The 288,358-nt window shown below is 37.8% G+C and overlaps 1 protein-coding gene across 3 annotated transcripts; it reads left to right on the top strand.

The window, feature by feature from the left end:
- Window positions 1–24,391: 24,391 nt before the first annotated feature.
- On the top strand, window positions 24,392–194,113 carry LOC115430346 (chemokine-like protein TAFA-5). Of its 3 annotated transcripts, none has more exons than XM_030150306.1 (5): window positions 24,394–25,218; window positions 123,776–123,925; window positions 172,580–172,707; window positions 184,747–184,960; window positions 192,748–194,113. In XM_030150306.1, exons 1-4 carry the CDS (start codon window positions 25,107–25,109, stop codon window positions 184,753–184,755), a joined length of 399 nt encoding a protein of 132 aa, XP_030006166.1. In that variant the 5' UTR covers window positions 24,394–25,106; the 3' UTR covers window positions 184,756–184,960; window positions 192,748–194,113. The 3 variants fall into 3 exon arrangements, with proteins under 3 accessions (XP_030006167.1, XP_030006166.1, XP_030006168.1); XM_030150308.1 differs by lacking the exon at window positions 24,394–25,218 and adding an exon at window positions 79,092–79,700; XM_030150307.1 differs by lacking the exon at window positions 184,747–184,960 and having other exon boundaries at window positions 24,392–25,218.
- The last annotated feature ends 94,245 nt before the right edge of the window (window positions 194,114–288,358 follow it).

A 288,358-nucleotide genomic window follows, 5' to 3' on the forward strand; every position in this document is an offset into this window, starting at 1 on the left:
TAATTGACCACAAGATGCTTCACATTTTAAGCAAACCATGTAATGAAGGCAGTGTTATCAATGCAATTATCACTTCTTGTGCACAGGTTATGATTGTGTTTACTTTTGCAACTCAGATCATGAAATCTCAATTATATAAATGTCAAATGCATTTGCTAGGTATCAATTCTGCCGGCTGTCTGTTTCCCTGCATTGTATCTAAAACACAGAGAGAAAGATGACAGACGAATTACAGGAGTGAGAGATTAGAAAAATATTGTACTCCGGGAGAAAGTTAAATAAGAAAATAATTAAATTTGAGACAGGGAGCAGAGTGAGGGACAGAAGTGAAATGAAGAAAATGAGGCAGTCTGTGTGTTTGCTGTGTACTGAGTAGGATGCAGTAGATATACTCACCAGCTAACACAACCCTGAGGAGAAAATGACGACATTAAAAGTGTGTGTGTGTTTTTTTTTAGTGGGTCTTGCTATGTGTTAAGGCTAAACTGACAGATACTCCATTCATTTGCTGTAAAATTTAGGTTCACTGCACCACAGTATAATAGGAAACAATTGAGTCAACACATAAGCAAACAATGAATCTTAAACTCTCACTTGATTTCCATATATTTGAAGGAAAACTCAAATGTAGGGGAAAAAGAGCAGTACACAGGAAACTGCAGAGGATGTTGAATTTTAGTTGACTGTGACTGAATGAAATTATGCAAAACCATGGCTCATTTGAGCTAAAATTGTGTTTATCTTGCGGAACCAGTTGTACTGTTCTTTAAATGATACAATCTCATCTGTCTGTTTCTTTAATGGTAGATAATGTGTTCGGAAGAGATTGATGACAAAAGCGCGTATGAGTAGGATCTGAATGCAAATCACAGCTCACAATGCAGTTTAACACAGTGGCTCACTGCGGTTTGGTGCAGAAAAGATATAATCACCATATTTGCAGGAGGGAATTGTGCTAGCATGGCAGAAACAAACAGTAGCATCAGACTGTTTTCTCACTAAAATTTGTGAATTTAATAGCCTTCTCCATAAGAATTTGTGAAATATTGAGCCATTATGCAAACTGCATCCTTCAGTCTTCTTTCATAAGGGCAGCGTCCTTTCAGTTATGACAGGATTGTGAATTCTGGGCAGACACAGCATGAATGTCAATAATCCAGGCATGACAAAACTTAACAGCAGCTCAAACAAACTTCACAGCTCTTGTAAGATCATCTCTCATGCTATGAAAACCCCTGATAGCGGTCATTAATCATTCCAGTAATTACCAGACAGAAAATAAACAGTGGGGGTGTGCAGCTTCTCCACTTTCTTTTTTCTTGGTGCCATTCCTTAAGCGCCTGTCATTCCTCAGATATCTCATGCCGTTTCTTGGCTGCGTCTCCTTCCTTCAGTTATGATCGCCAGACTTTTTCTTGCAACATTATGGTTTTATTTATTCCCTCCATCTCCTATTGTCTCTGTCTCACAAGTGCATTGTGTCTGTGGTTGGGAGAAAGAGAAGGCATTGGCAGGTAATTTGAGAGTAAACCGGTGCCTGTGTTCTATAGACTGATATGCCAACAGCGATACTTACCAACTCAGCCCACTCTAATTACTTCGCAGCCAGACACAGACACTTTGTTGTTTTCTTGGGTGTGTGTTTTTTCAAGGTGTATGTGCATCTCTGTTGCATTGTTTGCAGCTGGACATTTTTCATCAGAATGGGACTTTGTCTCCAGAGCTCACTGGCCAGCTTTGAGCCTGGGCAGTGAAACCCATTTGGGGGTATTATGGACTGAGTGAGAAAGGTACTCTGAATGGTGGAGTAGATTATGGCACGATTCCCCTGTGTTTTCCTTCGCCTCTTCACATTACACAGCTAATACACACAGGCTCTGTGGTGATGCCTGTCCCTTGGATCAAACCAGATTTTTATTTAGTCAGCTGGGAGCCGGCCAATTCCTGCTGCACTCCACAGTATGGCTGTGCAGACTGTTTTGCCATGCATTTATATTGCTTGGCTGTCAACCTGTATTGGTATAATATAGGAACAGGTTAGGACTGTGCAAGGGAAAGTCTTAAAAAAGCTCACCTGAAAACAGATAATGACCATGGGGACTGGTACAAACAAACATTTTTTTAAATTAACCCTTTCATGCATAGTGGTCCCTCCAGTGGACAGCTATTCTACAGCTGTTCTCTTTATATTCATGGATTTTGTTGTTCTTTTCTCTTTTGTTTTTGTTTTGTTTATTTTTATTTTTTTTTACACATATCTTTATTAAAGTTTTAAGGCACTACATATCTTTTCTGGCATGAATTGGCAACATTATCTAGATCTCTCCTGAGCATAAACCCCTAGAATCACAAGCCCTCCCCATAGTTTTCGCACAATTTATCAGTAAATACATGTTTCTGTGCATCAAAAATTAAACGTGCGGTGTCCAGCTGGGTGGACATTTTTGCAACTTCATGAAAAATACGCTCATAAGAATTTTTTTTTCATTATTATTTATTTTTATTTTTATTTTTTTTATTTTTAAAATTTATTTTATTTTTTAATTTATTTTTCAGAAGAAAATTCTAAATTGCATTGTTTTTTTCATGCCTAAACAGGGATAAAAACACTCAGGAAAAAAATTTGATTAAGGTTCTCATAATTTCATAATTCGTGCATGAAGGGTTAAATTTAAAAAAAAAAAAAAAAAAATCCACCAGCTAATTTCTACTGTATTATGTGTCACTGTAATACATTTTTGTGTCACAAATAATTTTATCCAGCCACAGAGGGAAGGTAAAAACAGACATGAAGTATACAGGGTGTATCCAAAAAAAAAATATATATATATACATTTTGAAACATTACCCCCAGTTCCGCATTGGATGATTTTTGGAATTTTCTTTTATGGATGTCAGTAGGTAGGGGATTGGTGGATATTTGACCAAATTTACAGACCCAGGTTTTCATGCATGAGTTGGCAGGGGCAAATTCCGCAATCCAAGTTAAAACTGGTTTGCACAAAGTAGCGGTGGGATTTAAATTCAATCAAAGTTCATGGGAGGGGAAAATGGGCATCCATCTTGTTTTCCACAAAATTGCCAGGTTACAGCATTAACACTTTGGCCACCATGTCAATTTCATTTGTTTACCCATGGCAGCTGTTCCTCCCTTTCAAAGTTAATTCAACTTGTTTAGGCCTGAAAATGTCACTGAGGACAGGCCAGGTTAGGGTTAGGGTTAACCTGGCTCTGTAAATTTGTATGAATATCCACTAATTCCCTACCTACCAACGTCCATAAAAGAAAATTCCAAAAATTATCAAATGCAGAACTGGGGATAATGTTTCAAAATGTATAGTTTTTTTTTTAATGCACCCTGTATAATATGTTGCTTGGGTTTACATTTTGCTTTAAAGTTGTCGGCAAATGTGCTTAAAAAGTAGCCCATCCTTTTCCAAAATTTTACTACGGTAGAGTGTTGACATATAACTGAGAAAAGCAATTACAGACTATTAATAATCATATTTAAGGTGCATTCTTCTGTTAACAAAATATGTTTACCCCTCCCTTCCACACCTACAGGGTGTAGACCTTCCCATTGCTGCAGGTTTGAAATATAATCATGTTTTTTTCTGATGGTGGGGAAACTAAAGAACCCAAAAGGAACCCACATAGTACAGAGAAAACAGGTAAATGCAACACAGACTGAGAGTTGAACCCGGAACCTTCTTGGTGTGAGCTGTAAGTATGAAACACCTGAAGTCAATGTGTCCTACTGCTTTCAGTTCATAATAACGTCCACATAGTGTATGGAGAATACAAACTGAAAGGGCCCAGCGGATATGAATGTATTAGCATATAATAAATTGCATGTGTGGCAAGGAGTGGAGTTTTCAACATTAAATAAGGCGGGACTAGAGATAACTGAGGAGGGACCAACAATGCCACCTGCGGACTTGCACCCCAGGATATGAAAAGCTGAAAAATAAAGCAGTGTGATGAAAAAATATAAGGGCACAGGGTCGTGACTGAGGAAGCAGAGACAGTAGATCAAGTAAATATTTTTATTGAAACAATGTAAATGAATCAAGGATAAACCTATAAAAAGAAAAGACTAGAACTGCAGAGGGAAAAAAAGAACATAAGTTAGGTATAAGAACAATTATTTTATTGACAGAAATATATTTATGTTTATGTTTATGCATTTGGCAGACACTTTTTTCCAAAGCGACTTACAGGGGAAAACCAATCAAATCACTCAACCAATCAAATTTTATTTATATAGCGCCAGATCACAACAAAAAAATGATCTCATGACACTTTATATATAGAGTTGGTCAAAACCAGACTCTAAGCCAATTTACAGAAACCCAACGGAATCCTCCAGGAGCAAACACTTGTGACTGGTGACAGTGGCGAGGAAAAACTTCCCTTTAACAGCAGAAACCTCGAGCAGACCCAGACTCCTGGAGGATGGCCATCTGCCTTGACCAGTTGGGATTAAAGAGAGAGCGATAGAGATAGAGACTGGGGGAGAAGGGGGGAGTATGGGGAGACACATGGAGGCAGTTGAGGATAAGTGAGTGATGATGATGAAGGCAGGAGAGAGGCAGGACCACCGCAGCAGGTCCAGAGATAATCCTGGGAATACTCTAAAAGGCCGGCTATCACAATACTAAAACTCCAATAACTATAATAGAAAACTAAGATCAGTAGACTGGGGCGCAGACTACTGGGTATGTGCCCCTTCCCACTAGCCTGGGGTGCACCACAACAGAAGTCACTACAAAACATGCACTAAAATGTCCCAGTGCCTATTTGCATGAATCGAGAGTGAGGTCCTCACCACGGTGCCACAAACTTAATAAACCTGGACCAAAGGAGCAAATCAGAACTACTAGAAATAAATAAAAAAGGCAAAAGTAAAGCACAAGCACTCCAAAGAAACCAAAACCAAAACCAATGAGGCCAGAACAAAGAAATAGCTGGTCAGAAGGAAAGGAAACAGGGAAAAAGAAAAAGGTAAACGTAACAAAAAACAAAAACGGAACAGCAGCAGGTGAGCCTACAACAGGAAGGGTTTTGTTTTACAAATTAGCTGGGTCCTTTCTAGGGATGGGAATCGAGAGCCGGTTCTTTTTGAGAACCGGTTCCCAGTAGCTCGATTCCTTGGAATCGTTTGCCTGCCTGCTTAACAATTCTGCTTATCGATTCTGCCTTCATTGTGCATGCGCGATGACATCACACGTATGCTGCATTGTTTTGGTCAGAACGTAGCCAACATGACGTTGAGGCAGGAACGACCTAAAAAGACGACACCAGGTCCACTTACTTGGGACACTTGCAAAGCTTCCATGTCTTCAAAAGGGTGGAATCCCTCCAATATCGTCAAACATTTGTCCACAGCATGTGATTCATTTACAGGAATGTCACGTATTTGATACTCTACTTAGCGGCGCTTGTGAATGTAGCGGCAGAGTAAATGCCGGGCCGGCTCCGGTTCCGGTGCGGGCAACAAACATTGCAACTCCTCAAATACAAGTTTCCAAAAGTAAGAAGGGAAAGGAAATGAGGTGCACAACAACGGGAGACAAGCCGAGCCGAGTCGAACCAGTTCCACGTAGTAGAAATGTGGCAATAGAGGAATTAGTAAAGCGTCTTTAGTTTCACTTGCACTGTACGCCCCCCCCCCCTCCGAACCGGCCCTGCGCCATCTGTTATTATTATTTGTACATACTGTATATGTTATATTTTCTGTGCAGATGGAAATATAAAAGACAGTTAATGCAAACACACCCGTTTGTACTCTTTTATTCCCTCACCGAATGAGAATCGATAAGGAATCGAATTGATAAGCAATATCGATAATGGAATTGGAATCGTTAAATTCTTAACAATTCCCATCCCTAGTTCTTTCCAATATTACAGCAAAAAAAGTTATGTATCTAACCTAATGGCTGCACACTGTTGGGTTGATAGTTTTCTTCACATCTGTATTCCATGGGCTCTACTCTGCCTCTGATTGGTCAGTGTTTATGTCTGTTACAGATCGATGGTTAGCTAAATGGCTATGGTCAGAAAAAAAAATGTCAGCATTGGATCCAATCAGAAAAAGAACAGGAAAATATGTGTGTGTATGTGAATCCTCAACAGTGTTTTATTCCTAGGCTGTTTTGATAAATTTGCCCAGCAGTGCAGTAGGTAACCATTAGCACATCTGGCACTTGGTGGGTGTTAATTTAAATCCCTATCTGCAAGTACAGTAATCCTGCACTTGTTAAATCATTGCCACACGGGCGGCCATTGGAACTAAAACTGGTGCCTCTGTGTCCTATTTTGGCTCCCAGTGAGCCATTGGAACATTTGATCATAAATGACCCGGAGCCTTTACCCACTTAAAAATCTGGCAGTCGTTATTTGTTGACTGGCTTTTGGCAAACTAGTTATCTTGCTTATCTATGGCTCAGTCTCAAGAGGTCGGTAGTTCAGCCTTTGGCACAATTAATTTCCAGTTAAGGCATTAGGAAACTTCAGATTTCAGTAAAAAAGCATTTTCGGACACTTTCACTTTTCTTTAATCTGCATTTTAATGATGCATTGCCTTTCTATTTATCATTATGCATCATTCAGTTAATTAAGTCAAAACCGATCCCAGAGGTTCTTCACCGACGACAGTAAACTTATGATAGTTATCATGTTTGTACCTTTTACTATATATGAGTGGTTGAAATGATCACATATTTAACATATGTCACATGCTGCCCATATTTTTTTACTGCATTATGTTGGGAATACCTAATGAATTCCTCCTGAAAACAACTGAGCCAGGTGTTTTCCTTCTCTTCTGTAGGTGTCTTTTTTATGCAGGATGTATTATTGTAGTGTACTCTACTTTACCCATCTATTTAACATACAGGTACACTGTTACTCATAAAGCTGGAATGCAATATTGTTGCCTCTTCTCATAAAATTATAGTGACAATGTGATTTATTTATAGGCAAAATTAGTGTTGTAGTGAAGACCGGCTAGACCGAGACCAAGACACTGCTGAGACAGGAGGGTATCGAGACCAAGACAAGAACGAGACAAATGAGTTGAGTCTGCGACAGGACCGAGACTACAAAAATTGGTCTCGAGACCAAGACCAGTCTCAAGAACTACATCACTAGTGGACTGTGGAGGGCTGGCATTGTCTGTTGAGAACATGTATACAGTGTAACATGTTTTTAAAATAGATGCATCTGCATGGTTGCATTTGAAGAGGGCGTGTAATAATAAATAATGATACTATTCTGTGATGTTACAGTTTTTGTACAAATCCCATTGAGACCACTATGACCAAGACAAGACCAAGACCAAATGAGTTTAGTCTGTGACAAGACCGAGACCACAAAAAAATGGTTTGTAGACCAAGACTGTTATGGGGAACTACATCATTAGGTAAAGTGTAACTGGAACTCAGTATGTAATCAATGCATGAGGTCAAAGGTGATTACAAATGTGTATCAACAGTAATTAAAAAGAGGAATGTGTTTGAAAACAAAATTATTCCAAATTTATTCGCAACAGTGTATAATGTTTTATCCCATGCATGCTCTACACTACTGATTGTTACAGAGATTCACATCTAATTACTTTATTTTTACATGATTTATGTGATTTTATACAACCATTGTTAAACAAATGACCTATTTGTAAAGTCCAACTTTGTCTAAGCCTCTGTAGCTAGGTTGTGTCAACATATCAACAACAAATAATTCTCAGTGTATGCTATCACCCCTTGACTTTACTGTATATTCCTATTCAAGCTGACTGAGATGGTTAGATAGTACGGACATATATCCGATATCCCTGGATCTCTTTTGGGGTTATTTTATATTTAGCCTTCTAGCGGCTGGTCTCGCATGGCTGCACTAGCCTCTTGCTCAACACTGCGTCGAGAATCCATAAAGCTGCCAGGAGGATTCAGGCCTGTCAATTTGTATTTTTTTCTGAGAATACCGATCCCTGCCCTTCATGCTTGTCTGCCATTCCTTAGTCCTAGGTTTGAGGAAAAAATAGGGCGACAGAAGCTACAATGTGCAAAAGACTAAGCCTGAGCGAGTGAGCCAGAGTTTGGTCTTTAAAGAGGTCTGAGGTTTGGAGCAGAGGCCAGGGTAGAGTCTCGCCATGAGAGGCATCTAAAATAATCTAAAAGAGCGGGCCTGGGGTTTGACAGAAAATATGAAAAGGTGAGAAGTAGAGGCCAGGGGCAACTGGAGAGTGCAGAGACTTAAGTGTGGATATTGAAATGCTGCAGGAGAACGCTGTGAGCAACAGAATGGAAATGGTCTGAAGGGGATGTATAGTATGAGGGGAAAACTTAAGAGAGAGTGGGGTATAGAGGTTGGAGAAAAAAGAAAAAAAAAACAGTACTGAGAGGGATTGAAGGAATGACTGAGCACAGTGTTCAGGGATGTTCACTTATACTGGAGATAAAGGGGTTGAAGGAACAGACTACCACAGGAGGAGAAGGTTAAGGAGAGATTAGACTGAAGCCTGCCTGTCTGGGATTGATCTAATACACTACAAGGTGGCTGTTTCTGATCGAATATGGATGATGAGCTAGCAAATTGCCATACAGCCCAAAGCAGGGTTGCAAAATGAAATAGAAAAGCACTTCCTGTCCTCCACACATAAATCTTAGCGCTTTGTTTGTCATCTAATTTTCAAAGTTCTTAACCCATTTAGAAATCAATCATGTTTTCAGAAAGGGATTTATTTTTACCAAGGCACAATCTCACTGAGGAAAAAAAACAATACCCATCAGTTAAGCTTCTGTAAAGAGTTTCTTTTCAATAAATGGTTCCTTTTTACAAGCTTTAGCCTGAGCCTGGAAGACTTAAACCAACAGGAAATTTACACACAATAGCTTTGATTAGAGCCCTGCTTCATGCTCACCTCCTATTCCCAGAGTTCTGTTTCCAAGTCTCTCATAGCTCGCTTCCAAATCGCTCATATGGGATCATTTCAGATTCCCAGAGAAATATATTCATTACCATGCAAATTAGTTTGGGAGTCGTTGACTTAAAGCATTTGCCATACTTCATTTCAGAGTCTGTAAATGCAATTAATGGGGCCTCGTTCACAAGAAAGAGAATTGCCTGCAGATAATTGTCATTGTCGGGATCCTATTAAAAAGTTTCTCCCCCCAGTAAAACATAGCATTGAGAGGAAACGCTGGCCGTTGCGTCACTGCGACATAGGCCCCGTAATGGGATAATAAAACCGCTTTCATCCTCCATGAATAGAGCGATACTCACAACAAAGCGACACAAAATGATTTCCGACATGATTTCTGAGAGCACCCCATTCAATTACCATTCTTGAACAATCTATGCAAATAGGCTACCTGCAGTGCCCAGCTGTGACGGATGCTGTGTGGAATCCTACTTAGCAAGGATTGGGGAGGAGAAATATTGAGGTGGGGGAGAGACATACAGGGACATTTGCAATTGGGGAAGAGAAGTTATTCTAATAGAAGATTCAGTGCCATGCAGTACATACAAATGGAGATCATTAGAAAAACACGCTCCTTCTCAAACACAACCTCTTTGGATGATATACAATGTGCAGCAGTGACAAAACTTACAACTTAAGCTCATTGTCTGTGTATGTATTATTTTTTTTTATAATCTGTCAGAAATTAATAAAAAAATTAATATGGCTATATGGCTATGACCAAAGCCATATTAATTTAAATTGATTCATATAAACTCAAAACAGATAGTATCTGATACAAATACATTGTTACAAATATTAAATTATTTAACCAGTAGTATTGTGACTGCCTCCGCCGCTACCACTGCCACAATAATTCTAGCAAATTAGGCTACTGGTATTATTAAATATTTTTGTATTATCACAACAATTATTATTTTCCCCCTCACTCCCCCTTCTCTCTTTCTCACTTTCATTTACACCCCCCTCTTCCCCTTTTCTCTATCACCCCTAACCAAGCTATATGGTTTAGTTGCTATTTACATTTATGATCTTTTTCTTTGTAATATGACGTTGTTGTTGTTTGTTAATACTCTGTCATTGTTGTTGTTTTTGGTTTGTTTGTTTAATTGTTTGAGTTTCCCTTTGTTTATGTGTTGTTGTTGTTTTTCTGTCCACATTGTCTTGTTAACTATCACTAATAAAAAAAAAAAAGAAAAGAAATTAATAACAAAAAAAAAAAAACGACTAAAGCAACAGAGAAGGATGAAACTGTCATACGCAGTGTGTTTGCCGGAGGCCTTTGAAAGAGAACCTTGGCCTATATTTTAATTTTTTATTATCTGATACTAGTTGTTTTTCTCTATCTGCCAAATTGAGGGAGTTACGGTCAAAAATTGGGTATTTTGAAAATCATGACCTTGAGTTTGACCTTTCTAGGTCATCGAAGGTCAACACAATTGGTACCAAATGAAAGACCATATCCGATTTCCTATAAGTCAAAAATACAAAGTTAGTCGATATCCGTCTTAGTTTTCAAGATAGAAGCCGTTTTGTGAACATGCAAATTGGGCGCTTGAGCCCTGGTCACTTTAGATGCCAGTAACTCAAAATCTGTATATACGCGTGTGACAAATGAGGTAGGTAATGGATAGAGAATTGTATTTCCAATTATCTGGCATTAGTTTGAAACTGCTGCAACAAACAGAAGAGAAGTTATTAGCGATAAACAAATTTTACATATGTTACCATAGCAACCGGAAGTCACACAACCTAGAGTTGCATAATTTGGCATATGGGAAGGGAAACAGAAATGTTGGGTGTTACATTTTGGAATGATTGGATGAGTATTGGCGATATTACAGCCATTTGAAATTTCAAAAAACTGAGTTCACTGATACCCCCCCCCCCACTAATATTTACCGTGGGGTGCGAACAAGGGCGTGACCCTTATGATGTCATGATGCATACCATTGGATGCAGAATGGAAAAATACACAATTTGGCTTTGGTTTCAAGTTGATATGATGATTTTGATGGAAGTAATTGCAAAAAATCTATTTTTGAACTTTGGCCTATGTCTCAGCTGTACTTTGGCCTAATATTGGCAAAAACAAATCAGGTCGAGTCGAGAATATGGACGGTCATTTGGTCATGGTTTGATATCAATAATGCTTGGAATGTGATGGCTAAAGCACAAATGCACAGACAGACAGACATATAGACATACGAACTGACCAATATGTGCATTTCCCTCCTGCAAGCAAAAATGTCTGAATCTTGGGCAGCTCCTCCATCACTATGGCGATAATCTACAATCCAGCATGATAAGGGTCAGCACTAGGTGACACACAAACAGCCCAGAGCAAATACAGATAGAGTCATCGGATGCATGCTTTGTATGCTTAAGCTCTACAAATTTTTGCAGTGAAGGGCAAACAAGAGCTGTGATGTTTCTAAACTATGGACCAGAACGCTGACATTTGTATTACACTATTAAATTATTTCCATTGAGTTCCCACAAATGAAAATCTTACCGCTGCTTTAAAAATTTAAACCTTTGTATTACTGTATAGATTATGTCCAATTTTATGTCCTGCTGCAAACAGCTACTATGTTCACTAAAGTATGTCTACTAATCATATGTAGACTACAAGGAAGGAAAAGAATTATACATACTGCTTGAAATCCTACCTTTTTTTCTAAGAAGTTGCTTGGATTGAAACTGAATTAAATGATAATTGTTTGAAGTTTCCACAGTAAGACAGAAATGTTATGTACAGGGTGGGGAAGCAAAATGTACAATATTTTGAGGCAGGGATTGAAAGACAGTGTATGACCAATTAGTTTATTGAAAGTCATGAGAATTTATTAGCCACAAGAAAATTGACATAATAGAAAATGTTTTTATTCTAACTGTCCTCCTTCTTTCTCAATAACTGCCTTCACACGCTTCCTGAAACTTGCGCAAGTGTTCCTCAAATATTCAGGTGACAACTTCTCCCATTCTTCTTTAATAGTATCTTCCAGACTTTCTCGTAATAGTTTTGCTCATAGTCATTCTCTTCTTTCCATTATAAACAGTCTTTATGGACACTCCAACTATTTTTGAAATCTCCTTTGGTGTGACGAGTGCATTCAGCAAATCACACACTCTTTGACGTTTGCTTTCCTGATTACTCATACGGGCAAAAGTTTCTGAAAAGGTATGGATAATAGTGTTAGGTATGATTATGACATCAATATATGTTTGGTTTCAAAACAATTGACGTAGTGCCTGCTGAGAAAAAACAACTAAATGTTCATTGTAAATTTTGCTTCCCTGTAAATACTTTGGTTCTATTTCTGCTAGTTAACAAATTATGTCTGTCATGGATTTTTATTGTCCAGTTTCAAGAACTAATTCAGTCAGTGTTTACATTTTTAATTATTATTGGGCTTCTGATCATTTTAGTTGCATGCTGCATATAGAGTTAAAAGCAGACATTAGTATATTATACTCAGTGGTGACTTTATTGCCAGTACTGAGAGTCTACTAAAGTGTCCAATGTGTTCAGAGCTGTTTTTCTGCATATCTTGAGTGTAATTCAGTGAGTGGTTATTTGACTTTCTGCTGACTTTGTATCAGCCTGAACAAGTCGAGCCTATCTCCTCTAACCTCTGGCATAAACAAGACATTTTTCTCCTCAATAACTGCCATTCACTGGATATTGTCTCTTTTTGGACCATTCTCTGTAAACCCAGGAGATGATTGGGCATGGAAATCTCAATAGTTTCTGAAATACTCAGAGCAGTCCATCTTGCATCTGATGCTATGCCATGTCCAATGCAGCTGAAATCCCCTTTTTTTTTTTTTTTTTTTTTTTTTTTTTACCAATTCTAATGCTCATTTTAACCCATAAAGACCCAGTGTTACTTTTGTGGCAGTTCCCAAATGTATTTTTCTCTAGATTTCACCTTTAAGTGATTTATCACCACTTATTTTATCTTAATATTATCCTCAATATTTTCTGTTTTATCAGTGAAAATCATGTATTTTCCAATATATAAGTTATTGATCATGTAAATGAGCCCTGCGATGAACTGGCGACTTGTCCAGGGTGTACCCCGCCTTCGCCCCTATGTAGCTGGGATAGGCTCCAAGTGACCCCCGTGACCCTAGTGAGGATAAAGTGGGTTCAGAAAATGAATGAATGAATTAATGATCATGTAAATGTTCATGGAAGTTCAGATTATTGTTAAGGGCTAAAAAAATGAAAAAACTGAGGAAAAAGTTACTTTTTAAGCACACATATCATTAACTGAATGTAAAACAAGTGTGTCAATCCACTCTGGGCGACACGGTGGTGCAGTGGTTAGCACTGGTGCCTCACAGCAAGAAGGTCCTGGGTTCGATTCCAACACCAGTCGACAGGGGGTGGGACCTTTCTGTGTGGAGTTTGCATGTTCTCCCCGTGTCTGCGTGGGTTCTCTCCGGGTACTCCGGCTTCCTCCCACCATCCAAAGACATGCACTAATAGGTTAATTGGTTCATCTAAATTGCCCATAGGTGTGAATGTGAGAGTGATTGTTTGTCTCTATATGTTCAGCCCTGCGATGAACTGGCGACTTGTCCAGGGTGTACCCCGCCTTCGCCCCTATGTAGCTGGGATAGGCTCCAAGCGACCCTCGTGACCCTAGTGAGGATAAAGCGGGTTCAGAAAATGAATGAATGAATTATCCTCTGTATTTTCTGTTTTTTCAGTGAAAATCATGTATTTTCCAGTATATAAGTTACTGATCATGTAAATGTTCATGGAAGTTCAGATTATTGTTAAGGGCTATTATATTAAAAAACAGAAGAAAAAGTTACTTTTTAAGCACACATATCATTAACTGAACGTAAAACAAGTGTGTCAATCCACTGTCATTATGAAACTTCATGAGTTTTACTGGTGAATCAATGTTGTAGAAGATACTACGGAGCCTCTAAACGTCCAAATGGGTCATATCTGATGACCATGAAAAGATGACAAACTGTATTTTACACCAATTAGTTACATGTATTGACAACTTTAGTAGTTCAGAAGTTATTAAATATTTTACATCAGGAGATGATTTTGGTTGCTACTTGCCATTTGGGTCTAAATGAGTTAAACTCCAGCAGGGTGTCTTCACTATGTCCAAGTCAAGGTTCTAGTAGTTTTGGATTTTTCATTATAATTTAGTTTTATTTAGTTTTGACTTTTTTTTCTCTAATTCAGTTAGTTTTAATTCGTTTTTAGAGCAGGTGTGCTAGTTTTTATTAGTTTCTGTTTTTTTTCTAAATGCTTAGTTTTAGTTTAGTTTTAGTATTAATTTTAATTTTGTGGTATCTTTTCTCTTCTCTGTCGAATTCAAATAAATCCCAGACAGGACTCTGCTGCTTTCTCCCAACTTTAGTCTCCATGTTTCCAGGTAGAGTGGGGACCAGAAGATGACTGGAAACCACAAGTGACCACAAATCGTTAAATATCATTTGGTGCCAGCAGATAAAATTGCTTGAGGGAAATAAATCGATTTTATATCAATCCGACATTGACAAAGACGAAAACAAAGGGAATTTTATCCAGAATTTTTATACATTTTATTTAGTTTTGTAAGCACACAATACAGTTTCAGATAGTTATTGTTTTTTTTTCTTTTAATTCTAGTTTTTATTTATTTCAGTTAACGAAAATGTTTTTACAATTCTAGTTTTCATCATTTCGTTAGTTTTTGTTAACGATAATAACCTTGGTCCAAGTACATGCTTAAAAAAATATATCTCGTTTCATACACTGAGGCTGACAAATAGAATCATTAACACTGAGCATAGCAAACACAAGCCAGAAACAAATTACAAGAAAATGTAGCCAGCAAAGATGCAGCCATAGGAATGTAAATAATATATTCATCCACCCAGCGCTTGCACATTTTTAATGGTGAATTTGATGTAACTTTCCCTCTCCGTTTTAATTTTCTTCTGTTTTGTGGCCTCATGCCAAGTCATAAGGCAGTACAAGCAAATGCACCTGTTATTCATTTGTATGTGACAGCAAAAAGATCAGCGTGTGGAACAGGTGGGTCACCCTGTTCCCACCATATTGTTTACCTGGGACCAACAGTCACCCCTGCTGCACAGAGGCATATTATCCCTTAGCTCTGTTTCCATTAGTCAAATGACTGAGCTGAGAAGTTAATTTGTTCCGAAAAAGAACAAACAGGCAGAGTGGAATTTACCAACTTATACACTGCAGAATACTTGGTTCATAACAGGAACGAGGTCCAAACACTGACCTCATGAACACAATCACTGTCAGCATCATTATTTTCCACATGTGCATGAAGACACATCACACATGACCATCTGCTTATGACATGTGCTCATTCCATACTAGCTGTCAGATAATTAAAGAAGTTGCATAAGATCTGATTGTTACCAAAACAGTTTTATTACTAGAATAGTTACATTATTATCATGTCATCTCATAGCTATATGTTTTGTCACTGCTGGTTGGGTTACCACCAGAGGGTAGAATATGCCAACACTGCACTGGAGAATGGAAAAATTATTCTTCATTTTACAATTAATAACTCTCCATGTAACAAGAACACAAAAATAAACTTTGTCTTTAATAGACACTGGATATTGATAATTGTATTGAAAAATGATACCAGCCTCAGGTTAGCAACACTGTTATAAACTGCATAAAAATATAACAATTTGTTTTTCCACATATCTTTCCCGTAAACGTCATATTAGAAAAGGAAGTTGATGTGAAATGCTGGACTGGAATGGATGAGTTCATCATTGTCTTAATATGTTTTCTCATCTTGAACCATCAAGTAAGAGATACATTTAGTAACATTTGGTCTGTAGGTAGGATATTGATATCGGTGGGGGCAGTAACCTAATAATCACTTGGACAGTAGAGGTCCATCTGTTTCTTTAATGTTCTCAATTTGTTCTACATACATAGAGTCATACACAGGCGTTTATATAATCAGAACCAATACTTTCTGTACAGACTGTTAACAACATACTATATACATACACAACAATCCACAACATACAGTATGCAGTGGTAGAATTTCAAAAATGTATTTTCATAACCACATATATTACAGTCTACTCTCGTTAAACCGCCCGCCGTTATACCGCCATTTCCGCTTATCGCCATCCACCAGCCCAGTTCCATGCACAAACAACACTTATACCATTGATTTCCCGACCGTTATACCGCCAGCGTCGCGGCGCGGCACCTCCGAGGTGCGCCACCGTGGCACCTCCGAGGTGCGGCACCCAGTGTTGTCTTTTCCGTGGAAACCGGGTCGAAATGGCTCTTTGAGTGTTAAAGGTTGCCGATCCCTGCCTTACAACATAACAGAATCAAGATTTATTTAGAAACGTAATTAGAACGGGTTAACGGAGGCAGCATAGACATCATATAGTAAAGACATGCACATTATGGACGCAACCCGTTGTAACGCCATTTTCGCTATACCGCCAATTTGGCCGTGAACGGAAGTTGGCGGTATAACGAGAGTAGACTGTAGGTGAATAGCAGACATTCCAGGAACAGAGGGAGGACAGACAGATGTGACTCAATAGCTGCATGAAATTAAAAATAAAGCTCCTAATGATGCTTTTATGTTTATATTAGTGCTGTCAAACAATCATTTTTAAAAAATCAGATTAATCACAGGGTTGCTGTGGATTCATTTTGATTAATCGCAATTAAATATCATTCATTTTTAATCTACAGGGTGTCCCATAAGTCTCCATACATAGGAAAAATAAACATTTCTTGACATAAACCGTTTTCATTTATATAATATGCTCTATATGACTGCCATTTTGTCGGGAACACATTTCAATGCGTGTCCTCCACTGCTGAAGAACTATAAAGAAGAAATATAAAGAAATACATGTTAAAACCATATATGTATGGAATGTATTATGTCTCCTATGTATGGAGACTTATGGGACACCCTGTATATTAACTGTGTTTCACTTTACATGAGCAAACAGACTTAAGAAAGAAGGGAATATATATGCACTTAACATGTTTAGTGAACACCTTCAGCACAACCTGAAACAAAACAACTTGAAACAGCTGTTCTGTCTTGTTTTTTTTTTTGTCCTAATGTTTCCGTCCAGAGGGCCAACGTGCTGTTTAGCATCGTCCATCTTTATGGGTTGGTTCTGCTGCCTGTCACTACCGGATCAACTGCCCATTTGTTTACGCGCTATGCTAACTCTACTTGGACAAACTGCCTGAAATGTGTTGGCAGAGATGTTCGAAGTTATCCTGCGCTGCAGATGGGTTAATTGTGTTCAAATTTTTAATCAGATTAATCATGATGATGGATTAATCCGCATTAATGCATTAATTTTGACAGCCTTAGTTTATATCAAGCCACCCTCTGTTAGACTAATGCGCTTTGTTCATCAAAAGCCATGATATTGCCTTATATGGTTTGTTTATAATATACTTCTAATTGCCCATTTGTCATTAAAACAAACATGTTGGTTCACTGTCATAAAACCAGTGCGCTATTATTTTTCTTCTCTATTCTGAATCTTGAATTTGGTTGTCACTGAAATCCAGAATGAGAGGATATTGTTGTTGCTGAAGGCCAAAATGAGAAATGTTCCTATTATTCTGTCATGTTATCAGTGCTGCAATTAACTGGCTCCGTCTATGAAGCCTGTTCAGCTCCAGCATTAAGTCTGAGATCTCTTTCTTCCTTCCACTCCTTGGTGAACCACTGTCTCGAAGATATTCAGAGAGTGGAAAAAGCTTCTTAGTTTCCGCTCTTTCTCTTAATCCATGACAGTAAGAAAGAGAGAGAAAGAGAGAGAGAGGCTGCTGTGGTACCAATAAGAAGACTTTGTTCACTTAAATCACTGAGTGGCAAGCTAAGTTCAAAGCCCTCCTCGGTGGCCCAATAAAGAGGAAGTAGCTTGTGTCTGGATGGATCAAAGAGAAGAAGCGTAGAAAAAGGTCAAATCTCAGACGCTCTCACACTGAGAAGTTCAGTGTAGTGGTAAGAGAAGAAGCTCCATACCAGGTTTTTTTTACTACTATCACAATGGCCACAGCTCATCCTCTGCTTTGAAATGTGTCATTTTATGTGTTGAGACTAATTTGTTATTGCACTGGAAAAAAGGAGAAAAAAAAAAACTGACCACATACCAGCAGTGGTTTGGATCCAAATTAGAAAGTGTCAACGGGTTTAGACTTTTTGGATGAAATATTATTTCTTGGCCTTAGCAAAGAAAAACTGCATAAAATTAACCCTTCATAGAGCACTCATAGAAATACTCTGAAATTCTAAATTTCAACCTTAGTGGGTTATTGGAGGACATAACAAGACTTTATTACTTTTGTGAAATAATAAAAAAAATATATATATATTATGTAGAAAATCAAGGTCAATGAAATTACCATATTTGGTTCCTTACCCATAGGCAAAAAAAGAAGTAAATATAAAAAAAAAATACAAGAAAAACATGTAAGGTGAAAGGAACATGTATTTTAGAACATTAGAACATCACTTTTCTAACATTAGACCAGTGTTTTTCAAACTTGGGGTCGCCTGTAATTCAAATGGGGTTGCCTGAAATTTCTGGTAATTGATAAAAAAATTAAGAAAAACGTACTAATAAAACAATATATGGTGAATTAACAGAGACAATCACAATCCATAAAAGACATGACAAACTGTGAAGCTGAAACTGAAGCACTATGGTTCTGTTTATCTTTCAAATGTTCATTGAGGCTCGTTTCAGATGCTGCAGCTCTTTCATAATTCATAGTTTGAGTTCTTGTTTGTTCATTATTAATTGTCAGCCTTGTAAATCCAAGCTGGACTGACTGTACATATCCTGACCAAGGAAAATCAAATTCTCACTTTGTGCAGTAATCTACACCTGGCTTTTCTGCCTCCGTCCATAATAATATACATTATATAGACTAAATGTCATCTAAAATTAACGTTTATTTGCAACATAGTATAGCAAACTATTACATGATCAAAACCAAATTCATTTTAGCAAAAAATGTCTCTGTTTTGGGGTCGCTAGAAATTTGTGATGTTAAAATGGGGTCACGAGCCATAAAAGGTTGGGAATCACTGCATTAGACCAACATAAGTGCTGATCCAGACCCCTGTCCACATCCACATTAACCCTTTGAACATCATTCCTTACATTAGTACCATTACTTCATGGTACCTAACAAAGCAGGTCCACTCACTGTTCATGCAGAGGTGGACCTTACAGACCCTGTAGACCACATCGGACCTGAGATTGTTGACTCACTGGAACTGTTGCTGCCCCTGTCTTGTAATGTATGTGGAAATTACTAAAAATAGTCACTTGCCTGATAAAGGGTTAAGATTTACTTTAGGATTTACTTTATTGGAAAATAGGACCCAAGGATAAAATAGATGCTGTTCACTGACACCTTATTGCATACATACATCAACTGAATTAGATAAATGAGCAGAAAACCTAGTCAAGGTCACGTCTCAAATATCTTGGTACAAATAAAAGAACTCATTCTGCAAAATGGGTCCTCTGGTAATATTATATTATATTACTATGTTCTTTATGGTGTTCGTAGTCATTTCATCATCTTTTCATTCATCATACTTTATAGGCTTGTCACATTTTGTGTATAAAATCTCAAATACTGGACTGTATTTTTTTCCCCTCATTTCCATTTTTGTTTTTAATGAGTCTCCAAATTATTTATTAGTCTTTGTAATTTTTTTTTTTTTTTTACTACTTCAAATAATCTCATCTTCATTTCTTGTCCAACCGACAGTCCAAAGAGACGTTCAATTTGCTGTCACATATGACTCAGAAATGAGCAGTTGGTTAAAGCCGACATTTATCTGTGAAAACAACTGTTTATCCACAATCAAAACAGTTTAATTTTTGTTTTATCACTGATTACGCTATTATTGACTGTCATCAGCTTCTGAAAAGAAACTAATTGCTTAATCATAAGATGAAAATAATTTAGCAAAAATAAATATTTACTTTGCTAACAGAGTTTGTAAAAATTCAAGCACAGTAAGGGCATCAGATTTGTACTTTTACTTTCTGCCACTGAAAACATTCTAACGTCTGCTTGTCCTCTTTGCCTTATTAAGGTTTCACTGACTTGTAAAATCTTTACAGAATCAATAAAACATGTGCTAGCTACAACCAATAATCATTTACAGAGCTGCAGCAAGAGACCTATCAATAGGACATGGGTGAAAATTGTTCTCAGTAATGTAAAGTCCACACAGACACTGGCGGTTCCGCTCTATGTTTTTCTTTTCATGTCATAAATGTGCTTGATATCCTTATAGATTACTGTCAGTTGCAGCCATAAACTTGGGAAGATCCAGCTGTAAGACAACATATTGGAAGAAAAAATAGTTGAATAGTAACTGATTCAACCCTTCCTAAAGCACAAAAATGCTTGATGTGGAAATAATAAAACAAAAAGCAATAGAATATATGAAGATATTCAGGGAATAAAATAAAGGAGTTATCAGCAAATAGCCTTTCCATGGCAATCCATTCAAAAAAGAAATGTATGAAATGACAGAAGTGGCTTAAACTCTGAGGTCCTGGAATAAAAAGGAGAAAAAAAAAGTTTGTTAATTGCTCTAAATGTATGAACAGTCATTGACTCTTACACTTTCTTCCACCTGCTTCAGTTTAGTTTTTCACCTTCTACATATGATTATTCTAAACTCTGACTTCGTTTTTTTAAATTTAAAAGGTGATTTAGTTATCATACATTAATCATAAAGTAATAACTTTAATCCAAATTCTGTTTTATTCCATGACTTTGTTGTGTTGGTGTTTCAACAATGACTGTCCCATACATGCATCCATCTTAGGTCATTTTATATTTCTTCATTTTCTCAGAATATAGATTTGTTTGTTACAGTTCTAAAGTGCATGATCTTTGAGAGTTAAATATTTATATCACTTGATTGTTAAAAAGAGCTTGTGTGGCTATTTTGTTTGTTTTGTAAGGAAACAAATGCTATCAAGGGTTTATTTATTATGTAAAAGGTGGCACTCGTAATAATCTAGACTGACATATTTCATTAAAATCCTCAAAAACAATATAAATACAGAATTATATCTTCTCTTTACAAACATTTAATGGGGGAAGAGAGGCTGTAACACTTTGGATGTGAAACAGAAATGGGAAAAAGAAATAGGAACTGATGTCTCAGTGGAGGAATGGGTCAATATCTGGACAATTCAACAGTCCACCACTTCTAAAAGAATATGCAGGGGAAATTGCTGGAAAAATATAAATCAATTTTTCATAAGTCCTAAAATTACAGCAAAATATGTGTCCAGAGTTCAACCTTGTTGGATAGAATGTGTCAATGTAAATCATGCACATGTCTTTTGGTTATGTTCTAAACTTGTATCATTCTGGAATAATGTATATTCAACAATTGTGAAGATATTGGGTTAAGCAATTCCTATTTGGATATATTATTGGTAATAATGTAATTAAAAATGATATACATTTGTTTAAAATACTATTAGCAGCCTGTAAAAAGGCTATTACCAAAAAATGGTGCAGATTAGAACCGCCTGCAACTAACGATTGGCTACAAATTGTGAATGGAATATTTGAGATGGAGATTCTGACCCATACATTGAGAATTTAAGATGAGCAGTGTCAAGATAAATGGGAAAAATGGACAATTTTCATTTCAACATCACATTACTAAAACCAGTTGTTAGTCACAAAGTTTTTTTTTTTTTTTTTTTTTTTTTTTTACGGTCAGTGTATCCCAAATGTCCCTTATGTTGCTATTGTACAAAATTCAAAATAACAATAAAAATAAAGTTAAAAAAACCCAAAACCTCCTCAAAAACAACATAAACTGTGTAGGGGGAAAGTCCAAGTACAAAGCTCCCTTTTGGCTTCCACATTTCTTGCTTATTCTATATCTGTGCTATGTCTGTTTCAGGAACCATACGCTGCTCTCTCCCTGTTGAGTATTTTTTCTACTCTCAAGTACACAAGTCCTGAACTTGCCGCTAAGATGAGGGATGATATTTCTACCAAAGACGTGTGTTTATCAGATTTCTCAAAGCTGTTGCACTTGGCAGCAGCTTGTGGATGTTTCACTTGAAATCCTGATCTGCATTTTAAAACACCATTTATACTCCACAGATATTTGTCAAATCCAATTGAACTCCAATGGAGACCAGACCCTGATGCTAAGCACCACTGAACACAGAGAGTCAACAGAACCAGCACCACAATGTTGAATCATGTTGAGAGGGAATAAGATCATATTTTATTATGGTTCACAGTCAAAAGAATGAGTCACCCAGTATCTTTTGTACAACTTTGAAGCCTCTAAAGGGGTAACATCCTCCAAAATAGCAGTATCCGAGTCAGTGTTTTCATGCCTTGTGTGCTTTATTCTGTTTGGAGTCTTAGAAATGTTACGTAAAAATGAAAGAAGAGGATAACATATGTAGGCCACAGCTCATGCATTATATTCCAATTGAAGCAAACAGCTTTTTGTGTGTACGTGTGTGCAAGTGAAACAGAAAGTAAGAAATAGGCAGGTGCTATATGTCTGAGCATGATTTGCATTGAAAGAATGTATGTCAGAGTAATGGCTGTGCGTGTAGGTATGTGTACTCATTTTTCTGTGTGTAATAAGCCGGCTTTGTTGCTCCCTCGTTGTACAGTTAGCATCATAGTCACTCACACAACACTGTGCAGGAGGCAACATGCCTGTGCTATCAACCAGGTCTCTAATTGACTCCCCAGATCGAGTGTGCTGCTTTTAAGACCAACCGTGCAAAATGAAATGGAGAGAGTGGAGGAACAGGGAGGAGGGGTGGTGGAGGCTGATGATTTTGGGGAAAAATTACATGAATGATGAGTTAAGGTTGTGTGTGGAGCAATTATGTTCAGAGTTCTAGGACTGCAAGGTCTGATGGGACTTTTACAGTAACTGACTACTTTAATACACTCACTGAGGTTTACAGTCTGGTTTACACAAGGTCCAGTCTAGTGCCCATTACTGCTGTGAGGCTAAGCAGGGATAAGTTGGAATCTCTTTAGAGAAGCTTGCTGGAGATGATAACCCATTTGACAGAGTATCTCTGTTCGTTCCTAAAAAGAACGCCTGGCATTCATTTTGAGCAATTCATGTCGAAGCCTATTTGTTCCCCAGAGACTGGGGAATGGTGTGGGCACAGGCTTAAGATTTAGTATGCAGGGCAGGCTGTCTTGAGGTGAATGCACAGAGGCCTCCAGAGCCACACTGCCAGCAGACAGAGCCAAATCCAGCTTGTCAGGAGCAGCCAGAGAGTGGAGCTCTGAGAGGCGCTGTCCGCGGTGCTGAAGTTCAGGCACTGGCGCTGTCCGCGGTGCTGCAGCTCCGCTCCTGTTTATCATAGCCGAGGAGAGGCAGGGTCTGGCGCTGTCCGCGGTGCTGAACCTCTGTTACTCCATTGTGCTGTCCATGACAAAACGGGTTACTGGCTCCTTTCATTGTACTGACCCCTTTATGCAATATTCATATAGAACTTAAATAGTGGCGAATTTCATGTCCGGGGGCTCATTCATTGCCTTTAGCTGAATGTCAGGATTACTACCTCTGCTGCAGAAAGGTTACAACTAAGCCACTTAACATGCAGAATGGCTTTTTACCTGCAGATAATATAAAATAAAATATTGGTTTATTGTACAAGCTAAATCAGTTCATTTTACCAAATAGCAACGTGACTTGGCTTCTAAAACCTATGTTAAATTAAATCTTTCCTTATAGTTTTCATTAATCATTTGCATATTAAGATAACTGAATACACCAGAAATAAGTGCTGAAAATGTTCAAATCTTGGGTCCATTTTACTTGTTAATGAGCTCATTATTCAAAAGACAAAGCCTCACTATGAAAGGCAAAGAAGGTATCAGCATCCCATAACAAAAGCTACTGTGTGTAGCAATTAAATAAAACAATTAAATAAAGCAATTAAAAGTACATGGGGGTGGGGGGATGTTTCGACCAATCATATGCGTGTATATGTACACACCGAAAAATACGATACAAGTCTTTCACAGAGTTCACTATCCATGCCAGTTATTTATTCTGTTTGAGTTCTGTTTCATTCCAGGAGATGTATTATGTCAGCATATGGGATAATTGATTCAGAACAACGATAACACACAGCGTATGCAATTTCTAAAATCAATGAATCTTTGTAGAATCGTTCACAATGGTTTTACAAGGTAAAACGATTTTTAAAAGCATTTAGCTTCTCTGTGAACCGCGACCTCATGTGGCTTCTAGCTGACGTAATATCGATTAAAACACTGTTTCACTTTGGACAACATCACTTGGAGTCACACGATGCGCACTTTTCCTCTCGCTCTTTCCTCACACCGTCTCTCTGCCATTCCCCATCCGCCGTTTTCTCCTGTAAGCATGCTGTGAGCTTCTTCTACTTCGAGCCAAAACCGTGAGCTCCAGGGACTTTTTTTTTTGTTGTTATTTATTTATTTATTTTTTAAAGCCACTAGCCCTCTTTCATTCATCCAGGCGTTTATTCAGAGGATTTTATAGCATCCTGTCTCCTGCTCAACCCGGTGTTTGGACTATGCCGTCGAGATTGGTAAAACTGGAGAGAATCGAGGAACCTACCACAGGTGAAAGGAGGTTTTACGACGCTGCGGTATAGATGATTGAACACTTTGAGCATTAACTGGCAATCTTCAAGCACCAGCGCAACGCACCTCTCCATACAGAAATTTGAGACGGAAATAGAGGAAGAAAATTTTCTACAACTAAACGCACACAGTGACCAACTTGTGTTTCTGAAAGAATATATAAACAGTGCTTTATCTCCCAAATGGGATTTCTAGGGAAGATGTGACCTCCTCTTTTGCGCACCGGCAACCCGACCACCTTAAGGAACAAATCACTGCTTTTCAATCAGTCCGATTCAGTCACATCTTGACATGTCTTTTGGGGGGATTACATGCGGAGATATGAGTATTGTAAAAAGCCGAGCTGGATTGTGAAATTACTATATTTTCTTTTTATTCGTCTCTTCAAAGAGGAAGTGCTCTGTTTGTTCAATGGCTTCGGTCTCAAGGTTGGGAAGACGCAAAGATGCCTGTCGCTGGCCGAGAATGTCGTCAACTTTTTGGGCTGTGGTGCTTCTGACAGCGCTACTGGTTCTCTACTGCGGTAAGTCCCGCCGCTTATTATCGATATTCGGAGCTTTAGACACAAACACTGGTGACCGACTCATGTGGGGACGCTTTGACAACAAAATATGCCACTGGTATCGGCAATCTTTCTTAGTTGATCGATCCCACTAGTTGTCTACGTGTCATTTATTTATTTTTTTCAGCAGCTATTGAAAAACACTTGTCTCACATGGGACACACTGTTGACGGACAGCTGTGCGCGCACATACTAAAACCCACGCAACCTCTAATATTTTACTTCCTGCTCTCACTCAGGAAAAACGCACAGATTGGCAAGAACACTCGAGTATTACAGAGAGAGCCTAGATAAGAGGGGAATATGTCTTACTGTCTATGATACTGTGGAAAGACTTTGGATAGGGGGATGAACTCCAGCATGCCAGAGGCCTAATGAAGTCTCATGTGGCTTCCTTTAATTCCCCTTTTCTTTCTCTCACAAACACACATCTATGTCCTTAGGGCTGTTTTACTGTCAGACTGACTTACTGAGGTCAGATAGGCATGTGTCTGTCATATAGTCTCCAGCTTGTTATAAAGGATTGAATGTATATAACAAAAAATCTGATGTATGAAAAACAGACTTCATTTTCAAACCAGGCCTGTTAGTTGGACATGCAGTCTTCCTCTGGGCAGTAGTTCAAGTATTGCCTGAGGATAGCCTTATTAGGCAAATGCATGCATACACACATGCACACATGCAAACACACACTTTCCTTCTCTAATTCTAGTTTCCTGGCTGAGGATGCCTTTTTGTTTCTTCTTTCCTGGCTCCCTCACACCTTCTCTCCCTCTCACTCCCCTTCTCTGTCTCAAACGGCTTCTGAGTCACTTATAAGGAGAAATCCAGCTGGCACACTCTGCTCCGGTCTGCTGTGTGTGAAAATGGAGGCTATGTGCAATAGCCATGATAAGCCCATTAAAACCAAACTATTTCATTAGCCACTGAGCTAATGATTAATATAATCATCTTGTCTTAAAGCACATTAGCTATGCTGGTGTTGTAGAGAAATTAACAAATTTATTACGTGATGATGAGCATTACGTGTTTTCCATGTGGCGATTGCGATGGCTCAAGCTTTTTTTTTTTTTTCCTTCCTTCTGAGTGTGCTTTGCAATCACACAGGTCAGGCTGAATAATCAGTCAGGGGTTTGGTTCCTAAGAAGTCCAGCACGGGGGTCTTTTTCCTCTTTTATGGTGCCTTCGGCCATGTCGATTGATCTTATGCTTTTGTCCAATCAATGGTACTTGGATGTTTGTTTCAGTCAGCAGTCTGTGAGCCCCCCAGAGGACCTCACCCCCCACCCCCCACCTCCCGCCCAGCAGTACCTCGTCCTTTCTGGAATTTATTAATCTGAGCAATAGTGATTCTTTGATTTCTTGTATTTTTCCTTCATCCTCTCTCTAAAACACACTCTTCAGAATTGTTTGCAGCCTTCTGCCTGAAATGCTGTTTGTTCAACTGTGAGACTGAAACCTTTGTTTTTCTTAACGTTCTACTGAAATCAAAAAAGGTCGACTCCAGAGGAAACCCAACGTACTTCATGTGTACTTTTCCTGACAGTTTTTGTCTCTCAAACTCAAACCCCAGTGCATTCTTGGTTTATCCCCTTGGCTCCTTTTCCTTCTATTTGTGGTCCTGTCTGATGTTATTCTTTTGGCTTGGCCTGTGGTCCTTTTGATTGATAAAACTACAATCTTTTGGGGTTTCTGCTCAGTAGATGTCTCTGCCCTCTTTTAGCTTCGCTTTTCTTCTCATCTCCATTTTATTTGACCTTCCTCCTCCTCACTGTCTATGTTCTACTCTGTTTCATATTTATCTTACCATCATCTTTTCTTTGTCAGTCTGTCCTTCAATGCCCGTATCAACTGTCGAGTCTACAATCAGTTGTTGTGGTAGCCCCCCCTTATCGTAGTTTTCATTTTTGCTTTGCTAACCTCAATCTATGTTTTCTGCTCTGATTACCTTTCCTTTGCTGTCTATGTCATGTTTGCTCTACTTAGCCTGTTGTTATGTTCTCTTTTATATTTCTTTCTTATCCCAGCATTTTTGGATGTGTTTGGCATTGGGGAGCTAAGCTGACTGCTGCATGTTACTGTGTTATTCTGACTGCACCCGATGCTGCCTCAGCAATTTATTCAGTCCCTCTCTTGTCATCTTTTGTCCTCTCTTTTTCACTGCTGACCTTTTCTCTTTGTTACTCTCCTGATGTTGCAACACAGCATTCATTTATTCAAATTATTCCAGAAACACTGCAAAAACATTGTTTTTACACATAGCGTTTGATTCTGATTAAGACTTTTTTAGGCAACAGTCTCTACAATTTATTTGATTTTTTTCAACTAATATCACATTTGAAGTTGAGGTTTGATATGATCATGATAACATGCTTTTTATTACACCTTTGTTTGACCAACTGCTACAAAAATCACTTTTTATACATTGGTTAACAATGCATTCATGTATATAAATTAGAGTATTTGTGAGAATGAGAGTGACAATTTATGCAAATCAGAAAACTTCACAAGAATAGATTTTCACCAGAGCATATGTGTTATTTTGTGTAAGTGAATTAGAGTAATTAGCACTTTTAACAATTCTGTCTGTGTGAGAGAAAAAACTTCACGTTGTATACATTCACTTGAGTCATGTGGAATGTTTATGTTTTGTTTTTACCAAGGGCAACAGTGCTTTGCAGAGCTGCTGTGTTGTGCAGCCAAAGGGGGGAATTGACGGAGCTCTGTGATTATGGCTATGACTCATATGGTGCCTGTCACCTAGAATCAACATCCAACTTCACACGATCTGCCATCCTCACTCAGGTCCTTCAGAGGGAGAAAGATTGAAGGAGCGACGAGGAGAAAGAGGGAAGAAGGAAAGAGAAGAATAGCTGAGGATGACTTGATACCCTCACTGATACCTTCATGAGAAAAGAAATGCATGTGGGGAGCAGAAAAGGGAAAAGATGGTGGAGGAGTCTGAGAGAGAGACTAATGAAAAAAAGATTTGGATGGATAAGAGGATGAGGATAAACGTCCCCTGCTGAGGTTACAAAAGAGGTATGATGAGATGGAGACAGAGGCAAAAAAGTGAATGAATCAGAAAGGAATAGATAAAGTGCCAGCAGAGAAAGACGGGCACTTGCAGTTGTGATGACAACTGCTGAGTAATTTACCAGCTCATACCATAAACTGATGTTGGAAATTCTAGTCTCAGTGGGTAGCTTCAGTGCCCACTGATTACATTTACTATTACAAAAGAAAAAAACCCCATTGTATTCTGTGCACCAGCTCCCTCCTCTGGAAACACTCTGCCATGCATTTGTTTGTGGATGGTGCTATTATGTATTCACAAGGCTGTAGCCGTGTGAGCTCGGAGGAAGCCGATGATGGAGCCACAAGGCTAGCTAATCAGTATGCTAATCTGAGCTTGGGATAGCTGAGGAATGTAGCACAACTGTGGTCCTGCTCTGAACTGCAAACAGAAAGAAAGAGATGTGAAAAGATAGAGGAACGGGATAATTATAAAAGAAGAGGGGATGGAGAAGGAGAAAGTAAAAGATAAGATGGTAACCTTCAGAGTTTTATTACATAACATCAGCGTGCAGACGTACGCACACCTACATGCACAGTCACATGTAAACACTCAAGGGCAAATACATATATTAGAGATATTAATGAACATTACATCGAAGTAGACACGTAGGGTATACACACAGGAATGCATCAAAGAAGACATTCAGGGTTATACCGAAACATGAAAACGCACATTATATGACCTACTTGCTTTTACACAAACTGAGTGAACAAAAAGCAGGAACACAGAAAAGGACAAAATCTCTGTTTTTCTAAAACTATTCCCATCAGATCATTCTGTCTCTCAGTGTGGTCTCCTGTGTTGCTTTCTGCCTGTTTGTTTATGTTTATGGCTCTCTGTTGTTCTGTGGCTGAATCGATGGGTTGTTGACTGTAACTGAGAAGCACAGTACCCGGGGGCCATCCTTGGAGAAAAGAGGTTGTGACGCAACCTTATAAGAATCTCCCCTAGCTGACTGCAGATCGCAAAAAACACATAATCATACATACGTAGTGATATGACAAGGCTCATATCCCCTCCTGTGCATATACTCACACACGTTCTATGTCTGGGACGTTTGAGAACCCTGCTAGACCGAATTACCAGCTGAGAAACTGGGAGTCGGCTGACCTCGAAAACGCAACAACTTGTAGGTGAACGCATGCACATATTTGAATATCTTATCCTATTTTCAGCATAGCCTCAAGGCTCTTCCTCTGCAGGGAGGGAGAAAGGGAGAGCAGCCACTGTCAGGAAGCAGCAGAAAGGGCTGCTGATGGCCCGGGGACTTAAATTCATAAAGGGAGTCAACTTGTTGAGTTTTCCATAGAGAAAGCAGAGAGCCACATTATGGACCCCCGGAAATGGGGCCAGAGACTGCATACATATTTTAGTGGCATTTTAGAAGGCAGCTTTGCAAAATTTAACATTTATGATGAGTGTCATTTAAAAAAGAAATGGGGTATATGTGAAATGAGCATACAACAGTTGAAAAAATGTATCTTTGGCAGGCAAAGGAATTTTAAAAGTTTGCAGCAGAAGATGAAACTGGGTTTATTTTGGTACCTGGCACTTTTCCAGCTTTTTAGACCCAAAAATAAAAGAGAAATTTAGACATATTTCCCCCCAGGATGTACCTAATGATGACCTCCGATAAACGCAAAGAAAATTATACTCTTGCTCTGAGCCATCCCAAAAATAATGAATTTTTAATCAAATATTGGGGCCAAAAATAGGACCTAAATTGGGACAGGAATCGCTACCTAGGTGTCAGTGCATTTGATCTGAAAACATGGCTGTAAATGGTCTTATAAAGACTATAAATAAAGATACTGTGTTAAATTTGTTAATCCTAGTGGTTTTTCTAATCCAGACATGTAGATTTTTCATGAATCATTCCAGGTTTTGTATGTAACCCATCGTGTCCACTTGCGTTACATGCAGAATTTGCCCATTTAAACACAAATAAATCACGGATGAATTTGCAACATCGGTCATTTTTGTGAAGTACTCTGCCTTGCATAATTAGTTCAATTCCCAAAATGTACCTGTAAGAGAATAAAGAGATATTCAAAAAAATAGTAGCATGTAATTTCCATGTCCCTTTTACCGTGTTACATGTGGATTTTTGTATTAAATATAATGTAAAATAATATAAAAGTATGTTTTATCTGAAATATAGTTTCTCTTTTATCTCAGTAAATATTTATTTTCAGAATAGACCCACAGTGCTTCCAAACCTGCTTCATAACATTAGTCTATATCTGGTTTGAATTTTTAGCCCCTGTGTCCAGTTTTTAGGGACCAGTTTCATAGAAGCACCCAGATATAAAATATTCAACAACAATGCTTTTTCATTCAGTCAGTCTCAGTGTGATGTGCCGACATTAAAATGGGAGAAGATGGTATGGTCACAGGTGGTGTGTTTTCCTACACAGCCTGCTCTTGTGTTAGACCAGTGTCATATTCTGTTTTCTTGTTGCAGAGAAGAATTTATAATTAAGAAAGTGCTGGATGGTCATCTTCAGGCTGGCAGATGGTTGGAGCTCTTAGCCCTCTCTGTGAGGCAATAGACATCCATCATGAAATGACTCTTAAAATTGTGTTGATGTTTGCACACTTTGGACTGTGGAAAAGCATTTACATCAAACCAGGAAACCATTTTTTATACTGACCTATTGCAGGGGCTGACAAGTAGATCACTTCCTTCCTGAGCAACACCCCTTCCCATTTTAATATAGCATTTTATACTAACAGCTATAATACTACAGGGTGTATCAAAAAAATTATACATGTTGAAAAAGCCTAACCCTAACCTGGCCTGTCCTCAGTGACATTTTCAGGCCTAAACAAGTTGAATTAACTTTGAAAGACAGGAACAGCTGCCATGGGTAAAGAAATGAAACTGACATGGTGGCCGAAGTGTTAATGCTGTAACCTGGCAATTTTGTGGAAAACAAGATGGATGCCCATTGTCCCCTCCCATGACCTTTGATTGGATCTAAATCCCACCGCTACTTTGTGCAAACCAGTTTTAACTTGGATTGCGCAATTTGCCCCTGCCCACTCATGCATGAAAACCTGGATCTGTAAATTTGGACAAATATCCACCAATCCCCTACCTACCGACGTCAATAAAAGAAAATTCCAAAAATTATCCAATGCAGAACTGGGGGTAACTTTTCAAAATGTTAATTTTTTTGATACACCCTGTATAACATCTACTGCCCTTCTAGGTTCCTTCAACTTGTAAAAAACGTTTCACTAACATGCAGCAGTTACATTGGAAGATACTTTAAGCTAATCTAAAAACTAAACCAGGCTAAAAACTAAATAAACACTGAAACACAGAGGTCAAAAAGAATTATTTCGAATTTACATTGACATCTTGGATTGTTCTCTGCAGCCTCACAATGAATCGATGAATGCTGGCCTTTTGGTTGACAAGCCTAATACACAGAACACTTATAAATGCAGGTATGCAATCAATTACAGCCCCTGTGTTTCTCTTTTCAATATCACCACTGTGTGTGCTTTTGTTAAACCTATCGATTATGAGGAAACTCATGAGGTAAAAACTCAGAAATAAAATATATCATAATGTGCTATAAGGTAGAGCAGGTACACAGTTTAAGAAACTTAAACAGACAGACCATCATCATGCAAACTCTCACTGGCAAAGAAAAAGTGCCAAGCCTGTCAAGTACAGCAGCCTTTTTTTTTTTTTTCTGTAGCTCTCATAAAGCCTACAAGACAGCATGGCGCCTGTGTTTCACAGTTTTGTTATCACAGCTTCATCTGTAGTGAAACAGTGCACAGCCTGTTCCTCCACAGATGCTCCATGGCCTAAGTTAATGTCTACAACAGTTGGTTCACTTGTTTACGCTGAGATACAGTAAAAGTTACATTGCAGCCACTTCTCTAATTCACAGATTTTACTTTTCCTCAACATCCTCTTTCCTTTTGCTTTATTTTGCTTGTATTTAAATTTTCCCTATTTGTATCTTTGTAGCTAAATGCAGCTGTGTAAATAAAATGGGCACCATAATAACAAGGTAATATGCTGTGACATTTACCTAATGTGAAAACAAATTGTTAAGTGTTTGGAGTTTGCAGTTAGGCAAAGTATCATCATAGCCAGCTCCACGGCTAATTGCACCTTAAATGCTCCGTGTCCCATCGTGAATTAATCTGGTGTCAATGTGACTTTAATTGCCATTAAAATTCCATTTATAATATTTACATAACATATTGCAAATGGTGTATGACTTAAGGGCTCAACAGGTCACAGTCAAGTGGAGGCCTGTTGGTGGTACACAGTAATCTATGGTACGCAATAATGCACCGTTACACACTCTACAGTAGCAATACAGTGAAACACAGGATTTGTTATATTAACATAAAAGAGCAAAATCTAAATTCAGACACCTCTTTCAGTGCCCCTGACAAAGAAAAAGTGATTAATGGTAACTTTTTAAACCAATCCTTTAAATTGTGTGAGACAGCTTAATTGGGTCGGAATCTGCACAGAGTCTTGCGGTGCGCTTCTGCCTCAAGAGGATTCATGGATGTGCACTTGTGCTTGTTTTGCCTAGGGCCAGTAAGCCCATTCAGAGAGAGATGCTAAAGCTACTCCCCCTTTATTACTGCAAAAGCAATTGCTTGGAAGAAAATGCCAGAATGGTGCTTTGAATTCCTGGAGGGGCCCATCACTGAGATGCGGCCCACGGAGCTGAGACAGCTAGCATCTGGAGCAAAGACATGGCGGTAAAGTGGAGAGAGAGAAAGGGGGTTTAGGAAGAGAGGGAGTAGGACAGCAAAGAGGCAGTGAGAATGAGAGAGCAGGAAAGAGAGACAGACAGAGAGCACAAGGGAGGCAGAGAAATGGTGAGTGCTAGACAGACAGAGCCAGGGGTTGACGAGGGAGCAGTAGAAAGAGCTTTAGAGAGAGGGAAAAAAAGGACTGCGCAGGCAATGAGACAAAAGACAGACAGACGAGAACACTCAGACGGTCCACCAATTGACAGCCGGTTGGGGAATAAAGTCAGCTAACACAATGAAGCAGTCGGCAGACAGACTCGCTGCAGAGTAGCCGAGAGGCTCTCAGAAGTAGAAACAAATATTACATTAGAAGAGACAGAAGCCATTTGTCACAGTGGGAGGCCTGAGAGGTAGTTAAGCTGCAGAATATAGGGACCCATGGCCTGGTTGATACATGTCGCCACAAGGAGGAAATTGTGCTGAAGTCAACTCTGTTCAATCAATTGCCTGGTGTCCTTCAATGACTCCTGCACTTAACAAGATAACGCCAGAACAAAGTTTCACCAGCCCAACTCCCCAGAACTTGTCATAGGGCCTGGAGGGCTTTCCCTCTTCCCTCTTCAGTCCTTTCCTTCCTCCTTTTATGCTCCCTTTCCTCCCTGCCAGCTTGTCAACCACACCACCTCCACATCAAGGCCTGGTGACATACATGCTGACAACCACGATTCAATGTTAATGTTTCTGGAGAATAAATCTGCCGGACATTTATAGCCTAAATGACAGCTGCACTCTGTTTGCACCCAGATGTCAGAGACAGTTGAGATTGTGAAACCGTGGGAGTAACAGACAGGCTGAGAGTTGGTCATTCCAGTGGTCAGTCGGTCTGCTCTTGGCTTGGTGCCACAGTCTGCATTACCCTGCTTTCAATTTGAAATGGACTTGATTAAAGAACAGCCAGAGTGGAATGTTCATAATACAAAGCGCCTACTGTATTTTCATTTTTTTTTTCCCCCTCTCTCATTCTTTCTGTTTTTCCTTGCTCTCTTTCTTCTCCCCAAGTTAAGCTGCTGACACTCTCAGTGATTGATATGGAAATTATAATGCACTTGCCCTCATTTATCTTGCAGTGCTGCTTGTTGCTGCTCCAACAACCATTTTGGGATGCAGAAACGATGAACTGATTTGTGGTTGCTGTTGTACAGAGCAAAAGGGATATACTGTAAAGATTTGATTTGAGACCCTGCACAGCCCAGAGGATGAGGAGGGTTTGGTGCTATAATGGAATAAGCAACCACTGTGCCTATGAACAAGGCACTTGCCCTAGAATTTCTTGGGGCATGTACTGTATGGAGTCCAGTAAGCAACAGCTGTCATTGACTGGATTGTTTGAATGCATGAATAAATAACACAGTGCATCTGAATTATTCAAATGGATGCATGCCTGGAAGACCCCCCCATTTACCCCCCGTTTACCATGACCATACTGTTTTTTTTTTTTTTTTTTTTTTACATTTAATCTTTTTTCTTCTCCTGTTTTTCAGGTCATATCACACAGAATGTGTGCATTTTTGCCGGCACACCATTCTGTTTTCCTTGCAATATTATAGGATAAATAAAGCTAGCATGTCTGCACAAAACATATTTGATTTATTCTATGAAACAGAAACAGCTTATAGAAGAGCAGTAGGTGCCACACTGTTTTCAATTTTATGACATAGGTTGTGTTATTATTGGAGCTTGAATGATATGGGTTTTAAGGCCGATGCTGATGCCAATTTAAAAAAAATTTTGGTCAGCTGATGGCAGATATCTACAGTCGATTTTTTTAGACCAATATTTAAGGCTGATTTTTTTTTTTTTTTTTTTTTAAAGCACACTGACCCTAAAATACAATTGAAACACTCAGATAATTAAGATTTTTATGCAGCATTATAAATGAAATTATTAACACACATACACATAGTACTCTTTTAACATTTATTGAACTTCAAGTGCTGCCCATACAGGTGCCTGATCAAATATCTTATGACATTTTTACTACTGATTAAATATTGGCTTTCAAAAAAAAATGGCCAATATTGAAAAAAAATCTGTATATCCGCCCCATATATCGGTCTACCTCTAGTTATTATAGCCATATTAGTAATTTATAATCCAGAATTCTACTGTCCAGTCCAATATCTGGCAGTAATGTGATGTCTGTTTTTAAAAAGGAGAGATGTTCAATGGGATAAATTTAGAAGTCAAACATCACAGCTTAAAAAAAGTAAGTTTCGTCTGCCCTGAACATGTTGGAAAAACAGCTGAACTAAAAATAAATAAATAAAAAACCTTGGATAAGTCCCAAATTACAGCTACAGTGGAGACATGACTTTAAAAAATACCAGCTAATGCCTGGAAATAGACGAGGCAGTCGAGTTTGCTAAGTAGTAAAACATGAAGTTGTGCCAGAGTTTTAACTCCTCTCAGAGGTATTACACCCTCTCACTGTCCTAATTTGACACACACACACACATATATATGTTAGTAATGTGACTGAAATGCCACTGTCTTCTGCTGGGAAAAAAAAAAAAAATCTTGATTACAAAGAGTCCTTCAAGTAAAATACCTCACACCTACACCGTTTTACAGATGATGATCATGATAGTAGAATTAGAGGCTTTAACTCTTTTATAAACACACTTGACCCTGTTCAGATACGGTGTTATTAACACTGGTCTACAAGTAAAATTCTGCCAGAGTTAAAGTACAGAAATTTTACCACATGTGAGTCACTGATAAAGAAAAATCCAGTCGTAAATCGCTGGTTGGATGAAGTTTCCAAGATACAGTCTTGGGTCAAAATGTGAAATTGGAGAATTAACAAGAGAATGGGTTTTACTCCAAAGGAATATTAGTCTCAGAGCTACCAGATCTACTTAAAAACACTGTCTGCACATGACAATACATCTACTTTACAGCAGTGGTTCCCTACTTTTTTTTGGCTCGTGACCCCATTTTAACATTAGAAACTGGACGCCAGAAATTTGGCGACCCCAGACCTTCATAATGGAGACTTTTTTTTTTTTGGCTAAAATTAATTTGTTTTTGATCATGTAATAGTTTGCTATAGTATGTTGCAAAGAAACATTAATTGAGATGACATTTAGTCTATATAATGTATATTATTATGGACGGAGGCAGAAAAGCCAGGTGTAGATTATTGCACAAAGTGAGAATTTGATTTTCCTTGGTCAGGATATGTACAGTCAGTCCAGCTTGGATTTACAAGGCTGACAATTAATACTGAACAAACAAGAACTCAAACTATGAATTATGAAAGAGCTGCAGCATCTGAAACTGACCACAATGAACATTTGACAGATAAACAGTACCACAGTGCTTCAGTTTCAGCTTCACAGTTTGTCATGTCTGTTATGGATTGGGATTGTCTCTGTCAGCTCAACATATATTTTTTAATAGTAATTTTTAAAAAATTTTTTTAAAAAATCAATTACAAGAAATTTCAGGTGACCTCACGTGGGGTCCCAACCCCAAGGATGAAAAACACTGCTTTACAGGTTCTATCTAGTGGAACATTTATAAATCTATTGTATAAATTGTACAGGGTGGGGAAGCAAAATTTACAATATTTTGAGGCAGGGATTGAAAGACAGTGTATGACCAATTATTTTATTGAAAGTCATGAGAATTTATTTGCTACAAGAAAATTTACATAATAGAAAATGTTTTTATTCTATCTGTCCTCCTCCATTCTCAATAACTGCCTTCACACGCTTCCTGAAACTTGCGCAAGTGTTCCTCAAATATTCGGGTGACAACTTCTCCCATTCTTCTTTAATAGTATCTTCCAGACTTTCTTGTAATAGTTTTGCTCATAGTCATTCTCTTCTTTCCATTATAAACAGTCTTTATGGACACTCCAACTATTTTTGAAATCTCCTTTGGTGTGACGAGTGCATTCAGCAAATCACACACTCTTTGACATTTGCTTTCCTGATTACTCATATGAGCAAAAGTTTCTGAAAAGGTATGGATAATAGTGTTAGGTATGATTATGACATCAATATATGTTTGGTTTCAAAACAATTGACGTAGTGCCTGCTGAGAAAAAACAACTAAATGTTCATTGTAAATTTTGCTTCCCCACCCTGTATGTGTAATTGCACACCATCATATACCTTGAAAACATCAGCAAACCAGCACTTTTATCATTTGTTTTTTAATTAATCTGATTAAAATATGCAATATTTAGCACATTTAATCTCAGAAGCAGATAATTAAAAAAAATAATAAAATTAATTATAGACCAGTGTATGTGTCCGGAGAGATATGATCCCAAGTAGCCAAGTATCTGTTAGTATTTTTATTCTGGCTTGAATATTCTCAGTGTTTCCAAATACATCGGGGAAATTCACTTCTTCTCCATTGTGTAAAAAAAAAAAAAAAAAAAAAAAAAAAGATGAAAAAGATCCTTGTCTGCTATTCACTTCATGTTCTTACACAGTTTGTGGGAGAGATGGATGAGGAGTATGAATAGAGGCAGAGATGTAAAAGGGAAAGACAGAAAATGGTGTAAGAAGCAGAGGGGTGGGACAGAAGGTTAGTACTGCTGCAAGGGGCGCAGTAGGAAACACTGCCTGCGAGTGTTCAGAGAGCTGCAGTAGTGTAATTCCAGCTGATACTTCTCTACATGCTAAAACATGCCTCGGCTCTGCATGCATGACAGGCTGGGGGAGATATTTCATTGCTCATATGCCTCTCTCTCTTTATGCAGTATGTCTTCCCTCCCCAATCTCCTCAGTACCCCTCTTCTTACTCGCTTTCCCCCAAAGCCTTTGGCAGTGATAAACCCTTCTATTGTCACAATGACTGCAAAACATGCGAGCTATGCCTGCCTTCTCAGGGTTGAAGAGCTCATTATGGCTTCTCAGCAGGAAGCTATAGGCAACAATTGATATGATGTGCATTTGACACAATCAGTGAAATGCATATGTATTCTGTTATGAATTGCACTGTTGGTATGCTCTTTGTATATTGTGTTGCTATTCACCATGTTCATGAGCTACCATCATTTATACAAAGCAGAACCTGTTTTCTTGGATTTTCATGCTTCTTCTCATAATTTGTGTCTGGTTTCCAGTGAACAGGATATCATATGGAATTATATTAACCCATAAAGACCCAGTGCTACTTTTGTGTCAGTTCTCAAATGAAATTTTCTCTATATTTAACCTATCTTAAGCAATTTATCTCCATTTGTTATAATATTATCTTCTGTATTTTGCATCTTATCAGTATGAATCAGGTATTTTTCTGTATTTAATTTACTGATCATGAAGATGTTCATAAAATTTTTGATTAAGGTTGATGGTTATTATATTAAAAACAGAAAAAACTACAGAAAAAGTGACGTTTTCTGTAAAATCTATCATTAACTGAACATAAAGCAAGCATTTCCATCCACTGCCATTGATCTAACTCCATGGGTTTTACTGGTGAATCAATGTTGTAGAGGATGACGGTGTTTCCACGGTAACTACGGAACCTCTGAATGTCTGATGGCCAAAAAAAGATGACAAACTACATTTTACGCTAATTATTTGCATGTTTTGATAGGGTTAGTGAACCAACAGGTATTAAACAGTTTATGTCAGTAGATGCTTTTGGTTGGTGGTGGATGTTTGGGTCTTTATGGGTTTAATGGTACATGAGGCAGAATGTAAAAAGTTGGTGATGTTTGATAAAATTATAAATGTAGTTTGAACACATACTGGAATATTATATTAATAATTATATATATAATAATATATTTAGGAAAACACAATCCCATTTCTGACAAGAGTAGAATAAATATTATTCTCTGACATTTTTAAAATAAGGCTTACATCCGTGTAACATGTCAGAGAAAACATCTGTGTGAATATGACAAATTAATAATAATAAGCCTCTACTGCATCTTACACGTAATCATTAGTTTTGTGCAGAAATTTTACAAAATTACATTTACAATGCTGGTGATATGCCAGAGGCAGATATGTCAAAATCTGCTTGACAAATTCTTCTGTATGAAAAAGAGAAAACACTTTCAGTGGCTTAAAAATCTAAAATGATTGATGACAGAAAATTTCATTTAAATGTATAATTTGTCAGACATATAATTCTTGCACATTTTAATCATACACTGGTAAACAAACAAATGCGTGATAACCCTTGTGATTCTTAAATCAGGAATAAATTCCCTCTTCATGGATTAACATATATCAAAATGCTTGTATCCAATCAATTAATGGCTGCATTGAGTTATATACGTGACATTGGGGATGATTTCATTCTGATAAAAAATGGTTTGTTATCACAGGAAGATGTGTCACCAGCTCCCCAATTAAATCAGAAGCTTGGTAGTGAGTGTTGGTTGATGAATCAATCCTACAGACTCACATAAATGTAATTACTTCATTTTTCAATGTCTGGGGAAACCACATCGACTCCACGTACCCAAAGCTTCCAGCAGAGAAATGAATAGCGAGGGCTCTTCCCCATTTCACCCTCCTCTTCATCTCCTGTAGGGTTCATCCTGTACAACTTAATCACAGCTATAATCATTCCATAAGAGCACAAGTTATCATTTCATCAATTCCCTTTTGCCCGTGGAGGACATTACAAGTGGGATATCAGTTACACATCAAAGTGGAGCCCTACCCCTTTTCTCTCTCTCACACACACACACACACACACTTACACACACATACACACAAAAACTATTAGTGTATAGTATTTTTTCTGTGGAAATCCATACATTATTCAACAACATGCTTACATCAATTAAAGAAAGATCACATGAAAAATGAGCATTTTTTTCCCCCTCTAAGCTATGCAGGTGGGGGTGGGGGGTGGTTGACATCTGTTGTTATGGGTGCCGTTGCAGAAAGGTGGTGATCAGATGATGGGTGTTTTTTTTTTTTCATAGTCTAATCCCATCTTGCATTGAGAGGACAGATGTTGGAAAGCTAATTAACAAATCCTAAGGCGATGTCGAAGTAAGGCTTCACATTCGGAAACTGTCAGAGGGGAGGGAGATGTTTTGTTGGATCATACACAGTCAGCATCTCAAGCATACCCATGCCTGTGTGTGTGTGAGTGTGTACTAGAACTTCCCATGTCAAAAAACCACCTTCTTAATGCCTGGTTTTGGCAAGACGCACGACTCTGAACGGAGTGAGAGACACTAGGCGGAGAGGAGGTGGGGTGATGCGTTTCCCATTTCCTGTTGACACACTGTGTCATCACCCTCAGCTGTTGCTCCTTTACAGCGACACACAGGCGTAAAATTATTGCTTTGATAAATCAGAAAGAAGTAAATAATGAATATTTCAATGTTTTTGCATCAGAAGGATGTGTAATAATTATAACTCTGTTTTCTCAGCAGTCATCTTAATACGCTTTGATTCTAATATAAACTGTAGCTCCAACCTTTCCTTTTACAGTCTCACAAGCAACTATTTAACTAATAAAATACATACTATACTACAGGATAATGATGAGCAAACACCATATATATTTTTTCTTTGTTTCTTTTTCTCTTTTAACAACACAAACATGTAGCATATACTGTAAAATTGTTTTTCAATGTGTGAAATATATTTTGCAGTGTTTTGAAATATAAACATTTAAATTGATAGAAGTTTGTGTTGACGGCATGGAAAACAAGTTACAGTGGAAACAAGCAAAGTTCCATTTTACAAGACAGTTTTACAACACAGTACAGAGAATATCTAGAATTAGTAAATGTGGTATTTTTGGAGGTTATTAGCAGGTGAGTATTGATCTAATTTTTCAATTTCAAAATAAATTGTATATTATTATAATTGCATAGTTTCTGAGGTGTACCCATTAACAATAGCCATCTTTACATCTAGACAGTGAACAATGGACATTAACAATTGTAACTTGAATTACTGTAGTGAGTAGCAGTAGAGGTTTCTCTTGGAACTTGCCCAGTTTAATGGTAAGCATGCAATTATATTTGAGTTGGCGCCAACCTACAAGCTGGGTCAGAACCACTTGGTATTTAGTTGAGGTGATGTGTAATACTGGATTGTGTTTCGAGTATTTCAGCTGTGATTTCTCTGCATTTATGCTGTTGCTTACCAATGGTAAATACCCAACAATCTTCTATAATTTGACACTTTCCCTTTACCAAAAGTGTATCACTATTGTCTTTAATGGGTTTGTTATTAACCCTTTATTGAGCAAGTGACTATTTTTGGTCATTTCCACATACATTACAAGACAGTGACATCAACAGTTCCAGTGAGGACAGTGAGTCACCAATCTCAGGTCCAATGTGGTCTCCAGGGTCTGTAAGGTCCATCTCTGCATGAACAGTGAGTGGACCTGCTTTGTTAGGTACCATGAAGTAATGGTACTAATGTAAGGAGTGATGTTCAAAGGGAGAATGTGGATGTGGACAGGGGTCTGGATCAGCACTTATGTTGGTCTAATGTTCTAAAATGCATGTTCATTTTACCTTACATGTGTTTTTCTTCTATATATATATATATTTTTTTTTAAATTTACTTCTTTTTTTGCCACTTATAGATAAGGAACCAAATATGGTAATTTCATTGACCTTGATTTTCTATATATATATATTTTTTAATTTCACAAAAGTAGTAGTCTTGTTGGGTACTCCAATTTACTTCCATTTACTTCTTGTATGTTTGTTTTTTTTGCCACTTAGGGGAAAGGAACCAAATATGGTAACTTCATTGACCTTCATTTTCTACATAGCAATAAAAATTTTTGAAAAAAATTCACAAAATTAATGAAGTCTTGTTAAGTTCTCCAATACCGAACTAAGGCTGAAAATGTGAATTTCAGAGTATTCTTATGAGTGAACTATAAAGGGTTCAGAAATGTTAAACGTTAACATATTTCTATACTTTTATTTTGATTGCTAATCATATATTATGCATGACGAATATGCTTATTTAAAATATGTTATGTTGACTTGTGTTGTGTTATGTTATAATCTGAATAGTCATGACAGTAGCTGATAAGAGAACACAATATTGTTAGGTTAGTGTAGTGGAGCTCAAGATAGCTCACATAAATGAACACATTTATTATGCACAAAAACTGAATCATTTAGTCACATGCATTTGCTGACACACTCTGGCACCCATTAGGACACTCACCTCTGCTTTCACATGCAGAAGCACCAACTTGCACAGTGGAGAGAACATTTACATTCCTTTCTTTGTGTTAACCTAAGCCAATACCTCACTTTAACCCCAGCCCGAGTCCCAGTCTTTGTCCTCTCGAGTACAGCGAAATACCATCTGAAGATTCACTCATACCCTCTTACACACTTGTCTATAAATGCAGACTATGCAAATTTATAAGATAGTGGAAAGAGGTTACTAAATAATGAATCCTCTTACTACTATTGCAAGGAGATGAATGGCCAGGAGGTAGGAAATAGAATTTCTCGATTTCATAACCCTGTTCTTTTGTTGTATTGTCATCCTCCGTAACAAGGTCACCTCAAATCACTCCTCATTCACTGAAAATCAGGAAACAGGACTATGCAAGGAGAGAAAAGAGGAGAGAAAGAGGGTGAAATGTAATGTGAAAAATGTATGGTTCTCAAGGGCCGATGTTGGCGGAGTAGATTTGGTAGCAAATGAGTTGAAGCCTATGAAAAGACGTGTTTTAACCCATGGCAAGGGAATGAGCATGAAATGTGCTGTTCATTTGAATACCCAGCCAGAGTGTTTGAAAGCAGTTTTGTTGAATATCCCTACTGTACCTTTGCAGAATTTTGAAGCATTGTGTGACTGAAATGCGGTATTAGAAGCTTTACAGTGGACTTGCATCCGAGTACAAACACAGGTACAAATTTACAAAGACACCATCTTTCTCTTCTTACTTTCAGTCCTATATAGATTCCTGCATACACACCTTTCCTCCTTCCACCTACAGCCACAGGAAAGGCCACTAAGTTCTCATCCTTTGGGAACTACCAGCAGAGATTAACGTGAAGCATTTCTCTCTCCATGGTGGTTCACTTCTGTACTGCTGCTAATCTAATGCACACATTATTCAGGGAGGCCCTGCATCTATTAATGGAGAGCACAGCCAGATTTATCGCCCAGGTTTAACTGTATGGTAAAATAGCACATTAAGCAGATGATATCACGGCGTATATGAAATGATTATGCTGGCTCCCAGATAGAAAAAAGAGGCTGAGGGGACCTGCTTAATTAAATGCAAGGTCCACTGTTATACATCACTGGTTTTCTCGTGCACAGGCCATTTAATGTAAACTGTTAGGAAGGAAGCTGTTTTCCTTTTTGCTTTTCTTTTAATAGTAAAGAGCTGATGTGCAGTGTTTTATCCCTCCTCCGCCTCCCCCTTGTCCTCCTCCTCCTTATTCTTCTTCTCTGCTGTGTCATCTCTAGAAGCCACTGTGCCTAAATTATGCCTCAAATATTGTCCTGCTTGCCGGATTTTCTCGAAAAAGGGCTAAATTGCTTCCTCTGTGGCTGATTCCTCCAGCATCTGTAATCTCTTCCTCACCAGAGCACTGTACTCTAAGTCAACTAAAATACTAAAATCTGTTGTCTGACACTGTTAAGGGTCTGTGTTCAGAGAGGAAAACTGACACTTACTGACTTAACATATGCAATAATGAATGGAATAAATGCTCGAACAGAAAAGCTGTGACCTTCACATGAGGACACACAGTCCATCAATCCTCTGTCACGGTCGACCACCCATTCTGTCAGTCTGGCACAACAGGCTTCAATCAACAAACCATCCAACATGCAGTGTCACATTTAACAATGTATTGTGCACTTCTGTAAAGTGCAGGGCTGTTCCCCCATGGGCATGCAAAATGTAGATCCTGTTTGAGAGGCGAATTTCAGCAAGATGCTCTGGCATTTAAATAAGCCGTAGATTTCTTCTCTGTTCTTTTATCAGTGTAAACACACAAACCCTGGAATAATTCAGGCAGAAATGAATGCTCACTCTGTTTTTCTGTCCCGCTCCTCTGCAGCTCCCCAAAGCTTCTTTATTGAGTCACCCTGTATGTTGTAAAGAGTAATGTGTGAAGGGACCTGCTGTACTGACAAAAATGAAACATTCAAAATGCCAACATTTGAAAGGGCTTATATGTAAGTGACGAGTGTATACACAATGTAATGTACATGCGGCCCACTGCCCTTAGGCATTCCCCCACTATATTTTTAGCTTTATCTTAAAAATGTTTGTAAATGTGTTTAATCAAAGTTGTAACCCTGGAGGGATGGGCAAATGCATATTTTAAGTCCTGACTCAGATTACCATTTAACTTACATCAGCTCTCCTGAACTTTAAAACCTCCTCGAAGCTCTAGTTAGCTATTATTGATTCATTATTGTTCTTATAATAAAAAATTGATGGCTGTACTTGCTTTAAAGCAATTAGGATTTATTTGGTTTAACAGAAGGGCAGAGGAGAATAAACCTAAAATGCTGTTGCTTCAGAAACCTGTGATGTTACTACAGTAAAATGTGAGGCAAAACCTTTTAAAGGTTGCATCATGAAAACATTTGCAAAAAGAGAGGCTGACCTACAGTGGACAGCTCAGCTGTGAGGAACCATTTGAGTTAGTGAAAGGTATGGGTTTTACTGGCTCTGCTTGTGCTTAAGTGGCCTTTAACACACATACACGCAGCTATAACATTATCTGACTGACAGCAACTGGAAACAGTCACACAGGAAGATGGGCAGATAGATTTATTCATGAGCACTTAAATACTTGTAGCAGAAGAAATAAAAACAATGCACTTGTAAAAGAAATACGCAGACATTTCACCACCCCCTTACAGTAACCATTCCTTTCAAAATGCGCTGCTACAAGTGACAACTCCTCCTGCATAAACACACACGTACATATAAACATACAGTCATATACAACATACTTCAGTATATTAAATAAGAGCACATAAGTGCTTCCCTTGGGAGAGTGTAGGTGGAATATATAGGGGAATTTCCCAAGCCCAAGGCGCACAGAGTCACTACACCCGTAGACAACAGGCTTCTAATAGGCTTTTCCTGAACTCGGTGGGAGGGTGGTTTGAAAAAAGGTCATGGTAGAAAAACAAATTTTATTATAGCACCCAAAGATAGTTTGCTGCCATGGGAATAAACACATTGGCTTTGCGAAGTAAAAGTTTTAGGTTTATAGATGCTGCCCCCAGCTCTGTGTATGTGAAACTAAACACCAAACAGAGTATTAGTGCAACAGAAGTATCTCTGAATGGAATCAGGACACTACATTTTCTTAATGTGACAGTGACTTAATTTTTATTACTTTTCAAATGATATCGGTTTCTTGCTCTATTTTGTCTGACTTACATTCTTTTCCATATCTTAACATTCCCTTTTGCTGAATTCTCTTAAACTGTCCTCTATTCCTTACTTTGTGATTGTACATTCATTAGGTTTCTCTAGACATCAGCCTTCTTTTTCTCAGTTTCTCTTTGCCTTTCTTCATTTGTCTCCGGCTTAAATGGCGCTATCAGCAGCTGAGACACTGTATGAACTGTATTATTTCACACTAAGCTTTAGACTTCTGGTCCTAAACAGCTCCTGGACAGTTTTGCCTAGTCATGCAATAAAAATCTGTCACACCTGCCATCTAACACATCAGTTGCTGTCAAAGACAAACATTTTGATGTGATTCAAATGGAGAGGGAAAGTGCACAAAGGTCAGATACAGCTATGTTTTATTGTGCTTAAGAACCTCAGATATGCTTTTTCTCTTTATCCATTCATCCGTCAGTGCAGGGCAGGGGAGTGGAGACACTGTTAGAAGATGAGGTAAGAAGAGAGACATAGGATAAGATAAGACAGCCATGAACACTGAAAATAAAGTAAGGAAATATTGCAGTGGGCTCAGAAAAAAGGGAGTAGACAGAAAACACCCAACTCTACTAATACAGGGCATTACAGCTCTGTTTCACAACAGCTTGGTAAATATTCAGGCATGAGCCTCTTAGATTTTTTTGGGATTATACCCATGCCTGCTTGAAGGTGCCGTCATTCTTTTTCCAATGTTTTTGAAAAGTACATTTTGTTTAACACACTCCTGTTTAATTGGATTGTGACATATTTGGGATTTGCTATAAACTTGACAAAATGCACCTCTCTAAACCATGGCAAACAAGTGTATCTTTTTTGGAGTTTTACATCATTTCTTACACACTCTCTAAACTCATACTTGAGAGTTTTCTTGCAAAGATAAAGGAATTACCATTGGTTTAACTTCAACTTTTTCTGCAGAATGGATACTAGGCAGAGGGAGATCCACATCCACCTTTATTAAGTAGATCATAACAGGCAGGAATTGTCTCTTACCATCCACAGTAGCACAGTTTAGGGAGAGGAACGTAGATTAATCATCCCAATAGTCAGAATGAGCTCTGTCCTCCCCAGATATTATGAAGTGCCCTGGAAGAGACACAAAGATCTTGGTTGTTACAGAATGACGCCAGGCCTGGAATCCTGCTACCCTTCAAGTGGCCCAGTTTAAGAAAGCCTGCCAAAAACAAAGACCAGGATGGCTGATGTCAGTGTCCCTGAGTTAATGGGGGTGGTGGGTGGGGGCTGAGGGACAGGGATAGGGTAGAAGACGAGAGGATGGAGCAGGACAGCAGAGGACAGGAAAATAGAAAAAAAGGTTTCATTTTATGGTTTTTGCCTTGAGTGTCCTTGTGTGCTTTGCATATTTATTATGGCAAGGGGACAGGTAGAAATCACAGACAGGATTTAGAATAATTCCCAATTGACCCCTCTGGCAGTAAAATTGTAATAATCCAGAAGCCATCTGATGTTCAGTGGTATATTAACTTTAGGGGTTCACTGTCTCTCTTTTCAATAGCTGGCTATCTGAAAGCCAAATCTGATCATGTGTGATTGTGCTGGTGCAAACTATATGCGTAAAATAATTTTCTATATTTAGACATAGATACAGGATATCAATAATACTTGCAGGATTGTATCATTCTTTATGATATTTAATTTTTAAGCCCTTTTTCTGTAACAACACACTTGTGCTCTCCCCCATTCTACCTCCAACTCCAATTACATGACGTTACTGGGTCATACTATTTATAAACACCACGGGGGGTTTCATTCCCTCATTGTATGTTTCTTTTTAAATATTACTGTAATTTGAAAAGCAGTATTTCTATAGTTAAAGAGCCCAAACCTGTTGTTGTGACTAAAACCTAGGGCAGGGGCTCTCTTTCCTATGTTTAACTTTCCATGTCACATTCTATCCAAAGATGTTTTTTACATTTGCATACGCACAACGTTTTTTGTATTGTATTAGAGTTGTATTTGATTAGAGAGAGTTCTTCAGACAAAAAAAAAAAAAAAAAAACTTGCAAAATCCATTAAAATGTTATTTCAAAAAAGTCCAAACAGATCAGACACAATAACGTCACATCAATATCATTCACCAGCCCCATCAGAATCCTTTTTAAGCTTATTCCCTCTGCAGGAAACTGTCAAGCAAATCATTGTGGAGTACAAAGTGTATTCAAGAACCTCTTCCCTAGTACAGATCAATTTTCTTTGTGATCAGTCGAGCTTGATGAGATAAAAGTGTTTCAAAACGTTTTAAAGGCAAAGCTGTTTCCCTCTCTGTCTCTGCAGTCATCCACTTTGAAGGCCTAGGACCTTTTTTTTCTCTTTCTTCTCTTTTGTTGACTACACTGAGGCTGTTAAAGTGGGCCTCTCATTTTGTGAGCACAGCATGAAGCAGCAAGAGGCCACCATGCAAAATATCATACCTCCGTGTTGTGGAATCAGGCAGTCAAACATACAATTTGATCCACTAGCTGATTTTCCCTGTTAAACATGAAAAAGCTCTGTCTGTTTGTTCTTTGTTCAAAAGGTTCAATCCTGAAATCAAACCACCAAGTCCCTCATATAATATTATGCCCTCTAATTCATGTGTATTTTCCCCTGATGAGGTAGGAGGCTGGATTGTGGCATCACAGTGGGGTTCAGGATTTAAACCTGCATGGGTGGTGGCAGTCTATGGAAGTGCCAGGCTGTGGTGTTAGCCACTGGTCCTGCCAAGCGAGGCCCCGCCACATAAACAGGATTTTCCCCTTGGCGGGCAGGTTGGCATAGCAGGTCCTGTGGCCCTTTGAAGTGACAGGCCCCCTCGGTCCCTGGGGAGAGGCTTGGGATCTGATCCCTCTGCTCACACATACTTGCCAGGATACAAATACACACATATTCACACTGATGCAGCCACATCCGCATGCACAAACACATAATCTGCTCCTGCTCAATCAAGCACCCAAAAAATATGATCTACCTCTGTGTCCAGTAAATACACACAAGCATCAACACACAAACCATGGTTACATGACTGTAGCCAGAGCTGATAAAGGGCAAGCAGGAAGCTCCCAGAGTGCACCTGGCCCTGTGTTGATAAAGGAGCAGGTCGCGGCTCGCAGCATGAATCCACAGTTGGGCCAGGAAAAGAAGGATGAGGATGAACGACAGAGGGGGACAGGGATAAAACTAAGAATAGACGGGAAAAGCAACTTTGTCTTAAACATTTCGGTTCTGTATTTATTATCAACACATCTCTGTGTATAATAGTCTTAACATAAGAAATGCCTAGTTGTTGCATTTTTGCACATTTTGACTGCAAAAGTGCTAAAGGATTAGAAAGTTCACATACAGTTCACATAAAAACTACCAAACCAATTTTCATATTTACCTCCATCTTACCTACTCTGTTTTATTTTATTTACTGTCTAGGCATGGTAATAGTTTTCCAATAAATAAAATAGGGTGTAAACACTCAATAGTGCCATCTGTTTTTCAGAAACATTGTCCCAGTTATTTTGGATGATCCAGAGGCCTTTACTTTGGGGACTTTGGTGGAAAGTAGTTCAATTTTTCAATGCTTTCAGCATAACAATTGGAAATCTATTTTACTGAACTGTACCCATTTGCACAGAAAAGCTGGTCGGCTCAGTTTCAAGCACTCAACATAAAAATCTCTTCAACCACAATGTGGCAAATAACTTGTTGAAATTGTTTAATTAATTGTCCATCACTCTCTCTATCAAGTGTTTTCCTACATGATTTAAATAGTTCTCTGCCTTTAAATTTGCAAATTGACAATTGTAATTATTGGATTTTGCCTAGAGGGGAGAAAGCTAATGATTTGAGCTCATTTTATTGGGATTCATTTAATTTATATTTTGAAGATTATGCATACTAATTGATTTGTTTAATCTATCCACATTCAGAAGTCACTTCGCTCATAGCATTGTGGATTATGTCATGCTGCCAGAGCAATGTTATTAGGCTACACACACACACACACACACACACACACACACACACACACACACACACACACACACACACACACACACACACACACACACTATAAATGTGTTGCATTACTCATCTGCCCACAAACTGATAGATGTTTGTTATACACATCAATGGTAGACGCAGAGATTGATTACACTTCAAATGGTAGAGAAGATTAAGAGAGATGGGAAGACAGAGACATAAATAAAGACAAAGCTTGGTGGGAAATACAACTGAAAAGTGCAAGAGAGTTAAATGGTAAGATAAAGGGAATGAGAAAGAAAGAGAGAGAGAAAGAGGCCAGAAATCAAGAAGGAATCGATGAAGGAGGAGAAGCTATCAAAAGCTTTCAACTTAGCACCATGCTTTGAAAGGGACTTCATCAGACCTGCTCTCCTTCAACCCCCAGCCACACATCCTCCTGGAGACTGCGGTGGTGAGCTCCATCAGCAGAGGCTCGGCACCACCGATGGTCATATTGTAGAGGTGGCCTGTGATCGATTAGCTCATGGTAACACTTTTTCATTCTATCTGTCACTATTAGCTGTGTGACTGAGGGACCACAAGAGGAGCATGAGGACAGAAGAGGAAAGAAGAAACGGAGATTTAAAGAGAAAATGAAGATGTTGCATACAAATTATGCATGATCAGATTGTACTGTTCTGTAATATGAAAATCCTGAAGTGAATAATGTCTACTATTTCAAGTAACCGCATGAGCTGATATTATCGCTCTGCAACTTTACTTAAATATTCTCCTTATTCATCTCATACTGGTCGGGCAGATCCCAGATCAGCGTCTGTCTGGAACAAACTGTTTTAGCAGTAACTTATGCAACAGTTGCTGCAAGCTATATTCTTTATGCAAGGTGTGTGCAATTCTTTTACACAAAGGTGGTTTACAAAGTGTATATGTTGCGCTCGCCGCCCGGACGTTCGAGGGAGAAGGCTGCGTTGTGTGAGTTTTTGAAAAGACCATGAACTAGCTACGTGTCCTCATTCGTCCGTAGTTTATTCAATGATAGCCATTACAATAATGATCTCAATGACGCACATGCGTACAACAGTATGAATCGATCAGACATGAAACATCGAACAAAGCAGTACATTGCTTGTTTTAAATGAAACATTTGTAAATGCATTAGTTTTTTAAACAAAATATGTAATGGTTTTAATAACAATCATTTTAAATATAATTTTAAATTTGTATAAACCTGTATTTTCCCTCCTTAATTAAATATAAATTTAATTATATTGTACCTGTGTACTTCAGTACCAATATAAATAAAGCTGTAATAATACCTGAGAACAAATAGACTTCTTAATGACCCATGAAGGAACAATGCGCTTTTTAACCTACAAAAAAATAAGGCATTTTAACCTGTCACATATATACTTCTTTCAAAACCGTTTTTGTCATTTTGGGATCCTGATCAACTGGTTTGTTTATCCCTTATAGCTGATTATAATCTTCAAATACAAATTTATTATTACATGGACTCAGTAAAAAACTGAAGGCTCACTGTCCTGTTTTGCCTGTGAGTCACACAACCATAAGTGGTATTTGCGCTGTGGATGTAACCAGTGAGGACATTCTGCAGCACATATGCTCCACGAAGCGTTTGCATGATACTCATTTTGAATCCTGAGCTAACATAAACTTGTCAGTAACATGGTGTGAGACATTTGTTTTCCTTTCTGACAGCTGACTCCTCTGCGTCGTAGCTCAAACACACACAGCACAGAAATTGTTTACATGGACACAAGCATTTTTTTTCTTTTTTGGGTCAGTTACAACATTACAGCTGACTGTGTGTTCAGGCCTATGGAAGGACTATAAAAAATACAGGACTGTAATACTGTAATTGAAATTTGATCATTTCTAAATGAACATCCATACATGGGAAACTTTATTTTCAAAGAATTATTTATTTAATTTTATAGTGACAGGGCACATTAATCAACATTGCTGTAAATGTGCCAGAATTAGCCAAACGGATACTTTTCATCTGTTGTTCCTTGATATATTTTACTGCGTTAGCCTGGCCAGCCATCTGGTTTTCTCAGTGTATTCAGTACTGAGAAAACAAAGAATTTATTTTAACCTCCTCCTCCTTATGAGGAGTGCTACTGAGAACAGAAAACCTGACTTTCTTACTGACTGATAAGGCATACAGGTCTACAACATAATCATGGCACCAGACAGGTTACCATGGGTCACCTTGAACTTCCCAAACCAAAAACGAATTGATTGAAAAATTCTATCATTTACAGGGCCTCCAGTTGATGGAATAAGTTAAACTTCATATATCAAACACATTAAAAGCTTACATTCATTAAAAAAAAAAAAAAAACACTCAAACAGGAACTACTCAAGGAAATACAGTAATGCAAATGGTTGTTTTGACTCTCACAATCCTAGTTGCTGTAAAGAATAAAGTTTAAATGTTTGAAGGTTTGTGTGTTGAGATGAAATGTTCAGCTTGCTGATGATAAAAAGGAATTGTAAACTTGTTTTTATTTATGTATGTATTTTGGAGCTGTATTTGTATGTTAACGGACCCTAGGAAGAGTAGCAACCACTATGGTGGAAGCTAATGGGGATCTGTAAAAACAATAAACAAACTGAGCGAACAGTCTGGAATTGGACCAGTTGCTGTGAAATATACCGACCAATCACAAGTCAGGGGGGAGGGTGTTTTGCAATGCGTCATACGCTCCGACTACTTTTTGTCGCGAGTCAAAGTCAGTTCCAAGTCTGCAAATCTCTTTACAACTTTTGTTGTTTACTTGATTCAAAAATAACGATTGCATTACAGATTACACCCTGTTTTATTAAGTTTCTCTGACAAAAAGTGACACGTCCGTCTTATCTGTGATTGGTTTACTAGGCACCTGTTAGTCCCGCCTTCATATTTGGATTCAAGCCCCGCGATTTCTCATTGAGAAAGACTGATGGCTGATGAAAAAAAAAAGAAGGTCTGCACAACATGTGAGCTCCCAAAACATTTATTCCACAACGTGACATTTTGGGCTGGGGCCCTTTATCAGACTGAGGACTGGTGGATTTACACAGGTGTTTTAAATGCAGTGTCTAATTACAACATGTGACCTGCAATATACGTCATTGTAGAGAAACAGAAAAAATTATTTTGTAAACTTATCAAACATATAATTAATCATAAATGAACAATAGTCAAATGTTTCAAATGTCCACAAGTACAATTACGCAGGTGTTTTATATGCAGTATCTGACCACAGCAACACGTGACCTGCAATATACGTCATCTTAGAAGAGCAGAAAAGAACCTTTTTAAAACTTGTCAAACATATAATCAATCATAAATCTTCAAATGTCCACAAGTACAAAGAATTTTTAGTGATCAAACTGCTTTACACTCATACATATCTAAACCGGTATTTATCAAGTTTCTTCGCATTTATACAGGTCCATGTAATTATACTGTCCATCTGAATGTGGTGACAAACACCACAACATGTGTGCACAGTTCTTATTTACAAATTTACAATTAATTGGGATCCTGCACACCTCTTATTTTCTGGATGTACCTCTTTTCAAAGACTGATGGCTGGCCAGGCTATTACTGTGTCACTCTACAAACAACAGTAGTTTCAGATTTTTTTGTTATTATTTACTGCTTTGAGGGAACCTGCCAGTGCCCAACACACAGAACTGTGAGCACGTTGGAAGTCCCACTATTTCCACCCTGGAGACTCCAGAAGCTACCAGGAGAATTGCACTCTCCTGTTCTGTGTTGAAAACCAAAACTTTATGAACTAACTGTACATGTTTGTAGCAGAGGAGTGGTCAGAGGAAACAACCTCATGTTAACCTCACCTCCACAAAGATTACAGCTGGGCATCTCACTTGCTGTACACTGTTTTTATATTCACATCTTCTCTCCAAGGACTCAGCAGCCTGCCTCTGTGCTCTATCTCCCTCTGCCTTGTCAAGTGATTGAGAGGCAAGATGTGAAGGAGGGAGCAGAAAGGGGGATGGTGGGGGTAATAAACCCAAACATGAATCAGGCACCAGGCAGTGAAACCCACTTCTCCACTCTCTCTCTTTCCACTCTCTCTCCCTCCTACTTCTCCCCCAACCTCCCAGAGGCACAGAAGGGAGTGGTGAGGGGTTTGGCATGGTAGTAGCTAGAATTGCTGAGGACTCACAAATCCATGCAGCTTGTTTTTTTTTTTTTCCTTTTTTTAAGCCCTTCGCCGTTAAACGCATCTACATAGTCGTGTCTTGTAAGCAGTCCAGATGACAGGCAGCAGATGTTTACCCCAGGGCTCAGTAAATCACAGGTTAGTTACTTTGATTATGGACCCTAGTCAGTCCCCGAGGGGAACCAGTTGACAGGCTTTAAGGCAAGCTTGTGGCATGAATTATAAGTAACACAGTCAGTTGCTTACTGCTATTCAGTGGTTGCCAAAGGAAGCTGTGAAGGTGTTCTACTCAAGAAAAAGGGGTGTGCTGATGTGAAATGTTGCGTAAAAACAAATATTATTCTCATGTGTACTACAAAAATGTCAAGCGTGTGTTTAACTTGCATGTCTGTATATTATAAGTTTGAATGAAGAGGCTGAGATGGATGGTTATATTGTTCAAAGAACAGGTTATACATCTTATGTGTTGTTAAATTTATGAAATAAAAATGTTTGTATAAAATGTATTAAGTGTAATTAAAGCCTGTGTTTCTATCAGCTTTGATCACACACTGAGTAAAGTGTTTTCTGAGAGCCTGCAACATAGCAACATTTCTAAAAATAGGTCCAACAGGCCAGCAAGTGCAAGCAGTTAGATGATTATACAGGTTGTAAACAAGCTGACAGTTTTGCAACATTAGCTTTATTCTAAGGTAAAAACTGACAGTGAGGGCACTAGATTTGCACAGAAAAATCATGAGTTTGCACGCCTACATTACACATAGTAGGTCAAAGTTGAACCAGGAAGTAGGGCTTTGAGCAGTACTCGAGGATGCAGTATTATCTTTATTTTCTGTCTTTCAGTAAACTTGACAAAGCCAGGCTTTTGTTTGTGAACTGTGATTGTAATACCCCTCCTGTTAGTTGCCTTTTGTACTTATTTTTGTTTTGTAACTTGGTAATTAAACTTTTATCATCACCAACAGGACAGCTGACAGTACACCCAGAACTCTGGAAATTTGGCAAAGATCAAGTTCTGCCCCCAGTTAAAGTCAAATTGTGTTGAGTTGACAAAATATAATCATCAAGTTGTTAATTTAATTAACTTTGCTGCCAGTAACTCATACCAGATGAAACATTAACAGAAAATGTTGTCAAGAAATACTTTACAGAGACCATCAGAATATATACTACCAGTCAAAAGTTTGGACTCACCTGGTTTTTCTTTATTTTCATGACTATTTATATTGTAGATTCTCACTGAAGGCATCAAAACTATGAATGAACACATATGGAATTATGGAGTTAAAACAAGTGTGATGTTTTATATTTTAGATTCTTCAAACTAGCCACACTTTGCTTTTATTTCTGCTTTGCACATTCTTGTCATTCTCTTAATAAGCTTTATGAGGTAGTCACCTGAAATGTTTTCCAACTGTTTGAAGGATTTCCCAGCGACGCTGAACACTTGTTGGCCATCTGTGGTCCATCTCATGTCATTTAAATGAGAAAGTGAGTCCAAACTTTTGACTGATAGTGTACATGTTACTGTCTAAACCAGACTTACAGAAACTTATCCATGCATTTATCTCTAGCAGGTTAGACTACTGTAACGGCCTTCTCACTGAACTCTCTAAACAAGCTGTATGACAGCTGCAGTACATCCACAACACTGCTACTCGGGTCCTAACTAGAACCAGGAAGTACGACCATATTAGTCCTTTGCTCAGATCTCTGCACTGGCTTCCTGTCGCTCAGAGAACAGACTTTAAAATGACTCTGCTGGTCTACAAGTCTGTCCATGGTCTAGCACCAAAGTACATCTGTGACATGTTGGTCCCATATGAACCGTCTGGGACCCTGAGAACCTCAGGGACTGGTCTTCTGCTGGTGCTCAGAGTCAGGACTAAACAGGGTGAAGCTGCGTTTCAGTTCTATGCAGCTAAACTCTGGAACAGTCTTCCTGATGACGTGAGACAGACCTCTGCTCTGACAGTGTTTAAGTCCAGGCTGAAAACACCTCTGTTCAACTGTGTATAGAACAACTGAAAGGGTTCTACCTGCACTCTGCTCTTTTACTTTGTTTTAATTGATTATTATGTATGTTATATTGATTATGTTTTAATTGTAATTGTGTGTTTTTAACCTGTCTCTTTCCCATTTTTGTAAAGCATTATGAATTGCCCTGTGTATAAATTGTACTATGCAAATAAATCTGCCTTGCCCTTGCCTTACATGTTACATTGGGAGGAAACACTTTACAGATATAGAGATGATCATTGTCAAAATGGCATTGTACTGTATTTCCAACAGAATGATTTTCCTAGTGCAACCTATTCTATTATAAAAGGCATTTCTTACAAAAAGGACAATCTTACCTATCTGAATGTGTTTATATTCTCCATATCAGACATGATGTAATCTGCCAAAACATCCACAAGTTTTTCTGTCTGACATGAGACTTTTAGAGTAGCCAGTGTTTTCCTTGTCATAAAAAATCTTTCCGCCCCATAGGTGGTCACAAATGAAGCCAGTCCAGACTGCCGGTTTGTGTGTATGCATCAGTGTGTCTATGCACATGTCTATGGAGGTGCCAAGCAGGCAGTCGGACATCATGCGGCCACTGTATCAAACAACAGCAGTGGATGCCAGCCACACTTCCGCTCCTCACATGAAAGGCGGCAGGCGGCTGGGATGGAAATGGTTGCAGTTTGAAGAAGAGGGGGAGAGGATAAGCAGGAGGAACGTAGGGGGGTTGGATGGGTGGAAGCAGAGAGGGATGGACATGGCGAATAGATGGCCGAGCAGCACGAAGACGCTGCCAGGCACCCAACTTCCCTCCACAGATGGAGCCACCTCGTCCTTTTCCTCCTGTTTCTCCTCACACTGTCCAGCACCAAAAAAGCACTGCAGACTATGTGTATGTGGAAGATGCGTATGTTAGAAATTTGATGGTATGTTTTTAAAAATATGTGGATATATGATTTTTAGCGTGCATGTGTGTGCAGAATTTGCAGAAATGTGGGGAGGGGTTATTTGTGGAGTATGAGGGGAAGGGGTTGTTGCAATGCAAATGCTGTCGAAAAGAGAAAACTCAGGCCTCAGCTCATTTTTATGCATTTTATTCTTTACGCTTACTAAGCTCGAATCAATCAATAAATAAAGCAAACGTGGGAAAAAAAAAAAAGAAAACGCGCATTTGTGGGCAGAAAATTGTTGGTGGATAAATATGTAAATGCCTGGTGCCTCTGTGAAACATCGCCATTGCCCTCCAAGCATTTTAGGCCTACTTTAAATGCAAACACATGAGTGATCAGAGTCAGAGCCTTGCTTGATAGCGCTTCTCTCGAGGAAGCTTTTATGACATGAACTCTCTTTTTTCTTCCCTCTCTCTTCTTAATCAGTTTGCTCCTCTCACATTCAATTAATCAACCACTCTCTTTCTCTTTCAGCCTGTTTCCTTGCTCACTCAATCTGTTTACCACTTTCATATAGTCAATTAACAAATCTCTCTTTCTTATTTGGCCTGCAGATTGTAGTCACGCTAACACAATAATGCTGTCATCCTGCAGTTCTTGTAAATCCTGCTGCACCTTACTGCACAAAAGAACAAGGGGAGGGAGGGAGGGAGGGATGGGGAGAAAAATGGGGGGAAGAAAAGGAGAATGGGTGTGTGTGTATGTGTGTGTGGACCATATCAAAGAAAACATTTGACTCTGTTTTGACTCCCCCTTGACTCCTTCATGGATCAGCCTCTTTGGTAAAAGCAGGAATAGACATTTGTGCCCTTGGCAGCTACAAAGTGAGATGATTATCAGGGATTGAGGTGTGTTTATGTGTGTATGGAAGTGTAGGTGTGTGTGTGTGAGCATAAATACTTTATGTATGTGCGTTTCTGTAGGAGCGATGTGATGATGAATATGTTAGAGTCTTGCTTTGACTCATAGAAGATGCAACCTTGTGCTCTGCAGCGCCTGTGCATCTGAGCACGAGCAGCGATCTATAAATTCTTGCATGTGATAATTCTTGTCTTTTTTTTTTTTTTTTTCCTCACACTCCCTCCCTCACACACACACACATAGAGGTTCAGGCTTCAATGAGGCAGGCCGGCAAGCAAACACTTGCCAACACCCCGCAAAACTAATCTCATATCTACTTTTGCTGCTCGGAGATTGTTTGTGTGACGGCCCTAAGGAGAGCCGAGGAGGCAGAGTGGGGATAAAATCAAATCTAGCTGTTGTCACCAACTCAATTCTCTGAGTGATCTGTGTGTTTATGTGTGCGTGTGACTGCAACATAAAGTGCATGTGGGAATGAACATGCCTGTGTGTGTTTCTGCGCCCCTGTTCTCACACTTGTGCACTCCTCCTGAGAAAATCAAGTTTAAGGCTTTTGCATTGGTATGCCAAAGTTGTTGGAGACTGTGAATACAACTGCGGCTCGAAATGAGTGTCATCCATTCTTTTCCATACTTCTATTTGCCCTTCAACTAAAGAGGCTGTCGAGCCCATAAGAAGAGAGAAGAGTGTTTTTTAAGACCCTAGCATCGATATACAGTGCAGGTGGTGCCATACTCTCAGTGCTCTGGAATAAGAGATGAAGATGGAGCCCTCACATCTCTATAGCCGGGGATAATGGGATTCCAGGCCATATTTTCACGGTGTAAAGAGACAAAGCCTGGTTGGAATCAGGGTTGATCCCCTGTCTTTCTACTGCTGTCAAAGGGAGTTTTAGCCCTGGAGAGGCCAGGCATGGCACCATATCTTTATAGTGTTTATCTTCATTCTCATATTCTCTCTTTCTCTGTCATCACCTCCACACACTATTTTTTTGTCCTTTTGTTGGATTTCTCGCTTAATGTCTTTTTATTGTATCTCAGCTTTCAAATGCTGTCTCTGTTCTCTTTAAACTAAGAAATAATTTCAGGTTGACAAGATTAGAAAAAAAAAAAAAATAGTGAGAGGAGGTCCAAAATTGCAAAATATTCATTAACAAGTCTTTAATATGACTGCACTTGAACTTTTCACTAGAGCATGCACAGGTTTTACAGCTTTATAATTAAAGGTTTGGTTTTCTATGTAATATTTAGCAGTATTTAATTGCATAAACAGAATATAATAACTATGATTATGTTTTCATTAGTGTGTAATCCTCTGAAAATAAGAAGCACCTTAGAATTTACCAAAGTAGTTGGGTCACATTCATGGAATCATGATTCTACATTAGCCCAAAACAAACTTGTCTTTTTCCACAGGTGTCATCCAGCTGTATGTTATGGGATGTCAAAAAAATTAAGACAAAACTCTCTGAGGGCCTTTTTTTAAACCCTTCTATAACACATTTTACCCTTTGGGTCAATCTGACCCCAGGGATGTTTACCCACAGAAAATGATTTACATAAAATTGTTGACCATTTTTTTTGCGTCAGGTACTTTGTTTATTTGTTGAACACATAAAAAACCCCTTGATAATGAAACCTATCAGTGAGTTGACCTGTCCTCTAGCGCCACCATCAGGCCAAACTTTTAAATTAGAACTATTAGAACTAATGTATCTTGAAAAGTTTTCATACTAATCTCAAATTTACTGACATTAATACCCACAACAGTTATAGGTTTTGTTGATGATATGACCTTTCCTGTAGCGCCACCATCAGGTCAGTTCAGTTTTAGAGTTAGTGTATCTTGAAAATCTTTCACTCGGATCTTTTCTAACTTGGGGCACACATTCATGACTCACAGAATGAACTATATTGATTGACCTTGGTCCCCCCCCCCAACACACACACACACACACACACACACACACACACACACACACACACTTTCCTCTCATAAACATATTTATTTCCTTATTTTTATCTCCTTTTTGTAACGTATTTGTGGTTAGTCACTATAAGTCTTACTCACCCCTCCTCTTTTGGGTGCCCACCTTATTATCAGAAGGTCTGTTAATTTGGAATTAGCTGATAAATCTAACCCTAACTCTAATCCTTTTATGACTTAACGGACCTTCTGACAATAGGGCGCCTCCCCCTCTTTTGTTATCAGCTGCTAAGACTGTGTCCCACCAGACACACAGTCAACCATGTTGAAGACATCAAGTCATTATTGGAGCTCTTCATATAACCATCAATTGAAATTATTGTACTTGAGATGAAAATTTTAGAGGGGAGGTCTGTGTAGTTGGACAGACTTGGATGTGATCTGTCAAGGGACGATTTGAGTCTCGGGACAATGTGAGTCGTACATGCATAGAAGCATTTATCTCTGTCAGACATCTTGTACGACTCGCTACAGCTACCTCGCTGGGACAAATCACTGTTGTATGGGTCAAATTATGTAAAAGTACAGAGACTTTAGCTTCAAAGAGTATCTTTCTAGTCATCAGAAGGGATTTTGAGTCAATTTATATTCCTACTTTATGTTTCTTTTATGCCTGAGAGCCTATGCAGCTGATAGAAGCTGTGATCTAATGTTACGTTCCAGGCAATCCGTAACTTGTGTTTTTCATACTTTCTACCAGTGAAAATGCACTGGAATGGCAGTCAAACCTGTGACTTCCCACCCGTGAACTCGTACTAGATTGATGTACTCCCAGTTCTGAGTTCTGACAGCACGTAGCAATGGCAGCCCCCATGGATGCGGTGTTTATGCAGATTGTTTATTAAAACAAGGTATTGCGCTAACGTTATTTATCTGCAAATGTTCTGCATAAACAGCAGCTACTCTAGTGTTAGCTAGTTTTCAGTCCAGTGAGTGCAAGAATAAATCAATACCAAATACGAATCCAAATACACAAATAACATAACATAAAAGGTATAACAGCTTCTCTTGCCTTATGCACCGTTTCTAAATGGACTAAACTTATATAGCGCATTTTCTACACCTTCATGGTGCCTAAAGTGCTTTACAATTCCTCACATTCACCCATTCACACATACACTCATACACCAGCGGGCGGCTGCTGCCATGCAAGGTGCTGCCTGGCCCTACTGAGAGCAATTTAGGGTTCAGTGTCTTGCCCAAGGACACTTCGACATGTGGACAATCGGAGCCAAGATTCGAACCACCAACCCTTTGGTCATTGGACCACCAGCTCTACCACCTGAGCCACAGCCGCCCGTTTATACTCCTCTGTTTCCCTCAAATAACCAAGAAGCAAGCACCTTTGGCAATAGAAATGATTGTAAATGAACATAACGTACAGTCCGACATGCTGGTTTGTCTACATCTAGCTACCACACTTCCTTGCAGTCAGGCAGTTTGGTGTGACTTGCCTGGAATGCTACAAAGTCGTGAGTTGTGCTTTGAAGTCATGACTTACGGGCTCTGGGGAAACTGAGTGAAGGAGGGTATGATTTGTCCTAGCGAGATTGCCGTATCGACTCATAAAAGATGGCCGACAGAGATAAATGCTTCTACGCATGCGAGACTCACATCATCCCGAGACTCAAATTGTCCTTTGACAGTGGTCATCTCCAAGCCTACATTAGCTTCCTCATTTTGGCCAGAGTTAACAAGTCCAGTTGTTTCCCACATGCCCACACCACCAAAAGTATCAAAGTTGTGGTGGGAATAGTTGTTTTCCCCACCCCCCTGTTATGGATCAAATCAGAAGTATCAACTCTGCACCTGCAGGTGTGAGGATGTTAGGTCACACAAACACACTGACCAGTTTTACACAGCGAAAACAGCTGGGGCTCAGACTGACCCCAGAGGAACACCTATATTTGCAATATGTGAAAAAATACCATTATGATAGTTTTATGCTTAATTAGTTGACCCAGAGTCCTGCACGGGTCCACTTTTCCAAACCCACACCCACCTGTTCCCGCAAAGCTGATTACCACAACCCGACCCGCTACCTGCATATTTTTTCATGTCCAATCTGCACCCACCCTTACCCGTGTACATTAGACCTGTAATCCGACCCGACCTGTGATTAAACATATTGTCTACACAGTAAGTCACTTTTAAGGGCTTATTTTTGGCTAAAACATACGCCATCAATAAATCTCTAATATGTTACATATACATCGCTCACAAACACAAGCAAGCACGCACTTGGCAATAAAAGCATTTTTAAAAATGTCCAAGTGGCGATACGCAGTCCAAAAGTATATATAATACAGTAAAAGAAAAAATGTCAGCCTCCATCAACACATTTCATCACAGAACAGTGCACGAACTACAGAGAGAACATTATCACTAAGTGTTCAGGATTTGAATCAGAACAAAAAAAGATCCTTCTTCTGATTAAATGAAATAACCTATATGCAGAGGCAGCCTACCTGCCTACGTTTGCAAACGTCCGACTTGGCCTTCGAGGATGTGTTGTCCACAGTTGTATATTCGCCGCTGGCTATCTTTCTCTTTATATCATCCACTGTGATGCTCTGGCTCTGAGTTGCAACTTCTTCAGTGTTTTATTTTTCACCGCTAGTGCAGGCTACCTGTCTGCGCTGCTCAGTGACGTTGTTCGCTGGATGAAAACAGAGGTAAATAAAACAAACCGGATTAGATGACCATCATCAGTAAATGTCCTTCAAATTATTTTCATCCTTGAATCTTTTTTTTTTTTCACTTCCTTTCCTGCTATTCACCTTCATTTCATTTCATTTTACCCATGCCCGTACCCGTGAAAATTCTTCTTATTTTTTTTTACCCACCCCCGCATGTTTTTGTGGGTTACCCATCGGGTTGCCATGGGTACCCAACTCAGTGCAAGACTCTGAGTTGACCCCATCAAATTAGGAAAAGTCATGAAATATGAAGCAAAAAACCCCCTGTCAACTATTATTTTTTGAATGATAAATATTGAATGGGGTCAAACTGACCCTAAGGATAATGCGAGGGTTAAGGCGGGGGGTTATTCAGGTAGGTTGCTAGAGTACATAACTGAGTATCATTCACTCATATGGAAATAAACAGAAACCTGCCCAGGCAGAATTTTACAGGACAAAGGAGCAAAACGTTAGTTATTTAAAGAGTCTGTTTTTGTCATAAATGGGCTAAATGGGATATCATTCATAAATAAACACAATGTCTCCTCTGTTTTTGTCATAAATGGGCTAAATGGGATATCATTCATAAATAAACACAATGTCTCCACTGAGGAACTGAATTTGAGTCAAAGGCTGATCCAGTAATGCTTGTCCATCAGCAGACTGTGGTGACAGATGGACAGATAGTGTTGTCTGACTCGCTCCCGAAGCCTCGCTGCAAAATTGTGAATCATCTTGCCCTTCATGTCACTCCACACGCTTAGTCCCCGACTACTTCATGCCCAAAATACAAAAATGAGTTTTTCTATGTCTGACCCCATTCCCTTGTTCTTCCTCTACAGCTCTTGCCCGACTCTGCATCTCCATTTTTCTATCTCCCTCTCTCTCTCTTTCTACATGCCCTCATCTAATAATCACATTTCTTTTCAATTGCTTTTCCTTTTTTTTCCTCCCAGATGAATGCAGGCATGCCAGGGTGACTCAAGGTTACAGCAATCTAAAGAGGAGACTGTTATTTTTTTCTCCTTTTTTTTCTACCTTGTGCCAGACTGTTCTACTACCAAATATTATCATCATCTACTCTGTTTCCACAATTGAATTTTCCTTTTGGTCATAGAGGCCACAGTCTCTTCTGCTTTAAAGATATATTTATTTTATTCCCTCTGTTGTCTTTTTAATCCATTACAGGTATTCACAAGTACTACTGTGCATTGCTTATTTACTATGCTTTAAAAGCTGGAGTCCTTGATAGTTTTTTTTTTTTTTTTACTGGGGAAAAAAATCCATAATTACTTTTCAGCATGTTGTAATTAAAGTGATCTGACATAAAACAAGAATTCTACTTGCTCTTGTGGACTCTGTGACACAGAATTTCCCTAATAACAGGTGTTTTCAGGCAGGCAGGGAAATAAATATGTAATGGAAAGTTGTAATTACCAGTCACTATTAAGATTTCCTTAAACATTACTTTACTGTGGTACTCTGGGGATCCTCACAGGAGTCTGGAAAAGTTTTTTTTTTTTTTTTTCCGCAGTGACATGAGATGGTATTTGATTTTGATTTTAGTGATTTGTTCAGAACATGCAATGAAATGTAACATGCAAACAAGCAAAACATGCATAATAATACAAATATCAACAATCATAACAATCTTAGATGGTTAGATGGTATCATGCTGTATGTATAAATAGTTGATATATTGCCTTTAGATTTGACTGAGAGGAGAAACCTACATAATGGAGTGATTTTTGATTTTTTATTTTTTTTTACTATAAGAGATGAGTTGAAATACATAATGTGATGCAAGTGATGCATAAAAAGTACATGTTCAGAATATTTGACTGTCATTAACTGTATCAGTTACATGATCTATATGCATGCACTAGCAAAGTATCTACATATTGTCTCCACAAATGTGACATTTTAATCAATAAATCATTATGCAAGCAAAATCAAGAGTGAAGCTTTTAATACATGGTGCCTGCAGACATCATGGATTTACTGTTTAACTATGGGTGGCTTATGCATCATGCTGTCAAATTATATTCCATGAGTTATGAAGGTTATGTGTCAGCTTTAGGTGATCCTTTGTGTATGCCACATGAGTCAGGTGTTTGCTCCAGACTTACAATGTTTTATGATGCATTTGTATTGATTTCATTCAGGCCCACAGACACATTATCACAGGGTCCAGTTACTGGATTCGTGCTATCTCTGCTTCCATTCTTTCATTCTCCATTTCTTTCTTCATTTCCATACTGATGTATTCCTCCATGCCTTGTATGCATAAACTGTTGTTTTGTTCACCTGTCTGAGGCTGGATGAGTTCTTCTAGACACCGAGAGCTCATACAGAAAGTGAACATGCCTCTTGATGAGATTTTGGGCCACAGTTAACCTCAGTAAAGATGTTTCATGCACAGAAGATCGGTATGAAAATTGAGACTCTTGTCAGTTAACGCGCTCTCAGTCGATTCAGAATAAAACTCAAACTTTGGTTCATTTAATGTTGATTGAATATTGATTTTTAATTACTCCTGAACAGATTGAATATGACATCCTCATTACAAAAGTTGATCAATATTCAAATGATGAAGTCAGCTTTCTTACTAAATTGCTTGTACTATGTGAATCGCAGGCAGACATTGCAAGAATGCTGTGATGTGCAATTCCGTTTTTGTAACACTCAAAGTGGTTTATTATTATCATTAGTAGTAGTAGTAGTATTTGTAGTAGTAGTAGTAGTAGTAGTATGTAAAAACTCAAAGTGGTTTATTATTATCATTATTATTATTATTATTATTATTAGTAGTAGTAGTAGTAGTAGTAGTAGTAGTAGTAGTATTTGTAGTAGTAGTATGTAAAAACTCAAAGTGGTTTATTATTATTATTATTATTAGTAGTAGTAGTAGTAGTAGTAGTAGTAATAGTATTTGTAGTAGTAGTAGTAGTAGTATGTAAAAACTCAAAGTGGTTTATTATTATCATTATTATTATTAGTAGTAGTGGTAGTATGTAAAAACTCAAAGTGGTTTATTATTGTCATTATTATTATTATTGGTAGTAGTAGTAGTAGTATGATGTAAAAACTCAGTGTTTTTTTTCATTATTATTATTATTATTATTATTAGTAGTAGTAGTAGGAGTAGGAGTACAATTCCTTTTATGCAAAAACTTAAAGTGTTTTTTTATTATCATTATTATTATTTGTGTTATCATTTATTATTATTATTATTATTATTATTATTATTATTATTATTATTATTATTATTATAAGTAGTAGTAGTAGTATTGAAGTACAGTCTTTCCTTCTGCTTCCAGTTAAAATGTCCTTGAGTGTCAACAGTTAAAAAGATTAACTCACTTCGTCTGAAGTCTCCAGTTTTTCTCCCATGTGGTCTTCTCCAGCTGAATGACAGAGCTTGATTTTTTTCTCTTTGGGTTCTTCCTATATATTCTCTCCCTGGGGTTTTTATTACCCACATATTCCCATGTAGACAATGGAACCAGACAGGAGAAACAGTCACTTGGGCCTTGGTTTGTTGGTTTTTAAGAGTTGTTAAATATTTAACTGTAAATACTATTCCTTTTATTGGTCCTCTGACCATTGAGATTGAAGATAAACAGGCCTCATGAGACCGTTGTATATGAGAAGACATGATCTCTATTAGACATCCCTTTGAAACCTCATTCTATCTGTTTAAGAGTTTTCATCAAATTTGCTTAATTGTCATATAGTGACTGAAATATTTTCTTTACATTTTCTTATGGAATCACATCTTTGAAAAAAAAAAAACACTTCTTCAATATGTTATTGCATTATTTACCTGTTAAAAAGATGAAAAAAATAATTACGTGATGAGTAAATTCAACAAACCCCTGACTCAGGCCAGGTGAGACCTCATTGCAGAGGGATAATGGATGAAAAACCGGCAACTGGAAGCTCCTCAGTGTATGCTTGTTTTTCTTTTCTTTTTTTTTTTCTAAATACAAAAAAATGTAAGAAGCTTAACTGAGGACTCAAGAGGATGAGTCTAGCGCTAATATTTTTCAGTTCAATGTATTGCATTTCCTATAATAAGACTTAATGAAATATGCGTTGTGTGTTTGTGTGTGTACAGTTAATAATGAGCCCGACAGTGAATGACACAACTACTAATTAAAAAGTGCCAGATGTTGTGGACAGTTTAAGCATTTAAGAAGTTTAGATTAAACTGAATGTATTCTATATTATATTAAATTACTCACAACAATAGTGTTTCTCTTTTAATTATATCACTGCAATGACTGAAGAAAAGAAATAGTGGAAGTATTCTGAAAATATTAAGCATTAAGAATGAATGGTCTCTTGAATCACTTTAGATTCAAATAGTTACAATACATAAAGAAATAAAAACAGTCTTTTAGCTAATAATAAGCACTTCACAGGAAATAAATGAGCACTTATTTATAGCTCATATACACTATATCTTTCTCATTCTTTGTATTATATAAAATGTCTTTTTAGACACATTAAAGAAACCACAACACCTCAAGTGTAAAATAAAGTCCTGTCCTGTCATATCTGAGCTATCACATATTTCCTAAATATAAAAACGTATACGTGATAGATGTCTGAGGTGACGTGTTATTGATTGATAATTTCCTGGCAGAGATTTTTGTCTTACCTGAGGATGTCAGATGATTGACAGTAAGCAAAGGCAGACACAATGCCTGCCCTGATATTTATAAGAAAAGAAACAGAAAGAAGAAAAAACTCTATAACAAGAAAGTAATGATTAAACAGACAGTTTCACAAAGTAAAATTAATACTTTGTGTTGACTCTGAAGTCCTGGTGAATTTTAAGTCGGAGGAGCATGAGTAGAAGTGAGCTGCCAGATTTTGTAGCAAGGTACGAATAGGAATGATGTAAAGGAGAACATGAGCTTTTAATTATTACCAACACAAATCATTTCAGCCCCAGGAATGCATCACCCTGCTGTAGACTATATATTACAATGGATTATGCCCCACTGTTACTTTTCTCACCGGAAAAAATCAAAATCTTACCAAGAGTATTTTTCCTCATTTCTAGTCAAAATATCTCATCGCATTTAAAATAAAACATGAGCACCAAAAGAGTAACTTTTCAGTGAGATAAAAGAACTTATTTCAGACAAAAGATCTGGAAAATCTTATTTCAAGAAATCTTACCAAGATAGTTTTCACTTGTTCTGATGGCAGATTTTTTTTTACCTCAAGATTTTTTGATTGATTGATTAATTGATTGATTGATTTTTATTTATTTATTTTTAATTTTTATTTATTTATTTATTTATTTATTTATTTATTGCTTAATTCAAGCAAAAAAATAAAAAAATCTACCAATGGAACAACTGAAAATTAAGATTTAAGATTTCTTGAAATAGGATTTTCCAGATCTATTGTCTAAAAATAAGTTGAAAAGTTACTCTTTAGGTCAGGGGTGTCAAACTCATTTTAGTTCAGGGGCCACATCCAGCCTAATACGATATAAAGTGGGCCGGACCAGTAAAATAACATAAATAAAAGGATAATAACTTTTGAGTGAAAAAAGTACAATTCCGTAATAAAAATGTTTACATCTACGAATTGTACTCAAACATAACATGAACAAACATGAACAACTTGTAAATTCTTTAGAAAAATAAGTGCAATGTTAACAATATTACACCTTAGTTTATTATTTATACATGTGAATCACAACTTAGAGATCACAGTGGATCTAAAAATACACAAAACAGTTAATAACAGGGAGAATATTATTAAAATTCCATGTACTTCTCTTAAGAGATTTCAGATATTCACATTTTTTGTAAAAGGCTAGGCTGTAAATGTAAATATTCTTGTGTAATGTAACTTTTTTACACTAAAACAAAGAAAAAAATTAGCAGTTTTCATAATTTATAGGTTATTATGATAGTATTTTACTGGTCTGATCATTTTTAGATTGAAATGACTTAAAATGATTTTAACATCCTTGATTGGTAATGTGTTCAATGTCATTTTTGCATTTCACAAATTCATTCCAGGGGCCAGATTGAACCCTTTGGCGGGTCGGATTTGGCCCCCGGGCCACATGTTTGACACCTGTGCTTTAGGTGATTTTATTTATTTATTTATTTATTTATTTAGCACAACAATAACTCAAACATTCGGACAAACAAAGAAACAAATTGTGCAGATGACATCAGAAAACCCCCTGGGGCTTATAAAATTAATCTCACCTCATTACAGTATTATCTTAAAGAATGACAATAGGAATAAAACAATAATATACAAAGTACAACAAAAATATAAACAGATAATAAAAGAAAAAGAGTATGTGTAAGTGTGTGTAAGGGTGGAAGTGTGTGTGTATGTGAAATATTTAAATTTGTTGAATCAGATCTGTCCTAAGGCTGAACTTAAACTGACTAAGTGAGGCAGACTGAGATGCGATTTGAATAAAACTGTTCCACGATTATGTCTCGTTTTAAATGTGATGAGATATTTTGACTAGAAATGAGAAAAAATACTCTTGGTAAGATTTAGATTTTTTTCCAGTGCTCATCTGGTTGCTGTCTTCTACCACTACGTGTGAATGTAGAAGTCTTTATCAGTTCACTACTGCAATATCTCAAAATTGTGACCACACATTCACATTTATTAAACTTACAGAGTCACAAATACTGGATTAAGAAAGCAGCTGTTGCAAAGATCTTGAAAACATCTTCGAAACCCTCTTTCACTGTTTTTATAAAGTAGCTAAGCGCGTGCTTATTGGTGTAATAATGCATGTTATTAAGTTATTAGCATGATTTGCATTCTTCACAAACAATCAAATATGGGGTGGATTTTCACTTGGTGATTCTCTGAGCTAATTTATAAACATTCAGCAAACGATATAATACGTGGGAGAAATGAAACGAAAGACCTCATGAAAATCCTGCACAATGTAATAGAATGACTACCTGAAAAATGTGATTAATCATTCATTCACTCATACAGCAACGTGATATCACGAAATTTACATGCCACTTTGAACTGGCGTGTTATCTGTGCGCATGATGAGCTTTCACGCCATGTCAAATACCACGTACTGAGGGTTAGGATTATGTGAACCAAGGTTATTATCGGTAATGAAAACTAACGAAATGACGAAAACTAGAATTGTAAAAACATTTTCGTTAACTGAAATAAATAAAAACTATAATTAAAGGAAAAAAAAAACAATAACTAACTGAAACTGTATTGTGTGCTTACAAAACGAATTAAAACAGATAAAAATTATGGATAAAACTCAGTTAGTTTTCCTTTTTGTCAATGTTGGATTGATACGAAATCGATTTATTTCCCTCAAGCAATTTTAGCTAGCGGCACCGTATGATATTCAACGGTCCGTCACGTCTCGTCTCTTGGGGTTTAGAGTCGGCCTCTCATCCCAACTCTACCTGGAAACATGGAGACTAAAGTTGGGAGAAAGCGGCAGAGTCCTGTATGGGATTTATTTGAATACGACGGCAAAAAAGATAAAGGAAATAAAAAAACTAAAACTAAACTGAAACTTAGCATTTAGAAAATAACGAAAACTAATAAAAACTAGCAAAACTGCTCTAAAAACTAATTAAAACTAACTGAATAAACTGAGAAAAAAAAGTCAAAACTAAATAAAACTGAACTACAATGAAAAATCCAAAACTATTATAACCTTGATGTGAACCAGAGATCTTGGCGTAAATTGACGATCAAATGGTGCTAAATAACACGTGAACAGTATAAAAATGTGTATGTATACCACACCAAATGCCATAAGAACTGGCGTGACTTACAACGCGATTTCATGAGATCAGTCTCCATACTGTTTGTCTCATATGACATTATACTGTGATAGAAACACACATCTCATCTCAGATCTGTGCAGGACTTATCTGTAAAATATAATTTGTAAGACTATTATCCTCCTGAGACCCAGGAAAGTGAAAGTTTTTTCTTTCTTACATTAAACAACTGTGTTGATTGGGAACGGCATAATGCAACAGTTTTTTCAGATACATTTTTGAAAATCTATTTATTTATTTATTTTTATGGAATGTCCTTTGCTATATACAGGGTGGGGAAGCAAAATTTACAATATTTTGAGGCAGGGATTGAAAGACAGTGTATGACCAATTAGTTTATTGAAAGTCATGAGAATTTATTTGCCACAAGAAAATTGACATAATAGAAAATGTTTTTATTCTATGTGTCCTCCTTCTTTCTCAATAACTGCCTTCACACGCTTCCTGAAACTTGCGCAAGTGTTCCTCAAATATTCGGGTGACAACTTCTCCCGTTCTTCTTTAATAGTATCTTCCAGACTTTCTCGTAATAGTTTTGCTCATAGTCATTCTCTTCTTTACATTATAAACAGTCTTTATGGACACTGTAACTATTTTTGAAATCTCCTTTGGTGTGACGAGTGCATTCAGCAAATCACACACTCTTTGACGTTTGCTTTCCTGATTACTCATATGGGCAAAAGTTTCTGAAAAGGTATGGATAATAGTGTTAGGTATGATTATGACATCAGTATATGTTTGGTTTCAAAACAATTGACGTAGTGCCTGCTGAGAAAAAACAACTAAATGTTCATTGTAAATTTTGCTTCCCCACCCTGTACAGTTTTTTTTTTTTAAGTAAAACTGTCAAACTTTTGTCCCCTACATAGGACAGAATAGAATTGCTGGGTCTCAGAAGGTTATGGAAGAAAGTTGACATCTACACTGAACAAAAACATAAATGCCCCACTTTTGTTTTTGCTCCCATTTTTCATGAGCTGAACTCAAAGATCTAAAACTTTTTCTGTGTACACACAAGGTTTATTTCTCTCAAATATTGTTCACAAATCTGTCTAAATTTGTGTTAGTGAACACTTCTTCTTTGCTGAGATAATCCATCCATCTCACAGGTGTGGCATATCAAGATGCTGATTAGACAGCATGATTTTTGCACAGGTGTGCCTTAGGCTGGCCACAATAAAAGGCCACTCCAAAATGTGCAGTTTTATCACACAGCACAATACCACAGATGTCACAAGTTTTGAGGGAATATGCAATTGGCATGCTGACTTCAGGAATGTCCATCAGAGCTTTTGCCTGTGAATTGAATGTTCATTTCTCTACCATAAGCCATCTCCAAAGCTGTTTCAGAGAATTCATGAAGAAGACTGTGTGAGGAAAATGGTGGTCACACCAAATACTGACTGGTTTTCTGACCCCCCTGGACCACCCAATACAGTAAAAGTGCACATTTTAGAGTGGCCTTTTATTGTGGCCAGCCTAAGTCACACCTGTGCAATAATCCTGCTGTCTAATCAGCATCTTGATCCGCCACACCTGTGAGGTGGATGGATTATCTCAGCAAAGGACAAAGGAGAAGTGCTCACTAACACAGATTTAGACAAATTTATGAACAATATTTGGGAGAAATAGGCCTTTTGTGTACATTGAAAAAGTTTTAGATCTTTGAGTTCAGCTCATGAAAAATGGGAGCAAAAACAAAAGTGTGGCATTTATATTTTTGTTCAGTGTATGTGCACACTAGCAGCCTTTAGTACTGTGCACTGTGTAGCCAAAATACAAACTATATTTGAAAGAATGCAAACACAACATGGCCATATGCTGTAGACATAAGACTGCACAGTATGCTTCTATTTCTGATGTGCTGCTCAAAGAAGGTTAGCAGACAAAATGACTGACTTCTTTCTAATTGCTTCAAAAAATAAACTCTCGCTCACACATTAGTCTGTCTCTCACTCAGTGATACATCCAGACAGGGTGAATTGTGGATTATAAGCTCATTATTCAATTATCTGTCTGTTGTGTTCTTTATATGGGACTTTATTTAGACTCGACCTCATCTCAGAGGCCCAGAGGCAGCCATTGTTTCCTGACAGCAGGAGTGTGTTGAAGTACACATAATAATGGCTCCACCTGTCAGAAGGCACAGCTGATCACAAGGGAAACCATATTTGTGGCTGACACCTCAACTTTTATCTCTGATTAAATTGTAAGAATCTTCGTGTTGGACACCCTAGTGGTCATAAGCCGTATGTTCCAGCTTTTCCCTCTGATTAAGCCCTCTTCAGATTTATTGGCCATGGGAAATAATGGGAAACACAGCGAATGTAGAAGTTTTAGGCCATTACTCATGGCTTTTATTGGCATGGGCGCTGTCTGGCACAGAGCCAGTGACCTGCACAGAGGACAAAGCAAGCAACGCCTCTCCTGGCTCCTGGCAAGGAAAATCATAGCAGTGAGGGGGCGGCAGTAAGAGGAGGAGAACGAGAGAACGGAGATGTGGCAGTGGTGTAGGTGGGTGGTTGGAGGATGGAGGGGAAGGAAATGGTTTAATAATTTATTGGGAAAAAAAATTTCCACTATTTTTAAAAACTTATCTCAAAACGTGCTTCTCTATTCCTGTGTGGGATTTACAAAAGTACAAGAAAACAGGGGAAACAGATTCATATTAGTGTCAAGGCAGAATTATTGGACCCCAAGGAAGCAGCATGGAAATGAGTCCATTTGTGAAAAAACTACATTTCAAGTTAGAGGATGTGGGATGTGAACATATAGTGTATGTATATAATCTGTAAAAGTGTCACATAATTGGAAAGGTGACAAATCTGACAACTAATTTTTTTTTTATTATTATTCCAATGAATGGTACATTTCCTCTCATTGCTCAGTTTTACCTGTTGCACTTTTTGCTAATAGAATTTATTCGATCTGTAAGAAGGTCAGATAAATTCACACTTTTAACGTCTGACAGAAGCCATTTTAGTCATTTTCTATGATTTTTTTTTTTTTTTAATATTAGCGGAACCATTAGGGTCTTTTAGTCTGCATTGGTATTTATTAATTATTTATTGTTGATTATTTAAATGCATTTATTCGTAGTTGCTTTCAATAGTACTGTATTTGTGCACTGATTTATTTATGTCTGTCACATTGCACTTTGGATGTGGGCTGATGTCTGTGGTAAGCTGCAAATTAATAGCCTGTATGTGATAAATAAAGTTTTCTGAATCTGAATCTGAAGCTCATATTTCTGCTAAAATCAAAGTGTTCTATTCATTCACACAATTGTAATTTTACACTATACACTGTAAGCCCGGATAAGTGGTTGCCTTAAAAAAAAAAAAAAAAAAAAAAAATGATTAATGACCTTTTTAAGTACATTTAACTTTTATTTATCTAAAAGTTTAAGTTAAGTGTACTTAAAAAGTTCATTAATCATTACCTAATTTTTTAAGGCGACCACTTCTCTCAATTTTTTAAAGTAAACTCAATTTATCCAGGCTTACAGCCTCTAACCCACTGAGAAAAGTAGCAAGTCAGCTAGTGGACACCCAGCTAAAAGAAAATGTCCACGGAACAGGTCGATGGAACTGGTGGACAGTAAAACAAACAATCGTCGATAGCTGACAGTCGCTTAAAACTTTTTGAGTAGTGTCTTTTATGATAAGTACTGAAACTCCGATAGCAGCTACTCTGTGACCGAAAGCACTGAGACTGACATGTGCAGACATACATGGACAGGTAGCAATTTATGTGGTCAAAAGAAAAAGAGGTGTGGTCATAACTAAAACGTATTAATTTAAACCCATTAAACTGAAATGTATTCACACATTTCACTATATCTACAAATGAGTTGACTATACTTAATATTTTCTTGTAATGTCATTAAACTTAGATTTTTAGGTGCATTCTAATTATTTTTTTTAAGTATATTTGACATGTGCTGTTATTATTACTATTATTACTATTATTATTATTATTATTATTATTATTATTATTATTATTATTATTTGAGAAAGGCCATGGCCAGTACTACATTTTACATGTGATGAAAAAACTGGCTTTAAGGGAAAATAAAAAAGTGAATTGCCACTCCATCTGCATTTGTTACAGTTAAGTTTATACTCATTTCCCCAATTACTAATTGATTTTTTGATTTTTCTTATTTAGGGTATTTTTTTTTAAAATTTGAATTAGACGCTCACTTCCTCAGTAGTCTTAGCTAGCCAAACCTACCTCCACTTTTATGGTTCTGTGCTGTAGATAAGTCCAGCACCTTCCTTTATCATTCTGGAATAGGAGTAAAACTTATCTCGCTTTTCTGGCTAGTTCTTTAACAGCACTGAGCACAAGATGCTGTGACAGTACATTTGCAATATAGCATTGGGAGAAAAATGGTTTTGGTGGAGAATGTCATGGTATTAAAATCACTAAATCCATATCAAACAAAACACAACATAAAAAGGCGTGTATTGGTCAGAAGTTGCTCTTTTCAAGCTGTAGTTGGAGCTCAGAGGTTGTTGTTCTTTCACATAGCGAGAAAAATCCTGACAGCGCTGCCACAGCATGATGCAAATATTGATCCTTATACAGTAGAGTGCTTTGAACCTGCCAGACTAGCTCCATGTTGTTTCATACATAGAGTTAAGTGTCACATTATTTTAAGTGGGACCACAAGTGATATTAGTTCTTTCATTTGTTTTGAGCAGAAAAAAAACCCAACTTTGAACGTTTACAAGGAACTAAAAGCAGAGCAAATACGCTAATAAATAGAGGTGATCGAGACAATATAGCAATTGCCATGTACACTAGAAATAATATATTCAGTATAGGAAGAAGAAAAGTTATTACTCAGTTAATATGCTATAAGATTTTTTTCTTCTGCAAAATATCAGTTTTATATTTGCCTTTAAAAATGTATCATATAAATACGCTCTCATCCTTCACTGTGTATTGTGCACTGAATTTTCTTTCTTGCCATAACAATGTCAAGGCTTGGCTGTTTATTAAGGCGTATTTAAAAGTAGAGCAGAGGTACAATCTGTGAGATTCTGTTTTATAAATAACTACAGAAAAACCTAATATTTCCTCACAGTTGCAAAGCTGGCATTTCCGCCTTAAACTGGTGTTAAAAGAGGACTTTACAAATAGCATACATACGATTTTTGGGCTGTTGGGACAGTTATAGATAATCTAATACGTCTGATTTGGCATCAGGTCCAAGTGTAAAAAGATGGTAACCTTGTAAACGGCTATGAATGATAGTGATGTGTGGATCGATACTGAAATATCGATATTTCCGATACCAGATCTTTACACTCTAGAATTGATTTACAAATTTAAAAAAATTTTGATACTTCGGTCATTTGAGGTAATGTATATGAGGAACACAGTGGAAAGTAGCTAAACTATTGGGATCTTGTCCAAATGATATGCAATTGGTAGGAACTATTTCTTCTTCCTCCTGGGTTGGTGTGTACTGCGTCACGCTTCTCAGTCAGTCCTTCCCAGCCTTAAGATACCTGGGAATGAGTGCCACTTCTGGACCAGCAGAGAGAGTGTTTTCAAAGGTAAGAGAGGTTCTGAGCAAAAAACAGAACAGACTGAAGGGAAAACAGTAAATATGCTACTGTTCTTTAACAAAAGCTTGTGAGTGAGGGAAAGAGTCAATGTTGGATGTTTTTGTTGAAGTGGTACATGTTCAGAATTTTCAAGTGAACATGTAACGTGAATTAATATGCAAGTTTTCATTTTTATAATAGTTCTTAATAATCAAACAATAATTACTCTCATGTCTTGTATTCTTTATGAAGTTATGATTTGGAATACACTGTTTTATTTAATTTTTTTTTTTTTTTTTTTTTTTTTTTTCAGATTTACCAGACAGTATATTTGTACAGTGTCGGTATTGGTAGAGAACACATTTTGTTTTTTAATTCTACTTTCTTTTTAATCTAACTTACTCTTAGCTACTTATACTCTGCATTTATTTATTGTTGATGTGGTATGACTGTTTCTGTGGAGTGGTGACCATATGTTGAATTTCCCCTTGGGGATTAATAAAATCTATCTATCTATCTATCTATCTATCTATCTATCTATCTATCTATCTATCTATCTATCTATCTATCTATCTATCTATCTATCTATCTATCTATCTATCTATCTATCTATCTATCTATCTGTCTATCTGTCTGTCTGTCTGTCTGTCTGTCTGGGGTGGGCATCTTTTACTATCTCACGATTCGATTCCGATTTTTGGGGCTACAATGTGATTCAAAATTGATTTTCGATTCAAAACGATTTTTGATTTGAAACAATTTGATTCATAATGATTTCTGCTCCAATCTATAGGTGTACAAAGGATCCTCATGATCTGCTCCAGTCTACTTTGCAAGACAGAATGATAAATGCAGACATTAAAATGTCTTTTTCACATTTATTAAGTTTTAAACATTTATCTATGCTTGGCAGGGAGTTTGGTGAAGCATAGCAGTGAATGAAGTTATGATTTGGAATACACTGTTTAATTTAATTTTTTTTTTTTTTTTAGATTTTCCAGACATTAAGTATATTTGTACAAAGTATTGGTAGAGAACACATTTTGTCTATTAATTCTACTTTCTTTTTAATCTAACTAATTCTTAGCTACTTATACTCTGCATTTATGTATGTATGTATGTATGTATGTATGTATGTATGTATGTATGTATGTATGTATGTATGTATGTATTTATTTATGTATTGTTGATGTGGTATGACTGTTTTTGTGGAGTGGTGACCGTATTTTGAATTTCCCCTTGGGGATTAATAAAATAAATCTATCTATCTATCTATCTATCTATCTATCTATCTATCTATCTATCTATCTATCTATCTATCTATCTATCTATCTATCTATCTATCTATCTATCTATCTATCTATCTATCTATCTATCTATCTATCTATCTATCTATCTATCTATCTATCTATCTCTGTCTCTCTCTCTCTCTCTCTCTCTCTCTCTCTCTCTCTCTCTCTCTCTGTCTCGGATTGGTGGCACAGATACCAGCCTTAATTTTACTCGGTATCAGATCGGAAAGGAAATCTGTGGTATGGAACATCACTAATGAATGGTTCTTCTGACATATCAAAATATTTCAAACGGTTCCTTAATTATACTTACTTTACTCTGTCACTGTGACGCACACAGTAGTATGTTGTGGATATGTTAGTGGTTACATGTACACACACCAATTCCGTGCAGAGGTCAAATCTGTGTTAATTGCTTTAATGCAGTAAATCGATGGATCACAACAGGGTACTGAAAAAAGGCCCTCCCCCCACACACACATATGCACATCCATGAAAACATAATAAATGCGTGTACTCACATGGCAAACAAAGGCCCAGCCGTGCACACAAATGCACTCCGCCTGGCACACATGCCAGCCAACAGAGACTGTTATCAGCTAATTAGTGCTTGTAGCTGCAGGGGCCAACCTTATTGACACTGCAATGACAGTCTCCTGGTTTGAGTGGCACTGTCAGTTGTGTCATTTGGATTCAATTATGTATAAACAGAAGCTGGGAAAAAAATTTACACAATCCGCAAGAAAACACCACTTTGAGATTAAGAATGATTACTATGCTGGCAATCTGTCGTACTGTGTGAAAACGAACCATTCTTTGCCATCTATGCATGACTGACTGACTTAGTGGCTGAATAAATGAATGAATGAATGAACACTTCAATTTTCATCTCTTGTTGCATCCCACACCATACAAATATACATTAGACAGAAACAACGACCGTTATATTGGCACTCTACAGGGGGCTTGGGGGGGGGGGGGGGGGGGGGGGGGGGGGGGGGGGGGTTACATAAGCTATTGTTTTGCTGTTCAATACCGGTTCTCCTCCAGTCAGCTTTCTTTCACTCAAATGATCTTGATATCCTTTTAGACATCACACTGAGCTGAAGCTTTTGAAGAATTTGCAATGACATCAATTCTTTATGTTTATAATTTGATGAAATTTTAGAGCTACATGTGCAATAGCTTTCAGGGGGTGTTTAATAATCCTGGAAAATGAGCCCCAGGCTAGGCTACCTTGAGCTCATTGCTTGTTTCAATAACCAGGAGGCGTGAAAAATGTGGAGAAACATCATGTTCTCAATATTTTCTTGTAATATTCAGGGAAATTGTACAGTAAGTCCTGATAAACATCAGTTTTTATTATTTGACTAAAAGGTGTCATATTTTAGCTAGAAGAACTGTCCATTTTACTTTGCACATTACAGTTTATTGTTGCACCTGACTGTTTTCTACCATTTTTGTTTTTTATACTTGTAATTTACTATGTATAGTGTATTTGCTCTTTATTCTGTCTGTCTGTCTGTCTGTCTGTCTGTCTGTCTGTCTGTCTATCTATCTATCTATCTATCTATCTATCTATCTATCTATCTATCTATCTATCTATCTATCTATCTATCTATCTATGTTATATAACAGAATTGTGATAAATTTAGATTTTTTTTTTTTTAAACTTACATCATGATGATCACCTAAAGTTCATGATTTATTCATTTTGTTTATCTGTAGTGTGGAAATACATAGCAACACATACATCAGAAGAGAGAAAAATATTCCAAAAAAAACAAACAAACAAACAAACAAAAAAAAACGCCTTCATTTAACTCTACTCCTGTTTTTAAATTATCTGACTTCTAAGTAAACCAGAAAGAAAAGAACCTCCACACGCAGGACTTAGTACAGTTTGATAAATCAAGAGAAACTGCCAGACACACTGTGTAAATGGGAATTATTCAGGATATGCATAGTTTATGAAACTGGCAGTCCCAGCACCTAAATGGAAAGCATAGAATTGAGCTAAATCAAGTAGAAAAGAAAGAGAAGGAGGTTGTAAAATGAAAACCCGAGACAGAGAAAGGGGAAAGTGAAGGAACGAAGGAGCAACATAGCGAGGAACTGAGAGAAGGAAAGAGCGCGACAGGGAGAGAGAGGGAAATCTGTAGGGAGGGAGAGAGAGAGAGAGAGAGAGAGAGAGAGAGAGAGAGAGAGAGAAAAAAGAGAGAGAGAGAGAGGCTGCAAGTCGGGCTTGGTTGGCAGTGTTTGCCTCTGCTTCTCCAGCAGCGGGAGAGATGTGCGTAACATGCAGCGGAGAGCGGTGATCATCATCTGCGCGCCGCATCGCCGGGGTCCGCTGTGCGCACTCGAAGACACGGACACATCGAAGGGCGCACCCTGGTCCACCGAGTGTGTCTGAGGGAGAGTCAGTCTGGAAGAAGTAACAGAAGAAAGAAAAGAAGTGGCGTGAGGAAAAGATGCCAGCCCCTCAGACGGTGATCGGGGGTTAATCGCCCCAGTGTTTTGGAGCCGCTCTGACGCACTGAAGGCACGGGCGCATATGTGTGTTATTTTAACGGAATCCAGTCTCTCCTTATTGAATCTAAACCGGACTATCAAGTGGGATTTTTTTTTTTTTTTTTTCCTTGAAGAGGATGAATACTCCATTACATGAGCATCAGATTATGAGTCAGTGCGTGTCTGTGAGCTGAGGTGGAGTGTCTCTCCCGCTGCACGGCTGTCTCGGTCCGATCCAAGCCTTCCTACGCCAGGATGCAGCTGCTCAGAGTTGCGTGGGCACTGACCGGAGCGGCGATCTGCTGCTTTCTCCTTCTCCTTCTCCACTCCCGCCTCCTCAAAGAAGGTAATCACTCCGCATTCAATCACTTTTTTTTTTAAATGTGGTTCTAATGCGCGCAGCCTTCCTTTACAGTTTACGTGAAGTTTTCCGCAACGATAATTACAATCCACCGTGATTCCATCGCTGTGGCGCAACCAGAGCTATTGACTTTTCCTTCAGTAGCGCAAAAATAAAACCCAATCCATAGCATACAAATGGCATTTTATGTGCGTAAAAATGCATCCCTCATGCACCTGCAATTTCCTTATCAACAAGTTATCCGACAGAGGATGATAGGTGAATTTTCAGATCGAGGAAACCAGATAGAATATGGTTATTTAAGATGTGCAAAAGAAGAGACTAAAATATTAAAAAAGAAGAAGAAGAAAAGAAAAACAACAGCTCACTGTTTGTATATAAAACTGATTTGCTGTAAATGTTTTCAATAGATGGCACTAGAGTCTAGCTTTAGGGTAACATTGAGGTCAAGCGGTTACAGTCATTCCATCACCTCTTATTGTGTATTATGTCTTTTAAATGTTCAAGCCGGTATAAATATCAGACCTGATCATCATTTACACACCTCCCGGCAGAGGCTCAGTGATTTGATACACTCTACAACGTGTCTGTCATCGTTGCCATGCGCTATGGATGGCACAGCCTGCAGACAAGGCTCCATTTGTGCCAATTCGCGCAGCTTTTTTGGGGGGGGATATTAAATTGAGTTTCATTTGCTGACATTCAGGTGGATGAATGACATGTAATTTAATGACTCTGGCAATCATCAGAAACCAACCGACATCAATCAAAACTTAACTGATGTTTCAGTGAGACAGCTTATCCCCTGTAACAAGTCATTAATTCCACCTACAGTGTAGCATAATAAATACAAATCATACCTGTCTACAGGGAGATCTTTACGCAGAGGTTGAGTACACTTACTGCTCAAACTCCTTATGAAAGTCAAATGGTGTCACCCAGGGATTTACTGTACTGTTTGAACCTGGCACAAAAAAACAGCGCTTAATATTGCCTTTATACATGTATATACCCTGGGGCGAGCAGACTCTCTTTGGCACTTGGGGATGGTCATGGGTCTCCTTTCTGCTGGTTTTAGAGAAGAGTGGCTTGGAATGGCCTGCCATCCCTTCCCTGCCTCAGGCCTTGGGCAAATATTCAGGTCAAGCAGTGGCAAACAGTCTCTCCTCACCGTGGTGAGTCCATGACTACTGCGGGGTAGGAGAATGTCCATCCCCATTGAGAGAGGGAGAAAAAAAAAAAATTGTCCGTCAGCCAACATAGGAGACAAGGGGAGTTCAGGATTTTGTACTGGCACATGTCCCAAAGCCTTCCTTTCCAGTTTTAATTTACTCTGGCATGCTACCCTTTTCTACAGAGGTCAAAAAGAGGACTGCGTGGCCACCAACGGTATAGAAAAGTGCTGCTCATGGCAGTGTTAATGTAAGGGACTCTCGTTAGATTCAGGCCATCAGCATTGTTGAGCTTGATGACTGGCAAGGCAATATTTTTGACCTTCACCACAGAGTTGTTTGTCTGTATCGTGTTATGCTTTTATACTGAGGTGTTTTTTTCCCTAAGCCTGCATTTTCTTTGCTTTCATACTTGATACCGAATAACTTTTGTGACTGTTGGTCATGGTGTGGCGAGAAGATGCTTTCGGGTTCATTATGGTTTGTAAGGTCCCTATTGAAATCTACTGGAGAGAAAATGAGGCACATAAAGGAGGGTTGAGAATATGCTCACTTCAGGCTACGAGGCTGGCCAAGGTCAAAGCACGCTGTAAAGGCTTATAATACATACTGATAAAATGAATTCAAAGGACTGCATTAGCGACAGTCTTTTGGGGATGAGGATAATGAAAGACATGCACAAGGGGTTTTGAAAAAGAACAGACCCTTTTTTGATCTTGTCTTGCATATTTGTTCATCAGCATTATGAACTAAAGCGTTGTGCAATACAGCCAACTCTAATGTGCTATGGGCAAGAGGAGAGAAAATGTATTTTGTGTCCTCTGTGCCATGCTAGGGATTATTCATATGTATCAATGTTTACATTAAATGATGTGTTATATTGCTGGTGTTGTGCATAGATGGTATCTTATTAACGTACTGGTAATGGCAGGAGAGCTAGCTAGCCATACATATTACATGGTAATTTTGTCATTGGGGAAGGTACACTAAAAATGTCACCCCCTGCCAGACTTTCAGTGGCCCGATCTTTATATTTTTGGGAGTTGTACACCTCATTGCATCAGCTATCTTGCATAATGTGGCACGGGATCTCATGCACAGAGAAATGAGGATGCAGAGAGGGTGGATTGGGAATGGAAACATATTAAAACATTATGCATAGGGAATGTGGATGAATTTTGCACCATAAATTTCTCACACTGTCCACTTCAATAATTCAAGCAATGAAGCAAATCCCATTTTGCTCTTCATGGGCCAAGATATTTGTCACATGGCAATAGAGAGCTTGACAGGTTCGTGGAATAGTTTTTGGTTCACTGGTAAATTCAGGGCAATGTTAAAAAATAAATAGCCGCATGAAACTGCAACAGTCTACACCATGAAGAGCAAGTGCAGCTTATTACTCCAGGGGCAATGAATTTCTTAAATCAGTTAAATTATGGTGCTTGATACGATTTTATGTAAAATTCAGAATTGAAGTGATGAATAGTCAGTAGAAAAGTAACTGTTTATGCAAACTGTGCAAATCATGAGTAATTTTCGCATCTCACAGAGAAGAAATAATTGTAATTATCTTGAATGATTAGTTGCGGTTGTCTTTGGTGTTAATTACCACAATTACAGTACTGTGACTGAAGTAGACATCTTCATCTAACAAAAGTATTTTTGCTTTCACCAGTTAACATCAGCCGGCATTTATAAAGAAATTGATTTCAAGTTGCTTCCAAATAGTTTTTATACCTGTCAGTTCTTTTAGATATGAGGCATTTTCCTTTTGTTCTCTTTTCTAAATGGAACTGTTTACTTCAAAGCAAGGTAGCCTATATTTAGTTGTTGCAAACAATTTTAATTTATTTGTAGATGCAGTGCTTGATAGTTTTTCAGCATCATTGGATGAAAATTCTAAAATTACCTTTCAGTGTGTTGTGACTCGAATCAATAATTGTATCCCCTTCTCTGGACTCTGTTTTCAGGTTGTATAAAATCTATCCAGTGATGGTTTAATCACCTGTAACTAATGGAATTACCAATCACTGTTCAGACTCCAGTGCAGCTTTAGTGCTCTACACCATTGCTCATCACAGATAGCAGCATGAAATACTGTCATGCTGCTTTTTTATTTTTAATCTTCTGATTTAGTCAAGAAGGAGAGAGCTGCAGAAGGTGCTTTTTTTTTTTTTTTCAAATTCTGGTATTTTTCTCAGATTTTGACCCCTATAGTTTTAATGTGTTTTATTTACTTCTTGAGCATTATGTCTGTACATCTCTGTGGCCTTTCAGATCCTCTTCCTCCTCCTAAGGAAGCCACCAAACTACATGGTTGAAGCTATTGATCCTCAGGTAAAACCACAGGGTGAGCCGTAATGGGCTAAAGTGACAGAGATATGTGCATTCATACACTGCCCCTGACATCAGGGAAGCAGAATCTGTTTTCATTTACCACAGACAGAAGCTGAGTCCTGGGGATCCTTTTTTTTTTTTTTTTTTTTTTTTTTAAAAGATATGGATTAGACTGGCATTCTGCTTCATGACAGCTCCACTGTGAGCCTCAGGCAGATTTGGGTCAAGCAGTGACAAACGCTTTGTGTTACGCATGTACTTGGCTCCATGAAGAAAGGGAAACCCTGTTTTGTCTTAAGTCATGTATTTAGAAATGAAATAACCTTGTGTCTGCGCTCACAAGTTACCTTTCTTCCACTATTAATTAGACTAAAACCTATTGTTAAAAGCTGTGTCTGTCCATGTGTTGCCCGCTTGCTTTACACCTCATGACCAGTGACACGGCTTATTCAGGGAGACACTGCAGCTTACAAGTTACATGAGAGGTTGTCAGGTGCACTTTTACTTTAAGAGGTCCATGTGGAACAATGCCTAATCAGGTCACCTTTAAAAAGCCCTTAACTCAAAGCTCGGGTCATTGCATGAAAAAGGCCATACTTTCTTGTCAGTGCACTCAAATGTACGATGCCCTCAATCACAACCTTCAAAGATGTAACCCCTCTGGCTGACACTGGGGCCTTAAAACCTTAGACATTTATGCAGAAACATGGCATAAATATATGATGGCAAATTCACTGGATGATCATATACCAGGTGTTAAGTAATACATGGATACATACATACGATACCAAAGACTGCCAGGCAACTGCTCATGCTGTAGGTTATATTCTTCTTTACAGTGTACTGTATTATTTGTCTGTTAATGTCTGTGAGATACTAGTCCAGCTTTTCAATTTCTTTGTGCCATCTGTGAATGCTGTGTTGTGGTTTAACATCTATATATTAATTCATTAGCTGCCTTGGAAACAGAGTGCTGTATGCAGTTGAGACACAGATATTAGTTGACATAACTGCTTGCCAACTAGGGATGTAATAATATGAAAATTTCATGTCACAGTTATCATTATTATCGTGGTATTGTTGAAATGTGCTCAGATGGTTCGCTACCAAACTTCCTTATTTTCTCATTTAATACTTGTAACTTCACTCATCAGCTCCATCCTCTTCTGCTAAACCAGGGGTCAGCAACCCTGGTCCTAGAGAGCCACTATCCTGCATGTTCTAGATGTTTCCCTCTTCCAGCACACCTGATGGTCATGATCAGACTTCTGCAGAGCTTGATGATAGGCTAATCATTTGAATCAGGTGTGTTGGAAGAGGGATACATCTAAAACATGCAGGATAGTAGCTCTCTAGGACCAGGGTTGCTGACCCCTGCTCTAAACTGTATGTGAATGTAGTAGAATATTTCCTTCGTCCGTCTGAGAATCTCTGTTTTCACATTTCCCTCTATTTACGCACAAACATGGAAATGGAAATTTGCCGAAATCTCCCCTTTAGTTGGAGTCTTTAGAAACCTTTGTTTTCAGTGTGCATGCCTGTCATTGTCATGTAAACGATAGGCACAAACACAGAGAAAAGTCTCCGTTTTCAAAAATCCCCGGCTACGTAGGGGGGAAGAATCTCTGGAGCGCTGTCCGTGCGGGGGCCTTCCACCGTGTTTTCAGAGGCCAAACATTGCAAACTGTGCATGCGCACCTGGAGTGCTGCTCCTTCTCCAGAAAATGAGCAGTATCACCTTGAGTTATTCAAAGGGTGGTGATTAAACACCGTTTTAATGATAATTCAAATTTGAAATGGTAATACTAACTGTAGGGAATTTTACTGCGGTTTGTCATTACACTGGTAATCATTACATCCCTATAGCCAGCCATCACCTGCATCTGAAAGGTGTAGATTGTGGAATTGCAGTCAAAACCAGAGTAAACTGCAGTATGAGCTCCCAGTTCAGTGTGACAGCTACAGCAGCAGAGGTGTAGTCATTAAGCATTTCTTCCTTTTTTTTTTTTTTAAAGAATCTATTATTAATCTGCAGAAAGGAGGGATTTTAGAGAATTTAGCCCTGAAGCACAGCTTTAGGCTCAAATGACATAAAGATAATATGCGTGTATTTAATGCTGCAGTAATACTCCTTTAGCATACAGAAGCAATGTAGATGTCACAGTGAAGGTGTTTTACTTGGCAAATCCTTAGTGATGTCAAATCCCTCACAGCAATGGCATGCATAGGTAAGCAGAGCATTTCTCCACATGTAATCTGCTGTAAACCGATTTAAATTGGGCACAATTTATCTTTAATGGCCAGTATCAGCTGTAATCCATAAGGGTAATACACATTAATCAATTGTTTAATTGATTCATTACTTAAAGGGTTTGTTAATTAATTCACTTCAATTAATCAATCACAGTGGAAACCTGTGGTGGTTTTTGAAGGTAATCTAAGCCTACTCCCAATGACCCCCTTGTGTCTTGTGTTCAGGTGCTCTTTATCTGTACGTGTGCACCAATGATCCAGTATGTACTCATGGCACTGTTCTTCACAGTTCCTATTGATTGTGCTCGATCTTGGACCATAAAAAGTGTGCACTATTGCACCCTGTTTTCCTAAAGTCTTATTGATTGAGTTTTGGCAGTGCTGTGGGACAATAAAAAAGGCAGTGGTAGGAGTTAGACTCTAATGAAAAGCTGGCTGTTAGGATCCTCTCTAGGTTCCAGTTTTACTGGAGAGAGTCACTGGCCTTTGGAAATAGTGATGTCAGAAAGACATCGACCTAACACACTTCATTCCTGCCCTTCCACCCATGAAGTGCCGTCTAAAACTCCCAGAGGCCCTACCAATCCAAGCTTGAAGACATCGAATTGAGTTACTCTGTAAAACCTTGAATCAGCAAGGACATGGGATGCTACGTCTTACATCCTCAGGCACATTAAAGTAATACAGATGCTAGTGATAAAAAGTGTAACACATGCTGTAAATTGTGGCATAGCACAGATCAGCAAGCTAGCACAGATTGCTAGATTGGTTTCTGTGCTCTTCCTTGATGTGTGGTGTGGGAAATGCATAAAGGATGGGATGATTTTAATAACTGCAGCTGTATCTTTAATTAAAACCTCATGCAATAGCCAGGGAATGTGTTCTGGTCACTAAGATCTGATAGAGACTGGCTGTATTAATTAGTCATGTGAGTGCTGTACTCACACACATCCGGAAGAGGCTGAAGGAGGAGGAGCAGTGTTTGGCAGAAGACACACACTCACACACACACACACACTGATGAACAGAACAAGGGGAAGGAGGGCCAGTTGTTTGAGAGGTTAGAGACTAGTGGGGCCATTTGTCTATCCACTTGTCAGCTGGTGGAGAGAGATCCTCTCAGATCAGCGTTTTACTCCAAGGAAGGGCGGATTCCTCTGGGTCCATTCTTGCAACATTGGCAACATGTCATTCATGACTATCTCTCAAAGAGGAGATTGTCCCTCCCCTCTGCAGTAAATAATGGAGATGATCTGGCCTAAGCTTACAGTGTATTTATCAAGATATACAAGCAGAAAGAGTGCTGATTTCAGGGAATTGCATCGGACCTTTCATAAGCTAACTCCAGACTATTGATTCCGTGACCACCAGGGTGCTTGAGTGTGATACAGCTGCATGTTTCTCAGGAAATGATGGGTGAGAAGTGTGCTTACCCTTCTGTGGTTTCAATTTGTGCTTTCCCGCTGTGTCAAAGGTAGAGATGAGGTCACTCCCCCGTTCAATCAATTCCTGTGTCTCTGTTCATCTAACTGATCAATAGCTACTTAAGAAGTTTGATCTTCTTTGTGCGTTAGATCACAGTCATTTGAATGGATTTAGAGATGAGGTTTTTCTGTCCTCACAGAAGCTTGGCCCTGGAGCCCATTGTGACACAAATGTGGTGTCTATGATAAGAGGCTTCGTCATGCTTTATGGATCGAAAGCATTCGAAGTGTTTCTCTATTTCCATCTGACAGAAATGTAGGTTTAATCTGACATTAGGTTGGCTATAGCGCATTAGCTTTTTGTGTCAAAGTGGCACAATATTACCGATGCTATGCTGCTCCACCGAAACAAATTGCATGTTACTCTTTAGAAAACTAATGGAGGCTTTATCGATTTGAACAAGGCCAGCCACTTGCTTTGTCCCGGCTGTCAGATTGTGTCTAAAGCAATTTCATAAAGATCATTATTTTCTTTCTCGGGATGTCTTGCAGCTAAACAAGATCCTCCTTCGTTCGTTCCTGCCTTTTGTACTGCTTATGGCGGCAGCTCTTATGGTCCAATTGAAAATGAATTAGAATAGAATGACACATAATGAAAATCACTAAAAAACATTGGCACGTCACATCCCCTTAGGTTGTTGCACCCTTGAATAGATTGCTTGTGGGATTCCAATTTCTATTCTCAATCTAATGCATGAAGAGAAAATGGGTTTAGCTCACTGTAAAGGACAAGCCATAACATTATGGGTCATAACAAGCAGTGTCACTCATTTATCTTCTAATGCCATTATACCATGTAGTGGGAAAGGTGCTGATATGGATGTTAGTCATGGAACAAAGTGAGATAAGTCAACGTATTTGCTGCACTTACGATGATCATCATTAGCATAATTGATGTAGCTGGAAAGAAGTACAGTGTCAAATTGTAATCTAACAGGTTGCTTGAATGACATTATTCAAATCGGTGCATATGTTACTTTTGTAAAGGAGAGGAAATCTTATACTTGGAAATTTGTACTGTTTATGTTATGTCAGAAACTGAACAATATTACTCCTTAATGTATTGGTTGTATAGATTAAATCAATTTATATTAAAGAAAGTTGAAAAATTATGATTTACACATTTAATCAAATATTAAAATGCGTTTTTAAAATGTTACATTGAGTGTAAATATAACTTAAATGTGTTGGAACACAAAATTGAAATATCTGTTTTACTGTCAAAGCAGAGACTCCATGCAGCACTCACTCTGCGTCTGTCAATAGCCCCCACCCCACCCTTTTTCCTTTTTTTTTTTTTTTTTTTTACAATTCTTACTTATAGGTTTATGCTTATGTTTACCACTCTGTCAATACAACAACAGGGATTGAAAAAAAGAAAAATAGGCTTTCTTCTTCGTCATAATCATTACAGTCTATTCCACATGGGGCAGAGGAACTTCATTATTGCACCTGCAGGGACTGTTAAAATCAAACTCATGAATACAGAATGCTTTCTTTCGTGTTGCGTTGTTTCTTTACAGCACTGCTGCTAGGGAATTTTAAAGCCACATTCTTCACTTAAAAGTAATACATACAGGATATACACATTGCAATAATTTACAAGCAATGCTCTATATTCACTTCTATGGGTGCTAAAACAGGCTGGGTTTTCTATCTGTCTGCCTGAGCTCAGACAAAAGTATGTATAAGAGGGCAGGTGGTACACCGCTTTCTCAAACCTGGTGTTTCATCATCTGAGAAGTAATGCACATTTTTCTATTTGGTATGCATTGATGTGCATTGATGTGGTCTGACTCTGCTACATATCTTTTTCCTTTCATATCATTGACTTAGCTAGCCTCTCGTCCCCACACAGATTCCACAGTCATTCCCCGTTATTCTATATTTTAGAGGTTATTACTGAGAAATTCACAGTAAGGGCACGAATCAGATGTACCCTAGATAGCATTTCACCATACAGTGTGAAACACAAAAAGGTGGTAAAAAAATCATATTTTAGTAATGATATGTATTCAGCAAATGAAATATGCCATGCTTGCACATTTGCCTTGCTGAACAGACAATAAATTATACCTTATGCACAGCCACATAAGCCCAAGGATAATACCACATTCAATGAGTTGAAAGGAAATGGGGCTTGTGGGATGCAGGAAACAGAATGCCCTTGCTTAAATCAAGCGGCGGGGAGAGGAAACATTGACATGTAGGCCCTGTTGGTGCGATTTACCTCCTGCATGCGTTCTGGCGTGCCTTGGAGCATGTCTGTGCGATGAGGTTGGCATGTAAACACACAGCCGTGCTCTCTCTGCAGAGGTACGTTACTGGATCGCAGATAAACTTCATGGCCGCAAACGTCTGCACGCGGCAAGTTAACACGCAGAGGTATAGTGACAGGTACAAATGCAGGCGCATGCATACACGCACACATTCCTGAATATTATACACCGCAACTTGACAAAGTGTAGTCCCTATCTCATACGGTGAAATCCTGTAGCTCCGAGTCTAATTTATCAAACGACTGTGAAAAGGAGTGTGTGTGTGAAATTTCATCATACATTCCAAATATACATTCTTCTTCAAGATAGTGAATAAAAGCTACGAGCAGGGGTAGATGAGCACACACAGGCGCAGAGGCAGCCGTGTATACATATGCATAGACATCCACATACGGTCACTTGCCCACACACACATACACACACATACACACACACTCAACACACAGTGCGGCAGGTTCTTATGGGACTCTAGAGAGGATGAAATATTGCTGCGGAGGCCACACACATGCACACAGCCATGAGTCCACGTCAGAGCGCACACCCAAGAAAACAACATGCACAGTGATCAAAGATGCAGCGTTGTCAGAGATGAAAATAGAGATGTGTGGCAACCAAAAAATGCATCTGTTTCTCCATCTACATGTCAGCAGCTTTGACATATAACATGCATAAATACACACACATGCCACATCTGCAAAATGTTAGCATCATCTGTCATTTGGTCGCCACACATTGACAGATACAGTGCGCTACAATTATCATCTGAAGACTTGACATAATGTCCCGCTTGCAAGCGCTCTCACAAATGCACACGATATGCAGCCGATCTGACATACGAGCAGACAAACAGACAGAACTGACATGGTGGAGGCAGGGCAGAAGTAAAACCAGTGACATCTCAGCTCTAATAGTGTCTGATAGGTAAACAGAGCATAGCCACCCACCTGCCTTTTGGCCCAGGTGGAACCACTTGAGCAAATTGCCCCCTTAATTGATGGACTTGAACTGGTTGCGGCGTGCTAGCTTGTGTTTGTGTGTGCATGTGTAACTGCTGGGGTTTCTGTCGGTGCCTGTGGCTACGGGAGCAGTAATAGTGGAAAGAGAAATCTGTCAGCTGGTAATGAAATAATTGGCACAAACAGTTATACATGCAAGCTCCTGTGCATGGGTATGAACGCACATATACACACACTGGCACTTTGAAAATGCACATCACAGGTTTGGAGATGTGCACGTTTACACACATACACATGCACACACAGCTCCAGTCATGAGTACAGATAACAGCCCAGTGAAGGAGCCTGATGCACCATTTCCTCTGGTTGTAGCTACAAATGAACTCACCCATTGGCTGAATATGGGCAGAGTGTGGCAGCAAATGAGGTGGAATAAGCAGACGGATAAAATGTAGAGATGGGAAATGTATGTATATGTAACAGAGAAAAAGAAAAGAGTAAAGTGATGATGGCAGAAGAGAGGAGACAAAATGAGACAGACAGAAAGAGAGAGAGAGAGCGAGAGAGACAGAGTCACAGGTTGTTGCCGATGGGTTGCTTCCTGAAATAAATTCTTTTTGGGGGTGGGTTACCATGGCAACTCAGGTAACGGCAGACGGGGATTGGATGCGCTGGTAACTAGCACCAGCACGGAGAAAAAGAAAAGATTTTTCATCCAAATTCTGTGTACAGTTTAAATGCTTATTTATCAACTACATTTCGTAAAACTATCCAATAATGTATAAGCAGAAAAAGAAAGAAAACTAGAGTAAAAAGCTATCATTTCCTTCCTGAAAAAGAACTTAATGTAGTGGTTCTGCCAGGAGTTAATCAGCACTTAAGATGCTTATCTCTGTCATTATTTTGAGAATGGCATGGCTGAGGTCACTGGCTTTGTCTAGATTTGATGTTAATACACTCAGTTTAAAATATATTTTTAGAGGATGCCAAAAACTTTAAATTGGACCTTTTTAATGATAAATATGTACAAGAAGATGTTCTCTATGTCTGAGATGATACATGCACATGTAGTTTTAATGTATTTAGTGTGAATTATCTGTATTTTTTTTTTTTACATGTTTTGTATGTTTTTAGGAAAGCTGCTCACTTGATATATCTGCATCTTTAGAAACTGCTCCTTTTTATTATGAAAGTAATTTTGGTCTAAATGTCAAAATCAAACCAAAAACGAAAAAAATAAATAACTAAATTATCAACTTATAGACAGTAATTTCATATTTGATATCATCATGTTTCTGCATCAGTCTCAATATGTCAATAATGTGGTGCTACTTAATTTTTTTTTTTTTATAAATTCTTGTCAAACAAACACATCATTCATTTTTCTGGGGCATTGTGCATGTTTTTTTCTTTATATCTTGAGCTCCAATTATATGAACAATGAAGAGTCTTTTTTTTTTTTTTTTACTAAGGTCAAAGGTGAAATGCGCTAATGACGTCTTTCTCCAGCAGCTATCTGCATTTTATCAGTATCTGCCTCATTATTTGGAAACAACTGCCCGTGTTGCATCAAATAAACTATTGTCTATATCATTATTTCAGAAACACTTGTGCTGTTTCTGTATTTGCATGATCATTAGAATTTAAAACCTATAACTTGTGTTCATCTCTTTTATTTTGTCATTTTTTACCTGCTTCCTCTTTCTCAGACGAGTGGCAAAAATTTTGCATTGTGCCATTACATTCTTTGTAGTGCTGTCAAATGATTACAATTTTTAATCAGATTAATCACAGGGTTGCTGTGAATTCATTTCGATTAATCACAATTAAATATTGTTCATTTTTAATCGGTGTTAATCGCATTTTATTTTGCATGAGCAAATAGACTCAAGAAAGAAGGGAATATATATGCACTTAACGTGTTTATTAAACACCTTCAACAGTTTTAACAAAACAACTTGAAACAACTGTTCCGTCTTGGGTTTTTTTGTCCTCATATTTCCATCCAGAGGGGTTTAGTGTCTTCCATCTTTATGGGTTGGTTCTGCTGTCTGTCACTACTATATCAACTGCCCATTTGTTCATGCGTGATAATAACTCTACTTGGAAAAACTGACACAAATGCGTTGGCAGAGATGTTCAGTCATTCTGCACTGCAGATGGGTTAAAGGTGTTAAAATTTTTAATCAGATTAATCACGATGATGGATTAATTCGTATTACCACGTTCATTTTGACAGCCCTAATTCTTTGTCTAAAAAAGTTAATATACAAATAGTTGCCTTAATTAATTCTCATTCAAGCTAATGTCCCATTTTACACTGTATGTGAGTGCAGCAGTTTTAGTCAAGAGCTGGATGCATTTACTCATCATCCTCAAAATAGCCTCATAATGGTGCTGCGCAAGTACATGTGTCTTGCACTGTTGCCCTCTGGAACTGAGAGACGCTAGAAGAGAGGACACGATGGAGAGTAGAAAGGATGTGTGTTTCAGTGTGTAATAAGTGTAGTAGATGCAGATGTAGGGAAGCTGCACCAGTGAACATCTCCACAGGGGGCTGGATAGCGTTGTGTAATGTCTATGCAAGTGTGTGTGAGTAGGCAAGTGTTCTTCTATTCATCTGTGTGTGTGTGTGTGTGTGTGTGTGCATGTCTACATGTACACTTGCCTATATGCAGTTGTTTTTCATTATAGATTCCAGTTAACGTGCACATCCCTACTGTGCATTTATGGGTGGTTTTAGGATTCTGCAAAACAGCCAGTCAATAATTAGCACAGACAGCAGGGGGAGGACGATGAGAGAAAACAAGAGGGAAAACAAGATGAAAAATGAAATAAAATAAAAAAAAAAAATAATAATAAGAGCAGCAAGCATAGCTGAGTCCCACAACCACCCACCCACCCACCCATGCTCTGGTTACCGTGGAAATCCAGATAAGGATGTTTCCTCTCTTATTCTGCTAACAGGGCTCTGCATTGGCTCTGACAGAGCCTGAATACCAATTACACTGCCCTGGCACCTCCTCCACTGGAGATAGAGACAAAAATAGGGGTTGTGGGAGCAAGAAAGAGCGACGGTAGGGGGGCAGAGAGGGACATCCAGAGAGGGACAGAGGGAGAGAACGACACGAGATGAGTGCAAGGACAGAGGAACACAGAGCAGATAGAGCTGACCATATAAAAAGACGACGAATGGGAGTGCACCGAGGGAGGGAGAATGACAGAGACTGTGCAGAAAGAAGGAGGCTGCTGTGTGTCTTCTAGGGAGACGGGGATAAAATGAGGAAAGTAGATAGTGTGTGAGTTTCAGGAGCAGTAAACAACAGTGCACTTAACTCTGTCAACACACACTGTCGATCTGTCCACAACTTTTTTGTTCTCGAGGGTGATCCAGACAATGTAATGAGGCACCCTTCTCGTCTTTTAGTGTCTTCAGCTACTGTATGTAAAGTACAACCCTGGCTTTTACTCTGTATTAAGATGACGACTGACCATCATCTGTTTAATAATAGTGGTGGCCCAATGATAGGTCTAGTGTTGAAGCCCATGAATAATTTATCATTTATGCTGCACCGCAGTGAGCACATAGTCTCCATTAAAGCACATTGACTGTCTGTGCTCCAGCTATTGGCCCTGGTTTTAATTCTAAAATACTGTATATAATATACTGTATGGGCCCACATGGATATGCATATAATCACACTCTAACACACGATGGATGGATGGATGGATGGATGGATGGATGGATGGATGGATGGATGGATGGATGGATGGATGGATGGATGGATGGATGGATGGATGGATGGATGGATAGATAGATAGATAGATAGATAGATAGATAGATAGATAGATAGATAGATAGATAGATAGATAGATAGATAGATAGATAGATAGATAGATAGATAGATAGATAGATAGATAGATAGATAGATAGATAGATAGATAGGTTTACTTTATTAATCCCAAGGGGAAATTCAAAATACAGTCACCGCTCTACAGAAACAGTCATACCACATCAACAATAAATAAATAAATAAATAAATAAATACAGAGTATAAGTAGCTAAGAATAAGTTTGATTAAAAAGAAAGTAGAATTAAAAGATAACATGTTTTCCACCTATCACATAAAAACACTAGAAAAGCACTCAGGGAGCGCAGACCTCTGCCAAGGTAGATCGCCCCCCCCCCCCCCCCCCCAAATCACCATCAAAATTTAATCATTTGTTCTTTGTGCCAGTATCAACATTTCCTGAAGTTTTCATCCAAATCTGTTCATAAGTTTTTGACTTGTCTTGCACACGGACAGACAGACAGACAGACAGACAGACAGACAGACAGACAAACCAACAGAGCTGGCAAAAACATAACCTCCTTGGCGGAGGTAATGAAAGCATAAAAACATAAAACCCCCCCGAAGACAGAAGTGTTCTGGAGCTTCTACCTCCTATACACCCCCACCCAGCTCCCCCTCCTCCTGTCTCCTCCCATGTTCATAAATACTGACCTTCCTGCTCCCATCAGTCTGTCTTTGCATTCCACATTCCATCCATCCTTATCTTTTGTTATGAGAAGTTCTTCCACTATTGTTAGTGTTGAGAACTGCTGTTTCTGTGTAAGAGTATATTGTGAAAGTCTGGTTCTAGACAAGAATTCAGTGTTTAAAAGTAATGGCCTCTTAAATTAAAAAAAAAAAAAAAAGGCAAAAAAAAAAAACCCAAAAAACATTCCCTAGTCCTTGAGTAGAGCTTCCGGAAACATTGCGCACTTAAAGAACCAAAGATGTAACATTGTGCCTCCACTTACTGTGACATACAATGCATTTTTTCTTTCCATTCCTGCATCTATTTTTCCTCTTGCTTCCTCATTTGAATGGCAGCAGTAGCAGCAGCAGCAGCAACAGCATTTTTTTCCCCTTCTATTGCAGGAGTCAATTGCGTTCAACTACTTTTGTGACTTACACAAAGGGTTTGACAAGCAGCAACTGTGTCGACCCAACAGGTTCTGCTCATCCAGTTATTGTGGAACATCTTGAGAACAGAGCAGTTTTGTTGGAAGTTATTGTACTGGTGTCACATATTTATCGGTACATTTAGCATTTGGTGTTTTGTTGAGCATTATTTATTTATTTTTTTTGGCATTTAGCAGTGATTTGAAGTTGGCACGGAGGATTATGTGTTCAGGAAATGCTCTTTTATGACTGCCTGTGGAGTTTCACAATCAACATACTGTATATGAGTGGCTTTGACAGTAGCATACAACTTATAGCTTTTGAAGTATTTATAACACAAACTTAAGGCAACTGTAGTAGTTTTAATAGCTATCATGTAACTGTACTGTGTAGGCAGGATCAGAGTCTCCTTTCAATAAAATACTATTCAAATCTCGGTGGTACTTCTGCAGCGGTACAAAAAAGTTATTTTCCATAGCTGCCATTTTTGATTAGCAAACTTTAAAAAGATTGGGGTTTTTGAAAGTCAAATCTTAATTCCTTTGACATTTTTGCAGTGGGGTCATATCAGCTGCCTCTAACAAGGTTGCATAAGCTAAGTGAAATAATTTCACAGTGACTCACATGCATGAGAAATGAAGTGGAGTTTTTTTTTCTGCTATGGAGTAATGGTTGGAGTTTAATTGGCTCTGTCACATATTCTGCTGTAATTTTTATTCGGGCCCTATGGAGTTTATCTAAATGCATATCCTTAATATTTTTCATGGTTAATATTAAAGTAACAGCATATCTACTCCACTGCTTATAATGCTTCCAAGAAACTGCTGGCTTTTAAAATTAACATTTTGTTTATTTTGAAGTGACCCATACAGCTAAATTATAATACATTTGATTTTACGTTTCCTACAGCGTTTGGCCACCCAAAAAATTATAACTGTACACAGCAAAACTTGTGTTGAAAATGAAATTGTATCCTGGAGGTTTGTGCATGGTATTCATGCCAGTCCTGCTGTGAATCTTCCAAACTATTTCAGTATTTTTTTCTGTATGCATCTTTTCTTCTCCTTCTTCTTCCTGGCTTTCCTGCACCTGAGGCACAAGATTGTGATATCTCTGCAACCATGGGGTGGGCAGTAGGTGTGTTATCACTGTTGACACACTTTAAGAGGCAACACACATGCACAAATGACACACACATACAGGTACTGCATTGCACAGATAAAACAGATTGTGATACTCTCTTTCTCAGTGTACCCAGCGGCTGCAGAGAAACAAACCACACAGTCACACCCTGAAAATGACAGAGGTGCCATTTCATGTTACTTCCCACTGACAGTTCATGTCTGTTTGGTTTTGTTTTATTTATTTTAGTGCCGTTAAACACTTACAATTTATAATCAGATTAATCATAGGGTTGCTGTGGATTAATTTCGATTAATCATGATTAAATATTATTCATTTTTAATCCATATTAATCGCGTTTCATTTTGCATGAGCAAACAGACTCAAGAAAGAAGGGAATATATATGCACTTAACGTGTTTGTCGCAAGCTGGGCGATGCATTAGCCGAGGTGCTAGGAGAATCCCAGACTAACATATGCTTCAAAGAAAACTCCTTCCTGCAGAGTGTATATAATACTTTTCGGTGGTCGACTGTTCTATCTTGGTTTTCTTGTCCTCATATTTCCATCCAGAGGGCCAACATGTTGTTTAGTGTCTTCCATCTTTATGGGTTGGTTCTGCTGCCTGTCACTGCCAGAAAAAATGCACATTTGTTCATGCACGACACTAACTCTACTTGGACAAACTAACCAAGAGTCATTCTACGCTGCAGATGGGTTAATTGCATTAACATTTTTAATCAGATTAATCATGATGATGAATTAATCCATGTTAATGCGTTAATTTTGACAGTCCTAATTTATTTACTATTATTTCTATTCTTTTCCCCCGCAAATTCAGTTCCATGTTTTTCTTATAGAGGATTACATTTAAACCTGTTTGCATTTGATCAGTTTGCCTCCTGATCCAGGTGATCTTTGCTGCATGTGCTTCCTCCTCTCTCTGCTCCTGTTTCCTGTCCTGTCTCCATTCTCCAAAATTGAAGCTATTATTATAGATTTAAAAGTTAAGTTGTTGTGAGTGTGTATTTGCACTGATGCATGTGGTCCCTTCTGTTTTGCTGCTTGCATTCTGTTCATATCATAACAGTAGCCAGGTTATCTCCTCCTTTATCATTATTTCACCAGCTCATAAATCTGTGCGCTGATAGCGCTGCTCCAGCATACTAATGCATATTCATAACGCAGCCACCTAAATATTCATGAGCAAATGTCTGGCCAAACAGCCTCCCCCACCAGAATAGTGAAATATAAGACACAGTTTCCCTTTTTATGTGCTTGTTTTCACTGCTGTTTGTGGCAATGGGTGGGGAGTTTTGGAGGAGATGATATATTTGCATGTCTCAAGGAGAATTATGGGTGCAGAAGTTTTCCTCACACTATACAGATGACTTCACTGAGGTACTTTCCACATTCCCACTTGAGTGTTTTTTCTTTTTTTTTTTCAGAAAATTGTCCAGGGGCTGGTAGTTGAAGGTGAAAAATGAGCACAGTAACAACTTTTGATAGGTTTATTTTGCAGAGACGGTGCACATACATCATGGTTATAACAATAAATGACATATTACCATGCAAATTAGAGATGCTTCACTACCAGTTTTTTACTACCAAAACAAAACAGTAAACTTAATGTATTTTATCCACAGGAATCACGTGCCCCTCTGATCTGTGTTTTTATTGGACAGTATTATGCTGCTGTGAGCTATTGACAAACATGTAGGTAAAACTGACTTTCCTCATAAATCAGTTGCTGATTTGACTAAATTTAAAATCATATCTGTATGATGTAGCTCTGAGCATTGAACCTGATTAAGACCATTCTTTCTAATTCCTGAACAAAGTGAAAAATGACAGCTTGAGTGTTTTTGCTTTCATTTATGCATTTATATCAGTAATTTTCTCAATGAATAACTTAATAGATTGAAAGCAGACACAGTAAACAGAAATTGAGATATACTATTCACAGAAGGAAGTTGACTCTTTTATTTGTTACATGTGGTTATTTAGAGTATTTAATATAAAATATAGGGATGCACTGATACTGATACCAGTATTGGGTATCAGTCTGGTACTGAGCGCGTGTACTAATACTTGTACTTGTAAAAGTGCTCCGACACAAACACACCAGTACCACTTGACAGCAGCATGATATTCACCTCAGAGTGCAGCAGGTACACGGCCGAGGAGTAATGTCAGCAGTGTGGAGATTTTTCAAAATAAATGACGGTGACAAAAGTAATGATGAAGTTACGTAAAAGACACAGATGTATACAGATGGAGCGTATTGTCCATCCTCTGCGTACATGTCATACATGATTCGGTCCGTTTTCCGGGAGCTAGCGGGTGCGCACCCAGAGCCATATAAAGATCATCATCATCTTATATATGAGTCTCTGTGCGAACCCAGACGGAGAATACCACCAGGAACCGTGGAGGTAGAGGATCTGTTCAAAGAGCGACTGTGAGTTAGAGAAAAACTGTGTTTATGACAACTACCCTCATCAGTATCAATATCAACATTAGAATCCACATTAGCGTTATCTCCTCTGTCGTCGCCATGTTTGTTATTACTGACTTCCTTCTTCTTCTCACAAAGCTTTACTCTTCTTTGTGGTATTTGTCCAGTGTGGTTAATTAAGAGTGGCACCCTCTGGTCTATTGATTGAGAAAAGCTCATTCCAATGCATTAAATGTCAGTAGCAACGCTTTGTTCCAGTCAGACGAATGACAACGACAATAAAGCACATTTTCAAAAGTAACTAAGAACTGTAATGGTATTTTTAAGTACTCATATCGGTATTCGGTATCGGCAAGTACTCAAATGTAAGTTCTTGTACTCAGTCTGGAAAAAAATGGTATCGGTGCATCCCTAATAAAATACACTACATACTGAGATATAGCATTAATAACATATTTACAGATGAAACCAAACTTACATGCATTTCTATGTATTTATTGAAATGTATTATTGGAATTTGTAAAGTTTGAGCAACTCTTTTGCTGCCTCATGGGTCTTATCAATCACTATACATCCATCCTTGATTCACTGTGCCTCTTTCATGTAACCCTTTTTGGGAGAAAACAAACCACTGTCCTTGACAACCAGCTGTTAATTCAAGATGGCTACTGAATTACAGGCGTTTCTGTCCTTGTTGTCTTTGTTAGCAGCTGTTGCATGGTTGAATTATGCTTTTTAACATGGTACTGATTACATCCACTGCAGGAAAGGTGTCATTCAACCGATGTGTGACAGTTACCTTATCCAGCACCCTGCTGATGTGATCACTTCTGAAACTCTGCTAAAACACTGGATGGTTTTCTTTTTAAAACACCTTTTAAAAATCTAAGTGCATTAGCCTTTATGATGTTACAGAACTGTCTCTGCTCAGACTTTTGAGGAAATATCTCATCCACCATTTCCTATTTGAGCATCAAACTCCCCATTTCCCTCCCCCCCTCTAACATCTATGATACTGATAAATGAGTGCCTCATATTTAACCTGATGATTCAAGTTGAGCTGGACAAAGTAGTGGAGCTTAAAAGATTCGGGTAACTCTTAAGTAACCCAATTATATAAAGCTGTGTGGAAAAAGTCCCTGGGGCCATACCTCTCTTAATGACTTCTTCCACATTGATGTTTAATATGCTACGAGTTTTCCTCAGCCTTCAACAGAGAGCATAATATATACCATAGTTATACCACATAGTCATTTACGATGTTTATGATCCATTGTGTATAATAACAATGCTGTAATACATTTCAGAGAAGCACTGCAGCTGCTTTAAGTCACTAATTAAGGCTTTACTCAAGGGGCTGCGAGTCCAAGGTGTTCTGCTGGTGAAACTGTGATCACAGCAGTATCAGTTTCATCCTCACTGTGATCTGTGTGCACAACTACAGGCTACTGATACCACAGTAAGTACAGCACTGTTATTCAGTGAGGTGAGCTGGGATTTAACACTTGGCTTTGACAGATTCTATGTGACCCTCTAAATTGTTAGTACCCCACCCCCCGAAGGGGAGGCAAGGGGCATTGTTTTTGGTTCAGTTTGTTTGTTTGTTATGGCTCTAGCAGCAAAACTATTGGTTGAATTCATACCAAATTGGGTTTATAGATTGCCAGTGACCCAGAATAGATGTCATTACGTTTTGGGAAAAGTAGGTCAAAGTGAAATTTTTTAAAGAATTTGTAATTTTTTTTTTTTTTCTCATTTACTTATAATGGGCAAAATTTCAAATGTCTGTAGCGGCAAAACTATTGGTTGAATTCATACCAAATTTGATTTATAGTTTGCCAGTGACCCAGAGTAGATGTCATTACATGTTTGGAAAAGTAGGTCAAAGTTCAAATTTTTAATGCTTTTTTTTTTTTAAATCTTTTTTTTTTCATTTACTTATTATGAGAGAAATTTTAAATGCCTATAATAACGTCAATTTGCTTTAATTTACTTCAAAGGCAATTGATATGCTGACATCAGCACATGCATAGACATGATGACATTACCTGGATTGAGGTCAAAATAAGCTACAAAACGTGTGAGGGGTGGGATTTGTTGTGCCTGGAATCACTTGTTAGAAATGTGTTCGCATTTTTAGTTATTCAGATACAAGTGGCATATTGGGGTTGACATCCTCTTTTTTTTTTTCAAATATACAGTATGTTAAATAGTGAAATTTGTCAAACACCCTTAAAAAACTGAAAGAACAATTCTCAAAAATGAAAAATGAGAGTTGAGAAAAAAATCATCTATTGTTTCTGTGGGTTGATAAGCACAGTTATTATTTATGTTTAGTGAAAAACTGCCAATACCAGCCAGTGTTCTGGCTTAAGTTCAAGTTTTCATGTTGTATGGTGTTCTTAGTTCAATTCAATTCAGTTTATTTGTACAGGGTGTCCCATAAGTCTCCATACATAGGAGACATAATGCATATGGCTCTAACATGTATTTCTTTATATTTCTTCTTCATAGTTCTTCAGCAGTGGAGGACACGCATTGAAATGTGTTCCCAACAAAATGGCAGTCATATAGAGCATATTATATAAATAAAAATGGTTTATGTCAAGAAACGTTTGTTTTTCCTATGTATGGAGACTTATGGGACACCCTGTAGAGCCCAATATCACAACAAGGTCACCTCACAGGGCGTCAGAGAATTTGTTGAATATGAAAATAAGCAAATAATTAGTTAGGTAAAGAGTTGAAGCAAATGGATTAATGTCCTAGGCATCCCCTGTCCTTAGACCCTCCTTCTTGGTGAGGAAAACTCCAAAAACCCAATGAGAAAAGAGAAACCTCAAGGAGAACCACAGTGAAGGAGAGATCCACTTCCATGGATGGAGAGGATGTAGTTGAACCAGGACTGACAGACATCCACTTACTGATGTAGTTCCAGTCTGTGGGGATGCAGTAGGGTGGGGGCACATGCAGACAGCTGAGGGGGTACATGTAGTCGGATGAGAGTGAGGAGGTCCATCCAGACAGGTGAGGGTAAGGGAGGAGGTCTGGGGTCATCTCAGGTCCTGCCGTCATTGGGCCTCAAGCTACTACATCTTAGTGGTCATAGCTTTCCATCATTTCAATTATATCAGAGCAAGAAATTCAAAGTCTGACGTGGATTCATCCATTGTTGACATGGGTCTAGTTTGCTGCTAGATGATACAGAACCATCAAAGATTAATCCTTTGGTCATAGATAAGGTCTATTCAGAGACGTTGTAATGTGAGTTTTGTATAGAAAGTCATATGACGGTCAGGCTACATGGTCTACTTTTGTTATTTCACTAAATCAAATGTAGTCCCCTTTTCTAAAATTAAGCCTCACATGCATGCTGTTGTATGGCTGAGACTGAGAGCCTGACAGCTTGCCCCTGCATCTGTAGCCTTATGTCTCTCACATCCCCTTCCCCCAGCAGGCATCATCATACACACACCAAATTATTCATCTGTAAAACATTTGAAATGAAGAAAATGAGCAGGGAACAAATTCTTTCGTCTTTTCTTTTACATCTTTCAGTCAGATGGCATTCGTCGGGATGGGTACCACAGTTTTCAACAAGTCAAAAACTGTCTCAGTCAGTGGCATCAAACTCTGAGAAAGAACAGTGTGTGTGAGAGTGTGTGTGTAAATGACAGCCGCCCCTTAACAATGGTCCGACATGAGCTGAGCTGTGGGCTTCATGCTCTGCATAGTTGTCTCATTGTCAGTCAGCTGTCAGCGGCATTATTGCAATGATTAGGAAAAGGGCCTTTTGTTCATATGAGAGAATCGTCTCTATTCAGAGCATTTTTAAAGAAAAAAAGAGGTGTAGAAAAGAGGAATGATGAATCTGACGGAACACCTAAGGTCAGAGCATAGACCACGCACTTAGTTTCACTGGTATTACAGCTTTTGTCTCTTGTCTTTCTCGCTCAGTTTGTCCCTTTCATCTGCCTTATCTCCCTCTACATTTCTCCCCGTCTCTTTCTTGCTGTGTCCATCATTTTTCTTATTCGTAGACACTCTGACATCCTCACACTAAAGTGCAAATTACAAAGTCTGAAGTCTGAAAAATGCAGCCTTATTCACTCTCTGTCTGGGTTTTATCAGCCCTCTAACATGGCACAGTAGTAATTGGGGAAGCTGCTAATCGGGCAGATATTTATTATTTTTTGGCTTGTTTAAGTACATACATGCATTTGTGTATGGTTGCCATGGTTGCGTTCGTAGTTTGTTTCACGTTTACCTGTTGCTAATCAGCTATACTAATTAGGAACATTTAGTGGAGTTTTTTCACATTTTTTTCAGATGGTAACTGCCTAAAACAGTGGTTCCCAACCTTTTTTGGCTTGTGACCCCATTTCTGGCAACCCTAGACATTCAAAACGGAGACATATTTTTTGCTAAAATATATTTGTTTTTGATCATGTAATAGTTTGTTATACTATGTTGCAAATAAACATAAATTTTAGACGACATTTAGTCTATGTAATGTATATTATTATGGACGGAGGCAGAAAAGCCAGGTGTAGATTACTTCACAAAGTGATAATTTTATTTTCCTTGCTCAGGATATGTTCAGTCAGTCCAGCTTGGATTTACAAGGCTGACAATTAATACTGAACAAACAATAACTCAAACTATGAATTATGAAAGAGCTGCAGCATCTGAAACTGACCACAATGAACATTTGAAAGATAAACAGTACCACAGCGCTTCAGTTTCAGCTTCACAGTTTGTCATGTCTTTTATGGGTTGTGACTGACTCTTTAAACTCACCATATATTTTTTTATTTGTAAGTTTCTTTTTTTATCAATTACTAGAAATTCCAGGCGACCCCACGTGGGGTCCCGACCCCAAGGTTGACAAACATTGGCCCAACATGTACAAAAGTATGTCTATAATCTATTGTTGAGTATTAAACTAAGTCTCTTTTGTGGTAAGACGGGGGGGGGGGGGGGGGGGGGGGATGTGTCTGGCAAATATTATTAGTATGGTAAGTACTTGCCATGTAATTACTGATTCTCATCCTCTATTTTCCTTAGACACAGAAACAAATGTGCAGGTCTACTACTACCACCACTACAGAGTATTTTAAAACATTCAAAAATAGCATGCCATTGTAAAATTGTTATGCAATCAGCTTCACCCTCAGTTTCATTCCTTATTGATGCAAGTCCTCTGCAGGAAACATTCACCTGAAAAGCATCCAAAAGCTGAGACCTATCAGCAAGAGTAGAGGTTCTGATGGGTCAAGTTGCTTAGTTTTCATCTTGCGTATCCCCATATGTGCTTACAGTTTATTTTTTCTTTCAGAGACACAAAAATATTAACTTGCAGCTTGCTGTTTCTGCCAGCTTCCTGTTCCTTAAGGCATATTCTATCCATCAAAGGACCTGCTTTAGATGGGTAGATTCTGGTTATAATAAAACACACAAGGAGCTGCTTCTCATAGGTTTTTAACAGTGGAGTCATCTAATAGACTTTCCAATAGGGATGCACCGATACCGATGCCAGTATCGGGTATCGGGTCCGATACTCAGCGTGTGTACTTGTACTCGTACTTATAAAAGTACTGCGATACAACAGCACAGATGCCAGTGTGACGTTCACAGTTAAGTGCAGCAGGTACGCAGCGGAGGAGTAATGTCAGCAGTGTGGAGATTTTTCAAAATAAATAATAGTGAAAAAAGTAACGCCGACTGCAAGTAACGTTAAAGACACAGATGGATATGAACAGAGCATTCCGTCCGTCCTCTGCGTACATTCCATCCGTTTTCCAGGAGCTCGTGGGTGCGCACCCAGATGGAGAATACCGCTGGTAACTGTGGAGGTAGAGGATCTGTTCCAAGAGCGACTGTGTGAGTTAGAGAAAAACTACTGACCAGTGGCGGCTGCTCGTCTTTCAGACAGGGGAGCTCATTGTCAGCTTACATAAAAAAAAAATGAAAAAAATTGTCAAGTTATTTAAACATACATTCGGCCCTCCGTTCCTTTTTAAGAAAATGCTCAGTGACCTTATCGTACCAAGTAGGCGTCTTTTCCAGGGACTGGACCAGTGTCCTCTCTGCTTAGATTGGCTTGGCCCATTGTGTTGCAGGTGTAAGACTTCAGCCTTTTTAAACTACAGAGGCTCCTTTCACTCCAACCTAGCTGACAGCTTGATTGATTTAACTATCTACAAAACAATATTCAACTTGAACAAGAAATGATTAAATTATGGAACTGAAACAAAAAAACGCTGAAATTATGTTAAATTGAAACAAGGAAGTACAATGAGTGTGCTTTATTTACAGTGCAAGAAATGAACTAGTAATTTCGTAGTGGTTTCTCTCTTGATTTCGCAGCAGAATGTGCGACGGTATTAAACTGAACTGTGTCAGTGAAGGAGTAGATCTCAAAACAGCTGTCAGTCAAACGGGATTCAGCCTTTCGACTGATCCTCCAATCAGCATGTGGGATTCTGGCGTCCAGCCCGGCTGAGCTCCGCCCACAGCTCCATTTACCCCCAGAGACATCCGGCGTCCGGGGGCGGGACAACATCGTGGCATTTATCCAATTACTGTCCAGTTTTCAGGCAATGAAAAAAACTGTTCCATTCAGTCCCATTGAAGCCCATAGACGCTGAGCGTCTACGGACAAATGAACTGAGCAGAGATCAAATGAGAAAACAGCGCAACGGGAATGTATGAGAAGTGAACAACATCACGTCCGTTGATTTGTGATAAAGCTGATTCTGAACAAACTCGTCTGGTAGATGAACATGTTCTAACACATTTGTGGTCAATGAAATGTCAACACAACCGAACATATTTAACCATTTAATTTTCGTAATTTTAGGGGAAGCCAGGCTTCCCTTGCAGTCTATGAGAAATCGCCACTGCTACTGACAGATTTATGACAACTACCCTCATCAATATCAACATTAGTATTACCTCCTCTGTCGTCACCATGTTTGACATCATTGACTTTCTTCTTCTTCTCAAATAACTTTACTTTTCTTCGTGGTATTTGTCCAGTATGGTTAATTAAGAGCGGCGTCCCCTGGTGGATCAATTGATAAACACTCATTCCAGTGTATTAAATGTCAGTAGCAGCACTTTGTTCCAGTCAGACTAATGACAACGGCAATAAAGCACATTTACAAAATGAACTAAGAACTGGAATGGTATCATTAAGTACTCATATCGGTACTCGGCATCGGCAACTACTCAAATCTAAGTACTTGTACTCGGTCTGGAAAAAAGTGGTATCGGTGCATCCCTACTTGCCAGAGCTGTTGAATACTCTATGGCTCTGACTACATCATATTATAGATGATTCCATCATCTCTCTGCTTCGTCAGATCTTCAGTACATTCTAATCCAGTGGTTTCCAACCTTTTTTGGCTCGTGACCCCATTTTAACATCACAAAATTCTGGTGACCCCAGACATCCAAAACAGAGACATTTTTCTCTTGGAGATGTCTTAGCGGGACCAGGTGGGTGAAGAAATCTTCCCATTCTCTGATTGGTCCAGTTTTCTGACTGCGACTGTGTCCAGGCAGGTTGAAGCGTAGTAAGGCATGCAGTCACATGATCGGGTCAATCAAGATATGCCCTCTCAGATATTATATCCTGCATTTTATTTGAACTTAATTTTTATTAGGAAAATGTGGTGTTTTAATTATAATGAAATACACTACCAGTCAAAAGTTTGGACTCATCTTCTCATTTAAATGACATGAGATGGACCACAGATGGCCAACAAGTGCTCAGCATCACTGGGAACTCCTTCAAGAGTGTTGGAAAACATTTCAGGTGTCTACCTCATGAAGCTCATCCAGAGAATGCCAAGAATGTGCAAAGCAGTAATAAAAGCAAAGTGTGGCTGTTTTGAAGAATCTAAAATATAAAACATGCTTTGAGCTATGTCACACTTTTTTTAACTCCATAATTCCATATGTGTTCATTTATAGTTTTGATGACTCCAGTGATAATCTACAATGTAAATAGCCATGAAAATAAAGATTAAACCAAGTGAATCCAAACTTTTGACTGGTAGTGTATATATTGAATCATTTTTATTTATTTTTTATCAATTACTAGAAAATTCAGGCGACCCCGTTTGAATTCCAGGTGACCCCATGTGGAGTCATGACCCCAAGGTTGAAAAACATTGTTCTAATCCTTCATGATCTAATATCATCATATCACACACCTTTACTTTCCAAACATCTTATGCTAAAACAGTGGAAATGTACAGTTTTGTCAAACACATGTTGCTTGTTCAGTAAACATGCAGGATCAATTGCCCAACGATACCTCTGCTCTCTCTTAAGGCTGCAGTTATAGAGTAGAAAATTAAAGAGGCCCTTGCATCCACTTTGCTTGTTGGAGCTGTTTTCTTCAAGTACAGGGATTCCTTTTCATACATTGACTCTTTGGCTTTAAATAATTAAATACTCAAGAACTGTTACCCCGTTCCTCTACTCACAGTATACTAGATCGTCATATATAACCTTATACATATGAAGAGACTAGCGGGAACTAGCCATCAACCTGTGTCCCTACAACAGCCTCATCTCCACACTTTAATACTTTTAATGCATTAAAGGGCCTACAGTGTATCAATACATGTTGGAGACCTCTCCATCTGTGTGTTCTTTAGAAAACAGCTAAAAATTGAAGTGAATAAAAACGGCCTTTCACTGTTGAGGCAGTGAAATCAAAAAGGTTTGGCCGGTGATGGATTTTGTTGACATAAACATGGAAAAACAGGTTACTCGAAGGTCGGTGGAAACTAAATAGAAAAGCGCAGAGGGCTGAAGATGGTATAAAATACACTTTTTCATTTTTTCTGCTAACTTTACAATATCAGAGGCAATAAGAACATACAACACGCTGTGTGATGGAGCTAATTTCAGCGTGACTGTATGCTTTATCATGTTTCATTCTGTTTTAAGATCTTCATTAAGAGAGAGAGACTTGTATTTTTAGCTTCCTTGTACCCCCCCAACCCCCATACACACACACACACACACACTCACTCACACAGTCTAAAACGGAATTTGCCAGCGGGACAACTGCTGCACGTCAGACAGGAGTTCATTCTAAAGGCACATGAAATGATGAGGTTTCAGGAGTGTGGATACGGCAATAAGATGATCACAAAATCCTATAAAAGAGCGCTTTATTGCCACAGATAACTGTAACTATACCCTGACCAAAACCCACTACTGATCTTATTATATGTAGCCTCCACTCTTCCCCTTTGGCTAATAAAATAAAATGGAACAGATCATACTCTGAAACTACCATTGACAGGCATTTAACCTACATAATGACTGTGTGATGCCTGTGTGTTGTGAGTAGTCATTTAGCGATAATATTTATTTTCATATTCTTTTTTTTTTTTGGACAGCTTTAGAGTTGGAGAGAAGACATACAATACCAAAAAAGGACAGAAAAACAGAAACAACCAATCAGAGTCAAGGGGCGAGACAGGGACACACACCAACCCAAAGACAGACAGATGAGAAGACAGATAGGACTGGGAGAGGCTGGCAGATGTAGTCATGTATGTGTGTGTGTGTGTGTGTGTGTGTGTGTGTCTTTATGCCCCAGCTGAGCCTCGGTAGAGTAGCAGCACAGAGGCCAAGTTAAATGGGTAGGGGAGATTAAAGGCAGTGCCGGAGCCTGCAGCCTCTGTATTCAATCACCACTCTCCCCCACACCTCAGCCTGCATGCTGATCAAGCTGCAGTGAAAGGAGCCATGCACTCTGCCACTCCCTTACACAAAATCACACACTTGCATGTATGAATGCATAAACACAAGTGTGGTCAAGTCACTTTTTTTTAACCCTTAGAGGTCTGAGCCTTTTTTTTTTGAGTACTTTTGGTTTTGCCTTTATATACTCTATAAAGAAATGTTTATTATACCTATGTTTGGTATCTTTTTTTTCAGCACAACTTCATCTATGTCATCTGTCTATTGTTTTTTTCACTTTAACCAACTATAGCAACACAAAAGGACAAAAAACACAAAAAATATAAAATCTGATTTGAAAAAAGTATACAAGTTATTGCATAAATAACACAAAGATTCTTAACGAACCTTTTCAAAGACTTTAAAAGTGAATATTGGTTCCAAATATTAGGTATATAAAATTTAAATTGTAATAAATTAAAACTGTACTCAAATATTTGACATAAAAGCATATTTTTACATAGGAGTTTTCTATGGTTTTCTCCCCCCAACCCCCCCACCCGCGGTCTTCCCAGTTTCCGCATCCAGTTCAGGTGGGTGTCATCCTCACCCTTACCTGTAATGCTAATCCACAGATTCAGCCAGTTTTTTTCTGTTTTGAAAAAGGACAAAAAATGATGAAGACATGGTAAGAAATATGACCCCCCCCCCACCTCATTTACATACTTTTTCGTCACATTTGTTCCGGTTTCAAAATGTCCACACTTTTGAATGCAAATGTCTTCCGACTTCTGACGCTATGACGTGTTAAAAATGTCATGTGATTCAGTCACGGGGCTATGACCGTGAACCCCTTAGGGTTAATCATACAGTGATACTAAATGATGAAAAAAAAATGTCCTTAAATCTTTGTCACTTATGAAACTTTCAAACTGCACAATATTTAAGAGGCATGGTGTGATTGTCTTGGTAAAAGCCAGTAAAGTCAGTTGTGTTGGAAGATGCTTTTTTTTTTAAAAAAAATAATTTTATTGATTTTCTTCGTAAAATGACAAAACAAGGTGTAATCAAAAGCAACAATTACTCAATCCCCACCACAAGACAGAAATGACATAGTTGTACAAACATTTTGAAGCATACCATTATAAAAAAATAGAATAGAAAATTGACAATAGGAACAGACTGTATCGCTCACTGAATAAAGTATAAAGCTCATTGTTTCAGCACATTTGTATTATGGTATCATCAAGGTTTCATCTTCAAACTAAAACTCACAGGTGCTTAATTTGACAGTCGCCCAAAAGAAACACTGTCTTACATCTTTTTTTTTTCCTTTATTTTTCTTTTACAGACGAACAAAGAAATAACCTTACCCCAATCCTGGCAGAAAAATATAAATCCATACATACAGAAAATACATACTTAAAAGTAATTACCAATAAAATTGAAGATTTTCTAGATGCATAGAAATAGTAAATAAAATAAATAAATAAAACTAAATAAATGAAATAAAATAAAATAAAATGACAATACAATTATAAAATCATAAAATTATAAAATCAGTATTGTACAACTGTAGCACAGAGTAGGAAACTAAGTCATATGGAGCTGTGGTTTTTCAAGACAACAATTAATTAAGTTTTCCAAGGCTAGACTAGCAGCCAGCTCTTTTGTGTTGGAAGATGCTTTATGCTGATCTACATTTTTGTTGAGAGAAAAATGAATTTACTTTATTTATTTTTCCACCATTAAATGAATTGCCAATTCTAACAAATGTTTTAGTAGTTTTGTAAGAAACATCTCTGATTCCAACTTCTTTAATTAAAGTATTTAATGATTTCTTTACTCTTACCAGACAGTGAAATGAATACATTTGGCTTGTGGCACAAACAAGACATTTGAGACCTTATCTTGGGCTTTGGGAAACAATGATTGACGTTTTTCACCATCAAAACAAACAACTAAAGTAGTTGAGAGTAAATGAGAACATAATCAATAGTTCAGTCAACAAGGGAAGTAACTGTTTGTTACAGCCCTAATATAATAAAATAATGACTGTTTTATAGCAAAATTATGAAATTAATTTGATTAATCAAGTTTTCACCTTCTGAATATAGTGAAAAAATGCTATCATTGCTTATTGCATGGATTTTGTGAATATGTTAGTTTAGTTATATATGGGATTTTAGTAAAAGGAAAAAAAAAAACAATTACTGAATTGCCAAAATCATGCCACTGAAAAAAACAAAAAACAAAATAAGAATAATTACATTTTTCTAGTCATATCTCCCAGCCCTAATCTGATATTTTCCACTATATTTCTGAAACATGTAAAAGCAAAAGCACAGGTAATAATTCTGAAACTTTGTGAAAAATGTACTGAGAAATGTTAAGAAAAACTCATTTTATTCAGTGTGCTTCTAAATACAGTATCCACTGTTTTAGATCTCAGTGTAAATCTGACCACTTTTATTGTCTGACCAGAGGTTATTCCCACTGCAGCGGAGTGGATGGTATGTCAGTAGCATGCAGCCACTTTGATATTCTGATGATTAAAATACAATTTGCAGTGAAAATTCATTATAACATCAGGATGACCTTACACCTGCCTGTAGGTTGTCTGCAATATGAACTACTTGGTTCATTTCGTCAAAAAAAAAAAAAAAAAAAAAAAAAAGGTTTCATTAGAAGATGCTTTTAATCAGACCATTCACATTCTGGTGGCTGAACACCAAACTAAGACACTTTATCTTGGGTTTCCTTTCATTTATCGTCCATTTGTATACCTGTGACAGGTTGGATATGCACACTATAAACACTAAATGTTTCAGTATTCGATTATACAGAGCAACACACTCTGCACATATTAATCCTGAGACATGGGAATATTTATAAATAATATATTATCAGTTTCATTTATTATGAAGTTGTGTCATGCAATTATTATACCCTCATAGTAGCCATAGCTATATTCCACATTTTCAGAGAGGAGAATGTTTAAATATGAAGAAGGGTTTGCATGGTGAGGGAGTTCAATCTTATGCACCCTTTAAAAGAAAGAAAAAAAAGATGTTTAGGTTTTACCAGTTTAAGCTCATGTTGACCGTTTGCTGCTCCTGTGGTCTCAATTTGCAGACCCTTTAGCCCCTAGCTGCTGTTCCATTTCTGAAGAAGTGCACACCGTTCTGGCACTGCCTCCAGCTCAACTGTGACACCTTGATACAGAAACATAAATCCATTAATCTTTTTATGTCGCTGCTGACCGTGTCTTGTGAGGTGTTTTTTTTTTTTTTTTTTTTTTTTTTTCCTTCTGGTCAACTTTGTAACTCCTATTTTTTCCTCACATTGCATTTAAAAATGTATCAATCCTTTTTACAGAATGTTGTTTGCAGAAAGCCACGGTAATTGAAAATATCTACCAGGCTGCTGAGTGTTTTTGTGAGGGAGAGAAATAATAGGAAATAGGGAGGAGCAGGAACAAACACGTTTGAGAGAAGAACAAAAAAAAAGGTTTCCATACCAACAATACAAGCTTTCACAGCCAAATATCAACTGCAGTGAAGGAAAGTGACAACATACGCACAATATGCATGAGTAACTTCACACAACACTTGCTTTGCTATAAATTTGACACTTTCAAGCCCAGCTGGTCTTGATCAAGAGCCTAACAGGGTCTGACATACTGTACCTTGGTGCTGTCCCCCAAGGGTGCAAACTTAGAGGAATGATCGGAGTTTCATGAATTCACCCAGGGGTCTTTAGTCTGTGAAATCATAGCAACATTTAAGGGACTCCACCTTATCATCATTACCCTGCTGTGATGTATCCTTGGGGAGGAAAATGTGCTTAATTGCAGTAGTGAAGTGGCACTGGTCTGTGTGTGCGTCTCATGTAAGCTTTCCTGTGTTACCAAAGGTTACCAAGGTCATTTGTTTTCCCTTTCTCCTTCCATTTTAATTGATGATCATTCATTGTTTCACGCCAACATCCTGTTATTAAGCAGAGTTCATTATTCTAAAACACTAACGCTGGGGAAACGAGAGAGTCTCAAGGGAAAACACCATTCTTTTTGTGCTTTACACAAGGTCACAATAGGAAAAAAGGGCTCTAGCTTCATTATGAAAGCCCTGTTAAGCTGCGCAGGAACTTGATTTCATTTTAATCACAAGTTGAATGTTATAGAAAACAAGTAGAGCATTAGGTTTGTGTATAAGGAACATAATTTGACAAAAGATGTGATCCTGGTCATGTGAAATGATTAGACCTGAGAAACGAGCACCATTTTTTGTTTTATTTTTATTTTTTTTATTTTAGTGGTTTAGTTAATTGGGACCATATTTATGAACACTGTTGTATAAAATAGACACCCATGTAAATATGGCAGAATTAGTAAAAAATAACGACTTTTCGTTTGACAGAAGAAAACATAAAACAGCCAACATTGATACATCACTCGTTCGCTATAAATTAAAAAAAAAAAAAAAACCACATAATTTATGATGACATAGGCAGCATCACATCAAACAAACAAATAAACAAATAGACATAGGATGATCACAGGGACATTAGCCTATACATTCATCTCTATACTTACATATACTTTAACAGAGAAAGTGTATGGGTGAGGAAATGTATGCCGATTAAAAGTGAGTGCATCTCTGTTTTTTTAGGAGCCACTCTTTTAAGTGAGTTTTAAAAGTGTTGTATGTTGGACACTCTTTTATAGGGAGGGACATTCCAGAGTTTACCTCCTACCAGGGTGTAAAATTAACTTTTTACCTCATCTGCCATTGGCTAGTGACCTTCAAAAATTTACCAGCCCAAATTATTTTTCACCAGCCAAATAAAAATTACATGCCTTATTTGACTTAAAATAATTACCATAGGTTTTTATTATGAGAATCCAACTTAAGCATCACTCAAAGAATATAGTTATGTACAGATAAAATCAGATTATTGCCATTTTATTAGGTTATATTTCATTTCAAGGTGACTGCTACATCATCATGTGATAAAAATATTTAAAAGTTTAGAGTCAAATGTCTGTCTGACAGGTTGAACAGGAACATTCTGTTTAACCCACAGGAAAAGAGAAAAAAAAAAAAAAAAACACATGAACTGGGATTGAGTCTGGCCACCTAGTTTGGGGAGGCTCTTCCAGACAGGTTACAGAAGCTGGTCGTTCTCACATGCAACTCAAAATTTTCCATCGGCCACTGGTGGGTGTGTTTTAGTTTTACACGCCAAACAATTTTTTTTTTTTTTTACCAGCCATTGGCGCTTGGTGGGTGTTAATTTTACACCCTGCCTCCTACTTTTTTTTTTTTTTAACTTTATTTTTAGTTGATTTCTGTACATTACAAAACAAACATAAGGGACATTTGGGATACACTGACCATAAAAAAACCTTTGTGACTAACAATTGTTTTTGGTAATGTGATGTTAAAATGAAAATTGTCCATTTCTTCCATTTATCATGGCACTGTTCTTCTTGAGTTCTCAATCAGTGGGTCAGAATCTCCATCTCAAATATTCCATTTACAATTTGCATCCAGTCGCTAGTTGTAGGTGGTTCTAATCTGCACCATTTTGTGGTAATAGTCTTTTTACAGGCTGCTAATAGTATTTTAAACAAATATCTATAATTTTTGATTACATTATTACCAGTAATACATCACCAAACATGTTTTAGGAATTGCATAACCCAAAATCTTAACAATTATCCCAAAATTATGCAAGTTTAGGACATAACCAAAAGACATGTACATGATTTACATTGACATCTCCACATTCACTCCAACAAGGTTGAACTCTGGACACATATTTAGCTGTAATTTTAGGTGTTACGAAAAATCAAATTATATTTTTCCTGCCTCCTACTATTGCAAGTACGTTTTGTCCAAAAGTGGTGCGTCTGAATTTGCTTAATATTTGAGAAATATTAATTAATCATTAATCAATCAGCAAAACTGTTATCAGCTAATCTTTTCAGCACCATCCCTTCAATAGTTTCCCCTAAAAGGATTCTGTATGAAGGGAGCTGTTACAAAGAAGCACACAGTTTCAAAGTAATATGTAAGAAGCAGAAAAGACAGCTTCAGTAAGTTATGTTGGAGCTTTGGCTGCACGACATCATACAGATAGATGAGGGAAAGGCTGATGTCTATTTTGTGGTTATATTTGCCATCTATGCTGCATTTGTTCTCATATTCTCAGAAGCGCTTATGTTTATGTTTGTGTGTGTTAGTGTTTCTGTGTGCCTGCTGCTTGCTCAAGCATTTTAGGAAAAGGGCAAAAAAAGGAAAGTCAAATCACTTTTCAGAGTGGCTCCACAAAGCAAGCAAAGCACCCAGACAAGCTTGCTTCACCCAAAATAGATCGGTCAGACCTCAGTTTTTTCTCTCTCACCCTTTCGTCATGATGAGAGAGCACTCCCAATGAGAATTGTCTCCAGAACTTTCTGTGACTCATGGCAACATAGAGAGGGTATTAATAATTTCAAGGCAAGCTTTATGATGAGTTTTTGGTCACTCGATCAGTGTTAGGGGGTGGAGGGTCTGCTCCAAGTCTAGGCACTTTGAAGACAGTTCATTTCTTTCCAACTGTAATCTTTGACAGGATTCAACACGGTGGTGAATATTTTTTGCTTTTTTCATCATTGATCATCATGTAACCTTTTATCGGGCAAGTGACTATTTTTGGTCATTTCCACATACATTACAAGACAGTGACATCAACAGTTCCAGTGAGGACAGTGAGTCACCAATCTCAGGTCCAATGTGGTCTACAGGGTCTGTAAGGTCCACCTCTGCATAATAATAATAATAATAATAATAATAATAATAATAATAATAATAATAATAATAATAACAATAAACTTTATTTGTATAGCACCTTTCATACAGAAATTGTAGCCCAAAGTGCTTCACATTGATTGAAAAAATACAATATTAAAATACATTAAGATTTGATTATACATCAAAAAAAAAAAAAGAAATTTGAGAGAAATATAATAAAATAAAAATAAATATAAAAACAGCGCACATTAAAATATTTGATTATGCATAGAATTTTTGAAGTGCAAGAAATAAGATGAAATTTGTAATACAATAAAATAAAAAATAAAAACAGAAATACAATAAAATAACATGAACAGAACAGAGCGTGAACATGAACAGAGAGTGTACCTGCTTTGTTAGGTACCATGAAGTAATGGTACTAATGCAGTGTTTTTCAACCTTGGGGTCGGGACCCCACGTGGGATCACTTGGAATTCAAATGGGGTTGCCTGAAATTTCTAGTAATTAAAAATAAATAAATAAATAAATAAAATAAAAAAAATTTACTAATAAAAAATATATGTTGAGTTGACAGTGACAATCCCAATCAATAAAAGACATGTCAAACTGAAGCTGAAACTGAAGCACTGCGGTACTGTTTATCTTTCAAATGTTCATTGTGGTCGGTTTCAGATGCTGCAGCTCTTTCATAATTCATAGTTTAAGTTCTTGTTTGTTCAGTATTAATTGTCAGCCTTGTAAATCCAAGCTGGACTGACTGTACATATACTGACCAAGGAAAATAAAATTCTACCATTGTGCAGTAATCTACACCTGGCTTTACTGCCTCCGTCGATAATAATATACATTATATGGACTAAATGTATCTAAAATTAATGTTTATTTGCAACATAGTATAGCAAACTATTACATGATCAAAATCAAATATATTATAGCAAAAAAAAAAAAAGTCTCTGTTTTGAATGCCTGGAGTCGCCAGAAATTTGTGATGTTAAAATGGGGTCATGAGCCAAAAAACAGTTGGGAACCACAGAACTAATGTAAGTAATGATGTTCAAAGGGATAATGTGGATGTTGACAGGTGTCTGGATCAGCACTTATGTAGGTCTAATGTAAAATAATAATAAGTCACATTCTATTGTTCTAAAATACATGTTCTTTTCACCTTACATGTGTTTTCCTTGTATTTTAAATGTGTTTCTTGTATTTTTTTATAAATTTTTTTGCCACTTATGGGCAAGGAACCAAATATGGTAACTTCAATGACCGTGATTTTCTATATGACAATATACATATATATTTTTAATTTCACATAAGTAATAAAGTCTTGTTAGGTCCTCCAATAACACACTAAGGGTGACATTTTGAATTTCAGAGTATGTCTATGAATGACCTATAAAGGGTTAATCCTAACTTTTCTATATGTTTTAGAGATAATTATGTTGAAATGTGATCATCTCAGCTGGCAGAGGAAGATGATTAGCTGCTTTATTTGTTTTAGCAAAAGACTTCTAAATTACTTTTAAGATGCCTATATTTGTTGGGCTCCCTAATATTCATGGCAGCTCCGCATGAGTCATCACATCATTTAACTCTCCTTCAGACTGTCCCCTCCTCAAAATGCTCGTCCAGTGTAAGGTCCAAGGTGAGCGCTAGGCTTCATTGTTTCTGCATCATGCCCATCTCCTGTTCATCTCCTCAGTCATTTCCTTTAGGTCCCACATCATCACACCACTCTTTCAGCTGAGGCTATAATTTCATCTGCTCCGCTGTCCTTCCCGTTCCACCGCATGCTGTCCAGCTGGCTCTTCCAGCCTCTGATTAGGCTTGTTAAAAGGATTCATTTAAAAACTAGACCGCAAGGCCTCAGGGTGGATGGATGACATCAAGGTTCTACTAATGCAGCGTTTGGACCAAAAATGGTATCTCAGACTGGCTGCTTTGGCGCAGGACTATCCTCTCTCATTCTGAACAGCTGTAGCACGCTGGAGTGATATAGCATTTTAGTCTGGCAACGTCTGACATGTACACACACTTACTCACATGTACGTCGTGTCCTCTCTAGCAGAGCAGATGTGATGCTAGTTCTCCAGCTACATCAAGCTGTCATGTAGTATTTCTGGGTTAAGTGGAGAGTATGTGGCAAATACCCTTTTTTCTGTTAGCAAGGCTTTGCCATTACATGTCTGCTTGTGAGGCAAAGAAAAGAGCATGTCCGTGTGTTTGACTTATGAATTACATTTCCTCTAAGCCTCGCACACTGGAAAAAAGGAGTGTCTAAAAACAAGATAAAAACACTAAATCTGAGGAAAAAGGTACTCAAAGTAAGTGAAATATCTGTCCATGCAGCAAGATAATTTCACTTGACAAGATTTCTTGAATTAAGATTATAAATCTAAAAATAAGCATGTCTACAGATGAATGAACACTTAAAATAAGAAATTAACTCTTTTTTTAATTTACAGTTACATAAACATGTACTTAGACATAAAACCACCACACAAACACAATACAAAAAAAATTACATAACAAAACCAACAAACCTGTTAAACAAAAGAAAACAAGACAAAATCATACAAAAAACAGCAACAAAATAAATAAATAATATTATTAACTTCTCTTTATGATGCTCAGGGCTGATTGAGAATTATTATAATGTATACTAACAACAAGAAAATTGTTAGAAATGAACTGTTAAAACAAGATAAATTATCTAACACTTATAAATCTACACTTTCTCATTTTTTGTCTTGGTAAGAACCAACTAATTTGCAGTGCACACACACATACACACACACACACACACACACACACACACGTACACAGGAAACATGACAATTAATGCACAAATCAATATTTTATATTTCAGCATTTAACTTTCCTCACCTTACACTGCATATTTTTAGCCCCGCTAGCGAGACTGTGCCCTCAGGATGCCGATGTCAGTCCCTTTATTGGCTCAAACCACAATGGTCTGGCTGAGTGTAAAGAGCAGCATCGCCCGCAAGCGCTGCTAGCACCATGTTCACACGCTTCTTTGTCTAAGAAAAGCTCGCCTTAGCTTTTATCAGAGCTCTAATGTCTCGACCAGTGCTGGGGGTGTTACTTGTAAAATAATTGCAAATTACTCATTGAAAAAGTAATTATTTTACTCATTACACATGAACAAACATAATCAATCACATTATTCATAACCATACTAACATGTACCACAAGTATGAATGTAAAATACAGGCTCAAAAATGCCTTTCCGTTCAGCTTCACTTTTGGATCTCCACTAAATTTCATGACAGAATGGATTTTTGTGTCAAATGCACAAGGACACTTAGAAAGACTTTGAACATTTCTTGTGCAGCACAGTATGCAGTCCCAGCATGACTTCAACTCACTGCAGATTTTCAAAAGACAAAAAAAGAGAAGAACTGAAGAACTATACCTACCCCTCCTACCAAGCCTAAACCACATTTTATAAATATCTAAGTATTTGATTCAGCAGACTGAGGAAGAAAGAAGCAACGTTCACATGAGCAGCAGCAGTAAGAATAATGTAAAAAAAAAAAAAAAAGAATGACAGGGGAAATAAAACAAAAACAGGCAGGTATCGAAAAGATGAATCATAGGAATACACTTGTTTTTGTCTGGGGAGAGTTATTTAATAAGACAGGAGGCTATGAATTAGTTAATGTACAAACAATATTTATAAGATGAAATGAATAAAAGGATCAATAACTAATCCTTCTCTGAAATGATTAATGTGTTAAGTAAACTTTGCCAACAGGCCATGGGTTGAGTGTTCTTTTTTTTTATTTTCTTTTTTTTTTATTTTTTTTAGTGATAATTAACAAGACATTGTGGACAGAAAAACAACAACACATAAAGGGAAAAATCAAACAAATAAACAAAAAACAACGACAGAGTAATGACAAACAACAACATTGACATAATATTACAATGAAAAAGATCATAAATGTAAAGAGTAACTAAACAATATAGCTGGGTTAGGGGCGATAGGGAAAAGGGGAAGAGGGGAGTGTGAATGAAGGTGAGAAAGAGAGGAGGGAGTGAGGGGGAAAATAATAATTGTTGTAATAATACAAAAATATAATAATAATAATAATAATAATAATAATAATAATAATAATAATAATAATAGCCTAATTTGCTAGTATTATTATGGTGGCAGTAGCGGTGAAGGCAGCCACAATGCAATAATGACTTAAATAATTTAATATTTGTAATGTATTTATATCAGTTACTATCCGTTTTAGTTTACATGAATTAATTTAAATTAATAAGGCTATGGGTTGAGTATTCCTGATGACGAGGAAAATGTCATGTGTTCCTGTGTCTTCACTGGACATTTGTCAGGTGATGGTGTATACCTCAGCACTTATGAGGAGCGAGAGGAGAAATAATAAAGCATAGGAGCATGTCAATAACATTACGTTGTATTAGGCCGTATGTTCTGCCACATGAATCCATCTTCTGCCACAGTTGGAGCTTTCATTTCACTCTAGGGTGGCCACACATACATTTTAATCAGCCATTTGGCCGGCCAAGCTGACAACTGGTCGACAACAGAAAATGATAAGGGTGATGATAAATCATAGTGCTACTATGTTGGGTTGGTTTCTGAGAACACCTGCCAGTTTTAGATTTTTCCCACAATTCATGAGGCTCTTCCAGGAAATAGGATTATTGTTTTCTCTCTTCGTAGTCCAATATCATCACGGCATGGCTGTGAAGAGCTTGGACTACATCTTGTTTCTTTACATGTGTAACATTTTTAATCAAACGTAGTATTTAATTTTAATTTTAAAGGTTATTTTGTGGATCAAATATGTAGGTGTACTTTCTTGAAACTGCCTTCCTAGAGTTGTGGTTTCTGTAATATTTTTCCAAACTTCTCTGCAGATCCCTCCAGGCCAATAGAAAGCTGAATCTTTCTTCGTGGTTCAGTTCTTTTTTTTTCTTTGTTTGTTTAGTTTTACTATGGTTAAAAGTGGCAAAGTATGTGAGAAACATGGCGGTTCTCTGGGGGCTGAGCCACAGGGACGCTCCGAGCAATTTGTATTAGAAAAGAAAGAAAGAAGTCAACTCCTTATTGGGGGACCGAGCCCAACTTGTCCTCAGGTTCTCTCACACTGACTGCTTGCAGCTAAAACAAACTTATTTAATTTAATTTTTTTTTTTTTTTTTTGCTTCAGCAAGGACTCATGTCTACTGTATCTTCTACATTACTTTTGAGTCATACCCCAAATATTAAATGACAAAGTTTAAGTCACAAATTGTATTTATCTCTATTTTTTTAAAATGTAAAACAGACCAAATTTCATGGTATGGTAAAAATAAATTTTAGCCATTTAAGGTTTTATATGAATTTCATCTCCATATTTACTAATTTAACCATTTTGAATATAAATAATTGATTCCAGTTATTTTTATAATATAGAATCAATGTTTTCATTTGTAACATCTGAAAAAATAGCTCTAAATTCTTCATATTTATTTATTTATTTTTATTTTTTTTTCCAACCTTAGGTGATGTTTTTAAATTATTCAAAAATAATCTGAAAGATTTTAGGCTTAAAGGCAGAAGAAGACTATTTTTAGATAAAAGTTAGAAGTGCCTCATTTTAATCCTATACTTGAGATGGCTTTATATACATAGTAACTGTGCTTATTTCGCATTTGACATACTGTGTTTAAAATTAGAATATTTTTATCATTTCCATAAAGAAACCAAGGAGGTCTATAGAAGGGTATGCAACGGAAGACAACAACATGAACAATAAATTAATTCAGTTTTCCTGCAGCTACAGCTATGACAGTTAAAGCACAGAGCACGTTTGATGAACTGTATGCAATTAATGAGCTCCATCGACTCAAGAAAGAACAACAACAGAGAATCGAGACGTCAAATCAGCTTCAGCCTTTGAGCTTGTTAACTTCACACATGGTACCTCGGTGCCATAGTGATCCAGGCGATTACATAAGACATCCAAACATTCTTTCAGCTTCTTGCAATAGACGAGTTCCAAAGGAGAAGAAACTGACAAAGAGAGGAAGAGGATGGAAAGCAGCGAGTAGATAATCTGCAGAGATAGTGGGTGGGGAAGAATACAGGAAGTAATGCACATACACACACATGTGGACGCACACACACACACACAAGAGAACCTACATGACAAGTCATTATCCGACATCACCCAGAGAAGACAGAAAAGTTGCAAAAAGGGCGGAGGGAGTTAAGTGAGATGGCATGAAGGAGAAAATAGGATGCAATGTACAGGAATAAAGAAGGACAGAGGAAGAGGAGGGGAGCAGAGGAAGTGGGCGGTGAAGGTTCTTGATCTTTCAAGTGCAAAAAACATGACAGATTGGATTTTGTTGGCATGCACTTGGCAAAAAAGGCACTCAGTGGTAAGACATCTTTTCTGCTGTCTGTAATTGTTTCAGTGTTGAGCTGTATTTATAGATACACACATTCAGTACATGCAAATGCACTGGTCCACATTACAGAGAAGTATATGACGTCTGTGGTTATTTACTCCTACAACAACCATTTTACTTTCACACAGGCCAAATACTATATATTAGGGGTGTCAAACTCATTTTCTTCCGGGGGCCACATTTAGCCCAATTTAATCAGAAGTGGGCCGGACCGGAAAATAATAGCCTGACAGCCAAGAAATAATGACAACACTAAATTGTTTTAGTGCAAAAAATAACATTCATTGATGCCAATATTTACATTTACAAACTATCCAAACAAAAAGGATGTGAATAACCTGAAAAAAAAAGAAATTTGTTAAGAAATATAAGTACAGTTTTATCAGTATTATGCCTTGACTTATCATTTATATTTATATACATATGCATTACAGATCAAATATACATATGCACTAAACACTTAGTAACAGGCAGAAAATAGTTAAAATTGCACTTAATTTTCTTTAGCCATTTCAAGTTGTTCATATTTGTTCAGGTTATTCACATTTTATTGTTAAAGGATAGTTTTTAAATGTAAATATTTTCATATTTTAATGTTTTTCGTTGTAAATCAAGGAGAAAAAAATGGTGTTGTCATTATTCATAGGTTATTATGATATTATTTTTGAGTTTGATGCCCTAACTTGCACTTTGTAAATTCATCCCGCGGGCCGGATTGGAACCTTTGGTGGGCCGGTTTTGGCCCCCGGGCCGCATGTTTGACACCTGTGTTGTATTTAAAAAAAGAAACCATGCAGTTACTTTAATACTAAACAGTTGATGTCTTAATTATATATAGAATAACTGCAGCAACATATTTAATTAGTTCACTGAAGCTTTCATCAGTTTTAAGGCAGTTTAATTTATTGTGTTCTGCAGCGACGTTAAAGATATTAGTGTTTTAAATCAAACATCATCAAACATTTTTCAGATTTAGCACTTTAATTCTAATGTGGCAAAAACACACACTATTTGTTTATTAAAGACTTGTTAAAACTCGTATAATTCTACTATCAGAGTCCGAGCCAATATAAAGTGCGTCTACATTATGTTGTCGCTTTGCATTTATACACTTGCAAATACATCTTTAAAATTGCATATTAAAAACGGTATAATGAAGTAAGTACACTTTGCATGCGGATGTTGTCTCTGTCGGTGGCCACCGCAGGTACCAGTGTGTGGATGAATCCTGATAGATCCCCATTACCCTGGGTGTGACCCCTCGTAGCTCAGTTCATTAAGCCAGTCACCCAAGTGTCCGGGACTCAAGTCCAGATTTAATCACAACTTCCATCCTCTTGCCAATCACAATCAGATCTTGATAAGCCTCTCCAGGATGGCACCCGAGGGCCTCCACACACAGACAAAGGTTAATTTGTGAGCATCAGGGGCCTAGCTACGAGGCCAAAGGTCAGCTGATTGAATACATTGAGGAAGTGTGTGTAAAATTGGGTGCTGGTGGGTGTTGATGGCAGGGGGGCATGGCAGCAATTACAAAGTTCATCAGTATTCATGCGTTTCATTCATGGCTAATGGGTACATTACCTTCAAATAGGTGTGCTGATAGGATGAGGCTCTTAATGGGAAATAGCTTGACAGTAGTCTTTAGGTAGTCAAAGTCTAAAGGTAATTTCTTCACTGTTGTCTTTTAAAACCCTTTCACACATGCGGTTCCACCTGTGAGCAACTCAGTACCCCCGCAGTTCCTCGGAGCATTTCTACCACAGCTCTTCAGCCTGGCATAATTAGGTTGTGTCTGAAATGTCACGGTATATCTTAAGAATTCGGTCTAACACCCATGTTTTAAATACAAATGCTTTAGATAAGTGTGTACACTTGTTTCAGTTGTGACACTTCGAACTCTAGACTGTTAGTGCCATGTCCTGCCAATTAACTTTGAAAGGCTTATAAAAAATAACACGAGTTACACAACTGAACATGTGACAAAACACTAATTTAACAGAAGAGACAGTGTGGTTTATTTTGCCCTGTTTATAATTTCATCTATCTGACCTCGCGTCCTGTGGTGCAATGTCATTTTCAGGCCAGCTGGCAGCGGGGACATGTGAGATTGTGACGCTGGACAGGGACAGCAGCCAACCACGGCGGACCATCGCCAGGCAGACGGCCCGCTGTGCCTGTAAGAAGGGCCAGATCGCTGGGACTACAAGAGCCAGACCCGCCTGTGTGGACGGTAAGAGAAGGAGTGGGGTGAGAGGAATAACAGCTTAGCTTGATATCTTTATCTTTAAAGGACGACTTGAGGAAAAACTATTGTAACATGGTGATGATTGACTGTTTTGGATCACAAAAGGCAGAAATTAAGCTTTCAGGAAGGAAGCCACATCCAAGCTTTGGATGATATTGTCAGTCTCAGGGCGGTTAGGGTTTGGCTGTTTTAAGCAGGGGCTTAAGGTGGATAAACCTACAGTGTGGAGCAAAGTGGATCACAGAGCTGCCTTTGTGATGTCAGTAAAACCTGCACTGAACCAATTTACAGTCAAGTCATTAAAAAAAAAAAAAAAAAAAAATTGACTACGGGGGGTTTCTAAATCCCACCACCAGATGGGCTTACTGTACATTTCCTGGAATAAGTTACACTATTTATGACATACTGCCCATTTTAGTGAAGTTAAAATGTGTAAATATATTATTATGAATAGCACTGTAAAAAGACCGTTAATCAAAATGGAAAAATACATCTAGACCAGTCCCCAAATACAGGCTGGTGGAAAACAAACCTCTATACATGTACTTTTAATAAACTGAACCTTATTAATTACTCATCTGCAGTGTTGTTTCCTGTTTGAGCCCAAACTGCATTTTGTGTTGAGTGTGTATTAATAGAGTAACTCAATAACTTTAACAGAGCAAAGTGGTGCATATAAAAAAATAAGGTCTTGCACTAAAATATGGTCTATGTTAAATATAAATTAAAATATCTGTATGAGTACATCTTAAGACATGACCGACTTATAAACTGAAATCTGAATCTGAAATAAAAGCCTAGCTCTAATACAAACCTGTTTCATGTAATGTGTTACCATTCAGCTGCTTTTTAAAGTCATTTCTATGGTCACTTTTCTGCTTTCATGACAGTTGAAACAATACATCTGGGCTGTAGCAGTCTTCAGATGGTGTGACTTTTCTCACATATGTCTTCATGACAACTTCATTGAGAGCATGTTACTTTGTGGGGTGCCTGTCAGTGTCTCCTTCTCATGATGTGGCCTGTTGCCTGGGCAGCTGATGTGAACAGGTGAAGGAAGATTGCTCTGTTATAGACACAGAGCTGCAGTGAAGCGTTCCTATGCATGTCTTTTTTTTGTGTGAAAATGTGGCTTGGGGAGTCTTCACAGTTGTGTCTGTGATTGGAGGAGATTGGAATCACCTCAATGCACTGTTGGACTGGTTTTAGCTGCTAGTAACAGTGAACACATGAGAAGCCTTTGCTTGATGGAAATAAACAGCTACAGGCAGGCAGATTTGAGTGGTCTATGCATGGTAGAAGGGTCCTCACCCAGGTCATATCGCAGCTCTATGAAGACAAATCGGATCTCATATACAAGACAACACGCGTGGCTGCACTGTTAAGTCACTTGGCTGTCCCTAGCTATGCCTTTGTGCCAGTGAATAAGTTGCATTGATGTTGCATAAATCCACAGTATCCAGATTATATCTGGTGGCATTCATCACGACGTGGGCTCCATGGAGCACTGTGGCATTTTGTGTAGGCCAGATGCTCTTCTTTTCCTGAAGAGAGCTTAAGCTTATCAGCTGGCTTTTTAGACACCAGAGTGGGTGGATGGCAGAGGCTCAGAGTGCAACTAGCTTTCTGCCTTAACAAAAATTGAATTTATTTTACACTTGGAACTAGAAAATGTATGACTTTGACTACATAAGATTCTTACTCATTTAAAACAGACACAGTAGATTGTGTGTGTTATCTTTTACATTGCAGGATGAGTGTAACATATTGCTACCCTCGCTTTGATGGTAATACCGTGCACAATACTATTGATATCTTTGCTGGTGTTGCTTTGTTGACAGACCTACCCTGGATTCATTCTATCAGTGTAGTTAAATGACCATGGCTTGACTCTGTCTCAGTGTTAGCGCCTAACAGCTGCACCTATCTGAAGGCTTTTAATATGGAATATGAATATGCAGATGTCTCCTCAGTCATTACTTTTGTTGCTTTTGTCATGCCATGAATTGTGGGAAGACATTGGGGTCAAAGCTGATAATATGATTAATATGCACTGAAAAATAGGAAAATAACACACACATATATATAGTTTGAGCATCATCATCGCGATGTACATGTGCACAATAGTCACATCGCAGGTCCTGCGATGTAGGAGGCAAATGAACTCAACATGTTCTCAACTAATTTCAACCTGGGTACCCGACACACACTGCACACAGTGATCCACCAATCACAGTCGTTCTTAATCAGTTTGCTGAAGCAGACCACGCCCCTGCACATGGAGTGAGTCACTGGTAACAACATTGAAAAATGAGCAACAAATGGGAAAATCACCAAAAACAAAGACTTGGTGCCAAAAAGAAAAGCAATGTCAGTTATTTGGAATTATTTTGGCTACAAGAAGGATGATACTGAAACACATGTTCTGTGTCGATAGTACCTTGCCACAACGAGAGGAACCACTGCTAACACTGGGTTACAAAAAAATGTTTTTTGCAAGTTGTCTAGGTTTTTTCAACTGAATTAGGACCATTTTGCACCGCGAAATCCAAAAATGACATCTGTTTTTCTCAGTCAGGTCAGGTTTTTTTGCTAATTTGATTTTGAAAAATTTGATCTTTTCACAAAATTGATTACATTTTTGTGACTTTATCAGTTGAATTTTTATATAGTTCTCACCCAAAATAGGTTTTAAGAGGAAAAAAATCATTTTCTAACAGGATTCCTGTTAGGTACAATGGTGTATTCACCGCAGATGTAGCAGAATATGTCAGGCTTATTTTTGCAAGATCTTCTAGTCGAAGCCATTTCGTTCACCTGTAATATTAAAAAAACCATTAATCATAATTTGGCAAAAGTAAAATCTTCAGAACTCGTTTATTGCAAGAAATGTGAAAGAATTTTGAACTCGTTTATTGCAAGAAATGTGAAAGAATTTTGTATCATATGATGCGAAAATGCCCATAAATGTAAGCAAAAATGTTAAAAAGCCAATATGTAGCATAGTTCAGAAAGTTGACCTGATTGAGCAAAATTAATGTGATTTTTGGATTCAACACACCAAAATTATCCTAAATCAGCTCAAAAAACTTAAACAATAAATTTGTTGTTGACCAGTGTAATTTGTTTGACCATTTATGTTGGCACCACACAGCTATTTCATATCACAATATACAGGGTGTATAAAAAAAAAAAACTATACACGAATCCCACCACAAAGTGGCGGTGGGATTTAAATCTAATCAAAGGTCATGGGAGGGGACAATGGGCATCCATCTTGTTTTCCACAAAATTACCAGGTTACAGCATTAACACTTTGGCCACCATGTCAGTTTCATTTGTTTACCCATGGCAGCTGTTCCTGCCTTTCAAAGTTAATTCAACTTGTTTAGGCCTGAAAATGTCACTGAGGACAGGCCAGGTTAGGGTTAGGGTTAGGGTTAAGATGGATGCCCATTGTCCCCTCCCATGACCTTTGATTGGATTTAAATCCCACCGCTACTTCACACAAACCAGTTTTAACTTGGACTGCACAGTTTGTCCCTTGCTCACTCATGCATGAAAACCTGGGTCTGTAAATTTGGACAAATATCCACCAATCCCCTACCTACTGACATCCATAAAAGAAAATTCCAAAAATTATCAAATGCGGAACTGGGGGTAATTTTTCAAAACGTATGTTTTTTTTGATACTACCTTTATATCGAAGGGTTAAAAAAAAACATAATGTCAGTTTTTTCCAGTATCATGCAGCCCTAGTGTGTATGTTTTTGCCTTTGAGTTTGTCATTTATCATCTTTTCCCATATTGTTCCCATAATACACCCACATACCTACACATCTTTATTGTTGTTCATATGACAAAACCCCCAAGCTTGATATCATTGCCATGCAAATGTGCGACGCTTGTCTTCACAAATTCAAACATATTACTTTTATTCCGACGAAGGCTCTGCACACTTTGAGGACACTGTAAAAGAGTGAGCGCTGACATGAAAGACCCCAAACGCCACAAATGGGATTTCAATCAGTTTTAATCTACTTGAGTCCTTGAGGCCTTCTCTCGGTTGTAATATGCCTTTACCTTGGCTGACACGATCTGCGTCCTTCATGCTTCAGACTCTGTTCGCATCGGTCATCCTTTGCATGCAGGATAATCCATAGTTCCATCAACACTCTCACGCAGCTTCCAGAACAGGTGTGGTATGAAAATGTAGTAATGAAAATGGAGTGAGTGCTGATCCTGAAGAGTCATTCTTTGTTGTAGTGCATATCCCATCTCATGCTGCTCTGTGTATGTATGTGTGTGTGTGTGTTTATTGCTTTGAAGAGGAGAAAATACTAGATAAGCCACTAAAATGATAAGATTGTTGTACTGCACAGTTTGATGTTCAAGTATGTAAGGACCTCAGCTTGAAAAAAAAAAAAAAGTCAAGAAATGCATCTGCAGCAAGAAACAATGTCTCTGACCCTTTCTGTTATTGTAGCTCTGTCTGCTGCTCTGCACATTTGAAGCCTACATTACAGCCCAGAATTGCATAAGTACGCACTCCACCATCTGCAATTTCATGCTCTTGAGCCTTTTTACCTCTGTGCTTGATGACTTTTAAGAGAGCTGATATTGATTTGTATTAGGAGGGTGAAACCAGGCAAGAGGCTGTGATAGACTAAGTAGTGCAATACCTGGATGCAAGAAAGACTGGACTCCATCACTGCATGCAAGAAAGAGTGATAGAGCTGCAGAAGGAGGCAGCTCCAGAGGCTTGTTGAGCGTCGCAGTGGTTGCAGCAGTGATAGCTCAGTGGGGAGTCTTTGCCTATAGTGAATGTGTTCATGTTTCCTTTGGCTTTGATGCTGACATTGATGATAGTTTCAAAGATGGTCAAGATTGGGGCTGGAATTAAAGCAGCAGATTATTCCAAGGCTATGTTTAGATGGTAATGATCTGAACTGCAAAAGTGGCGTTGCATCCTCACTTTTAACCTGTTTAACCCTGACCATATTTTCAGGGGTAAAACGCCTAAAAAGACATACCCAAAGTAAATGAAGAATTACTTATAATACTTATAATAATAAGGTTCATATGGATGTTCTTGGTGTCTATGGACATTTAGAGACCTCACAGAATCTATTCCCATTGTCTAAAATATTGTATCTATTACTATGTGTCAGTAAACTGTAACAAACTAAAAGAGAAATTAGAATTTTTTATCCTCGCCTTTTTTTTTTTGGCTGGATTGACGATGATATGCATAAATTAATTGTTCGTGTCGGAGATTTTTAATAGCGTATATTTCACCCCACAAAGATTACAAATCATGTTTGAACTTTAAAGTTTGCACTAAAATACACTTTTGATGTATTTTTATAAACATTAGGGTCTAAACTTTGAGCAAAAGTTGAAAAAAACATCCATTGTTCTGATTTATTATATTTTTATAGTAGATGAGTATTAATATAATTTTTTCGGCCCGTGGGTGGGCTGATAGGGCTAAAGGGGTTTAATCCCGCGTTTAGACCGAGGTTCTAATAGTTTTAGGTTTTTCATTATAGTTTAGTTTTATTTAGTTTTGACTTTTTTTTTCTCTAATTCAGTTAGTTTTAAGTAGCTTTTATAGCAGGTTTGCTAGTTTTTATAAGTTTTCGTTTTGGGGCTGGAATTAAAGCTGCAGATTACTCCAAGGCTACGTTTAGATGGTAATGATCTGAACTGCAAAAAGTGGCGTTGCGTTGTCACTTTTAATCCCATGTTTAGACCGAGGTTCTAATAGTTTTGGATTTTTCAATATAGTTTAGTTTTATTGTTTTGACTTTTTTTCCCTCTAATTCAGTTAGTTTTAAGCAGCTTTTAGAGCAGGTTTGCTAGTTACCTCCGCCAAGGAGGTTGTGTTTTTGCTGGCGTTGGTTTGTTTGTCTGTCTGTCTGTCAGAGTGCAAGATAACTCAAAAAGTTAGGGATGGATTTGGATGAAAATTTCAGTAAATGTTGATACTGGCACAAGGAACAAATGATTAAATTTTGGTGGTGATTGGGGGTGGGGGGTGCACTGATCTGCCTTGGCGGAGGTCTGCGCTCTCCGAGTGCTTTCTAGTTTTTATAAGTTTTCGTTTTGGGGCTGGAATTAAAGCTGCAGATTATTCCAAGGCTACGTTTAGATGGTAAACTGAACTGCAAAAGTGGTGTTGCGTTCTCACTTTTAGTCCTGCGTTTAGACCAAGGTTCTAATAGTTTTAGATTTTTCATTATAGTTTAGTTTTATTTAGTTTTGACTTTTTTTTCTCTAATTCAGTTAGTTTTAATTCGTTTTTAGAACAGGTTTGCTAGTTTTTATAAGTTTTCATTTTGTTCTAAATGCTTAGTTTGAGTTTTTTCGTATCTTTTCTCTTCTTCGCTGTCATATTCAAATAAATCCCATACAGGACTCTGCTACTTTTTCCCAACTTTAGTCTCTGTGTTTCCAGGTAGAGTGGGGATGAGAAGATGACTCAAAACCACAAGTGACGAGGAGTGATGGACAGTGAATTGCCGTATGGTGCTGCCAGCTAAAACTGCTCGAGGGAAATAAATCAAAAGACAAGACAAAGACAAAAAATGAAGGGAATTTTATCCATCATTTTTATACATTTTAGTTAGTTTTATAAGCACACAATACAGTTTCAGTTATTGTTTTTTTCTTTTAATTATAGTTTTTATATATTTCAGTTAATAACAATGTTTTTACAATTCTAGCTTTGTCATTTCATTTGTTTTCGTTAACAATAATAACCTTGGTTTAGACGTCCATTTTTGGGGGGAAAATCTGCATGCAATCGGACATGCAAAGGTGTGTGAAATTTCCTATTTATCGATGTAGTCTGCACACCAGATGGCTAGGTGTTATCACCTCCGCCAAGACCAAGCGCCTGCATAGAACCTTTCTACTTCCCTTCCTGTTCTCTCCTAGCGCCAAATACAATCACAAAACAGGAAACAGAACATCTTCCGTCACTACTCTCTATAAAGATCCATCACAATTGCTCAAACGACTCTTAGATGTAAATTAGAGCGGTGAGGGCAACTTGAAGGTCCGTCGCAGGGAAATAATCCGATATGTTGTTGTTTTCCTGTACTGGTGTGTGCCTGTGATGTAAACTCAACCCTTTAGACGGTGATGTGACAGTGGAGCATTTTTATGATTTCCACTCTGGAAGGAGGTGTCATTTTTTTGTGTTTTCAACCTCCAACAACACTGTTGCTGTCTAAACAAAAGGCACATCTGATCAAATTTGTTGTCGTTTTCACCCGAGAGCGTTGTCGTGTAAACTGGGCCTAAAACCAGTGAGCTCATTTGTTTATATGTGAAAAACAGTAAGAATGAATGATCAAACAACATATAACGTTCACTGACAGAGCTATATATTTGTCCTATAAGGTATGAGAACGTTTCTCCTCCTATTGGATGCTCATCCCTCGGTAGCGTGCATAATTGTTCTGGTGAATCAGGCAGTGATAGAGACAACAGTCTGCGTCAGGCTCTATCTCTGGGCTATTAGACAGTACCAGAGCTCCAATCATACTGCATCAGCCCACTGGTTTGATTTGATCCAGGGAGGAAAGGAGGGGGCCGCAGCCTGTTGGGGAAACATGTCATGTCAGCTCTGGCAGCCAGTTAGCAAGGTAGCCGGTACCGCAGGACTGTCCAGAGGGACAAGGATCGGAAAAGATGGTCCAGCGGTGAATGTGTAATGGCGCCCTGTTTTCCCTATTTTCTCTTTCCTCTGGCCTTCTCCATCTCAGTTTCTCATACACACACATGTATAGTGTACGCTGAAGAATGATGACCACAGGCTACAGGCTTGTCAAAGGAGGCGGAGGGGGAGAGGGTAGGCAGATGGGGACTGGAGCCTGAGGTGGGTTACTCCTCTCTGGTTGTGCTGGTTTGGAGGCTGTAGCCCCTACACTGGAGCGAGACAGATCACACGCTGCCTTTTCTATAACAATCACACCAAGGATATACAACTCTCCCTGTGAGTCTGTTCAGTCTTGTCTTTTCTTATTTGCGCTGGTACTGCTCCGACTTTGTAACATGAAGAACAATGAAAAGTAATTTTTTTTGACTCAGTCTCAAATAATGTGTTGAAACATATGATCTCATGTTACCAGCATGGTAAGAAAGCTTGATAGCTAAAAAAAATAAAAGAAAAAAGAAAATAGCATTTGTTACACCTCAATTCCGAGAACCATTTTGTAAAAAAGCACATTTTTGTGCAAATATGGGATTTTTCATTTTGGCGTCAGTCTCTTGTAAAATGATCCCATATTTATGAGGTGTGATATTACAGTGAATCACCCATCCTGTTGCCTGTGATTCTGGAAAATGCATTCACCAAATAACATCTATTCAAGTAAATGCAGTTTCTTGATAATAGAAGCAGAAAACACAACAAAACCACAGACTACATAAACAAAATGACAAAAAGCATAATTTCAAAATGCCATGACTGCAGGCTGTAAGACTGATACATAACGGATACTGTTGGCAAAATGTACAACAGCATCTGCTATAAGCATTCAGCTATGTGCAATGCACTGTGGCCCTGAACAAAATGACATGTATTAAAAAGTGTTTTTCAGTGAAGTATGTGATACATTACCTTTGTGAGTTAGATCTGAGAGTAGAATGTTGGAGAGAAGTGCACAATGGTCCAGCTCTTTTATCTCAGTACGTTTTTTTTTTTTTTTTAATTATTATTATTTATCCAGACTGTGCTTAATGTTCAGGATAAATTAATTAAATTTTACCAACCTGAAGCAGATTTTAGTTCAGTTTAGCTGTAAATAAGAATGGTTTAGCTGTAAGAAAGAACTCCAGAATGTACTGAATGAGCGTTCTGATGTGAGTCAGTGGAAACAACTTTTGCTGTTCATGTTTTTCAGAACTCATTTCTGCTTCCTCATACACATCCCAGACATCACTGAGGCAACTTGCTCCAACTGTCGCGCCATCACTTTTTACAGGATATGAGAGGAAAAAGCAGAACAAACCAAAGTCCCCAACGAATGTCTGTGAATTTTATGCTTTTTTTTTTTCCTTCTTTTTTTTTTGGGCACTCTGGATTTTCTACATATTAATGCAGAGCTCTCCCTCCAGAGTGACTGCTATCAAAACAGTTTCTTTGTGGGTTTACACAGAGGCACACAGAAATACTGAGCTGCTTGTGTTTTGCAGTATGACAAGCAGAAATCTAATACAAAGAAAGCTTGTGTTTTCCCCGTAGGGTGAAAAAATGACGAGTGGTACATATTAGCATAAAAATAATGCAAAGTGTGGTGCACTGGCTTTCATTCTGTGGCAGAGTTACAGTAAGTTTTCCATCCATTAACCTTGCATTATATTTCTTTGTAGCCTCTCTCTGCAGAAGTCTTCAGTGAATCCATTTTTCACAGTTATTTTAAAAATTACTGTTATTAAGTGACATACAATTCTAAAATACGTATATGCACTGAATATGCGTTCCACAAACACTATTAACAGCTTCTGGTTGTGATTAACAGACATATATATGCTAATATGTGCCTGAGGTAACAGAAATACCGTGAAATTCTATCACCTCACATGATGAAATTACAGTATTTTAACATGCATAGATATAATGGAAGTTACATAATCTTCTAAATTATTGCCAACACAGACCCAAAATGGCAGATAACTGAGCTCAAGCTTTTCATCTTTCATGCATTGCTCTAAATCTCGCAATAATTTTGGAAATACAGATTGCTGCCATTTCTTTTTTTTTCTCCAGATGATGGATGTTAATGCGGCCAAAGATGAATAAGTAGTGCTCTGAATGTGAGTAATTCCATATGCATACATTGACTGTAAATATTTAATATCCCAGATGATATAGCTCGTACAGATGCCATAATGCATTCAGGCAAGCCGTTATGCTCTCTCTTAATGAAGCTGCATTATCCACATATCCCTTCTGCCCAGAACCCATTGCACTCTACCTTCATAAATCTACAGACAGAAGGTGATGAAGTGGACCCAGGTGTTCCAAGGTTCTGAGTTGTTGATAACGTCAGAGGTTATTGATGTCCTATTGTTGTGCATCATGCTCTGTGTTTTATTATAATTAATTCAGGTTGAATGAGAAAGAGGCCACTAAAGTTCTGTTTAAAAGTGCTTGATAAGCATACATATATGAATATAATAAAAGGCACTTAAATTAGAAATACTACCTGCATTTATGTGGTGCTTTCAATTGTTTCCACAGGTCTTTTCACTGCTCTCTTCACGACAGCTATGATTAGAAATAAAGTGTGCTTTGTATTCTGATGCCCAGCTGTTACCTAAGCAACTGCAAATCACCTGTAATTTTGTGGTAAAAAAAAAAGCATAATTTACTGCAGATTTAACACCAAATCATTTAGTTGAAAATCAGCTGTAAGTGTTCATGAAGAGGGGGGCAGGCTGACTTCGTGTGCTTCGTCTGGGTTTCAAATGAGCCATCAGGCTCTTGTGTTGAAGTATTGCACAGCTCCTTATAGAGCAAAATTCTCAGCAAGGCCAACACACCAATCACTTGCTAAGCCCATCAGAGTCATCCTCACATCTTGCCCATATAAATCTTCCAGAGCTAATATGTCTCAGCTCAATTGTCACTCACTCCCGCCTTGTCTTTTACATTCTTGCACAGACATAAAATCTCACACACTCAGTGCAGTGTGAGTGCTCATATAAACTGAGACATTACATCTACACTTACACATAAAACCATACAAATGCCATACATGTTAATCACTAGGTATGTGTGAATAAAAGACACATAAGCTTCTGTCTCTTTAACTCATATATTCTCTAAGGCTTTATATCTTTATGTCTCTGACACTCTCATGGTTGGTGGTGAAGTCCTGTCAGCAGCTGAGGGCGGTGAGAAGGCCAGCGCAGCCTTTTGGCTCTGCAAACCGCAGCACGCCTTCTTAATGCCTGCCGCCTGTCCTCCCTATTTCCCACACGTCTCCTCACCAACACTGCCGTGGTTGATGGTCCGTGCGCTCACCTTCTCCACCTCACTGGTCTAATTGGAAGAGAAAAGTTCCCCTGCCGTGAGTGCATGTCCAAGGGGCGATGTCTGTTCATGAGGCTATGGGCTATGAACAATTAATTAATAATTACTGCTTCTGCAGCCCCCTCAGGGCCAAAGGCACAATCTACATCAGGAGGAGGTCTGTAGTTTTAACAAATACTTAAACTTTGTGATTGCAAATGGTTAAAGTAGCTAATATGTATATATTTATATGCATATTCTGTATATTAGTTAGTTTTGTTTTTTGTGTGTATTTGTGGACTAATTAGAAATCAATCCAAGAGTGTGCTGAATGTTTCCGTTGCTACTGTATCATAAACGTTGAGTTCCTTTACAAATTTTTTTTTTTTTTTTTTTTTTCTCATGGTGGTTGTTGCTGCTCATCAAACAACTCAGGTCCCTTTATCTTGCTACGTTGGCTGCTTAACACAAACCACAAAACCTTATTCAGTGCATAAAACTGAACAATAAAAACATTAAAAAAATAACAAAAAAAACTCAACAGTTTAATCTTGTTGAAAATATAATATATAGTAAAGTACAGACCATAAAATAATGTATTAAATTTTTTATTAAAAAAAGCTTTTACAACATACAGTAAGAATTGGCTATAAACTGAATCAGTAGTGTGACATATAATCTCAGAGCAGTGAACAGAACTTTACGAGGTCAGTGAAGAAAGTCATATCACTCAGAGTAATTCTATGTTGCTGTGCACTGCAGTGTGACAGTGATTGCAATCAATCTGTATGAGCGCAACATACCATAATACTATGTGTCAGTTGGCATGGTGGTTGGTTTAAATGACTATTAAGAGGCAGTAAAAATGAGCAAATGTTTAGCCAAAACAAGGCTGTAAAATTCCCCTCCATCCATGAATTTTTTGCAATTTAAAACTCTGTTCTATCATCATCAGTATAAATGTGAACAGTGTTTTGAGTGAAACACAAACATGCTGCCATGAAGAATTTACTGTGCTTCACATGTGTATTTCAGCATTCAGTATTTAGTGGTTTTCCAATCATTTCTTTGAAATCACCTCAGGAAAAACTTAAATCAGTTAAATCACGAGCGATCATCAAGGTCTTCAGGAAATGCAACAATCTTGATGCACCAAACATAACATTCCCTTCTGGCAAACATTGAAATGCAATATGTAAAAAGACAGCTTGTTCTTCAGTAATTCCCTCTATTTGTCTAAATGTCAGTCTGTGACAACCTCTGTGAAACATATTCACGTTGGACTGTAAAGTGGCTTTTATTGCCAGTTCTTGATGGAAACTCAGATGAGGTGGGCCAATCATCTCTTGAGTCTCACTGCCATTTGATTTCTTCTGTCGACGGAGGTGCTGCCAAGAAGGGCTGCAAGTGTTCACTCACTCATTCACTCGCTCACTCAGAGCTCCGATCCAACACACACGAGCCCATCTGGCACTGAGAGAGAAAGCGCTTTCCCTTTTTAACCCCCATTACTCACGAGGTGCTGATTCCATATGATGGGTGTCAGAGCCCTGCAGTGTACATCTCCTCCACTCTCCTGTACCCACTTATCTTCCTTTCATCTCTTCCTTGTGATTACAGTTACTTTTTTTGAGAGCCCAAGGGAATCAGATGGTTAGGGTCCCAGTTTTGTTGCGTAGTTGGACGGACGGACGTGCAGATGGATGGATGGATGCCGGGGACACAATGTGATGGACCAGCGACATGATATTACAGCTCTGCCGGGAGTCAAGGATCTGTGCTGGCTTTGACTGCCTGAAACGTGAGAGGAAAGTTAAATAACAAAGGGAAAAGGGTAGGCGATTGGCACTGCTCTTTATTTTCTACTGTGTCAAAACACAAGCCCAGTGAAAGCAATTGCCTGTTGCCTCGTATCTTGCAATTAAGTCCGTGTTGGCTAATTTTCAGCACACATGGGTGCTAGCTCTAATAATGGACAACATGCACATTTACACATTTTTCTTGTTTCATAGCTGCTTATAAAAATGAGGGGAATACAAGTATGCAGCCTTCATATAATTAGGAAATGGCGTATGTGTGAGGGAGATGCTGCAGAGGAAGTCATTTGGTGGTCGGTGGATGTAAATATAACACGGTTGTGATTATTCTTTATCTTCCTCATTAAAGCAGCGGAGGAACAGCTGCATGAGTACACTGGGCAACTAAAGAAGGGAGGCACTCTATTGTGACTGAAATGATAAAATGCATAATTAGGTAGTCAATGTTGTGTTCCATCTCTCCCTCTCTCTCTGTTCTCCTCTCTCTGTCTTGCGCTGATAGGTGCAACTCCGTGTTTCCTCTCCATTTTCAGAAATGATGTTGTTCATTAATGCAATGCAATTTCGGGCAGGCCCCTTTCTCTTTCTTGCTGCTGCATTTTGTCTTTGGTAATTTACCTTTATTGGCTGGCTTAGCAATTTCATCTGAACATGGGTTCATTTAATAATGTATGCGTCTCGTCGTTGTGTACTGTTCCAAACCCCACCTGTAATTGCTGTGCAGCTGGGTACACTCGGCTGGATGGATGCACCAGCTGAATGTGAGGACAGCAGAAGGAAGAGGGAAACAGAGGCAAATAAAAGAAGATTCTTTGCTTATTTTCTTTCTAAAAATCCTGCTGGGCAGTTAATCTATAGGCAGTTTTTGCATGCATGTCTACAGGCGACTACTGTAGCTTTTATGCATGCTCTGTGTCCTTATCTGCAGTGTGTGTTTGTGTGTACTGTCCTGAAACACAACTGCAGTCACCGTCCGCTCTCATCTAATTGTTCTGCAAAGCCCCGCGAGGAGGATTGTGGTCACAGTTGTCTTTGTCCTTGGGTTGGAGCACCACTGGCTCACCTTGCCAGTAATAATAAAAAAAAAAAAAAAACAGGCCTTCTGTTAAGTGCGCACCCACATAAAAAACTGTGTGTGTGCACATGTATGGTTGTTAGCGTGTCCCTCAGTCGGAGGACAGACATCATTATCTCCACCCTGAACACCATCCAGTCCAGCAGAGCCTTTAAATCTTCCTGTTAAAAAAAAAGAATAAAATCAGATGAATGAGGTGAAAAAGACCCCCCCTCCCCCATTTGCCTGTGCATCATCTTGAGCTGTTGCACAGGGGCAATTTTTATAAGAGCCAGTTATGGGACATCACATGGCCAAAATAATATTAGTATGGTGGTGACAGGCATGTGAAGGCAAGATGAATCTAGGATAAAAATAAAGGCAAATGAATACAAATGGTGTCTCCTTCACCTAGAGGGGGGAATAAATCATATGTGGACTAATGTGGTGTGTTCTCTCTCCCTTTGTCGCTTTTTCGCCATCATGCACACCCACTCTCCCTCTCTCTTTCGTTGCCTTCCATTCTCCATCTCACTTCATCTGATTAAGTTTGAAACAAAGTGTCCTTCTGTATTAATAACCAGCTCTGAGAGGTGGTGGTGGTGGTGGGGGGGGGGGGGGGGGGGGGGCGTTTTCTGTATGTCACTCTGGACAAATCTAGCTATCTCACTTACGTAACGGGGGGTTAGGATTATGAAGTCTGTATGAACTATATACAAGCACACACACTCTTTGGACAATAGAGATGAGACAAACAGGCACATTAAAAAAAAAAAAAAGACTCTTAAATCACTCTTGTCTGCTAAAGTGCTCTCCTGCTGTACTATGTGTACTAACAGTAGTTTAAGTCATTTGGTGCTTTTAAAAACATACAGCCATCAATCCCCATTTTAACCAAAGAGCTTTTGAACACCTCACTAGCTAATACATGTAATGTTTTGATACTCTTATTCATAAGAGTATATGTACACTTCTTAACCCTTAGGGGTCTGAGCCTATTTTGGCCCGTTTATAAGTACTTTTGATTTTGCCTTTATATACTATATAAAGAAATGCTTACTATACCCATGTTTGGTATCTTTTTTTTTTTTTTTCAGCACAACTTCATCTATAACATCTGCCCATTAGTTTTTCACTTTAACCAACTATATCAACATAAAACAACAAAAAATGCACAAAAAAAGAACATTTGATTTGAAAAATTTATATAATTAATTGTATAAATAACACAAAGACGCTTAACGAACCTTTTCAAAGACTTTAAAAGTGAATATTGGTTCCAAATATTGGGTATATAAAATTAAAATTGTAATAAATTAAAACTATACTCAAATATTTGACATAAAACCATATCTTTACATAAGGGTTTTCTGCGGTTTTCTCACCCGCCCCTGGTCCTCCCTGGTTCCACATCCGGTTCAGGTGGGGGTTGCCTTCACCCTTACCTGTAAAGCTAATGCAGTTTTCAGGCCAGTTTTTTCCGTTTTGAAAAAGGACAAAAAATGCCGAAGATATGGTCAGAAATATAATGCTTGCTTCATATCGCTATAGTAATGTTATATCGTTTGTTTGCTCCGGTTTCAAATCATCATATCTCCAGTTGTATTTCCTCTATCAACATCAAATAAAAAGTGGGAGAGTGTTTCAAGTCTGCACTTTCAAATGCAATTGTCCAACGACTTGACTGATGCTATGATGTGTTGAATATGTCATGTGATTCAGTCATGGGGCCATGACCGTGGACCCCGAAGGGTTAAGAGTTCTTCGTTAATAGCTAGAGACAAAGGTGAAGGTAATTTATACATATATATAAATGCATAAGTTTTGTTTTTTTTTTTTTTTTTCTATTATTCACTTCAACACTACTAAAATAAAGACATCACTGTGCATGTTTGGACTGTAACATGTGTTAACATCCTGATTACCTTTTGTCACTTGTAATCCACACAGTAATCCACATGACTGCTCATGTCCATCTGTGGGTGTCTGATTAATTTAATTAAATTCCTAAATTCCATCAAGTTGCCCATGCTGACGTTAGTGTGGATTAAAAATCTCTTGACACCACTTTGAACATGCAGTTGTGGAGCTGTGCCAAGACGCAATCTGGACAACAATAGTTGTGAAGCTATGCAAGGACACACTGGTCACTATCTTCTTCCTAACATGGATAGAAGGGTAATGTTAAAGGTCCCATGGGGCTGCGTTCTTTTGTCCCTTACATGTAAACTTAAGTCTGACCAAGGTGTAAAGTTACATCGACTGAGTATTGAGTAAAAAACCAATATATGTGACCAGCAGTGTCCTAGCACAAAAACGGAGCCTCAGTTATAGACTTACCAGCACCCATTCATTTTTTTGCTCCTTTTAATGGATCAGTGATTCTGCAATGGTTATTCAGGATAATCAAGGTTATTTGGGTAATGAAGCATTTAGTTTGTAATCTCAGCATATTTCAGACTTGTTTTCTTGACATGCTATAATTACTGAACTACTGGAAAAGACTTTTAGCATTTATATCCATTAAAGCTGCCTTTTATTTATATTTTACAGCTGTCTTTTTTTTAATTAATAGAAGTGTTTGTTTGCTTTTTTTCCCCAGAATACTCTTTTTATTGGTACAATGCAGTAGCTGTGGTGATGGAACACAGCTGCAGGATTTGGAGACAAAATATTTTCTTCCAAAATAACTTTACAGAACTCTACAGGACTATGCTATTTGGTCAGTTTTCAAAGAGGGTATTGCAGATGAAAATGCAGATTCCAGCAGAAAACAACTAATTCTTATCTTCCTTTCTCTGAAGGGATCTTGGGATCTGGCCACAAGTCTAAGAAAAACTTTTGTCTCTGATGCATTTTCAGTCCCTTTCAAATACACAGATCTCACCACGAAGCCCATCCACAGTCGTTACCTGCATTCACATCTCATGTTGTTGGTTAGATATAAGTTTACACAGTTCAGTTTGATTAGCACATATGCGTTAACCCTTTATTAGGCAAGTTGGTCATTTCTGCATACATTACAAGACAGTGACAGCAACAGTTCCAGTGAGGGCAGTGAGTCAACAATCTCAGGTCCGATGTGGTCTACAGGATCTGTAAGGTCCACCTCTGCATTAACAGTGAGTGTACCTGCTTTGTTAGGTACCATGAAGTAATGGTACTAATGTAAGGAATGATGTTCAAAGGGATAAAGTGGATGTGGACAGGGGTCTGGATCAGCACTTATGCTGGTCTAATGTTCTAAAAGAGATGTTCTTTTCACCTCACATGCATTTTTCTTGGATTTTTGTATTAACTTCTTGGATTTTTATTTTTATTTTTTTGCCACTTAGAGGTAAGGAACCAAATATGGTAACTTCTTTGACCTTGATTTTCTACATAACAATGAAAAAAATCTGAAAAATTTCACCAAAGTAATACAGTCTAATAACACACTATGGTGGAAATTTTGAGTTTCAGAATATTTCTGTGAGTGAACTATAAAGGGTTAATGGTAAAAACCTGAAATTATTTATCACATCCAACGTAACAGACTATAACAGAGAAAGGCAAAACATTTCTTCTCTGAAAACAAAGCAAAACCAAGAACAACTACTACCTTTTCTCCCTGAAAAATGGATAAACTGTGGTGTAATGGGACCAGGCTAGACCGATTTGAGGGTGCAGAGGGCATGTCCCGATTGATAGATGGAAGAGGAAGAGGTAAAGCCTCACATCAGATGATTGTGTGTTGCATGCCCACCCGCAGGCAAGCAAACCTTGCTCCCCGCAAATCTCTCTGAGTCTAAACTGAGGCCAGAGGTTTGGTCCCATGGGGAACAACACTTTGTATGAGCACTTACCGTGGATATAGCACTTTAAAGGCCAATGCTGTAGAAACATGTTCTGTACCTTTTTTTTTCTTCCAAATGCCAATTTTACACTCAAACTTTTTTTTTTTTTAGATTTCTTCTATGTTTAATGTTTCTGTGGCTCTATAACATTTTAATTGCCAAATGTTAACAGATACATTAATATTTGTTTTAATAGTATATTGAAATTTCTGTAAACAACAGACAACCAAATACACACTCATGTGTCCTCAGTCCCACCCTTGTACTGTTTTCCTTTTCTAGCCAAGAACCACCATACTGTAAATTGCTTTGTTTTATTTGCTTTTCACTGGAGCCAGTGCTTTTATAAACAATTTTAAAAGGTTTTGCTGTATCTGTGCACACAGAAAACCACACTATTCTGTTAGCGTCCAATTTTTATTTTGTGGCACAAGAACAATCATCTGAGAAGCAGTCATCCTAAATTACAGGCCTCAGGAAACACATGTGGTTTTAATCCTCACTAACCAATCACAGCCTGTTTTACACCTGGGATGACAGGTGAATGTGACTGAATATCATGTGCTTGAGCATTAGCAGTTCTTTGTGTCTGGAGGCTAGAAGTGAAAGCCATAATTGCCATAAAGTGAATGAATTCCCCTCGAAACTCTTGCCAGTGCCATTAAATTTCAAAAGAAACAAAGAGTCTGCCAATTTTTTTGGCAACGGTCTTACTTGTAATGATACCACCCTCTACAAAATGAATGTGGTAGTGATGTATTGATGTTAACCACTATTTAGAGCATTCAAAACAGATACAGTCATAGCTGAAAATAAATTTCCCAGTCACACTAACAAGGCCAAAAATGCTTTGTTCCTACTATTAGCTCAGCAAATATGCCAAGGTGACAATTAATGCCCTACTCAGGGAAGCTGTCTTCTACTTTTCTTATGTTCTCTTCCAATGAAGGAAAATCAGTTCCAACAGATTTCTAAAAAGGGCTATAATCTTAGGTCAGCGATCAGTAAACGATGGAAAGTGAAGTCTTCAAAATTAGCTTTCAGTCTTTAGTGAGCCTTCACAGTGTTCACTCTAAACCCTAAGCAGTTATGAAAAGGCAAGGCAAATGTATTTGTATAACACAGTTCATACACAGGACAATTCACAGTGCTTTACAAAAATGGAAGAGACAAGTTAAAAGCACACAATTAAAACACAATCAATAAAACATGAATAATAATCAATTAAAATAAAGTAAAAGAGAAGAGTGCAGATAGAACCCTTTCAGTTTGGGTCGCCAACCGTCCCTTGAAAAAAGGAGTCGTCCTGTATTTAGAAACAAAACTATGCGTCCCGTATTGAGCTGAAAAGGGATGCACTTTGTCACACACACAAAAAAGACAAAATAAATTCACCACTCCGAGGGGGGGTGGGGTGAAGGCAGCTGGGTTGGTCGGCCCTGCCAACGAGGTGTTCCTTTTTTTTTTTCTTTTTAGGGAGTTGGCAACCCTACTTTCAGTTGTTCTATGCACAGTTGAACAGAGGTGTTTTCAGCCTGGACTTAAACACTGTCAGAGCAGAGGTCTGTCTCACGTCATCAGGAAGACTGTTCCAGAGTTTAGCCGCATGGAACTGAAACGCAGCTTCACCCTGTTTAGTTCTGACTCTGGGCACCAGCACCAGTCCCTGAAGTTCTCAGAGTCCCAGATGGTTCATATGGGACCAAAATGTCAGAGATGGTCTTTGGTGCTAGACCATGGACAGACTTCTCCACAAGCAGAGCCGTTTTAAAAGTCTATTCTCTGAGCGACAGGACAACAATGGATCATGGACAATGGATCAATAACTCTTCTTATCTATCTGAAATACTGTCGTTAAGCAAACATACTATCCATATTACACATAGACATTGCCAATATACATCCTTACCAGGGGTGTAAGAAAATATCGGTATCACAATATTTCACTTCATGATACTGTATCGATATTTCAAAAGTACTGCATCGATATTTTTAGGTATTTATTCAAATGCAGACATGGCAGAGGTTCATTTTTGTTTTTCCAGCTCTTTTATTTCTATATTCACATGGGTATTTTGTTCTGTTGTTTGTATACTACAGAAGTAGTATTGTGATATTGCAGGTCGTAAGTGTAGTTTTTTGAAATTGATAATGCTGTTTTGTTAAATAATGGATAATTCAGTTCATCCTAAAAGCACTTTTTACTGTCTGAAAGAGGCGGATGTTTTTTGGGTTTTTTTTTTATTGGGAATGCACAAAAATAATGTTCTGATGTTGGATGATTCAGAGACTGAACACTATGTATTCTTTTCGCAATAGAATACGAACATTTAAGCAGGATCTTAAACTGTAATGTCAGTAAAACATTATTTATTTATTTGTGTGTGGGTTTTTTTGTACTGGTAAAGCTGTGTGTTAAAACTTTATTTAATCCAAATGCTGCACTAAAAGTTTTTCCAGGAAATAATCTTTTAAACAAAGAAACAAAACAAAAAATATCGCCTTGTTAACAGTATCGTGATACATTGTGATATATCGTATTGTGAACCTACTATTGTGATTTGTTTTGTATCGCCTGATTCTTGCCAATACACAGCCCTAATCCTTACATTACTAACATAAACAAATACACCAATGGGTTTTACCATGTTTTATGGACTCCAGCTGTGTAGGATGGAGATAATGGTTCCACCCCCTCATCATCAACACTAATAACAGTCATTAATATTAACAAACTCATTTGCATAACGATAGAGTGTGCTATTAATGAATAATGCGCCTATGTTGGAAGTGGCGGAAAGGATAAGAGAGGAAGGTCATTGGGGAAAATTAGCTAAAAGTAAACACACAGCATTTTTTACACTATCCATCCTGTTTATGCATGTTCTTATCCTCTCATAAGTAATTATTTTACTTTCTTCTAATTCTTCTCTATAATTTACACTTTGCACCGTCCCCCGTAAAGATAAAATATGAAACATTTCTCGCTCGTTGTTTAACACATTGTTCTAACTTCAGCCCGCTTCCCCACTCGCTGAATGAGTCATAAGAGTAGCAGTGGTACGAGTTTGAGAGGGAATGAGGAGAGGAAATGATGTTTATAGGAGAAATCCGTGCAATAGAGAAATAAAGCAATTGTTTGACAGCAGTTATGTTCAAAAGGACAAATAAATATGACTGCACTTTCACAGAACCAGAGAGGTTTTTTTCTGTGTGAATGCAGTTCTGACTGTGCATCAGTTTGTCCTGTCTAGAAGACAACGTGCTCAGATGAGTTACACAGAGAGGAGAAGATTGAAGACAGTGATGGAACCAGAGTTTCTAAACTGATGTTGTTAGTGGATGGAGGTGCAAACACACTGCCCAAAAGCTGAGTACCAGGGACATACAGAACACAGTCAAACAAAATGAAAACAAGAATACATCAGGAACTTGGACTCAATACAAGACTTCAAATCACTACTCAAAACTCACCTGTTCAAACTTGCATTCTCTTGAGCCTCTTTTTTTTTCTCTCTGTTCTTTTTGTTTTGTTTGTGAAGCATCTTTGAGTGTCCAAAAAAGTGCTATATAAGTGTGATGTATTATTATTATTATTATTATTATTATTATTATTATTATTATTATTATTATACGGACAGTACCACTCACTTCTGTTAGGTCATAATTCAGAAGGGTTATGATGATATGACAGCAAATATTTTTGATACAAAAAATATTAATTATTTTAACTTTGTAAACAGTACATTTTAGGAGAAAGCGGCAGATGTAACAGATAAGAAAGCTATACATTTGAAATGAGTAGCAAATGGTTTTGTTTAAAGGGGTCATATTGTTTTAAACCCACTTTTATTAGTCTTTGGTTCATTTATTTGTGTATTTGGACCTTAACAGTTCATAAAGTTTGAATTTGAACACTCCAGGTGCTGCAAAGCTATCTTTATATTCATTTTGACAAAAATCGAGTGGATTTCTACAACCTGTTTTAATTCTTGCTTAATGTGTTATGTTTTATAACTAGTTACGTCATGACATTTGCACATATAAGGTCAAGACTTCAGACGAACATTTCTCAGAGTACGACATAATTGTTTGTCAGCAGCAGCGGTTGTAGTCCATACTGAAAATATGTCCAAACTTCAAGCTGCTTACCTAAAATGTTCAGTTGTTGGTTGAACGGGACAGAACAGCACAGTCAACAACCCGGAAGGGGTGGGGCATGTGCATTTAAAGGGACAGCGCTCAAAATGACCTTTCTGATGTCATTAGTCAAAAATAGGGTTGAAGATAGACCTGTGGAGTTGAATTAATGAAGAATTCAGACCCAAGCATAGCATTTACAGTTTATGTGGACCACAGGGAAATGTTTTAAAATGACTAATTCCATTTTTTTTTTTTAAATGCAAAATATCAGTCCTTTAAAAGACAGACACTGACTGTTTCTCAATATGAAGTTCACAGAGTACAGTCTTGGGAACTCAGTGAGTATGGTCTTGGTAAGAACAGCCCCACAGAACGGACTTTCTAAGATTGCCAGTCTCTCTGTAATTCAACAGTTGGTACTTGTGAACTTTCCTCCCTGTCTCTGCTGTATTTCTGTCATCTGCTCCCTAACGTATCTCCCCCAAATCACCAGAATGTCACTCAATTTGATTTCAATACATTTGTACAAGTATTTACATGTCATTTATACATTTTGTATATTTTTCAAAACTGTAATACATTTCGTTGAATCCCGTATCATGATAATAAAGAGGTGTTTCTCTCTATTCTACCTCTTGCTCGTATTCTAACATTAGATCACATCATCTCGTTGCAGTCATCTACTCAATAAAACATTCCTGAATTAAGTTTTCACAGAAGCCGCCGTAGCATTCGAGAGTAGCACAAAGTGCATCTTGGGATATTTGCCAACCAAGTCTACACGAGTCACCAACCAGTGCATCCTTGGTTTAAGCTTTTTTTTTTTTTTTTTTAACCTTAATTTAACTAGGAAACAAGATCCCATTAAGATTAAGAAACTCTTTTCCAAGGGAGTCCTGGCCAAGAGGCAGCATGAAATACAACACACAGTTACAACATACAATAATTTACAGGACAAGTCAAACTATTAAAAACAGGTGCAAGTCACTGAGTTAGTCTGTAGCTCTTTGAGTTTGGATGTAAAAGCATTTAAGGAGATCAATTCAGTCACTTTCCAGTCTTTTAGTAACATATTCCATGTGCAAGGAGCAGCAAGCTAACAGACAAGAACAACATCTGGGTATTCCATGCGTTCTCGGTTTATGCGAACTTTCAAATGGAACAGTACCTGGGTTGTGACTGATGACGTTTCAGGAGATTGCGAGAACAGAAGAACAGACAAGAACGCGTATGTGTAATAATACGAGTGTATTATTTATTATTCATCATAGTGTAAGGTCATACTAATCAACCAGAATTCACATGTACAGTTTCTTTTAGTGTGTTGAGGAGACAGTGTCTGTTTTTGTACAATGTGCATGGGTGCATGTGCATAAAAAGTGGGAGTCCTAGGGGAGACAAGATCATCTCCTGAGACAGGACAAAGTCAATCTGGAGAGTTCCACAGAGCCCACAGGGAGCAGGCCACCAGAGGCTGGACTTATAGCGACAGATAAAGATGGAGAGGGGCGGATTTGAGGTTTCACTGTGTGTGTGACTAAAATGCAAGGGCGAGAGAGAGAGAGAGAGAGAAGCAGCAAAGGAGAGCAGCTCTGTGAATAGTTTTGTTTACAGTATATCCGGTGCACACAGCTGTTAGCTTTGTGTGTGATGAATTTTCCTTGGTCTTGAGTTGTCATGTATTTAATCAAGCATTTGAAGCTATCCTAAAAACTTCTGTTATCCACTGGGAACTGACTTTTTGGAAAGATACCATTATGTGTATGTGTGTGTGTGTGTGTGTGTGTGTGTGCGTGCGTGTGTGTGTAGTACTACAGAATATGTGTAAGTGCAGTAAGGAGAGAGCAGAGCCTCTTGTATGAAACTCTGAATTAAGGTTTATCAAAGTTTCTTTTTTAAATAAAGAAGCATACAGCTGGTGTGTGTTGAATGTTTTTTATTGAAACAGAATAATTCTTTTTAGCGTTTGCAGTGACGTTTGTGATGTACGTCAGTGGGTTGAACGTTGTGTTCTCATGCTGATTAAAAGCCTGTTATTTATAATTTCACTCAAACCCATTTTATCTCCTACACTATGATTCATTTACAGTGCCGCAATCCTAACTTACATAATTTTTATGGTAAATATTGCATGAAAAACAGATCCAGATATGTTTTTGGTAAATGTGAGCAATTTATGTACAAACAGTAAAAAAAAAAGAAAATTGGTTTATTTAATTGACAGAAAATATTTCTTCAAAGTCAGTAATATTCAATCAAACTAACACGTGTTTTCTTTCTGAATTGCTCTCAAACATGTTGCAGTTGTTAAGCTTTGTTGTTAAACCAAAAACACCCTTCATTAAAGTCCCATCATGTTCTCAAAAATTATGAAGAACTTCAACAAGCACTTTAATTCCACAAGTTGTTGAATTTTACTCTAATGCCTTATGTACCATCCGTTGTCGGTGGTGTTTCATACTCAAACTGTAGTACCTGTTTTGGTTAAAGAGCCCTAAAGCTGGTTGAGCTTATCTTTGCTCTTCTCTATCATGCTCACATGCTCCTACTTGATCTTGACCTCTGCACGCTCTTGTATAGATAGCCAGTAAATGTTCCGAACAGAGAGTGGAGCTGAAATCCTTTTTACACACAAATCAGAAGTTGATGTTTTATACCTGGGAAGAGAGTTGAAGCAAAAAGTGTGTGTAGCTGGACGCAAGAAAAAAAGAGAACAAGAAAGATAAGGTATCCAACATCGAAGTTGTAATAAAAGTTGCATGGCCTAAGGAGACGAGGGAAAGAAAAGGGGAGCAACGAGAGAGACAGACCAAGACTCCCTTGTACCTACATTCTCCCATGGTGCCTAGTTGTTGGGCTGCCTTTAAATTTGTCCAGGGACAAAGCGGCACAAGGTATAATCCACCTGCCAGTCCCGTTCAGCATCAGCAGCACTGTGGCAGGAACATTCTGCCCCCCACTTAAACACAAAATACCATCAGTGCGGAACAGTAGAACCCATTCTCCTCTCCTCCTCTTTTCTGTGGATTACAAATGCACCGCAGGAAAGCAATGTGGGTGGTGTTGTAGAAAAGACAGGAAGAAGGGCAAGAAAGGAAGAGAATGAGACAAAGTCAGTGAGGGAAGACGGACAGACAGACAGACAGATGCAATTCTTTAGAAGCAGAGGGAGTGTTAGAGAGAGAGAAAGAGAGATGGAAAAAAAGAAGGGAGATAAGAAATGAGTGAGAAAAGGGAGATGGAGCGCTTTTTCCGTCCCTACTTCAGCTTCCTCACTTGTGAGTAGGCCCCAGGAGAAAGCAGAGATTGATCGGTTCATTTGGATTGGAAAAGTGGATCTCTCCCCGCAAAAAACTTGTTTCCTTCTAAACCAAATGACAAATGAGCTATCGATTTGTTGTTTACAGTCCGGGGTGCACAATGCCCCCCTCAGCGCACATGATGGACCTCATAATGGCCAGGTCTCTGAGGTTTAGTAGTGCCACTCACCATTAACTGACAGCTCTCCAAGATGTACAATGCACATTACACTATGTATGTATGTATGTATGTAGGTATGTATGTAGGTATGTATTGTATGTATGTGTGTATGTACACTGTAAAAAAGGACTGTAGAATTAACACCAAAAAGTTGTAAAATTGCAACATAAAAAACAGTAAGTGACAATACAATGCAAAGTTTATTTGAAAAGATTTTTGTGTTAACGATTGAAACAAATATAGCTGTAGTTTTTACAGGAAGAGTATGTGAACAAAACCAGATTTGTATGTAGAAATGATGTTTTTCTATTTTCTATTGTTTTTAGAAAATAAAACTGTAAATTGAAAAACAATGTGGTGCCGCTTAAATTGCAAAGACCATAATGTTGAAATAACAGCATATTTGCTTTATATATATATATATATATATATATATATATATATATATATATATATATATGAAAAAGTTATAAAAAAGTAAACATTTAACAATGTAACATTTTACATTTGTAAATTAATGGGTTGGTAGAGTTGGTAGAGCGGCTTGTCCAGTAACCAAAGGGTTGGTGGTTTGAATCCTGGCTCTGACTGTCCATATGTCCAAGTGTCCATGGAAGACACTGAACCTTAAACTGCTTCAAGTTGGACCTGGTGGTTTTGGAAACTGCTTTGGACACCATGAAGGTGGAGAAAATGTGCTAGATAAGTGCAGTCCATTTACCATTTCAATCCAGTGTTAAATCTACATGTTTAAAATGTTAAATTTACATGTTACTCTGCAAATATGTTTACAGTTGGGTGTGTTTTTTACAGTATTGTTCTGGAAACCACAGCTGCCAGGTTTTTTTTGCGTAAAAACAACAGGATTTTTTTTTACAGTGTATGTATGTGTGTATGTATGTATAAATGTATGTGTGTATGTAACCCTACCGTATAACACTCTTATTTGTTTCACATACAAAGGCCATTATGGTCTGAGTATAAAGACCAAAACTTCTGCTGGACATCTACATAAAACTTTTTCTCCAATCCTAAATAGTGTTGAACCACTGCACTGTGTGTAAGTGAGTTCATGACTCATATATTGAAGTCTTTCAGTTCTTTCTCACTCAAGGTAGAATGACAGCAGTCACTTTAGTCATTTTATATGAGATTTTTTTCTTTTTTTATGTTAGCAGAACCACTAGGGTATTTTAGTCTTTTAGTCTGCATTGGTATTTATTGATTATTTATTGTTGATTATTTAAATGTATTATTCGTAGTTGTTTTCAATGATCTTGTATTTGTGCACTGACTTATTCATTTATGTTTGTCACATTGCACTTTGGATGTGGGCTGATGTCTGTAATAAGCTGCAAATGAATTGCCCGTATGGGATAAATAAAGTTCTCTGAATCTGAATCTGAATGACAGTGAAATCATTAGTCTATGCAGCCTTTAACCCTTTATAGGTCACTCATATACTCTAAAATTCAAAATTTCAACCTAACATAACAAAAATTTATTACAATTGAAAGATTTTTCAAAAATGTTTATTGTCATGTAGAAAATCAAGATCAATCAAGTTACCATATTTGGTTCCTTACCCATAATTGTCAAAAAAAAAAAAACATTTAAAAAATCCAAGAAGTACATACAAAAATACAAGAAAAATACATGTGAGGTGAAAAGAACATCTCTTTTAGAACATTAGACCAACATAAGTGCTGATCCAGACCCCTGTCCACATCCACTTTATCCCTTTGAACATCATTCCTTACATTAGTACCATTACTTCATGGTACCTAACAAAGCAGGTACACTCACTGTTAATGCAGAGGTGGACCTTACAGATCCTGGAGACCACATTGGACCTGAGATTGTTGACTCACTGTCCTCACTGGAACTGTCTTGTAATGTGTTTGGAAATGACCAAAAATAGTCACTTGCCCGATAAAGGGTTACTATTGGCAAACTTATAAAATAAACCACTTGTTAGTCTGTCAAATAGTGCTGCAGAACACAATACTGGGAGAAGTAGAGGACTGAGAGACTCATACAGTAGCATATAAATGAACACAGGAGGTTAGTTTAACCCCATGGCAGTTTTAATGTTAGCCCACGATCAATATGGATGAAGAATATACTGTAAAGGCGATCAACAGTGCAGCCACGGGCACACTTCCTGCGCTAAGCGTCACAACAAGCTGGAGGTTATTGTTTCACTGACCTTTCCTATTGATCCTTGCAGATCCTTGAAAATGTCAAGTCAAAAACTCCACAAGCATCAGCCACACTTACTAAAGAAACAAACACACTCATACACACACCACAAGAGACAGATATTTTAACCTAATTTCAATGTGAAATGTAATTATAAGACACATTATTGTCTGCCAAGTATGTCTAATTATGATAGTTATTGGTGTGTTGCATGATGTCTGGCAATCTGAAATAATGCACAAGCCTCGTAATCTTCAGTCTATTCTTCCGTGTCTTCATAACACTGTTCATTACCATCAGTAGGCTTTGGAAAAGGAGATTACTTTATTGGCTGTTTTACACAAGACTGTGTGAAATTGTCTTGTTGTGTATTCCTCCTACGTACACACACACACACACACACACACACACACACATAAATCTGTCTCATTTGCACATACAGTGGGTTTGCGGTGCTATTTAATGTCAAATGCCTTGCACAAAGGCTCTGTGCAAGTATTAGAGGAGAATTTGAGATTTCACTTATCACCTCACCTCATCCTACCAGCAGCACAAAGACAATGACAGGAGCCTTATGAGCTAAAATGCATCAGAATTGGAATGGGAAAGTTTTGGCGCTAATCTAAACTTGGCAGATAGATATAGAAAAAGGAAAGGAGGAAGTAAGATACAATCAAAGGTAGAGGCAGATTGGCCAGATTTTGATCTGTAACTCAGCACTTTTCTGGCACGCAGTGAGGGTGAGGGTGTGGGGGTGGAGGGAGTGTGTAGGAGTGAGAACTAGATTGCTTCCTGATGCAGCTGCCGTGCTATGGTGGGAGGAAATGACATCAGACATCAGCCTCGTCAAACAGGAGTAAAAACGCAGTCATGTAGGGAGAGGAGAAGAGGAGCGGAGGATGGAAGAGGAGTCCGAGGGACAAGGAGGAGAGCGCTGGAGACGGGGGAGGAGAAGGGGAGGCTGGGTCCAGAGCTCAGCCAAGCACTACTCTAAATACATAACTAATGTACCTTGCGGTGCAACTAGAGTCCCGGCTCATTTATTGTCTCAATAAAGCTCGTCTGACGGCCTCTGCATCGGTTATCAGTCACAGAACCGTCTTAACTGGGTCAAGACCGCTGGGGTGGGGTGGGGTGGAGATGGGAGGGAGGGATTGGGGGGGGGGATCAGTCCAACCTCTCTCTCCCTCTCTGTCTTTGGAGCGGTGGTGGTGGCAGAAAGCACAGCTGGGGCCCTGTTATCGCTCACACTTAATGGAGAGAGGTCTTGGAAATTCAGAGTACCAGGACAGATATATTTGGACCGTTTATCCTTTGAAATGCACACATGCGGCCAAGTGAAGGACACCTGGTGCATATCGGATATACTAAAGTCAATACCCTGCCTTTGAATTTCTAAGCTACTAACCTTAATAATTGAACTGATATTTGCAGTATATAGTGTATTTCTATTCAGTGTATTAAGTATTAACTTTGCATAATTGTATACGACAATGAAGTGATGCTCCCTACATTTTTTGCACCTGCTCAGATGATTTTTTTTTTTGATGATGCATGTAAGTTATTCACTCCTTTGGCGAAATTTGAAAAAAAAAAAAAGTGCCTTAAGTTTAAAATTATTTAGGAATATTGAATTGAGGTGGTAGATATGTTTTTGTTGTTGTTGATTTTTTTGTTTTTGTTTTTTTTTAAGGTGTGAATGCTCGATGCTGTACACATTTAAGTTGATGTAAGCAGTGTATTAGGTGAAAAGGATAGGCAGAAAAAAAAAAAAGCTGTTGCCTCTAGCTTATTCCTTTTTTGGTTTTTATCTTTATTATAATTATTGTACTAAGTGCAATGATTGATGTGGAAACAAAAATAAATTCCTTCCTTCCTTCCTTCCTTCCTTCATTTTTCTTCTTCTCTCCAAGTATAAACACTCCTATATAAAACATGTCTTTTTCCACACTAACAGCTGTTCAAGGAAATAAAAAGAAACAGGATACTGGAAACAGAAAACTACCTTTAAAAGAAAAAAGATTGAAATTCGGAAAGGACATAGCATAATAAAGCCTGATTAGCTTTTGTTCGAACAGAAAGAGAAGTGCTTTTAAAAAATGAAATTAATCATCAGAAAATTGGAGTGCGCACAAGTACACTCCAAACAGAGACAGCTTAAGTAAATTCAATAACAATAACAACACCTAAAGTGCTGCAAAAAGCCATAAAAGGTATTTTTTATTTTATTTCTTAAACACATTGAGTAAAAGGAAAATGAAAGGTAATTTGTTTTCTTGTGGAAAAAAAGAATATAAAGCAGAATGTCATGGTGCATACAGTCAAAAAAGCACAAAAAGTAAAAGAATGGATGAACAATGATGAATTATTCTTCAACTTTTTTGGACTCGCTGGATTTTCTTTGTGTTTCTGCATGTGTTTCTGTTTAGCCTCCCACATCTAACCGATTTCATTAATGTATTTCTCCTCCTGATATTATAGTAAAATCCAAACTGAGTAAAGTTTGAGATTCTTATCAGCCTGACACACTATCAACCTCTTTGCAGATTGCCATGCACATAGACATACACATACACTAATGTCATATACTGTACCAGCTGAAGTGTCAATAAGTTTTAGCCGATGGCAAAGAAAGACTGCTCTATCTTGTTCCTGCTCCAACTGCTCAGCCTGGAGCGAAAGGGAAAATGAGACTTTCAGCAGACACCGAAGCTTTAAGATTCTGTATTGGGTTATCTATAATAAATACCTTGTTCTATAAATATTTTATGTGCCATTTGAGACATTTAGCTGACACTTTTAATGAGGACAATTTGCAGTGATTGAAGAACCATAAAGAGAATAGAGTCATAAACTATTATAAGCACATACGTGTATACAGGAAACATGCGTGCATGCATAAACATGGGGCACACACTGCTAAGACCAAATGACCTGAAAATAATAAGTACTAACCAGATTTGAGGGAAGCTGACTTACACATAACAGCGATGATTATGCTCTTATCTTCTTCGGGGACTGTACTGAGTTGAATTATCATTCATGCTGTATTGCTGTTTTGCTTAATTGGAATTTGTTTAGCGGGCTTTGTAAGGGAGCAAACAGGGAATAAACAGATTTATGGGGAGCTCTGCCAAGTAAAAGGTTATGCATAATTTAAGGCGGATTAGTTTGGATGTAGAGGTCAATAAGGCTAAATAGACAAGAATCATCAACATCCAGAAAGGAGAAGGGGAGTCTGGAGGGCCTGGGCCTGTACCAGCTGTACACAGTCTGTATGAACAGATACCAAGAGCCTGCACATTAACACACACACATACCTTGCTCACACATGACTACACACATTAGCTGTTAACACAAGGCATACTATATGTGTGTGAACCAATTATATCAGTGTGTTTATTTCTGTTTGCAGCCTGAAGGTAGTGCTCTACTTATTCTAAGTATGTCACTATGTCATTTATCATCAACTTCAACGTGGTCACCTTCATTACTGTTGGCCACATCACGATCACAACTGTCATCCTAACCCATCATTACAGCACTATAGAATCCTGCTTCATTTACTGTGTATGTCCTTCTGTCAGGTTTCCTAGCTCTTTACAGTGTTTGTGACTTGTTCACTCAGCTGCTGATAATGACAGTGTGAGCAAACAGTCAGGTTTATATAAACAATGGTAAATTTAGTCTTTTCAGTCAGCACATCGTGCAAGGCAGACATGAAGCCCTGTAAGGATATATTTCCTATTCACTGTTTTTAACCCATAAAGATCCAAAAAGTCACCGGCGACCAACATCATTTACTGATCTTAAATGTTTAATACCTATTCATCCACGTATCCTACAATACTTGTAAATAATTGGTGTAAAATCGTTATTCATCTTTTCATGGTCATCAGATATGACCCATTTGGACGTTTAGAGGCTCCGTAGTCAACGTGGAAACACCGTTATCTTCTACAACATTGATTCACCAGTAAAACCCATGGAGTTGGATCAATGACAGATGGAGACATTTGGTTTATTTGTAGTTATTAATATTTTTAACTGGAAACATCACTTTTTCTTCAGTTTTCTCTGTTCATGATATAATAACCCTCAACTTTAATCTGAGCTTTTATGAACATCTACATGATCAACAAGTGAAATAATGGAAAATACCTGATTTTGACTGAAAAAAAAAGCAAAACACAGAGGATAATATTATAATAAATGGTGATAAATCACTTTAGAAAGGTTACAAATGTAGCACTGGGTCTTTATGGGTTAATATGTGAGATGCGATTCTTTTTTTTTCTACCAAAATCTGAATAATGCAGGCTATTTTATATAGGTTTTATATATTTGTGTGTTTTTAGTTCATCTTAAATATTGAATTGTATGTAGATTAATCTGAAACATTTTTAAGGGCTCTAAAAAGTTTTTCATTTAGTATGATGTCCATGATATTGAAATAAAACCTATTTTTACTCTTTCAAACCCTATGACGTGAACTCTGTATCTACACAAGTGAGAAAGTACATATAGATAAAGGATTTACTTGTGTGGGAGAAGTGTGAATGTACATGTAGGTGTAAATGCGTGTGTTTGTGCATATCATTTTTGTGGAGGTGCACGCATGTACCTGTGACAGAATATCACACTGCGTACTGTGTTAGAATACACATCTCCTGTAGTGATCAGGGCTGTTTTTACACTGCTTTATCAGTAAAAAAATGGCTGTATAGAAGTCATTTTATTTGTTATTTAGTCGTTATGAACTGTTTACCAAAACACTACATGGAGTCATTTTGAGTCCTGTACTGGTAGTCTGCGCTGAAGAGCCTTTTTGGTGTAATTGTTTCCCCTATAATGCTTTATCTGGTGGGTAGTTTGTTATTTCGACTTGGGTTCTTAGTAGCAAACAAACATTTGTCAAGATATATTCAGTACGGACCGACATTTTCTCTCAGCTTTAAAAATCCATACTTATTTGAATAGTGCTCATTTAATCTGTTACCAGTTCAAATGTTGCACAGAAGTCTTGTTGGGAAATCAGTACATAAGTTTCTATTTTCTAGCTGTGTTCAGGTGTTTTTGTCAGGGGTTTACTGTTCACCGCTGATGTACTGGTGTCTCTGTAGACACTGGTGTTAAATGATCTCTTTTCCACAGACTCCTGTACACACTGACATTTCCTCGTCTGGCTCACAGTGCCTTTGGGCTCTCCTCATTTTGTGTGTGTCTGGTTCCCCTCACACATGTGTGTGTGTACATCCACAAATCAGGAGCTGCTGTTGGCGTAAGCTGTAAGGAAATGTCACAGCACATCTGCGAATGAACGATATCAGCAGTTTTTGGTGGGCAGTACGCACACGAGTACACACACACATGAACGCCAAAAAAAAAACAAGCCCGAAGCAATGGCACGCCACGCAACCTGCCAGTTATGCACCACAGAAGCACCTAGTGTAACTATATGAAGGAGAAGGAGGATGTGGCCGGGAGACAAAATGTGCTGGTTGACTCCAGTGTCAAAGTTTTTAAATTGGCATCACTGTCAGCTTTTAAGGAATTCTTAACGAAAACATAACACATAGTATATATTGAATTGTATTAGGATTTATCGTAGTTTATTTTTTACTTTACTTTATTTGTCTCAAACTTTGAAATAAAAAAAAACCCCAAAACAATAAAAGCAAGAAATCAATTACATATGCAACATCAACGGTCATTAATCACAGAAAGAGTAATGAAATCCAATAAATTTAACATAAATATATATGTATCAACTCATAGTACTCAGTTTGAGAAGGGACAGAAAGAAGCAAAAGTTTATCTAGTCCTGCCCCTTCCTTACTTTCAGTGTCAGATTTTTTTTTTTTTTTTTCAGTGTCAAATTCTTAACCGAATAAATTTCCTTCATCGGCTATCACGTTAAAATAGATAACAATAAATAACTAGTCATAGCACCTTTGCATTGGTTGTATCGCCATTGCACAACCATTCTGCCAAGAAATTAAAAAAATAAATAAATAAATAGAGAACTAAACTCTGCAGGGTATAATACGTAAACCCCAAACTTCATATAAACCCAAAATTAATTTTATAAATATGCTAAACATGTTATTTCCAAATATAAACTACATAATTAAAACAGTACACAAATAATTACACTTCCAACTGTTTCTTTTAGTTTTATTTGCTAAAATATGTTATAATGGCAAATCCTTATTGGATAAGGAGTGGAAGGCTGATTTTTACTGATTTTTTTAATTTTTTTTTTTAATACCGCCACCATCTCAAGTTTATTTTATCCTTTGGCAACGAAGCAGCTAGCTGTGCAACATTCTAACATTTTTATTCTCAGAAAGTCTATAAAAGTGAAGAAAAAAGGCAAAGAAGAATGAATGAATATAGAAGACAGAGAAATATTCTGATGCGGTACAAGATAGCTTTAATTTAAAAATGAGAACTTTAATTTCTGAGCAGTGTTGTCTATTAAAGTGAACCCAGTTGTAAAACATTAGTCTTTTTCCATTTAAAATGTTCATTTACCACATCAAACAATTATGAAGCAGTTATCTGTAGTTTCTGAGCTATGAATATCACATTGAAGAATTTATTTTTATTGCTTCAATTTACTTTTTTTTTTTTTTTTACAAAGCCTGCAATTTCCTTGTAAAATCAAAGTTTTAAACACATATTACATATCATATGACGTTCTCATAGCAATTATTACTGGTGATCTGTGCTTTATACATAATGGTAAAAGAGCTCACACAAACATACATGCAGGCACACAGACACAGGGCTGAGGTCTGGAAATGTCAGTCAGCACACTATCTCATTATTTCTGCCTCTTGAAGTTTCATGAGTGCAGAAGAGCTATTTGGGACACAAATTCACTTCACCAAAAACCTCAGGCTTTTTAAAAAGGGGCTTGACAGCTTTTAGTGTGCAGATACTCATCAAGGCCGCCAAACGGGTGGAATAATCTTATGAAAATCAGGCAAGGCAATAGACTGGAAAGGAACAAGCATGAGAAGGAAAAAAAGAGGTGAAGAGAGAAAAACTGTGGAGGGGAGATGAGATGAATAAGGGAAGGGACAGAATAGAAATGGGGGCAAACATAAAAGTGCAAAAAAACAGAAAATAATGGTTGCACAGAAGGGAGAGATGAGGGGAAAACAAGACAAGGGAAAATTAGCTGAGAGGAGATGCGCTGAGAGCAGAGGAAAGGGGATAGAGAGCTGATAGCTAATTACAAAGCGCAGGGATTTATTTCTTTGCGTTGGGTTTTTCTCTTGCATTCCACTGAGCCGTGTTTTAATTCCTGCTAGGCTCCGTTCAGGTTTAGGGAATGTCTGCCTACGACTGCAGGTCAGATACTACAGTTAATTATCCCGATAGCAGAGCCACTGTAAAAGGAAACATTGGAGGGGGATTTCCATGATGAAAGCAAATCTGGGAGTCTTAATGGCGCTCAATTGGGCTTTTTCCTTGTCGCCTTTTGTTTGATTTTGTTGCTTGACACGTCAGCAAGGAGATTAGTCCGCGTGTGTGTTTCTGAGGGCACAGCAGAAATATGGTACATCTGCAGTGTTACTTGTGCTTTAGTTTTTGCATTATTTAGCTGACACTCATATTCACATTTAAATCAAGTGTTACAGAGGAGTGATCAGAAAGATTGTTTAAAAAAAAATATCTGTGCAAATGCATGGGGCGTGCACATTTTCATATGCTGCAAATTCATGTGTATATTTACAATATGAAAAGAAGTGCAGGGACAGAATCTGGACAGCTGTATAGTACTCCTTTGTGACATAAAGGCGGCCTTACACTGTGAGAGTTTAGAGATGATTTCTCACTCGTGCTACTATTTCTAGGATCGGGCCAGATGTGCCTCTAATCGTGTGTCTTGCTTCGTGCAGTGTTCATGGGGTAAAGAGAAGCGATTAGCACCTCACGACCACCTCACGACCAGCAATCGTGTGTTCGCAAGGAAAACGGAGCTGTTTGAAATCCTGCTCGCTCCTCGTGAGTGTATCGTACTGTCAAAGCAGTGCCACAAGCCCATGTGCCTCAAATTCTCACACTGTGCATGCGCGAATACAATAATAGCCAGCTACTGTAAGCTAATTCTAAGCTAACAGTAGCTGGCTATTGGCCTAGTGCAGTTTAACTTTTGCAGCTTACCTCTAATTCCTGCTGTAGGATTGACAGCCCATACTGTCCACATCTGGCCAACCAATTCCTGCACCAAACATCACCGTCTTTTCTTCTTTTTTGATTCCCCGCAGATAATGGCACATACGAGGGCTGTTCAATAAGTTCATGGCCTCACCCAGAAATACTGGTTGTTATAATACAGGATGTTACATTCTTTCGTGATGGGATAGTGATGCTTGAACATCGATGGACCAAGTGCATTGCTGTAAATGGAGATTATGTTGAAAAATAAAATATAAATTATCAGTCTGTGTTGTTCTGTTCTGGGTGAGGCCATGAACTTATTGAACAGCCCTCGTATTGCCAAAACAGCTCGTTGGTTTTTGTTTAACACTACCATTTCGTGACTCACGCCAATACACAATCGTCTATGCACTTTCGGATTCCTTGGTATTTTAACGTTGTATTTCCGGATACAACACTCGAACGTGTCGTGCGTCCTCTGGTGTATGGTCCTACAGTGTGAGCAGTCAGGTTGCATACGAGCATCGGTCCGTACAGTGTGAGAACATGAATCGTGAGTCTGACCTTACGAATGATTCGCACAGTTTGAGATGAAACTGCGTGCAACGATCGAAATATGAATGAATATGAATGAATAAACTTTATTGTCATTGTACTCATGTTACAATGAAATTATGCAGGCCTCCCCCCTCAGTGCAATCCAGCATAAACAAGAAATAATCGCACAGTGTATGGCCGCCTTAAAGAATTTGCTTAAAAGGGTATTTGACTTGTTATTACTGGGCCTTTAGTAGCACATTGGTGCATTAGAGGCAAAAGTGGACAGAGGTGGCAGCCAACAGACAAAGAGCAGAGAGAAAAAGCATCTGAATGCTCATGCATATGATGTTTTGGTGTGATTGTGTGCTCTAATTGGCTAAAAGTATTCATTGTGGTGAAGCAGATAGCAGTTAAGTCTTCATACAGAATTACACTGGCATCACTCTGAAAAATGCTTCACTGGCTAATGTAACTGTGCAACACAATGTGAAGGATCCTGCACAAAAAAACAAGAATTAAAATTAGTGCTGTCAAAATTAACGCAGATTAATCCATCATCATGATTAATCTGATTAAAAATGTTAATGCTGTTAACCCATCTGCAGCAGAATGACTCTGGACGTCTCTGTGAACGCATTATTTGGAGCAGTTTGCCCAAGTAGAGTTAGCGTCACACGTGTGCAAATGGGCAGTAGATCTGGTAGTGACAGGCAGCAGAACCAACCCATAAAGATGGAAGACGCTAAACAGCATGTTGGCCCTCTGGATGGAAACATGAGGACAAAAAACCCAAAGTGGAGCAGTCGACCAACATAAAGTATTATGCACACTCTGTAGGAAGGAGTTTTCTTTTCACCGAAGCAGTTCTATCTTAAAATACCACCTTAACACCAAGCATACGTTAGTCGGGATTCTGCTACCACTTTGGCTAACATATTGCCCAGCTTGTGACAAGTGCATATATATTCCTTTCTTTGTTGAATCTGTTTTGCTCATACAAAATGAAACGCTATTAACCCTTAGGGGTCTGAGCCTATTTTGATTTTGCCTTTATATACTATATAAGAAATGCTTATTATACCCATGTTTGGTATCTTTTTTTTTTTTTCAGCACAACTTCATCTATCTCATCTGCCCATTATTTTTATCGCTTTAACCTACTATATCAATATAAAAAGACAAAAAACACACAAAAAATATCAAATCCGATTTGAAAAATGTATATAATTTATTGCATAAATAACACAAAGATGCTTAATGAACCTTTTCAAAGATTTTCAAAGTGAATACTGGTTCCAAATATTAGGTAGATAAAATCAAAATTGTAATAAATTAAAACTATACTCCAATATTTGACAGAAAAGCATATCTTTACATAGGCATTTTCTCACCACCCCCCACCCTCCACCCCCCCGCCAGTCTTCACGGTTTCCACATCTGGTTCAGGTGGGGGTCATTCTCACCCTTACCTGCTATGTTAATGCAGTCTGTGGATTAGAATCCGCAGATTTGGCCAGTTTTTTCTGTTTTGAAAAAGGACAAAAAAATGATTAAGATATGGTCAGAAATATAACGGCCCCCCACCTCATTTTCATACTTTTACTCACGTTTGTGTGCTCCAAGTTCAAATTGTCATATCTCCAGTTGTATTTGCTCTATCCATATCTAATAAAAAGTGGGAGAGTGTATCAAGTCTGCACTTCTGAATGCAGTTATCCCCAGTGGTCTATGTGACCAACTTCTGACACTACGACGTGTTGAAAATGTCATGTGATTCATGTCATATGGACCTCTAAGGGTTAATATAGATTAAAAATGAATGATATTTAATCGTGATTAATCAAAATTAATCCACAGCAACCCTGTGATTAATGTGATTAAAATTTTTAATTGTTTGATAGCACTAGTTTAAAGGCTTGTTGTTGTCATTCATTGCACATGATGTTCCAAATAAACTTCATGTGGGATGGAGTATTGGTGCAGTAACTCTATATGTCTTCATTCAATTACATGTGGTAATGTAGCTGTTTTTAAATAAATGTAAAGTCCACCCATATCTGTTGTCCCACATCAGCAGCCCTTGACAGACTGCTGATTCTGCTACCTGCTCAGGCCATATCTGATGTGTACAGTTTGTAATTATCTCAGCACATCTTCTTATCTGAACATCATCTCGTGGTGAGTGCTGCACTGCATTTATTATACCAGATCTGATCTGTCGGTAGGTCTACTTCCTTTCCCCTCTGCCTGTTTTCTTTCTATCTTTCCCCCTCATGGTCTCCTTCTCTCATATAAACATCCTTCTCGTACCATCTCAGCCTTGGCATGGCATTAGACAGAATTTATTAGGCCAAGATGCTGGCTGTTGACATGAGTGTGATCTACCATTTGGTGCAAAGATAAGTGTCCCATGGAGGGTGTAATAATGTTCTCTCCCTCTCTACTCCTTATCTCCTGCTGATGAAAGCGGGGATTGATACATTCCCTAACATACATACTGTAGCATCAGCTGGGTATGTGTGTGCTTATGTCTGCTTTTGCCTGCCTGTGCATTCTGGTGTGCCTACTGTGGAACGATGGACACCTTTTTTTTTTTTTTTTTTTTTACATATTTATTTATCATTTTTGGTGCAGATTTAAGTTACAGTGAACATTTGGATATTCAATTTCAGAGGCATTAAACATGTCCCATTCTTCCCATCCCCTCACCCTCCCACCCCTGGTCCTACATGGCATACTTGATGATAGTCATGAAAATAGCAAAGTACTCATAGAACAGAAAAGGCAAAGTAAAAAATAAATAAAATAAATAAGAAATAAAGAAAAGAAAAAAAAGAAAATTAAATAAAAGCAAAAAAAAAAAAATAGCCTAATAGTAGACAAATCTGCTTATTCACAATTACAGTGGACACCTTTAATGGATGATTGTATTTCATATCACAATGGAATCTTCTAAGTTTTAAAGTAAGCCATTGTGATAGTGTCATAATCAGCCATGTTATTACTGGCAGATTCTTTTTTTTTTTTTTTTTTTTTGGTGACATATACTGAAATGCAACAGATAAGTGCTGTGTCTTAACTTGTCTGTTTTATTTTATATTATCATATGAGCTGCTAAAATGGAACTGTCTCAATTAAGGTGATGGGCACAATTGCCTGACAACAAAAGTCTTCTCTTATTCATAGGTTATTTCGTTCTAATGTCAGTTTGCAGCATAATAATAACCCATCAGAATAAATCTGTGACTAACTACCAGATAATCTGAGAGTTATTGCCAGGTTATCTGTAAAGGCTTATAAACTTGTGCACTTTGGTGTGCCCTGGTTTGTTTTTGGACATGTACAAATTAACATTTCAGTTTGATCTAAGCATCACTACAAGTGAATAATGAGGCTAACTTTGCATTTCTTATTTTTTCTGTGTGTGTAATTAACCTTACTTTTCTTTTCTTTTATTATCATTATACTATTACTGTGTTCTATGGTATCCAATGACATGTTCTCATGTCTTGGGCCCACTGTTGGTATTCTTACTCGAAGAATTTATTTCAGTAATATTGTATTCCCTGAAGTACCTCTGTTGGACTTGTTAAATGGAAATGAAAATAAAAATAAAAAATTGATTGCAAAAACCCATAAACCCATAAAGATCCAGTGTTACTTTTATGGCAATTCCCAAATTAATTTGTCTTTGTATTGATCCTTTCTAAGTGATTTATCATCATTTATTATAATAGTATCTCTTATATTTAGCATTTTTTCTGTGAAAATCAGGTATTTTCCCATATATTAATTTCTTGATCACGTAGATTTTCAGAAAAGTTCAGATTAAAGTTGAGGGTTATTATATTAGAAACTGAACACTGAGGAAAAATGGACTTTTCCTGCAAAATTAACTGAACGTAAAATCAAGTGCCTCCATCCACTGTCATTAATGCAACTCCGTGGGTTTTATTGGTGAATCAATGTTGTAAACGATGACGGTGTTGCCAGGGTAACTACGGAGCCTCTGAACGTCCAAATGTGTCATATGTGATGACAATGAGAAGATAAAAAACTGCATTTTACAACAATTATTTACATGGATTGATAGGATTAATGGATCAACAAATATTAAACATTTTAAATCAGTAGATGTGTTTGATAACCAGTGACTGTTTGGGTCTTTATGGGTTAAACAGAAGATTCCATTTATTGCCAAAGTACCTGACTGTTTGCCCCTTTTAGCCATAATTTGGGGAAAATAGCTGTGATTTGAACAAGTAAGAGAAGAAAATAATGATGCAGGCATAGTTAAAATGATTTCTGTGATATGTTTTTTTTTTTTTATTATTTTGCTCTGAAACTAGGTTATTTTGTGATCTTTTGTACAAGTGCCTAAGAATGAAGACCTTGAAAGACATAAAAGATACTTAACATCCACAGATAGTGAGGATTTGATGCTCAATGTTTTGTAAAACTTTATTTATTTATTTATTTTAGCCGTTGCGAGTACGTGCCAATGTCTTTGGTCTGTGCTGTTTTTAATCTGTCCTCTGTATGTGTCCTGTGTTTTTAATGTTTTGTGTATAACATTTGAGACGCCCAGATCTACTTATGGGTACCAATAAAGTCACCTTGAACCTTATTTATTTATTTGTTTGTTTGTTTACATAATAATGCACCTTATAGTTTCATGTGTGTGGGATGTGAACGGGTATATGTGCTGATTTTTATGGTACAGTTTTTGTACAACAGACAATGCAATTTCATTGTATAAATGATATGCAATAACAATAAATTATTCTATTGTATTCATTTGTGTAGCTGTATTTTCCGAAGTACTGAATTCCACAATCACAAAATCAGTTTTGTCTTCATTAAAGGTACAGCTTGAGTTGGATAACTTTATTTAATATGTGTTGATATCTATCATATGTCATGCTTCATCGTTTTATTTGTCAACATAAGAAAAAAAGTTGAGAGGAAAGCATTGGTGTAGCCGGTTAAATTAAATGTCAAATACATGCAGAGATAAGCAGTTGCAACAACATTCCATTCTCATTACTATTATTTACCAAAGGCTGCTATACATCTTCATCAGCTGAGGGTCACCCCAATGGATTGTAATTCAGAGGCGACACAAAACCTGTTAGAGAAATGTATAAGTGACCTTGCTGACAACATTCATTAGAGGTATTTAGAATAAGGGATTACATAAAAAGGAGGACGAAAAAATATTCTGTGACAACACTGCCAGACCTTAGGCTATTACATCTGAGAAGTTTTTCCTTTCACCTTAAGAATGGTGCGTTTTCAATATGTCCTCTAATTTTCTCTTCTGCTCCCTTGCTTCCATTTTCCATTTACAAAGTCTGCTTTACATCGTCTCGCCTACACCACACTCACCACTGAGGAGGCAGTGCTGGATGAAGATCAGACTGAGAACAACTTCTTCTTAAGATTTACATAAGATGAAAATGTATCTTTAGCATTTAAGTTAACATGACACATCACCATAAAAATATGAACCATGCACACAATATGAATAGATTAATATATTTAGGATTGTTACAGGGTTCCTACGCAAATACTGGAAGTATGGAAAGTATGGAAGATGGAGATAAATGTATGGACAAATATTCATGTTTCCAAGACTGTAACCACTGTTCTATTTTCTAAAACATAAAATTATGAATTTCTAAAAAAAGAAATGGCTCTTGTGAGGGTCTTCACCACCTTCTTCCTTCTTGCCCCCCCCCCATTGTCAGGTCCGGCATCAAAATGTAGTTCAACAAAACTCATAATAAAGACAGTAGAATATGAAGTGGAGCCTCATATACTTTATGAAGTTTCCCTTGGCAAAGCAAATTTGTTCAGCACCAAAAGGAAGCCAGACTACCATTCTGCTGTTAGGATGCTGGACAAGACAAGTAAAAAAAAATAATTAAATTAAATTAAATTAAAAAATAAATACATACATACATACATACATAATAAAAGAAATGGATCAATCTGTTTTTTTAAGGTGCATGCTAGCGCAGTTGAAATGTTTGTGTGAGAGCACAACATCCCAGAAAACATTTGGACAGATTGACAGGTTGGATGCCCCGCCTTCTGCTCTTATCCTCCTCCAACCCATTTTAAGGCCCGCCCAGGTGTCATCAAATTTCACTGCTGCTTTGACGGACAGGTGATGTCCACACACTGTTCATGAGCGAGCTATTCAACATGCCTTGTATGGTCATTGGCAGAACTCATAATGGGTAGATGGAAATTCTCTGACGACTGGCTCATAAATCCCAAATATGAAGACTGGTTGGAATTTTTTTTAACAAGGCATCTGGAAATTAGGGTGTGGAAAAAGTATGGAATTTTGACATTTCAAATGTGTAGGAACCCTGTTGTTTAAAAAAAAAAGTAGGAAAATAATAGGGCATTTATTATGTGTGTGTGTTGAAAGGAATTTTTCAGAGCCACCTGTTGAAAATAGTCAGTGGTAGAAATCAAATTTCTTTAAATTTGGACAGTTTTTCTCTTGCTTTTGCCGTACTATGATGTTTGTGGCTGCTCATAAAGGCTGATAGCAGGGGGGTTTGACAGTGTACTTCCTGTTGGTAACAAGGACAATATCAGTATACATAATTATGAGAGAACAGAAAAGAATAACAGGGGAATTAGAACAGATCCCAGGGGAACACCTGTAGATATATGTCATTTCGAAAGGTGTTAAAAACCCAGTCTAGGTGGAGCCATAAAAAGCTTCTTTACCCAAGCGGTTCTCATCTGGGCTTCTACTCATGACAAACAGGTGAAAGGGGTTTTAATTAGGTTGTCAGTATTGATGCTGATCACATCCCATTTTTGTGTTTCCTCAAATATGCAGTGATGCTATGCTGCGGTATTACACACAACAATAATGTGCAAGAACAAGCTGTTTAGCAGGACTGATCTAGATGAAAAGCTGTAGTTTTTTTTAGATTTTGAAAATGCTTTGTTCCTTCCGTGTAACTCTGTCCCTAAGGTTAAAATATATATGTTTTAGATTGTTTTGCACAGTTTGCCCTGAGCCAAACTACAGTAACACAAAGTAATTCAACCTCAAGTAGAACGTCAGCAAAATGCACTGAACAATAATAATGCTTTATGCTTGTGTCAATTTCATGCTTAGTGTTTACTGTGCTGACACAGTGCTCATAGTACTTTTATTATTTATCCATGTAGCACTTAAGATGTTATACATATTTCATGTGTTGATATATAGATATTGTTCATGGTGAATGTGTACAGTGCTTGCTGATCCATATGTGAGATTGTGATGGCCAGTGATGATGCCCTCAGAGCAAATTTATTGATATGGATCTGAGCATAATACCCACAATTTAAAGAGACTCAGCATTACAGCAGAAGAACATGATGTCTGCATCCTCTATTATTCATTCTTGTTTTAACAGATATCCATTAAAGAACAGTATTCCCATCCATAAATACACACAGAGATGACTATACGTTTGGATTATCATTTTCTTTTATCTTCCCATATGCTCTATCTATCTATCTATCTATCTATCTATCTATCTATCTATCTATCTATCTATCTATCTATCTATCTATCTATCTATCTATCTATCTATCTATCTATCTATCTATCTATCTATCTATCTATCTATCTCGGCTAAAATTTGCTTAGAGGTCTTATTTATGTCTTTGTGCATAAGAAATCAATATAAGTGAATCCCCAAAGGAACTTTGTGTTGGTAAATGCAAGTTAGGTAAATTTACAGGATTTCAGTTCTGTTGCAACATGTTGATGGTCATATGAACTATGTTTTCAAGTCAAAAATGTCCAATTTCATCACAATTAATGCTATATTTTCATGTCCCAAATGACCAAGTTATAATTTAACTGAATTTACCTGAAAAACAAATAGTCTGTTCTTTTAGATTCCCCAATTTTTCTTACAAGATTATATACTACATATCACGTTTGATTTTTACAGGTTGCAGTATGGAGTATGGGGCTGATCCATCCTGCTTATGTTACGCCAATACATACATTAAGAATGTCACACGTCACTTTTTAAATCAACAATTTTGTAATAACAAGCATTTTTATAAAGAAATAACAATTCTATATTGTTATTTACTCTTTAGTATGATGATAAACTATACAATAAATAATTATGATACTAGTTTTTGCTCGGGGATCATTTGTGGAAACGGTGACATGGCTGCCGAGCATCAGTATGATGGGATCTGTAACAACCACGGCACATCCGTCCACTGCCACATTTTGTGTTTTTGTGTCAGCTGTTATTGTTTTAGATCCACAATACTAACATTTATGAATAAGAGGAGAATTAGCAATAGTAAGTATATAAGTTTATTACTAATAAAGTACTGGTACTGACCAGATCATCATGGGTAATGTCACGTCCGTCCACCAGCAAAAGTTTTCACATACACGTGCTATTCAAAATCCAACATTTCTGAAAATAGAGCTTCCAGTGTCAAATAATATCAGTAGTCTGTGCACAAATGTATTAGCATTATTTCAACACAGTTCTATTAATTTCTTACAACTTTTTTTTTTTTTTTGACAAAAATGGCCACTCATTTGACCCCCTAAGTAAATTTTAGCCTATCTGTCTGTCTGTCTGTCTGTCTGTCTGTCTGTCTGTCTGTCTGTCTGTCTGTCTGTCTGTCTGTCTGTCTGTCTGTCTGTCTGTCTGTCTGTCTGTCTGTCTGTCTATCTGTCTATCTATCTATCTATCTATCTATCTATCTATCTATCTATCTATCTATCTATCTATCCTTATTGACTACTTTGTTATCCCCTCACTCCCTATATTGTTGTTTCCTTTTCTGCCTTTATGACTTACATATTCAGGTTGGCATGCACTGCAGCACAAAATAAGTTTTGCTTCCAGTGAAATTCTCACAGGGCTCCTTTAATGTCTCTGAAGTGTCAAGAACATAGTTTCCATATTTCAAATGACATCCTTATCCAGGACATTATTATGTAGCATAGTGCTGATGTGTTGTTATAACAGCGTTATTTCAAACACCACAAGTTTAATGTAAATTCTGAGCTTTTGACATCTTTCTCAGAAGCACATTGATGATTTAGTCTGCCTCATTGCTTTTCACAGGAACAGGTAACCTCAATACATTCTGTCTGGTTTCTTTTAGTGGCTCACTACTGAAAAAAAAGCTATTGAAAGTATTGTTGGTATCTTAGCGGAACAATAATTTATTGGCAGTTATCTACAGACTAGCGGTCACTGGAAGTGGTAGAGCCTTAAATGAGATGTTAAATCGAGGCTGAGAGAAGAAGAAACTTGTTACTGACTTTTGTTAGGCTCATTTTTGTTCCATTCAGATGAGTCTTTTGCAGGAATTAGACAATATAATTTTACAGTGATATTGTGTTTAATTTTATTTTTGCTGTAAGAGTTCGGACATACTGTAGTAATTAAACCAAAAATGCAGGAATTCCTGTTGATGTCATGTCCTGCAGAGGGAGGGGGTGAATACTTCTGTGGAGAATTAATATGCCCAAAAATCATAAAGAGAAATCCTTTGTATGTATGCAAAGCAGATACTGTAGACGCTGCATGCAGTCCAGCAAATACACTTTCCAGTACTCAGAGCTGTCAGGAAGAAATGTCCTTATTGCTTCACTACCCTGGTTTGAGTGTTTTTTCAGTGGACTATGAATCTAGAAGGACAAAGTAAAGCTCAGTGCATAAACCCCTACCCCTTTGAACTCCCAGCAGTGACTTGGAGAAAAAGGGCAGTCTGAGTTTTGAGGAAAAAGCACAGAGGTTATTAACCAGGAAGTAAAATTACTAGTCAGGTCATATTTGAGCACAAAAATGCAAAAAGTACAGGAAACCTTATTTTCTGGAAATAATTTACTTTGGAAATAAATATTAAATATCTTGTGATTTTCTGTGCAAATTCAGTGTAACAGTAGTTCAGCATGAGCTTTTTTTTATTCTGTTCTTGGAATGTTTGTTGTGTGTTGATGACTTTTCAAGGTCAGATCTTTTTTTTTTCTTGATTTGAAGGTTTATATTGGCCAATGTAGGTGTAAAATAAAACAGACAGGGAAGTGCAGTAATAGTTTAAGAAGAACGACTACAATATAAGGGTTTTATTGCACTGCATTGCATATTGCATATATTGCATAAGGCACTTTCATCAAGGTTTTTTAAAATTCATTTTAAAGTGCAAATGTAGGATTTTACAGTATAAATATTCATACGGAAGTCAAAGAACACAAACTCCCACTACCCTCCCACACACCCATCCGTTCCCCATCCTTTGACAAAACAGGCACACAAATACATCCTAGGCACCCAAATCATAAACAAAAACATGAGACATTTACAGTAAAGGAGTACAAAAAACCAAAAAAAAAACAAAAATAAGACAAATAATAAAAAGTGAGGTCAGGGCATGGAGAGCAGAGAGCATTGCTGAGGCTTTGGATGCCGTTCCAGATTATTAAGTTTACATTATGTTTGTGGTATCCACAGCAGCCCTGTTTGGCTGAAACGTAGTGTGCCGTTCATGTAACAAAACATGAATATGGAGAAAAAAATGGCCAAAATCCCACGGCGTACTATGGTTCGGGCAAACAGGGCTGCCATGGCCACCGGGAACATAATGTAAACCTAGTTTAAGATAGCCCACATGTTGTGATTACTTTAGCCCACTAGCTAGTTAGACACTATCGTTGTACTGTTAACGTTTTCATCCATCTCCGTTATCAGGCCACCATACTAACGTTACCTATTGTTGACTGGATCTAATTCATACAACACTAGTTTGATAGACTATAACCGGAGCTGGTGGAAGACTATATCTTGCTAGTATCTACCCATAACAAGTCTAGGTACCAGGCTAATGCTCCCTAACTTTATGCAAAGCCATTGTGGGGATGTAATCATTAGTGACTTGTCTACAGCCTACAGTTGCAGAAAAAATTATTAGACCATCAAAAGTCATCAAAAACAATGGTTATGCAATCAAGTACTAACTCCTGTGTGTATCATGTGACTAGAAAAAGACAGAAAAGAAAACATGGAATGCCTAAAAACACTATTTTTGGCTGTACAATGCCATAGATATTTAATGTAAGAACTGATTTTGATTATCAAGAAAACATGAAAAATGGATAGACATCAGCTCTGAAATTAAACTAGTATGAGCTATTTTTGTTGTTATTATATTTGTCCAAACAAATGTACCTTTAGTTGTACCAGGCATTAAAATGAACAAGAAACTGAAGAAAACAAGGGTGGTTTAATAATTTTTTCTGTGACTGTATATCACTTTGGGTTAAATACCGATCTTTGAGAATTGTGTCTTTTGTGTTTATCCGATGAATCGATTAGATATTAAAAAAATCTACAGATTAATCGATTATTAAAATTATGGTTATTTCCAGCCCTACTCGACTAGTTTGATTTTCTTAGTCTTTTGACTGATTTTTGCTTCATATTTGCACATTAAACAACCCTGACAGCTTTATATTTCTGAAAAATGTAGGCTTTTCACTGCTTTGTCACAGTGGTGAAATAATTTGCACAGCTGTATGTCATTCTCAGTTGCTAAGTAAAGCCTGCATCTAAATGTAATGAACTCAACCCTGAAGCTTCTCTGAGAAACATACAAACTCACAAACTCTAATCTTTTTATACAAATGGCATTTTATTATTAAAAAAAAAAAAACTGTGAATTGAATGTCACAGATTAATAGATGCTGCATGACAGGCCGTTGTGTCTTGGGGACAGACGTCTTTAAACATATTTTTCTCCTGTTTGAAATGGTTGAAATGCTGTAGAATGCATAAATGTCTGTATACCTGCCAAATATCATTTGTAATGTTTGGTTTTATTTACCTGACTGATCACAGCTCTCTCCATCTCTCCCATTCTCTCCATCTTTCTCTCATCTCTCACTGTCACCCTCTACTCATATCTCTCAATTGTCTTTTTACTTCATTGCACTCCATCCACCTGCAAATCTCATCTCTCGTTTACTCCTCCCCTCTGCATCTCTCCATATTTCCCTCCATCTTTTCACACCATTTATATGTATTTCAACACATTTTTCGTATCTCTTTTTTTTCCCCATCACTCTTCCATCGTGTTAAATTTCTGCCTGTATCTGTCTCACTCTATCTGTCATCCCTCAACCCTGTCTCTATTTTAATCATTACATCTCTGCATCCACCATTCCCTGTCATTTTTCTACACTCATTTATTTCTCACTCTCTCTGTTTTTTTTTGTTTTTTTTTACCTCCATATTGGCTTTCTGGTCCATCCTAATCATTCCTTCTCCTCTTTCTCTCTTTTTGTCTTCCCTACAGCTAGTATCGTTCGGAAAAAGCAGTGGTGTGAGATGGTGCCATGTTTGGAGGACGAAGGCTGTGACCTGTTAGTCAATAAATCTGGCTGGACTTGTACACAGCCCGGAGGCCGAGTCAAAACCACCACGGTGAGTTCATACTCTCTTTTATTACCTCAGGTTAGATAAACTACTCACAAACATACACCAAGTGCACACCAAATGTGAAAGTCTGGAAGAGCTGAAAATAAAGTATCTGCAATAAGAAAAAGTTAATTATGTCATGTTTTTTTTTCTTTAATTCTGTTATTTTGTTTAAACTGTATTGATAACAATTTTGCTACCCGGATACAACTACTTAGTTCAATTTTTAACTCGTTTACATACAAAATACATTGTGTATTATATATTATCTTATACTGTATATAGGGCTGCATGATTTTGGCCAAAAATAAAATCACAATTTTTTTTCTTCCTCTATAAACTTGATTTTTGATTTTGATTTTTGGGTAAAACTGTAAAAGACAACAGAAGTCGGCATATCGTTTTCGTGTGCAGCCCACAATGCAATGCACTGCTCCCACTATGGCATGTGATGATGTTTGAGGTGCTGAAATAAGTTGGTTGTGCTGCTGTCTTTGACAGATACCGCCTTCAGGCAGAGTTTGCAGCGAGGAATGGTTTGGTCTTCATCGGAAACTTCGAAGCCGTACCAATTCCACACAGCTGACTTGCTCTTTCTATTTTTAGACACAAACTTCTCACTCTCCTTAGCAAACAGCATTTTTGTACTGGTGTGTGGAGACCAAAGACTGTGGAGACCGCTCTCACAGTTAGGAGGAGGAGCCTATGGCCTATGGTAGCCCGGAGGCACAAGAGAGATGAAACTCGATTTGACAATTACAATTTTTTAAACACTGTCCTAATTAACCCTGTAAAGCCTGAACCATTAAATCATTGACAGAAAATTCCAGTTCTTTGAAACTGGAGCCTTTATTGGTCCTTCTGAACAACTGAAACATTTTTTTTCAAATATCAATTTTGATGTATGAGTTTCAATTTTGTATCATATTTGATCCATCAGGTCCTAATGGTTAAATATTATTGTTGAACAAACAAAAACATAATATAACACAAACATGTCTAGCAAATTGGTCATTCCTTTTCAAAATTGTCAAAGTTCTGCCTCCTTCCTCTTTAATGTCAGTCTTGTAGTGTCACTGGAAAGGCCTCTGGTGAACAAATTCCTCCCCCTGGTGGATTATCTGTGTATTGCATGTATCTAATTGTATACATCAGGTGTTTCAAGAAAAAAATATATCACACTGATCATGTAGAGGGCTTCAAACCTCATGTATCAAATATGATACGTTTGGCATTATAGGATTAAAAAATCTGATTTAAATTTAAAATTGATTAATCGTGCAGCCCTAATTGTATACACAACCTGGCCAAAGTCACTATCTGGATTTAACTAAGCAAATATGTAGTAGCCTTCTACTCAGTGATTATGGTGGAGCTGCAACAAGTGATTTAACCGTAGTTGATGCAGGGAACAGCACCTCATTTCTTAAACAACCATCAGTTTGATAGAGAGCATAAAGAGTGGATTGTGTTTCAGTAGAAAAAGGGTCATGTGGTCTGATGAGTCCAGACTGACCCTGTTCCAGTGATGGGCACATCATAGTAAAAAGAGAGCTGGATGAAATTTTTATCCATCATGCCTAGTGCTTACAGTACAAGCCTGTGGGGGTAGTGTTTTGATCTAAGGTTGGTTCAGGTGGTCAGGTCTAGGTTCAGCAACGTCTTATGTTCATAAAATAAAATCGGCTGAACCTGGATATACTGAACTAGCGGGCTGACCCATGGGGATCCACGGGTTCTAGATGTGATAGTTTTTATGCTATTGTGTATTCGTGCATGCTGTACCGCATTTGTCCAGCAGTCACCGCCAAAGCATTCTGGCCATAGCAACATGATTGAAGCTATCGTATTCCAAAATGACTAATATCTCTCAAAATATTGGTCCTATCAGCTTGCTGTTTTTGCTACTGCCTTCCTTGACCAAAAATACATAAGTATGCCAAACTGCAGCAGTCAGCTCTTTCTGGATTTCCTGTGATGCCCGAGACACACACACACACACACACACACACACACACACAGAGGCCACTTGGCTTTTATAATATAGATGAGCAGGTCTGAACACCAGTGGATTTTTTTCCTTCTCTGATGACACAGACATATTTCAAGATGACAACACCAGGATTCATCAGGCTCAAATTATGAACGAGTGGTTCAGGGATCATGAGACATGGTTTTCACACATGGATTGGCCCCCACAGAGTCCAGACCTGAACCCCATTGAGAATCTTTAGGATTTGCTCGAAATAATGGCAAAATATGAAGGCAACTCTTGACAGAGACAAATGTTGCGACATTTATTTTGACAGTGCAGCCAAGTGTTGCTTGGTGTAAACAATATCACAGTGAATGTGGCCCCTTATCAAAACAAAAGATGATCCAATGAAAATATTATGTAGGTGACTTTTTGTCAAAGCAGTGTATATTTAATGTTAGTTCAGTTAGACCTGCTAATTTAACTGAAGTAATTAAACAATTTCAGCTTTGATATTGATGGATATGTATTTTATCAATCAATCAATCAATCAACCTTTATTTATAAAGCGCTTTTCATGCACAGATGCAACACAAAGTGCTTTACAGAATTAAAAACAATTACACAATAAAAACAGAATAACAATTACAAAGAAAACCCCTCCCTCCCACCCTCCATACTAGACACACACACACACACGCCCACACACGCACACACGCACACACACACAACAGGGAGACATGGCATGGCACTGTGGATCAAGGAAACGCCACCTTTGGGGCCGTCCACACTGGGAGGAGCCACAGGCCGTGCCATCGGGGGGACCGGCACCCAGGCCCCCCGACTCCGACAGACAGGTGGACCCCCACATCGAAGGGAGGACCCCCAGTCAGCCGGGCCAAAGGGACCCAAGGACAGTACCCCCACTAGCAGACCAGACACAGCTCCCAGTGTGGAGGACCCCCCTGAGGAAACACTGGTGTTAAAGCTAAAGACTAAAAGCATAACATAGGACTAAGAGAATAAATAAAATAAAATAAATACAGTACCAAGAGACATACGTAAGATTATAAATAAAATAGAATAGATAAAGTATCAGTGATAAATAAAACAAAATAAGAACAAGAAGAGTTTAAAAAATTAGTTAAAAGCCTGATTAAAAAGGTGTGTCTTTAATCTTCTTTTAAAAATAACAACAGTCTCTGCAGTCCTGAGGCTCTCCGGCAGGCTGTTCCACAGGTGGGGGCCATAGTGGCTAAATGCTGCCTCACCGTGGGTTTTTGTTCTGGGTTTTGGTATGGTTAAAAGGCCAGTGCCGGAGGACCTCAGGGTCTGCGAGGGTTGATATGGTAAAAGCAGATCAGATAAATAGGAGGGCGCAAGGCCGTTAAGACATTTAAAAACCAGCAAGAGAATCTTAAAATCGATCCTGAAGCGTACGGGGAGCCAATGCAGCGACTCTAAAACCGGTGTAATGTGCTCCCGCCCTCTGGTCCTTGTCAGCACGCATGCGGCTGAGTTTTGTAGTAATTGGAGATTTAAAATACTCTTTTTGGGAAGACCAGAGAGCAGGGCATTACAGTAATCTAAGCGACAAGAAATAAAAGCATGCATTAGCACCTCCGTACTGGCCTGAGAGAGAAACGGGCGGACTCTGGCTATGTTCTTAAGGTGATAAAAACCTGTTTTTGTTATATTTTTGATATGTGGGATAAAATTCAGCTCAGAGTCAAAAATCACGCCCAGATTTTTTACTGATTGTGTTGGTTTAAAATCTTTTAGTTTTGGTAAAAGTTATTACTATTTTAGTGGACCAAAATGTTTAGATACAGTAGAGACATTTCCTGTGGCCAATGCAGACCTATTTTCCTTTTGCTTGACCTCATGGTGAAATCTTAATAAATCCACTAAGACATCGACTACATTCATCATGTCTTCCATTTCAAATGTTTGTTAGAGGTTTTCTTGTGAGTAGAGTTGAGGAAAGATGTTTATCTTGAAAAGTTTCCTGGCCCGTTCAGTTGTTTTTAGACACGTCACACCAGGAAGCCTTTGACAGCTTTGATGAAGGCTGAAGCTACAACCTAAACCGTCAGCAGGTAAAAACATCTTTCCTCAACTCTTCTTGTCTGATCACAAAAAAACTTCTAAGGAATCCACGAAGGCCTTAGAAAAATTGTATAGACTTCCACTTTTTTGGTTTCTCCTTGGGAGCAATTTCAAAAGATTTGAAGGTAATGCGTTCATCTGCCCAAACTATATTACACAAATATAGACACCAAAGGACCACACAGTCATCCAAACTATGATTCAGAACTTGATCTTTTGGAGGACTGTTCTCCAGTTAGACACAAAGATAGCATAATACACAGGAGGGGGTACAGGAGGACTTTCTAAACCAAACAACACCATGATAATCGTGATGCAACATCATGTTGTGTTTTTTTTTTTGTTGTATTATGCTGAACTTATGTGCAGTCAACGTGATCAGGAAGTCAGTCTGGCTTTAAGAAACAACACAAAGTGGACCTGTAATTTAACTGACCATATGAAATCTGGATTGCACCCTTGGGCTTTGCTCTCTGTATTACAGCCATGTTATCTTGAGCTGTTTTTTTTTTTTTTTTCAGCCATATGTACATTACATCCAGAAATGCACTTTGTAACCCACTGAAAATACATTCTGCCTCCCTCTTCATCTTAAGCTCGTCTCCACAAACTGCACGCGGTTTGTTTACTTCCTCGTCGCGAGCAATTAGCTTGAATTAGGGACACTCCTAATGTTAATGATGGCAACAGATGGGGAGCAACTGCTTGTATTCACTAAGATGCCGCCCATTCATTCACTCACCCGTCCTCCAAGCCCTAGCTCCAGCTCTTCACCCTCCTCCTCTCCACTTCAACCTCAACCCCCCCCCCCGACTCACCCCATCCTCACCCAGCTAAACACACATACACATACCTTCCTATTGCCTGACACCCTCCCGCTGCTTTAAACCAGCCTCACAAGAGATGTAAACACCGCTACTCCCCTCTCCGCTATGTGCAGTCTATAGTGTAGCAATTAAAAAGGTCTCTGTTGATGTTACACAACACGCACACGCAACACAACTGCCCTATCTGTGAATGTCAATGGGTGAACACTGAGGTCCAGTGGGGCATCATTAATGCATCTGTCACGATTTAGTCATCAGCTGACTAACTTGTTTTTGCTTTCCTTTTAAAAGACAAACACACATACACACAAATGCATAGCTGATACATAAACAGGATGGTGAACCTGCATGGTAGGGTTTGTTATCAGTCAGCTGCTGCTTCTTTCCTCTTAGCAGCTGTGATTCGTGATGGTCTCTCCCTGCACCCTGACTCGATCCTGAATATACCTGGTTGTGCAGACTGAGGTGACAGCCGTTACATGTTCCACCTACAATGTAATTTGTTATCTGGGCAGGCAGATAGCCCACACACAATCATAAGCAACATATAGCTGCAACCATTTATTATATTTGACAGATATGAGAGCTAGTGTGTGTGTTGGAAGCGGTTGAGTATGCAAATGTGCTGGTCAGTGTGTGTTTGCAGGCTAATAGGTCCAATGTATCAAATGCGTGTTCATGTGTTTTACACTGATATCTATTTGAGGGTGTTTTAGCTTCTTGCATATTAATAATTTTCAATGTGTGTCCCCATTTTTCTACAAAGTGTGGCCCCGTACGCCTTGGCCTACATGAACATGCCGTATCCTGCTTAGAGTGCCAGTCAATGTAACTCTCATCGGCTTACGCTGACAATATGTGGGATGTGACAGGTATTTCTTGCTTGCTTCATTGGCTACTTTAAGCTCAGTGACAGCTAGTCAAATGGCTGGACAGCTATGTGCACTCATCTGTGCCAGTCTGCGTGTGCATGGTGTGTTTAAGCAGCTTTCACTGTCAAGGATTCTAATAACTGGCAACAAGCAGACCCGGGTCATTGTTCAAAACGCTTCTTAAAATTTTAATTCGTGTGATGGATGGTGTGGTCTAATGTGACTGCTCCCTTTAATCTTGTGTGAGTTTGAAGGAAGTCCGGCACATTTAGGACATTACTTGACAACCATGTAACCTGAAATGCATTAAAGGTTAAAGATGATTTGGGGCTTACGTCATTTTCCACAGTAAAAATTACATAAACCTCTTGTTACTGGTAGACCCTAGGGAGAATTGCAACAAAAACAAAACAAACAGTTTACCCTAATTTACTCATCAACCTCCCTCCGGATAACTTGGAACAAATGGCACCTTCCCTGAGGCTTTTCAAGGTTAAACCCAAACTGCAGCCGCCCCAATATGTCCTAAGGAGGACTATTGGTCATGCACAGTCCAGTGAGCATGTCCAACTTGTCTGTCAGGTGTTTGTGTATAAAAAACATCATTGCAGACAAATAGACTTGTCCCTCTGGGAATTTGACTAAGTTAGTGTGACTCAGCCCCACAGCTCCATAAAGTACTATTTTAGACAAATGTCAGCAGGCGGTTTACGTGTGTTGGTCAAATGTTTGATATTTTTTTCTGTCACACAGGGGGTTGTTCTGAAAGACACCACAACCCCTTTCTACCTCTTGTTTTCAGTTGGCACCACGGCTCAGTATTAACTGTGAGGCAAATTAGGTACAGTATGTGCTGTGATGCTGTGTGGGATTTTCCATCTGTAAAAGATGGCCTTCATGTCATACTACTTTTTCGCATTTTACTCCTTGTCACTATGACATTTCCCCCCTCCCTCTACTTCTCTGTCCTCCTCTCAATGCATTTATCTTTGTCTGACCCTGCTTTGAAGAGTACATGTTGTTCCTGTCAATAAAAACACAATATGGATTTTTCTAAGGCTAGCTCCAGAAAAATCATATGAAGATTGATATGTACATTACTTATAGTTGACAGTGATGTTTTGAGTGAGGTTACTTTTATTAGCAACGCACAGCAGCAGCTGAAAAGGACACATGTCAAAAAGATGTACACTTAAATATTACAGCTATACCATGTAATTTATTTCTGTATCAAGAGTCTTGCTTCTACCGTGACAAGTTTCCCCTCTAAGAGGATGACCTAACAGAAAAACGCAGTTCCTCAGATGAACCATTTCGAGCCTGAAGACTGTAAATGAGCTCCTTGGGTTCACTTAATGAACGAATTAATGCGTATGGACACTTGGCTGCATGTTCATCAGTCACTGCTTTATTTTCTTTCTGTTCTGTATAAAAGCAGATGCCTGCCAAAGTGTGTGACTTATGGCAACCAGATGGTCAGAAAACTGACAGTCATTTACTGTACATTATGAGCGGACTTTACTGGATGATCATGAGTTGTGTTTATTCCTTAGTTTCCATGGCAACTAGGTTTCAGTCTGGTTTTTAGGACAAGCAGAATGACATAAAACCTGAAATACTCTGTGCTTTTCTTTCCAAGCCATAGTGCACAAATAACATTTATACCAATAACAGCTGGTGCAAGGGCAACAGCTGCATAACAGCGTTTCTTATCTGTCCTGACAACAGATAAGAAACACTGTTACACAGGAACTATTTTCCCAGAATACTTTCCTCCCTCCATGATGCTTAATGATTTGAATATACATTTTATCACAGTCACTGCAGTCAAATGCTGCCTTTGCTGCGTTTCCAAAAAGGATCTTTTACCAAAGCGATATGTAGTCTCAGCAGTCATCTCCCATACCTCCTCTTCTCAGTGAAAGGCTTTCTGCTGTCTCTCTCCAGAGAGGAGGATGCTCTGCGTTGTGCCCTCCACCATTTTAGACTGGCAGATGAAAAGGCGCAAGGAGCTATTTCTCTCTGCATGTGCCGACACAGGGAGCCGGGTGAGGAAGAGGCAGAGCGAGTGCGCCATTAGAGCAGAAAAGCAAAATCACTTCAGGTTTTTTGACGGCTTTTGTGACAGGCTGATAAGATGAACAATTCAAAACAGACATGGAAAAATTATGTTGGGCAAAAAAAAAAAAGAGTAGCGTGACTGAAAGACATAGAGACAGGTTTGAACCACTCAGACCTACATTTTACATGTGGAAAACATATGTAGGGCACTCAGGGTTCATGCACGTCATCTTGTTGCTCTTTTTGTTAAGCCTTTAAGTGCCTGTTCACAGGGACTTTAATTTCTAAAGTGGTTTTTGTCCTATAATTGAGCAAATTCAACTTTTAAAAGGAAATGTAATATTAGACATATATTAAACCAATTTATCCAGCATGAACATGTGAGTGCTACTCAGAGCAGTTCACTTGTATGACACTAGTCCACAGATGAGGTGATAATTTCAGATAATGGAAAACAGAAATGTCTAATAAAAGTGTCCATGCTGTGCTGAATGTGCATAACATTAAACTGTGCTTTTATCTACACTGTGAATTACTGTGTTTATGACTAATAATTTAAAAGTTGGTTTGGTGTTTCATACCACCGCAGTTTTTGCCTCATTGCCTTGCAGCTTGCTACGTGCATATTTGATCACACTAGGGTTGAGATGCCTGTCTTATCTCAGCTGCTCAGGTCGATTTGAGTTGATGTAGAGATAATAACTGGTTGATTCAGGTGCTCAGCTGTGCAAATGAAGGGCAAGTCCTCCGCATACAAAGATGACCAGTTCAGGACAGGAGATGAAAACTTCTTATTCTGCAAATCTTTGACTGGAAAAGAAAACTGATTCTCTTGAGCCTTCAGTAATTGATTTGATCATCGGTGCCTCATCCATTTTTATACATACTGTTTCAAACAGACCTGATATTTCCAAATATTACAAGAAAGAATAGAACAGGGTAGTGAGGACTGAGAAGTATACAAAAAAAACAAAGATAAATGTACTGATAGGTTTTAATCATATGTTCCATTAGATCTGTCTTGATTGGAGTGAACAGAGGCGCATGAACAAAAATGGTCCCGACTGAGAGAATGACTGATTTCTAAAATTAAGACTTTTTCACAGAGGAGAAGAGAGCGTAATTATCACAAACAATAGTAAAATAACAAATTTTATATGTACAGTATGCATGTAATTGCCACACAAACATTTTTTACAAGGCATACATTTTCCTTTAGACAACCCCCAGTCCACTCTCCATCCCCCTATAAGCTTTAAAAGTATTTAAGCTTTTTATACATCTGCCCGTGACAGCATGTGTTCGTCCGAGTATGAAAAAGCTCTTTCGATTGGGTTGGTAAGGACCCCCCACCCCCCCACCCCCCTACACACACTTGTGACTTCCTCTCAATTGTTCTCCATCTCTCTGTGGTTCTCTGATGGGAATCCTCAACCCCCCCACCCCCCCCTCACCGCGTCCCTCCCCATGGCTCAGGGTTGGTACCGGCCTTGGTAATTGATCCCTCTGGGCCCAACAGGCACATCCAACAGTGGGTTGAACAGAATCACCACTAAGAAGACAGCTGCTTGGCCGCCCCAGACAGGCCAAGAGATAGAGAGAAAGAGAAAGAGACCCTGTTGCAGCTAACCATTAGCTCTGTCTGCCAACTACCTTCTAGAGGGAGCCAAGTCAGCACAAGTTCTGAGCTTGGAAAGTCCTTCATTTTGGGAAGCTCAGAATGACACTGGGACTGTTAACAAAGAAAAGGACAAGGGAGACAGACAAGCAGAAGAAGAAAATCTGTCTTTCAAGGTTCTTACAAACATCCTAAAAGCATGTGGGATAGATCTGCTAAGTGAGCAGGACTGCTTAAATATAAAGCTTCTGTTAGCCAGTGTAAGAGTCTGTGCCGGAATCACAGTCCAAATGTCTGCACTGCCCGCTGCCAAAGTTTCAGCCACATCCATTCAGCCCCAAAAAAGAGGTACTGGCAGCAAAACTGGTCTGTGGATTTGACTGAAACTGAGGAGGGCACATCAGAAGCAGGATAAAGAGGTGGGGGGGGGTATGTACTGTGTCTACACAACTGTATTCTGCAGACAATAACCGTGTGCATCTAAAACTGTTAACCGCACTTCCCCAGCTCTATATTTTTAGATTTTTTTTTTTATGAGCAATGTAACAGAACATACAAAGGAGCAGAATTACAGTGCATTCATTATACATTGCCTTTTTATATCATTTTTCCCCATTCCCAATTCAACCCCAAGGTCCTCCGAGAAGGGGCAACAGCAGAAATAAGAACATCACAACAGTCTCTGAGCAGTAGAAAATCAAATAAGTACAAGCAGTATCAAATCTGTGGTGTACAAGAATATTAACTGAACTAATGGAAACAAAAGAAAAAAAAAAAGTCATAGCTTGTAGATACCTGTGCTTACTTTTAAATATCAGACATTACCTAGATGTATCAAATGTAACAATAATTGGTAGACAGAACAAATTACAACAAAAAACAACAATACCTAAACAATAATAAAATAGAATAGGGTGGAGGTGTGAGAGATCAATCTGAAGGCAGTGTTTGTAAAGACTGAAAGTAATCTAAAAAAGATTGCCATTTATTAAAGAATTTAGTTGAGGAGCCTTGTAGTGAGAGTCTAATCTTTTCTAATTTAAGAAAAAACATAACATCTCTAAGCCAAAATGAAATAGACGGGGGTTTAGGAGACTTCCACAAAAATAAGATAAAGAAGAAGTCTTGCATATATTTTTACATTTTGACGAAATTTTCAGGAAATGTTGACACTGGTGCAAGACAAAAATGAATAAAATTTTGGTGGTAATGGAGGGGGGGTGGGATGCTAATGTGCCTTGGTGGAGGTCTGTGCTCTCCGAGTGCTTTTCTAGTTTTTATTCATTCTATTGAAATGGCCCCTACGCTCACCTGACCTAACACTGTGCAGTTTCTTTCTGTGGGGTTACGTGAAAGGACTGGTCTATATCCCACCACTTCCCACATATGTAGAGGAACTCAAGAGGAGAATCACTGAGGCTCTGGAGAATATTACACACGACATGCTGCAGCGAATTTGGCAGGAACTCCACTACCGCCTTGATGTGTGCCTCGTCACAAGCGGCGCACACATTGAACATTTGTAATGACTTTGGAACATTCTAAAATTATCATCCCCCAGAATTTTTCGTTTGAAATTTGTAGAATAAAACATTTTATGTCCAAAACAAATCCTGTTAAGTATCATTTCTCCTGACCATGTAGTCATTCCGATACGGACATCTCAAATGATGTCATTTTTTTTTGGGACAGCCTGTATATTACACAGTGAAAAATAGAATAAATTCAATGAGCAGGCAAGTACTGGTACAAGGATGCATACACACAAATAGAGTAGATGTCAGGACAAGTATGCAGTTGCTGTAAAAAACAGTGATTTCCACAAAATAAATGTTGCAGTTTAGTGTCTGAAGAGTTCAGTTTTGACAACAACAAGGACTTTTTTTTTGTTTTAAAATTAGTGATTTGGTTATTATTTAGCTAATTTGCCTTGAACAGCACTATAGTTCATTATATGAACAAACCCTGAATGCTTGAAGCCATCTGAAATATCCAAAATTACTAAATGGGAAGATATGTAAATGTTTTTACCAGCCATCTATGTTTATTAGATTCAGATTCCCATCACAGGCACAGCAACACAGCAGGGAGGCAGCATTAAGGGCAGTGAAATGTCACAACTTTGAGCTGTAGTCCAATTAAAATTCAACATTTTATTTAATTATTAACAATAACAAAATAATGATCACAGATGGAAAGATTAACATATGATTTTAATAAAACACATACACTGTTTCTGTTAGTCTATTAAAATTCTTATCGGCTCAAATGTTTTATTGCCATATCAATAGCAAAAAAGAAAGAAAAGCAGAAATTCTCGGTACTTTCTCTCTGTCTCCACGTGATACTAACACTATTAACTCCCACACTACTATATTTAACATGAAACAGTTTCCTCGAGATGAACACAAAGCACGGAACAGTTTGTACGAGAAAATCTCAGTAAGACCAACTATGTCAGTGGTGGTGGTGTGACTGTGTCTGAATTTGGAAAAACTTCACATTTTCAATAATCCTCACTTTAAACTTGATAATCATCCCGCCTTCCCTTCTCCTCCTCCCTGTTTCCTTTCTCCCCTTCAGGCTCTATGACGCGACAAGAGTCCCCCTCGACACTCTTGCACTATGGACAGCATTGATGACCCCCTGACAGACAGCCAAAAACCATCTACCATTACCAACACCACCTCCACCATCCTACCACCACCACCACAACTCTACCCAAACCCTGGTCCCGCACAGGCAGGAAGCAACACAAGCAGCTACAGAGCACCAAGAGCCTTGAGGAGGCAACAAGGTACACTGACAAAACCCACTCAATATATGAATAAATAAGTACCAGTGAATATACACCAGTGTTTTTCAACCTTGGGGTCAGGACACCACGTGGGGTCGCCTGGAATTCAAATGGGATCGCCTGAAATTTCTAGTAATTGATAAAAATAACTAAAAACTTCCTAATAAGAAATATATGGTGAGTTCAGAGAGACAATCACAGTATATGAAAGACATGACAAACTGTGAAGCTGAAACTGAAGCACTGTGGTACTGTTTATCTGTCAAATGTTCATTGTGGTCGGTTTCAGATGCTGCAGCTCTTTCATAATTCATAGTTTGAGTTCTTGTTTGTTCAGTATTAATTGTCAGCCTTGTAAATTCAAGCTGGACTGACTACATATCCTGACCAAGGAAAATAAAATTATCACTTTGTGCAGTAATCTACACCTGTCTTTTCTGCCTCCGTCCATAATAATACACATTATATAGACTAAATGTCATCTAAAATTAACGTTTGTTACCTCCGCCAAGGAGGTTATGTTTTTGCCAGGGTTTGTTTGTCTGTCTGTCTGTCTGTTTGTCTGTCCGTTAGTGTGCAACATAACTCAAAAAGTTATGGACAGATTTTGATGAAATTTTCAGGGTTTGTTGGAAATGGGATAAGGAAGAAATGATTAAATTTTGGTGGTGATCGGGGGTGGGGGGCCCACGGGGGGGGGGCCCATTTCCAACAAACCCTGAAAATTTCATCAAAATCTGTCCATAACTTTTTGAGTTATGTTGCACACTAACGGACAGACAAACAGACAGACAGACAGACAAACAAACAAACCCTGGCAAAAACATAACCTCCTTGGCGTGGGGGGGCCCACGGTGGGGAGCCACTGATCAGCCTTGGCGGAGGTCTGCGCTCTCCGAGTGCTTCTAGTTTGAGACATAGTATAGCAAACTATTACATGATCAAAAACAAATTAATTTTAGCCAAAAAAAAATGTCTCTGTTTTGAATGTCTGGGGTCACCAGAAATTTGTGATGTTAAAATGGGGTCACGAGCCAAAAAAAGTTGGGAACCACTGATATAGACAGTCTGTTATTAACATATATCGGAACTTTAAGAAAATCTTTACAATCAATGCTTTTTGGAGAAAAACATAAGACCATAATCACACCATCTTCCAGATTTACTGCAACATAAAAATAAGAGCAAAGCATGCACAAAACACCCTCACACACATAAATCCAGATACCATTTAAACTACCGTCTGCTTGTTTGATATCTTTATTTGGCTTTCTCATTTTTCCATAAGCTCCCCACCTCCCTTGTGTGTGTTTAACCACGGAAAATCCATGTGTGCAGCAATACCAGTAAAATCCATTGGTTTATTTTCCGCTTGTTTTACTGGCAAGCATTGTATATTGTCTTTAAAGTATTGTGTCAGATGGCGTCTGTGCACGCAAATAAAACAAGGCGCCAGCCAGTCTCTGATATTAATGCATGTGATTGGGAAATAGAGAGTTGCCATGTAGTAAATTTAACATACAGCGCAATAAAAGGGATGAGGCCGAAGTCATAAAAATGCCCAGTCTCGTAGAGTTTCTGAAAACCAGGCTCTTCTGTCGGTCAATACTGCCAGCGTTTATGGCCTGTGTTATGATTCGCTTTCAAGAAAAAAAAAATTTGATCCTTCTGCTTTTCAGTCCAGACTGCAAGTCCTCAGTAGATTTGAAACTATAAATAGACCAAGGGTGAAATGTATGCTCTAAACCCCATTCCCTGAGTGCATCATATTGAAGATTATTGTCTATTTACCAACAGAACACTATCGAAGTTTGGATCTGAACTCTTGATCCTATAATATATTGTTTACACTCATGCATTACATTATCTTGCATTGTATAAACCGATATGATCTATACATTGCTACAGTGAATTATGGGACATGTTGTCTTGTTGGAAACCTGGGACATTTTGTCATTTGTTCCTGAAGCTGCACTTTTAGGAGTGTGTTGTTAAATCTGTTCTAATGTTCCCTCCTGAGTATTAAAGTTCTGATCATATTGTAGGATGCAGATAGGGAACTGTTTGCTTTGATGTTCCGAAGAAATGCAGTATGAAAGGGGCTGATAATGACATAACACCCCAGATAGCTTTGAACTCTCTCTTAATGTGGAATGGGGCCTAGTGTCTGGAGGCCTATGCATACATGTTCATGTATTTTGATCTCAGCATCTGCTTCAGGCATTATCTAACTTCACAGCATGTAATGAGTGATTTCCCATTCCTTATTAACCTGTGGATCATTCCCAACCTACAAGTCTAATTATGAATATTCATTTAGCAGACTATTGTTTAGTTTACATGCTCCGATTCCACAGAAAACGTGTTCAGCTGTGCAAGACTAACATTAAACATTAACATGCAAGGTATCGGAAGCAGGTGAAGTCACTTGATGCAAAAAGCAGGAGCACTTTAGAATGACAGATGAGCTGAGAGGGTCTTTTCAGAGGTTTCACTGCTCCTCCGTTAAACCATTGGTTCTCAAACTTTTTCTGTCGGCCCACCCTTTGGGGAATGAAAAGTCTCCTGGCCCCCCTCAACCTCAACAACATTGTCAGTGGTGCAATTATAACTTTTATTGAAAGAAACATCAATATTGTAACAATACTTTTTGCTTTTCCTTGAATAATTTGTTGTTCAAATAAAAATTAACTTAGATTTTTGCTTGAATAGTACAAATAAACTCAATAAGACTGCTCCCTGAGACAATATTTCTCCAAATAAAAATAGGAAATGTGCAATTATCTCACAACTATGACAATAAAGTTCCTTTTTTTTAGAACAACAAACAAATTCTGGCAACAAATATGAACATTTGAACAATATCAGCGGCTGCAATGAGCCCGTTTACATTACACCTCTCAGAATGGTAAATGGTAAATGCACATGTGTCTTTTCCAGTCCAATCCTTGTCCATTCTCCAAACCTAAACTCTTTGTCTAGTCTAGTGACAGATCACCATGGCAGTAGATTGGTTTGTTGTACGTCCCTAAAATGAGTCCAGGGTGCTCCAACGCTAAAACATTAGTTCCACCTGCTACATGTTCTAACCTGAAGAAAAAAAAACAAAAAAACACCCAGGATTGATCCCATGACTCCCTTGGCAAAGCCGTCACACCCCCCCTAGGGGGCCCGCCCCCCAGCTTGACAGACACTGCTTTGAACAATCACACATCACTTAATCAACTAATTGTAATAGTCCCAGCTATTTTAATCTTGACACAGTTTTTGGAGAGCCAAATCAAATTTCTCTCAAGTGCCCCCACTTCACACATTCATCGTGGGTCAGTAAACTGTGACATTTTGAAAGGAGTCAGGGAGAGTTCACACGGAGAGGAAATGTCAAGCCGGGGCCATATGTTCACATGCATTTGCTTTCATTCCACAAACTCTCAGCTGGAGAATAGCTCCATATGTATCATGTACATAGTTTATTTTACCCTGACAGATGTGACTGCATGTACCTTCAGTTGAATGCACATATAACATGAATACTTGAGCCTGCATGTGCGCACACGATGAGCGCTCTCATTTATTAATCAAAGCATTTTGGTTTCAGCCTTGCCTGCAGACAGGAAACATTGTGTAATGTCCCCGAAATCAAATGTTTTCCTTGTTCTCGATTGAATGCTGCTAGCTACATATCGATATGTATTGAGTGGATTGTCTGCATGCTCCATAATAAGACACGAGTGCACAATCTGACATAACAGATGGATTCTGCCCATGACTGTCCCCTGTGTGTCTATTGCACCATCAGCAGCAATCGCGAGTTTCTTTTCAGTTTCATTTCAACTACTCAAACTATTCAAAGTTTGTCTATATTTTCAAAAGCCTGACTGGTTCTGCATCACATATACGGCAACTCTTTATTCCTCCTGCACAGGAAAATAAAATATTCTCTTGCTGTTATAGGATATAAAATAGAGTAATATGGTCGTTTCCTGATAAACCCAAGGTAATAATCACCTGGGCCTGTGAATTTTATTCATAGGGCAAATTCATCTCATATTCATCTGACATTCTTACCTCTTTTTAATAGAAGGCTTGCATTTCCCTGAGATGAGATTTGTGTGTGAGATTTATAGGGAACCATTTGCCACAGTGTGGGTGTTGGAAGTATCTGTGTGCAGGAGAGGAACACAGAGAGGAAAAAATTACCATAGTAGACACAGAATATCTGGTATATAAAACAACGCCGTGTCTGTTTGTTATCTATTTAAATCCGTTCCTCATGAGATTTCTCCAACAATATCTACACAATGATTCTACCCGCCATCATTTTTTTTTGTCTATTGCTGTTTGACCAGAGAGTGCCACTGTAATCTTATTTTGCCCACCAGGTGGCAAAGGAAGATGAAAACTGTGCTTACATAGGGGCTGAACACCTGTTCGGGCATTGGTCGCAGTCAAGCAGTTAGCACAGTCATGCCCCTGCTTTAAGCTGTTATACTCCTGGGTTATTTCATGCTCTGCTCCAACAAAACCGTGACATTATCACTAATAAACCTAAGCTCACTGAGATGTTTATTATTCCCACAGCATCAGATATTGTCATCTGTGATACATGCTAGTAGTCCATCCAACACCTGCCCCTTTCATGGCAATTTGCACCCTGTGAAATCATCAAGAGTTCATTATTATGAATTAAGCTTCAGTGGCAGTGCAGCAGTCTTGGAAGGCATCAGTGCCTCGATCAAGTTGGCTGTGTGACTGGCGGGGGCCAGATGGTGAGGAGTCTTCCAGATTTGTCTTTCTGCAGTAGATTAATTGTTTCTTAGTCTCTGCACTGTGAGACTCACTTTGTTTTTGGGGTGCACCCACTGCTGGATTATAAATATTTGGCTGGCAAAACACTGTACTTGACACAAAAGAACCTGTGGATTTTAAATATTTCTGTTTTATGATACTGTCACCTCCACTGTGTAAACAAAATTCAGGATAACAGAATGGATGCAACGATTTGATCTCTTCAGGCTCTACAGAAAAATTAATGTCACCTTTTGTTGGAAAGGAGTGAGAAGGGATGTTCTTCTAAAATGCTTGATGCAGGGGCAAGATGCAAGAGAAAAGGTTGTGCAGCAAAGAATATTTCCAAATAAAGCCTTAAGTGAATTCAGTGTTTCTGGGAAAAACAAAAACAACAACAACTAAAGATATTCTCTGCAGGTTACAGTAAATTATAATATTCTCACTTATAGAAAACACTGTGCTGAATAATTTGAAAAACTGAAATACATATTCTGAATGGTGCCAGTATTAAGCACGATATGGATATGCATACATACAAACAAACTAAACAAAGAAAGACAATACAAAATGCTACACATTCTGTCAGAAATAAATGAAAAAAAAAATGTTGGAGGAACAGGTATTCAGTTCACTAGAAAAGTATTTTGGTGTCTGATTGTGTTGTACATAAAATGAAATGGGTTCTCTCATTTTGACCCCTTTAAAAAGGAGGATTTGTGAAGAAAAGCTCCATGTGCAAAATATCCAACATCATATTATGAAATGTATATTGTAAAACTTTGCAATCTAAACTGCAAAACTGAAAACTTGTAGTAATAAACTTGACACAACAGAGGAACTATTTTGACCTTGTGTGACCTTGTAGTCTGTCTCAGATGAGTAGACCACTTCAGTGGAGCTCAGGACTAACTTACAAATGAGTTATCAAACTTGGGATCTATTTCAGACAGCTCACCTGATGGAGGTGTATGTAAGGAAGTAATGAACAGAGCAAGACACCATGTGGCTGCAGGGCACAACGGCAGTGCCGCAGTATTACCTAATACATGTGTATTAATTATGAGGGAGTGGCATTTTGACTTTATCTCATTTGGCATAAAATATATTGTGAGACCATGAGACAGATCTTAATGGAGGTTAGTGACCCTGAAATTATCAGTATAATGTAACTGTGAATGTTTTTGCCTCTTACCAACAGACAAAAGAAGGCAAGATAGAAGATGACTGCTGTGTCATGTAGTATTCTGTGATACTTTATCTTATTTCACCCCTAGAATTTGTTTGGGAGCAGGCATAAAAGAGCACTATTAACTTCAGTGTGCCATGAAAACGTCCCAGTATGCAGAGGAGTAAAGTGTTAAAGAGAAAATATGTGTTTGCGCATTTCAAGCACTGCTTTATTAGGACTTCTTTCAAGAGAGAAAAAGACACTAGTTGGGTTTCCATTACCCTCAGAAATGTGTAAAATGTAAATTGCACAATAGAAAACTGATAATGGAAACACTGAAATGTTGCAAAAATTGTAGTTTTTATATTCTGATGAGGTGGTTTTTGAGACGTTTTGATATAGAAGTATAACGCAAAACTGTAATGGAAACATGTGCATTTTCACCTATCTGTGCACGGTGGTTTTGCTCAGGCCAAACGTCTCCCCTATGACCCTGTACTCAGAACAGGTTCTAGTTTGTACAGGGTAAGAGCAACTGGCTTTACTGGAGGAACTGCTTCCAGAGGGCAGGACAAGTCTGATGACACCAGAGGTTCAATAACATCACAGTTCATTAAATGTTACCCGGGTCATTGGAAAATTCTGGATCCACAACTGGTTGGTGAATTCCTGATGTACAAATTCTGTCCCGTGAATCCATTCTGCGTGGCTGCTGCCATAAATAATGCCACTACCTTGGGACAATTCTACGTTCCCTTCTTTTTTAGTTGAAGACAGTCACTGCAATAGCAGTAGATGAACAGGCACTACAGTGGCAACACCATGAAGGTTTGGCATCAAACTCAGTGCAAACATCTTTAACCTCCTAAGACCCAGCTACGGGTTTTCTGTCCACATTTGTGGACAAGAGTTTCACAACTTTAAACAAAAAAAAAAAAGAAAAGAAAACTGTCCACCACAAAGGACATTCCATAAAAATAAAAAAAACTGCATCTGAAAAAAACTGTTGCATCATGATGTTTCCAATATAGGTCCTTATTTAACCCTTTCATGCATAAGTCACTACAGTGGGCAGTTATTCTACAGCTGTTCTCTTGTATATTCATGGGTTTTAATGTTTTAGTTCCATATCAGCCAACACAGTGGACGCTTATGCACCATCCCATACAATGACATTCAGACCATTACTGTAACTTTGCTGTTCTTGATAAACCTGATCTGCACTAACATGTTTAAGTGTAAATCAATTGTTATTTGTAAGACAAGAAGTTTTTTTTTTTTGCATATTATCTCCATGAAGTGAGTAATTACTAGCATTAGAATATGTTAAAATGTGAGAAGACATCAGATTAGCAGCATTAAAAATGTTTTTATTTTATTGTTTTCATATCACTTTCTGATATTGGGTTTTAAACATGTTTCTTTACTTCAAAAAATTAAATGCATGGATATTTTTGTAATTCCATAGGAAAAAAAAAACTTGATCGCATTGTTTTTTTCATGCCTAAGGAGGAATAAAAACACAGAAGAAAAAAATCTTGACTAAGGGTCTCACAATTCATGCATGAAAGAGTTAATAAAAAACAAAAAAAGCTCCTACTTTGCTAACATTTCCTGGGTCTCAGCAGGTTAAACCACCATCTTGTGAGACAGGGCTTTATTAGAATCACGCATCAGAAGCCAAACGCTCTTCAATGGAAACACCTAATTGTAATTGTAGAAATATTGCTTTTATTTTGCGGGAAACTATAATGGAAACCCAGCTACTGATAGTGATTGTGTGTTAAAATAAGCATCTTATATTTGCTCTGTTGTTGTTGCTTCACAGGTCTCATAACACAACCAGAGGCGGAACACCAGGGAGTGACTGTGTGAGGGAGCAATTTACCCCTGGACACTGGACAAACTACTCACTGTAAAACACTTCCTATTTCCTGTGGCCGGCTCCTCCAGGTTTGTGACCGCTCCCTCCTGCTATCTGTCGTTGGGTCAACATGTTGCGTCCACCTCCTCTCCACTCTATCTGCCTGCTCTGTGAATAAGCAGCGACTCCCCGTGCCATAGAGGACTGGACACCGTAACATCCCGAGAATGCCTCGTTGGAAGTCTGTTTGGAGCTGCTGTCCCTGCCTGCATCCGATACAATGGGATTTCTCACATCTCCCTCCTCGCCTCCAGAGCGGGAGTTCCAGAGCATAGATGGGATCATTACCAGAACAGACCAGATCCTGTTGCTTCTCGGACCACCTTGTGAGTGAGGCCGTAACCTGAACTGAACGCTCTCTGCTGTGAATAGGCCTTCTGCTGGAGTAAACCTCCCTTATTTTTATAGACCAAAGAGCAAAACAACAAATACGATCATTACAGACAGAGTGGACCATCTGGCAAACACACACTGAGACTTTGTGAACTTGTTGTGTCGCCACATCCCAGCGACTGCCCCCACAGCGACACGGTGCACAGTGGACTGATGCAAACCAAACCTAAGTCCAGTGGGATCTGCATATGTACCGTACACAATCAAAAGGAGTACTTTTAAACTTTGCAGACATTTTTTTTGTCAGACTAAGCCCACCACTGTATTTTGGAACTGAATATAGGTACTACATACGTATAACTGTGTATCAAAAAAAAAAAAAAATCTGATTTGCATTTTTTCAGTAGCTATGGTTGGGACAGTTCACAGTGCAGTTTGTTGGCTCAGTCACAGAGGAGAAGTGCAAATCATATCAAAGAAATGATGAATATATACAGAGAGTTAAAACACTGTTAAGTCTGAATAGAGGGAGTAAAGAAATGTCATTAAATGTATTTTGAAAGGCCCTAAAAAGTTATATATTTAACAGTTTTATATGTTGTACCTTTGTAGAGAAGCTTATTGGACTTAAAATGTGATCTCAATGGCAGTTTAGTAGGATGTGAACAAATGCTGTTGTTCTCATGACTGCTGGCTCTTAGTCCCAGGTTTTCTGTTCACACCTCAGTAGCCGCTTTCTTTTCATGGTCATCTACAATTCACTGTCTATCAAAATCACTGATGAAAAAAAAGGAAAGTGATACAATTTATTGAGGACTGATCTGCAGCCAACTGAACATTGTAAATCTATGGTAGTCAGTGGATACCATTGAAATCTGCTAATTTGCTATGATATTGTATTGTACACAGTGTGGAATACTGACTCATTTCCTCTCTATGGGTTTTGATCTCTTAATTTATTTTTGTGCTTGTGTTCGTTCGCACAAATCCAGCCTCTCTCCGATGGCGATGAATGCGGCGTGGAGAGAGAAAGAGAAAGCAGAGGAAAGCATTGCAGAAGTATTAGAGTCATTTACATACATTTTATATCATGAAATATTTTAAGAATAAATTAAATACATGAAAGAAACGTCCCCTGCAAATTTAGATGGTCTTGGTGTGCAAGGTCATCCGAGGAAAATATCAATCCATCTGTTTTTTTTTTTTTTTTCCTCCGCTTTTAATGACTATACGTGTTCTGTGACCAAAAAAGTGACTAAAAATAGGTTTTCTGCTCTCTCCCTGGTGACGAGTTGAGTTTATGACCAGTTGCTTTAATTTCCAAGAAGCAGTGCACTGAAAACCATCTACCACTGAAATGCAATCAAAGTCTGTATTTATCTACAATACCAGAGAATGACAGCAAGGAGCAAGGGGTATGCAAGATAGAATATATAGGTTGCTAACGAGGAACTAAGTGAGTTAATTCACCATGAACTCTCAAATTTCTTTTATTTTTAAATGCAGTAGAAGTGAATACTGCTGAGAAAAGACATAGTGACTGCAGCAAGACAGGTGAACAATTATAAAACTATGTACAGGAAATCAGGTTCTAACACTACACAAACAAGCAACAAAAATGTGTAACTATGCATTGAAGACTTGTGAATTTGTTTTTTTTGTCATCTAAAAAGTCCTAAATTAATTGTCCTGCTACCGCATTGCTTTATAAGTTTATTAAACAATTGTTTAATTCTCTTTATGCTGTCTTGCTGCAGTGCTTATCTTAAAAAATATGGCCACAGACATACTAAAGTTAAATATGGTTTGATTGTGTGGCTTGGTGTCGAATGATTCCTCAACGGTTATGAGTGTCTCTTCACATATCCTGATGTCTGAAAAACATCATGAACCCTGTGGCAAGGGAAGTTGGGAACCACAACTCTAAGGCCCAATCCCATTTCACCCCTTGGCCCCTCCCCCTTACCCCTACTCCTCCATTTTGTGTGTTCACTTGAAAGGGTAGGGGTGTCCCGATTCTCGATGAGTCAGAGGGGAAGGGCTAAAGAGGAGGGCTGTTTGGTCCTTGAAATGGAGATTTTTCAGGAGCACACTACAAACAGAAGAGTATGAGAAAGCTCCCATAATTCTGTTTGGATCATCCACAAGATGGAGGTAAACACAGCAAAAAAGTGCAGCAGTGTGATGAAAGAAACACACAAATATACATATTTTCTTTGTTAAACAACTTAATAATTTGATTGACTATTTAATGCCATTTCTATGTGTTATAGATCCCATTTCTGTGGTTTATAGTTGATTGCCGCAAAAAGATGACCAAAGCCCATGGAACAGAGACGGTTACAGCTGCTGACGGCATGAGGAATTACTTGGGGAAACAAAGTTGTCGCATCTGTTTATAGCGGCATCGACGACAGCTGATGACGTAACAGGTCTGGAAGGGTTGTCCCATTTCAAAGGGGAATGTTTCAACCCCTACCCCTGCAACTCCATTTCAAGGGGTAGTGCCAAGTACAGGGTGACACAAAAAAAACGGGAACTTTTTAACAATCCAATAAAACCAAGAGTGATGGAAGAAAAATATTTTATTCATAGTAATTGAAACCTTAAAACATGCTATTTAGGAAACAATGATGGAATTTTCTTTTTTTTTTAATTACAGGGTGACCCAAAAAAACCCGGGAATTTTTGAAGTGCGTATTGGCAGACATGAGCAAGTGGCAGCACTGCGAGACAGTGACCTTGAGCAAGTAAACACACCCCCATTTTAGTAACCACTGGCGGCTGTGTGAGAATTGTTCAGTAACCGTGTGATCTCAAGATTCTGTAACGTTCCCTGGCCCCCTAGATCGCCAGATTTGTCCGTTTGTGATTTTTTCTTGTGGGGCTATCTCAAGAGTAAAGTGTACACGACTCGACCAAGAACTCTGGATGAGTTAAAACAGAGAATTCAGGATGAAATTCACAGTATCCCAGCTGAGATGTTGCAGCGGTCAATGAGGAATCTGAACAGCAGATTTCAAGAATGCATTCGTACAGGAGGACGCCATCTACAGGAAGTAATTTTTAAAAAATGAAAATTCCATCATTGTTTCTTAAATGGCATGTTTTAAGGTTTCAATTACTATGAATAAAATATTTTTCTTCCATCACTCTTGGTTTTATTGGATTGTTAAAAAGTTCCCGTTTTTTTGTGTTACCCTGTATAAGCACCAAGGGGCAGGGGTAAGGGGGAGGGCCTAAAGCACATCAGCCTTAGATAGGATTTATACATAAAAGTATGTAAGTACACTTAATGTTTCCTGGGAAGATTTATGTTTACAATAAAAACAAAAAAACGTGATTTAAAATTCTGTCATCAGGGAATGATCTTCAAGTTTAGGGGGTTTTACTGCAGAGCCCACTGCCACATTATCTATTGGAGCTGGTTGGACTAATCACAGGAAGGCTAAATAGTGATATCCAAGACAAAGTCCTACTCCTTGAATGTCTAAGGTGAGACAGAAGGCATAAAGGTGAGAAATTGTGATTATTAAAAAAAAACACACAGTAGCACTAATTGTTACATTTCATGCTAAATGCCTATCAATTATAATCAGTGACCACCATGAAAAGCGCCTTATCATCTCAGATAGGGCTGAGATGTGTTGCATACAATACCAGGCGGTAATGAAAGAAAATGTCACTTCAATGGTATTAATCCATATAACCATCCAATTATGCATACCACTGCATTCTTTTGTGTAATGATGAATGCTGTCATGTGGATTTCCAATACAGTTTTCAAGGGCTATTGAGCTGACTTCACTGGATGACACTTGCCATAATAATGACTGTATTACTATAGGCTTTGGAGGTCAGGAGAGCTCATCAGGGCTTTTTTTTTTTTTAGTTTCCTCTTAACACCTTGCATCTGAGGGTGGCTGAATTGATGTTGGTTTTCCTTTCTCAATATGATTTGAGTACAAGGATAACTGGATCCCTAAGAGTGTATGGATACCTACATGTGTATCTATTTAGCGTGTAGATTTTGTGCTTTGGGGGTGTATGAACAAACTCTAAATTTGCTTGAAGCTCACTGGAGAATCAATAACAGTACATTGCCATCTTCTAATACAATGTAGCTCCTGCAAACAAACAAGTAGAGAGTTATTTTGAATAATAACTCCCTCCGACCCAACAGGCATCATAAACTGTATCAGCCAAGATACAGAATACACACTCTTTATTATGATGCCACGCTGGAGAAGATAAGTGCTGAACATCAGTGGTTCTTCAAAAGTAAACGCTGTACAGTGGAAAAGAAGCATCTATAGGCACCTCAGGGTATATGTAAGTATTTGTTGGAAGTATTTGTTACATCCTACATTACACCAATGGGAATATGAGTGCACTTTTTCAACACGGCACAAAAATCCATTTCAATCCCTTCTGACGTCTTGCAGGAAACAAAGTCTTTTGATTCCAAGATAAACACGGAAAGTAAAGGTCCTAACCCTAGTTTCTCATGCTAAATCCGTCTTTGAACCATTATACTCACCTATGCTTGACTTCTACTGTGAGAGCGAAAAGTGCAATCTAGCTGGATCATCCTGTACTCCACCCGCTATGACTCACAAAGGAATACCAGCAGCCGGAAATGAGACCTCAAAGTAACCAAGGGGCTTTTTTTCCATCTGTAACACACTGACTCTCAGGGAAAGGAGGGGGAAGTGTGTTTAATTACATTAGATTGAATTCCAATAATCTGCTTCATATCCTTGAGGTTTTTCTGCCAGTGTTTGGAGTCATGCCTTTACATAGTGTAATTTGATTAGGAGAGGACAATGTGGGGTTTCCTGAAGCAACAACTATGAACATTTGCAGTCAAAAAGAACACAGAGTAAGACAAGAGTGGAGTTACATTTACACACATGTTAAAGAGTCAGAGGACCCAAGCTACATTTCATACTATCTGTGCATTTCTGCTTCGAAGCTTCACCTCTGCATTTTTCTCTCCTAATTAAAGATGGGAGTGCATGCCGGTGTGTTTATATTTGTGCATGTTTGTCTTTGTCGATCGATGTGTCTGTCACTGACGAACGCCTACAAAGAGGAAGGAAGAGGAGCACACCCTGCATGCAGTTCTGCACCCTGCAGTAAAGCCTGAGGGGAAAATATTCTCCCTCCATTTACAGCCCAGATAAATCTCAGAAATACCAATACTGCATCACAGTGCACAAAATATTATTATTTGCTTTGATGGATAACATTTACCTTCTAATTCAAATTTCATACTGTGAGTCTTTGTTTACAATATAAATCTAATTAAGTACAGCCATCATGGCACAAGGTGGATCAATACACAATATGGACAGCACAGCTGCTTACCTCACAAGGATGCCCTCCCCTGCCAATATTTTCAACCTATAAAACGGTTCAGGTTTTCTCTGCATAGCCAATAATCTGTCAAGGTTAGGGCAACGAGAGACAAAACATTGCCTCTGTATGTGACATGTGGGCTGCATTAGAACAGATGACTACATCAAAGTCGGTGTCGATAAAGATGGTTCTATTGAAAATTGCGTTTCATTTTAGATCAAAGCAGTTTAATCTGTACTTCTGACTACACAGAATATTGAATGTCACATAGCTGTAAAAATGCATGCATACAAGGATGTCTAACAAAAATGGTCGTTGATAAGAAAATATCCATATTGAAGCCTTGTACAGTGCTGTGTAAAATTTGAAAATAGCAAAACTGAAGTGAGTTTATTTGAGGGGGAAGCCAAATTTTAGAATCATTTATTTATGTATTGCCCTGTAATACATTTAAATAAAATAAATGTTTAGAAAATGACATGCCAAAAAATACTGAATAATTGATATTATAACAGAAGAACTCAGCCAGATTCAGAGTCACATAATTGAATACTTGGGCTGCACTTTTGGATCGTTTCACAGCATCACTACACTGTTTGTCTCTAAAATGTTTTAGAAAACATGAACTTAATCCAAAATGAACGAGTCTGACACACTTCAAATCAGATCCCTAATTAGCCAGTGCGTCCGGCAGCAGCTCTGTCCACACCTTTTGCTCCAGTGAGCGCCTTACTGTTGTGAGGAGTTTGACATGTGAAGTCTCAGGTTAAGCTCCACAGCTCTGGGCCGGAGCTCTGCCTTTACTCACCCTGATCAACCCCTCTGTGGTAGATGGTTCATTGTCAGCTGGGTGTTCAAGCTCCATTTAACTCTAACTAAGTGCCTTTAGTCATTATCGCTGCTCATTAATGCTGCTCTGGTACTGCTGAGCAGCCCTGAGAGCATCTGGGTGAGGTGACTGCACTATGTATAACTCTTAACACCATACAGGAGTTGTTTATATCCTTTTTGATGGCTTCATTGTTCAAATTAATAACATAAGCATAATCCTTATGTGTATTCCATTGAGGTTATTCTCCATCATAAACCTTCATTAACTAAAATGCAGACACCTGTAATAATCTTGAGAGCTAATGTTAATTTTCCTCTAAATAGCACAAGAACAAATCATCTTGTCTGCTGTGCTATTTACTGCTCAAAACAGAAGGAAAGGGGGAAAATAAATAATGGATGAACAAGACATAAAGACTGTGAATGCATCTTCCATCCTTTACGGTATTGGTAATCAGGTCTTGATACTATATGCTGCCAGTATGCCCTGAAACGCAAGGATGCAGGTTGACAGCTGGGGACCTGGCCAACACACTGGACCACTAAATGAGAAAAATGACCAGCTTTCACCAGCTCTTTTAAAAACTCATTTACATCCTGTCAGATCCCATTATGGCCGGGGACCTGCACAGGAGCTGCAGGACAGGACTGAGCCTGAGCGCACCGACCATGCCGGCCAAGCTCCTATCAGCCTGACCCAGCTCACCGGTCCAGTAGACAGCTGATTCTCCTGTGTCAAGGTTTTTTGGCTTCTCTGCTTCTTTTTCTCCCCCTTCCATTTTCTCAGTACCTCTGGTGTGCTTTTGCCAAAGAGCAGGTGATTATCAGAGTGCCTGAAACCCCTCTTTTACTCTTTTATACAATTACTGTACAGTATGTGCACCTAAAAGCATCAGCAGAGAGGATTAGGCCTGCTAAATGCTGAGTCTTGAATAAATTATCTGCTGGGGGGCAGCATAAGGAGAAGCAAAAAAAGGGAGGGAGGCAAAGTGAAATGCAAGTGGATTTGGCTTATTAATACCAGAAAAAGTATGAAAATTACACTTTGACTTGATAGTTTTTGGAGGAATGGGCACGCAGTACACATGTAGCCATGTAAGCCTTTGTACTTTGTCAAATTATTGTGTGACTGTCTTTATTACAAGCATTAGTCTTGAGTCTTAGTTTAATAATGATAACTAATATACAAATGTCATATTTAAGAAAAAAAAGGTTGTGAAAAACCATCATTTCCATGTCCTACCTACTGCTGCTGTCTTGCTGTGGTCTCTAAAACTGTGTGATTTTTTTTCTTTGAAGATCATTCATGAATGCTTATTAACAAAACACATAACACAGTGTATCAAGGTAGCAAGGAAATAAGGGTGTGTGCGTGTGTGTGTGTGTGTGTGTGTGTGTGTGCGTGCGTGCACAAGAGCTCTTCTAACAATAGCACTTTGGCAGTAACAGCTCTACAGCAGTTCTACTTGCAGAGGTCACAGTCTGTGGTCATGCACTAAGCTACTTGCTTGTCCCATTCGAACTCAAAGCATGTCTGTAACACTGTGATGTGACGCATACATCAAAGCCACACAGAGCACCTCAGCACACTCCAGGAGCTCCATCAATCCCCTCCGGCCTGCGGAAGCTGCCTTATCCTACACAGTTGGCCATCAAGGGTGACATCCTTGAGGAGACGATACAAACAGTGTCTAATGAATTTTTAACGACAGTCGTTGCAAGTGGCAAAAAGAAGAAGAGCTGGAAACAGAGACAGCGAGAGAGACCCCTGCTGAATGCATTACAGTGATTTGTGGGCTCACCTTTGAGCGGGAGTAAGAGGCCTCCCGCCTCAGATCATCAGGGTGTTAAGTGTGCGCGGTAGGGGAGCCTCTCGGCTCTGCATGGTGGACCAAATGATGTTTGAAATGTTTTAATCAAATCCTGTCTGTTCATTAGACTAACAATAGGCTTCATGGGGCGAGCGCTCAGCGGTTCAGCTTCTTACTGCCCTCAGGGGAACCCTCCTGATAGACTGAGTTCCCAAGCCTCCTGGCGACGAATTTTTACACCACTCCATACATTTAAATGGGCCTTTATCGGTGCTGGCACTTTGTCATGCAGTTTGATTTATACAAAGAAAAATAATCGTGCTGGGTTCCAGTCTCAATCTGTCTTCCTGAGTGGCATTTACGTCTATGGCAGATTACATGTCAACCTAATGTCACCTGGAATGTATATTTTGAACTGATCAAGTAGATGCAGCGACAGGCAGCTTGTTACTTGTAGCAGCACAGTGCCTCCTCAGATAATCTCTTTGACTTTGTGTCATTGGGGAAAGGCTTTGTCAAGTGAGATTCTCAAGAATATTGTTTGTAGGATTATTTAGGATAAGACACAATAAGTGTCTCTTGGACCTTTGACTTTCCTGTGGTGTTAATACTTAACTCCAGACTGAGAGATGATTCAGCCCTGGATTGACTTACACAGATGCCTACACCTGCACTCTGGAACAGTTTGAATCTGCAGCCCCTCTAGATACTGAAGGTGAGATCTCAACTGATTGAATGATGTTTTGGTTTATTTGAGAAATGAATATTTAGGATATTCAGAGTAAATTGTTTGTAATGCACAAAAAAGACCTGTCCCTGGTATAAACATAAATGTATTACATAATGTCTGATGACAAACAATATAGTCATGAACGTTATAGTTAACCAGAAATCATAATTACATTAATAGAAAAAAAGTTTGGTTACTAGTCTTACTGTAACAAGGCTGTTGACTGTAAAGACTCAAATGATGAGAAGCTCTTAAAACTTTGAAAATATTATTTAACAACATATTGCTCATTTCAAAATTTTAATAATTGAAAGTTATTTTTAATTTTTAAATTATTTTTCTCTTTTTCAGTTGCATTTACACCTGTAGTGTGTATGCACGGACCATATCAATATCCAACACCACGATGGAACACTGAATCATGCTTCATTTCTGAACATCTATTATAATAATTATACTGTTTTTCTCTGATCAGCCACTCTGGAGTTATCTAAAGGCCAAAATAACTTTAACCTAGCCCTGCATTTACAAAAATATGCATATTATTTTTACTTATTTTACCCTTGTCCAAATTTAGCTGTGCAAGTTTCTTAGCTTTAAATGAGTTGAAAGAAATACTTTTACTGGAATGCTGCAAGAAACAGCATAAATAATGTCACATTAATAATCTGTTCTCAACATATTTGTAATGCAAATGTACCATATGGGAAGACATGATGGGACATGCTTTGTTTAAATGCAAAATTATAGTCAACAGCTCTGGGCACAAAGTCGATCTCTTTTATAATTCTGTCACATCATTGCAAAAAAGCGGTGTCTAAAAACAAGATAAAAACACTAAATCTGAGGAAAAAGAGACTCAAAACAAGTGAAATATCTATCCATGCAGCAAGATAATTTCACTTGACAAGATTTCTTGAATTAAGGTTGTTAAATCTAGAAAAAAACACTTGAACAGTTAACATAAGAAATTAACTCTTAAAACAACATAAGTTATCTAACACTTCTAAATCTGTTTTTTTTTTTTAATCATGGTAAGAACCAAATAATTTGCAGTGATATAATATCTAATAATGATTGTATGTATCATTCTGTCTACAGAATTGTGGGCAGATGCAGGATGTTCTTCAGGACAGAGACAGTGTTTTACCTCTTCTCTCAGGATCACAATACACCAGCCTTTAATCTGAAGTATGAAATGTCCTCACATTGCTAGACCACTAAATCTACTTTATTGTGTTATTTCAACCTGTCAGACCTATTGATCAGTGGATTAAGACAAAGATGATGTTTTAAAGCTTTGACTGAGGGTTTCATAGCTGTCCTGAAATCCAATACCAATAGGGGTTCATAGATCCTGGCCAGGATTTAGTGCTATAGGCAGGATTGATGACATGGAGCCCAGGCATAATAGAGGAGGTGCACAGGCCCCATCTTTCAGCATAACTCATGATAACAGTCTGCTTTTATTTGGTTATTAGAGTCATTCAGTTGTCCAGTTATTTAAAACATCTTCCATGGCGCATCACTCAGTGTGTCTGTCATAAATAATCCAACAGCAGTTGATCTTTAAACACTGAGACTAGATTTGTCCCAAAATGTCATCAAACACTTGGGCTGCATGTGCGATTACTGCTAAAACTGCTAAAAGTGTAAATTTGTACAGGGTGGGGAAGCAAAATTTACAATGAACATTTAGTTGTTTTTTTTCTCAGCAGGCACTACGTCAATTGTTTTGAAACCAAACATATATTGATGTCATAATCATACCCAACACTATTATCCATACCTTTTCAGAAACTTTTGCCCATATGAGTAATCAGGAAAGCAAACGTCAAAGAGTGTGTGATTTGCTGAATGCACTCGTCACACCAAAGGAGATTTCAAAAATAGCTGGAGTGTCCATAAAGACTGTTTATAATGTAAAGAAGAGAATGACTATGAGCAAAACTATGACGAGAAAGTCTGGAAGTAGAGGAAGCAACAAAAAACATACCAAAGCTTTTATTAAAGCTCTCAAATCCAAAATCCTAAAGGATCCAACCAAATCCATGAGAAAAATGGCAATTGAACTTGAGGTAGACAACAAGATCGTTAGAAATGCAGTAAAATATGATTTGAAGATAAAATCTTACACAAGAACACCAAAACACTTGTTGACAACAGCAACAAATCCAACTTTAGCAGTTTTTGGGAATCATGTTTATGGCCGCCTTCTAGCCCAGATCTAAACCCTCTGGATTATGCTATTTGGGGCGTTTTAGAACATGGTACCAATAGAGCATCACACAGCAATGTCGACTTTCTTAAAGATACTATTAAAGAAGAATGGGAGAAGTTGTCACCTGAATATTTGAGGAACACTTGCGCAAGTTTCAGGAAGCGTGTGAAGGCAGTTATTGAGAAAGAAGGAGGACACATAGAATAAAAACATTTTCTATTATGTCAATTTTCTTGTGGCAAATAAATTCTCATGACTTTCAATAAACTAATTGGTCATACACTGTCTTTCAATCCCTGCCTCAAAATATTGTAAATTTTGCTTCCCCACCCTGTATATGACTCAAAATCAGTGATATAATCCTATTTTCAGCCAAGACGAGACATTTTCCATTGGTAGAGCAACATCTGAGCAATTGTCAGTGATGCCAGCAATTTTACTTTTGAAAAGGCGCCTGCAGCTTTTCAATAGATTCACTATATTACATTTTACTGTGAATGTGGCTTCTTCATTTGTTTTTTCAACCAAAATCAATCACAATCAAGTACATGTAATATTCGACCATATATCATAAGAATAGTATTGGAACAGCTCAGAAAAAACAATATTAACCACATTAGTTTGTGTGATGTTCATTAGAAGTTGAACTCACTGGTTCTCATGATACGCTCCCGACAGCAGCATTAACATCCTCACTATTATCCTCACTGTTAATTAAAATGTAAAGGGACATTTATTAGTATTGCTTCCACACTTAATTCATGTGTGAATGTTTTGTTTTTTTATTATTTATGCAACTTTTGCAAGAGAGCACAACTCACACACTGTCAGTTACATAAGTGAAACATCATTTATGTAAGAACTGTGCATAGTGCCAAGGGCTGAATTAATTTCCTTTTATTTGGCGAGGCAAGACTTATGTTGTTATCACAATCTGCGAAGTCATGCATTTATTTCTTATGAATTCATAGAAGGAAGATTGTGGTATTTCTTCTCTATATTCAAAAAAAAATGTAGTCTGTAACTAGTTATAAAACAATGTTATTCCAAGACAACAGTCCAGAACATTTAGACTTAGACCACATATATTATATCTTATGCTAAATTATTTTGTTTAGTTTGCTTTACATCCACACTTAACAATGTTCACTTTGAAAGGTGAAAGGTCACAGAAAATTATTTTCCAACCTTATCTCAACATCCAGAGAATGGATTTATCTTAACCCTTAGGGGTCTGAGCCTACTTTGGCAGTTTTTGAGTACTTTTGATTTGGCCTTTATATACTATATAAAGAAATGTTTACTATATCCATGTTTAGTATCCTTTTTTCCAGCACAACTTCATCTATCTTATCTGCCTATTACTTTTTTGCTTTAATGCACTACAGGGTGGGGAAGCAAAATTTACAATATTTTGAGGCAGGGATTGAAAGACAGTGTATGACCAATTAGTTTATTGAAAGTCATGAGAATTTATTTGCCACAAGAAAATTGACATAATAGAAAATGTTTTTATTCTATGTGTCCTCCTTCTTTCTCAATAACTGCCTTCACACGCTTCCTGAAACTTGCACAAGTGTTCCTCAAATATTCGGGTGACAACTTCTCCCATTCTTCTTTAATAGTATCTTCCAGACTTTCTCCTAATAGTTTTGCTCATAGTCATTCTCCTCTTTCCATTATAAACAGTCTTTATGGACACTCCAACTATTTTTGAAATCTCCTTTGGTGTGATGAGTGCATTCAGCAAATCACACACTCTTTGACGTTTGCTTTCCTGATTACTCATATGGGCAAAAGTTTCTGAAAAGGTATGGATAATAGTGTTAGGTATGATTATGACATCAATATATGTTTGGTTTCAAAACAATTGACGTAGTGCCTGCTGAGAAAAAACAACTAAATGTTCGTTGTAAATTTTGCTTCCCCACCCTGTATATCAACACAAAAGGCCAAAAAATACTCAGAAAATATAATCCTGATTTGAAGTATTTATATAATTTATTGCATGAATAACACAAAGAAGGTTACTGACAAACAGGAACAAAACTCCAAGGCACTCTCTTTAAGCATTAAAATGCCTTTATTCTCATGGTCATGTATAGACCTCAAAAACACTTCAACACGTTTTGGCTTCAAGCCTTCATCAGCAAGTCTAACAAAAAAAAACCCCAAAAAAACAGTTTTTTTGAGAAACAAGAAACGCGTTGAAGTGTTTTTGAGGTCTATACATGACCATGCCATAAGAATAAAGGTATTTAATGCTTAAAGAGAGTGTCTAGGAGTTTTCTTCCTGTTTTTTGTCTACTTTATAAATCCCTTTTTCCAAAGAGCACCTTGAACAAACTCTTTTTTTGGGGGGGGGGGGGTCCTAGAAGTATTCCTTCCCATGATTTTTGAGATTTATTTTAATATTCAATATTTTAATGTTATGTGACTGCACAGGGTGGCTGGATTTACACTCTCTGAATGCTTTCTATTTTATTTTTAAATTTTTTTTGGAACTGTCACTGGGATAGAGGGGACATTATTGTGGAGGTCACTGGAAATGTAAATCAACAAAGATATTCACATGACAGTGGGGTTAACCAAAAATGATGTCCATGGGCCTGTCCATTAACTGGTGAACAGAGGAAACTGAGAAAAAAGAAATTAAATTTAGGCAGCATATTGTGGGTTTAATTTGTTTCCATTTATGATATTTACTTTGTGATCCTTGTGTATTCGGACAGGTTAACTGTGTATAGAGCACTCATAGAAATACTCTGAAATTCAAAATTTCAAGCTCAGTATGTTATTGGAGGACATAACAAGACTTTATTACTTTTGTGATTTTTTTTTTTGTGTATTGTTATGTAGAAAATCAAAGATAATGAAGTTACCATATTGGATTCCTTACCCATAAGTGGCAAAAAAAAAAAAAAAAAAAAAAAAAATCCAAGAACTGAATATAAAAAGTACAAGAAAAATACATGTAACGTGACAGAAACATGTATTTTAGAACATTAGAACAACATAAGTGCTGATCCAGACACCTGCCAACATACACATTATCCCTTTGAACATCATTACTTATTTTATTTATTTATTTTTTTTTATTTGACAGGGATAATGCAGTCAAACATAGTTATAAGTTTGCAGCTGATGTGATGCATACAGAGTTTATGGCTAGTGCTAATTCTCAACTCCAGTCCACTTGGGCTCTTCAACAACATTGCAGTACAAGTATAAAATATACATAATTTAAAATGATCATTCCATGCATAAAAATATAATATACATAAAATATACATAATTTAAAACGGTCCTACCATACAATTCGATAACCCAGTGTTGCATTTATATATGAGGCATTCACTCACTCACTCACTCACTTACACAATATACACAATATACATACATACAAACATATGTACACATACATTAGTACCATTACTTCATGGTACCTAACAAAGCAGGTACACTCACTGTTCATGCAGAGGTGGACCTTACAGACCCTGTAGACCACATTGGACTTGAGCTTGAGATTGCGGATTTACTGTAACTGTTGCTGTCACTGTCTTGTAAAGTATGCTGAAATTACTAAAAATAGTCACTTGCCTGATAAAGGATTACAAGAGTCAACATATTTAAAGATTTGTGTATATGGAAGCAACCACATCATCCAGTAAAAAGAAGTACAAGAAAAGCTAAGTACAGCCTAAATTTACCAAGAGGAGTCAAGAAAAGTTCAACCTCACAACCCCACAAGAGGAAATGACCAGTGAATGTGAAGAATGCAGCACACAGGAGGAACTGAATAAGCCACACTACTGAGAAGTCTATGTGTGTTGAAGAAATTCACCACAAGTTGTGTTTGGTGTTGGACCTGCACTTTGAACTTTCCTAATATGAAATGCAATTGACCAACAGAAGTGAGAATAATTGCTGCCCCATCTGGCCTTGGTGTCAACCCCTTCCACAAAGCCTTAGGGACTTGCAGATGGAAGACATCAAAGCAGAAGCCCAGACCGTCTGCCCAAGATGATATTGGATCTAGAAGCTAAGGCAGTCACAGCTCTCTAAGCTCTAGCCATAGATTTAACTGAGCCAAAATACAAAATGAAACTGTTGTTACTTAGTAAACATGAAATGCAATCTGGTGTCAACATACTGTGCCAAATTTATTTTTTTAAGACGCTGATATACTACGATGTGCAGTTTTACATGTGAAAAGTTAACACTGTTGTTTTTGATCATAAAGACTGTCCCCTAAAGATACAACAGGATACAACATCATCCTTCTGTGTGAAAATAAAGCCAAGATATTGTTGCTAAAATAGCTGACATCTTGATTTGTGAAGTGAAGTAGTAATTTATTCGGTCGTTAATTACTTTACACAACAAACAAAACCAACATATCCATTGTTCCATATACAATACGACCGAAAGGGTTTAGGCTGAAGTTCAGACTTATTTTATCTAACCCTATTTGCAATTAACACAGTGTTTCCATATGAAAACAAACAAACAAAAATGTAATGTAATCATTGCTAAATATACAACAGAAGAGAATATACATTTAATTTAATTCAGGTAAATCATGTCCTTATCTCAACTACTAATATTGATCCTAGTCTTTTAAACAAGTATTTTCTTTAGTCAGTCCTGAGCTCTATATTTTTAAATAATAGCTAATTTGGACAGCTTTTTAAAAGTTGTAATTATTTTAGACTGTTTTAATCGATCTTCCAGGCCATTCCAAAGATTAACCCCCTCTAACGGAAATACATCTACTTCTTTTATTTGTTCTTGCTTTAGCTTTTTTAAAAAAGACGATTCCTCTGAGGCTGTACTGACTTTTCCTACATTCAAATGTCTCCTGGATGGAAGGAGGGAGAAGATTATTGTGTGCCTTGTACATCACTACTACTGTATGAAGTTTAACAAGATCATGTATTTTCAATAAATTAAGCTTTGTAAAAAATATAGTTTGTTGTTGCATCAAAATTTGCATTAGTAATAATTCTTATTGCCGTTTTTTGAAGTAAAAAAGATAGGATGAATATTGGTCTGCATAGTCTAACCCAGTGCACATGCAAGGGAAGGACATCTACACTAGCCAAACCTCAGAAAGATGATGCATTAAGTACAAATCTAGTTAAAATTGCAGCTAACTGGGACAATGCACGTGATATCTGATAGACTTAGATTTAATTGTCAGATGTGATTAGCTGCAGGTTGTTGTTGCTAATAAAGTTGACAACTACAGCAGACACCACAGCCTCTCTGTGCACTGATACTGCTGTCAGTCAAACAGAATAAGTCACATATGTATGAGGTGACATATAGCATGGATAGGTTGTACTGATTAATGACTGCATTGAAAAAGAATAGCATAGCAATTTTAAATATATAATAAATCATCCAGCTAATAGATAAAACATAATAAATAATTCAACTGCAACAAAACCCTTTTTCTATTGTTGCAAATTCAGTTATCAGACACACTTCAACGACCATCTGATTTAGTTTAGTTTTTAGTTTAGTTTATTTCAAATATGCAACTAAACCAAATAATCCTACTTAGTTCTTATAAATGAAACAGATTATAGGAAAACAAACAAACAAAAACCTGTACATATACATGAAAACAAAGTATGACTTCATTTGCATATTCAGAAAGGAGTGGGAGGAAGTAGAACTAATTGATTGTTGAATGTTTGAGTGTAGATTTGTAGGGCTCCATTTTCTTACTTTCTTCATTTTTAATAAGCCATTGACTTGTAGGAATTGGTTCACACTGAAGAACAACAATATCATTTTAGCGTATGCACTATTTTGTGCAAGTTCAGTTTCTTCTCCTTCACATGCCCCTGTTCCACCTGGTCTTTGCACCGATGTAACTTCATTTTTTGATTGTGAGTCATTGAAGGCCACTTGGTACACAATTTTATTGATTGGCACACTGAGGTCCAAATCACCATTTTATACTTGTACAATCATTTGATAACAAACATGTTTTGTTAAGGGTGACCTGATTAGACACTGCTCTTATTAGATCTGATGAGGTGACAGTCTGTCATGAGTGGTACAAAGAGCAGAGTCCCACTGAACAATGTCCACTGAGTGTAGCATTCAGATACTGCAATAATCTGTATCACAATACTGGACAGTCTCAGAGCGTGTGTGTGTGTGTGTGTGTGTGTGTGTGTGTGTGTGTATATAGGCGTGTGTGTGCGTGTGTGTGTAGGTGTGTAGGTGTGTGTGTGTGTGTCTGCACAGTTCTGAGAAACTGAAATGTTTTTACCTGTCCAATTTGGTGCCTACCGTTGAGGAATAGTCCCATCTCCACGTTAAATATCTTGGAAAGTTGATAGGATCAATATTTTTGGACATATTAGTAATTTTGAATTCAATAGCCTTACAATCACATTGCTTGGTTGACGGGAAGTGCAGCGCAACGCTGCATGATGGGAAATGAAGTTAAAAACAGGAATGACTCATTTACTAACTTCAGTCCCTTAATATTAGTATTAATAATGCATTAGTGCTACTATATGTATGAAGGAGGTTAGATATTTGCAGATGTGTGTACAGCCTAAAGGTACACAAGAAGCACCCTTATGACAATGTAAAGAGCCACAGTAAACCTGAAGCTACAGCAGACACATACATTCTACTGACAACCACTCAGTTTAGCCCCCATAAATGAGACAAAGCACTTTAACTAATATTGTCTTTGATTAGTATTTACAAAGGATTGAAGTTTGTTAAGAAAATGCAAATCTTAAAAGGGTCAGGAGCTTGACAGCTCTATTTCAGCATTGTCAAACCATTGTAATTACTTCAAAACCTCGTCCTCATTCATTTCATCATTTTCATGCCATTGCTAAAGATTTGTGCCACTGCACTGCAGTGACTGTCTGCATTTTCTTTGTAGTGCAATATGGAAGAAAACAGATCATCATTATGACTTAAATAGCTGTTTCCCATCTTCGAATACAATGACAGGCAGCCCCTGATTATCTTTGCCTCAGTAATTTTATTAATTCCACATATTGTATGTTTGCTCCATCTTCTTTCACTATGCTGGAAATTTCATATGAGAGTGTAATTCACTCTGTTGTTGTGATGCTTTGAAAAGCTACAAGCCCTTTACCCTCTGGATGTTTGTTTGCTGATCATTCAGTGAAACGTGCTTTTCAGCTTAATTTGACAAGAGAAAACCACAGGGTTTAGAGAATTCATTTGACAAAATAACACAACATACCCAGCATCATTATTATCAACATCATATCTTTCTCTGCTGGAGACCAGCTATAATATAAGAAAAACACACCCCTATATGTGAAACAACTTTCATATCTACACTCAGATGTACTTTTCAATCACTTTGACTTCCATGGCTCTACGATTTAATGGTTATATGCCTGTAATTCCATTTGGGTAAATTATACACCAGAATACAGCTGTGCCTGCTCGTTTTCTAAATGTCATTTATGGTATTTTCATAAATGCAATCAGAAGCGGGGAGAGTGGGCAGGTCAGTTTTTTTTTTTTTTTTATCTGAAGTGGTGAAATAACAGTCTGACATAAACCCCCCCTTCCTCACTGCTAGGATTAACCTTCTTGACGAATCAATGAATGAAATCAGTACCAGAGTCCAGTACGGGATCAGTACCAGAGTCCAGTACGGGGTCAGTACCAGAGTCCTGTACAGGGTCAGTACCAGAGTCCTGCACAAGGTCAGTACCAGAGTCCAGTACGGGGTCAGTACCAGAGTCCTGTACAGGGTCAGTACCAGAGTCCTGCACAAGGTCAGTACCAGAGTCCAGTACGGGGTCAGTACCAGAGTCCTGTACAGGGTCAGTACCAGAGTCCTGCACAAGGTCAGTGCCAGAGTCCAGTACGGGATCAGTACCAGAGTCCAGTACGGGGTCAGTACCAGAGTCCTGTACAGGGTCAGTACCAGAGTCCTGCACAAGGTCAGTACCAGAGTCCAGTACAGGGTCAGTACCAGAGTCCAGTACGGGATCAGTACCAGAGTCCAGTACAGGGTCAGTACCAGAGTCCAGTACGGGATCAGTACCAGAGTCCAGTACGGGGTCAGTACCAGAGTCCTGCACAAGGTCAGTACCAGAGTCCAGTACGGGGTCAGTACCAGAGTCCAGTACGGGGTCAGTACCAGAGTCCTGCACAGGGTCCACTTTTTCCAAACTTTTCTGCCCGTACCCACAAAGCTGAGTACCGTGACCCAACCCATGATTAAAGGCATTGTCTACACAGTAACTCACTTTTAAGGGCTTTATTTTTGGCTCATCATTGGATCATCATCATTAAATGTCCTGACAATTATTTTCATCCGTGAATCTTCTTTTATTTTTTTTCTTCTTTGCCTGCTACCCTCCTGCATTTTATTTAATTTCACCCGTGCCTGTACCCGTGAAAATTCTTATATGATTATATGATTCTGCCTGGTTGAATAAGTATGGCAAAAATGCAGTTCTACTTCTTACTTTTGTACTTTATTACAATTGAGAAGTTGCACTTTTTTACTTTTACTTAAGTAAAGAAGTGGAATCAGTGCTTCTACTTTTACGAGAGTATTTTTTCACACAACTAGCTGTACTTCTACTTAAGTACAGTATGTGAGTACTTTTGCCACCTCTGATGACTGGACATGGTGCAGTGGTGTCTACATCTGTATATTCTGGTGCTCACAACTCTCCAGTACTTTCCCAGCAGCCCTCTTCACCTTAGACAGCATGTGAAAAGTGAGGGACTGCACAAGTGGGTCACATTGCTCTTTGATAATGGAGTGGACCTGAAAAGATTAACGCACTAACAGATTCACACAAGTAAGAGGAGAATTCCCTTAGGGAGGTAGAGTGCAGACAGACTGGCAGGACAGTGACACGAACCCTTCCTTCCAGTTCACCGTAGATCTGCTACTGAACCTGTGTTAGCCTCTTAAAGTAATTGCTTTAAAGAAGAAACAAAGATGAACTTTTTGTCACATAAATACACATTTAAATTCAACAAATCTAGTGTAAATACTTTTTTTCTGTCATCTGAGCACAGTAGGTGTCCAGGCAAAGTGTGTATGAAAGGGTTTGGGAAATTCATTATCTCTTTAGAAAGTCGCATTACTCAAGTAGAGCAGCCATGTCAATCACAATGACACACCATGAAAATGACCCTCGCAAATGGAGAAGAAAATAATTGTTGTCTCCGAAAGCTGCGATGTGTAAATATTTATGACACCATAAATATAGGTGTTATGTCCTTTTCAATTACACACACAATAGTTTTCAGTCAACAGGATTAAATTGTTAGTGTTGTCATAATTGGGTAAAAGTTTTTGTCATTGATCAGTAATGCATGCAGATTAAATGTCATAACATTGCAAGCAACAGTCAGTCAAAAGCCACAAAGAAAGACCCGAGTAACTTTTTAAGATGAAAATAAACTTTTTAATGCAAATTTTTACTTCACATTTGTGCTCTGTTGGCACGGACTTGACCTCTAAGGTTAAGCAAAACGTTTAATGCATCTTATCCTAGAGAAAACTGCATTTCCTTTGGGTGCAGAAGTTCAGTTATGTAACACCAAACAATATAGTTTCAGAGGTAGAAAATATGATATGGAAAGACTTTGGAAAGAAAAAGTAAAGTGTAAAATATTCTTTTACGGGTATAAAAAATTCACAACTGAACAGAAATGTCAAGTGAGTTTGAACAGTAGTGTCAGTGATGAGATACCTACTAAACCAGGTAGTTACAAGTCTGATTCTTTGACTGAAACAGCTGGATGTGTCTTTTGATTAGCCATGTGTCTCCTACCCTGTGAGACCACACTGAGCCTACTGTAAAACACTGCTCTGAAGCTCAAAGACAACTAACCACTAAAGGAGCTCCAGAGACGCTGTTAGCAATCAGTTAGTGTGCCATGCTAACTACAGTTGTGCCTTGTGTTTCCTTTTAGCCTGCACTGCCTTTACTATTAAATGGCAAACTATAAAGACAAGGAAGGAAGCTGTGTCCTAAAGACCAAAAACAACGTATTCCACAAGGACACATTCAGACATGACGTTATCCAATTGCAATGCATGATGCTTCAGTTCCATGATCTACCATACTTGACATTTTATCAACACTGAAAACAATATTGGTCCCAGTCATGGCAACATATCATAATCTCAAAAAGATGTATTTTATGGTGTATTCCTTTCCACTGCTGCATGGGAGGTATGTTTACGCCATGTAATCTCTGGAAAAGGGGGAAATGCACATCTGGGAGTTATGCATATTATGCACATTAGTATGGATAACTGCATCCTTGGTCTCACAAGGACACAATCCCCCTATAATGATGTTATGTACCACTTTAAAGGCATCTTTTTATTCTCTTTCAAGCATCCCATCTGTTTTTAAAGGGCAGTTTCATTGCTATTTAAACCACCTATATTTTTCTTAGGTATGACCCCTTAAAAAAATCATATATATATATATATATATATATATATATATATATACAGGGTGGGGAAGCTAAATTTACAATGAACATTTAGATGTTTTTTCTACGTCAATTGTTTTGAAACCATAATCATACCTAACACTATTATCCATACCTTTTCAGAAACTTTTGCCCATATGAGTAATCAGGAAAGCAAACGTCAAAGAGTGTGTGATTTGCTGAATGCACTCGTCACACCAAAGGAGATTTCAAAAATAGTTGGAGTGTCCATAAAGACTGTTTATAATGGAAAGAAGAGAATGACTATGAGCAAAACTATTACGAGAAAGTCTGGAAGATACAATTAAAGAAGAATGGGAGAAGTTGTCACCCGAATATTTGAGGAACACTTGCGCAAGTTTCAGGAAGCGTGTGAAGGCAGTTATTGAGAAAGAAGGAGGACACATAGAATAAAACATTTTCTATTATGTCAATTTTCTTGTGGCAAATAAATTCTCATGACTTTCAATAAACTAATTGGTCATACACTGTCTTTCAATCCCTGCCTCAAAATATTGTAAATGTTGCTTCCCCACCCTGTATATCTATATCTATATCTATATCTATCTATCTATCTATCTATCTATCTATCTATCTATCTATCTATCTATCTATCTATCTATCTATCTATCTATCTATCTATCTATCTATCTATCTATCTATATCTATATACACTGTATATATGTGTGTGTGTGTCTGTGTTGCTCTGTTTTTTCTTGCTTGATGTGCTGACAGTGAAATCTTTCCATATCTGTTCAGTTATAATTATTCCTCACCTCACACAAAGACACAGTTTGGACGACACCCTGGCACAGTTTACAGCTGAATGGATGCTGACCCTTTAGGATGCCTGCTGCAGTGAGCGTTTCCCTTTTATAACTCAGCATGTTGATCAGATTAAAAGCTTAAAATGATGACACACACTGAGTGTTAATATGAGCTCTGTTCAAAAGTTACTCATAAATTCTTATTTTATATCTGGACACTTGCTGCACTCCTCAAACTGTTGCCACATTTCCATACTCTTTTTCATCCTCTGCTCCTGTCAGCTTTGAATAATTGATAATAATTGATTTAAGAGTTTGAGTGCTCTGTATCTGTCTTATAATGATTAGTGAAAGGGTCACACTGCTCAAACCCCTCAGTCGCCAGCATCCGCCCCTAATCCTCCTTAATCCCCAAAACAATGGGCTCCTCCATGCAGGGTACTGTGACAGATTTTTATCTTCCTGCTTAGGGGGATCAGTGTGCCTTCACACTGGCAACATAACAATGATAGCAGTTTAGAACTGCATACTCTTACAAGTGAAAAAACTAGCTTTATATATTCACAGTTCAGATGGACTTACATTTGGAAAATAAAGGGGATCTATTTGTTGTATTTTAGTGTACTCAAGTGAACTGGGCTTCAGGGTAAACATATTTACCCCAACAATCCTCAAACAGCTACCTTGCATCATGTTTCATATGAAAGGATCAAGGCTGGTTTGGTGGGCAGCCAGAATGCTTTGGTCTTGGGTTTGGATTGTGACCAAAGAGCTGAGGTGACTGTGAAAGAGGGGAGAGACAGAGCAGCAACCCAGAGACTGAACCGCCAAAGAATGAGTGTAAATGGAGAGGAACTAACACAGTAATTGCAACCTGTCAGCTCATCTGACCACACATGCCTATTAGCAATTCTATAATTCACTACATTCACTAAAATACTAAATACAGAAATACAAAATAGACCTTTAAAACAGAAAACACCCCATCCCATATGGTTTCAGGCCTTGGAATTGCATGTGCCGGTGTGTGCAGTGGATTCCTGTGGGTAACTAAATGGAACAGAGCGTCATTAATAATGTTAGTAACACCTGTGCTTTCCATGCTTTTACAAACCAAAATGTCTGCCATGAAAAAAGCCTGCTGTTGCAGTCAAGACTGTGTTTAGACATACTATTGTAAGAGTCTTCTTCTACTATGGAGCTAACATGCATCAGTTAACTTCACCTATGTCTGGAGGCTTAGCATTAATCACTGATTTTCTTGCACATTAGTATCCTGGATATGGATTTATTGATGAACTCATTCATTTTACACACACACACACACACACAATATATATGTATATATATATATATATATATATATATATATATATATATATATATAATTGATTTCCTTCAATATTTCTTGAAGGATATCTCTGATGTGCTGTTTCCGAGAACATGTGAAAACTGGAAAATTGCCTCCACAATTTACACTCTCCATACCTTATACAAAACTGAGCTCTTGATGTGACACATTTAGACAAGTGAAAATGCTGATTTGTGATTGTGGGGGTTTGCAGTATCTTTGTGTCTGTGCATTTCAACATCTTTTACTGATTTCAGTAACCCACATAAGCCCTCATCCCAGTCTGAAAAACCACATACACTAGCTGAAGTACTTTGCTACCGTCTGTTTTTATTTTTTTTTTATTTTTTTTTTATTTATTTTTTTTTACATGTATACACTTTCCTATTTCGGAAGTTACAGGTAACTGCACAGGTACTTCATGATATAATAATAATACAAACATGGCAGCTGCCATGAAATCATCTCACTTTTGGAACAACACAGATTTGTCTCAGTGAAAACAATTAAATACTTGGCAGATTAGATGGAAAAAGGTATCAGCTGAACTGTTGAAATCCACGGTAGAACAGCCAACAGGATGTAGGTTTAACAACATGAACAGAACAATAGTGGGGTCCCAGTGGAAAACACTGCAGAAACATAACTATGTGGATTAACCTTAAAGCCAGTCACTGAACTTCATCATGATGACTCTTTGCCTTCAGTCATGGCTGTGTATCTTCACCCACATCGTTGTCCTATGGAAAATAACTCTGACAAATTAACAAACAGCTAGAGGACTTGTTGACCTCTTGATCTCATCCTCTACTGCTGATAGTGGATGACACATTCCTAATACTAATACATCTGCTATAAACAAAAGTGACCATCGTGCTATGAACACAGCAACTTTAAACTTACGCAGAACTGACTGAAATTCCAGAATAAATGGCAGTGCAGTGTTATAAACATCACAGGCATAAACAGCAGCAGTAATGGTTAACAGGATACTAGTATTTATCATGTAAACAGGAATATCATCTGCCTTAATGTTGTAGTGTATGTAGCATGTTACGAGTAAACTCTTGTCTTTCAAATGTACTTTTTTATTTTAATGTCTTGCTTTTACTCCATTTTAATTTTAGTGTTAATTTAATGTATAATTTTAATATAATTGATGTATTTCTCTTATTCTGTTAATGTATTTTAAAATCATGTTTTATCTCTGATGATTTTAATGTCTTTTTCTCCCCTTTTTTGATTTTAATGTAATTTCAATGTCTTGCTTTTGCAGGATTTTTTTATGCCTTTGTAAAGCACTTTCAGTTACCCTGTGTATGAATAGTGCTATACAAATACACTTGCCTTGCAGTGTTGTTAGGAGTGTGTTTTTATTGTTTCGCTACTTTTATTTTGTCTTAGATACTTTCATTGTCTTCGCTGCTTTTAATTGTTTTTAACTACCTTTATTTTTGGCGTAGTATATGCTTTCTTTTATGTTAAGCTTGATTAGCACTGACCTGAAGAGCACTTTGAATTTTGTCATATTGATGCCTTGTGCTAATATGGTGACAATAAAGCTTCTATTCTATTCTATTCTATTCTATTCTATTCTATTCTATTCTATTCTATTCTATTCTATTCTATTCTATTCTATTCTATCCTATCCTATCCTATCCTATCCTATCCTATCCTATCCTATCCTATCCCATCCCATCCTAGATGTGTGTCCACATTTCTGCCAGATTCTGAATATAATCCAAACTGGGGAAAGTGTAATAACTAGGATACTAGTGTGTCATGGTCATTTTAATATCTGAACTGTCTTCTTCTCTCTTTCTAATCACTGTGTAAATTAGCTCAACCCTGGAGGTTACACGATCACTCCCGTCTGTTCATCTATCTGTCTGCTGGATGGTGCGAAAAGTATGGCACTGCTTTTCATGAAATTAGTGAAACAGTCTGACAGGTGATGAAGCCCTTCATTTTTGATCAGTCAAGAGGATTTTTACCAAGAACTTCTCTATAGTTTCACTGTCGCAGAATTGCATAGTAACAGAAGTACTTTTTTTGTCACTATGGACTGAAAGCAGTTCTCAGAAAAACACCACAGTTTCTTTCTTTCTTTCTTTTTTTTTTCTAATTTGTGTATCTACCCTCTATGCCAGTGTTTTTCAACCTTGAGTTGGGACCCCACGTGGGATCGCCTGGAATTCAAATGAGGTTGCTTGAAAATTTTAGTAATTGATTGGGTTTCTGTAAATTGACTTGGAGTCTGGTTTCGACCAACTCAATATGTAAAGTGTCATGAGATAACTTTTGTTATGATTTGGCGCTGTATACATAAAATTTGATTGATTGATAAAAATAAAAAAAATTAAAACTTACTAATAAAAATATATGGTGAGTTGACAATCCCAATCCATAACAGACATAACAAACTGTGAAGCTGAAACTGAAGCACTGTGGTACTGTTTATCTTTCAAATGTTCATTGTGGTCGGTTTCAGATGCTGCAGCTTTTTCATAATTCATAGTTTGAGTTTTTGTTTGTTCAGTATTAATTGTCAGCCTTGTAAATCCAAGCTGGACTGACTGTACATATCCTGACCAAGGAAAATCAAATTCTCACTTTGTGCAGTAATCTACACCTGGATTTTCTGCCTCCGTCCATAATAATATACATTATATAGACTAAATGTCATCTCAAATTAACGTTTATTTGCAACATACTATAGCAAACTATTACATGATCAAAAACAAATTAATTTTAGCAAAAAAAGTCTCAGTTTTGTCTAGGGTCACCAGAAATTTGTGATGCTAAAATAGGGTCATGAGCCAAAAAAGGTTGGGAACCACTGCTCTAAGCTACTGTAAATCAACTTATATTGATAGGAAGTAAAACCTAATGTTTGTCAAGTGGCAGCATTAGTGTGTATCAGCTGAGATACACTTCTGCCAGTGTGGACTGTAAACTGTTGTTAAAATAAGCACCAGAGAATTTCCTCTTTGCCTCTGCACTCTTTGTATTAACCTCTAACTGAGACATTAAAGCTAAGACCATTGTTGCCATGCAAATAGCCAGTTAAACTAACCAGGGGCGACCAAATGACACAAAGAAGGAAAGATTTTTTTTTTTTTTTTCTCTGTGATTTAATAATATTGTGGAACAAGGCAAAAACAGAGGTATCATTTTAGTTTGGTTCAGGAGGTAGGAGTAACTTAAAAGGAATATTTTGGCCAGTTAGTAAAATACTAAGACATATATTTACTTACTTACATATTTTTTTACCCCCACAGGCTTGCCAAAACTGTCTCGAACCAGTTTTGGCAAGCCTGGGAATAAATAAATAAATAAATATAATCCAACTAGTACTTCCTATTTATCTTCTGAAATTACACTGAAGCAGCTTTGTGCTTTGTGTAATTCCTTTTTTATTTCCAGCTGTGAAAGCCACTACTTTAAACACAACCGACCATAGATAAATTGGCCTAATGAATGAGATGATCCAAATTAAAATTAAAGACATGTACAAAACCTTAATCAACTTTATCCACATGCTTTTAAAAACTGACTGCATTATGCTTCATAAAACAATTTTCCAATCCTGGAGCTATTAAGACATGCCGCTGGCTGCTCACAGACTTTACAAAGTCATTATGATTACCTGCCACACGTCTAAATTATACGGTACCTATTGCTAGCCCTTTTGACCCACCTGCCGACATTCTGTGAATGCAATAAGGCCATGTTTCAGATTCAGAACAGTTTCCACCCTTGAGCATTATGATTATCTTTCCAACCAGCTATATCGCTGAAAACGGTCAATCAAACACACAGACAAGCAAATAAAAAAAAGTAAAATCACCCATTATGTCTGTATCTAAACGTGTGCATGCATACATACAGGGCTATGGGGGCATCCATAAGGAAAATGGCAGCATCGAGACGTAGAATAACAACCGTTATTACTTGGCATTTGGCAGTGACATCAATCAGGTCCAGCCATTCTAAGCACTGTGATGGTACCTAACTGTTCAGCCAGAGCGCTGATTTAATAGAGCATGGTCTGATAAAGTCCCTGCTGAGATCACTTCATGGCCAATAGGTTGTTCAGGCAGCTAATTGGTCAAAAAATAAAACCTCTCTCAGGAATTGGATCCAATGTTATCGCAGTGGTTCTGGCACACTATTAATGAGTAGCATTGGCTCCCTTTAGCCCCCAACTATATTTCTGCTCAGCGTGTGCATGGGGACTTGTACTTGTGCATAATTACGGTGATGATGACCAAATGTTTACCTTATAAGCAGAGTCTGTACACAGGAGGATTTGTGCAGAGACTGTACAGTTGTAATAACAGTGAGAGTAATGATACAGCCAACCAGCCTCAGCAGCTCCTTTTTTTCACAGCAGACCATTCAACACTGCATTGATCCACATTCACCCAGAGACATATTAAAAAATCTCAAGTTTTCTCATTTTGCTGGCTTACAGTTCAATAGGGCAACTAATATTAAGCATTTACTGGATGTAGAGGTTTTTAAAGGTGAATTACAGTCATTTACCTTATCAATAAACCATTTATGAAACAAATAACAAGAGAATTTAGCAACCCAGAAAAAAAACAAAAACAAAACAAAAAAACACTTTGGAAATACTACTACTATTTCTAAACTTTGCACTATTTTTCAATATTGCATCTGTTAAAATTATCCAACATAAGGAGAACAATGAAATAAAACACTATTAGACACACAGTATACAAATGTAACTTATATAGTAAATTATATTAAATATTAAATCAAGGAAAAATACTAATTTAAAAAAAGAGGGCTACGTCAAACATTCACATTTCATCTGGTCAATTTAATTTAATTTGTACATATACATCCATTTCTGACATCGGGGCGTACAGTGCATTCAAGAAAAAAGTTGAAACATGGGCACTTTAGAGATGACAATCAGTTAAAATAATGAAATATCAATGTAATGTGAAGCAAGCAATGGTAATCATGATTTGTTAATAAGAAAAAGACCTTTATTAAGAACACATATAAGCTCAGAATTAGACTTTTTTTTGCAGCTGTATGTGAAAATTACACAGTTATGTAGGTTCACATTAACCCTTTATAGTTCACTCATAGAAATACTCAGGAATTCAAAATTTCAACCTTAGTGTGTTATTGGAGGACATAACAAGACTCTACTACTTTTGTTTTGTTTTTTTGTTTTCATGTAGAAAGGTCAAGGAAGTTACCATATTTGGTTCCTTACTCATAAGTGGCAAACAGAAAAAAATATACAAGTAAATAAAAAATACAACAAGTGTTCAGAGAACGCAAACCTCCGCCAAGTACCCCGAATGGTGTGCATGTGTGGATTGACTATTTCTTTTTAAATTAAACAGTTTCAAGGTTGTTCCATACAGCAGAAAAAGTTGAAGCTTGGTACCAGTCATGTGTATGTCAATTATATTAAATTCTAGGGCTGCTCAATTATATATAAAAAAAAAAAAAAAATCACGATTATTTTAGCAATAATTGAAATCACGATTATTAAAAACGATTATTTGTTAACCTAAAAGTTGTTTATTTTTTTCTTGCAAAGCAATGTAAAATATACTCTTTAAACATAAATAAAGCTTTTAACCACTAAAACAAAGTATGTTCACTTTTGTATGAAACAAAAAAATCTTTGAATGCAAATAAGTGTACTGTAAATTCAAGTATGTTTCCTTTTGTAAATAAATAGTGCACTGGAATTAAACTGCTCTAGACTTGCCATAGAACTGTAGCAATAAAAAAAAAAAAAACCTCACGTAAAGTGCAAATTATAAATTCAAGTATGTTCAGTGTAGTATGAAACATAGTAAATTCAGTGGCGTGCCATGAGGTTTCAGTTAAGGCCTTCTGTATACATCAGCCATCTAGAATACGCATGTTAGGGTTATACGGGTTAGGGTTAGGTTAATACGGGAGTTGCAGCATAAAGAGATTCGGAGACTGAAGATTGCATTGCGAATGAAGTTGTTTTTATGCGTTTTAGTTTTTCATAAGATTATGATAAAGGTCGCGGTGGTTCAACTTTAGATGGTTACAAAGGTTTGTTGTGTTAGCGGTCGGTGCGGACACAACTACTAAACACTTTTTGCACGTGATGTGTTTTTGCTCTTCGTCTTCTTCATCAAACCCAAAGTGATTCCATACAATTGAATTTGACTTGCCTTTTTTGTTTACCAAGCACTTCTGCTGTGATTCTCCTGCCATTTTTCCAGACCGCTAGGTACAACTTTCCTCTTGGGGTGGACCTGCTGGCTAGCTGGCAGCAGTAACTTAGAGGGGGGTGGGGCAGAGCAGCTCATGGTAGCTTGCGTGCGCGTGAATTAAAACGACTTAAAATTAATAATCGTTTTTTCTCGATTACATAATTTTTGTAATCGTTGTGTGTAATAATCGAAATCGTAATTGAATTTCGATTAATTGCACAGCCCTATTAAATTCCAATCAATATTTGTTAAGTTACAATGAAAAATGTGTTGTAAATGGGATTTTCAATGTTAAATGTAAATGTCCACAGAGTCCACATTCCACAGTGGATGTGGACAATTTTGAGCCAGATACAAGATATTGTTATAAGCTACGGGCAGATCAAATTGGAGGCTAATCAGAGTTGTTTTGAATTTTTTATGAATTTTCGAAAATTGCTCAATGATGAGAGATAGGAAAATTTGACATTTTGTGACCTTGTTGGGACTTTGAACTTTGGCCTACTTGGCCCAAAATTTAATGGGTTGGTCCCAGGGCCTAGGCCTATGTGTGGGTAAAAGTTGGTAAAGATGGTTGTAATAGTTTTCCTATAAAGTTGCTAACAATCAAACAAACAAGCAAACAAACAAACACACAAAGCAAAGTGATCACAATATCTCCTGGTGGAAGTAATAAAAACACATGTACAGTGAATAACATAAGTGCTGATCCAGACACCTGTCCATATCCATATTATCCTTTTTTTTTAAAAGAATATATTTATTAAATTTTCATTTTTCAAAACAGCACAAAACAAAACAACTCAGCGCCACTGTCAAAACAAAAATAGAGATTTACAGTCAGCATAGAGACAGATTCCCATCACATTCATATCTATATAATATGATAAAAGTCCATTTAAGAGCAGATGAAAGCTGAAGACAGATATGAGGACACATTTCCTTCAGTATAGTCCAGGAAGGGTTTCCAAATGCGAATGAATATGTTGATCTTAGAATGTGTCAAACATGTCAAAAAGTCAAGTGGAATGTGCTCCAGTATTAGCCTCCTCCATCCAGAAATAGTACAGGGTTTATTAAAACATCCGGTGTAGTAGTATATTCTTTTGGGCACAGAATGTTAAAATATTATACAGTTTCCTATTATGCTTATTACTGATACACTTATTTGGTAAACCAAGGAGAAGAGATAGAGGATTAAAATGGGTTCATTGTGGGTTTTGAGAATTTTTCTGGTATCCCTGAATGTTGGGGCATGACCAGAGACAGAGACAATGTGTTCTAAATGCAGAATATATGAAGGCAGCCTCACACATTGTCTCATTCTCCCTTTGAACATCATTCCTTTCATTAGTACCATTACTTCATGGTACCTAACAAAGCAGGTACACTCACTGTTCATACAGAGGTGGACCTTACAGACCCTGGAGACCACATTGGACCTAAGATTGGTGACTCACTGTCCTCACTGGAACTGCTGATGTCACTGTCTGGTAATGTATGCAGAAATTACCAAAAATAGTCCCTTGCCTGATACAGGGTTAAAGGCAGTATTCTTAAATCATTCCTAAAACCTTTGAGGATTTCTTCCTTCCTTCCTTCCCTCCTTCTGCCTGATTCCTCTGTGCATGGGTAAAATTACACAAAAGAGTAAAAGACAAATAAAAGACAGGAAAACTGTAGTTTCAGCAATATGTTTCTACAAAACAGTAAAGTTTAAAATAGCACTATTAAGCATAATTTCATCAAAACATGATGCACCAACAGCTAACCATGGTTTGCAGGTGCAGTATTAACCAGCGCACAAATACTAAAGTAGATACAATTGGTTCTTTTTTCTGCAGGATATTCAATACACATGAAGCTAAGAACTGAGAAATGCTATTCATTACTATATACATTATATCTATCAACCATTTAATTCAACCAGGCACATAGCGAACTAATATATTTTGATGATATTCAGCATGCACAAATTATTTATTGACATGTTAACCTAGCAACAGCGGAGAATGTCTGACATTTCGTCAATAGTATCATCCACATCTGCCTCTCCTCTTGGCATATCATCTCCCACCTCTCCGTCTTTATGTTTCCATCCTCAGCTCCTCCCCTTCTACACTCTTCTCATCATTCCTCTCCTCGTGCCCACCGCGGCGTGACAGGTGACTGACGACACTAACAATAGTGGGTGCGGGGCCCCTGCTCAGCAGAGCACAAGCTGCATGATAAATTACCCTCATCAGTTTGTTTTGCCAACAGCCCACACAGGTCACCACCAAGGCCGGTCGTGACATTTTGTTGCATACTGTATATGCAAATACCTGCCAATCAATTAGCACGCCGCTCCCCCTGCTCCCTGTGCTGCCCATTGTGATTAAAATGAATTGATTGTGGGCTAAAATCAACACCAGCCAGCCTGCCAAACACTCAGGGTCAACAGGACAGAACAGACAAAATGCAGAGAGTTCAAATAAAACTTGAAGTAAAACAGTTTGTGCTTTTTCACTCTTCCTTCACTTTCCTTTATTCTGCTCTTTATCAACACCTCATAGCTGGAGGCATAAAACACAGCGAAATTTGCTGAAAACAAGAAAAAATGCAGTGTAAACAGTCCAAGTAATAAATCTGAGAGGCTGTCAGGGCTTTCTGAAGATCAGGTTGATATGTGATGGGAAAACGATGGTGGCAGCAATATTTCAGCACCAAACACTGTAGTCTGCAGGAGTCTGCAGCACATACATACATGTTTTTGCATGTACTGTACATATTTTAGACATGGGGAGGGAGGTGTGCATAAGCTGATGGCTGTTACTTATCCATGGCAAGACTGATGAACAAAGAGCAAGTGCTTGCAAGAAGAAAAAAAATACAACCCGTTTTGATTAAGTATCAAAGGCTTAAAAGGCGGGTAAACAGCCCGCTGATGGTTTACGGAGAGACTGATTAAGGAAAGCACTTATCATTCAAAACCATGCCTGCTTACATAAACAGTGTTTGCAGAGTAAAAGTCAAGAGCAAGGTAATAGAAATGCAATTCTAAAATTTTGGTTTTTATTTAAGGTATTGTGAAGTAATACGATACCTGTCAAACTGTAAAAACTAACCTCTATATGTATTGAGTCAGAAGAGTACATTGACATTATCATTTTGCTTTTGTTACAGTTTTTGCATTTTTTTTTTGAGTTATTCAGTATTTAGAGCTGCTAATTTAAATTAATATATTCCCTAAGGATGTGATAAAAACAGATCTTCAAGGACTGTGAATATTAAAAGAGAGGATGCTACCTGAATGCGTTTCCATATGCATAGTGTAGTTGTGCTACAACCAAGGATGAAAATTAAATACTGTGATTAAAGTCATCACAATTGCCACTATTAAAATTAAATTGTCAGTATTATCAATGAAAAAAACGGTAGTAGAATTTGTAGTACAAACACCAAAGCAATCAGTTAAACATTATTTACAAGGTAAACCGGGTTCACATATACAGACTCAGTACACACCTAGAGGCAGGTGCCATTAAGCAATGCTTAAACTATTAAAGTGTATGTCTTTGGAGTACCTGGAGAGAACCCACACACACAAGAACAACATGCAAACCACACCCAGAAAGGCCCACAGCAGCTGGTTCTGGAGTCCAACCCAGGACCTTCTGTCTATTGGGTGATAATTCTAACCCTCTACAGTGTTCATTCAGTTTATAGTTAATTATACATGTGCTATCAATAGGGATGTAACAGTTACCGGTATTTCGATAAACCGCAGTAAAATTCCAGATGGTTAGTATTACCTTTTAAATTCTAATAATCATTAAAACCATATTTAATTAACACACTTTGAAAAACTCAAGGTGATACCGCTCATTCCCTGGAAAAGCAGCAGCACTCCAGGTGTGCATGCACAGTTTGCAGTGTCTGGCCTCTGAAAGCATGGTGGAAGGCATCTGCCCGGACAGTGCTCTGGAGATACCCCCCACACACACATACAGGGCGGGGAAACAAAATTTACAATATTTTGAGGCAGGGATTGAAAGACAGTGTATGACCAATTAGTTTATTGAAAGTCATGAGAATTTATTTGCCACAAGAAAATGTACATAATAGAAAATGTTTTTATTCTATGTGTCCTCCTTCTTTCTCCATAACTGCCTTCACACGCCTCCTGAAACTTGTGCAAGTGTTCCTCAAATATTGGGGTGACAACTTCTCCCATTCTTCTTTAATAGTATCTTCCAGACTTTCTCGTAATAGTTTTGCTCATAGTCATTCTCTTCTTTACATTATAAACAGTCTTTATGGACACTCCAACTATTTTTGAAATCTCCTTTGGTGTGACGAGTGCATTCAGCAAATCACACACTCTTTGACGTTTGCTTTCCTGATTACTCATATGGGCAAAAGTTTCTGAAAAGGTATGGATAATAGTGTTAGGTATGATTATGACATCAATATATGTTTGGTTTCAAAACAATTGACGTAGTGCCTGCTGAGAAAAAACAACTAAATGTTCATTGTAAATTTTGCTTCCCCACCCTGTACACACACACATGCTAAAAGGACAAAGTCAGAAGTCTGAACGTATTTTGGATTTTTAAAGGATGCTGAGAAACTAACTGAAGATGGTCAACCTGTCTGCAGAAAATGCTGAAAAAAAGTCTCTGCGAAGGGGGGGAACACTTAACACACAAGTGGAAGTGTTGCTTTTATTTGTACATTTGATTTCTAGATAAGGTCCATGAAGCAGTGAAAGTGTTCTTTCTGTAGCAGTTCTTAAATCTGTAGACTAGATCTAGTCTTGAACACGGAATGTAAAGAAAAGTATTCTTTGTTCTTATTTACAATTTACACAAAGTACAGTTATCTGATATGACCATAAGATGCCATCTTTAATGCATTTGGATGTTTGATGTTTACATGTTAATATTTTAATGTTTCTGCCAACGGAAAGTACATTGTATGTTATTTTATTTTTTCAAATTAAAACTTGGTTAAATTATATCAGTGTGTGTTTAAGTACTTTTTGAGCACATTTCAACAATACTGCAATAATAATGATAACCATGATAATTTTGATTACAATAACCATGATATGAAACATTCATATTGTTACATCCCTAGCTGTCAAATAGTAGGTGTGTTCACAGTGATGACCATTACAGTGTTTTGTGGACATTCAGGATTCTGTCAGTGCCAAAACATGACCAACCTACAGACATTTATATAGGACTAAGTACTGTGTGTGTTTTTACTGATCCAGGACCAGCCCATGATATCTGCTGTGCAATAAGCATAATAATCACCCACAGTTTTAATAGTCATTAGAATTCAAAAACCATAACGTTGACTGGTCTGGAGTTTTATTGTGTTTTACTGTGAAACTAAGAAACATTTCATTACTAACAACAAAACCTCCCTGTGGTTTTAACTGCATGCTGTTGCCACACTTTTTGTTAGAGCCACAAACACATAACAGTACACAGTTGTGAGCTGCATACCCTTTTCTTTTCATCCACCCCTGCAGATCTTGGCCTTACCAAGGTATCAACAGACTGTGTTAGTAGCACACTGCAATACTGTAGAGGTCAAGTACAGCCACCTTATGTTTCACTACAACACTACGTAGAGCATCCTCCTCTTAAACTATTACACACCAGGAGAAGACCAAAGGATCAGTAGATGATGATTGTATTCACTTAGTAAATAAGAAGTGTTGGGCAGAAAGCAGTCAATACATCCAGTAATTGCATTTCAGATAATTTAGTTCCTTACAGATAATCTTTATCCCCCATTTATTCTTCATTTAGTGGAAAAGCATATGGGTTATGCCTTTAAACGCACAGCTCAGGTTCTTGTTTCCCATTGTTTTATTTAAATGAGTAGCTGTTTAGGATTAAGGTATAGCAACAATAAGTCACAGGATTATTATTTAATGTAAATGCTAAATTTGATTGCAAATAATATTCAACCTCTTTAGTCCTGAAAGCTTTATTCTTTCATATTGTTATTCACGCATATTTTAGGATTAGTCAATTCAGTGTATGAGTTATGGATTATAGCGTTTGGGGCATGTTCTATGAGAGAGGTCACTCTATTTAATTGATTTCATTGCTTTGATAAATAATCCATTTAATCTATTCTTATTATCTTCTGTCAGTTTATGGGCCAAACATGCAGCATCTGTTTTTTTTTTTTATTGGTGTTAAATGTCCGTGACCTTCTTCTCCCTAGTACAATGGAAGTTATAATGATCAAGTTCTAACAACCAAACCCATACGCAGCAGGAGAAGGATGCTCATTTAACTCATCATCCTTGTGCATTTTTCATCATTTTCGTTTTTTAAATTAAAGTTGCCATGTTTTGTTTACAAGTAATATTTATTAGTGAGTCATGTCCACCATCTGGTGTGCAGATCACTGCATTCAACAGCAGTTGGATCACATTCCAAATCACTCTATCATGCCAAAAAACTTTTTATAGCCTCAAAGTTCAGAAATGCTTTAGTTACACTTTGTTACTGGGATGAAATAGATAAACAAGCATGTGTGAAGAACAAAACTTAGCACAAGTTGGGATTTAAATCAAACCATATTTTATCATTCGTGGTGCAATAAGCGTCCTTTTACTGATCCTACAAAACCTTCTCCTGGAGTCCTTTAGTGTTAACTTAACTCAACTCCATTTTTCTTCCTCTAAAATCTTACCCCTTTTATGGCGACACAACTGACAAAATCTGTGGAGGGAATTAAGCTGTGACTATACTGATATTTTACTAATTTCCTCTGTGATGGCCATTTGAATATGAAATTACTTGTTCATCATTCATTCATTCATTCATTCTTTGAACCCGCTTTATCCTCACTAGGGTCACTAGAGCCTATCCCATCTACTTATGTGTGAATGTGGGGTACACCCTGGACATGTCACCAGTTCATTGCAGGACTGACATATAGAGACAAACAATCACTTTCACATTCACACCTATGGGCAATTTAGATTAACCCTGTAAAGCCTGAACCATTAAATCATTGACAGAAAATTCCAATTCTTTGAAACCAGAGCCTTTATTGGTCCTTCTGAACAACCAAAACATTTTTTTTCAAATATCAGTTTCCATGTATGAGTTTCAATTTTGTATCATATTTGATCCATCAGGTCCTAATGTTCAAATATTATTATTTTTGAACAAACAAAAACATAATTTAACACAAACATGTCTAACAAATTGGTCATTCCTTTTCAAAATTGGTAAAGTTCTGCCCCCTTCCTCATTAATGACAGTCTTGTAGTGTCACTGGAAAGGCCTCTAGTGAATGAATTACTCCCCCCTGGTGGATTATCTGTGTATTGCATGTATCTAATTGTATACGTCAGGTTTTTCAAGAAAAAAAAAAATCACACTGATCATATAGAGGACTTCTGAACTCATGTATCAAATATGATACATTTGGTGTTATAGGGTTAAAAAATCCGATTTCAATTTAAAATAAATTAATCGTGCAGCCCCAACTGTATACACAACCTGGCCAAAGTCACTATCTGGATTTAACTAAGCAAATATGTAGTACCCTTCTATTCAGTGATTGTTGTGGAGCTGCAACAAGTGATTTAACTCTAGTTCACACGTGTCAAACATGCGGCCCAGGGGCCAAAACCCGCCCGCCAAAGGCTCCAATTTGGCTCCTGGGATGAATTTGTGAAATGCAGAAATTACACTGACGACATTAACAATCAAAGATGTTAGAATCATTTTAGGTCAATTCAATCTCAAGTGCGTCAGAGCAATAAAATACTATCATAATAACCTATAAATAGTGAAAACTACAATTTTTTTCTCTTTGTTGTAGTGTAAAAAAAAAAAAAAGTACAATTACACAAAAATGTTTAGACTAGCCTTTTGCAAAAAAATGTGAATAACCTGAAATTTCTTCAGAGAAGTATGTGGAATTTTAACAATATTCTGCTTCTTACTAAATGTTTTGTGTATTTGTAGATTCACTGTGATCTGTAAGGTGTGATTCACATGTATAAATGATAAACTAATGCATAATATTGTTAAAACTGCACAGATTTTTCTTAAGAATTTTAAGGTTCATATTTGTTCATGTTGTGTTCAAGTACGGTTTGTAGATGTAAACATTTTCATTACGGAATTTGTCTTTTTTCACTCAAAAACAGAGAAAAAAACTTTGGAGTTGACATTACTTATAAGTTCTTATCCTATTATTTATATTATTTTACTGGTCCGGCTCACTTTAGATCATATTAGGCTGTATGTGGCCCCTGAACTAAAATGAGTTTGACACCCCTGCTCTAGTTGATGCAGGGAATAGCATCTCATTTATTTAAACAAACATCAGTTTGATAGAGAGCATAAAGAGTGGACTGTGTTTCAGTGGAAAAGGGTCATGTGGTCTGATGAGTCCAGACTAACCCTGTTCCAGTGATGGGCACATCATAGTAAAAAGAGAGCTGAATGAAATTTTTATCCATCATGCCAAGCGCCTACAGTACAAGCCTGTGGGGGTAGTGTTCTGATCTGGGGTTGGTTCAGGCGGTCAGGTCTAGGTTCAACAACGTCTTGTGTCCATAAAATAAGATCAGCTGAACCTGGATATACTGAACTAGTGCCTGTATATCAGGTTTTTCAAGAAAAAAAAAATATCACACTGATCATGTAAAGGGCTTCAAAACTCATATATCAAATATGATACGTTTGGCGGTATAGGGTTAACCAATTAACCTGTCAGTGCATGTCTTTAGATGGTGGGAGGAAGTATCTGGAGAGAACCCCCGCAGACACAGGGAGAACATATAAACTCCACACAGACAGGTCTTAGCCCCATCGACTGTTGTTGGAATCGAACCAGGACCTTCTTGCTGTGGGGCACGAGTGCTATCCACTGCACCACCATGTCTCCCTTTTGTTAGTATTATTATTGTTATTATGAATATATTTTTTCTATCTATATCCCCATACAAAACTAAGCCAGACTGTCTGCTACATTCACTCCTCTATGCATGTGATACTACTTTTCTTCCTTTAACCGAACAAAAGAAGACTCAAGAACATATCCAAGTTTACTCAATCGAAAGGTACAAAAGGTATTATTTGAGTGAGGGTTGAAAGATTTTTGAAGGAGTATGACAGAAAGTGCCAGGAATAAAATCAGTCTTCTACCTCCTGTCTCATCATGTGCATACAGTAACGCATGACTGTTCCTAATTTGACTATTTGTGCGTTCACTGTTTGTGCTTCAACACCACTCTGTGAGTGTATTCCCCATGTTCGGATGAACAGGGAAATTGGGGGTTAGTGTGTGTTTGTGAGTGTGTGCACAGTGCATAGTCCATGTATAATTCATAGCTCTGCATTGAGCCATAATCTTTGCTCTGTGCACTAATGAAAGCTGCAGTGCTGCATTTTTACTGCAAGTAAGTCAGGTTGAGTTGATAATGTGGCTGTAGAGAGAACATCGCATCATGACTGGGTACACTGACTTCCACTCCTACTGCTGCTATTTTCTCCCTCCAGAAACTTGCAGCCACTTTAATCTAACAGTCCATCAAACGTCACTGGAGGCTGATACAACACACCAGACTTTTATGGTTTTTAACGCCAGGAAAGGGGCAGACGATATCTTTTTTAAAAAGGCAGGAGGCTTGTGGCCACAGAGATGCAAGGCTTCAATGCATAGACTGTAGTAATTCAGTAACAGGAGAAGTACTTATAATGATCAAGTTCTAGCAAGAAGAAGGGGCAGAAGGGGTGGGAGGTTTTTTTTTTTTTTTTTTTTTTTTTTTAGTTTGACAGCAACATTTTTCCCATTTGGAATCTAAGCCTGAAACTTGGCCTACAATGACACATTTCTCAGCCACACTATTTCAAAGAATCCTGATGTTTATGTGATGGAATAATGTGCATTAGCAAGAGCAGCACATCATTCGCTCTCTGCCTCTCTCTTCCTTTCTCCTATTTCCCTCCCACTGCCCATCAATTCCATGGGTTTGGCTCATTGAGTGCAGTGAAGTGAGACCGATGTGCATGGTTGCGCTCAATAGCACCACGCTGCTCAGCATGGGGATATTAGTGTACTCTGCCAGACGGTTTGGATACAGTCCTCTGACCTCACTTGTAAAGAATCAGTTTTCTATCTGTCAGCCCCTCCGCATGTTTTTGTGTCCCACATCTAGAGGTGTCCTGGCAGGTTACACTTTAGTAGCTATGAGTGGCTGATAAATGCTGACAGTGGAAAAGACAGAGAAATTATTGGGCTGAAAAAAAAGACTGACAGTGAGGGACAGTTTCTATAAAATGACTCATATTGTAAACATTAGATAGAAAAAAAAAAAAAAAAAAGAGTAAGGAGTTTGACACCTCTCCTCTGAGATGCACTGCAGTTGTTTTCTGTAACCCATCACCTTTTTTGTATCGCTTCATAATTGTTTCTTCAATTGACAAGAAAAAGCTAAATTTCAAGGATGAATGTCAGTATAACCACTGAGCAATTCTTCTCCTCAGGAGACTGAAACTGATTGAATAGCTCAAAGCAGAAGGCAACTGTGAGTCTTGTAGGCGTGTTGGTTCTTCCACATTAGTCGCACTGCAGGCTTCATCCAGGTTTGTGTGATATCAAAAGGAAAGTAGGTGTCATCAGAACGGCAGTGCATTGACGCTCCATAAAGAAGGAAACCAACAACTATTTAAGCTAGTCTTGTTTGTTTTCACTTCACTTGCATGTGTCTTTGAATAAGCTTAAATGACTGTGGGATGCGGTCTTATTATTACAGGCAGTGGCTTACAGGTCTGCTTAACACCTTGCCACCTGAGGTTCCCTCTTGGGTGGTTCGTGTCAATCGCTGTGTTGTCTATAAGGTAGGCAGACTTCTGAGCAGGAGCCTCCTGTCTGTCGCCCACGATGAGCTCATGCATTATTCTGAGCCAAATTCCCCTTCCATTTGAAGAGAAGTAAGGAAGCCTTGAAACATGAAGAAGACAGTTTGTAGACAGAGTCGGGTTGACTTGAAATGCAGTGAATGATGGCTGAGTATCAATTTTCCACAATTTTTCATTTATTTTCCTGTTCCTCTCACTGTGTGTTTTTTTTTTTTTTGTTACTCCTTTTTTGCTTGATTTACACCATGCTGTTTAAAAAGCTGAAATGCAATAACTCGGCTTTCATCTAATCGTGTATTCGAATTAACTTATGACATGACACGTTGCATTAGCAGCACTACCTGTGATGAAAAAGAAGCCAAAACATCCCAAAAAAAAAAAAAAAAAAAAAAAAAAAGGTGTGAGAATCTGTCAAAATACTCAAGCTTGGATCGTAATTCAGACAAAATCCTCTTTTCGAAAAATGTATCCTCGCAACAAAAAGAGCATAAAGAGTAGAGATCCAAGTACAAGCAGCACAGTAAGAGTCTTATGTGGTAGAAAAGGAGAATTTGAGCATCATGAAGGTTTTTAAAAATACATCTGCCTCTGTTTGTTCAATCCAATTAAACCAACTAATGGTTTATTTGTCAGAGTTTATTTATTACCTCCGCCAAGGAGGTTATGTTTTCATTGTTTGTTTGTTTGTCTGTTAGCAGGACAACTCAAATATTTATGGATGGATTTTGATGAAAATTTCAGGAAATGTTGATACTTGCACACGGAACAAATGATAAAATTTTGGTGGTGATGCGGGGTGGGGGGGACTCATCTGCCTTTGTGGTGGTCTGCGCTCTCCAAGTGCTTTTCTAGTTCTTTATGTAGCCAAGACAGACCCAAAACCATCCTGGCCAAGAGGGCAGCAACCATTTCACATAGAAAAGGTAAAAGACAAACACTAACACAAGATGTATAGTCAACGAGAAGTGAAAAAAGAAGCATACAGGCCATAAGAGCAATATCTATAATGCAAATCTCCATACAGAGATAATGTAAAGCAAAATCATTCTTTCATAACAGTGATTTAAAGCAAAAATTAATCAAATTACAATCAGGGAAATCACCAGAATTGATCATACAAAAAACTAGTGGTGTGCGATTCTGCATATTTTGGTAACAATCCAATACCAAGTAAATACAGAGCCAGTATCGCTGATGTCGATACCGATACGTTTCAAGGTTATAAGTTTTGGATTTTTAATTATAGTTTAGTTTTAATTAGTTTTGACTTTTTTTTCTCTAATTCAGTTAGTTTTAATTAGTTTTTAGAGCAGGTTTGCTAGTTTTTATTAGTTATCGATTTATTCTGAATGCTTAGTTTTAGTTTATTTTATTTTAGTTTTAGTGTTAGTGTTAGTTATTTCATATATTTTATCTTCCTCACCATCCTATTCAAAGAAATTAGTGAGGCACGAATCAGCGGGTTACTCTGGACACTTTATTTGGAGGTCGAGTTAGGGCGGCTCATTGACTGAGCAGAGACACAAACACATGTACAGTACAATGTATAAATTCCTTATAGCAGGTTGGGGAGGGTGCGATCCATACACAACGTCACTTACACGAAAACAGTGCGAAGATGTGCAAAGCGTGAGAGGAGATACACAAAGCAGCCAGCAGTAAACCAGACAGAAACATACAAACCAGCTAACCAGCAGTTTAACCAGATAGAAACACACATAACCCAGCAAACCAACAGTTAAACCAGATAGAAACATATATAAACCAGCTAACCAGCAGTTAATCCAGATAGAAACATATATAAACCAGCTAACCAGCAGTTAAACCAGATAGAAACATATATAAACCAGTTAACCAGCAGTTAAACCAGATAGAAACATATATAAACCAGCTAACCAGCAGTTTAACTAGATAGAAACATATATAAACCAGCTAACCAGCAGTTTAACCAGATAGAAACATATATAAACCAGTTAGCCAGCAGTTAAACCAGATAGAAACATATATAAACCAGCTAACCAGCAGTTAAACCAGATAGAAACATATATAAATCAGTTAGCCAGCAGTTAAACCACATAGAAACATATATAAACCAGCTAACCAGCAGTTTAACCAGATAGAAACATATATAAACCAGTTAACCAGCAGTTAAACCACATAGAAACATATGTAAACCAGCTAACCAGCAGTTAAACCAGATAGAAACATATATAAACCACTTATAAACACATATAACCCAGTCCATCATCAGTAAACCACACCTTAGCAGATATCTCATCTCTTAATCATCTCCAGTTCCATTATTAGCCAACTTTGCTTCATTTCAGTTGAGCTAGCTGTAGCTAGTAACATCAAATGTTTTTTAACATTCTAACAGGTTCCATACCTCTGTAATTGGATTAGTTTTCATCCTCCTCTTCTAAACTGTGCAGTTAAGGCCTTGGAAGGCCTTTTCATGGTGATAAACTCTCCAGTTTTTACCTGGATGCTAGTCCTGTCTGACTCTGTCATTTAGCTTCGCTCTGTCTCTGTCACTCAGGCACACACACGGTGCAAAAAAAAAAAAAAAAAAAACAACCCCACGCATCACTACAGTAAACCCCAGACAGGACTGTGCCGCTGTGTCCCAGCTTTAGTCTGTATGTTCCAGGTAGAGTGGGGACCAGAAGACGACTGGAAACCACAGTGACCAGACATGACAGACTGTGTAGTGTGTATGGTGCTGCTAGCTAAAACTGCTGGAGCCAAAGAAATCAATTTTATATCAATCCGACATTGACACAGACAAAAACGAAGGGAATTTTATCCATAATTTTTATACGTTTTAATTAGTTTTGTAAGCTTACAATACAGTTTCAGTTAGTTATCGTTTTTTTCTTTTAATTAGAGTTTTTATTTATTTCAGTTAACGAAAATGTTTTTTCAGTTTTAGTTTTCGTCATTTCGTTCGTTTTCATTAACGATTATAACCTTGATACATTTCAATAATTAAGGTGGATGCATAATCAAATGACTAAATCTCAATTAATTTTCATGACTTTTAAGTGTTCTGTGATGTTTCCTTTTTTATTATCCACCCACCACTACAAAAAACACATCCTCCCTCTGCAGCTCTGTCTTATGTGTCCAAATAAAAGCACTAAATATAATAGCCCCGTAGAAAGATAGGCTTTTCCAAACTTCTATCAAGCCTCAAAACAGAGCAGTCTAATCGCATCTGACTGAATCTGATCAGTGATCAGTAATTACAGCTGATAATCCTATATTTAATTCCCTGTAATTAGCCAGACGTTACTTTTCCCCTATTTTAATCAGTTGTGTCTTAGCTTGACTTTACTTGGTGTAAGACTCGATGCACTGCATTCCCACTGCAGGTATAGTCCTCCTATATAAACCTGACTGGTTGACAGAGCGACATGCCATATTGTGACATCAGCTGCAGTGTAATTACAAGGCAACAATGGCAGAGGGTGGGGGACTAAAAAATGAAGACTGTTATTTTCAGATTTTTCAGACAAGAGTAAAGTTCTTTAGACTTAAATCTGTGGTCGATTTATTAAGACAGAGCATAAAAATTTGCTCTGATGTTTTCAGAGATGGTGTCTCGTGTTACAACATGATGACACACATACATATTAACCCTAATAACAATTCTGGATCCATCATTTTGTAATCTGCATGATTTTTACCGATGTTCTAAGACTACAAGGCAAACAACACTTCCCCCAAAATTTAAACAGAAAAAAAATGTGGATAGTGTCAGGAGATTTATTCTCATGAAAGCTGTTTCCCCCATGAATATCAAATTTTTTAAGCTGTACTTATTCGCCTTTTTGATGTAGTTTCTTGTAAAGCACGATGGTTCCAGTGGATTTCTCCCATTGAAGCAGAGGCTGCTCTCACGTCAAATCCACTGAAGCAGGAAGGTGGGAGTGTTTGAACAAATCTAGTCAGTCATTGGACAAACCACGTAAAATAAGTCATTTCCAGGACTCAGACCAAGGTTATTGTCATTAATGAAAACTAATGAAATGATGAAAACTAGAATTGGAAAAACATTTTTGTAAAAACTATAATTACAAGAAACAACGCTAACTAACTAACTGTATTGTGTCCTTAGAAAACTGGCAAAAACATATGAAAATTGTGGATAAAATGTCGGATTGATTTGAAACCGATTTATTTTGCTCGAGCAGTTTTAGCTGTTGGCACCATATGACACTTCACGGTCCGTCACTTCTCGTCACTTGTTTAGAGTCATCTTCTCGTCCTCACTCTGCCCGGAAACATGGAGACTAAAGTTGGGAGAAAGCAGCAGAGTCCCGTAAGTGTTTTTTTTTTTTTAATATGACGGCGAGAAAGATAAAAGATATGAAAAAACTAAACTAAAACTAAGCAAGAAAAAATACGATAACTAATAAAAAACTAGCAAACCTGCTCTACAAACTAATGCAAACCGACTGAATTAGAGAAAAAAAAAATCAAGACTAAATAAAACTTAACTATAATGAACTACGAAAGCATTCGGAGAGCGCAGACCTCCACCAAAGCAGACCAGTCTTGTCCCCCACCCAATCACCACCAAAATTTAATCATTTGTTCCTTGTGCCAGTATCAACATTTCCTGAAAATTTCATGAAAATCTGTCCATAACTTTTTGAGTTATCTTGTTAACAAACAAACCCCGATGAAAACCTAAAATCCCAAACTATTATAACCTTGACTCAGACATGTCATTTCCCAGACTCATTGTGACAATAAGGATGAATAGGACGGGGCAGGTCTTGAAAAACCCCTGAACAAAATGACAGGACAGGACTCATGGTTTTCACTTGTGATTGGATGAAATGGGGACAGGAGTTTTTTGGGCCTGGTAGTCCTCTTTAGTGTCGCTGGCCACGGCAGCATGGTCTGTTTGCCAGAGAACCCTTCTAAGAACCACTCAACGTATTCTCATGGCTTTTCACTTAATGGGTCAAAACCGTCTGAGTAACCTGGCATTGATGGCCATTGAAAGAAAATTGCTGAAGAGTCTGGATAAGAGTCTGTTTAGGTCTGATAGGGTAATTAATCATTTCTTAGAGAAGGAAAGGAGAGTGGAATTCATATACAAATCATAAGTTTGCGATTTAGAAAAATGCTACTTCTACTTCCTCTGTTCTTAAGACCATCAGCCACCACTGATTTTTACATCATGCCTAGTATCACTTTGGCTCATTTGTAACCTGGTGAAAGGATGGGGGTATCTGCTATCACATACTGGAAATTAAAAGTTAAAGCAAGTGGAGCTCATACTGTCAATGGAAATGTGACAAAAAGTTTGTCCCCTGACTTTCATTGGATTTTGCCCAGCCTAAATCATGGAGTAGATTTTCTGCAGCCTGGAAACAAAATCCACAGACGTTGATAACATTCTTTTAGACTCTCAGGCAACTTGAATTTCAATGTGCTGAAATGAAGTTATGAAAGTGTTTTCTTATGCTGCATTCAAGGCCGGTTTTTGAGCCTGTAAGTCAAAACTTCAAACCACGACTCCCGACTTTGTAACGTTCCAGGCAAGTCAACGCCAAACTGTTTGAGTGTAAGGAATTGTGGTGGTTAGATGTAAACAAACCAGCATGGTGGACTGTATGTTCTTCTCATTTACAATCATTTCTATCCTAAAGGTGCTTGTTCTTTGCTTCTATGAGGGAAACACAGGAGTAAAAATGGCGCATAAGGCAAGAGAAGCTGTTCTACCGTTTATGTTATGTTATTTGTATATTTGGATACCTATTTGGTATTAATTTATTTTTGCACTCAATAGACTGAAAACTAGCTAACAATAGAGAAGGTACTGATTATGCAGAACATTTGCAGATAAATAATGTCAGAGCAATACCTTGTTTTAATAAACAATTTGCATAAACATCGCATCCATGGGGGCCGCCATTGTTGTTTCATGGACTACGTGACGTCAGAGCTCAGAACTACGAGTACGTCGATCTAGTACGAGTTTGTACCTTTACGTATTGTTGGTTCTTTTTTATTCTCTTTAATTAATTTATTATATATATATATATATATATATATATATATATATATATATTTTTTTTTTTTTTTTTTTTTTTTTTTAATACATTTTATTTGTAATGCACTTTACATTTTTATCTAAAAATCTCGAAGTGCTACAGGCAGGGTACAATAAATACAGAGAATAACTAGAAGCATTCGGAGAGCGCAGACCTCCGCCAAGGCTGATCAGTGGCCCCCCCACCCCCGATCACCACCAAAATGTAATCATTTCTTCCTTATCCCATTTCCAACAAACCCTGAAAATTTCATCCAAATCTGTCCATAACTTTTTGAGTTACGTTGCACACTAACGGACAGACAAACAAACAAACAAACCCTGGCAAAAACATAACCTCCTTGGCGGAGGTAAAAATAGTAAATAAGTGAGACAGATAAAAACAGTTTAAAAATAAAAACAATAGTTTAAAAATAAAAACAATTAAAACAGGTGAAGCATGCACAGATGTGGGGAGATCATGGATATGCTTTCATGAATAAAAAGGTCTTCAGACCTTTTTTAAAAGTGTCCTCAGTCTGTGGGACCTGGAGGTGGTCAAGCAGGCGGGGAGCAGCGGCAGCAAAAGCCCTGTCACCCATAGTTTGGAACTTTGTCCTGGGGGGGCACAGACGGTGCGATTGGCCTGACTGGGTTCTGGAGGTGGTGTGGGGGTGAGGAGTTCAGTGAGGTAAATGGGGGCTTCACTGCGGAGACAGTGATGGGTGTGAAGGAGGATCTTATATTCGGTGCGGAGGTGAACAGGGAGCCAGTGTAGTGAGTGAAGGGCAGGAGTGATGTGCTAGTGTTTACGCACCCTCACCAGGATCCTGGCAGCGCTGTTTTGGATGTGCTGGAGCCTATGGAGGCTCCTGCCAGGGATCCGATGAGAAGTGCGTTACAGTATATTTATATATATTTTGTCTATATATGTTTTATTTTATTTATTCTTGGTTTTTTTTGTCTTCTTATTATTAGTTTATGATTATGACTTGGAACGTCTGATGTTTTGCATATTCTTGTTATATACTATTTTTTGTATGTTCTATCGATGAATAATGAATTAACTCTTTGAAAAAAAAAAAGATCTAGTAAGAGTTCACAGGTGGTTTGACTGCCATTCCAGTGCATTTTCACCAGTAGAAGGTTGGAAAAACACGAGTTACGGGTTACCTGGAACGCAGCATTAATAACATACAGACACACAAAAGAAAGAAATTAAGCACTGCAGCTATTAAAAGGAGTTTTTTTTAAGTGAAATTTTGTTTTTACAATTTATTCTCTGTTCTATTTCTCACTTTACATGGGTCCATTGTTCATAAACACAGAAAGTTCGGTCCATCCTGGAGCATTCAGAAGTTGTTGAACATTGTGAGTGAGTGTGTAACAGACACAACAAATACAACTGGAGAATTTTACAAGATGTGAATATTCCCCCCTAAATTTGTGAGATTAAATTTACTTGCAATCAAACACCATGTTCTGTGGGTCTTCAACTTTCAAAAGTCAGTCATCCCCATGCCACACTGTTTCCCACAAGCCCCATTAAATTGACTAACACTAAGCAAAACTCCATCCAAGCCAAAACATTAGTGTACAAATGTAATATGGGAGTTAATTCTACATTAGTTAATGTGATCCATTGGAAAGTACAATACCATATTTCACAATGTTCACAACTGCACTTACATAGCACATTTTATACAACTTCATGGTGCCCAGAGCGCTTTACAGGGGCCCTATGGGGGGGGGGGGGGGGGGGGGCAATGTAGGGTTTAGTGTCTTGCCTACAGACACTTCGACATGTGAACAATTGGATTTGAACCCCCAACCCTTTGGTCATTGGATGAACCACTCTACCAACTGAGCCACAGTAGCCCCACAACTATGATGATATTTTCAGTTCCTCTCACATTTCTCCAGTCCTCTTTATTCTGTCCCTGTTCATCATAGTAGTCGAGTCATAGGGCTCCTGGTGAACACAAATGGAGACATTAATGGTGGGTCCCTTGGGGTGTGTCGGGGAGGTTGTAAAGTTGTAGAACCCGACTTTATGGACATTAAATTTGCTACATTTTCTATCATACAGTAACGCAGAGACATTCTGTGATTTGTCATGTTGTGTATAAGGATCAATTTCACATGTGCTTTTTTTTTTTTTATCTTTATCAGTGATATTCTGCTACTGTGGTTAAAGCAGGTTGCTGGGTTGATGACAATCCATGTGTGGCCTAGTGATAGGTGAATACATGGAGAGAAGCTTTGTGTATTATTAAAATGAAGAATAGGAGGGAGTAAGGATGTCACATTGACTTCCTGACTTTGTAAAAAATGAGTAATCACTTCCCACTACTATCAAATTCAATATACTTGACTCCTGGTGTCTGAGAACCTCAATTCAATACATGCATATCTTTTGTTCAAGTTGAAACATTTTCATTTGTCTGAAATTACCTTTTTATCTATCTGTGTTGTTTGGCGTGTGCTCACATATTTTTCCATCTGTGCATTAACTTTGTATGTGTTCACATTTCAAGATTAATTTGTGTTTGGTCTGAACACTCCCCAAAAATAATCTTTTAAGTGAAAATTAAAATGAGCCTTTAAGCTTTTGCTAGTTCATTAATATTTTTTTTGTCTTTTCTTTGTTGCTACCCTTTCCAATTTCAGCAGAACTAACTGTTTTGCCATATTGGACAGATATGAACATCTAGATATATTTTCCAAAATGTTCAACTAATTCTTTGTTCAAAAGATAAAAAAACAGATTAGCCTACCTAATTAATTCCCAGATTTATGTAGCATTTATTTTTAGACAGAAATGTCCCACCAAGCCACATTCACTACAAGTTCTTTGTTCTCCAGTGTTTCCCTTGCTGAGGTTTCCACCGGCCATTTTAGGCCAAGTATTTTGAGCTGCACACAGAGAGAAAACCTGACCTGATCACTGTGACCCACTGGTTCCTCTGCTTCTGCAGCGCTTCATGGGATACTTGGTCCCTGCAGCAGCTGTGTTCCAATTAGAGAGCCCTGACTTATGTGGCCTGTATTAGCATTTCATTTAGGCTCCCCTGCTCCTCACCTGGCTCCCACATTGTGGTGGTCCACCGCAAACTGTCACCGGCTTGGACCGCTTGGCTGCGACTGCCCACCAATCCCACTAATTGACTCCTGATCTCCCCACAGCGCGCAGGTGAGCCCACACTGTATTAACTTGGATTTAACGCACAATATGGAGCGGAATATCATTGTAACTTTTAGGCCTTCTCTTTAATTGTGGGATAAAGAAAGAACAGGCACAACGTAAATTGAAAAGACACCAAAGAAAGCTAGAGGGAGGCTATTTACTGAGTTTACCTGCAGAGCGTTTGATTATAATTCTTTATTCCTGTCAGTCCAAAGAAACGGGGACTTAACGGCAAAATGGAGGTATAGCAGTGCAAGAGTTGTGCGAAATCTTATTTCAAAGAGAGATAAAATCACCTGCCACTGGTCCTTTGTACCTCGGTGTGAACATTAAAGGTGTCATGCTGCTGGCTGTGACTGCAGAGGGGTGCCCTGCAGAGAATAAGAGATTCCTCTAATCACTGCTTGCCTGGGGTGAAGGCTGCAGAGGGCCAGGCGCTGCAGTCTTATCTCTAGAAAACATGCCACTGAGAGTCACAGACATACACACACATAAACACACACGCACACACATAAATACATAACATGAGAGTACATACATACGTATGTGAATTTCCAGGATACACACCTACATGGAATGTTTTCCCTCAGAAGCAGAGGGATTCAAAGGCAGGCAGATACAGTATACAGGCAGCCCTCACTGCACGCACTGATTTATCTCAAGTATTCAAATTATTTTATACACTACCTTTTTATATAAAGAGACTCCCTGGGCTGCCATTGTTGAGAGGATTGTGAAAGAAGTAATGCCTAACTTTATTTCCCAAGCTGCTGCAGAATATCAAAAGATTCAAGATCCTAGAAATATAATATATACTTGCATAACAAGGCATGATGTGATTTCCATTTTGGTTTACATAAGTTATTGAGAGTGTGATATGAACAGAGAAGTTCACCGCAATGAACCAGTGGGTTTCTAATCAGGTAATGTGTTCTGCCCTTTAATTAGTGGTTGCAAATCTGAGAAATACCACCGGACATCATTACATACAGGGCTTTTTTCCCCAACTGTGATCATATGACACTTAGTTAATTAATGCTTAATTGGAATACCAAAGACTTGGTTCAGCATTTCAGAAATCAAGTAATAATTCTACCAAGACATTATGGTAATACGACAGTAAGAGCTCTCAGTGAACCACACATTTATCAATGTAATAAGAATATTTTACCCTTTTATCAAGACAGGAATCAAAATGTTTTTGGTCATAATGTATATTTTAGAATAATAAATGAAGCAGTGGACTTTTTTTTTTTGTATGAAAATCAATGAGGTGAGTATTAAAGCTTGTACTTGTGCAAAGAATTACAGGACATAAGATAGAATAAACTTTACTGATGCCCAAGGTGGAAATTCAAATTAGCAGCAGCACAAGACAATAGGCATCAAATACAATGGAAAAATAAGGAGAAGACAAAAAATATTTTTAAAAAATTGTTAAAGTGACTAAAAATGACATAAATACTACTACTACTACTACTACTACTACTAATAATAATAATGATGATAAAGTGTGCAGTAGGTGACATTGACCAGATGCAGAAAGTCTGTTTAGAGTAAATTTTTTAAATATCAAATAAGTATATATTTTTTTGTGAAAGTGTACATGGTAGCACAATGGTCTACCTGGAAATTAATGGGAACAAAAGATTATTTTGACCGTTAAAATATGCTCTACACTTCAAAACATGAAAAAAGTATTTGGAGCTGTGGAGAAAACTGTGGATTACCACTGGTATAACACTTAACTGGGCAGTTTATCTCAGTAACTTGATGCATAAAATACAAGTCAAGTAAAACCTATTTCCAACATCTAATTTTCTACACTCACTGACAAATATCTGACATTTAAGCCTTAAAGTTGTCAAAATCATCTCATTAATTGGATGTTGATTAAAATGATGAAATAAGTAATGTTCCAAACTTCTGTGCAGCCCCTCAGTTTCAAAGCTTCCCGCACCACAGTACATATTTATCACCACCTCCGTCTTACAACACTCCCCAAAGCTGCGGCTGTCCAAGTTTTTGTTGCATACGCGAGACACCCTGACAAGAAATGGATTGCGGTGCTTTCCCGGCCCAGTAAACAGGCTTCCTGCTTGTGAAGGTATAGATGGGTTTGATATAGGATGCTGTTTAACCCAGAAACGACGCCATGGCCCCCGGGACGGCCCATTCCTCACACTGCACATCCATCATGTAGGGCAATCGAATGAATGGGATACAGGGCTTCCCCTAGGGAGGAGAGGAGAAAAGGAGAGAGGAGATGTAGAGGGAGTGAGAGGAGAAGAGGGTGTCAGATTCCACCCATGCATGTGGGTGGAGGTAACAATAGGCCCGCCTACCACATTTCCCCACTTACGGTGTTCAATTTTTAACAGGCTCTTTTGTCAGGTTCCATCATGTTCTGACTGCTAAACAGGAGAGAGAGGATCCATGGGGAAGCCAGGTGAAGCACTGGGGAAATCTTCTGTTTAGGCTTGAAACACAGGATCTAGATTGGGGTAGTCGTGCTGGATTGGTGGTGGCTGCAAGGAATCTTCTGTGTTTACCAGCTCATTTTGATGTGCCAGACCTTGTAACAGCTTTTAGGTGCCACAAACCTCAGTGGAATTATATTAAAAAGCACACAACAGCTCTTTACCGATCACGGTGTGACAGCCACGTACTTATAAAGTCCTTCTACATCGAGAAGAAGCACTGAGCCTGAGAATTTAAAAAACAAAAAGGTAACACTTTACTTGAAGGTCTAGTTTATAATGCATTAAGCACACATTCATAAGACATTATAATGCATTTATAATGCATTATAAAAGTCATTACAACAGTTTATGATCATGTACAACAACTTATAATAAATATTATAAGTGTAGGTATAATGTATTATAAATTCAGCTTTCATAATGTTTTATACATCCATACCAAAGTGACAAGTGTTTGTAGGAAGAATCTCAAGTCCTGGGTTATATAACACATTCTAACCATCATAACTGGAGCCAGTTATATAGACACAGAGAAGTGCTCTGACATGTAGTTTCTGAAACTGAATAATGCCTTATACAGGGTGGGGAAGCAAAATGTACAATGAACATTTAGTTGTTTTTTCTCAGCAGGCACTACGTCAATTGTTTTGAAACCAAACATATATTGATGTCATAATCATACCTAACACTATTATCCATACCTTTTCAGAAACTTTTGCCCATATGAGTAATCAGGAAAGCAAACGTCAAAGAGTGTGTGATTTGCTGAATGCACTCGTCACACCAAAGGAGATTTCAAAAATAGTTGGAGTGTCCATAAAGACTGTTTATAATGGAAAGAAGAGAATGACTATGAGCAAAACTATTACGAGAAAGTCTGAAAGATACTATTAAAGAAGAATGGGAGAAGTTGTCACCCGAATATTTGAGGAACACTTGCGCAAGTTTCAGGAAGCGTGTGAAGGCAGTTATTGAGAAAGAAGGAGGACACATAGAATAAAAACATTTTCTATTATGTAAATTTTCTTGTGGCAAATAAATTCTCATGACTTTCAATAAACTAATTGGTCATACACTGTCTTTCAATCCCTGCCTCAAAATATTGTAAATTTTGCTTCCCCACCCTGTAAACATCAATAATAAGTTACAGAATGACCGATGACTGATGATATTATAACACAAGTATGATGACATATGAGCAGTATCTACTGGCTCTAAATAAAGTGTAAGCCAAAAATTATACATCAAAGTGTTCTTAATAACTCTTTATTTTGCAAAAACAAAACATTAAAAGAACAGAGACAGTAAATAGAAGTGTTACATGTTATTTTATACATGAATAAAAAATAATGTGGCAGCTCTAAATCTTTGTTAATTCAAACACATACTTTTTTTTTTTTTTTTTTTTTTTTTTTTAAACCCTTTCATGCATACATTATGAGAACCTTAATCAAGATTTTTTTTTCCTGAGTGTTTTTATTCCTCTTTAGGCATGAAGAAAAACAATGTGATTATTATTATTATTTTTTTTTTTTTTTTTAAATCAACCTGCTTTTCATGGAGTTACCAAAATGTCCACTCAGCTACACCATGAATTTTATTCTTGAAGCTAAGAAACATGTATTTAAAACCCAATATGATAAAGTGATATGAAAACAGTGAAATGAAACCATGTTTAATGAAGCTAATCTGATGTTTTCTCACATTTTAACATATTCTAATACTAGTTATTACTCACTTCATGGAGATAACATGCAAAAAATAAATATTAACAATTGATTTCCACTCAAGAACCAATCAAGAACAGCAAAGTTACAATAATGGTATGAATTGCAGTTTATGAGATGATGCATAAGCGTCCACTGTGTTGGTTGATATGGAACTAATACAACAAAACCCATGAATATACAAGAGTAAAGCTGTAGAGTAACTGTCCACTGTTGTGACCACTATGCATGAAAGGGTTAATAAATATGAAATCCCTAAAATAGATGGGTATAGGGACCAGTGACAAAACCTATCAAAAGTTCCCCATCTAAAAAAAATAAATTCCTTCACACTGCTTTGGTATGAAGGTATAAAACATTATGAAGCTGAATTTATAATACATTATGCCTACACTTATAATACTTTATTAACCTTGGTATAAGTTGTTGTACATGATCATAAACTGTTGTAATGACTTTTATAATGCATTATAAATGCATTATAATGTCTTATGAATGTGCGCTTAATGCATTATAAACTAGACCTTCAAGTAAAGTGTTACCAAAAAATCTTTCTGCGCAGATACTCTCACATTATAAGTAATTTTACTCTCTATTTTTGCCAGTTTTGTAATCACATTACACAGATTTATTACCTAATGTTTTACTCATCAGAAAACATTCTAACCTAATACCCATATTTCATTGGACAGGTGACATCTCATTCTAGAAGGGAGCGACTGTAATAGCACATCTGATTGGCTGAGACATTAATTATGCACTTGGCTTCCCTTGACCGTCTCTGTGTCCCCCTCGGTCCCGACTCTCCGCTGAGTGCTCATTAGTGAAATGGATTACTAATGGATTATTAATCTAAGAGGAGGGAGTCCGCGGCGACCCAGCTCTGAACACCTGGAAAGTAAACAGTAAATAGCAGTTTATACACAAACACACACATACACACTGTAGACTCAGGTACAAAATTACAGCACGTAAACACACGCCAGAATACACAAACATACCCTCATCAGCATATTCACACACACACGCACACACACACACATGCGCACACACACACACACACACACACACACGAGTACACGCTTGCTGGCTGTTAGTTACAAGTCTTTTAGGACAAAAATAGCTTGACCATTTGATTTATTGTTGGCCCAGTAAATATAACGGATACATCTAATTAGCCGTAATTAATTGTTGCAGCATCTTTGTTTCTCCAGGTTTTGGCCTCCAAATGTACGGCCTCTGCTACGTCCTCTCTTCCTATCCTTACCACCGGCAGATTTCCATAGCAAACAAATGGCACTGCACCATGAACCACACACAAGATATAACATATATCTTTTTCTGTAGCCGAGGCACCATTACGTTTGCTTTTGTCACCTAATTATTTCTCAGGAGAGGCAATTAGCCACCACACAGCAGCTAAGGTTGCATGATTCGAAACATACTACACACATATACACATACATACATAAGCAGGTGTGCATAAACATTACTGTGCATGCCTGTAGTACAAGTGTATGCATGCGCTTACACTGCTGGCATGCTATTACACACATTCACACATGTTGCCAGTCAGTAACACACACACACACACACGCACATGCACACACGCACATGCGCATGCACACACGCACATGCACCAGACACAATCACTCGGGGACTTGGGTCCAAGGAGAGCACCATGCAAAACACAGATAAAAGAATTTCTGAAACAAACCAAGCAGTATATATTTAGACAGTTAATTTAATCAGATAAATGTTTTATTTCATATGCAGAAAAAAATATAAATATAAATCTATGTGTGTATTCTCCATATCAAAGACTGACTTCAAAAGAAAAGAAGCATTGTGCCTTCAGCAGCCTTAGCATGTCCATTTAGAGTTTGTGCATTGAAATATAATCACTGGCCTAAGCAAAAGCATCACAAAGAAAAAGTGGGTAAAAAAAGAAAAAAAAAGACACAAGACAGTGATTCATAGTGCAAAAGCTGCCTTACATGTATGCGTTTTGTAATGCCAAACGAGTGCTTCTCTTCGATAATAGACTGAAAGGACCAATGGCACCTCCGTTATGTTTTGCCCTGAATATGTCACGTTGTTGTCAGTTGACTCACAACTGGCCTAGGCTTGGCATAAACACTTAGCACTTATCAAATCTCCAAGCGACTTACTGGGATGTCACTTCTAATCAGAGACCAATTACAAGTTCCAAATGGGACCAAAACATACCCAGTATGAACTGAGATGATGGAGTTTGACTGTGTTCGTCATTAAAAATGAAGTAACATGGCAAATAGAGTGAAGACTGACAGGCTCATTGGTAATAAGTCTTAAAAGTACCACTGAGGATTTAGCTCGGTTAGGCTCAAATAGCATTGTTTGTCCCAGTTAGGTTTGAGTTTTAATTATTTTATTATGGCTAAGTTTTGTATGCGCTTGACATTTATTTCCTGAATGATCTTATTACTGAGAAATGGTTCAATCTTCTGCTTCTTCTTTTTCCGATTGTTAATGTCTTGGGAGCTGATTAATTCAGTTCAGTTCTCCACGTCTAGCAGAGATACAAGTTTCAAAAGATACGAGGGAGGTCCACAGCTCTCCCTTTCTCTGATTGCTTACAAAGGTCTCCCTCTCACTGCTGCTATCCCGGCCAAGATAATTTGGCACTCACACACAACAACGATGTACGTATAGCCGCACACACTGATACAGGGCGACGGTACACGCCAACAGCTTCCTGGTACACTTAATTTGGCCAACGCAACAGAACTAATGCACACACACACACACACACACACACACATGCACCCACCCCCACACCCCACGCACTGTGTTGATTATTAGGGCCCTGTGTTTTAGGGATGCAAGGGAGAGCAGATAAAGAATTTGAATTCCTGGCAGGACTATCAGTAAAGGTTATTAAGCCGTTGTTGATGCATTCATTTGTCGTGGCTGTATCCAGCAGTGTGACATTTATCAAGTATGTCCAGCTAAATGTCACAGAGAGAGGTAGCTCGCTGTCCTGTCCCTAATTAGGACCCTGAAAGTCACGGTGAAAGTCCCTCTCATCCACTCTTCTACTTCGGGACAACATTGATCTCTTTCTCTTTCCCTCTCTTATCCTCGCCTCTATTTTCTGCTCTCTCCCCTTTTTTTTTCTGGCATCGCAGGGACTGCATGTTAAGCAAACTTTGGGGTTTAACAATTGATTCTGAGATGGGGATAAAGCGCAGACAAATGGGGAGGGATGTAGGCCATCCGTCACGGACACAGGACTCATTGTTTGCAGATTTTAACCTATGGGAGAGCTAGCTTCTTCCCCAGTGGGCTCCACAAATCATAGGCAGGCAGGGGAGTGCAGCACAGTAGGCAGGCCTGGCCTGGGAATAGCCTGAAAGCAGGACGGAGTCTCAGCTGTAGTGAACAAAATGCCTAGCTTGTACTACCTGCTCCCCTCTCCCCACTCACCAGCCCCGGATTTAGTGAGCAGACTCAGAAATTGATATTAAGGTGATGGCTGTGAAATGAAGAACTATACAGAAAGGCATAAAATAATGTGTTGACACAGTATATTCATGGGTTTAATAGTTAATATGCAATATATTATGCTTTACATATTGAATGAATCAGTTAATCTAGCTTTGATAAATGTATTTACATCGACATGACAGTAACGTAATGTCCAATGGCTCAGAGTAGATGTTGTGTTTGCTACTGTGCAAAAGTGACGACTGTAATCGAATAAAAAAGTATAGATTTGATTAGGAAGCTGTGCATCTTATATGGTGAAAGCTGATTATGCTGTAAAATGACCTTTTTTTTTTTTTTTTAACCATGATACAGGTTCTGAATGAAGAAATCAGGTGAACAGGAGCAGTTAAGATCGGTCCTTTATACTTTGGAAAGTTGTACTCACAAAACTTTACATAACCCAATTAAGCCAGTTTTACAGGTTGACAAAAAAGACAAACACACCAAAAATAAGCACCCCCAGACATTCAACATAAACCATAAAACACAGAAAAATCCAAAAACAAGCCACCACAATCTAAGTAGCAAGAAATAATGTAAAAGGATAGCTGAAGTAATAAATATAGCACATTTACTTTCAAACCCTAACCTGATGTCTGTAAGCCTCTCTCATATTTGACAGCTGGATGTGAAGCAGAGGGTCTAAGAAATGACTTCATATACTTAATATGAATGGACACTGGCTCATTCTGTTGTATTATCTCGGATCTGGGCTTTCATTATCTGACTGAGAACACAAGTATGGAGGAGCGTCCGTTGATAACACTGTACATGTGACGCAGTTTGTTCCTTAGCTGTCAAACCACGCAGAACATATTAAAAAGACTGCATCAGAGAAGACACCAGAACTTTATTTATAGAAAAGTCAAAAAGCCTCATTCTATGAAACAGGAGCTTTTCTAACGCATTTACAGTTTTGCAGCTGGTCCAGTATTATTTCATATTTGTTTGAGAAACCGTTTCAGCTCATTACAAGAAACTGTCAAAGTATTTGTTTTCCACAACTACTTTGTTCTAAACATTGAATAAGATATTGGATTGAAATAAATCTTTACTATTATATGCTGATAATCAGTGTAGTCACTCGCTGAAATATTCAATATAATGTCAGGAAAAAAAGAAAAGAAAAAAATTTAAACCTAAACTAATCAAACTAAACCAATAAACTGCTGATGTATGCAGTTCTAATTCAACTAAATTACTTAGTTTTTCTTTCTAATTACAAATACTTTGCTTCATACTTCTCTTGCAGCTAAAAAATGATGTCACTGAAGTAAAAAAAAAAAAAAAAAAAACTTACAAAGAAAGAAACTTTCCTGGTTCTTAGTTGGACAGCAAAGTGCAGAAAAGATTGTGGACCTGATCTGGGAATAGTCTCCCGAAAGCAGGACGAAGACTCAGCTGTGGAGAACAAAGTGCCAAGCTTGTTCTACACCCTTTACTACTCACCGACCCCATTTCCTCTGGACGCTGTTTTACTCTGAAGGTGAGGGAAGAAAAAAAATCCTCCGTCGTGCAGTGAGCAGTGGAGAGCATCTCTGAATGGAGTGTTCTGGGGTTCAGGTTGGCAAACACCTGCGTAGCTGAGTGTTTACCTCTTGTATAACCTTCAGAAAACTGGACACATAGAAAGGTGAACTGTTTTAATTGTAGACATATAAACTCAGGCACAATCATCTATTACACTGGGTTACAAAAAAAATGTTTTTTGCAAGTTGTCTAGGTTTTTTCAACTGAATTAGGACCATTTTGCACCGCTAAATCCAAAAATGACATCTGTTTTTCTCAATCAGGTCAGGTTTTTTTGCTAATTTGATTTTGAAAAATTTGATCTTCTCACAAAATTGATTACATTTTTGTGACTTTATCAGTTGATTTTTTATATAGTTCTCACCCAAAATAGGTTTTAAGAGAAAAAAAAAATCATTTTCTGACAGGATTCCTGTTAGGTACACTGGTGTATTCACCGCAGATGTAGCAGAATACGTCAGGCTTATTTTTGCAAGATCTTCTAGTCGAAGCCATTTCATTCACCTGTAATATTAAATCAACCATTAATCATAAACTGGCAAAAGTAAAATCTTCAGAACTCATTTATTGCAAGAAATATGGAAGACTTTTGTATCATATGATGTGAAAATGCCCATAAATGTAAGCAAAAATGTTACAAAGCCAATACGTAGCATAGTTCAGAAAGTTGACCTGATTGAGCAAAATTAATGTGATTTTTGGATTCAGCACACCAAAATTATCCTAAATCAGCTCAAAAAACTTAAACAATAAATTTGTTGTTGCCCAGTGTTATTAAAAGACATATATTTTCCCCCCACATATTTGAATTGAAAATAGAGGTGATATTTTTTATCTATATCATTCATTAAGAAAAGTAAGTGTGACCATCATATCTCCTGTCCTTCTAATGAAGACACAATCTCAGTATAAAACCCCAGCTAATGTTCTGCTATTCAGTTAAGAATGACAAACCCGCTGCTTAAATGGAATAGGTGTGAATTTAACAACTGGGGTCATTTTCTGAGTCGATTTTAAAGAAAAAAAAAAAATTGATATTATACATTTAGACATTTACAATAATACACAAATATACATATAAAATACACAATACATAAGAAGCTTACTGCATGAAACTATAACTTTTTCATGTTCAAAGTCGACATATTTACACAAACCAGTTTGAACACTTTGGTAACAATTGTGTGTAAAGTCTTTGTGCAATTTTGAATTTTGCTATTTTAAATTCTAAATGTTAATTTTTAATATTCTGCTCCCACTGCCTGGAACAACCTACAGAAGGACATTAAACTGATGGAACTGGTCTCTTTTAATACATTCAAAGTCATTTTAAATCAATGGGAAAAGGACAAATGTGGGTGCAGATGTTTTTCTAATTAACTGAATTGGGTTCGTTTTGAGATGCTTTTAACCCTTTCATGCACAGTGGTCACTACAGTGGACAGCTGTTTAAAGGTGTTCTCTTATATATTCATGGTTTTGTTGTTTTAGTTCCATATCAGCCAACACGGTGGATACTTAGCCATCATCCCATACACTGACATTCATACCATTACTGTAACTTTGCTGTTCTAGATAAACCTGATCTGCAATAACATGTTTGAGTGTCAAAAAAATTGGCAATTGTTATTAGACTGTAATTAACAGTTTTCTTTTCTGTTTTTTTTTGTTGTTTTTTTTTACAAAAAGTTTGGGGTTTTTTTTGCATATTATCTCCATGCAGGTCTGTTAAAATGTGAGAGAATGTCAGATTAACAGCATTAAAAGTGTTTTTATTTCATAGTTTTCCCACTGTATATCAGTAAATGCATGTTTCTAAGCTTCTAAAATGAAATGCATGGTGTCCAGCTGAGTGGACAGTTTTGTAATTCCATGAAAATAGGTTCATAAAAAAATCAATCAAATAGTTTTGTTTTTTTTTTCATGCCTAAAAATGAATAAAAACACTCAGGAAAAAAAATATTGATTAAGGTTCTCATAATTCATGGATGAAAAGGTTAAGGGCCATTGCTGTTATACTTTTAGTACCTTTTAAAATAATGGTGATGTTTTATATCTATGTTTGTTAAGTTTGTTTTTGGTACTGACTTTCATTGTGTTTCTGTATATTAGTGTAGATGTATAGATGTGATTTCCATTTCGTGTACCTTCTGCTGTGGCTGCTGTCTTGGTCAGGACACTCTGGAAAAAGAGATTTTTAATCTCAATGAGCTTTTTTTCCAGGTTAGTTAAAGGTTATAATAAATAATAATATAATATTATGTACTGATGTTGCATCACTTCAGCCATTTACTCTTTTACAGGTCACATTAACATGCACGTCTTGTATCTTTCTGTTATGAATAGATTTAGAGGGATACATCAACTCATTAATACTTCAGGTACAACATGAAATAAATTACATATGCATCTAAGATTGTTGATTAGAAAAACAAGCACTTTAAGAGGTCACAGGTAAACCATTTCCACTGACTCCTCCTTTTTGTCTTCTAAATCACACTCCAGATTTTCTTTCTGACACACATTCAGAATCAGAATCAGAATCAGCTTTACTGGCCAAGTATGTGAACACACATGAGGAATTTGGCTTTGGTTCTTACATTGCTCACGACATACAGTTCTGACATGAACCCAGACAACATGTAAATAAAATTTGATTGAGTGATTTGATTGGTTTTCCCCTGTAAGTCGCTTTGGAAAAAAGTGTCTGCCAAATGCATAAATATAAATGTAAATGTGGACCTAGACACAAAATAGACAAACAGTCCACTAGAGACAAGGACAACAATGGGCTGAGATTTACAGTGGATTCATAATGTAATATGTACAGAGTGCAAATTGGAGTTTTTATACAGTGAGTGGATGTGTGGATCCGGTTTACTAAAATATATATGTTTATATATACATTATTTACAGTGGGTTTTATATTATAATATGTACAGAAAGTGCAAATTGAGTTTATGTACAGTGAGTGGATATGTACAGGTATACGGTCTGAAAAATATATGTTTATGTATATATTATTGTGGTGCAAATCGTCAGAGTTTTTTACATAGTGCAAATTACACAGCTTTATAAAGAGTGCAAAAAATTTTATTATTCCAAATCTTTGTTAACAATTCTCTTATTTCTGGCTAAAAAGTCTATCTTGTTGCTCCCCAGGTCCTTACAGTAGATATGTGGATTTCACAGATATCAGCTCTTATTCCTCTTGAGAAGTTGACTTATGATCGTAACCACAAATCGGACACATTTTGGAGGCTCCAGGAGCCACTGCACTGCTTCTTACAGACTCACTGACCCATCAACTGTCCCTGGAAGATGACAGCTGATCATCTTTTCATGAATTTTACATGTGCTTCTCATTTATCTGTCTCCTGTCAAATTCTTGTGTATTTTATATATTTACGTATTTATTATTTTCATCCACCCTTTAATTCTATTTATTTATTTATTTATTTATTATTGTTTAATAATATTTATTTGGCTTTTTTCTTTCTTTTTTTATTTTTAAATTCTCTTTTTATTGATAGAATTTAGATTGTTTTTAAACATTGAAAAATCAGACAAATACACAAACTATACACATCCAGAGACTAGGGGTTAAAAAAAAAAAAAAGTCTTTTTTCTTTCTTATTTCTCTTTTTGAATTTATAGTAGCACTCCTTGTTAGTTTGGGGTGGTATTTTCTTTTTCTTTTTGTATTTTTTTGTCATTTCTTTGCTCTTTATGTTTTTCATGTTCATAAAATCTAAAAAAAAAACAATAAAAAAGATTATTAGGAAAAAAAGAAAACAAGCACTTTGATGAAACTACTTTTGTCTTTTGAGTGCATTTGTTGTATTGTGACATTTTAGAGACTAAATGATGTATGGATTAATTTCACAGCTTAATCACTCAGCAATATAATTATTAGCTGCAGGCCTACAAATGAATTAATCTAATCCATGGTTGTTGCAGTATCACCACTTTTAGCTTGTTGAACTACGCAGAGTGTAAAAAGAATGTTTTACCTCATACTTAGAATTACTTTGGCCTATTATAAACTTTGATATATATTTTTTTTTCTACATGCCTTTGGATGTTGTTTCATGTCCTAATTCATTCACAAATGCAAGCAAACAACACAGGTTACCTTGTTTTAAAGAGTGGCTGAAAAACTAGGCTTGGTAGAAGCCCAAATAGGTTACAGTTGCCTTTATACTGTAGTTCTCTTTGATAGAAAACTGTGCAACCCCCAAAACCATGCCTCTATTTGAATTACTGATGTTTGTTTTGGCTACGAGAGCTTTGAAGATAGGCCAGCAGTGCAAAACCCAGCTCAGAGTTAAAAAAAAAAAGAAAAGAAACCCCTCGAAAAATCCCACCAGGATATCGAGTGTGGTCCTATGCTTTGACTGGCTTGTGAGTCAGCCTGCATTTAGATGAAAACACAGCACAGTCACAAACAATACGTGTAATGTCTTATTCAGAAAGTGAAGCACTGGCTCAAACTGTGATTCACCATCAGTCTTGGTGGTGTAGTTCCTCGGGCAGGGATTGGTTTTAAAAGTGGACTCTATGGTGCTGAGGAGGTGGAACAGAGGCACATATAGGATTCTTAATGGGGGAGTATGTTGCATTAATGTGTAGTGAGCTAACCCAGTGGTGAGTATCAGGAGACCTCCTACCTGCTTGGAGACAGAGCCAAAAACAGAGCCACAGACTCATGGGGGGAATGGCTCTGAAGCCTGAGATTGATGATAGCTGTGGTGTGTGTGTGTGTGTGTGTGCATGAGTGTGTGTGTGGACTTATTATATGTATTCTTAGATATCTGTTTATGTGTGTTAGGTATGCATGTTCATGGGAAAGGTGTGTAAATCAGAGAGGGGGGCTTGTAAATGTGTATTCCTATGTGAATTCATCTCTTTGCATGTGTGTGAGCGCGTGATAGTCATGGTAAATGCCTGCGTGAACATACACATTTGAGCATGTTGAAATCTGTGTATGAATGTGTGTTCCATTCCCCTGATCATACACCTTCTTTCTGTTTTTTGTCATTTAATTTCCCTGCGCTCGTTACCTCGGGATCCCCAATGATTCCCCCTGGCTCCTCAGCTGGCCCCTGGCCTCCAGGTTCCCTAACTGAATCCTGTGTTGTTCAGTCTCGGAGCTGTCTAGGGGCCCGCCTGGTGTAACGTAAATAATTCATTGAATTCTTATGCTTTGGCAGAAAGGTGATAATGCCTTTCTGGGTCTGTCTCATCCCTCAGGAGCGACGCAGCTCAGCGCAGAGTACGCTTCACTCAAGCAACAGCAGCATGTGAGGGAAGTTTGCATAACCTCATCATAAGCCGCTCAACAGTAAACACTCATGCACATGTGTTATGCATGTGAGGACAGATGTGCATATATGTTGTTGCCCCACATTTAATCCCATGTTGTTACGGACATATGGTTAAATTCAAATTTCAATTAAAACAGAAGATTTACCTTTTTTACCGTTTACCAGAGAAGGTAAGGGGTATTGGGTTTGGTTTGGCTTCTTTCTTTCTTTCTTTCTTTCTTTGTCACCACTTTAGCAGCAAAACTATTGGTTTAATTCATACCAAAATGTCATTACATTTTGGGAAGGGTAGGTCAAACTTCCAGTTTTTTGTGACTTTTTAACAGCTTCTCATTTACATATAATGGGTGAAATACATGTGAGGGGCAGGGTTTGTTGTGCTTGGCACCACTGGTTAAGTGTTACAATCAACTGAATTCAACTAAAAATCATTGAAGATGTTATGTTGATTTTTATTCAGAAAAATAGAAAAATATATATATATATATATATATATATACAGGGTGGGGAAGCAAATTTACAATGAACATTTAGTTGTTTTTTCTCAGCAGGCACTACGTCAATTGTTTTGAAACCAAACATATATTGATGTCATAATCATACCTAACGCTATTATCCATACCTTTTCAGAAACTTTTGCCCATATGAGTAATCAGGAAAGCAAACGTCAAAGAGTGTGTGATTTGCTGAATGCACTCGTCACACCAAAGGAGATTTCAAAAATAGTTGGAGTGTCCATAAAGACTGTTTATAATGGAAAGAAGAGAATGACTATGAGCAAAACTATTACGAGAAAGTCTGGAAGATACTATTAAAGAAGAACGGGAGAAGTTGTCACCCGAATATTTGAGGAACACTTGCGCAAGTTTCAGGAAGCGTGTGAAGGCAGTTATTGAGAAAGAAGGAGGACACATAGAATAAAAACATTTTCTATTATGTACATTTTCTTGTGGCAAATAAATTCTCATGAATTTCAATAAACTAATTGGTCATACACTGTCTTTCAATCCCTGCCTCAAAATATAGTAAATTTTGCTTCCCCACCCTGTATATGTACTCATTACAAACTAACATAACAAAATAAAAATGTTTCTGACAATCAAGTGTCTCTGTTACCTCCAGTATGGATCCTAAGCTTGTCTGACAGATGAAGAAATACTGAAAAAAGAGGAATCTAATTTATGGAGTACTTATTCAGTAGTTAGATCAGTGGTTTCCAACGTTTTATGGCTCGTGACCCCATGTTAACATGACAAATTTCTGGCGACTGCAGACATTCAAAACAGACTTTTTTTTTTTTTTTGCTAAAATTAATTTGTCTTTGATCATGTAATAGTTTGCTATACTATGTTGTAAATAAACATTCATTTTAGACAAATTTAGTCTATATATTATTATGGAAAGAGGCAGAAAAGCCAGGTGTAGATTACTGCACAAAGTGAGAATTTGATTTTCCTTGGTCAGAATATGTACAGTCAGTCCAGCTTGGATTTACAAGGCTGACAATGAATACTGAACAAACAAGAACTCAAACTATGAATTATGAAAGAGCTGCAGCATCTGAAACCGTCCACAATGAACATTTGACAGATAAACAGTACCACAGTGCTTCAGTTTCAGCTTCACAGTTTGTCATGTCTTTTATGGATTGTGACTGTCTCTATCAACTCATCATATAGTTTTTACAAGTTTTTATTTTTATCAATTATTAGAAATTCCAGGTGACTCCAAGGTTGAAAAACACTGAGTTAGATGCTTGTAAAGTTACAAAAATGTTAAAATGATTTGACAAATGTTATGCTTTTGCTGATGTAATGGATAAATACTTAAATTACATGGAGCTTAAGTGAGAAAACACAAACTCTTAACATAGTTTTTTTCACCCTATACTCCGCACCTCCTCCTGTATTAGTACCTGGGTTGTTTCTCACAGATTCTCTACAGATACAGTACCTCTTTTGATAAGATGAGTATATGACACTGAACACTTACAGTGGGAGCCCAGGTATGAGTGTTTATTAAAGCGTTTGTGATACAACCACTGAATTCCCAAAGTAATAACAACAGTTAGCAGAGCCTCTTCCTGTAGTCAGTATGTCTTTGTGGGATCCCAGCTGGATTAAGAAGTCAGATGGATAAATGGGCCCGCTGCTGCAGATGGAACTAAATCAGTGGATTTTTTTTTCTGGAGCTGAAAGATGCACATCTCTGTGTAACCATGACAAAAATGTGCAGTCTGCAAAACTATGCCTGCTTAAAGGCCACGTAAATTTTACAGAGAAAATAGTCACCTACTCTGCTGACTTCACATGCTGTTTTGATGATTTTGCAACAGACTGTGCATGGGATTGTAATGCGTTTATGATGAGAGGATTTTTTTTTTTTTGGCCAGAATATTTTTATTGAGGCTTACGATCATAAAAGCACAGCATTCACTTCAGTCTCAATTTACCCTCCTTTACATATCTGTACCATTTAACTCACAACAAAAACCGAAAAAAAAAAAAAAAAAGATAAAATACCAACACACAAAACAGAGCTTCGCTTTTTTGACAGTGGTAGTTCAACTAAACATAAATCAGAGTCCACTGGAATCCTCTGAGTCCAGGGTGACTTGTTCATATAAAACCAGGAACTGCAGTGCATATACAGGGTGGGGAAGCAAAATTTACTATATTTTGAGGCAGGGATTGAAAGACAGTGTATGACCAGTTAGTTTATTGAAAGTCATGAGAATTTATTTGCCACAAGAAAATGTACATAATAGAAAATGTTTTTATTCTATGTGTCCTCCTTCTTTCTCAATAACTGCCTTCATACGCTTCCTGAAACTTGCGCAAGTGTTCCTCAAATATTCGGGTGACAACTTCTCCCGTTCTTCTTTAATAGTATCTTCCAGACTTTCTCGTAATAGTTTTGCTCATAGTCATTCTCTTCTTTCCATTATAAACAGTCTTTATGGACACTCCAACTATTTTTGAAATCTCCTTTGGTGTGAGGAGTGCATTCAGCAAATCACACACTCTTTGACGTTTGCTTTCCTGATTACTCATATGGGCAAAAGTTTCTGAAAAGGTATGGATAATAGTGTTAGGTATGATTATGACATCAATATATGTTTGGTTTCAAAACAATTGACGTAGTGCCTGCTGAGAAAAAACAACTAAATGTTCATTGTAAATTTTGCTTCCCCACCCTGTAATGTTAACAGTTGACTGAATTGCCAATTAGGCCTAACTCTTTGACGTAGTTAATGAGGGGTCTCCAAATTTTTTTCAAATATTTGCTGTTTGGCATTCTGAATATAGGTTATTCTTTCTAATAGAAGGCTAGACAGCATCTGATTGAGCCACTGGGTGGTACTGGGTTTGTTGGTGTTTTTTCCAATTCCGTGCAATACATTGTTTTGCAGACAAAAGACTGAGATCTATACATGTGCATTCAGTTTGACCATAGTTATGTTTATCTGGATAAATAGCTAAAAGAAATACCATGGGGTCCAATTTAATCTGCTTGGTAATAATTTTTTCAATGATATTCTTAATCTCTTCCCGAATTTTTTTTTTTTTTTACTTTCCTGCACTCAATGAGAGGATATTTTAGTGTAACAGACAATATATGAAGAAACTACAGTGGCCGACAAGGCACAGCCCAGTGCGTCTCAGAGAAAACAGCTGCAAGTATAGAAACGATGCAAATTCACAAACACGAGTCTAAACGAGGTACAAAAAGAGGAATGTGGTGCAAATTAAAAAATGCGCTGCAAGGAACAAAAACAAATGCATAATCATCAAATGCTCTGCAAGTAGAGAAATGATGCAACGCACAAAACAATTCAAACCAAGAAAACATCTGCAAATGAAAAACACTGCATATCCAGTCAGTCCAACACAAGTGCTCCAAACCTGTAGGGGGCGCTGTCAGCAGATCAGCTCAATGCAGAGACACACAGGATGGAGAAAGAGAGAGAGAGACGGAGAAAAGCTGACTGACAGGGTTTCAAACTACAGTGGGAACAAATTGAAGTTACCGTGCAGCGTGGTCATGTGACTTTTATTAGATTTTATTTGACACTAGTCTGTTGTCTATAAACGCTGCCCCCTACAGGTTTGGAGCACTTCCACTGTAGTGACTGGTTATGCAGCGTTTTTTGTTTGCAGATGTTTTCTTAGTTTGCATCGTTTCTTTTTTTTGCTGAGCATTTGAGGATTACGCATTTGTTTTTGTTTCTTGCAGCGCATTTTTTTCATTTGCACCACGTTCCTCTTTTTGTACCTCGTTTAGACTGTGTTTGACTTTGTGAATTTGCATCGTTTCTGTACTTGCAGCTGTTTTCTCTTAACCCTTAGGGGTCTGAGCCTATTTTGGCTGCTTTTGAGTACTTCTGATTTTGCCTTTATATACTATATAAAGAAAAGTTTTTTATACCCATGTTTGGTATCTTTTTTCTCAGCACAACTTCATCTGTCTCATGTGCTTATTATTTTTTCACTTTAACCTACTATATCAACACAAAAGAACAAAAAACACACAAAAAATATCAACTCCGATTAGAAAAATGTATATAATTCATTGCATAAATAACACAAAGATGCTTAACGAACCTTTTCAAAGACTTTAAAAGTGAATATTGGTTCCAAATATTAGGTAGATAAAATCGAAATTGTAATAAATTAAAACAACACTCAAATATTTGACATAAAGGCCTATCTTTACATGGGTGAGATTTGATACAAAAATGTGCATATGCAGTAAATAATCCTTCTCTGCTTTATAATAAGAGAGCGGTACATGCAAAATAATAATAAATTTTAAAGTTTTCTGCCACAGGGCACTACAAAGCAAGTTAGTATCCTTTGTTCTTATTCTGCTCATATGAAAGATTTTTTTTACATGTTAACCAGCTACATAAAGACTGTACATCCTTTGTGGGAACGGGAAAATCAAACATGTTACATTGCTACACACACAGAACCAAGCAGACAGACTGTTTTCATCCCTAGCCTCTGATGAATGAAACATTGGATCAAAGATGACAGAAGGTATAGTCCCACAAAGGCTTTTTTTTATATTTTAACCTAATCAATGTTTTCCTAGCATTTGATCCTGAAGGCGTGCGTGCATGTGTGCATGTTGTGTGTGTGTGTGTGTGTGTGTGTGTGTGTGTGTGTGTGTGTGTGCGTGCCATTCAGATATGAGGCTCAGCAGGGAGCCCATGTTAATAAAGCAAGACAAAGAGACAGCAAGGGATGAGGAGAGATACAGACAAAAAGTGGTGATGATATGAGAAGAACAAGATGCAACTCATCACAAACAGCACTGATTCAGCTCCCAACAGAATCACATCCCCCCGAGAGAGAGAGAGAGAGAGAGAGAGAGAGAGAGAGAGAGAGGGAGAGAGAAATGCATGCTGGGAAGTGGTGTGTGCTCACCTGCGCTATAACCTTTGCTTTACCGAGGTTCAATAAGCTCAGTCACCACTTCTCCCTCTGGCCTTCTCCTTAGATTTTTTTCTCTATCAGTCAGTCTCTTCCCTTCTTTTTGTCTCGCTCACTAATCCTCTCTTTGCAAATTTACCCTCCAGTATTTTCATTAGTTATTAAAAGCTGTCAGGCTGAGACTGGCCTTCACTCCATCATCCCCAGGAGTTCCCACATTTGGTGCAGTCCTGAGGAGAGTAGGCATAACACACACCATCTATTAAGCGCCAAGTATGTGGGGGAATTCTGCAGAATATTCACTCAGTCTCACTCTGTGCCTTTTATAAATTATCATATTACTAAAGAGGCACATTTGCTATGTATGGTTTGTTGCCTGGGAGCTCGTCCTAATAGCCCTCTATAAAGCAGGAGGGGGGCTTTGGACTCTGATGTATGCTGGCCAGAGCCCACTGTCAGCGGTGGGCCCAGCCATCATTTATCAGATTTTTTAAGAGATCGCCAGATGGGGAATATTAACAAGCATATTTGGTGGAGCTAAAGTCTGTAAGAATCTTATCGGCGTACTTTGCTGACACTATACAGAGAGATGAGGCGGGGGCAAGAAGGGGGGTTTAGGTCGGGGATTGGTATTCAAGATCTTGAATGGATGAGTGGAAAAAGTATCCACACAATATGCCTCAGTCAATTAGCGTGTGCCATGTTGCCGCGCTGCATTCATACATCATCTGAGAGGGTTTAAATCGAAAAACTGACGTTGCCAAAGTGATGACATTTTCAAGCAGCTGAAATGCGTTTCCACTTACAATGTTCCCCAGAATAAATCCTCTGCAATGTCAAGATATAAGGCAGCTCCATTAATGTATTATTCTAAGATTTATTTTTTTGTTTTATTACTCATGATACTTATTTGTTCTGAGGGCTACAGTATTAAAACTGCATAGAGCAATGACACCAGTCTCAAAGGTTTACAGCCAGATGTTGCATGTCATGTAACTTTAAATCCCTAACTTCATATAGAATGAACTAGAGAAATGGGAAAAAAAGACAGTTCTGGCTTATTTATAAGAAATAAAATCATAACAAGAGAAATTAAGAGAATATTTTACTATATATTCAGTTATTTTATTTATTCGTTTCGAGCAGAAGAAAAACCTAAACTTTTATGTGTACAAGGGACTAATAGCACAGCAAATACATTAATAAATAGAGGCGATCAAGACAATATAAAATTTGCCATGTGCACTAGTAATAACAAAAGAACAAAATAAATTCAATAAGTATTGCTCAGAAAGGAGTGGGGGGAAGAAAACATATTAAATCCCACCCCCATTTGTCATTTATACAACATAACACATTACTTTTGCTTCCTTAATGATAAAGTTACATCTGTTTAGAGTCTTAACAATGTAAATAACAGATACTAAACGCATTAGGTGAACTGATGTATATTATATCTACTTGATAGTCTGCATAACTTATAATACAATATATTTCAACAATAATTACATACTGAATATGGAACTGACACATAACTATTCAATTCAATTTAATGCAATTTAGTTCTATTTCGATATGGTGAATCACAATACATGATTACACATGACAATTTACACATTAGAAAGAAAAAAAAAAGACAAAGCAGAGCGAGCCCAGTGAAAATATTTAAAAGCAGTTTTCAAATAGAGAAGTGCAATCATTATGTAAAGTGAAGTATAAACATTACATTAAATAAATCAACTGTTATCTTTGTATGATGCCTTTTATTGTTTCCCAAATGAACAGTGAAATAAAGGTTTTGTTTCCACTGGAGGGACAGTGAATAAAAAAAACCCACAAAGAGGCATGAGTTAACTGGAAAGAAAATTCTCTTTTCTGTTTATTTTTCCTCCTGAAGGAAACACAGATCGACTCTTTCCTAGTGGTGTGCATAGTCCTGCTGAAGTGTCATTGAACGCAACTGTTTGGCAAGCTCAAGTCTACTCAGACAACAAAAGGCTCAGCTCAAATTAAAAAGAGAACACTAGTGAGGCCACGTATTATGGTTACTGAGGCTCCCACAACTGTAGGAATCTGTTCTGGATTTATTGGTTTCAATTTCACACCTCTTCTCTTTTAATGCCTGCTGTTTCGCTCCACTCCTCCTCTTCGCATGTTCCTCTCGGTTTCTCCTTTCCAACCTGCTGCTGAGCTCTCTTTCCTCTCATCACCTCTTTTCGTACTCCTGCTGTTTTTGGGTTTTTTTTGTTTGTTTTTTGCCTTATTTTCCTGTCCTTTCACCTTTGTTTTTGCACATACCCTGTTACTTTCCTGTCTTTGACTTTAACCTTTTCATATTTTGTGTAAGGATTTGCAGTGGATAAAAAGTTGCAATAACTTTCTGGAAAAAATTTTAATCTTTAGTCTAGTCAATTCTTACCTTAAATCTATAGAATTAGAAACTTCTAAACTGAATCCAGAAGAATTTGCCCATGTATTTGCACTGTAATAAATTTCCTGTAGAGTTTACAGTAAATACCAGGCAAAAAATGTTGCCAATAAAGTGCTGTAAAACGGTTTGCTAATTACTGTAAAAAATAATTACAGTATATTACTGGATACCCAGATAGCAAAGAGACACTGGGACGGATCTGGAACAGAATTGCTGACTGATTCGGCCCAAAACTGTTTGGCGGATCTGGCCCAGTGTCCAAACGCACATCGGGCCAAAACAGGTACTGCTCTGCGAAATGGATCTTCTACAGAAATGGTCCAGCTCTGGCCCAGTTCCATTCAGTCACATCTAGAATATACACAAGAATCATGTTGGCCCAGATTTGTATTACGACTCTGGTCCAGATCAGTATTACTACTTTGAAAATCAGTCTTGGTTGTGTGATGGAAGACTGTTCTGGGCCGAATCCGTAAGCCAGCACAATACCGGAACTGCTAGAGAGAGCTGAAAGATGGATCCGATGCAGATTTGGTCCAAGGTCAGAAAACGGATGTGAGCTATAAACGGATGTAAAGGCTTTAATGCGGATCCGGCCCAAAGGTAATTGCTATCTGGGTACTTTTTACAGGTTTTTGCTGGATATAAATTACAGCAATGTAGTGTTGTTTTATATTTTAAAAAAAACAACAAAAAACTAATTGTCAGCCCTGCGATGAACTAGTGACATGTCCAGGGTGTACCCCGCCTTCGCCCATAAGGAACTGGGATAGGCTCCAGTGACCCCCCTGTGACCCTAGTGAGGATAAAGCAGGTTCAGAAAATGAATGAATAATTGTATTTTAGCTTTTTTAGTTTTGACTGCTCCAGTTTGACTGTAGCCGTGCTAACCACGCTAACGGAGCTAATGAAGCCTGGACAATCAGAGGCATTTCCGAATAGATCTAATGCACACAGCTAGCATTAGCTTAAGTTAACTAGTTTTTTGCTAGCTAATTCGCAAAAATGGTGTAGTCTGAGTCCCACACCTTGTTTATTCTGTATGAAACACAACTAAGATAAATAAAATAATGTGAAATACAGTCAGTCACACAAATAAACATTATTCTGACTAAAATGCTGGTTTTGACCTGTCTGTATTACACACTGAGTTAAAATAGACATCTACACAGTCCAGTTATATTGCATGACGTTACAACTTGAATTACATTTTAATTTTGTTGGCTAATAATATCTTACTTACACTTTATTGAGTGGATGGATGTGGGGTTTTCTCCCCCCTGTCATGTCTTCTTTCATGCCTTCCAACACTAACAGTGTAAAATTGTAATTTGTATCGTTTACAGTCAGGACCAAGTGAAAACATAACCATCCTCTAATTTTACAATGTGATACTGTGAACAAATGCTTGAAGTCACCGTAAATATTTAAAAAAAAATTTTTTTTTACCCATAATACACTGCAATATACAGTTACACCTTGGTAACTGTTAGAACAAGAAGCTACTGTAATGTTTTTCTGTAGAAATTACAGAAATGTGTTAGAGTGTAGACTTAATTTCATTTTTTCAAAGTCAGGCTGACACGTGTTTCAGTCATGTTCCACTGAATGAATCACAGAATATCTGAGACACATTCCTAAAACTATAATTAACAATTTCAGGTTGTATTTCCCATTGCAGTTGCATGCTCCTTTTCTCCTCCCTGTCTCCTCTCATCGCCGGGGCTTTCAGCTGCCCTTCCTCTGTGGCAGTGTCTGTCGTCCCACTGCAGAGGCAGAATGACCCGCAGGTTGTGAATCTAAACGAGGCTGAGTGCTGGGCAGGGCCGGGCTGCACCTGGCCATATGGCTCTGTTTCTGGTAGAGGGATGAGGGGATCGGAAGTAGGTGGGAGAGGCATAGGAATGGGGTGAGCAGGAATGGGTAGGACAGAACAAGACAGAGGATGAAGAAAGCTTAGTTGGCAGAATAAAAAAGAACGAAAGGGGTATAGGGGGTTCAGAGCAACACAAGTGGCTGGAAGAAAAAAAATAATGTCTCCCTCACCTGGAAAAGAGGAACACAGAGGTGCACAGTGAGGAGCAAATTACCTGGCATTAATCTGGAGGTAACAGCGAGGCGGACAGAGGAGGGAGGGAAGGGTGGTCACAGGTGCACAACCACAAGGCACCGCCTCACCTGGCGGAGGAATGGAGCTCAAAAGGACAAGGCAAAGGAGAGAGGGACCTAAGGAAATGGGGGGAAAGAGGGCTGAAGAACTGGGAAAGACGTGGGAATGGACCACGTAACGTCTTGACCAACATCATGCAAAGAGATGATGGAAGGAGCGTGGAATGGACAACCAAGGGAAAAGTAAAGGAAGACATTTTAGAAAGAACAGAAAAGAACAAGCCAATTCTACAGAGAGAAATATACATTGAGGGCCAGATGGAGGAAGGAGGGAGGGTGTGGAGTAGAGACAGGAGGATATAAGAGAGGACAGGAAGGAGGGCAGGAGACAAGACATACTGGCCTGGTGCGGGGCCGGCTGTGGAGGCTGGGTGTCGGGCTAGTCTCGGTGGGCCCAAGGGTGTCAACGGACAGGGGGAGGGAGATGAGGAAACAGATCAATTCTGTCAGAACTGGGTTCATACCCCCGGGGCCAGAGAACTGGGCTGGCCCGGGGAGAGAGTCAGAGTCGGAGAGAGCGGGGGAAGAGCAGCGGTGCTATTTATATCATTTTACTCTGGACTTTAATGTTACACAGAAAGCAAAAATGAGATATGTGTGCAAGGATTTAAAAAAAAAAAAAAAAAGAAAGAAAATTTTGTGAACGTCTGTAGGTGTAGGAGACGGCACGTGCATATTTGCAGGCATTAATCAGTCAATTAAGGGTTATTGCTTTGAGAAGGACACAGAGAGAGCCATGCATCCTTTTGTCATTGTCGGGGAGAGTCATGCAAGCAAGTCAGAGACAAAGACGGAAAGAAAAGAGTGAGGTAACCCTGCCTTGTCCCCAGCACCGGGGGAAATCTCCAACTCCAAGGTTAATTAAGCACTGGAAATGAGATCAAGAAGCTTTCCCTTTCCGACTCATTAACCAATTACAACGCTTTTTCAAAACAGTTCAACACTCATCTCAGAGTGCAGAATAATTGTCTGTCAATGCAGATCAAAAATCAAATCACGCCATAGACCAACATTAGTTTCAGCAAAAGCCACGGGCAAGTGTAAGTGTCCCAAAAAACGGACACAAATTAGAGTAAGCTGAAAATCCTATCATCAGAACACGTTACATAGCGTCTTTGTTTCAAGTGGGATTACTCCATGTACATGTATTTAGCTAAATTATTTAAAATATTTTGAGAATTAGCAAATAAAACACAAAAGCATGTAAAGAAAAAAAACATTCAATTTCACTTGAAGGCATCAGCAACTTTAAAAATTTGTCATAAAGATATCTGGTGGAGTTTTTAAAAATGTTTTTTACAAAATGCTCATTTGGGGAATGAAAATAGATTCTCTTTTCACTCTCTGAAAAAATGTATGCTGTTTTCATGCCTATGGGTTTTCAAAAGCAGACTAATAAAAACTTTTGTTCACAATCTTTGAACCAAGTATTTATTACTCAGAAACATGCATTGGGAATCTCAGCACAGATGCCTTTTTATTCAAAGTGATTTACAAAGTATGTGAACCATTCAAGGTTCATTCAAAAGGCTCTGAAAGAGTCATATCCAGATGAAAATGTGAGTTTAAACTGTACTCAGACACGATGGAAAAACTTCTAGTGTAGACATTTTCTACGGAGGTTGGTTCTGCTGACGGCTTTACTTAACATTAAATTTGATATAAGGCCTTCTAATAAATGAGGCCTCATTTTGTGGTTTCACAGAAGAGCCAAGTGACAGCCCGTGACACCACAGGAATTTTAAGGCTTATGTCAGCAGCTTCTGACCCAGGATCAGTAGTTCTCTCACAGTCATGCAGCCACAGTGTGTTCTACCGTAGTACTAACAAGGTCACCGCAAAAAAAATCCTTTACAAGAGGAGTGTAGATAAAGCACATTCCTGAACAACAAAGTTTGAACGGCGCCACACACACTGAATACAGAATACTTCAGAACTGGTCAAAAGGATGATGGGACTATTTCACTGGTTTCCATCCTTTTTCGGCTCATGACCCCATTTTAACGTCACAAATTTCTGGCGACCCCAGACATTCAAATTAGAGACATTTTTTATGACTAAAATTTATTTTGTTTTGATCATTTAATAGTTTGCTATACTATGTTGCAAATAAATTTTAATTTTAGATAACGTTTAGGCTATATAATGTATATTATTATGGATGGAGGCAGAAAAGCCAGGTGTAGATTACTGCACAAAGTGAGAATTTGATTTTCCTTGGTCAGGATATGTACAGTCAGCCCAGCTTGGATTTACAAGGCTGACAATTAATACTGAACAAACAAGAACTCAAACTATGAATTATGAAAGAGCTGCAGCATCTGAAACTGACCACAATGAACATTTAAATGAATGAATATTTTTATTTCAGTTATGTACAAAAACACATACATATAAAAAAACATAAAATAACATAACTGGTAACTGAAAAAGAAGCTGAAGCCAGAGGCTTATTTCTGCTTCTCCTACTCCTATCCTTACCGCAACTCGAAGTTGCAGCAAATAAAACATTAACACAAATTAGTCTACATTCAGTTTCTTTAGTCCCTTAGAGATCATTGCACTTTCATAGCCCTTGAGAATTTGACAACTTAAAGCTTTTTTAAAACTCAACAACGAGCTACTCAATTTTACTTCATCTTTCAATTGCTTCCATAATTTGACACCAGTAATAGAAACACAGTGATATTTAATGTTTGTTCTTGCTTTACATGTTTCAAACACAAATATTTGACAGATAAACAGTACCACAGTGCTTCAGTTTCAGCTTCACAATTTGGCATGTCTTTCATGGATTGGGATCGTCTCTCAACTCACTGTATATTTATTTATTTATTTATTTATTTATTTATTAATTAATCAATTACTAGAAATTTCAGGTGACCCCATTTGAATTCCTGACCCCAAGGTTGAAAAACTCTGGACTATTTTGTAAAGATCAGCAATTAGTGTTGAAAAGAAGATTGCTGAAAATGTGAAAAACTTTGGAAAGAAGCAGTAAACCTTAGCAAACCAAAAGTCTCTTATTGGCATGGCAGAGACAAATCTTTTAATCATTCTTCGCATGCATGCAGACCTCATTCATTCTGGGATGAGAAGTGTGCTTCACAGAGCTACATGTTCTGCAGCATTTTGTCCCCATCCAGGAGTCTGTTCAGAAAATCAATTTCTGCACTTTATCACACTGTCAGAAATTACAAGGAATGGCTTGGTAACTACTTGGCTAAGAGCCGTGGAGTTTTGTGTGAGCATAAACTAAATTTGTTTGCACTGTATAATACTAAAGAATTCCCAGCAGTATTAGCCTGTGACATTGAGAATAAATGGAAGAAGTGAAATTTCACAATGACTTCTATTGTATAGCCTCATTTAACAAAGAGGTTTGCCATACATGATTTATAGATCCTAAATCTATGAGAACAGGGAGATGGGATGTGCTGCGCTCCATAATATAACTGTGCTATATTATTTTTAAGCCTAAAAAAGATATGCATGAGTAAAAGAGGATGTGGATTTGAATAAAAACAGAAGAAACAGTGGGGTAAAAGGGCAAAAGATAGACTAGATAAATTCACTGTCGTCTCTTTTACACACCTCTCTACTGTTGTTCATTTGTCTTAATTAGAGAGCAGACTATTCAGGTTGTGCAGACCGTAAATTCATCCTACACAGCCATTTATTTGATTCAGATTCTCTCTTTTTATTTCTAGATGACTCTTTCTTGATTTATTCAGGTTTAATGAGTGGCATAAACGCTGCAAATTGCTACAAAACAATTCTTGCAATAATAACACACACAAAGATGAGGGAGTGTCCTGATTTTTTAGGGGTGAGCGAGATTCAGATATGAATGTGATGGCACAGAGCCATATTCTGTAGCTAAAATAAGAATCACCTTTAAGTCAGTTAACGGCAGGGATTTGACTTGACAACATAAAGACATAATGACATGGTTTATTACAACAACAAATAGCAGTAGAAAGTCACTGCTTATGTAAAGTGCAAAGGGGCTAAACTTTAAGTGTTCCGCTGATATTTGCATATCATTGTGAAGTGTAACTGTAAAACATAATGTCTGATCTGGGCTCTGCAGGACAGTGTGGCTGCAGCTGTTGTGCAAGGGATGACTATTAAACAAATAAACAACTTATACTGAAAACGCATACACACACACCTACACACACACACACACACACACACACACACACACACACACCTTTCTCTGAGATCTTTCATGGTTTTGTTACTGCTGGTTTTAAATTGTACATCTGAGCTATCACAGAAAAAAAATTTTTTGCTTCTCCTTCACTCTCTGACTCTTTTTCTCTGTAATGGGAAACAGAAGTAGCAGCAGCTGGTTGGTCAACTGTTGTCCTTCATATTCCAGTGACCAGCTCACACTCATCAGCGTGCATTAATTTCTGAAGGCTTGATGCAAACGCACATAAAAACCTAGGCAAACTGTACCACACACACACAGCAGGCAAATGATAGAACAAAAAGACTGTAAAAATGTTTTAGTATATAATAGTGCTGTCAAACGATTACAATTTTTAATCAGATTAATCACAGGGGATTAATTTCAATTAATCCCAATTAAATATTATTAATTTTTAATCTATATTAATCATGTTTCATTTTGCATGAGTAACCAGACTCAAGAAAGAAGCGAATATATATGCACTTAACGTGTTTGTAGCAAGCTGGGCATCACATTAGCCGAAGTGCTAGCAGAATCCCCGACTAACATATGCTTTGCATTAATGTGGTATTTTAAGCCTGAAGTGCTTTAGTGAAAAGAAACTCCCTCCTGCAGAATGTGTATAATACTTTATGTCGACCAAGTGCTCCATTTTGTTTTTTTTTTGTCCTCATGTTTCCATCTTGAGGGCCAACGTGTGGTTTAGCGTCGTTCATCTTTATGGGTTGGTTCTACTGCCTGTCACTGCCAGATCAACTGACCATTTGCACATGCATGACGCTAACTTTACTTGGACAAACTGCCCAAATGCATTGGCAGAGATGTTCAGAGTCATTAATTGTTGCGGATAGGTTAAAGATTTTAAAATTTTTAATCAGATTAATCATGGTGATGGGTTAATCCATGTTTACGCATTAATTTTGAGAACCCTAATATATAGATGATGAGCAGAATTATTAAATATGACTTAAAAATCACATGATTTATCTTCTCAGTGAGACAAAAAACAGGGTCTTCTCCTTATTGATCAGATGCATTAAAGTGATAAATCTACAATAACTAAGTATTTTACAGTCCTATGTATTTAAAAGCAATAAAATGTAGTAAGAAGTCCTTTCAATACAATATTCAAATATTGTCAATTTACTTTTTGTACATTTTCTGAATCTGTTTTGGTTCTGGTTACACTCAGACATTTATTAAGAAAATTACACAATTAATTATACAAACCAATTAAAGAATCTAGTCATCTGTCCCACCCTTGGGTGCACTTCCACCAGTAAAGACATCATCATCATCATCATCATCATCATGATGCAGCTGCAGCTGGATCTGCTGTCTCCCTCTCTCCACTTCAGCCTCTCCCAAACATGTCAGCTGATAATGTAATTTGTGAACTATTGCTAAAGATAAGCAGTAAATGTGACTGACATCTTAGTGTAGGTTTAGACTATATTCAAGGTTATGCGATTTGTGGATGTTGCTAACATTTAGTCCCAGTGATGTTATCAGGTAGAATTAGTGTAGAGGGCGATGAAGGAAATGTCAGTCACAATGTGATGTGCCACACTGACAAAGTCTTGGGAAATGATCCAAACAAGAAGCTGCTGCACTTTGAATCAAGTTTTGTAGTCTATCTTCACTTAGAGCACAGGTGTCAAACATGCGGCCCGGGGGCCAAATCTGGCCCACCAAAGGTTCCATTCCAGCCCACAGGATGAAAGTGTAAAAATTAACCTGAAGAGTCAAGGTTGTCCAAATCATTTTGGTTCAGGTTCCACAGACCGATGTGATCTACAGTAAAAATAACAACACAATAACCCATAAATAACAACGACAAATTTTCTGTGTGAAAAATTATGTGGAAAAAATTTAAGTGAAAAAAATAACATGTAAATAAATATTTACATTTACAAAACAATTCTTTCACAATAAAATGCAAATAAATACATACATTAAAAACAAAGATGAACAACCCAAAATGTGCAATTTGAACAATATTCTGCCTGTTACCAAATGTTTATGTAACACTGTGTGTAATGTACATGTATAAATAGAAAGTCAAGGCATAATATTGTTAAAATTGCACTAATTTTTCAAATGAAATTTCTGTTTTTTCAGGTTATTCACATCTTTTTTTGTAAAATTTAAATATTTTCATAATTTAATTGGGGGGGGGTTTGTACTAAAACAAAAAGAAAAACTTGGATTTGTCATTGTTTATAGGTTATTAAGTCATTATTTAACTGGTCTGGCCTGCTTGAGATCAAATGAACCAAAATGAGTTTGACACCCCTGAGTTAGAGTATTTTGGAGGACACTGAATTAGACTTTAATATTATACGTGAATTTTTATTTCATAAAAGTTTAATTACATGCACTCATACAACACAGGGTTAAGTCCAATCCTAATACAAACTGGATGAAATAAATTCAGCATATACACCTTCTTAATTTGTCTTTTGAACCCCAGATTATATAAGCATGAAAACTGGGTCACAAATATCTGGGCACAAATATATAAAAATGCATTTCACATCATTCACTCTTTATTGTATGACTTTGCCAGGTGTAATTGAGTGGAAACAAAAACCTGTAATAAAAAAAAAACCTGCGATTGATTTCAACAGGTGTCCTCACATTTCATTCTTCTGGTCATGATATAATTGTAAATGAGATAAACAAAACCATCCCCCCAGGCCCATGGAGAAGCTGAATGTCTCTATTAGCGTCCTATGGGGAAAGAAGTGTGTGTCTGTATAGGTGCTGAGTCCACCCCACAGATTATTCATAGCCTTCGTACCTCATTTCTCCCTTCGACAAACCAGTGGTAAGTGTGATGCCGGTCATTAATATTTCATGTTTTCTGTCCGGGTGGCTCCCTACATGTACACAGACCTTAGTTGTGTGTATCTAAATGTGCGGAGGAGCTATGTTTGTAGCAGTTCCCTGGTTGGTTGTCACACCATTTGAGTTTCAACCTGACCTTTTGTGTTCCCATTGGACGAACCCCTCTAGGGAGTAACCAATCAGGGAGCCCCCGCTGAGCTGAGATTAAATCAGTCTCCCTGAGCTGCCAAGTGATCAGAGAGGATCTGTCTCACACACAAACATGCTGCTTTAGCCTATTGTGTGTGCCTCTGATCTATAGATGTGTGGAAAAAAAAGGAAGAAATAGAAGAATTGAACTCACTGTCTTACAATCTATGTGCAATTTTGGTGCAATGTCTTGTTCATACAGAGCTACAAGTTGACATTTCTTCTCTGAAATTCAATATACGAGAGTCCAAACAGATTCAACAAAGCCTTTAGTGTCAGTTACATATAGATTTTGTTTAAGTAAATGATAAAAATGTCTTCATATTCCAACAATGTGTGGCATAAATCACCCAAACAAATAGTGGCATAGCATCCATAAGATTAGTATGTTACAGTATTTACAGTGAGGTTCTTTATTTTAATATTGATTTAACCCTTTATAGTTCACTCATACAAATACTCTGAAATTCAAAATTCAACATTAGTGTGTTATTTGAGGACATGACAAGATTTTATTACTTTTTGAAATTTTTCTAATCATTTTATTGTCATGTAAAAAAATCAAGCTCAAAGAAGTTTTCATATTTGGTTCCTTACCCATAAGTGGCAAAAAAAAATCCAAGAAGTAAATATAAAAAAACACAAGAAAAATGTATGTAAGGTGAAAGGAACATGTATTTTACAACATTTGAACATCACTTTTAGAATATTTGACCAACATAAGTGCTGATCCAGACCCCTGTCCACATCCACATTATCCCTTTGAACATCATTCCTTACATTAGTACCATTACTTCATGGTACCTAACAAAGCAGGTACACTCACTGTTCATGCAGAGGTGGACCTTACAGACCCTGTAGACCACATTGGACCTGAGATTGGTGACTCACTGTCCTCACTGAAACTGTTGATGTCACTGTCTTGTAATGTGGGCAGAAATTACCAAAAATAGTCACTTGCCCGATAAAAGGTTAATATCGAAGGTACTTGAAGTTCTCTCAAAACTCCTTTTTCTTATAAAGAGGTGACACGACTAAGATCTCCTTGACAGCTTTTTATTTTTTTTAATTTAACCTTTATTTAACCAGGAAAAAAAGATCCCATTGAGATTAAGAACCTCTTTTGTCTTTGTTCAACAACTCGAGAAGTTTCCATGTTGATTTATTTGCTCACTGACAGAAGTGAAAGGCTAATGTCTTCATAATAACTTTATGCAGTTGAGAGTGGAGAGGCCCTCAAACTTAAACACACAAAGAAGGTGTTAACAGGAGGTAAAGAGTATGGTGGACCCTGCAAAGCTGTTAACTTTACACAGCCAGCCTTTTCTAACAATGTGCTCTAAATGTCACCGAGCAGCCAAATGTATTTTTATGGTTCTGGTAAATGATTATGTGAAATCACTATAGACGTGTTTTTTAATTCAATAGGTACATAAATGGTATTTAAAAATACAGGTGCAAAGGAACACAACGATACATTTGAGCCTCGGGCAGTCATTTCTCCACATTTTGTTGCTTTCCCTCTTTCTCTTCTGTCCTCCCAGTTCTAATCCCTGTTATCTATTTGATTGACCAAACCCTTTAATCACATAGCTATCTGGCGGATGGAAATGGCAGTGGCTAGATAATTAGCTGCTAGATAATGGATGCTTTTTTTCCAACAGCCATCCTCTCCTACTTCATTCACTGGTCATTCCTGGAACAAGTTTATAGTTAATTGACTATTCATCACAAGCCATCTGATGCTTGCTGAGTTGCAAGCATTCTCCACTTTTACTTCCCTGCATAGAGATAGGCTCCACAATCCAATCACACAGAGGTGGGAATGAGCAAGCAGGCTTGTAGTGAGTAATAAACTCACACTTGGACAAATGCACGTAAACAGGCACACAGACTGACATACACATGCATTAGCAGAAGCTTCCCCCTGCAGACCTACTCATTTACATTCATACTGCAGGTAGCTACTAATTTAGTCAGTTTAGAGGTTGATGATGTGGTAAACAAAGTGAAATGAATCAAAAACAAGGCAGCACTACACAGGCATGTAAAGTGTGTAACCTTTGACAAGGACAGATTATGTGACCTTTATTAAAGACACAAAGAAAACAGTTTACAGCATGATATGTGAACTCATATGCATTTACTGTGCACATGCACACCTGCAGTAATCTCAAGTTCTTGCGCTCGAGTAAAGGGTAGGATGGAGCGGGAGACTGACAGACAGATAGGGACGGTGTCTGCAGTGATGAGGCCATGGCTCAGGAGGTAGTGGGTCATCCAATAACCGAAGGGTTGGTGGTTCAAATCCCACTCTGTCCTAGTCATGTGTCATTGTGTCCTTGGGCAAGACATTCCACCCACCTTGCCTCCAGGGTCTCTCACACTGGTGTATGAATGCCTGTGACTCAACTCAAATCTCAGATCATCATATGAAAACTGACTGCCTGATCCAACTCATCCACCTTCTCTCATGTGTTTTCTTTTCTGTATCTGTCTCTACCTTTTTTGCTTGAGTATTTGTTCTTTGTTTGCCCTTTTGTATTAACTCTGTATCTGTTTTTACCCCGTTTGTCGTGTGTTCGTCCCTTGGCTGCTTATTGTAAAGCGTCTTTGAACTACTACTCAGAATAGCGCTACATAAAACTGATGTATTATTATTATTATTCATTCATTCATTCATTTTCTGAACCCGCTTTATCCTCACTAGGGTCACGGGGGTCGCTTGGAGCCTATCGCAGCTACATAGGGGCGAAGGCGGGGTACACCCTGGACAAGTCGCCAGTTCATCACAGGGCTGACATACAGGGGTTGGACAAAATAATGGAAACACCTTCACCTCAAGATGATAATGCCCCAATCCATACAGCTAGAACTGTTAAAGAATGGCATGAGGAACATTCTAATGAAGTTGAGCATCTCGTATGGCCGGCACAGTCCCCAGACCTCAACATTATTGAGCATTTATGGTCAGTTTTAGAGATTCAAGTAAGACGTCGATTTCCACCGCCATCGTCTCTAAAAGAGTTGGAGAACAATTCACAAGTTGTATGAATCAATACCTCGGAGAATTGAGGCTGTAATTGCCGCAAAAGGCGGACCTACACCATATTAAATTATATTTTGTTGATTTTTTTAAGGTGTTTTCATTATTTTGTCCAACCCCTGTATAGAGACAAACAATCACTCTCACATTCACACCTATGGGCAATTTAGATTAACCAATTAACCTATTAGTGCATGTCTTTGGATGGTGGGAGGAAGCCGGAGTACCCGGAGAGAACCCACACAGACAGGGGAGAACATGCAAACTCCACACAGAAAGGTCCCACCCCCTGTCGACTGGTGTTGGAATCGAACCCAGGACCTTCTTGCTGTGAGGCACGAGTGCTAACCACTGCACCACCGTGTCGCCCTATTATTATTATTATTATTATTATTATTATTATTATTATTATTATTAATAATAATAATAATAATAATAATAATAATAATAATAATAATAATAATAATAATAATGTTTGGTGGTGGTCGGAGGGGCTGTTTGGCGCAAATTGGCAGCCACACTTCTGTCAGTCTGCCCCAGGACAGCTGTGGATACAAATGTAGTTTACCACCACCAGAGTGAGAATGTGAGAGTGAATGAATAATGGATCAATAATGTAAAGCGCTTTGGGTGCCTTGAAAAGCACTACAGAAATCTAATCAATTATTATAAACCGGTCCGTTGTGGTGAAAATGGAGCTAAGCCGAAAGGCGAAGCTCTTAATTTACTGGTCAATATACGTTCTCACCTTCACCTATGGTCATGAGCTCTGGGTAGTGACCAAAAGAACAAGCTCATGAGTATAAGCGGTCGAATTGAGTTTCCTCTGCTGGGTGGCCGGGCCCAGCCTTAGGGATAGGGGGAGGAGCTTGGACATCTGGGAGGGACTCAGAGTAGAGCCGCTGCCCCTCCATGTCCAGAGGAGCCAGTTGAGGTAATTCATCTAGTGAGGATGCCTCCTGGACGCCTCCCTGGAGAGGTGTTTCAAGCATGTCCAACCAGGAGGAGACCTAGTACACCCTGGAGGGATTATATCTCTGGGCTGGCCTGGGAACACTTTAGGATTCCCCTGAAAGAGCTGGTGGAAGAAGCTGAGGGGAGGGCTGTCTGGGCTCCACTGGTGAGGATGCTGCCGCCCTGACCCAGACCCAGATAAGAGGAAGAAGACAAACAAACGAACACCTACAGATTTGTTTCCAAATCTTCATCTGGTAGTGATGTGTTTGGGAGCAATTTGTGTTAAACACTGTCTTTACTCCATAATCTACGAGTACATTATCATGGACTATCTCTTGTTCGGTTTAAATTAAGAAGAGCAGTGGTGTAAAAACGACTAATAGTAAACATACTAGTACCACACTCAGAGGTGGGAGTAAGTCACACATGTTTAAGCACTGAGTAACTCTCAGATCTTAACCTTTAAGTCTCCTCTATGTCTTAAGCTTCTTGGTGAAAATCGAGTAAATCAAGTCGAGTCCCTGGTAACACCAAGTCAAGTCATCAGAACTTCTGTGGATCTAAAATGTAGCCGTCAATTACTCACCCTGCAAATGCCAAACAATGGTGAGTGGCACTTTGGTATGGAAATATAGATCTATAGGTGTAAATGAATGAAAACGCAAGTCAGTGTTTCTGTGTGTTTCATCACACAAACAAATGACATCAATACTGAAATAAACTGAATAGTAGCCTAGCATATTTAACCCATGGAAACCCAGCACTACTTTATGTCAGTTCCCACATAAAATGCGCTTTACATCTAACCTTTCTTAAACGATTTATCACCATTTATTATAATATTATCCTCTGTAATTTGTAATTTTATCAGTACAAATCAGGTATTTTCTTGTATTACATTTACTGAGCGCATAGATGTTCATAAAAGCATAGATTAAAGTTGAGGGTTATTATATCATAAACAGAGAAAACTGCAGGAAAAAGTGACTTTTTTAGTAAAACATATCATTAACTGAACATAAACCAAGTATTTCCATCCACTGTCACTGATCCAACTCCATGGGTTTTATTGGTGAATCAATGTTGTAGAAGATGACGGTGTTTCCACAGTAACCACGGAGCCTCTGAACGTCCAAATGGATCATATCTGATGACCATGAATAGATAAACTGTATTTTACACCAATTATTTACATGTATTGATAGGATTAATGGATCAAGAGGAATTAAACAATTTAGATCAGTAAATGGTTTGAGTTGCCAGTGGATGTTTGGGTCTTAATGGGTTAAATTACTGACAGTGGTGTAAGATGCTTAATCATTTCTACTGCATGATAGTACTCAGCTATAATTTGAGGGATTTTTCCTGATGCGGTATTAATGACAGCAAACCATTGCTGCCAAAACCTTTACATAAAACCATCAAAATGTATTCCAACTAAAGCTGAAATACTGATATTAGTATGAGTAGTAATGACACATTAGTATTACTAACTTTTGTGATGCTTAGCTGAAAAAGTCACTTTTACCTCAGTTTTAATAACCTTTGAATTTACTCTGAGTTTTCATGAACATCTAAATTAAATATAGGGAACTAAATACAAGGAAATACATAATTTACAGTGAACAATGCAAAATACAGAGGGTAATATTATAATAAATGATGCTAAAAAGATTAAATAGAGAGAAAAATTAATTTGGGAACTGATACAAAAGGGTCTTTATGGGTTAAGTACAATGTTTGAGTTACATTCCAAAAGGAAGACAGACCGTGTACAGAACTCTTCCCGTTATGCAGGGGGAGAAGTCACACACTTCGCTGCAGGGCAGCCTCTGTTCATGCACTTATGTTGCTGGAGTGATTCTGGAGTCTATATCTTAGTTTTGCATTATAAATCAGTAAGAAGAGGGGTAATTAATTATTTATGGTCATACTGTAAATTTTAGTAGGGTATGTTTCCTAAAATAGGTCTGTGATGCCACTTAGTTACAGGACACTTTCTTTTTCAACACAGAGCCAAAGTGGTGCCAAGATCTTTTATCACTGACCTGCCGTTAGTGCCATCAGGCAAACAGGGTGATATTCACTTTTTTCCCCAATTAAAGTGCTACTCTGTGGAAAGCCAAGGGATAAATTGCCTTCTAATCGGGCAGGTGGGCTGCAAGGACTCTGGGCGTCAGAAGGCTTTAGATCATTCCATTTATTACCTAGTTGATTTAATCAGCACTACCCACTGATTTGATGAATTGCTCTAATAAGCCGCTTGGTGAATTGTTAATCTTTGGGGCTAGACACAGCATTCAAAAAGTCTTTTAATCCTGCCAGCACAGATAAATAATTGTAAGCATTAAATGTGAGAACAACATATGCAAAGAAAAGCCAGAAAAACAAGTGTAATTATGAAAAAGAGAGTTAATATGGAATAAAGAACTGAAATGAAAATGACTCGTGGACGGAGGAGCAAGAAACTCCAGTTCAGAGTTAGAGAAATGTAATTAATTTATTTATGTGTAACCAATTCAGCATGAAGCAGGGGGACTCCTGATCATTCACTGTACACTGCTTTATTATTACTATTATGTTGTAAAGCTCCGCAGTGGTTATATCTATAATGAAAAATATGAAGTTATTTTTGCACCACTTTAAACCCTTGGTTACAGCCCACAGATACAGACCAAACCAGAAGACACTGACCATTGTTATTGTGAGTACGCCTTTAGCCCTATTCACATGGGAGTAGCACTGCCTGTGGATTCCAAGTCATTTGTAATAATAGCTATGGTTGTCTGTTATTTTAATCCTGTATAAAGTAAAAATTCCACCACAAATTCCCAATCCTATTTCAGCAAACACACACATCCTGTCATAAAATTAGCCTTGTGTATATTGAGATCTCTGTGATTTCATGGGATGTTTGTTTCTGCCAGTTAGTGTGCCTATTTCATGGAAGAGGATTATGGAGGCTGGTTAGTGATGATAAATTAAAGTTTTACAAGTGATATGGGTACAAATTCAGGAGGCTCGCGCCACAGTGTAGTATGTTTGCATGGAGAGCCAATCACTGAAAGAGTAGGCGTCACAACATCTTTAACCCTTTCATGCACAGTGGTCACTCCAGCGGACAGTTATTCTACAGCTGTTCTCTTCTATGTTCATGGATTTTGTTGTTTTACTTGCATATCAACCAACACAGTGGATACTTATGCACCATCCCATAATGCACTGCAATTCATACCGTTACTGTAACATTCCTGTTGTTGATAAACCTGATCTGCAGCAACACATTTGAGTGCAAATCACTTGCTAATTGTTATTAGACTGTAATTAACAGGTTTGTTTTTTTCAAGTTGTTGTGTTTTGTTGTTTTTTGCATATTATTTGAGTGAGTAATAACTACTATTAGTATGTTCAAATGTGAGAAAACATCAGATTAGCAACATAAAAAACCCATTTATTTCATAGTTTTCACACAGTATGACAGTAAGTGCATGTTTCTTTGCTTCAACAATTAACCTTTTCATGCATGAATTATGAGAACCTCAGTCAACATTTTTTTCGTGAGTGTTTTTTTTCCTCTTTAGGCACTAAAAAAAACAATGCAATTGAATTTTTTTTTTTTTTTTAATGACCCTATTTTTTGTGGAGTCACAAAAATGTCCACTCAGCTGGACACCATGGATATGATTTTTGAAGCAAAGAAACATGCATTTAAAACTCATCATCAGAAAGTGATATACTGTGTGAAAACAATGAAATAAAAACATTTTTAATGCAGCTAATCTGATATTTTGTCACATTTTATCATACTCTAATACTAGTTATTACTCATTTCATGGAGATAATATCCTCCTGAGACCCTGGAAATTGGCAGTTTTAGCTTTTTTTACACTAAAAAATTGTCTTGATTGGAAACTGCATAATGCAACAGTTTTTTCAAATGCATTTTTAAAATCATTTTTATTGATTGATTGATTTTTTTTAATGGAATGTCCTTTGCAATGGACAGCATTTAAGTTAAACTGTCAAACTTTTGTCCCCTATAGAGGACAAAATGTATTGCTGGGTTGTAGGAGGATATGCAAAAAAAAAAAAAAAAAAAACTTTTTGTTCCAGAAAACTGTTAACCAGTGTAATAAGAAGTAGCAATTGATTTACACTAAACATGTTAGTGCAGATCAGGTTTATCAAGAACAGCAAAGTTCCAATAATTTTATGAATTGCAGTGTTTAGGATGATGCATAAGCGTCCACTGTGTTGGCTGATATGGAACTAAAACAACAAATATACAAGAGAACAGCTGTAGAATAGCTGTCCACTAGAGTGACCACTATGCATGAAAGGGTTAAATGCATGGTGTCCAGCTGAGTGGACATTTTTGTAACTCCATGAAAAACAGGTTCATAAAAAAAAAAAAAAAAAAAAAAAAAAAAAAAAAAATTCAATCACATTGTTTTTTTCATGCCTAAAGAGGAATAAAAACACTCAGGAAAAAAATCTTGATTAAGGTTCTCATAATTCATGCATGAAAGGGTTAAAGATGATCAGATGGATGACATGCATGACAACTACAGTGAGGAGTCGGCTATTTGTTTTTTTTCTGTCAACAGTTATTTGTGAATGGTGAACCTGTCCTTCACTTCAGAAGCATGGACTGTAAATTCAAGCAAACAACACACTTGGCTTATTATCTGTAAATGTGTTTCATGGAACATATACATGGGTGTTTTTTTTTTACCACTTCTTCAACTAAATCCACATGGCCTAGTGCAAACTGTATTCCCCATGTTCATATATACCTGTGTATTTGGACTTAATTTCCAGATCATTGTGTCTCTAAGGGTGTTTTCACACAGCGTACTTGAGTCTGTATCCGAGTACGCTGGACCCCAAAGTGTCTTAATTTTATCCATGTGAACACAAATGTTCCATGTTCGAGTTCCGTACCCTGAGTCCAGTTGAGAAGTCCTGGGTCCAGACTGCCCGTACTCCAGCACGGTACGATGCCGTGTGAATGAGGTCCGTGCCCGAGACCAGAAGTGACCTAATCACCATTCCCACAATGGAAGTGGGTTAATCACCATGAGACCATAGATGGCGCTCCTGCTGTCCCCTGAAAAAGCCTTGGATTCGTGCAGCACAGGCTCGCCTTACCAACCCAACCACTTGGTGATATATCAGGGACAACGAAGGTCGCTCTGCTTCTCTTTGCCTCAAACAGGCTAACAGGTAGGTAAGGGTTTGTCTTCTTCAGACTTACGCGTTTGTTGGATAGCGACAGAATTCCTTCCACTCCGCCACCTACTGTTTCGGCCACGTAACACCCACTTGTACTTGGGCACAAGCCATGGTACATGCTTGTGTCCCGATTCTCAATGAGTTGGAGGGGAAAGGCTAAGGGCTAAGGGGGAGGGCTGTTTAGTCCTCCAAATGGAGATTTTTCAGGACCACACTACAAATGGAGGGGTATAAGAAATCTCCCATAATTCTGTTTGAATCATCGGCAAAATGGAGGTAAACACATAAAAAAATTGCAGCAGTGTGACGAAAGAAACACACAAATGTACGTATTTTCTTCAAAAACAACTTAATCATTAGATTGACTGTTTAATGCTATTTTAATGTGTTATAGATTTATAGGTTTTACTGCTGTTGTTTTGAAGTTTGTGGATACTGCTGGAACATGTAAATTTCCCTACGGGATGAATAAAGTATCTATCTATCTATCTATAGATTGCATTTCTGGGATTTATAGTTGATAGCTGCAAACAGATGACCAAAGCCCACTGAACAGGGATAGTTCACAGACTTTCACAACCAAAGTTTTTGCATCTGTTTATAGTGGCATCAATGACTGATGATGACGTAACAGGTCTTGAATGGTTGTCTCATTTCATAGGAGAATGTTTCAACCCCTCCCCCTACAAGGGGGAGGGGTAGTGCCAAGTGCAAGGGCCAAGGGGTAGGGGTAAGGGGTGAATTGTGATTGGGCCTTAGTATTATTTCAGTCTTAACACACTGTTGGCTCATACCAATTATTTCTTTTTTTTTTTTTTTTCTCTTTAAGTGTGATATGTTGCAAGAAAAACAGCATTCATGTAAGACTATTGTGACATATTTTACAATCTGGACATGAAACTGTCACTGCCTGTGTGGTGTTGTTGCTCAGAACCAACAGAAAGCCCATGTATGCACATTAGTGTCGGTTAAACTTCAGTGAGGTTGGCCTGATCACAAACATTCCTGGACAGGAGCTTGTTAACTTCACTCCATCATCCAATTTATTACCGCAGAACACAACAAAGGACAGTGTGTCCAGGGTTTTATGCTCCAGATCCTCTTTTTTCATGGCTAATTTACACATACAGATGATTAATGAAACACTAGTTCTTGTCACATGAGCTCAGTGTGTGTGTGTGTGTGTGTGTGTGTGTGTGTGTGTGTGTGTGTGTGTGTGTGTGTGTGATGTTCTGGCAGTAAAATAACCCACTGTGGCGAGAGCTACTGTAGGGTAGTGGAGGTCTGTCCCATCTGTCGCACACAAACACACACAAGAAGTTCTTAGTCTAAAAACAGGCTTTGGTCTGGAATGACAACCTGTATTTCATTTTGACAGGTTGACAAAATTAATTTTCTATTAGATTTAATTTTAGCAAATGTAATTGGAGTTATAGCCTTTGTTTACAGCAGTTAATAATGCATGCACTCGCTTACATTCTGTCCATGTCTGCTCATGCGGGAATGCCTTAGATTTGCTATTCGTCTGACTTAATCAGACTGAAGGGAGACTTTGCAGGATTACTGTTACTATGCCTGTTCATAACCATTAGGGTGTCACAGGAGACTAGTATTACTAGTGTGGACCTCTGGTGATTTTTGATACTTGCAGAGGTTGTCTGTGATCACAATACTGTACAAATTTGCCCTGTCTGGCAAAACAACCACCTGCTCTTGGTCATGGAGGGAATTTGCCTAGAAGAATCTTACAAGGCAGTGTTTTTCAACCTTGGGGTCGGGACCTCACATGGGGTCACCTGGAATTCATTTGGGGTCACCTGAAATTTCTAGTTATTGATAAGAATAAAAACTTACTAATAAAAATATCTGGTGAGTTGACAGAGACAATCCCAATACATAAGACATGACAAACTGTGAAGCTGAAACTGAAGCACTGTGGTACTGTTTATCTGTCAAATGTTCATTGTGGTCAGTTTCAGATGCTGCAGCTCTTTAATAATTCATAGTTTGAGTTATTGTTTGTTCAGTATTAATTGTCAGCCTTGTAAATCCAAGCTGGACTGACTGTACATATCCTGACCAAGGAAAATCAAATTCTCACTTTGTGCAGTAATCTACACCTGGCTTTTCTGCCTCTGTCCATAATAATATACATTATATAGACTAAATGTGGCCTGAAATTAACTTTTATTTGCAACATAGTATTGCAAATTATTACATGATCAAAAACAAATTAATTTTAGCAAAACAGTGTCTCCGTTTTGAATGTCTGGGGTTGCCAGAAATTTATTATGTTAAAATCAGGTCACGAGCCAAAAAATGTTGAGAACCACTGTTGTAAGGTTTTTTTATTACTCATTTAAAAAAAAAAAACAAACAGCTGCAGATACACCACAGGTGATGGCGTAAATGTGGTGAAGTCAATGTAGACCATTCCTGTATATTTTGGAAATGTCCATATATTACTGTGTTTTGGAAGATGATTGGGGACGTACTGTACCGTGTGTGGGGTTATTCAATTCCACTGATTCCTGATGTTCTATATCTTTGTAACTTTTGGGACACTACCATTCTTAAAAAGGAAAAATATCTAGTTAAAATACTCTGAACACTTAGGGGTCCACAGTCACAGCCCTGTGACTGAATCACATGACATTTTCAACACGTCATAGTGTCGGAAGTTGGTCACGTAGGCAGGGCTCATCAACCCTGGTCCTCCAGAACTACTATCCTGCATGTTTTAGATGTTTCCCTCTTCCAGCACACCTGACGGTCATTATCAGGCTTCTGCAGAGCTTGATGATAGGCTAATCATTTGAATCAGGTGTGTTGGAAGAGGGATACATCTAAAACATGCAGGATAGTAGATCTGGAGGACCAGGGTTCGTGACCCCTCACGTAGACCACTGGGGACAAGTGCATTTGACTTGAAACACTCTCCCACTTTTTATTTGATGTTGATAGAGCAAATACAGCAGGAGATATGACATTTGGAACTCGGAGCAAACAAATGTGAGTTAAAGTATGAAAATGAGGTGTGTGTGTGTGTGTGTGGGGGGGGGTTTATATTTCTGACCATATCTTCATAATTTTTTGTCCTTTTCAAAACAGAAAAAAAAAACTTGCCAAGTCTGCGGACTCTAATCCACAGACTGCATTAGCATTACAGGTAAGGGTGAGAATGACCCCCACCTGAACTGGATATGGAAACCAGTAGGACCAAGGGGGTGAGAAAACCGGAGAAAATGCCTATGTAAAGATATGCTTTATGTCAAATATTTGAGTATAGTTTTAATTTATTACAATTTTGATTTTATATACCTAATATTTGGAACCAATATTCACTTTGAAAAAGTTTGTTAAGAATCTTGGTGATATTTATGCAATAAATTCTATTCATTTTCCAAATTGGATTTTATATTTTTTGTGTGTTTTTTGGCCTTTTGTGTTGATATAGTGGGTTAAAGTGAAAAAAATTATAGGCAGATGAGATAGATGAAGTAGTGCTGACAAAAAAAGATACCAAACATAGGTATAGTAAAATTTCTTTACATAGTATATAAAGGCAAAATCAAAAGTACTCAAAAACAGCCAAAATAGGCTCAGACTCCTAAGGGTTTTAATCACTGCAAAAAAAAAACAAAAAAAAAACAAACACAACAAGGAACTGGGGGAAGGCAACCATTCCAGCAAAGGACCAGTGGATATCCACAATTGAAGAGATATTTCTAATGGAAAAATAAACACACAGACTGAGACTGCAAGAACCATAATGGATAAAAAGTGAAATAAATGGAGTATATTTACACAAAATCAATAGACTGACTGTTGCTACCCGGGCACAATGTTTTCTTTTGTACTCATTTGTTCTCTTGTTTATTTGTTCTCTTTGTTTTTGTTTGTTTTTTGTTATTGTTACAATTGTCCATAAAACTCAAAGATTTAAGTTACGATAAATAAATAAATAAATACATGTCTAACATTAAAATTCCACAGCAAATTCCGCACCCTATATCAGTAAAGACAGAGGTCCTGTGTCCCATATGAATCTGTGTAATTCAGAGTCATTCACAACATTTTTTGTTTCCTCTGTGCATGTATTCACTCTACTCTATTT

Source organism: Sphaeramia orbicularis, chromosome 12 (assembly GCF_902148855.1).
Source record: "Sphaeramia orbicularis chromosome 12, fSphaOr1.1, whole genome shotgun sequence".
Classification (NCBI taxonomy): Eukaryota; Metazoa; Chordata; class Actinopteri; order Kurtiformes; family Apogonidae; genus Sphaeramia; species Sphaeramia orbicularis.

Coding starts and splice junctions, on each gene's coding strand:
- LOC115430346 (XM_030150307.1), top strand. CDS start 25,107: ATGGCTTCGGTCTCAAGGTTGGGAAGACGCAAAGATGCCTGTCGCTGG. Junction 25,219..123,775: donor GCTACTGGTTCTCTACTGCG/GTAAGTCCCGCC, acceptor TGTCATTTTCAG/GCCAGCTGGCAGCGGGGACA. Junction 123,926..172,579: donor CAGACCCGCCTGTGTGGACG/GTAAGAGAAGGA, acceptor TCTTCCCTACAG/CTAGTATCGTTCGGAAAAAG.